General features: G+C 50.2%; 3 protein-coding genes across 3 annotated transcripts in view; 1 reads left to right on the top strand and 2 right to left on the bottom strand.

The window, feature by feature from the left end:
* Positions 1-14,638: 14,638 nt before the first annotated feature.
* usp31 (ubiquitin specific peptidase 31) lies at positions 14,639-108,376 on the bottom strand. The gene is made up of 16 exons (XM_070901454.1): positions 107,316-108,376; positions 66,070-66,207; positions 62,262-62,350; positions 61,386-61,478; positions 49,567-49,702; positions 42,597-42,726; positions 39,139-39,319; positions 37,033-37,144; positions 35,144-35,241; positions 27,625-27,702; positions 26,969-27,098; positions 25,939-26,058; positions 24,903-25,128; positions 24,286-24,444; positions 20,308-20,463; positions 14,639-18,783 (listed from the first exon to the last, which is right to left on the bottom strand). The coding sequence occupies exons 1-16, from the start codon at positions 108,003-108,005 to the stop codon at positions 17,273-17,275; spliced, it is 4,047 nt and encodes a 1,348-aa protein (XP_070757555.1). The 5' UTR covers positions 108,006-108,376; the 3' UTR covers positions 14,639-17,272.
* A 45,218-nt stretch (positions 108,377-153,594) lies between these two features.
* LOC139225810 (amiloride-sensitive sodium channel subunit gamma-like) lies at positions 153,595-207,598 on the top strand. Its single transcript, XM_070856655.1, has 24 exons — positions 153,595-153,914; positions 157,613-157,925; positions 158,493-158,692; positions 159,235-159,338; positions 161,486-161,649; positions 162,690-162,788; positions 162,882-162,999; positions 163,818-163,896; positions 165,077-165,134; positions 166,210-166,271; positions 167,637-167,712; positions 169,490-169,753; positions 184,197-184,552; positions 186,337-186,610; positions 186,902-187,092; positions 188,140-188,243; positions 188,846-189,009; positions 190,357-190,455; positions 191,499-191,616; positions 191,996-192,074; positions 193,319-193,376; positions 204,511-204,572; positions 205,507-205,582; positions 207,233-207,598. Exons 1-24 carry the CDS (start codon positions 153,595-153,597, stop codon positions 207,596-207,598), a joined length of 3,804 nt encoding a protein of 1,267 aa, XP_070712756.1.
* A 9,206-nt stretch (positions 207,599-216,804) lies between these two features.
* cog7 (component of oligomeric golgi complex 7) overlaps positions 216,805-246,316 on the bottom strand; it is a 52,802-nt gene continuing 23,290 nt past the window's right edge. The window contains exons 8-18 of the mRNA XM_070901453.1: positions 238,926-239,124; positions 237,909-238,036; positions 235,788-235,942; positions 234,754-234,870; positions 233,730-233,795; positions 230,072-230,258; positions 226,484-226,624; positions 224,984-225,067; positions 223,314-223,428; positions 219,933-220,076; positions 216,805-219,018 (exon numbers count right to left, since the gene is read on the bottom strand). Of these exons, the coding sequence (XP_070757554.1) occupies positions 218,852-219,018; positions 219,933-220,076; positions 223,314-223,428; positions 224,984-225,067; positions 226,484-226,624; positions 230,072-230,258; positions 233,730-233,795; positions 234,754-234,870; positions 235,788-235,942; positions 237,909-238,036; positions 238,926-239,124 (1,503 nt within the window). The 3' untranslated portion in view covers positions 216,805-218,851. The remainder of the gene's footprint in view (positions 219,019-219,932; positions 220,077-223,313; positions 223,429-224,983; positions 225,068-226,483; positions 226,625-230,071; positions 230,259-233,729; positions 233,796-234,753; positions 234,871-235,787; positions 235,943-237,908; positions 238,037-238,925; positions 239,125-246,316) is intronic.

Genomic DNA, 246,316 nt, shown 5'->3' with positions numbered 1-246,316 from the left:
CCTTTTACTGTTTTTTTTCCCCCAAGGTGGATGACCTCACACTTTCCGACATTGTATTCCACCTGCCAAACCTTAGCCCATTCGCTTAACCTATCTAAATCTCTTTGCAGCCTCTCTGTGTCCTCTACACAACCCGCTTTCCCATTAATCTTTGTGTCATCTGCAAATTTTGTTACACTACACTCTGTCCCCTCTTCCAGGTCATCTATGTATATGGTAAACAGTTGTGGTCCCAGCACCGATCCCTGTGGCACACCACTAACCACCGATTTCCAACCCGAAAAGGACCCATTTATCCCGACTCTCTGCTTTCTGTTAGCCAGCCAATTCTCTATCCATGCTGATACATTTCCTCTGACCCCGCGTACCTTTATCTTCTGCAGTAACCTTTTGTGTGGCACCTTATCGAATGCCTTTTGGAAATCTAACTACACCACATCCATCGGTACACCTCTATCCACCATGCTCGTTATATCCTCAAAGAATTCTAGTAAATTAGTTAAACATGATTTCCCCTTCATGAATCCATGTTGCGTCTGCTTGATTGCACTATTCCAATCTCGATGTCCCGCTATTTCTTCCTTAATGATAGCTTCAAGCATTTTCCCCACTACAGATGTTAAACTAACCGGCCTATCGTTACCTGCCTTTTGTCTGCCCCCTTTTTTAAACAGAGACGTTCCATTAGCTGTTTTCCAATCCGCTGGTACCTCCCCAGAGTCGAGAGAATTTTGGTAGATTATAACGAATGCATCTGCTATAACTTCCGCCATCTCTTTTAATACCCTGGGATGCATTTCATCAGGACCAGGGGACTTGTCTACCTTGAGTCCCATTAGCCTGTCCAGCACTACCTCCCTAGTGATAGTGATTGTCTCAAGGTCCTCCCTTCCTACATTCCCGTGACCAGCAATTTTTGGCATGGTTTTTGTGTCTTCCACTGTGAAGACCGAAGCAAAATAATTGTTTAAGGTCTCAGCCATTTCCACATTTCCCATTATTAAATCCCCCTTTTCATCTTCTAAGGGACCAACATTTACTTTAGTCACTCTTTTCCGTTTTATATATCTGTAAAAGCTTTTACTATCTGTTTTTATGTTTTGCGCAAGTTTACTTTCGTAATCTATCTTTCCTTTCTTTATTGCTTTCTTAGTCATTCCTTGCTGTTGTTTAAAATTTTCCCAATCTTCTAGTTTCCCACTAACCTTGGCCACCTTATACACATTGGTTTTTAATTTGATACTCCCCTTTATTTCCTTGGTTATCCACGGCTGGTTATCCCTTCTCTTACCGCCCTTCTTTTTCACTGGAATATATCACAAAGGAATTATTCACATTCCAAGTGTTCAGTCCTTGGCCATCAATTAACCGGCCATTCACATAATTTACTTGTGCACAGAATATCTGTCACAATCACCCTACTTCAAACTCACTGAGTGCCATTTGAGAGTCTAATGCCCTACATAAATTGCAAGTGCTAGCAACATCTTCAGCATCAAAATATACAGCATCTTGTTTCTTTAATAAATACAGACATTTACTTTCTCTGAAAGTGTGCCACGTCACAGATTTTCTGTAAGATCTGATTATTTCCATATTATATATGTACAAGTCTGACGCAGCCTTAATAAAAGAGCTTCCACTGTACACGGTCCCACACCACCATCTGCTGGCAGTAGGTAGACATTACAAGCAAAACGGTTCTCAATTTGGTGAGACACACACAGCACAGGTCATTCAGCCCATCGTGCGTGTCCCGGCTTTTGGTAGAGCGATCCCATTAGTAGCACTCCCCTGCTCTTTCCCCATAGCCTTGCAAATATTTCCTTTTCAAGTATAGATCCAATTCCCTTTTGAAAGTTACGCTTGAATCTGCTTCTATTATACTTTCAGGTCGTGCTTTCCAGATCACAATAACTCGCTGCTTAAAACATCATTCTTATCGCCCCTCGTATTCTTTTGCCAATGATCTTAAATGCACCTGGATTAAGAACATAAGAAATAGCAGGAGTCGGCCATTCGGCCCCTCGAGCCTGCTCCGCCATTCAATAACATCATGGCTGATCCGATCATGGACTCAGCTCCACTTCCCTGCCCGCTCCCCATAACCCTTTATTCCCTTATCGCTCAAAAAACTGTCTTTCTCCGCCTTAAATATATTCAATGACCCAGCCTCCACAGCTCTCTGGGGCAGAGAATTCCACAGATTTACAACCCTCTGAGAGAAATTTCTCCTCATCTCAGTTTTAAATGGGTGGCCCCTTATTCTGAGACTATGCTCCCTAGTTTTAGTTTTCCCTAGGAGTGGAAATATTCTCTCTGGTGTCCCTTCATCCAAGTCATTAATATAGATTGTAAAAAGTCAAAGACCCAGCACAGATCCCTGCGGCATCCCACTAGTCACTGTTTGCCAACCGGAAAATGACCCATTTATCCTAACTCTCTGTTTTCTGTGAGTTAACCAATCCGCTATCCATGCTAATATATTACCCCCAACCCCGTGAGCTTTTATCTTGTACAGTAACCTCTTATGTGGCACCTTATCAAATGCCCTCTGGAAATCCAAATACATAAGAAATAGGAGCAGGAGTAGGCCATACGGCCCCTCGAGCCTGCTCTGCCATTTAATACGATCATGGCTGATCTGATCATGGACTCAGGTCCACTTCCCTGCCTGCTCCCTATAACCCTTTACTCCCTTATCGGTTAAGAAACTGTCTATCTCTGTCTTAAATTTATTCAATGTTCCAGCCTCCACAGCTCTCTGAGGCAGCGAATTCCACAGATTAACAACCCTCAGAGAAGAAATTTCTCCTCATCTCAGTTTTAAATGGGCGTCCCCTTATTCTAAGATCGTGCCCTCTAGTTCTAGTCTACCCCATCAGTGGAAACATCCTCTCTGCATCCACCTTGTCAAGCCCCCTCATAATCTTATACGTTTCGATAAGATCACTCTCATTCTTCTGAATTCCAATGAGTAGAGGCCCAACCTCCTCAACCTTTCCTCATAAGTCAATCCCCTCATCTCCAGAATCAACCTAGTGAACTTTGCCTGAATACAAGTATATCCTTTCTTAAATATGGAAACCAAAACTGCACGCAGTATTCCAGGTGTGGCCTCAATACCCTGTATAACTGTAGCAAGACTCCCCTGCTTTTATACTCCATCCCCTTTGCAATAAATGCCAAGTAACCTTTTATGTGGCACCTTGTCAAATGCCTTCTGGAAGTCCAAATACACCACATCCACTGGTTCCCCTTTATCCACCCTGTTTGTTACATCCTCAAAGAATTCCAGCAAATTTGTCAAACATGACTTCCCTTTCATAAATCCATGCTGACTCTGCCTGACCGAATTTTGCTTTTCCAAATGTCCTGCTACTGCTTCTTTAATAATGGACTCCAACATTTTCCCAACCACAGATGTTAGGCTAACTGGTCTATAATTTCCTGCTTTTTGTCTGCCTCCTTTTTTAAATAAGGGTGTTACATTTGCAGGTTTCCAACCTCCCCAGAATCCAGGGAATTTTGGTAGATTACAACCAATGCATCCACAATCCCTGCCGCTACTTCTCTTAAGACCCTAGGATGCAAGCCATCAGGTCCAGGGGATTTATTCGCCTTTAGTGCCAATAGCCCAGAAATCCCGGCCTCCCCGGATCCGTACAGAGTGTCTACGGACCCGGGAAGGCATCGGAAAAGCCGGTTTTCAGCACGCAATACGCATGTGCTGAAAACCAGTTGAGAATATACTGCACCGGATTGGCTGCCCAGAGCCCTGTGCCTCCAACTCCATGCCTGCGCACATCCTGACGTGTGCGCGCGGCGACACGCAGTCAGGAGAGGCCTCCAGACCGGGATCTCGCGTTGCCACAGCAGCTTCAGGTAGGTGGCCATCTTTTTTCAAAAATCTATTCGAACACCCACGGGAACCAGGATTTCTGGGCCATTATCTTATTGAGTACCACCTCCTTAGTGATTGTGATTGTGTTAAGTTCCTCCCCCATCCCTATAGCCCCTAGACTATCATCTGTTGGAATATTGTTCGTGTCCTCTACCGTAAAGACTGATACAAAATATTTGTTCAGAGTTTCTGCCATCTCCATGTTCCCCATTACTAATGCTCCGGTCTCGTCCTCTCAGGGACCAACATTTACTTTAGCCACTCTTTTCCTTTTTATATACCTGTAGAAACTCTTGCTATCTGTTTTTATATTTCATGCTAATTTACTTTCATAGTCTATCTTCCCTTTCTTAATCATTTTTTTCAAAATTCTTTGCTGGCTTTTAAAAGCTTCCCAATCTTCTGTCCTCCCACTAGTTTTGGTAACTTTATATGCCCTTTTTAATTGGATACCATCTTTTATTTCTTTCGTTAGCTACAGATGGCTATCTTTTCTCTTGCACCCTTTCCTCCTCACTGGAATATATATTTTCTTGAGAGTTGTGAAACATCTCCTTAAATGTACACCACTGTTAATCAACCGTCCTAAAATTTTAATCTATTTTCCCAGTCCACTTTAGCCAACTCTGCCTTCATACTTTCATAGTCTCCTTTATTTAAGCTTAGTGGTTGAATTTGAACTTCAACCATGCTATGGTCACTCATCCCAAGGGGATCCTTTACTCGGAGATTGTTTATTAATCCTGTCTCATTACACAGGACCAGATCTAAGATAGCCTGCCCCCTGGTTGGTTCCGTTACACACCGCTCAAGGAACCCGTCCCTTACGCACTCTATGAATCTTTGATCAAGGCTACCCTGACCAATTTGATTTGTCCAATCAATATGGAGGTTAAAATCACCCATGATTATTGCTGTTCCTTTTTTACAAGCCCCAACTATTTTTTAGTTTATGCTCCGACCAACAGAGTCCCTACTGTTAGGGGGGCCTATAGACTATGCCCACCAATGACTTTTTCTCATTATTCCTTATCTCCACTCAAACTGTTTCAACATCCTGATCATTTGAGCCAGTATCATTTCTCACCATTGCAGTGATTCCATCCTTTATCAATAGAGCTACCCCACCTCCTTTTCCTTTCTGTCTGTCCTTCCAAATTGTCAAGTACCCCTGAATGTTTAGTTCCCAGTCTTGGTCACTTTGCAACCATGTTTGTGTTACGGCCTACCAAGTCATACCCATTTGTAACTATTTGTGCTGACAGCTCATCCAATTTGTTACGAATGCTGCGTGCATTCAGATAAAGAGCTTTTAAATGTGTTTTACCATTTTCTCCTGCGATGGCCCCAGTTTCTGATACACTCTTATGTTTATAGATTCTATCCCTTCCTGTCACGCTCTGGTTTTCATTTCCCCCAAATGCTACCTTATTCTTTGAGCTTTTAGGTTTCTGCTCACCTGAACCCTCCCCCTACTAATTAGTTTAAAGCTCTCTCTCTGCAGCCCTAGTTATTCGGTTCGCCAGGCCCCTAGCCCCAGCACATTCCAAGTGGAGTCTGTCCTTACAGAACAGCTCCCTCTTAGCCCAGTACTGGTGCCAGTACTCCAGGAACCAAAACCCATTTCTCCCGCACCACATCCACTGGTTCCCCCTTACCCACCCGGCTCGTTACATCCTCAAAGAACTCCAGCAAATTTGTAAAACATGATTTCCCTTTCATAAAACCATGCTGACTCTGCTTAATTGAATTATGCTTTTCCAAATGTCCCGCTACTGCTTCCTTAATAATGGACTCCAGCATTTTCCCGACAGATGTTAGGCTAACTGGTCTATAGTTTCCTGCTTTTTGCCTGCCTCCTTTTTTAAATAGGGGCATTACATTTCCAGTTTGCCAATCTGCTGGGACCGCCCCAGAATCCAGAGAATTTTGGTAAATTACAACCAATGCATCCACTATCTCTGCAGTAACTTCTCTTAGACCCTAGGATGTAAGGCATCAGGTCCAGGGACTTATCTGCCTTTAGTTCCATTATTTAACTTAGTACTACTTCATTAGTGATAGTATTAAGTTCCCCCCCCCCCCACCCGCTACCTATAGCCCCTTGATTATTCACTATTGGGATGTTTTTAGTGTCTTCTACCGATACAAAATATTTGTTCAACATCTCTGTCATTTCCCTGTTCTCCATTAGTAATTCCCCAGTCTCATCCTCTACTGGACCAATGTTTATTTTACCCCTCTTTTCCTTTTTATGTACCTGTAGAAATTCTTACTGTTTTTATATTTTGTGCTAGTTTACTTTCATAATCTATATTCCCCCTCAATCATTTTTTTTTTTACTCGTTCTCTCCTGGCTTTAAAACATTTCCCAATCCTCTGACCTCCCACTAGTCTTGGCCACATTGTATGCCTTTATTTTCAATTTGACACCCTCCCTTATTTCCTTAGTTAGCCATGGATGGTTATCCCTTTTCTTACAGTCTTTCCTTCTCATTGAGATATATTTTTGTTCCGAGTTATGAAATATCTCCTTAAATGTCTGCCACTGTTCATCAACCGTCCCATTCTTTAGTCTATTTTCCCAATCCACTTTAGCCAACTCTGCCCTCATACCTTTGTAGTCTCCTTTATTTAAGCTTGGGACTCTGGTTTGAGAATCAACTTTCTCACCTTGCAACTGAATTTGAAATTCAACCATATTATGGTCACTCATTCCTAGAGGATCTTTTACTACATGATCATTACACAGTACTAGATCTAAGATAGCCTGCTCCCTGGTTGGTCCCAGCAAACTATCCCAGATACGCTCTATGAACTCCTCCTCAAGGCTACCCTGGCCAATTTGCTTTGTCCAATCAATATGAAGGTTAAAATCACCCATGATTATTACCGTTCCTTTATTACAAGCCTCCATTATTTCTTGATTTATACTCTGTCCAACAGTGTAGCTACTGTTAGGGAGCCTATAAGACCATGCCCACCATGACTTTTTCCCCTTATTATTCCTTATCCCCACCCAAACTGTTTCAACATCTTGATCCGCTGTGCCAATTTTGTTTCTAACGCACTGATCCCATCCTTTATTAACAGAGCTACCCCAACTCCTTTTCCTTTCTGTCTGTCCTTCCGAATTGTCAAATACCCCTGAATATTTAGTTCCCAGTCTTGGTCACCTTGCAACCACGTCTCTGTAATGGCTATCAGATCATGCCCATTTGTATCTATTTGGACCGTCAATTCATCTATTTTGTTACGAATGCTATGTGCATTTAGACAGAGATTTTAAATTTGTTTTTTTGCTTTTTTTCCTGCTTGTTTCCTTCAAACTCACTTTCTACATTTTTGCTTTCTATTTCCAGCTTTACTCCCCTCCCGACTGAATCTAGTCTCGGGTTCCCTCCCCCCCCCCCCCCCCCCCCGCCAAGCTAGTTTAAACCCTCCCCAACAGCACTAGCAAACCTGCTCGCGAGGATACTGGTCCCGGCTCTGTTGAGGTGTAACCCGTCCGGCTTGTACAGGTCCCACCTCCCCCAGAAGTCCCAATGCCTCAGGAATCTAAAGCCCTCCCGCCTGCACCATCTCTCCAGCCACGCATTCATCTGCTCTATCCTCCTGTTTCTGTACTCACTGGCTCGTGGCACCGGGAGTAATCCGGAGATTACTACCGTTGAGCTCCTGCTTTTTAATCTCTCCTAGCTCCCTAAACTCTGCCTGCAGGACCTCATCCCATTAAGGTACCGAGAAGTGACCAACTGTGGAAACACAGAAAATAGGTGCAGGAGTAGGCCATTCGGCCCTTCGAGCCTGCACCGCCATTCAATAAGGTCATGGCTGATCATTCACCTCAGTACCCCTTTGCTGCTCTCTCTCCATACCCTTGATCCCTTTAGCCGTAAGGGCCATATCTAACTCCCTCTTGAATATATCCAATGAACTGGCATCAACAACTCTCTGCGGTACGGAAGTCCACAGGTTAACGACTCTTGAGTGAAGAAGTTTCTCCTCATCTCAGTCCTAAATGGCTTACCCCTTATCCTTAGACCATGTCCCCTGATTCTGGACTTCCCCAACATCAGGAACGTTCTTCCTGCATCTAACCTGTCCAGTCCCGTCAGAATTTGATGTTTCTATGAGATCCCCTCTCATCCTTCTAAACTCCAATGAATATAGGCCCAGTCGATCCAGTCTCTCCTCATATGTCAGTCCTGCCATCCCTGGAATCAGTCTGGTGAACCTTCGCTGCACTCCCTCAATAGCAAGAATGTCCTTCCTCAGATTAGGAGACCAAAACTGAACACAATATTCCAGGTGAGGCCTCACCAAGGCCCTGTACAACTGCAGTAAGACCTCCCTGCTCCGATACTCAAATCCCCTAGCTATGAAGGCCAACATACCATTGGTCTTCTTCACCGCCTGCTGTACCTGCATGCCAACTTTCAATGACACCTGGCTCTTGTTGCACCTCCGCTTTTCCTAATCTGCCGCCATTCAGATAATATTCTGCCTGTGTTTTTGCCCCCAAAGTGGATAACCTCACATTTATCCACATTATACTGCATCTACCATGCGTTTGCCCACTCACCTAACATGTCCAAGTCACCCTGCCGCCTCTTAGCGTCCTCCTCACAGCTCACACCGCCACCCAGCTTAGTTTCATCTGCAAACTTGGAGATATTACACTCAATTCCTTCATCTAAATCATTAATGTATATTGTAAATAGCTGGGGTCCCAGCACTGAGCCCTGCGGCACCCCACTAGTCACTGCCTGCCATTCTGAAAAAGACCCATTTATCCCAACACACTGCTTCCTGTCTGCCAGCCAGTTCTCTATCCACGTCAGTACATTACCCCCAACACCATGTGCTTTAATTTTGCACACCAATCTCTTATGTGGGACCTTGTCAAAAGCCTTTTGAAAGTCCAAATACACCACATCCACTGGTTCTCCCTTGTCCACTCTACCAGTTACATCCTCAAAAAATTCTAGAAGATTTGTCAGGCATGATTTCCCCTTCATAAATCCATGCTGACTTGGACTGATCCTGTCACTGCTTTCCAAATGTGCTGCTATTTCATCTTTAATAATTGATTCCAACATTTTCCCCGCTACTGATGTCAGGCTAACCGGTCTATAATTATCCTTTTCTCTCCCTCCTTTCTTAAAAAGTGGTGTTACATTAGCTACCCTCCAGTCCATAGGAACTGATCCAGAGTCGATAGACTGTTGGAAAATGATCACCAATGCATCCACTATTTCTAGGGCCACTTCCGCAAGTACTCTGAGATACAGAGGCCCGGGGATTTATCAGCCTTTAATCCCATCAATTTCCCACCTAATAAGGATTTCCTTCAGTTCCTCCTTCTCACTAGACCCTCGGTCCCCTAGTATTTCTGGAAGGTTATTTGTGTCTTCCTTCGTGAAGACAGAACAGTATTTGTTTAACTGATCGCCATTTCTTTGTTCTCCATTATAAATTCACCTGATTCTGACTGCAAGGAACCTACGTTTGTCTTTACTAATCTTTTTCTCATCACATATTTATAGAAGCTTTTGCAGTCAGTTTTTATGTTCCCAGCAAGCTTCCTCTCATACTCTATTTTCCCCCTCTTAATTAACCCCTTTGTCCTCCTTTGCTGAATTATAAAATTCTCCCAGTCCTCAGGTTTGTTGCTTTTTCTGGCCAATTTATATGCCTTCCTTGGATTTAACACTATCTTTAATTTCCCTCGTTAGCCACGGTTGAGTCACCTTCCCCGTTTTATTTTTACTCCAGACAGGGATGTACAATTGTTGAAGTTCATCCATGTGATCTTTAAATGTTTGCCATTGCCTATCCACTGTCAATCCTTTAAGTATCAATCACCAGTCTATTCTAGCCAATTCACGTCTCATCATGTCGAAGTTACCTTTCCTTAAGTTCAGGACCCCAGTCTCTGAATTAACTGTGTCACTCTCTATCTTACTAAAGAATTCTACCATATTATGGTCACTCTTCCCCAAGGGTCCTCGCAGAAAATTCCTAATTAGTCCTTTCTCATTACACATCACCCAGTCTAGGATGGCCAGCCCTCTAGTTGGTTCCTCGACATATTGGTCGAGAAAACCATCCCTAATAACTCCAGGAAATCCTCCTCCACCGCATTGCTACCAATTTGGTTAGCCCAACCAATATGTAGATTAAAGTCGCCCATGATAACTGCTGTACCTTTATTGCACGCATCCCTAATTTCTTATTTGATGCTGTCCCCAACCTCACTACTACTGTTTGGTGGTCTGTACACAAAGCATTTTCTGACCATTTTTGGTATTCCGTAGCTCCACCCATACCGATTCCACATCATCCAAGCTAATGTCCTTCCTTACTATTGCGTTAATTTCCTCTTTAACCAGCAACGCTACCCCACCTCCTTTTCCTTTCCGTCTATCCTTCCTGAATGTTGAATACCCCTGGATGTTGAGTTCCCAGGCTTGTTCACCCTGGAGTCATGTCTCCGTGATGCCAATTACATCATATCCGTTAACAGCTATCTGCGCAGTTAATTCGTCCACCTTATTATGAATACTCCTCGCATTGAGGCAGAGCTTTCAGGCGTGTCTTTTTTTAATACACTTCGCCCCTTTAGAATTTTGCTGTAATGTGGCCCTTTTTGCTTTTTGCCTTGGGTTTCTCTGCCCTCCACTTTTACTTTTCTTCTTTCTATCTTTTGCTTCTGCCCCCCTTCTACTTCTCTCTGTCTCCCTGCATAGGTTCCCATCCCCCTGCCATATTAGTTTAACCCCTCCCCAACAGCACTAGCAAGCATTCCCCCTAGGACATTGGTTCCGGTCCTGCCCAGGTGCAGACTGTCCGGTTTGTACTGGTCCCACCTTACCAAGAACCGGTTCCAATGTCCCAAGAATTTGAATCCCTCCCGTCGCAAGCCACATATTCATCTGAGCTATCCTGTACCGGAGCAAGGCCCTGCTTCAGGAGAGGGCGAGAGAAAGGATGAGGGGGTGGGGGGGGAGGTTTAAAAGTCACACACTATCACCACGAGACAAGTGTTGGATCCGCTTTTATTTTTGTAACTCTTGCTCCTCCTGTATGATTATTCTGACTTACATGAACTTTATACAAACTGTTCTCAAAGAAACATTATTTTAAAACATAGAAAACAATACAGACTCTGCATATTAAAAAGTGCATACACCTCCTGTTAAAACATACAAATAAATTATCGAAAGGCAGCAACACATTCTCATGCACCTGCCCAAAATAACTTAAAAAAAACAATGGTTTCAGCACACCAAACAGGTGATGTCATTTACAAGGAGAACGTTACACTACACATGGGGACTGGGAACTGGGCCAATTTTGTTCATAGCTCTCTAACTTTAAATTCATTGGGGTTTTGGAGTTGCAGTGTACATGGAGTCTCACTGGCTCGTCAGCACAGCTGTGGGTCGAAGGCCTTGCTGAGGGCAAGCCCGAGAGCCCCCACCCCCAGCTTTTAGTGGGATTCACTGCAGTGCCTTGAGTGGGATGGGGCAGAGAGAATGCTGCAAATACTCGGTGTGTCAGTCAGTGCCCGTGGGGAGAATCGAAGTGGGTTAAACGTTTGGGATTTTAAGAACTGCATTGGCGACAAAGGTTCCACCACCCAAGAGGAGCAGCAGGCTGTCCCCTCCACAGAGGCTGACTGGCCCACTGAGCGCTTTCCTGGACATCTCCAGCACCTGCAGGCATGCCGTGCCGCTCAGGTGGAATGGGCAGCGTGGCCCCGTTCGGTTCTTTATTCTAGTGTGCAATGAAATAAAATGGCAGTGGGAGCTAAATGGCCCAACTCTGGGCCGAATACCACATTTAAAAAAGGAAAAAAAACAAAGGTGCAATCTAGAAACCATGAAGCTGCATAGGTCAGCGCCTGGGATCCAGATCAAAACCACCCACTTCTTATTGATCAGAGTACATTCACATCAAAGTCTGGCCGCTGCTCAGCAAGCAGCGAGGCTCAAGGGTTTCCTTACAGTACTGCTATGTACAGGCCTGTGAGTACAAGGGGGTTCAGGAATCACCTTTGGTATAGGACCGTGGGCCATACAACACCCGGGCACCTAGTCCCCATCAATTGTTCCACAATTAAAGAATGGTGTATGATCCGGATGGTTTCAGTCACTAACTTTGGTTTTTATAGAGTTACAGATCCCCTCGCTCTATAACTCGGGGACACGATTTAATGGCGCGATTTACACCCCTCCCTCGTAAAAAGAAACTTCCATTTAACAAGTCATTTAACTGGCTATTAGAAAGAATGTAGTGTACTTCCACTGTCAGTTTAACATCTGTATAATCGCAGGGTTGGGAGATATCAGAAATCAGTAACTCCACCAAACCCCAAAATAAACAGGTGTGTTAATATATCGCACCTCTGGGCAACACCCACCAGGCCCGCAAGTGCAAATTTCCCTGTGAGGGTGGGGGTGGGGGTTCCCTGCGGGGGTGGGGGAGGGGGTGCCCTGCGAGGGTGGGGGAGGGGGGAAGGGGTGCCCTGTGGGGTGGGAGTGCACTGCTCCTGTGAGGCAGGGTGTGCTTCTTACTGTAACGGCTGCTCAGGAAGTGCTGGCTTTTACAAAAAAATGGTCCTTAAATTATCACCTCCCCCTCCCTTTTATTAATCTTATTGGGAAGGTTCAGAACAACAGGGGACCTATGCTACAGTTTGGAGAGCATGAGGAAGATGAAGGATGGAGAGAGTTCAGTAACCGGCAGAATTGTCAGCACAGAGTAATTGGAACTTTTTGCTGACATCCTGTTTGGCTTCAAACAGAGAGGGAGTGAACTTCAGTCTGCAATCTCCTTGTTTGCAGCCTTCAGTAAAGGCGATTCTGGTCATTATAACATTACTCATTAACAATCACTCACATTGATCACACACAACACCCGGGTAAGAGAATCAAGTTGTGCAAACCAAGCAATGAAATCAAGACAAGCCCACAGCCCTCAATCAGGGCTGTAGCACTGGATATCAAATGCAATATTCAAACGGATAATAAACCACATACACAGTACCCCAGTGCAACCATTGCCCAGCACTTGCATAGTAATACATTGCGGTCAGTGCATGCAGACAGGATGGACAAGGGCAGGGGGTGGAACCGCAGAGTTATGCAGGAAGCCTCCGTTAGGCACACAAGTAAAAGTGCAATGGGTGGGGTCTGTGAATCAGAGTCAGCAGCGGAATTATTGTTCCCTCCCCTACACCGGCCTGGGTACGAGAGAGGGTACAGGAGATTTACCAGGATGTTGCCAGGACTGCAGAAGTTTAGCTACGAGGAAAGATTGGGTAGGCTGGGGTTGTTTTCTTTGGAACAAAGGAGACCTTATTGAGGTGTATAAAATGATGAGAGGTCTGGATAGAGTGGATAGGAAGGACCTGTTTCCCTTAGCAGAGGGGTCAATAACCAGGGGGTATAGATTTAAAGTAATTGGTAGAAGGTTTAGAGGAGAGTTGAGAATTTTTGTTTCACCCAGAGGGTGGTGGGGGTCTGGAACTCGCTGCCTGAAAGGGTGGTGGAGGCAGAAACCCTCTCCACATTTAAAAGATATTTGGATGTGCCGTGACCTACAGGGCTACGGACCGCGAGCTGGAAAGTGGATGAGGCTGGGTAGCTCTTGGTCGGCCGGAGCGGACACAATGCTGTAAATGTCTATGATTCTATGAACTCAGCGGGGGGGGGGCACCTGCGAGCTTCCTGTGCCATTTGGCTCAGAGCGGGTGCTGAAAAGAATTGAGGTGGTGGAGGAGGCAAAGTTTCCTGAAAAGCTATAAAAAGGCATTTTATTTCACGCTTTATCTTTGGAACACCACACCACAGCGAGCTCCCTCAGGGACGAGGCACTAGTTTGGCCATGCAAGGGAGAGAATGATTACTGCCAATAGACCACTCCTGTAAAGCTCCTCACCAATGTGAGAGACAGGGACGAATGGCTGTTGGGGACCTTTTTATTTAATGCTAATTTGTGATTTGACTTTGCTGTCCCTGACTACTAAATGTTAGAATCGAGAAACTGTTTTCAAGTAGCTGCAGCGACTTGACACTGAACTGGGAGCGGGCAGGAAAGAGTTTGCGGAACGATTCAGGGACTGAACTCCTGAAGCTTTCCACACAAGATGCCAGCTGCTGAAACCAGCATTTTTTTGAATAATGCACAGGCCAGGTGGGAGTCTCAGACCTGTCTCACTGTCAATTGCACACCCCAGGGTGGCTCCGCTGGTCATGTGGCACAGTAAGCGGCACCACACACTCTGCACTCGCCGCAATGGTGCAACCAGCACATGGTCTCACTGGGCCCGGAGGTTTCTGCTATTGGGGCAAGCACTGAGTGACACTGGATGTAACCTACAGCCACCAGCTGAACTCCTTCACTGGCCATTTACTGTGCAAACCGACCTAATGGCGACTACACTCTAATTGTAATTTATTGGCTATGAAGCGCTTTCCGACATCTTGCGGACGCGAAAGGTGCTATATAAATGCAATTGGATATTAAGGGAATCAAGAGATATGGAGACAGTGCAGGAAGGTGGAGTTGGGATAGAAGTTCAGCCATGATCTCATTGAATGGCGAAGCAGGCTCGAGGGGCCGAATGGCCGACTCCTGCTACTCATTCTTAGGTTCTTAACATAAGAATATAGAAATAGGAGCAGGAATAGGCCATACGGCCCCTTCGAGCCTGTTCCGCCATTCAATAAGATCATGGCTGATCTGATCATGGACTCAGCTCCACTTCCCTGCCCGCTCCCCATATTCCCTTATCGTTTAAGAAACTGTCTATTTCTGTCTTAAATTTATTTAATGTCCCAGCTTCCACAGCTCTCCGAGGCAGCGAATTCCACAGATTTACAGCCCTCAGAGAAGAAATTTATCTTCATCCCAGTTCTAAATGGGCAGCTCCTTATTCTAAGATCATGCCCTCTAGTTCTAGTTTATGCAAGTTCTTTCCACCTCTGCCTGCTGTAAATTCCAAACCTTGCACCCGTTTCTATTCTGGGTTCATGGAGGCCAGTCGATACTGACCTGTGTGTGTGCCGAGACCATCAAAGGCCCCACCTGTTGGATTGTCCACAGGACAGAGTGTGTAGCCTCCAATCGGTGGTGAAAGCAGACCTCAGCTAAGCACCTGAATGAGTTGTTGACCCATTCAACAGCCCCTGGCCAGGATATTGGCAACGGCCCCTGCACTTCCTATGCTAAAAGTCTCAAATATTTTAAAATGCAATCTCGCCCATAACTGCCGGTCGCTAACACCCCCCCGGGAAATTACTTTTTCACACTATGCACAGGATAAGAGCGGTGAAATACATCAAATTAGGCGACAGGACCCAGATTCACAACTGCTTGTATGTAAACACCATTTCCCCGGGACCGTTAAACCTCCTCAATAGGATGACACATCTCAGTGAATCGGAACATGGCCGGGTTCGGTGTAATCCGGTAGTACAATGGGATCCTTCTCCATGAGCAATTTAAACTGGGGGCTTTGATATTTGCTTTTGGCCGGGAGGTTAGGGGAGCAGACCAGGAATCACAAACAAAGGTTCAGAGCTGCACCCCCTCCCCATGATAGGGGAGATTGTACATGGGATGTGGGAGGGGATTCAATGGGTGGATAGAGCCCATGATAGGGGAGATTGTACATGGGGTGTGGGGGGAGATTCAATGGGTGGATAGAGCCCATGATAGATTGTACATGGGGTGTGGGGGGAGATTCAATGGGTGGATAGAGCCCATGATGGATTGTACATGGGGTGTGGGAGGGGATTCAATGGGTGGATAGAGCCCATGATAGATTGTACAACATAGCTAATTGGCAAGCACCATAAAATAGGACCGGCTACCATTCGTAATTTTACATTATTACACTGGGGAACCAATCTGCCAATATTCACTATGCTGCAATGTGAGTGGGCAAGAAAGAGTTTTGGGATAAATCACAAATACACTGCCTGAAAAGGTGGTGGAAGCAGATTCAATAGTTACATTCAAAAGAGAATTAGATAAGTATTTGAACGAGAGAGTTTGTAGGGCTGTGGGGAAAGAGTGGGACTAATTGGGAAACCCTATCCAGATATGATGGGCCAAATGGCCTCCTTCAGTGCTGTATGATTCTATGAAATCAGAAACTGAACCTTTAAAATTTTTCATGCAAGATGTCTCTCGAAATAGAAGAACTTAATTTTTTAAAAAGACAAAAGGCAGCATATTTCCATACTCAGTAAGAGTGTGGAAGGCATCGACCTTTAACCTGGGTCAGCTGTGTGACACGAGACTTGGCTTATCAATCTTATGGAAGATTTTTGGTTATCTTTGTTGCTCGCCAACCATGAACATCTTTCTTGCAGGCTGTGAAACGGTGGTGGGACGAGGGGTTAGTGTGGGGCTGGTTGTTGCTTTGGACAGATTGAAGGCTCTATGCGAGGTGCGTTCAATATTTTGGTCAGTGTGGGGGACTTACGTCGACACGTGGAGTCTGGAGCCACGACCGAAGTTGAAATCCCTGCTCCCATTAATGTGCAGACACCTCAAACTGCTGACAGCCAACAGATGACGTGCAATGTGCAGATCTAGGACTCATCGAGCTAAACAGCAGACGCACTGCATCGCGTTACACTCCAATCTCGCTCACCCTTCCTTCTGCAGCAAAGAAGAACTGCGACCAACATGGGAACTGTGGCCATTTCAGAAAGTGGGCACATTGCAACCGAAATAGTCAGTGCTCCCATTCAGTCCTTGTGCGTTTGCCCGAGACTTGCTGTAATACAGTACTGAAGTGGACCACAAGGTAACACAGCGCCAAGCAAACAAACCCTGATTGGAGAAAGTGAAACGGATTACTTAACTTGATGGCTTCCTCAGAGCATGCAGTAGTCATGTTAGTCTTAAAAAGAACATTTATAAAAAAAACTTTCTTAAATCAAATCATTCATTGAACAGTACATAGTGTTATTCTGCAACAAAACAAAGTTCACTAGGTCGATACAAAGTGCTGTGTTAAAACCCACCAGGGAAGGACAGCATCTGGGGAAAAAAAGACAATGATGAACGAGCTCCATGATCCTCGCACAGCACATGTCCGTCTCACGGGGCCGTTATTTGGTTTGATGGCACAACAAAAGGCGCTTAAATCAATATCCTCCCTAACCGATGTAGGCACATTCACCACGGTTAAAACTTTAAAACTTCCTTCAACAGAAAGCCGGTATAATAAATGGAGAGAGAGAGCAAGAGAAAGAGAAAGGGAGGAAGGTGTCACAGAAAATAAAACCAGACGAGCATTTTTAAGGGAGCCTTTTTCCTTTTGATTTGTTTTTTTTCCCACATTTACTTTTTGTTATGGCGTGCAGAGGACTGCATACCGCTAGTGACAATCTTTCTGGATTTAAATGTCTTTTCTGCGGGTTTCTTCCTGCTAGCCGGAGACTGGGCACCGACCTCGGGCAGTGCCGACTTGGACTTGGCGGCGGGAAGCAGCGGGCGCTTGGTGGGCGTGCCGTCCTTGTTCGCCGACTTCCCTCGCGTGGCCATTTTGCTGCTCAGGGTCAAGGCCGAGGTCGTGGCGAGCGGCGGCTGTTCGCTCACCGATCGCCGGCCCTCCTTGGCCGACCCCTCGGTTGGCACTTTCTTGCTCGCCGTTTTGGAAGCTCCTTCTGCCGACTTCTTGGCGAGAATGTTGCTCTTTCCCAAGTCGGCCGACCGCCGGCTCTCCTTCTGCCTCAACGCCGCCCGGAAGAACGACATTCCTTTGTCATCCGACTTACTGCTGTCCCTTCTCAAGTCAGTCCTCGAGCTGGTGTCCGACGACTTTGCCTCCGTCATGGAGGAGCTGCTGCTCGAGTTCCTCAGCCTCCTGTTCTCCAATCGGCTCCCAGGCTTGCCGTGCGACAGCCGGCCCGTGCTGCTGGCTTTGGAAGACAACGCCAGCCTGCGTTTTTCGGGAGAAGGGCTGCGTTTGGACCGGCCCTCGGAAGTCTTTGACCTCCCGGACACCTTTCTCCGTGCCGGGGAAGGGGACTGCGGAGAGGGTGGGGGCAGCTTGGCTTTGGGCTGAGACGCGGACAAGGCGGCCAGCTCGTGACCTTTGGCCGTCTCCTTGCGGAGGACTGGGTTCGATGCAGCGCGCCGGGCTCCCGTTTTGGCCTCGACCTTGTCGCGCGTGGTGGAGAGCTTTGCCGGGTTCTTGAGCGATGACGACAGAGTTAGCTGAGCTCGGGCCGAAGAGCCTCTGCCCTGCTCGTGATGCGCTCTGGAGCCAGCGGACTTCTTCTGCGGGCTCTCCGTGTTTGTTGCCGCCGTCACGTGGCCTTTCCTTTGTCTTTGCTCTTCGGCCGAAGAAGCCCCACTGATGCTCGGTGAGCGCGGGCTGCCCACGCCAGTCGTGCTTTTCCTGCCGTCTGCAGCATCTACCGAAGGATTCAACTTGTCCAGCCCTCCTGTGCCATTGCTACACAGGTCCAGCTTTTTATCAGGGGGCAAAGTGGGTCGCGTCTGTCCGGTTGCTTTTCCTGTGACTCTCATTTCCTCCTCTCGGACCATGCCTTCCATGACTGCGAGGGGTGCTCGGCCGGCATTAGCCGCCCCCTGGCCTTGCAACGGGGAGGTGCCTGGGATGGGGCTTTTGCACCCCAGTACATCTGCCGTCGGAGATGAGCTGTGAGTTGGAGACTCGAAGGAGAATGGTGATGGAGAACTGGAGCGCATGTGCAGCTTGCTGGATAGCGACCTCTGAGACTTAATTCCGTTCTCATTGAGCACCAAGGGACTGGCAAATGAGGATCTGGATGAGAGACTCTGGCGTTGGACACTCCTCACAAAGGGCCGTGTAGAAAAACCACCTGAACAACAAGAACAATGAATTAATCTGACCTTCAAATTGATGAAAAAACTATGAGCAGCAACCATGTCACAGACCAGAGTGAAAGCTCTTTATGAGGTCACATTAACTGCACCAATGGTGCAGGCATCATAAAGCAGGGTAAGCACCTTCTGCACTCAAGCCTTGGAATTAAAAGCAGCAGGGCTTTTAAAACTTTTACCATAAAATCGCAGTCTCTGACAAGCAAGGAGCCGTGTCTTCAGCTATCAGCCGTGGCTCAGAGGTTTACACTCACGCCTCCAAGTCGTGGGTTTAACCCCCACTCCAGAGACGAGCACAAAATCTAGGCTGACACTCCAGAGCAGTACTGAGGGAGCTTCCGCTGCACTGTTGGAGGTTCCATCTTTTGGATGAGACGTTAAACCGAGGCCCCGTCTGCCCTCTCAGGTGGGCTGAGAAGATCTCACTGCACTATATGGAAGAGGAGCAGGGGAGTTCTTCCCCGTGTCCTGACCAACATTTATCCATTAACCATCACTGTAACTAATTATCTGCTCATTATCTCATTGCTGTGTGTGCGGGAGCTTGCCGTGCACAAATTGGCTGCCGCGTTTCCCATAATACAGCAGTGACTACACTTTAAAAGCACTTCATTGGCTGTGAAGCTCTTTGGGAGGTCATGAAATCATAGAATGAAATAGCACAGAAGGAAGCCGCTCGGCCCATTGGTTCTGTGACAGAGCGATCCAATCAGTCCCACTCCCCTGCCCTTTCCCCACAGCCCCGCACATTTTTCCCCTTCAAGTATTTATCCAATTCCCCATTTGAAAGTCACTATTGAATCTGCTTCCACCGCCCTTTCAGGCAGCGCGTTCCCCATCACAACAACGCGCTGCGTAAAAAAGACAGCGTATAAATACAAGTCTTTCTTCCTTTTTCTCCCCCGATTTCAATCTCAGGAATTTCTCAATGGTGAACAATATTTCTCAGTTGCCCGCTACACGTCTGGCATCTGGTACATGGGAAAATACCGTGGGAATTAAGCAATGTTTGCTCATGCATGGCGTTATAGTGACAAGGTCACCTCACAGCACAGCTTCCAACTGGTTCTCTTACAACAACGTTTTGTTTTGAGGTTGAGAAGTTTTTTAAAATACATAAATGGAAACATCGTGGCTCCCCGTGATGCATTTTCACAAACTGAAGCTGATGAGTCACAATTAACATCATCCGCAACTCATTTACAGCAGCGAACCGATGCCAGTACAAGGGATAACTGACTGGGAGAGGATACAGGGCCAAGTGCCAGATAATGAGACCAGTGTGCCTCAACGACCACACCATTCCAACTTCACCATCCCGTCAAACCCTCGGGGATCACATCATCGGAACACATAATGAAGGCGTTATTCCTCTTTCTGCATACTTAAATGTGGGGTGGAAAGGGGAATCTCTTCTCTCTCAGACCTTTATTGCCAGAAATGCAAGGTAAAATGTGGGGTGGGAAGAGAGGGAAGGGCCAAGGAACATGCGTGGACTGTACCATCATCCTGATCACTGCGATCCTGTGTAAATTCCACGGATTCGGAAAGTGAGACGAGAGATGTCCGGCGAGATGATGCAGCGGACGTGATACTGGGCTGCTTGCTGCCCGTGAGCCGATTTATCCAGTGTTCACAGAGAGACGAGCTGGTAGATCCTGAAAAATATTACTGTGTATCTGTAACCGAACAACATAATATTTACATACAGACGAGCACACAGAACCCCTCCCACAGCGATCAAAATTAGACATCTCACCAAAACGGTCAGCAGATTCCGCAGCGGGCGCGGCTGAGGTACTGAACGAATACTTTGCATCAGCCGTCACTGGAGAGGAGGCTGCTGCCAATGTAGCAATAAAGGAGAAAGCAGTAGCGATATTGGATAGGATAAAAATAGATAAAGAGCAGGCATTTAAAAGGTTGGGAGCGCTTAAGGTAGATAATCGGGTGGGATGCATCCAAGGTTACTGACGGAAGCAAGGGTGGAAATTGCAGAGGCTCTGGCCACAATCTTCCAGTCCTTCTTGGATATGGGGATGGTGCCAGAGGACTGGAGATTTGTAAATGTTACACCCCTGTTTAAAAAGGGGGTGAAGAATATCTACAGGCCAGTCAGCCCAACTTCAGTGGTGGGGGAACTTTTAGAGACAATAAGCCGGGACAAAATTAATTGGCACTTGGAAAGTATGGGGTAATAAATGAAAGTCAGCATGGATTTGTTAAAGGCAAATTGTTTTCGACTAACTTGATCGAGTTCTATGATGAGGTAACGGAGAAGGTTGATGAAGGTAGTGCAGGTGATGTCATGTATATGGACTTTCAAACGGTGTTTTGACAATGTGAGCTCTGGGCAGCACACTTTGAGAAGGATGTCAAGGCCTTGGAGGAGGTACCAGGGGTGAGGGACTTCAGAGATTGGAGAAGCTGGGATTGTTCTCCTTAGAGTAGAGAATGTTAAGAGGAGATTTTATAAAGGCGTTCATAATCATGAATAGTTTGATAGAGTAAATAAGGAGAAACTGTTTCCAATGGCAGAAGGATCGATAACCAGAGAACACAGATTTAAGGTGATTAGCAAAAGAACCAGAGGTGACACATGAGGAAACATTTTTTTTTTATGCGAATTGCTGTGATCGGGAACGCGCTGCCTGAAAGGGCAGTGGGGACAGATTCAATAGTAACTTTCAAAAAGTAATTGAAGGGAAAAAAATACAGGCCTATGGTGAAAGAGCAGGAGTGGGATTAATTGGATAGCTCTGACAAAGAGCAGGCACAGGCACGATGGGCCGAATGGCCTCTTTCTGTGCTGCATCAGTCTATAATTTCCATTACACATAACTGAGAAGTTCGACTGTAGACAGGTCCCCCTCCTCCCTTCACAGACTCACTAGGATCAACATAAGAATCAGGAGCAGGAGTAGGCCATTTGGCCCCTCGAGCCTGATGCACAATGGATGCTGTGTGATATTAGGAAATACAAACATGAAGACTTGAAAATTTGAGCTTTTTAAAATATTAGAACACAGATGATGGGCGACAGGATAGATGTGTTTATAACACGACGGATAGAAGCTGAGGGGCCAAGAACAAGGGGCGATAGGTGCACGATGAAATGCAAGAGATTTAGCTGAGGGCAGGAGGAAAAGTGAGAGAGTGGTGAGGCTGTGGGTTCGTGGTCAAGGTAGGAACTGTATTAACATTCCAAATTAGACTGAAGGTGTGGAGGAAGAGGCAGAAGGAATATGGGAACAGGACGGGTAAATGTGATTCCAACTACTTGCTCGTGTGGTGAGAAAATACCAACACAGACTGGTTGAGCCAAATGGCCTGTCTCCATGTTGTAACTTGTGTTTATATTTCCATGGGCCCATTCGATGGTTTGTTAGATTGTGGCCTATACGTTCTGGAATTTAGAAAAATGAGATCTCACTAAACAAACAAGATTCTGAGGGGGGTTGACAGGGTAGATGCTGAGAGATTGTTTCCCCGGGCTGGGGAGTCTAGAACCAGGGGACATAGTCTCAGGATAAAGGGTAGACATTTAAGACTGAGATGCGGAACTATTTCTTCACTCAGAGGATTGCGAACCTTTGGAATTCTCTGCCCCAGAGGGCTGTGGATGCTGAGTCAGTGAGTATATTCAAGACTGAATTCGATAGAGTTTTGGACTCTCGGGGAATCAAGGGATATGGAGATCAGGCAGGAAAGTGGTGTTGAGGTCGAAGATCAGCCATGATCTTATTGAATGGCGGGGCAGCGTCGTGGGCCGTAGGGCCAACTCCTGCTCCTATTTCTTATGTTCTGATGTTAGCTGCTCACAGTACTACACACCACCTGCAGGTGGCTCTGCTACAACCACACTTCTGAATGAAGGGGATAAAATCAAACATTACCTACAACCAGCTTGATGGCTTATTGACAGCAAACTTCATTTGAGAGCACAATGATGACATTAATCCCTCATTACTGCCTGATTGCCTGGGGCAACTGGACAGCGTTAAATGCTCTGGCAGACTGTCGGAGGTGGTGAAAACCTTTGGCTCCCCGCCACGTCATGATTAACAAATCGCCTTTAAAAAATATAATGGTTTGAAAAGCTTCAGACAACACTCCATCTCCTATAAGCCCCGGAAGCTGATTTGTTCACTTCTGTACAAATCACCTCTCAGCTCTGGAATCTTCTGCCAGCTCTCCAATCCCGACTCGTGTGTGTGTCCGGTTGTTATCATTTAGGTTTTCTCCAAACGTTTTTGTATTCACAACAATGAAAAGGTACTCTCCATTAACACCCAGGCTCCTTCAAAACAAACCCTGCACCTGCTAACGCAGACTCCTCCATAAAACAGTAAATATCAGACCAGCACATTCAGGCTAAAACAAACAGAGAGATTTATTTATCAGGCTAAAACTAACAGTGAGATTTATTTATACAAGTGTAATGCACAGAAGCAGTAAGATACTGCAAGGTACAAAAAAAAAGATATAAAAAGTCCACAAAGGTTTACCCGAGCCTTTAAAATGTTATTTATTTTGCAGCTTAAGCCAAGCCAAAGGAACTTTGGATAAAGAGCTCTTCATTATCCCTTACAATCAACGTTCCCTCTTTTTTCGTGCACGGTCCCTTTAACTGGCGTGTGACCCATTCAAATTTTCTTCCTTATTAAAGCGGTGGGAGGCTTGCGCGGGACCTCCAGACCGCTGCACGGCCACACAGCTTAGCGGGAACGCTGCTTACAATGCCAAGTTGCGCATGGATAATGTGAATGAACAATCTTTAGATAGCATTGAAGTTCAGTAACCAAAGCTACGATTTATTGCCTTGGGAAACTTTCGCATCTCAGCTTGATCTCCAAAGGTGCAGCAACTCGAGAGGACAAGAGGCCCCAGACCTTATCATCTTCCTCACAAACATCTCCCTTACTGCTTCAGCAAAGTTGGTCTATTCCCCATGTCTATTGAGCAACATGCACTAACGTTTGACACAAACTGCTCCAGCCACCTTTGACTGACTGAACTTATCACACCATCAAACAAAACCTGCTTGGGGCAGAAGGTTTGGAATGCATGCTGGGGGGAGGGTTGGGGGCGTCTGATCAATTACACACATTACCCACTGCCCACGGAAACAAGCTTCCTATAGAACAGTTCATTATTGCATCACATTTACTCCATTTCAAGTCATAAAATGGAACAGAATTCTCTCATTTTGCCATACAATAATAACCCTACTTTTAAAAAGAAACCCACCCCTGAATGTGGTAAGCTCTTGCTCCATCAACGGCAGCAGCTCTCTGGCACATCACCCATTTTGGGCATGCAAGTCCGAGCCTACATTCACCAAATGTCCACACATGCACTTTCCAGCAACAGTCGCTGGATAGCGGGAGCCAGAACCTTCTCTATCTCTCTGTCTGTCTGCCTCTCCCTCCCACCCAAAGGTGCTGAGGCCAACTGCACAGAGAGATCCAACACATTACCTGCTAAAGAGCTGTTCGCTGACCAGGAAGGGATGGCACTCCGTCGCTGGTAGAACAGGATATATGCAGTCTGCTTGCAGACATCTTCGTCCAGGAGCTGCTGAACTTCACTGTCATCAAAACAGTACCACAGCCCGTCCACAGAGTTCTTGCAGTAAGCTGTGTAACAGGATGGGAGAGGCGCTAGTCAGTCAATCTCAACAACTATGTGCGCGCGCACGCACCAAAATCAGAGGAGCACGAGTACACTCAGTGGCCAGCACACTGGCACAGTGAAGGCCCATTGTCCACCGTAGGGCAAGAGCTGGGTGCCTGGACTCTCTTGCAATTCCAGAGGGGGAAGGATGCACTCCACAGAAAGGTGGCTCCGCGACGTGATTAGCGGTCTGGGCTAATCCCAGTCTGCACACGGTAAGATAAAGGGTCCCGTCAGAAAGGCTTGGCGAACACTTTTGCCCCTCCTCCTCCGGTGGTAAACCTGCGGTGCTACTCCAATCTGCTCCCCACCCGCACTGGTGCAACGGGTACGCACACTCGAGGCAGACATTGACCAGCAGCAACACAGAGCGAGCGACGCGGGGCTAGGCGCGGCGCTGGACGGCGGCGGGGATTCTTACCCGTGTAATGCCCTCCTTGCATGGTGCCGTGGTGATTGCACACCGCGTACAGATCGTAGAGGTAGTCTTCGGGATCCCTGCCCAGCCCGTAGGGCCGTCTCCATGGTGACCAGTGAGAAGGGAGACTCCAGCTGCTCTGGCTACGCTTCACCACGTGAGGAGTCATGTCCAGGCCCGTGAGGGGGAATCTCACCAGGTTCTGGAGCTTGGTCCTTTTATCCTCTTCCTGTGGGAGGGGAGGGGAGGCGGGGCAAATGGCGTTTTAAAACCAAGAAATGCAGCTGCACAGCAAATACCAGATCAATGCAATGATACCAGCGTGGAACTGTGGATACTGTACACAACAAATACCAAATACTTCATACAGCACCCACTCATGCACAGCAAGTGCCAGATTTACTCTCATTCACAACACCATGTATACAACACCCATAAAATCCTAACCAAAACATCATAAACAAAAACCATAAACCACACATCAGATGTCCCAGTCCAGAAAGGGTTGCCAGATGTCACCTCTCCCCCGTGACAGTCTGGATGAAATCAGAGCACGAGAACATAAGAATTAGGAGCAGGAGTCGACCATTCGGACCCTCGAGCCTGCTCCACCATTCAATGAGATCATGGCTGATCTCCTACCTCTCTCCACTTTCCTGCACTATCCCCATAAACCTTGATTCCCTTAATATCCAAAATTCTATCGACCTCGGTCTTGAATATACTCAAAGACTGAGCCTCCACAGCCTTCTGGAGTAGAGAGTTCCAAAGATTCACCACCCTCAGTGAAAGAATTTCTCCTCATCTCAGTCTTAAATGGCCGACCCCTTATCCTGAGACTATGACCCCCTGGTTCTAGACTCCCCAGCCCGGGGGAAACATCCTCCCTGCATCTACCCTGTCAAGCCCTATAAGAATTTTGTATGTTTCAATGAGATCTCACTTTTTTATACTCCAGAGAATATCGGCCCAGTCTACTCAAGAGCTGTCTCTCCCGCCCCCCCCCCCCCGCCGCCCCCCACCCCTTTAAACCACTCACCTGTTTAAAGCGTTTCAGATGGATGATGAGAACATCAGGGAGTGTCCACAAGCTCAGCTTGATGCTGCCTTGCTGGAGCTGCTTGCAATGTGGGCAGCGCCAGGCGTCATCCGGTGCCAGCTGTCAAAGCACAACAAAAAGAGAGAGTGGAAAAGGCATTGCGAAACTCAAGATAAGAGAGGAGCATAGGAACATGAGCAGGCCATTCAGTCCCTCCAGCCTGTTCCGCCATTCAATCAGATCATGGCCGATCATAAGTCAGCCACTGCACTTCAAGGTCGCCACCTTCAGACTTGACTATTCCTACATAAAGTTGAGCTCACCCAAAACTCGCTGGCCGTATCCTAACTCACACCAAGTCCCGCTTACCCATCATATCACCCCTGTGCTCGCTGACCTACATTGGCTCCAGGTTAAACGACGCCTTGATTTTAAAATTCTCATCCTTGTTTTCAAATCCCTCCATGGCCTCGCCCCCTCCCTATCTCTAATCTCCTTCAACCTTACAAACCCCACCCCACCCCCACCCGAGATGTCGGCGCTCCTCTAATTCTGCCCTCTTGAGTATCCCTGATTATAATCGCTCCACCATTGGTGGCTTTGCCTTCTGTTGCCTCGGCCCCAAGCTCTGGAACTCCCTCCCTAAACCTCTCCGTGTCTTTAACTCTCTCTCCTCTTTTAAGACGCTCCTTAAAACTTACCCTAAGCTTTTGGTCAACTGCCCTAATTTCTCCTTATTTGGCTCAGTGTCAAATTGTTTTGTCTTACAACACTCCTGTGAAGCGCCTTGGGATGTTTTACTACGTTAAAAGCGCTATATAAATACAGCTTGTTGTTACTGCTGCAGTTGAAGGAAGCAAAGTGCAAACCGGCAGCCATGCTGACACTCGCAGGCAGATAATGTCCACAGTCATTTGTACAAGTGTTCACTCGAGCTTTCCTGTAACTTCAGAATACGATTCAGCCCCTGCACACACACTGTGCGGTTGCACCCACGTGTGTTTTCAGAGCTGGTGCCCCGTGTGTGTACCTGTTCCTCTTTGGTGTAGAGATGAAAGCACTGTGATAAGGTGTAGGTCTGAGGCTGGTGATGAAGCTGCTGTTGTTGGCGAACACTCTCCGAGTCCGGCACGTACTCATCCTCAGCGCTGCCGAACAAGCTGCAAGCCAAACAAGGCCACTTTAAACTTGGGACACCGGAATCGACCGAGAACGCAAAAGCCTTTTTATTATACATCATTCGGAGTCCTTTGGAGCGTTCCCGTTCCCCTTCCCCCTGCCCAGCACCCACCATTTAACTGTTAGTCTCCTGACTCCCCGTGGGACGGGGCAGCCCATGGAACATCACTCCACCTCCTGACTGGGAATGTAACCGGACAGTCAGCGCGTACCCTTTGCTAGCTCGCACCCACCCAATCACGCAGGATGGTCGTTCCTGCAGCTAACTCGGCAGCCACTGCTCCATGACCATCCCGACAGCAGGGGGCAGCATATCTTGGTGTGTCCATCCTCTGCCCCTCCCCACTCCCAGCGAAATGAAACAATCCAGCATAGAATCCTGCTCGAGTGACCCAAACATTGGCTGGATTAAATTGCCAGCCTGTCTTGAGTGCACAGGAGGCCATCGAGAGAGGTGAAACAAAAACATAAAACAACTTAGAAATACAGTAGGTTGACACTGCTTACTACTCTTTTGTTTCTCTGTCCCACTCCACCATGATCTTGATGTGCTGGGGTCCACCAGGTCTGCAGGACTTCCAAGCTCTGAAACAAAAGACATTGGTTCAAGTGGCATCAAATAGACATGCAAACATTGAGGCCCTGGTTTCCCCCTTAAACGTTTTTAGGACTGAAGCCAGAATCTCTGGTGGGAGTAGAAAGTCGAAAAGCTCAGTTAGTTTTAGTGTTGGGCTGTAGGCTCAGGGACCCCCCCCCCACTACCCCCCCCCACACACTACACTACCACCCCCCCCACTACCAGCACCCCCCTCCCTCAACACTACCACCCCCCCCCCCCACACACACTACCCCCCCCCCACACTACCAGCCCCCCCCTCCCTCAACACTACCACCCCCCCCCCCACACACTACCCCCCCCCCACACTACCAGCACCCCCCCTCCCTCAACACTACCACCCCCCCTCACCACACACTACCCCCCCCACACACTACCAGCCCCCCCTCCCTCAACACTACCACCCCCCCCCACCACACACTACCCCCCCACACTAACCCCCCGCCCCACACTACCAGCCCCCCCACACACTACACTACCCCCCCTCACACTACCACGCCGCCCCCACACTACCACCCCCCCTCCCCACACTACCACCCCCCCTCACACTACCACCCCCCCACACACTACCCCCCCCACCACCCCACACACTACCCCCCCCACCACCCCCCCTCCACACTACCACCCCCCCCCACACACTACCACCCCCCCTCCCCACACTACCACCCCCCCTCCCCACATTACCACCCCCCCTCCCCCACACACTACCACCCCTCCTCACACTACCAACCACCACCCCCCTCCCCCCACTACCACCACCCTCCCCCACACTACCCCCCCCCCCACACTACACTACACTACACCACCCCCCCTCACACTACCCCTCCCCCACCCCCCCCCACCAATGCAGGGTTTACTCTAGACAGAAATTCCTATTCTGCAATCTCAGGCAAAGCTGACATTTTCAGGGAAAATCACTGGAGAATTCTCAACAACAACAAATAGCATTTATGTAACACCTTCAACGCAAATCTCAGCTGGTATCACCCAGGCAACAAGCGGTTCTATTTATTCAGGCGGAATCAGTAACGTTTGCAGCCTGGACACGGTCTTCACAGTGGAAGACACAAAAACCATGCCAAAAATTGCTGGTCGCGGGAATGTGGGAAGGGAGGACCTTGAGACTATCACTAGGGGGGTAGTGCTGGACAGGCTAATGGGACTCAAGGTAGACAAGTCCCCTGGTCCGGATTAAATGCATCCCAGGGTATTAAAAGAGATGGCGGAAGTTATAGCAGATGCATTCGTTATAATCTACCAAAATTCTCTGGACTCTGGGGAGGTACCAGCGGATTGGAAAGCAGCTAATGTAACGCCTCTGTTTAAAAAAGGACGCAGACAAAAGGCAGGTAACTATCGGCCGGTTAGTTTAACATCTGTAGTGGGGAAAATGCTTGAAGCTATCATTAAGGAAGAAATAGCGGGACATCTCGATAGGAATAGTGCAATCAAGCAGACGCAGCATGGATTCATGAAGGGGAAATCATGTTTAACTAACTTACTGGAATTCTTTGAGGATATAACGAGCATGGTGGATAGAGGTGTACCGATGGATGTGGTGTATTTAGATTTCCAAAAGGCATTCGATAAGGTGCCACACAAAAGGTTACTGCAGAAGATAAAGGTACGCGGAGTCAGAGGAAATGTATCAGCATGGATAGAGAATTGGCTGGCTAACAGAAAGCAGAGAGTCGGGATAAATGGGTCCTTTTCGGGTTGGAAATCGGTGGTTAGTGGTGTGCCACAGGGATCGGTGCTGGGACCACAACTGTTTACAATATACATAGATGACCTGGAAGAGGAGACAGAGTGTAGTGTAACAAAATTTGCAGATGACACAAAGGTTAGTGGGAAAGCGGGTTGTGTAGAGGACACAGAGAGGCTGCAAAGAGATTTGGATAGGTTAAGCGAATGGGCTAAGGTTTGGCAGATGGAATACAATGTCGGAAAGTGTGAGGTCATCCACCTTGGAAAAAAAAACAGTAAAAGGGAATATTATTTGAATGGGGAGAAATTACAACATGCTGTGGTGCAGAGGGACCTGGGGGTCCTTGTGCATTAATCCCAAAAAGTTAGTTTGCAGGTGCAGCAGGTAATCAGGAAGGTGAATGGAATGTTGGGCCTTCATTGCGAGAGGGATGGAGTACAAAAGCAGGGAGGTCCTGCTGCAACTGTATAGGGTATTGGTGAGGCCGCACCTGGAGTACTGCGTGCAGTTTTGGTCATCTTACTTAAGGAAGGATATACTAGCTTTGGAGGGGGTACAGAGACAATTCACTAGGCTGATTCCGGAGATGAGGGGGCTAACTTATGATGATAGATTGAGTAGACTGGGTCTTTACTTGTTGGAGTTCAGAAGGATGAGGGGTGATCTTATAGAAACATTTAAAATAATGAAAGGGATAGACAAGATAGAGGCAGAGAGGTTGTTTCCATTGGTCGGGGAGACTAGAACTAGGGGGCACAGCCTCAAAATACGGGGGAGCCAATTTAAAACCGAGTTGAGAAGGAATTTCTTCTCCCAGAGGGTTGTGAATCTGTGGAATTCTCTGCCCAAGGAAGCAGTTGAGACTAGCTCATTGAATGTATTCAAGTCACAGATAGATAGATTTTTAACCAATAAGGGAATTAAGGGTTATGGGGAGCGGGCGGGTAAGTGGAGCTGAGTCCACGGCCAGATCAGCCATGATCTTGTTGAATGGCGGAGCAGGCTCGAGGGGCTAGATGGCCTACTCCTGTTCCTAATTCTTATGTTCTTATGACCCGACGCAGATATGTTCAAATCAACATACGAGAGTGGAATACATAAGAGTATTATAACGAGGGAGGGGTGTCACCGTGTGATATATATGAGAAACTACATTACACAAGGTGCTGTGCAACGTTAAATAGATGAAATTAAAAAACAAGCAGCTTTTGCTGATTGTACTACATGGGGCAGATTCGGTCCCACTCCAATTACACGTTATCTAACTACACACTAACTGAATGATTCTGCAATTGCCTGCCACAGTTGGTGAATACTGTGAGCTTGAGCACCAAGCTTGGAGACAGAGCTGGGAGATTCACAAACTGAGTGAGGAATTCTGTGAGCGCAGGAATTCGGTGGAGACATCTGACTGAAAGAGAGGAGTGAAGTCCACAGAACCCAAGATCTCTAAGTTAATAGACACGAGAGTCGACCTGCGGGACAGCGAGAGGAGCGGCCGCAGATAAAGGTTGACCCAAGAGCCCGGGGGGAGTCACCACAAGGGAAGAAGCTGATTGGTGAGTAGCTGGTGATTGTGTTTTTAAGTCTTAAGCTTATTTCTGTTAACTAACTTCTTTTTTTAAGTAACTTAATAGTCAAATAAATAAGGGCATGGCAGGGCAACTCGGTCCAGCAGAGTGCACATCCTGTCCCATGTCCTGGACAACCACGTATGCAGGAGGCGTCATCAGCTGGAGGAGCTCGAGCTCCGGGTTTCCGAGCTTGAGCAGCAGCTGGAGTCACTACGGTGCATCCGTGAGACGAAGAGCTACGTGGCTAGCACGTTTCAGGAAGTGGTCATCCGCAGCTAAGGCGTGCGCAGCCAGAGAGGGAATGGGTGACCCCCAGACAGAAGGAGGACCACCAGGCAGGTAGTGTAGGAGTCCCGAGTGCATCTCGCTCTCTAACCAGTATTCTGTTCGGTGTACTGCTGAGGCCAATGGTTTCTCTGGGGAGTACAGCCAGAGCCAAGTCTGTTGCATTACAGGTGTCTCAGCTGTACAGGGGAGGAGGAAGACAGGGAAAGCAATACTGTTAGGGGATTCGTTAGTTAGGGGAGCAGACAGGCGTTTCTGCGGCCGCAGATGTGACTCCAGCATGGTATGTTGCCTCCCTGGTGCCAGGGTCGAGGACGTCACCGCATGGCTGCAGGGCATTCTGGGAGAAAGGGTGAACAGCCAGAAATCATGGTCCATATTGGTACCAACGACATAGGTAGAAAGAGGGATGAGTTCCTGCAGGCAGATTTTAATGAGCTAGGAAAGAGATTAAAAAGCAGGACCTCAAAAGGTAATAATCTCTGGATTACTCCCAGTGCTGCGACTGAGTGTAGAAACAGGACGATAGAGCAGAGGAATGTGTGGCTGGAGAGATGGTGCAGGAGGGAGGGGCATTGGAGGAGGTGGGATCTGTCCAGGCAGCAACAGAGCCGCCAATATCCATGTGGGTAGATTTGCTGGTGCTGTTGTGGGGAGGGTTTAAACTAATTTGGCAGGGGGATGGGCACCAGAAAGGAGAAACAAAGGGCACAGAGGATTGGGAGAGATGCATTGCACTAAAGCAAGAAATAGTAAGATATTAGATGGGGTCAGACTAAGTGAGAACACAGGATGGTCTAAAATATATTTAAAGTGGATGTATGTAAATGCACGAAGCATAGTAAACAAGGTTGATGAGCTCCAGCTGCAAATAGCCACATGGGAATATGATATTGTGGCAATAACAGAAACCTGGCTCAAAAAGGGGCAGGATGGGTATTAAATATTCCTGGATATAGGTTGTTCAGGAACGGTAGGAGGTGGTGTGGTAGTATTAGGGAAACAGTGCTGGAGAGAGAGGATGTCCTGGAGGGGTCAAGGACAGAATCTATATGGCTGGAGACAAGAAACAATAGAGGTGCCATTACACTAGGTGCATTCTACAGGCCACCGACTAGTGGGAGAAATATGGAGCAGCAAATCTGTAGAGAAATAGAGAGATGCAAGAGCTATAGAGTAGCGATAATGAGAAACTTCAACTATCCTAATATAGACTGGGATAATAGTGTAGTGGCTGGTGTGCAACGGCAATTCATGCACAGGCATCTTCCACCGTTTAAAATGAGTTAATTAGTCACCTGAGTACTCATTTTTAGTGTGGAAGCAAGTCATCCTCGACCCCGAGGGACTGCCGATCATGATGATGATGATGATGATGATGATGAATAGTGTAAAGGGCAGAGAAGGGGAGAATTTCTGAAGTTTGTTCAGGAGTACTTTCATGATCAGTATGTTTCTGGCCCAATGAGGAAGCAGGCATTGCTGGATCTGGTTCTGGGGAATGAGGTGGGTCAAGTGGAGCAAGTGTCAGTCGGGGAACATTTAGGGAACAGTGATCATAGTATCATAAGGTTTAGATTAGCTATGGAAAAGGACAGGGAGCAATCTAGAGTAAGAATACTTAATGGGAGGAAGGGAAATTTCAGTGGAATGAGAACGGATCTGGCCCGAGTAAATTGAAATCAAAGATTGGCAGGCAAAACTGTAATGGAACAATGGGCTGCCTTTTAAAGAGGAAATTGTTCGAGTACAGTCGAGATACATTCCCATGAGGGGGAAAGGTAGGGTAACTAAAGTTAGAGCTCGCTGGATGATGAAAGAGATAGAGAGATGAAGCAGAAAAAGAGTGCTTATGACAGATGTCAGGTCAAGAGTAATTGAGAATCAGGCTTAATGTAGAAAGTTCAGAGGAAAAATGAAAAGGAAAATAAGGGGGGCAAAGAGAGGGTATGAGAATAGAATGGCAGCCAACATAAAAAGTAATCCAAAAGTCTTCTATAGGCATATAAATAGAAACGAGTAGTAAGAGTGGGGCCGATTAGGGACCAAAAAGGAGCTACACATGGTGGCAGAGGGTATGGCTGAGGTACTAAATGAATACTTTGCATTTGTCTTCACCAAGGAATAAGATGCTGCTATCGACATAGTGAAGGAGGAGGTAGAGGAGATACTGGATGGGATAAGAATTGATAAAGATGAGGTACTAGAAAGGCTGGCTGGACTTCAAGTAGGTAAGTCACCAGGACCGGGTAGGATGCATCCTCGAATGCTGAGAGAAGTGAAGGAAGGAAACGTGGTGGTACTGGCCATAATATTCCAATCCTCCTTAGAAACGGGGATGGTGCCAGAGGACTGGAGAACTGCAAATGTTACACCTTTGTTCAAAAAAGCGTGTAAGGATAAACCCAACTACAGGCTGGTCAGTTTAATCTCGGTAGTGGAGAAGCTTTTAGAAACAGTAATTAGGGACAAAATTAACAGTCACTTGGATTAATTAAGGAAAGCCAGCATGGATTTGTTAAAAGCAAATCGTGTTTAATCAACTTGATTTGAGTTTTTTGATTAGGTAACAAAGAGGGTTGATGAGGGCAATATGGTTGACGTGTTGTACATGGATTTCCAAAAGGCGTTTGATAAAGTGCCATATAATAGGCTTGCAGCAAAGTTGAAGCCCGTGGAATAAAAGGGACAGTGGCAGCATGGATACAAAATTGTCTCAGTGACAGGAAACAGAGAGTAGTGGTGAACGGTTGTTTCTCGGACTGGAGGAAGGTATACAGTGGTGTTCCCCAGGGGTCGGGACTGGGACCACTGCTTTTCTTGAGATATATTAATGACTTGGATGTGGGTGTACAGGGCACAATTTAAAATTTTGCAGATGATACAAAACTTGAAGTATAGTGAACAGTGAGGAGGAGTGTGATAGACTTCAGGAAGACAGACAGGCCGGTGGAACGGGCGGACACGCGGCAGATGAAATTTAACGCAGAAAAATGTGAAGTGATACATTTTGGTAGAAAGAATGAGGAGAGGCAATATAAACTAACGGGTACAATCCTAAAGGGGGTGCATGATCAGAGAGACCTGGGGGTATATGTGCACAAATCATTGAAGGCAGCAGGGCAGGTTGAGAACACGGTTTTGAAAGTTTACGGATCCTGGGCTTCATGAACAGAGGTGTAGCGTATAAAAGTGGGGAAATTATGATGAACTTATATAAAACACGGGTTCGGCCTCAACTGAAGTGTTGTGTCCAATTCTGGACACCGCACTTTAGGAAGGATGTGAAGGCCTTAGAGAGGGTGCAGAAAAGATTTACGAGAATGATTCCCGGAATGAGGGACTTTAGTTACGTGGGTAGACTGGAGAAGCTGGGGTTGTTCTCAAAATCATGAGGGGTCTGGAGAGAGTAGAGAGAGAAACTGTTCCCATTGGCAGAAGGGGCAAGAACCAGAGGGCACAGATTTAAGGCGATTAGCAAAAGAACCAAAGGCGAGATAAGAGAAAACGTTATTTACGCAGCGAGTGGTTAGGATCTGGAATGCGCTGCCTGAGAGGGTGGTGGAGGCAGACTCAATCACGGCTTTCAAAAGGGAGGTAGATAAGTACCTGAAATGAAAAAATTTTCAGGGTTACGGGGAAAGGGCGGGGGAGTGGGACAAGACGAGGTGCTCTTGCAGAGAGCTGGCAAGGGCTCGATGGGCCGAATGGCCTTCTTCCATGCTGTAACCATTCTCTGATTCTATGAAAACTGCCGCAAACTTCCGTTTCCAGGACACAGCTCAGGCTCCGATGCGGAATCCAGCCAACGCAACAGGAAAGAAGCACCAAGCGAGGAATTACCTTTCCGCCACCAACTGGCACAGGGGATACTCTTCCTGGGGTGAAAGGTAACACTTCCCCACACCACCTCCGAACACTCGCAGACTAAAGGGACCAACCTGGGGGAAGAGCAAAGAGAATGTGGATACACAAGCAGCTTAATCACTTCACACTGCTTTCAACAAGACAGCAGGGAGTCAGCAAAATCTCACAGCATGTCAGGCAGTGGCAGTATCAGTATAAAAGGATTACACCCCAAACACTGCCATCTTTTCTTTTCTTCTCCATGTTCTTTGCCCCTACATTGTCCCAACCCTTTCGTTTCACAATCTTTTTTCAAGCTGAAGCTGAATGCAGGGTCATTTAGCTCATCCTTCCAATAAGTACCCAAAGCTCTCCCCCACCCACCCATCACAACATCTGTCCAGGCACACCAGACACGGTTCTCTCCAGTACCTGATCTCTCCCTCTCTGCACAACTTCCTGACATCGGCCTTAAATTTCTCTCAGCAGTTTGAGCCTGTGCCTCCTTTACCCGACAGCTACTGTTCAGTTTTACATAGTGTTTGGATTGACATTTTCAATACTGTTTGCTACTGCATACTCCTCTAGGATCCCTGCTCAGGCACCTCCTTTCAAGACTGAATTGCCGGCGACTGTCCAACCTTCCCTTATAATCCAGACTTCTGTTGCTAACGGCCTCATAAATCTCCAAGATACAGGAAGGTACTGTGGATAAAGAGAAGCAACTACCAAGAGTGTTTGTAATACAATTTAAAAGGGATGCAGAGATTCAACCGAACAGCAGCAAGACTCAAGCCATTTAAAACAAATTGATTTAGCCGCAGATTAATCGTATCCCAAGTAACTAGTTTATGGTACCTCTCCCTCCTGATACTGATACTTAATAACCGTAATTATGCCAGGGAGTGCTACCATACAACTGTCACAAGAAACATCCTGATTAGGAGCCTGCTCTGCCATTCAGTGAGATCATGGGTGAACCTCTACATCAACTCCACTTTCCTGCACTGTCCCCATATCCCTTAGTATCCAAGAATCTATCGATCTCAGTCTTGAATATACTCAATGACTGAGCCTCCACAGCCCTCTGGGAGTGAGAATTCCAAAGATTCATAACCCAGAGTGAAGAAATTTCTCATCTCATCATTAACATGATGTGGAAAGCCAGAGGGGAAAAAGACAGCAACTCGAGCACATTTTGTGTGGACGGTTATGGATGACGTGGGCACAGCAACAGGATCTGAACATCAAAACTATTACTTTGCCAACTAATCTCACTAATGCTTACACAGTAGATATATCAATTACTAAAGAGAGTCATTAAATATTTAGATGCTCCCATTTACTGGTACACATCAATTGATCCAGTTGACAGTACATGATGATGAAATGACCAACGCCCGGTTAGTTATTTAACTTACAAATTTTGAATTATACCGTGGGTGTTGTAACTGGGGGTTAGTACAGGGTCCCCCGAGTTCACTGGATTTCTGTCTAGTGTCAAGCACACGGCCGCTTGACAATGCAACATCAGCCCCGTATATTTCTGTATTTTCTCACTAGCACATCATTTCTGTTTCTGCGTAACAATAAAAAACATATTTTCTGCTACAGTAACACCGTTGGCCTTTGGGTAACGGTTGGAAATTAGCCCGATATTGGCCGGGGATCCCCCCCACACACACAAACCGCTGAATTAGATTAAAAGCCAGTGTGGAAAGGAGTCTTTTTACCCTCTCTCTCTACTAATCGAAAGTGCTCCAGGAGTAAGATTGGTCAACAGTACAAAGCTGATCTTGAATTCTGTGTTTGTGCCATTACTTCTCCTGGAGTATTCCTTTAAACAGCGACTCGCTCGGTCACAGGGACCCAGCAGCTGCCCTTACCTCCGTGAACATCCCTGGCCGAAATAGATGTCGCATCTTTTCCAAAATGTCTTTCTGCAGTCCTTCCCATGTTGTTTTACGATCCAAACAGAGTACAAAAGGGTGACCAAACCTAGAAAACAGGTCAGTATGGAGAGGAAAAAAGTCAAAAAGGAATCCAGATGTTTAAGGACAAAGATTCAAGGCTTAAACGGTCAGTGCAAAACCTTAACCCCAATTTTTATTTTAAGCCATTAACCTCAAGTCTTTCACTGCACGGCACTTGGTGTTAACCAGTTCACTGATTAGTTACTCAAGTCACAGAGGTTGGTTTAATTGATCATTCTGCCAAGATTGCAGAATTAGAATTCTGAATTCAGTCAACAACGAGTTTGCTGTCACGGGAAGTGGCGGAAGAGGGCTGCATCGTATCAACACATCGAGAACAGTGCACACCAGCCTGTGAGGCTCAGCCCCACAACATGCACGAGGTGCCGGCAAACTTCCACATCTGCTGACAATCGCAAGAGTTGGCATTTTACAACAAAAAAAATCAACGCTAGACACACAAGTCTAGACGGTAAGAGAACTAATGGGTTTAAATGGATTACAGTCATGCAGCAGCTGGATTTAACCTGCTCAGTTAAAGTCACAGTGAGCTGCATTTAATCGATGGCTGTGGCCACACTTTAGAGCCCAGCAGTTGGCGAGCCGTCTACTATTTATGGCCCAGTGTCGCTGTCGATGATTTCCAGACAGAGTGTAGGGTGGGGGCAGGGGCAGGGGCAGCTCACCGCTCCCTCAGGACTGATCCAACAATGTGCCTGAAAGTCACCCCTGCAGCACCACCTGGTGCACTCGCATTATAACTGGCCTATATGTCCACCCAGGGTTCGAAATGTTCCGCCCCACCACCCATCTGGTCTAAACTCAAACTTACATACAGCAGCATCTACAATCAATAGTCACCGCCACGCAACGGAAGCTTTCGGGAGCATGTAGTTCGGGGCAGGGTATCACTGCTGGGAAACGTGTCGGTACGGCTTTATGGTATCGCAGCTTTTTTTGTTCAGTATTGCAGTCTACATTTCAGTTCTGCACTGCAAACTAAGTAATCATCATGAACTCATTTAATGTACATCATTTAAAGAACACAGATTCAGTGCCAACACACAAGGCTACTGAACAGTGCCACTGACTATGTGACCCAAACTGTGCCCATTCTCTTGTATAAGCCGGCACCTCATTTATCAAGCAGTTATAAACACACCAGTCACACTGCCCCAGGGAACAGACATTTGAGGCCGTTTGCTTTCAGTTTACATGGAAAAACAAACAGAATCATGGAAAGCGACCCCCCCCCACCCCGCCCCCGCCCCCCCCCCCCCACCGCCCAAAAAGAGGGCTGTAAAAATCCTGGATCCCGTGCAATAGCAACAGAACACGACTCAAATCAGCTCGTCAATGTAAACCAGTGACCTGGGTGTTTAACATAGCTCTTTACAGATACAAGGCGCCAGCTGTGCAAGGTGAGCCATTGATATTGATGCATGTGTCCTAACTGATACCACACCTGCACTTCACACAACTGCACACTAACAACTCCAGCCATGCAACTATTACCCCACAACTTGGTGAGCACAAATATTCAATTACTTACAAATTTAAAATAACAGTGACTCCTCCAACGAACCTGTAGCTACGCAGAAGCATTCTGCACATAACCGTTAGGTCCCAAATTTTAAAAATAACATTAACAGACGGAGGATCTGTGAAGTGCTCAGATTTCCCGGCTTCCCCACCATCCCGCTCCGACTTCCCGACCATTCCACTCCGACTTCCCCACCATCCCGCTCCGACTTCCCGACCATTCCACTCCGACTTCCCCACCATCCCGCTCCGACTTCCCGGCTTCCCCACCATCCCGCTCAGATTTCCCGGCTTTCCCACTATTCCGCCCCGACTTCCCCACCATCCCGCTCCCTTCCCGGCTTTTTAATAAATGTTTAACCAACGTGCTCCCGTGACGAACAGACAGGGTGCATGCGCAGACCGATTCCGGTTCATTTGCAGCAGTCGCGGCCCTAAAATAATCAACATTTCAGCTTTCAGCCCCAAGACAGTTACCTTTTTCCCTGCTGCGCGGAGCAGCAATGGTTACACACCAGCAGCATCGATTTCTCATACCCTGAACCCTTGTTGTAGACTCTCTCCAGCTTGATCTGCTTCCCTCCTCCGTGCGAGTAGCCTGTGGACCGGTGATCAGTGCTAAACTTCAGGTTATTCTGGTTTATGTTTGTAAGCATCGCTGAGAACAAATACAGAAATAGTGGATTAGAAACACGAACATTCACAGCACATCTAAACACTAAGGCAACTGCACATCTCCACCTGTTAATTATTGAAATCATAATCCGAGACGGAGAGATAAAGCACATAACAGAAGCAAGCTGTTCTAGCCAAGTTCTTCCATTCCGCCCACACTCACAGGGGCCATGGCTGGAATAGTTAATGGTGCAGTAACTCTGTGAAGTTCTGATTAAGGGGCAACGCGAGGAAGTTTCACTCTGTATCTAACCCCGTGCTGTACCTGCCCTGGGAGTGTTTGATGGGACAGTGTTGAGGGAGCTTTACTCTGTATCTAACCCCATGCTGTACCTGCCCTGGGAGTGTTTGATGAGACAGTGTAGAGGGAGATATACTCTGTATCTAACCCGTGCTGTACCTGCCCTGGGAGTGTTTGATGGGACAGTGTAGAGGGAGCATTACTCTGCTTTCAGCTGCTATAACTGACCTGGGAGAGCTCAAAGTTGTAACTTGGTGACAGAAGTGGAAAAAGAAGTCTTCCACTCTCCGCGCTGACATGCTTCATGAGCAGAGAATCCACCTTAAAAAATCCTTGAAAGATATGAATCAGTATTTCTTAGCTATCTATTTATCACTGATGCATCTCAGAGTACTTAAGGAGGTGGCCTTGGAAATAGTGGATGCATTGACAGTCATTTTCCAACATTCCATTGACTCTGGATCAGTTCCTATCGAGTGGAGGGTAGCCAATGTAACCCCACTTTTTAAAAAAGGAGGGAGAGAGAAAACAGGGAATTATAAACCGGTCAGCCTGACATCGGTAGTGGGTAAAATGATGGAATCAATTGTTAAGGATGTCATAGCAGTGCATTTGGAAAGAGGTAATATGATAGGTCCAAGTCAGCATGGATTTGTGAAAGGGAAATCATGCTTGACAAATCTTCTGGAATTTTTTGAGGATGTTTCCAGTAGAGTGGACAAGGGAGAACCAGTTGATGTGGTATATTTGGACTTTCAGAAGGCGTTCGACAAGGTCCCACACAAGAGATTAATGTGCAAAGTTAAAGCACATGGGATTGGGGGTAGTGTGCTGACATGGATTGAGAACTGGTTGCCAGACAGGAAGCAAAGAGTAGGAGTAAATGGGGACTTTTCAGAATGGCAGGCAGTGACTAGTGGGGTACCGCAAGGTTCTGTGCTGGGGCCCCAGCTGTTTACACTGTACATTAATGATTTAGACGAGGAGATTAAATGTAGTATCTCCAAATTTGCGGATGACACTAAGTTGGGTGGCAGTGTGAGCTGCGAGGAGGATGCTATGAGGCTGCAGAGCGACTTGGATAGATTAGGTGAGTGGGCAAATGCATGGCAGATGAAGTATAATGTGGATAAATATGAGGTTATCCACTTTGGTGGTAAAAACAGAGAGACAGACTATTATCTGAATGGTGACAGATTAGGAAAAGGGGAGGTGCAAAGAGACCTGGGTGTCATGGTACATCAGTCATTGAAGGTTGGCATGCAGGTACAGCAGGCGGTTAAGAAAGCAAATGGCATGTTGGCCTTCATAGCGAGGGGATTTGAGTACAGGGGCAGGGAGGTGTTGCTACAATTGTACAGGGCCTTGGTGAGGCCACACCTGGAGTATTGTGTACAGTTTTGGTCTCCTAACCTGAGGAAGGACATTCTTGCTATTGAGGGAGTGCAGCGAAGGTTCACCAGACTGATTGCCGGGATGGCGGGACTGGCCTATCAAGAAAGACTGGATCAACTGGGCTTGTATTCACTGGAGTTCAGAAGAATGAGAGGGGACCTCATAGAAATGTTTAAAATTCTGAAGGGGTTAGACAGGTTAGATGCAGGAAGAATGTTCGCAATGTTGGGGAAGTCCAGAACCAGGGGACACAGTCTAAGGATAAGGGGGAAGCCATTTAGGACCGAGATGAGGAGGAATTTCTTCACCCAGAGAGTGGTGAACCTGTGGAATTCTCTACCACAGAAAGTTGTTGAGGCCAATTCACTAAATATATTCAAAAAGGAGTTAGATGAAGTCCTTACTACTAGGGGAATCAAGGGGTATGGTGAGAAAGCAGGAATGGGGTACTAAAGTTGCATGTTCAGCCATGAACTCATTGAATGGCGGTGCAGGCTAGAAGGGCCGAATGGCCTACTTCTGCACCTATTTTCTATGTTTCTATGTTTCCTGGAAAAAACACTCGCAGCCACCAACGTTCCTGTTACGCTGCGCAGTCATCCAGTGCTCTGGAGGTCCCGTACACACCGCTCGCCAGCCGTACTATGGAAGTAACCTGGATGAGCAGAAATTTTCTCCAATTAAATATTGGGAAAACCGAAGCCATTGTCTTCGGTCCTTGCTATAAACTGCATTCCCTAGCCACCGACTCCAGCCCTCTCCCTGGGCACTGTCTGAGGTTGAACCACACTGTTCGCAACCTAGGCATCATATTTGACCCAGTAATGAGCTTCTGGCCACATATCCGCGGCATAACCAAGATCGCCCGTCTCTGCCACTGCCTCAGCTCATCCGCTGCTGAAACCTTCATCCATGCCTTTGTTACCTCTAGATTTGACTATTCCAACACACTCCTGGCTGGCCTCCCACGTTCTACTCTACGCAAACTTGAGGTCATCCAAAATTCAGCAACCCGTGTCCTAACTCGCACCGAGTCCCGCTCACCCATCACCCCTGTGCTCGCTGACCTACATTGGCTCCCGGTTAAGCAATACCTCAATTTCAAAATTCTCATCCTGGTTTACAAATCCCTCCATGGCCTCGCCCCTCCCTATCTCTAATTTCCTCCAGCCTCACAAAATCCTCCCGCCGAGATGTCTGCGCTCCTCTAATTCTACCCTCTTGCACATCCCTGATTATAATCATTCAGCCATCGCTGGCCGTGCCTTCTGTTGCCTGGGCTCCAAGCTCTGGAACTCCCTCCCTAAACCTCTCCGCCTCTCTACCTCCTTAAAACCTACCTCTTTGACCAAGCTTTTGGTCATCTGCCTTCATTTCTTATGTGGCTCAGTGTCAAATTTGTTTTGCCTTAAAACACTCCTGTGAAGTGTCTTGGGACATTTTACTACGTTAAAGGTGCTCTATAAATACAAGTTGTTGTTGTTGTGGAGTATGCATGAAAAATGAATGGGCCACACAGCGAGTTAACGGGCCCGCGCACCAAAGGAAATGACAGTCTACTTTACAGCAGCTTTACTAAACACGCCATTAGGTGCGGTGCTTTAACTTTTTCACACAAGCGTACCTCTTTGACCAATATAGACATCGGGTATCTCAAAAGCATAGATGCAGTCGTTTTCATGAACAGTGTCCAGGGCATCACCATCACTGAAGGTACGATGGAATCCGTCATAATAGATTTCGGTTAGAACAATCTGGAACAAACATTCGAATGAGTCATGTTATGAAGGTGCAACATGTGACAAAGACAAATTTAAAATCATTTTAACAACTTGCTGAGTGACTACATGGCACTGTAACGTCAAATGTTACACAATAAGCCCCTGAATAGCCCAGGATTCAAAGACCGGGTAATACAGTCAGATCGGACAGTCGGTCAGCTCTACCACCTGCATTGGATTGCAGCACAGGCTGATGGAATGAAAGTCTCCTCTCTCTGCCAGCCAACAAGGGTTGTACATAAAATCAGTTTAGGGCATTTGGAACCAAATTCCTGTCAACATGGTGCCACGGCACAAGCTGCTGGTTTTTCTGAGAACTCTGCTTTGATGTCGCACTCATCACCTCTCCGAAGCACTGCATACAATTCGTACTTTATAAGTGCAGTCACTTATATCGCCGAATTTAGCAGCCATTTTGTGCACAGCTAGGTCCCACAAACACGAAGCACACAGCACAAGAGTGACAGCATTTATAGACACTATACCCCTCTGCTCTTCCAAAACCACTGCCTCGCTGCCTCTTCCTTTTCCCAATGTCAATCTGCCTCGTTAACAGAACCTTGCGTTCTTCTTTCCTCCCCGCATTCCTTTCAGAGAACGAGTACAGGAAAATGACACGCCTTCAATACGATAGTAAGTACTGCAGGGAATCGAATACGGCCAGGGTGACCTCCTGGACTAGTTTCGATCGCCTGGATGGTTCGGAGAGAAATTTTCCCAGATTTTTTTCCCCCCCCAATTTTGCCTCTCCCAGGAGATCGTATGGCTCTGGTTGGAGTGGAGTGTAGAATGTTTCAGTGTAAGGGGTGGCACAGTTGTGTGAGACGGACTGGTTGGGCTGGGTGCTCTTTACCTTTCCGCCATTATTCACAGGTTTATATGTAACTTTCAGGGCTGCTGACCGAGGGCCGTGCGGCTCTTTGTCGGCCGGCGCGGACACGATGGGCCGAAATGGCCTCCTTCTGCGCTGTAACTTTCTATGTTTCAAAAAGATAGATCAGAAGAAGCCATTGCAAAAAATTCTGTCAAGGCAACTAAGCAAAGAGGAAGGTGTTATGGGGCTTTTATATGTTGGGGAGGGGGGGGGGGCGGGAAAGAGCGCGGGCTGAGCAAGACAAGTGCCACGAGGAGAAATTGAGTAGATTGGGCCTATATTCTCAGGAGTTTGGAAGAATGAGAGGTGATCTCATTGAAACATACCAGATTCTGAAGGGGACTGACGGGGTAGATGCTGAGAGGTTGTTTCCCCTGGCTGGAGAGTTAGGCCACAGCTAGAGTACTGCGTGCAGTTTTGGTCACCGCACTACAGGAAAGATGTGCACTGGAGAGGATACAGAGGAGATTTACAAGGGTGTTGCCTGGACTGGAGAATTTTAGCTATGAGGAAAGATTGGATAGGCTGGGTCTGTTTTCCTTGGAATGGAGGAGGCTGAGAGGGAGACCTTATTGAGGTGTATAACATTATGAGGGGCCTAGATAAAAGTGGATAGAAAGGACCTATTTCCCTTAGCAGAGGGGTCAACAACCAGGGGGCAAAGATTTAAAGTCATTGGTAGAAGGTTTAAAGGAGATTTGAGGGGACATTTCTTCACCCAGAAGGGGGTGGGGGTCTGGAACTCACTGCCTGAAAGGGTGGTAGAGGCAGAAACCCTCACCACATTTAAAAAGTACTTGGATTATGCACCTACAGGGCTACGGACCAAGAGCTCGAAAGTGGGATGAGTCTGGATAGCTCTTTGTTGGCCGGCGCGGACACGTTGGGCCGAAATGGCCTCCTTCCGTGTTGTAACCTTTTAATGATGATTCTTTCTATGAACCAGGGGGCACAGTCTCAGGAGAAGGGATCGGCCATTTAAGACTGAGATGAGGAGGAATTTCTACACTCAGAGGGTTGTGAATCTTTGGAGCGCTCTACTCCAGAGGGCTGTGGATGCAGAATCGTCGAGTAAATTCAAGGCGAAATAGACAGAGCACTGCGCAGCCATGCAACTTAAAGGCAACATTGGTGGGGTGTCAGAAATTCAGAGTGATCCCTCTGTCAGCTGACTGGATGGTGAGAAACAGCTCTGCAGGTGTAGGGAGGGGAGAGCTGCATGCTGTTGTACAATAAAATAATTCTATATATATTTTTGAAACAAGTACAGCCGTTTTTGCCTGTCCCCTCAAGATTTACAGGCTGTGTGTTGGGCTGCTGAAGAATTCCTGGTGTTGGAGGTTTCCTGCCCTCTAGTGATGAAGGCTGGGCACTGCTTTCAGCCATCAGATTACAGAATACTGCAGTCTGCTCCCACTGCAACCTGCTGGTTTTTTCCTCAGTTTCTAATTGGTTGTTCTTCAGGAAGCTCTCCATCCAAAACATCTCTAATCCAGTTTACAGTGATTTTTGCACAGTGCCTGGAGGTGGTATTGTACCGCAGTGAAGGCACAGCAAACAATGCTACAACGGCGCTAGCACAACCTAGGGCGTCTGATAGAACACACCCACAGAACGACAGGGTCGCAACGCTGAGAATCCAGAGCAAATCAGGTGTGGGGGGAGAACCTACAAATGCTGCAAATCTAAAAATCAGAAAATAAGTACAAACTCTGCCATATCTGAAGCGAAGCTAATGCGATTAAAAACAAATCTAGATTGATAGATCTGCTCTTCAGTTATAGCAGTTTCTGCTTTTATTAGACCAATAAAGCACTCTGCAGCTTACACTTAAATAGGGCGTTTCTGGAAATAGAAGGGTCCCAAGAGGTTTCTCTCAGGGGCTGATTGAGCACATGGGGGAACCAGGAGAGCACTAATGGAGAAGGTCACAGGCGAGGCTGAAGAGGAAGGTTTTAAGAATGCTTTTAAAAGGTGGGAAGAGATGTGACAAGCAATGTTACCCCTAATTTCCTTTTGGGTGTGCGGCCCCTGCATGGCGCAGTCACCGTTTGACGCAGGCGCGAAGCTGAACATTGGAAAAGCCGTTCCCGGGCTGTGGGGCACTGGCAGACAGCTGCAAAACCGCGCAGCTTAGCAGGAACATTGGACGAGGCGGAGAGGTTTGGGAAAAAAATCCAGAAGTCTGGGATTGCAACGTCTGAGGACTACCATGGGCGGAGGAGATGGGGGAGGGGCGGACCGCCTAGCGGGCAAGACTCAAAAAGCAATGGGTGCGAGCTGGGCTTCCCGCGATCCACTCGACACAAAGTGCAACTCATCCAGAACTGCAACAACCCTGGTCCATCATCCCTGTCCTCCACCACCCCCGCCATCAAAATTCTCAACTTGCTGTCGAATGTCCTCCTGTGCTGAACTATTCTATGATTCTATCCTAGTCTACAAATCCCTACATGCATTCATTCCATTCTTCTGCTATCGGCTCCTTCACGGGATGAGAAACCAGAAGAGATGCACTGCATTAGGGGACGAGGAAGAATGACTTGGATTTATAAGGTGCCTCAGGCAATGGATTAATTTGCAATGCAATGTATAGGCAAAGATGGCACTGCAAGATCTCTCAGACAATGAAATGAGTGACCAGTTGATCTGTTTTTGGTGACTGGTTGATGGAGGATTATTGGAGGAAAATTCCTTGCTCTCCTTATAGTACTGTAGAAAAGAGAAGGCTGAGGGGTGACCTGATAGAGGTCTGTAAAATTATGAAGGGGGTCGATAGGGTACACGTAGAGAAAATGTTTCCCTTGTGGGGGAGACCGGAAGGTTATAGGGGCTATAAATATAAGATAGTCACTAATAAATCCAATCGGGAATTCAGGAGAAACTTCTTTACCCAGAGAGTGGCGAGAATGTGGAACTCGCTGCCACAGGGAATGGTTGAGGCGAATAGTATCAATGCATTTAAGGGAAGCTGGATAAACACATGAGGGAGAAGGGAATAGAGGGTTGTGCTGATAGTGTTAGATGAAGAGGGGTGGGAGGAGGCTTGTGTAGAGCATAAACGCCAGCAATGACTAGTTGGGCTGAATGGCCTGCTGTGGGCTGTAGACTCGCTGTAACTATGCACAAGGAGCCCCCATTCCCTACTCTCCAAGTAATGCCAGTCAACAAGCAGAACATGGCCTTTGTTTAACAGCTCATGTGAAGGACAGCACTCCCTCTATATTAGAGTGTCAGCTAGCATTGCACACATCCTAGTGGGAGACATGACTCCTTAACCTGTGACTCAGGAGTGAGGGCGACCAAACAGGGTACGAGGTAGGTAGAACAAACATGCTAAAATACGGCTTCCTGTTAAGTGCAACAATTATGGCAATTCAAGTATAATAAAGCGACTGCAGGAATTTGAGGGCATTGCATTCATGACCACAGGACTGTTGCAGTCGCAAATATTTTACTCCCCAACTCCTGGGCCCCATTTCCAAACTACAAGGTCTCACAAGAAGGTCCAATGATCATGGGCTCGAGCCTCACTTGGGCGTATAATCTACACTCTAGTGCAATACTGAGGGAGTGCTGTCTTTTGTCTTTGCCCCACCACCTGCCGGCTTAAGTGGATGTAAATGATCTCAAACGGCACTATTCTTGGCCAAAATTCACCCCTCAATCGACACCGTCAAAAAGCAAATTATCTGGCCTTTTACCTCATTGCTGTTTGTGGGATTTTGCTGTGCGCAAACTGGTTACTGCATTTCCCTCCATGACAGGGACTACACTTCAAAAGTAACTGATCAGCTGTGAAGCGCTATTGGACGTCCTGAGGGCAGGATAGGAGCTATACAAATCACGTTAGTTTTTGTTTGGTGGATGGAATAGATTTGACAAAACATGCTGCCTACATCAAACTGTGCGACCAGCTTTACACCCACAGATACCCAGCATCAACTGTCCCAAGGAGCAATGCTCTTGGAGCCTGCAGGAACTTAAGCTCTGAAACCTCAGGTAGTTTAAAGCTGTCCTTCTCGCCTTCCTCCGTACACTAACTAACTCCTCCTCCCACATCCTAGCCCACATATCCCCCTTCTCATGGTCACCCCGCCTCACTAACCTCCACTGGCTCCGTGTCTCCACACCACTTCGATTTTAAAATCCGAGCTTACAAATTTCGCTTTGAACCGTCCGTGCCTGGCCACTTGCATCTAGCCTCCACTTGCCCCGCCCCGCTCCCCACCTCACAACAGAGGAGAACCCTGACTAAAGGTATTTCCATCAATGGAGTATTTGATTGAAGGGAAGAATCACCTTGTGCTCATCAAGGTGAGTGATGTCAGTGAAAAATTAAGTACTTTCCACGTCAGACATCGAGGGAGTGAAATTGCCCCTTTGCAAGGTCCATGGGGCACTAAAGGGTTTCTGCCTGGGCGCAGCAGCCAGAGCGCCGCCCGACGGAATTGGCCCTTGGGCGCGGCCGGTGAAAAGTGGTTTGCACCGCGACCCGTACACCCGGCGATGGCGTCATTGCCGTGCGCGCCAACCCCTTTGCGCCCCTTGGGGGAAATTGTCCCGCGGGACACGAAGTCAGCGCAGGGCAATGACGTCGACAGCTACTCGGTGTGAGAAGCTGTGCTGGCTGTGGTGCCTCGGCCGCCCTTAACCGGGAGGTGTTAGAATCTTTTTTCCCCCAGTCAGCCCGACAATGACAGCCACTGGTGTGGCTGGGCCGCCACTATGCAGACTGGTGCCCCCCTCTTGGGTGCCAGGCCGCTGGCCCAGCCCACACCCTTCCTGGTGGCCCAGTGGGTGCCACTAAAGAGGCTGCAGAGTTCGCGTCAGCCCTCCCCTTTAAAAGGGGAGGGATGTCGTGATGCGTCAGCGTGACGTAGCATGTCCGCACCGCGCTCATGCTGAGCATCGTGCCTCGCAAGCGCCGGGGCAACGCTCCGTTACCACAGGCAACATTTCTTTTTTATCAAAGAGCCCAAATTTGCACCGGTGCAAAAAAGTCACCTTTCGCGAAATGCCCACCCAAACCCAGCGCGGGGCAATTTCACCCACCTAATGTCAGTAGCAAGCATTCCCTGGTCAGGTACAACACAATTAAATGGAGAGTGAAGCCCCTCCACTATGCCCAAACTTGAAGACCATTTATTAAACCAGTGCGAATCATTCCCTCGCCATTTCCCACACCAGCCCTCTCGTCACTTCTCAAGTGAGAACGGCATTTTATTGGCAAACTAAGGACTTTGAGCTGTGCACTCCAGCACACTCTGAGCACCTGGATTCAGACTACCCAAAGTCACCACACGGAACCCTTACAGCCAGCAGAGAGGAGACACCCATCGGTGTCTGGCTAAAAGGAGCACTGCACCGCAGGTGCGTCCCTGACCAGGAGGTATCTGCAGGGGTGGTACTGCCAGTGTAATGCACTTACCCCTTTATGTGCCCCACAGTGGAATATAACTGCCTCCTTCCTTTGTGGAAAAATCCTTAGTTGAAGAGCTCGTCCAGAGATCCCAGGGTGCAGGGTTTTCCTCGGAGCAAAGCAGACACAGTTCGGCGACATCACGCGGAAGGCTCCTTGCGCAGCACGCCCGGGCACGGCTGTGGTCGGTCTGTTTTACCGTCTGACTGGGACTGCCGTTCCCTTTTAAACGCGGTGCCCTCCAAGTTTTGCTGTGTTAATAGAAAAAGACTTCGCTGAGGACCTCCACGGAGCAGCACTTCAACAAAGGGATTTTCCACAAAGCTAGAAAGTGGTTTAAAGATGACATGATGTGGGGCACGCAAGACAATAAAATACTTTGGCAATCAAAGTCGCCCTCCCTGTTCCCCGGGCCACACAGCCTAAATGGTCTTTTTACACTATATGGATTTATAATCGTCACAGGTTCAGCTAAAATAGACTAATCTTACTGTTAGAAAATAAAATGCACCTTTACCTGATCAGTGGGGATTTTGGTTTCTTGTGATATTGCCTCGCGAAGTTTGGCCACTGTACCCGACAGTGGAACCGCTACCCCGATTCTCATGCAATGAGAACATTTTCCCTCGTACACCACTGTGATATTCAACGGCCTGGAAGAAAAAAGGCCAAAGGTACAGTTATTTCATAAGAGCACAAGCATTAGGAGCAGCAGTGGGCCACACAGCCCCTCGAGCCTGCTCCGCCATTCAACAAGACCATGGCTGATCTTCCACCTCAACTCCACTTTCCCGCCCGATCACAATATCCCTTGATTCCCAGAGTCCAAAAATCTATCGATCTCTTTCTTGAATATGCTCTGCGACTGAGCGTCCACAGCCCTTTGGAATGGAGAATTCCAAAGATTCACGTAGGATCAGAAGGAGGCCATTCAGCCCCTTGAGCCTAATCCGCCATTCAATGAGATCATGGCTGATCTGTGACCTCACTCCATGTACCTGCCTTTGGCCCATATCCCATAATACCTTTGGGTAACAAAGATTTATCAATCTCCAATTTAAAATGAACAATTGATCTAGCATCATTTGCTGTTTGTGGAAGAGTTCCAAACTTCTATAAACCTGTTTTTAGACTATGCTCCTTAGTCCTAGAATCCCCAACTACAGGAAAAAGTTTCTCTCTAATTACCCTATCTGTTCTCTTTAATATCCTGAAAACTTTGATCAGATCACCCTTAAACCTCGAAATTCTAGAGCATACAACCCTAATTTGTATGATCTCTCCTCGTAACTTAACCATTGAAATCATTCTGGTAAACCTACGCTACACTCCCTCCAAGGCCAATATATCCTTCGTAAGGTGTGGTAACTGCTCAGTGCTCCAGATATGGTCACAACACTCAATGAAGAAATTTCTGCTCATCTCAGTCTTAAATGGTCAACCTCTTATCCGGAGACTATGCCAGCAAGCTCTTCCGACCCCCCCTTCCCCCAGCAACCGATTCCCAGTTCCAATTCCCACGCCTCCCCGTGCAACCTATTCCCCCCTCCCTCCCCTGTGCAACCTATTCCCATTCCCCCCCGTGCAACCTATTCCCATTCCCCCCCGTGCAACCTATTCCCATTCTCCTCGTGCAACCTATTCCCATTCTCCTCGTGCAACCTATCCCCCCCCCCATTCCCATTCCCCCCGTGCAACCTATTCCCATTCATCCCCCCCTTCCACCGTGCAAAATATCCCCCCCCCCCCCCCCACACCCCATGCAACCTATTCCCACCCCAATGCAACCGATTGCCTTCACTGGCAAGTCAAGCCGGTTCTATTGATGCTGATATTTTCTCTCAATGTTGCTGGCCGGGAGACTGGGACTAGGCTGTTCTTGGCACATGCTGCCATCTGAATCTATAGACTTGCATGTTTCCGGCTCTCGATGGAGTGAAGTGGCTGCCTCAGCAACATTTTGGGGGAAACGAGCCCAGAACACTTCTCAGCAAGGCTTACAATGACTGGCTGCCCGCCGTGCAGGATGCATGGGGCTCTGGCTCTTTGCCTTTCTCAATACTACCTTAATGCAAGTTGTAAAAACAAAGCAGCACTTGGCACCAACACGCATAATCTCGTTAGAAAACAGCTATTTGAAAAAAAGGAGCGCGCCTGAATGAGAACTATAAATACATTTCATCCACAGGGAACAAATTAAACTAATCACATCGCAGCTACTCCATTAACACAAAGAATAAAATCTATTATTTAAATAAAAAGGAGCCCCTTCACAGTGCTCTATATTTCACTATTTTATAGTACATTAAAAAGCAATAGCCTTGAAATTACACCCGTGGCATTCTGGCATATAAACACTTAACCTATTCACACTCCCATGTTACGGGAGGTATTACCCCATTTCTGGTTTATGGCTGTTAAAATGGTAGAGGAAGGAATTTCACAGACTCGTGAAGTGAGCTGGTGTTTGCGAGATACACTGCCAACTCCCTGCCATTTCTCTGGTTCAGGAGGTTCCTTTCCAGCCTATTTACACTAATGATTCCAAAATAGTGCCGGCACAAATTTTCTGACACATCTCAAGAGACTGAAGGCTCTGAAATGAGCTCAACAATGTGTTCCACACATAATTGAAAACAACAGCACTTTCATTTATGATTAGACAGTGACATAACCACACTGAAGGGCACATTTCAGCATGCATTATGCTCTCGCAACCATTGGGTTTATGTTGCTGCCAGCCAGTCTGACAAAGAGCTGCAAGTGTTTTACAGCCCACTGTGAGCCAGCAAGATGAATATCAGCATTCATAGCAATGCTTCACCTCGTCACTGCGGCTCACCAAATGCCATTCTTCCAAATGCCAACATCCACGGAAAGCTGGACAGCGAGGAGTCGCTACCCAATATTATTCTACATCTTCGTCGCAGGGTTCGATGGCAAGTGGAAGAGATTACAAAAGCATGGCATAACAGAATGAGGAGTTTTGAGTCCGGGATTCCTCACGAGCTGTGAAGTTCTGGGAAGCACAGAGCAGAGGTCAGGGGTTTGCTGCTAGTGTCAGAGTTCAGAATGGCAATGAAGGAGGCTTGGGAAAAGTTACATATCCACTCTTGCACACTTAGCCATGGGCAGCGCTTGGTGTAAGGAGAGAAAAGAGTTACATCTTTGTGTGTTCTGTGACAAGGACCACTTACGCAGGTCAGCCCTCGAACACTATGAGCAGGAGTGCAACCTTCACCTAGCCAAACTGTAGCGAGCCCATCAAAATAAACACTCGTCGCTGTAATTGGCTAACTGAATATATCCAGGCATCACATGATTTACCCGACTTCAATAGCAGCAAAATAAACAGTACTAGACCAAGGCTTAGACTATAAACTAGTGAGCATGTTAATAAGTAGATAAGTAAACCAGAGCAAAGGACAAACAACACAGCAATGTGCAAACGTAGCTACTTGTCTTCAGAATATAGACAACAGGCTGTGCTGAACCTAGTGCTGAACATAGGTCCAGGACTATAACCTTCCACGAGAGCTAAAGCCAACATTCCTCAGACACCTTTAACCAGCACAATGGCTTCGGAACATCTGTTCAATTGGGGCAAGTCAGCCAAGATTTAATTTTTAACTCCTGTGAATGAAGAAGATTAAACTCTTTCAGACAATGCAGTGACAGTCTATGCAATTACTGCTAGCACACTGGACTGTGGGCTGGTGGAAGGCTCACCTATGATTACCTCCATACTGCAGGATTCATTGTTGAAGAGGATCACAACGTGGCAAGGGTGCAACCAGCTGTAATGAACAACCAACATCCAAAACATGAGCCTTTTTCCATCAGATTCTGAAGGAGCTGCCGTACATTTCTAGCCTTGAAAATATCTGCCTTCCGGTTCCAAAACTCCTTTCACAATCCAGCCACGAATCCTCTCCACCCACCCCCAATAAATTCTGTTAGGCTTACTTAATTCAATACCTGCTCAATAAAGGATTTGCTCTCCAGCCCATTGTAGGTGCTTTTTACAATAACTTGCGTTTACACAACACCTCAAACATAGTAAATCGTCTAAAGACGTTTCACAGGAGTGCATTCAGACATTAACTTGACACCGAGCTACAGGAGGAGACATTAGGACGGGTGAAGAGGTAGGTTTTAAGGAAAACAAAAGCAAAATACTGCGGATGCTGGAATCTGAAATAAAAACAAAGAATGCTGGAAATCTCTGCGGGTCAGGCAGCGTCTGTGAAGAGGGAGCAGTTAACGTTCTGGGTCGATGGTCCTTCATCACAGACCCGAAGCGTTAACTGTTTCTCGCCACGGATGCTGCCTGACCCGCTGAGATTTCCAGCATTTTAGGTTTTAAGAAAGATTTTATAAAGGAGAGAGAGGTGGAGAAGTTTGAGGGGAATTCCAGAGCTTACGGCCTAGGTGACTGATGGCAAGTCAGCCAATGTGGAACTAAAATATGTAGAGGGATATAGTTTTTGTACAACTAGTGACCATATACTTTGGCCTGTAAAGCAGCAACAGGTACAGTCTGGCAAAAAAAATATTGACTCAACAGGAGTGAACTCCTTTAATAGGAATAGAATAGGGCACAGCACTTCTCACTGCTGGCAGCAAACCTTCCCAATCCACAGTGTGCTCCTGCAGTTGGCAGTTTATTTGATACCAACTGGCTATGAGAAAAGCTGTACTCAGCCTAATACTCCTGAATGCTGTGGCACTCCACGATACTCAAATTCAAGGGTGCGGATTGCTCCCATCGCCAGACATCAGCTCTGCTTGTATCTTTTGTTAATCCACCATTACAGATGCTTCAACACAATTTAAAGTCAAAGAGAAACATCAGCTGCTCTCCTCCAAAAGCCAACTGAAGGATCTATTCTGATTGCAGTGGAAATGAGTTTAATGGTGCTGGCCCTTGGATTTAATCACTAAATAATTAGTCACAAATTGTTGGGCTGACTCCTCCACACGAGACTCTCACTGCAGCTGAAATGTTCTCAACACCAACTCCTTTTGTAATGATGACACTCTGTAATGAAGACACTTTGTAATGAAATGCACTGAATGCAGCCTCAAAGCTCACTGCTGATAACCTGTCACTACAAAAGTCCACGATTCACTGCATTGCCCACTTACAAACTATTAGATCATGGCTGATCGCTACAACTCCAGTTACCCGCCTGCTCCCTAACCCTTGATACTCTTACCCAACACCAATTGATCGATCTCGGTCTTGAAAGCTCCAAATGTCTCCCCTGCATCCACAGGCTTTAGGGGAGAGAGTTCCAGATTTCCCTGCCGGTTTGTGTGAAAAAGCATTTCCTGATTTAACTCCCGAATGGCCTAGCCCTAATTTTGAGATTGTGCCCTCTAGTTCTGGATTCCTCCACCAGAGGAAATGGTTTCTGTGTATCTACCCTATCGAATCCTTTTACCAGGGATCCACATCATGGGTCTCTGCAGGCCAAGTTGTTTATGCTCGAGTACAACCGTTGGAGAAACAACTGGTTTGCCATGAGCTGCAGTCCTTGAATGTAAATGCACCTTTTAATGGCACACAGGACAACTGCTGGGGCACTATAATTGATCCGCACGCTCCAGTACTCCGGGGGCGGGGGGGGGGGGGAGCGAGAAGAGACTCGGCCAGTAATCAAACTGGAGTAAAACTACACGTCACAAAAGCACCTGTTGCACCAAGCTCCAATATCTGGCTCAGAGTCATGTGGCATCTCACTTCTCCATCTGAACACAGAGGGCAGATTACCACAACAAACCACCAGACCCGTCAATATTCCTGTGGTAAATCTGTCAGATAGGTCAATTCGCCTTATTGTAGTCTGCCTGGGTACATGTGTGCTGTGTCAGTAGATAACAGTAGCAGACACTGGGAGCAGGGCCCCGTTTGCACCAACTCCGCTATTACTGATCTTCAGATAATCGTTTAATTCACCAGCCTCCGACACAACCATAATTTAAACAAACGGCACCAGTTTTATTGCAACTTTTTATTGCAATCCCACGGAAAATTGTTGCCATTCATCACACTGCCCTTTATTTCGAAATGGCTGAAATATTCACAACAACCTTTACTGCTTTTGAAATCAGGTTTTGGAAATGTGTCCTAATGGGGGTGAATTACAGCGATCAGCACTACAGTCACTAAACAACTAGGCTGCATTCAGCCTTACCGAGAAGAGAGAGACCACTTTCAATGTTTTATTTGGAGATTAACGTTTTCCTCTGCCCCTCAAAAAAGAGTTACGATTGTTCAGCGTTTCATGGACTTCCTGCAACCAAAAAGACAAGGTTCCTGCCAACAACACCTTCACACGCTAATGGAGGAATACACAGCGTCAGTCCCAAAAGATCAGAGCACAAGCATGGAAGCAAGGAGAGCCCCTCAAGACAACAACTTTCATTTATATAGCACCTTTAACATAATAAAACATCCCGGGGCGCTTCACAGGAGCGATCAAACAATATTTGACATCGAGCCACATAAGGAGGTATTAGGACAGGTGAACAAAAGCTTGGTCAAAGACTTTAAGGAGCGTCTTAATGGAGGAAAAAGAGCCGGAGAGGTATAGGGAGGGAATTCTAGCGCTTAGGGCAAAGGCAGCTGAAGGCACGGCCACCAATGGTGGAGTGAAGGGAGTGGGAGATGCACAAGAGGGCAGAACTGAAGGAGCGCAAAGATCTCAAGAGGTGGGGGACGGGAGTAGTCAGGCTGGAGGAGGTTACAGGGATAGGGAGAGGGCAGCCAAGGAGGGATTTGAAAACCAGGAGGAGATTTTTTTTTTTAAAACAAGGCAATGTAACCACTACACATTTCAAAGTGACACCCTCCCCTTTATTACAGCCATATTTTATTTCATTGCATGATGCAATGCTAAGGAGTGTCCTCAGCAACTTGGACCAGGCATGAAGCAACCTGTGAAAGCTGCGATCGGGCAGGGATAAATTCCACACACAATATACTCAAGCACAATTAGAGGCAGGCAGGTGCACAGAACTAGACCCGAGCCTCACTCTTTAATCCCTTTTTACTGAACAAGCAAACACGTAGTGAGTTATTTTAACTTAACCCGCCCGGATTCCACTTGGGATTGGGGGAACCGCTGGTTTTACACGCCAGCCGGTTTTACTCTCCATTGAAGTCAGTGCAAAGTATTATTGGTCGGGTTATAAAGCCATTGTTCCATCCGATCCCGCGGGTTTCCCGCCCAGAGAGCTGGGTTAAAATTGCCCCTGTAAACCTTGAACTGTTAACACTGCACCGACATCAGCTACACACAGTTACCCGGCTTCATTGACGAAACTAGGGTCTGGGTACACGTCAGTGAATGAGTCGGCTGCACTGCACGCAAGACCCACACACAGGTTTAGGAGACTTCCCATTTGTCTAATAAACAAGAAAGTGAGGCCTCCAATTCCCCAAAATCTTCAGAGCTTCAGCTCTTTAAAAGTTCTGAGGCCTGGGAAAGGCTGCTGCCTGACTGGTCAAAATTCACCAATCAGGATGCAGTCTTTCCCAGCCCCCAGGCCCAGGAACGTAATAAGAACAGGAGTAGGCATTATGACCCATCGAGTCTGCTCCGGCATTCAATAAGATCATGGTTGAACTTCCACATCAACTCCACCTTCCTGCACTATCCCCATATCCCTTGATTCGCTCAGTGACAAAAAATCTATCGATCTCTGCCTTGAATATACTCCACGACTGAGCCTCCACAGCCCTCTGGGGCAGAGAATTCCAGATTCATAACCCTCGAGTAAAGAAATTCTTCTTCATCTCAGTCTTAAATGGCCGACCCCTTATCCTGAATCTAGGACCCCTAGTTCTAGATTCTCCAGTCAGGGGAAACAGCCTCAACATCTATCCCGTCAAGTCCTCTAAGGATTTTATACCTTTCAGTCAGCATTGTGAGATTTTGTTTCTGAATTCCAGCTTCGCTTTTCATCTCCATACTGTGGGCTCAAGGCAAACATCAACCCCGTAAGCTTGCTAGGTCACAATAGGGCGGGTAATGTGCACCCAGATCCCCTTACAGCAAGCTGATACATGCAAAAGGAAACTCTGCAACCCTGGACAATGCACAGACGCCACAGTAATCGCCAATCCTGATTCCTTGTATTTTCACATAAAAATCAGACATAAACACATGGTAAATGACAGGTCTGAAACACGGCATGCTTTCATCTAAACCGGGGTTACATTTGAACGAGTAGAAATACTGCTGCAGCCCTTGCGGTTAGTGTAAAACCAACTTCTTAAGCCCCAATCTACAGCACTGCTGTTCTGCTATATATAATGGCACCAGGTGTCTGCAATGACCCAGTTACTGGAGGCTATGCTCTAGATTGTGCTTCCTCTTGTACTACCCGAACATTTTCACCAGCTATTTTACTTCCAATAATTCAACGTCCTTCTCGGCACTAAAAAAAGTGGAATTATCCAACAATTTGAATCAAGCAACATAAATAATCAGATAGTAAGAATTCACTGCTCAAAAATTGGAAACAGATAACCTGAATTAAGTAACTCTGAATTAAGAGTAGTCGGGATAGAAACTTGGACACGAAAGACAGTTCAACTGATTGAAAATTATGGTTAGGAAGCTTCAGATAGCCACAAGTCTGAATGTCAAAGGGATTTGTGGAGTCCTGTAACGACAACTAAAGTTTAGTTTGTAATTTTATGCAGTTACAAGAAGCTGCAATTATTGTAGAGGAGGAAACTCGTGGAAAGCTCGCTGGAGTCTCAGTTACAATCCCGGGCTTGAAACACATTGATTTTTTTGTATAAACTGAATTAGCATTTCTTTATTCTGCACGCTCACGCTTAAGTCATTTTATAAAATTATTACACTGGACCAGCACACATTACACATTCAGCACACACTTAGACTCTTTGAAATTAACAAATTCAATAGGGAAAGGATTTTGGACTTTGCATGAAAGATGAAGGATACGAGTTCTGGGGAATAGAACATGGTATTTCAAACACAGTATGAAGTAATGCTAGATCAGCTACAGTATGGCTAGATGTGGAGTAAAGCTCTCTCTGCTCTACCCAATAACGTGTTTCAGACCCAACCTCCGAAGCCTGTCCCCTCAACTGCACCAATGTGCCATTTTTCAAGTGGGCTTTCCACGCTAATGCCATATTATGGATGGTATTGTGCTGTGAACAAATGCCAAGAACTAGACTGAGACTGTGCCAACTCACGAGGCTTTTACAACCAGACAGAAGAGACTTTCACCCCGTCAGTTTGATCTGGATTTGAATCCAGATCCCAGAGTGGAAGGGTCAGTGTTTAACCCACTGCAGAGCACAGGTCCCGGAATATTATAAACTTTGTTTAGGAACAGGGGGCCAGCCAGCCCCTCGGGCCCAATCAGTCACTCTGAGGTAATGGCTGATCTGTACCTCAGCTCCATTTTCCCGCTCTTGCTCCATGGCCCTCAATAGCCTTACCCAACAAAAAACTATCCGTCTCAGCCTTGAAAATTTCACGATTCCCAGCATCCACATTCTTTTTGAGGAAATGTCGTCAGATTTCCACTAGCCTTTGTGTGAAAAAGTTTAAAGAAATAGTAGCATTTTTTTGCTCCATGCAGTGGACCTAGCCGTTTGAAATAGTTTGAAACTCTGATAGTGACGGTGTAAATTCACTAATCAAACTTTTGTGATACTTTCTTTCCTTTCAAACTCAATACCATCTCCCATCTGTTCCACAGCAAAGAAGTTCCATCTGCAGACAACTGAGCAGGTCCTGGGCTTTACTGCCCTCTTCCCAGCCTCCCCCTGCCAATTCACCATCACAGCCACAGTCAGGAACTCTTCACAGAGACACATAATCCCAGCACTCCACCAAACAGCCAATTGGTCATCATTGATTTCAATTAGGTTTCCTCTTTCCTCACAAAGATTTCTCTTCCCAACAACTCTCCGCTCAATGCCGAGTCCGGCCAAGATCTGAAACTGCCTCTGTATCTGGTACTTCTCTAACTGCACTCACACCCCTGGCCAGGATACAAGAAACACGCACCATTGTGTGGGTGATCCCTCTCTCGCCCCATCTCTCTCCACTGATCTCCTGTCTCTCTTTATTTATCAATGCTACCATGGCCACTCTTAACTGAGCTTGCTGCTACTGTTCGAAGCGACCAACACACCCTCCACATGCATTTGCTCCAATCTGCATCCTCACGAAAAGCACCAAGCCACCTACTCAAACGGCTTCTATCCCACGGGCCTCTGAACTGTGCAAGACAGCAATTCGCTCCGATCCCTCCTTTCTACAATCTACAGCTTTTTAAATACCCTTGGTGTCACCTTATCCCTGTTTTCTGAATTGCCTCATTCTTCGCAAACTTGCCCTGTTCTACAAGCCTTGCCCCTTCTCTTCAGTTTCTCAATTAAAATGTCACAATACAAGGACACAAACATAATTCCATTCAAAGAGGACCACCAGTGGTGAAGCTATGTCTTTAATCACTCGCTCTTTCAAGAAACCCGACTGTGTCTCAGCTATCTCCCATTCTGTTCCCACCAGAGCAGATTTTATCTTGAAAAATGCAAGTATACGGAGCATAAGATGCAGATTCTCACTCGTCCCCTGTTCTGTGCATTATTAAGCTGAGAGAAAAAATAAATCTAGAAAACATTTTGACCCAGCCTAACCAGCAATAGGTTAGAGTGACATTGGTAAAGGCCGGGGTCAATCGCTCTGCCAGCAGTGACGTGATTTGTACTTGGGAAAAGGAGAGGAGGAGGAAAAAACAACTCAATCTGAGTAAATGCTGCTCCCCACAGAACTATATCCGGACGTGCAAAGCAACCTTGGATTGTGCAAACCAAAAATGTGCTGCATATTCGACATACTTCTCGGCTGTGTGCAGTCTGAATTCTGTAAACAACAAATCATTAGGGGAAAGACATGAATGTTTAAGCCCTCATTCCTGATTCAGCATTCTGTTGCGTGTACAGTACGGTCTTGCTCCATTATACTGCTGCATGTTCATCAAAGCTTCCCTTCACAAAGTGTACACTTCAGGGGGAGGAAGGAGGTGCAAAACATTAACAGCCTCAGCACTCTTGATTGTCTCAAGGCACATGGCAAATATAGCAGGCGGCTCTAAACTGATGTGCTTAATCGACAAGAATGAAAATGCTCGCGGGAACAGCAAGCAGCACAGCACCACAACAGATGACCACCCGTCTGGCTGCCTCCCAAATCCATGGATCATGTGCAAAGTCCCACAGCAATTGTGTTACACAGCATCGATTCAGAGTCCCAGGTTTTATACCATCCTTCTCTGGGTTTCCTTTCAGACATTAAGTGTTTTTTGTTTTCCTCCAATTGAGGGCACTATGTACAACTTTAGCCAAACACTCTAGATACTTTAAAGCACTAATTTACAAATACTCCAGGATACCACTGTCTGTGAACATTCATCTGAAAACGATACATCCATTAGATTTTTTTTTAATGACTCCACCCCGGTGGTGGTTGTCCCAGAGGGCCATAATGTGCAAGACACTTGAAGCACGATTCTCAGATATGACATCTGACTGCCCTAGGCCATCAGCAATCTTTCTCCTCCCTCCCTCCCTCCAACAACACTTCCTTCACCCACAGGAAAATTGTAAGCACATTTACATTCTTCGGGCCTGAAATTCCATCTGCCCTAACCTTGAAGAGGAAGGCAGCTGATCCCAAAACAGAGAGCAGTGGATTTTTCATCCTCTGAATCTCCTTGTTCACTTTAGAGTAGAGTAGAGAAGGTTAAGGGGAGACTTAATAGAGGTGTTCAAAATCATGAAGGGTTTTGATATAAGTAGATAGGGAGAAAATGTTTCCAGTGGCAGGAGGGTCAGTAACCAGTAGGTCAAAGATTTAAGGTAATTAGCAAAAGAACCAGAAGTGAGACAAGGAGAAATGTTCTTACGCAGCGAGTTGTTGTGATCTGGAAATCACTACCTGAATGGGTGGTGGAAACAGATTCAATAATAACTTTCAAAAGGGAATTTGTATATATACTTGAAAAGGAGAAATTTCAGGGCTCTGGGGAAGAGCAGAGGGAGTGAGACAAATTCAATAGCTCTTTCAAAGAGCCGGCACAGGCAGAATGGGCCGAATGGCCTCCTTCTGAAGTAGCTAGCTAGGCAGTGCCACAAAATTAACTTCCTCTGACCTAACGTCATCCCAATCCTTTATTTCTCCCTCCGGCGCTGTGCATTTGCAGTGTTTAGAATCATCACCTGCCTGTAGCAGAGCTGCATGAATTGTAACATCAGTAGCTGTAAGTCGGTCTTACCGGGTCTGAAGTGGAGGGATGGGTAGGGAGATACAGAGGAATGGGTCAAAGGTGTTGCTCTGTTTTTGGCAATGAGGACAAGTTAATGAAGACCTAAAGAGAGAAATGAGAAACAAACCCATTTTACAGCCAACCGACCAAGGACAGCCGCGACCACACAGAAATTCAAAGTTCGTTGCAAACAGTTTGAGCAAACATTGCCGAATACAGGGCCCCATCCTGCAGCAAGCAGAGCTATGCAGCGGGCACCCCATTAAAAACCAGGCTCTTTGGAGGCTTTATCTGCAAATAAATAAATAAGTCATCTGATGTTTTTTTAAAGAAAGATGTTGATTGAGGGATAAATACCGGCCAGGATATTGAGAACTCCCCTGCTCTTCGAATAGTGCCATGGAATCCTTTACCTCCACCCGAGAGAGCAGATGTGGCCGCTGATCAACTTCTCATGAAAGACAGCACCTCCGACAGTGCAGCATTCCCTCAGTCCTGCACTGAAGTGTCAGCCTGGATTATGCGCTCAAGTCTCTGGCGTGCTACTTGAACCCATGACCTTCTGACTCAGAGGCGAGAGTGCTCACCACTGGGCTGCACATGGGGCAGTATTAGAGCAGAGTTTTACACCAATTGTCACAGAGCTGGCCCAGGAGTTCTCAGGATAGTGCGCGACGATCCAGAGAAGGTAAACTGGAAAGGGTATGCCCCAGGGAAAGCTCCAGCATGCCCAAACAGCCAATTGCAGAGCAGCCAGGGAAGCTGTGCCCGATGAAGGGACATGGTCATCCAACAGCCCAATACTGAAAAGGTTACAATTGGTTTTTTTTTAAATCAGCTTCTTCCCACCATTTCCCGACCCACTTCAAACTCAGACATTCTCACCTATACTGTGCCTGAAAGAGTTCCTGCACAAAGCTGCTTTTCACCGGGAGAGATGGCCCTTCACACAGCCCGTCTTCATTTATTGGAGGCTAAATAAAAGAAAAATACACATCATACAAAATGCGCCATATATCACACGTATAATCAATGCATCCTAGCCGATAGGGAAAGCCGATCCATTCGAGAGATGTGGCAGGTTAATTTAAATCTGTTTTACTGCAGATATATAGTCTCTGGATCGGGTTGGAATTCATATTCTTTCTGTGCAGCTCGAAATTGTTTTATTGGGAGGGAAAGCGGTTCGATAGCTCATGCAGTCATGTGATAAGACTGCCCGTCATTTAAAAAAGATCAAGAAAAATTATGAAAGCAAATAGTAATGGCTTTTATAGGCACATAAAAAGTAAAAGGGCTAGAGAGGGTAGAACCACTTTGGGATGAAGAGAGAGTCTAGTTGTGAAGGATAATAGTGGCACGGATAAATATATATTTCGATCAATATTTTTACAAATGCTGGAAATGAGAATGTAGATTTACTAAAGGAGTACATGATACAATTTTCAGAGAATTGTAGAAAAACAATTGATTCTGAAAAACAGCAGAATTGCAGGAGGATCAGTCACTGGTCCCTGATAGAAAGCTCTCTACATTACTAAAGATTTGTTGATAGTCCACGTCATACGGTCTGAAAGTGAGATTGTCCGACTGCTAGCCAAAGACTGGGAGAGTCCGTGTGTCAATTCAATGAGCTAATGACAGTAGTTTATACCCTAGGCTGCGACGTTACTAGTTATTGTGCGTATATACTGTCAGTCCTGCTCCCGGGGAGAGACTTACAGTAATGGTCTTTGGCTCGGAGAATTAGGAATATCCAATTACATTATCTTCAAAATCAGAGAGACTCTTCAAGTTCCTCTCGAACAGCAATGGTTCTGCCCCTCTCACATCCAATAAAAAATCAATGCCAATAAAGTCACAGCATTGTGTATCCTCATAACTTGGTGTTCTTGCACATAGAAACATAGAAAATAGGGACAGGAGTAGGCCATTCGGCCCTTCGAGCCTGCACCGTCATTCAATGAGTTCATGGCTGAACATGCAACACATGGCAACAGCTGTGGCTGTGAGCAAAGGCGGCTCCCAACTAGGAATTCTTCTTCTCAACTGTGCTGCCAGAGATGGATGAGGGAGACATTAACCTCAAATAAAATGCATTACATAGGATATACGGCACAGAAACAGGCCATTCGGCCCAACCAGTCCATGCTCCATCCGAGCCTCCTCCCGTCTTTCCTCATCTAAATCTTTCAGCATAACCCTCTATTCCCTTCTCCCTCATATACTTGTCCAGCCTCCCGTTAAATGCATCGATACTATTCACTTCAACCCCTCCCTGTGGCAGCGAGTTCCACATTCTCACCACTCTCTGGGTAAAGAAGTTTCTTCTGAATTCCCCATTGGATTTCTTGGTGACTATCTTATATTGATGGCCTCTAATTATGCTCTTCCCCACAAGTGGAAACATTCTCTCTGTATCCACTCTATCAAAACCCTTCAGAATTTTAAAGACCTCTGTTAAGTCACCCTTCAGAGTCGTCTTTTTTTTTAAAAAGAGAAAAAAAGAGACCTAGCCTGTTCATCCTTTCCTGATATGTACACCCTCGCATTTCTGGTATCATCCTTGTAAATCTTCTCTGCACCCTCTCCAGTGCCTCGATATCCTTTTATTAAATGGCGACCAGAACTGTACGCAGTACTCCAAGTGTGATCTAACCAAGGTTCAATACAGGTTTAACGTAACTTCCCTACTTTTCAATTATGTCTGTGTAGAAATAAACCTTAGTTGCTTGGTTTGCTTTTTTATGACCTTACTAACCTGTGGCACAACTTTTAGTGATGTGTGTATTTGTACTCCGAGATCCCACTGTTCCTCTACCCCACCCAGGCTCACACCCTCCAAGTAATAAGTGACCGCTCTATTCATCCTACCTCACATTTATCTGTGTTCAATTTCATTTGCCAATTACTTGCCCATTCTGAAGTTTATTAATGTCCTCTTGTAATTTGTTGCAGATGTGGGTCGGGAAGGAGCTGGATAATGCATTACACAAACACTTTTCCCAGTTTCTAGCCGCTAAATTGAAATACTGGCCTAAAATAAGACACGTGGACACCCAATCAGGCTGGGAGAGTCGAGAAATTAGAGGAAACATTGTACAATATTAGGCCCACGCATTTCTTGCATACAAGATGAGAGATAGAAACATAGATAGAAACATAGAAAATAGGTGCAGGAGGAGGCCATTCGAGCCTGCACCACCATTCAATATGATCATGGCTGATCATGCAACTTCAGTACCCCATTCCTGCTTTCTCTCCATACCCCTTGATCCCTTTAGCCGTAAGAAAGATACACATTACTTGGAGGAAATATTACGTCAAAGCATTTTCAGGGTTCCTGTGTTTGTGTCACTAAAGATCCTCAGCGAGTTGTATGGGACAAGAGAACCCGAAAATTCCAAGGGCAGCAAATACCGGATCGGCCCTCCTGTGATTCCTGGCGCTGATCCCAAGTATCCAGGGTCAGGGAGAGATCAGATTCAAATACCACTGCCATATACCCATGCCACTCAGGGCACCTCGCAGGCACCTGCCTGAGGCGATGGGAGATTGTACACCTGCTCTCACTTGGCGTGCCAGTCTTCCACCAGGCCAGAGATGAGAAAACTCCCGGCCCGAGAGTCCCCTCCCCTGGTCATGCCCCCCATGAAACTGCTGCGAACCAGCTTAACTCACGGCCCTTCATCAGACTTGCAGCAGGAGAACATCCGAAGAGCCATGGGCTTTCAGCCCCAAAACTGGTAGAGTTTCAGTTTACTGCACATCCACAAAGACTTTTAAACTGGTATTTTCTGTGGGTTTTTTTTTAAATCATAAAGACCACACACAAAGTCAGTCTAATCAGGAAATGTCTCCCTTGATTTTATGTAGTGCTCAAAACCACATAACTGTGCAGTGTCGATTTCGAAATGGAATCACCAAGGCAGTGTGATAGTGCAGGGCTAGGAATGCCAACACATGGTGGCACTGAATGCTTGAGGTCACAGGTTAATGTGCATGTTCCCCAACGAGCGGGGTTAGCAGTGATTGTAAACCCGGTGCATTACCCTCCTCAGGTCAGCATTATGGGACAGCACTGATCAGTTCTCCACAGAATTAGAATTGGCCCAGGGCTCTTGTTTATCCCCTCTGCTCAACCTGGGAATGTTAGCACCAAAGGACCAGAGGCAGGTTACCTGTCCACTTGGCAAAGACTGTGCACGGTGACAGACAGGAGATGGGGAGCGTTTGGCGGGTAGCTTAATCGCAACCCCACTCAAACAAAATGAAACCAACAGCATTTTTTTTTAAACTGAAACTGTTCCCAATGGCAGGATGGTCAGTAACCAGTGGACACAGATTCCAGGGAGTTGGCAAAAGAACCAGAGGCGACATGAGTAAACATTTTTTTTACAATCTGGTTTACGAGTTGCTTGGATCGGGAACACGCTGCCTGAAAGGGTGGTGGAAGCAGATTCAATTGTAACTTTCAAAAGGGAAATTTGAGAAATACTTGAAGAAAAAATTGCAGGGCTACAGGGAGAGGGCAGGGAAGTGAGACTAATTGGATAGCTCTATCAAAGAGCCGGCAGGGACACGATGGGCCGAATGGCCTCCTTTTGTGCTGTAAGATTCTATGAATAACAAATGGCCTAAATATCAAATGCGTCATTTGTTGCATTTTTCTACGAACTAAAAGCAATCATACCTTGGCAGTAGGCCTCCCGTTTGTTAAAACAATATTGTTGAGGTCTTCGTGGACCCTGTCGAGAAGCCAGAGCAGAAACTCCTGGGCATCGTGCTGCGAGTTGCCACGATACTGGAACGCATTCTTGGATACAACATTCTAAAAGAAAAATTTTAAAATACAAGTTTACGCCTCGGTATCCAACTTCAATTGCATTTATATAGCGCCTTGCACATTATATGGGGCATCCCAAGTATTTACAGCCAATGAATTACTTTGGAAGTGTGGTCGCGGTTTTATAGGCCATGTGAGCGCAGCAAGGCCCCACAAAACGCAATGACCAGTTCATCTGTTTTGATGATGGGAAGGGCGCATGTTGGCCTCAGCAACAACAACTTGGATTTATATAGCGCCTTTAACGTAGCCTCACAGGAGTATTATGAGACAAAACATTTGACACCGAGTTGCATAAGGAGAAATTAGGATAGGTGACCAATAGCTTAGTCAAAGAGGTAGGTTTTAAGGAGCTTCTTGAAGGAGGAAAAAGAGGTAGAGAGGTAGTGAGGTTTAGGGAGGGAGTTCCAGAGCTTGGGGCCTAGGCAACAGAAGGCACGGGCACCAATGATTGAGCGATTATAATCAGGGATGCTCATGAGGGCAGAATTAGAGGAGCGCAGACATCTCGTGGGGGGGGGGGGGGGGGTTGTGGGGCTGGAGGAGATTACAGAGATAGGGAGAGGCAAGGCCATGGATGGATTTGTAAACAAGGATGAGAATTTTGAAATTGAGGCATTGCTTAACCAGGAGCCAACGTAGGTCAGCGAGCACAGGAGTAATGGATGAGCAGGACTTGGTGTGAGTTAGGACATGGGCAGCCGAGTTTTGGATCACCTCTAGTTTACGTAGAGCAGAATGCAGGGGGCCACCCAGGAGTGCGTTGGAATAGTCGAGTGTAGAGATAACAAAGGCATGGACGAGGGCTTCAGCAGCAAATGGGCTGAGGCGAGGGGGGAGATGGGCGATGTTACGGAAGTGGAAATAGGCGGCCTTAGTTATGCTGCGGGTATGCGGTCAAAAGCTAATTTCAGGGTCAAATATGACATCAAGGTTGCGAACAGTTTGGTTCAGCCTCAGACAGGAGTTGGGGAGAGGAATGGAATCAGTGTCTAGGGAACGGAATTTGTGACGGGGACCAAACACCATGGCTTCGGTCTTCCCAATATTCAATTGGAGAACATTTCTGCTTATCCAAACTGGATGTCGGACAAGCAGTCTAACAATTTAGAGACCGTGGAGAGGTTGAGGGAAGGTGTCGTGAGGTAGAGCTGGGTGTTGTCAGCGTACATATGGAAACTGACGCTGTGTTTTCGGATGATGTCGCCAAGGGGCAACATGTAGATGAGAAATACGAGGGGGCCAAGGATAGATCCTTGGGGGACACCAGAGGTAACGATGAGGGGGCGGGAAGAGAAGCCATTGCAGGAGATTCTGTGGCTACGATTAGATAGATAAGAATGGAACCACCCAGCTGGACGATGGTGGAGAGGCATTGGAGGAGGAAGGAGTGATCAACCGTGTCAAAGGTTGCAGACAAGTCAAGCAGGGTGAGGAGGGATCGTTTACCTTTGTCACAGTCACAAAGGATGTCATTTGTGACTTTGATGAAAGCCGTTTCGGTACTGTGGCAAGGGCGGAAACTGGATTGGAGGGATTCAAACATGGAATTGTCGGAAAGGTGGGCACTGATTTGGGAGACGACAACACATTCAAGGACTTGAGAGGAAAGGGTGGTTGGAGATGGGGCGGTAGATTGCAAGGACGGAGGATTGGTTTTTTGAGAGGGGTGATGATGACAGATTTGAGGGAGAGGGAGACAGCAAACACAGAATACCTTGCTCCTCTTCAAAAATGCTACGGGATCTCTTACATTTATCCAAGCATGAAGAAGGGGCCTGGTGTAATATCTCACCTGAAAGACATACCCAAGAATGGAGGAGAAAAGGGAAAAGGTGGTCCAGAAATCCAGGTCCTTTTACAGTACACAATGAGGATCCTTGCAGCAAGGGTAAGTGGAGGAGGATTTAAACAAAGGCAGAATAGGCAAGTAACCCAGCCCTAGGAAGAGGAAGGATGAAGTGATGGAGATCAACACGAGAATGATGAGGTGAACAGCACCTTTACTTGTCTACTTGGTAAAGGATGGAATACTAGATGATGTGGCACAGAGCAGACAACGGTTCAGGTGCATAAACCGACAGAGCTCGACGTGTATTAACTACATGACCACATGGGGAATACAACACTAATAAACATGGCACTATTTGAAGAATAGCGGGGTGCTCTCCTGCTGTCCTGGTCAACATTGCTCCTGCAGCCAACACCATCAGAAACAGGCCGTTCATCTCATTAGCCGTTTGTGGGATCTTGCTGTGCACCCGTGACTGAACTTCAGGGCAACTAGGGATGGCTCATGAATGCAGCCTTTGGCAGCATCATCCACATCCCAAGAACAAATTTTTTTTCAACCCTCACTTGGCAACATCTGACAAATTTTACCTGAATGGCAATGGAGAACATGGAGAACGTGTGCATGTGTGCTCACCCACAGCCGCACATACCAACAGCCCTGGTTGACAGCTGATAGCTCGCTCTGCATCTGAACTGCAAGAGGCAACATTGCGGTTTCTAATGGATATGTTCAAGTTAAAGCATACACAGCAATAACACGAGACAGGCCACGCGGCCCAACCAGTCCATGCCGGTGTTTACCCTCCACACGAGCAGTTAGAATCACATTTACCCACCCTGTTCCCATATCCCTTCATCCCCTTCTCCAATCTAATCTGGAAATGTTGACTCAGTCTCTGCCTCAACCACCAAAGCTGGCAGTGAATTCCACAGCCTCACAACTAACTCTCTGTGGGTGAAGAAGTTCCTCCTGCTCTGTTCTAAATCACTTGCAGAACATTGTGTATCGATGGTGCATCGTTGGATGCCTTTACTGCTCCAAACAGACTGTTTCTATTTACCCTGTCCTTTCATCATTTTACCCATCCTTTCATCATTTTAAAACAGTTTCAATGTTAGCATGCCAATTAATGATGCCAATTAACACCTTTCTGGGGAAAGAAACACAGCTGAATAAAGGTCTGGTTAGCAACAAGACTGCAGGTTATAGGACAAGTACAGATAGATATGATCAAATGTTGTATGAAACTAGATACTTCCTGAGCTGCTGGGACCAGGGGAATGTTGACCAGGAAGACAGCTGGTCAAGGACGTGTAATGCAGGATGTAAGATTAGATTGGCAGGCTGGAGTTTGGTTCGATTGTGTGTGCAGGGAGAGAGTTTGCAGAATCTTTCCACAGGAGACTAAATGGGAGCCAGTCCATTACACGTGACCTGGGGCAGAAACCCCCGGTTTGACAGGCCAAATAGCTTTGTTCATTCCGTGCATTGAGACGTTAACACCGACAGAGAGAATTCCACAGGCAGGATACTTTACATTTGAGATATCCCTAAAGAACAAGGGGTCAAAAGCTCCAGTCTATCCTTAGTGCTGAAACAGCAGCAGTGCAACTTCTGGGAAGATGAAACTGCTCGAGAGACTATTGTATTTTTAAACCATGATTTAACGCATGCAAAGTTAAGAACAGGGAAAACACCAAAAAAGGAAGCAAAGCATCAGAACATGGGAGGAAAAATACTAAACCAGCAATCCAGAAAACTCACAGGAAAACAATCAAAAATGCTCTTCGGGCTTTCAGCAATGTTTTGAAATAAGGATCGGTAGCCTGTTACATATCAGTAACTCAGAACAATTGCTGACAGGGTCAACGTCTTAATTTTATGTACAGTGATTGAGCAAACTGTTATACTGACTCAAGATCTGCACAGCAGCTGTGTAAAGTTACTGCCCCACAACATAATGTTAAAGTACACTCACACTCAACACCCACACACGGAGTTTTCAACGATGGATCCGATTACTACCCAGTGGAACACTGAGTATTGGCGAGGGCACTGGCCCGTTTCCTGGTTTGGTCGCAGGGACTGGGCAGTGTGCTTGGAGTAGAAAAAACTACACTACTCGCAACTCACTTCAATCGTGCAATTTTTGCACATATTCTTACACTTACAATTCACACAAGAATTTTATAAGTGTACTAAGCTATTCCGAACTTCCTGGGAAATCAAAACCATTAAAACAGAATTCTGAAAATCACCAAGCTCGCGAGTACAGACAATGCTGCTGAAAAACTGCTAAAACGGATTCTGGAAGACAGAATGAGGCAGTTGGTCCAAATCAGCCGCACTCAATCTCCAGCCCTTGAACCAACATTAATCACAAACCCGGATCATTATATCACTGATCAGTGGCCAATGTTAAATACGCTGGTCACTTTCCCATCCTTCAATTACAATCAGTGAATTGAGTGGAGGACAGCAGCTCCTTCCTACTGTATGTACTTTACAAGACAGCCCGGACACCACCGCTGTGCTGTGTGATAAGTGGGGTACCTCCACAGGCCCCCCACAGCCCAGTGCGAGCAGTCACCTGTTCAGACGACCAGAAGACTCAGCCTGTCCGGACAGGTTAGCAATGTTCCCCCAATTTCTTTTCTGGCTGTGCGGCTCATTCAAAGTTTCGCGCATGCAAGAAATTTCACATTTAAAAAGCCGGTCCCATGCACCGAGCAGCTTAGAGGGAACGCTGCAGGCCAGTGCTGCAATTTCCAACCCACTGGCAGACTTGCATTTATATTACAACAAGCAAAGGCGAAGAAATGACTGAGCGGTTAATCTGCTTTCGGTGGTATCAGTTGAGGGAGGAATGTTGGCCAGGCGTTACCCTCCACTCTCCCTCCGGTTCAGTCACAGAAGCTGCAGCATCCCCAGAACAGAAAGGGCACGAACCTTCCCCAGCCTTTCTGGGAACCACAAAAAGTTGCAAACTACAACTTTCAAAACGTGTGGACATGCACAAGCCTACTACTCCGTGTTGCAGAATCCAACCAACGCCAGCTCGGGCCACAACGGTCAGGCATTTCTGCAATAGCAATGCTGTGATAGAGATCTGTCAACACTTAACCAGGTGCATTAACTGTGCCTGAAGAGACTCAAAGCCTCGTATAATCACACAACTATAAACAAAGCATTATTGATAGGTTTAAGAGATCAAACAGTGTCTGCAGATTAAAAACGTGGAATTAATATTGAAGGGCTGCCGCAAGCTAAGGATTTTCATATGTACAAATTATCAGCTTACTGCCACATTCCAAGTGTAAACCAGGGAATATAGACCGAGCAACCACCCCCCACCCACCCCAATGAAAGGACAGCTGCAAGATTGAAGTGCAACACAGACAGCTTTAAACGCTGGCCTGCAGTCAGAGAACAGATTCGCTGCCATTGACGGCCCGAAGTTGAGTTACTGAACACAGATGATTCACTGGACCGAGTTCACAATCTCCCAAAGGGGTTTATGTTCGGGGCTGCGCTGGCAATCTGCGGAAAGCAGCTGCACACCAGATCCCACTGCTGGCCAACGGTGAACAGCTGCTCACACCTCAGCATGTGGTATTGAACAAGCCGCACCCCAGACGTTAGTTTGTACCGAGTTTTAGCACTTGGGTTTAAAAGCAATGCTCAAGGTGACAGTGAACTATTCACAGGCCAAATACCAATTGGAATGCAACACAACTAGCAATCAGTAAATGCAGCCAAGACACATATCCATGGGGACCCCCTGCTAGGTGGATTCCCAATTCGCGGCACGCCATCATGGGGTTGCCCAGAGAGAGGGCTACAGAACTGCCCGTGAATCGAGCCCCGTCACCTCACCCCCACATTCCCCAAGGGCAGGAGCAATAGTATCATTAGTTGGGGCTATAATGACGAGCCACCTGGAAGGGGATTAAAACCAAGGGGTTGGATGGGCAACAATTAAAAATGGGGGAGGGGGGGGAACAAACTCAATCAGTAGCGAAAAATAACATTGAATTGTGCAGAAATTATTTTTTTTAAACTGGTGCAGTCTCTGACCCACTGGCTTCCTATCAAAGGGTTAAGCTGCACAGATGGAACCACCTGCATCCCTCCACATACCACACCCCATTGAACATCCATTACATCTTTGGGTGCAACATTGTGTCTCCCCCTCCCCTCCCCTCCCGACAGATGCACAACTACGTGCAAATGGCACCACACACTTGAGGTCCAGTGTGCTAACCCAGAGAACAATGAAAAGCAAAGAAAGACTTGCATTTATTCAGCATCTAACCACGTCTCCAAACTACTTCACGGACAGTGAATTACTCTGAAATGCAGCCTGTCTACACGCAAACAATGGCCACATTTCACATTGTGGTGGTTTTGAATTGTGAGGTGGTCACTTGTCCTGCACCAGGACCTTTCAATGTCCTATAGTCTCAGTGGGACTGTGTGCGAATTAGGGACCGTTTTGGGCCATGGGCTTATAGTCACTAGAAATCAGTGGTGGTCAGTCCCCAAATTAATATCATGCCGGACCTCAGCAGCCACCAATCTGGGCTGCATTGAAACCCAGATCCTGGAGAGGAGAGGCTGGTATCCCATTTCTGTGCTCATCGACAGTGCTAGCAACAGGTCAGCTACATCACAGACCCAAAATAACACCAATTACCCCACCGCCACAACCAGTATCAACACGAGTCCTTCCAGGCTAAATAGTGCAGGTTACACACAGAAATAATCTGTCTGCCACATCAACGTGCTTAGTCCTGACCTCAAAAGCATCCCCCAACCTCAGCACCAGTACTTACCTCCCGAGATTAAGTGACAATTGACATCTAGTTAGAGGAGAATTTATTTTACGCAGCGAGTTGTGATTTGGAAAGTGCTGCCTGAAAGGGCAGCGGAAACAGATTCAGTAGTAACTTTCAATGGGGAATTGGAGATATGCTGGAAAACTAATCATTTGCAGGGCTCTGGGGAAATAGTGATGGAGTGGGACTAATTGCAGAGCTCAGCACAGGTATGATGGGCTGAATGGCCCCCTTCTGTGCTGTAAGATTCTATGATTTATCCACAATGAAATCACTAAGATTTAAATTGGATACAGGTGTGACAAGGGGGAGCCCCATAGGAGATGTTCTTGCTTAAAGCAAGTTTAATTCTTGTGACTGTGAAATGTAATTGTGACCCACAGATGGGCTGAAGTGATGCGTCTTTTCACCGTCTGTTGTCCCATCTGTCCCAGATTGGACTAAATATACTCTGAGTCACTGTGAAGGGACTTCTCAACAACAGTTACGGGTTCATCTTGGGCTGATAGGTCTCATTGTAGAAATTGTGTAACCTGATAATGCAATCTGGCAGAAGCATCACGCTGACTGCAGTGCAGTTTAAAAAGCTGAATCTATCGCAAATCCGCTTTAACAAGTGATTCTGCAGTGTCAGCTCAGGTCCTGGGTGATCAGAAACCATACCATTAGTATTTGTTGGTACAATAGCCGGTACATAAACACTGCACATGCTTAAGCTTGCATTCACTCAGTTTATATTGTAACTTGCAAGTATGTAATTGTTTTAATATTCATTCTGGGGACACAGGCATCATTAGCAACCATAACTGCCCCTTGAGAAGGTGAGCTGGCCTTCTTGAACCGCTGCAGTCCCTGCAGTGAAAGAGCTCCTACAATGTTGTTAAGTAGGGAGCAATGTTCCCTATAATTATTTTTGCACATGGGCCCTTTTAGCTGGCTGTGCGGCCCATTCAATTTTTCATGCATGTGTGGTTATTTCCATTGACAAGCCGGAGAGCGGCAGGTGCAGGACCTCCAGACCACTGGGAGGGAGTGCCAGCATTTTAACCCAGCGACAATGAAGGAACAGCCAATAACAGGTTGGCATGTGGCTCAGGGTTTGGGGAGAGGGACTTTGAGGTGATGCTGTTCCCATGCACCTGCTGCCCCTGGCTTTTTAGGTGGAGGAGACCATGAGCTTGGGAGGTGCTGTCGAACTTGGCGAGTTGATGTGGTGCATCCTGTAGATGTATGTTGTCCAAAGGACTGGTGCATTTCTAAAATTGTACAGGCCAACAAATGCAAAACTATTTCACTGGGCTGTGTGACTGGATGGAGCAGCTGAGCATCCTAGTGGCTAGAAAGCTCCCAACTCCAGCTGCTTTCCGGAGCTGCTCTGCCTCCAGACCTCCGTTGAAGCCGACCCTCTGAGTGCATTGCCTCTGGACACAATATTCACGCAATGCCGACTTACTATCAGCAGCAAACATGCTATGAAAGGAGCTTGAGATCACCTTTTAGAGGTGTTCTCATCTTGTATGAACAGCAAGGCGCAACAATACACTAAATGAAACCCAGCTCACATTTTTCTTTCCTTCTCTCAGTCAATACACACAGGTTTTATCAATTACCGAGTTAATAAAATAAAGACATGAAAGGGTCTTTCTGGGTTTGTCCTGCAGTCCAGTGTAAACTGGATTCAACTGAGCTAAGTGGATGGAATGTGCATTTACAATCCTGTGCCATACTCCAAACCAGCTGGCTCAATAGCCAAAGATTCATGGATTTCGTTTTCCATTGACTGGATTTTAAAAATAATTCTGTACATGAAAGCCAGAGTCATCAATTAACTCCACACAAAGGTATTTAAAAGGTCCCACCCTGGTTAGCCACTGTGCTGAGTCTGCAGATATTTGAGTCCATTATACAATCAACATTCCATGAATTCAGTGGTCACAAACCATATGTAGTTATTATAGCGCCCGGCTCCAGAAATTCAGATTACGTACAATACCAAATCCCAGGGGTGGGGAGGGGGCGCAGAGGGAGAGTTACAAGTTTCAGAAACAGAATGGGCACCTGCAAGCAATCTGCAAGGTCATAAGTCAAGGCGAAGAGAGTGTCATCCTAACACCAAAATTCAATGACAGCCTTGTGACTCGCACAGTCATTTCTTCAGTAACATTCAATTCCCCATTTGTCCTCTCCAGTAGATCAGGAGACACCTCCTGCATCCTGGAGTGGTTCCATTCAGGCAGAGGGAGCACAACAATCCATCTTCCTCAGGAACTGCTCCACACCCGCCCAACCCTGGTAAAACAAGCTACCCATTTTGGCACAGCACTGTATTTTTCCCTGAAAAGCACATGCCAACAGGTTAACACTCAGAGAAGGAAAGTACACTCCCAAAATGTTCTTTCCCCTTTAAGGACAAGGCAGAATGCTAAGATTGGTCCACCCCGTGCCTGTGCTGGTGATCGCGCCAGCAATAGCTACTTATTCAGATCCAATTGCCCTGCTCGTTTCACATATCCTGTCCTTTCAAATACTTGTCCAATTGCCTTTTAAATTATGTTATAATCTGTCTCAATAGCCAGTGAAGCATGCCACGTTGTGATAAACCAGAGTAGGCAAACATCTCTTCCAATGTTCTCCTTCACTAATAATGCTGAGTGCACGTCCCTGTGTTAGCCTATCGCCAGCCAGTGATATTCTTTCACGGTTCTCTCTCAAAACCCTCCAGAAATGATCAAAACCGCTATTCGATTCACTCTTATCCTCTGCTATTCCAGTGAAAAAAGCCCCAATACTTTCAAGCCTTCCTTTGCAGCTATAACGTCTCATTCCTGGTATAATGCCATTGGACCTTTGCACTACCCTTTCCTTGGCTCGAATATTCTTATAATGAGCTGCCTGGGACTCTGTGCACCCGTGCAACAGTAGCCTAAACACACACTTCCTGGCACTTCAAAACTATTTCATTGGATGTAAAGTGCTTTGGGACATTCCGAGGCTGTGTCAGGCCCAGGTTGTGAAATGAACTGGAGAAATGCAAGTTCTTCTTTCTTTCGATCAAACCCAGAATCGGATTTATCTCGAAGCTTTTCCTACCTGCACCTGGGCCCCTTTAAAAATAGAAGAGAATCTTTTATCTCTGCATTCAGAGAGAACAAGGCTTGGGTAATTCTCTTCTTCAAATCACAGCACGTTAACACATTTGTAACAGCTGCTTGTGCTCATATATTTTCCCCAGTAACCCACTTTCCTGCTGTTAGAAAGCTTTCAGCAACTACATCAGTCATGAATTTTTCATCAGAGGTCAAACATCAACTAAACGACCAAGGCATCCTGCAACCAGTTTTGTGGTAAGTACAACAACTTTCACTTTCATAGTCCCTTGAACATAATAAAACATCAGAGGCAAACAATATAATCAGACATTGAGCGGTGAAGGGTTAGGAACAGTGGCCAAACACATGATCAAGGAGGAAGGTTTTAGGGAAGTTTGTGGGGGCAGGAGAGGGATAGCAAGGCAGAGGGATGTCAGGGGCCCAATCCAGAGCAGGGGGCAGAGAAAGCTGATGGCTCTGCTCCCAGAGATGGAGCACAGGGGGTCAGTTAGCTACGCAAAAGGAGCCAGAGTCAGGAGAGTATGCCGGGACACAGGACTGGAGCAGGTCAGAGGGGTGAGGGAGAACAAAGTCTTGGAGGAAATTGTAGACGAGGACAAGAATTTTTAAACCAACAAGACAGGGAGCAAATAAAAGGTTTCCAATGACATGGGTGATAGGAGAATGGGACTTAGTTTGGTATAGAACATGGGAGGCAGAGTTTTGGAAAAGATGTCATTTGTGAAGGGCGGAATTTAGGAGACAAACAAGGTGAGCGTTGGAGTAATTTCTGGAGCTGGCAACGGTATTGATGAGGGTTTCGACAGTGGAGGGGTGATATGGGGGTGGAAAAGGACAATTCAAGTGTTTTTTTAGTATTTGCTCTGGAGATGGTGAGGAGCGGAGAGTTTTTTTTTGCATACACCAGTTTACAGGGTTACAGATCATACAACACATTCATGACAGACAACTAGGCAGAAGAACGTGGTTTAGTTTTTTCTAGTGGCAGAGGTCAGTCTCCTGGGTGAGCTGAATAAATGATTTTATTTCTGCACTGTCAGCAGCAAAAGCTGACCATTTTCTTTTCTGAACAGCTGCAGGGGCAGGAGCAGTGGTCAATTTTCCACTCAAGGCAGCTCTGGAATAGAAAATTAGCAAGCCCTGGGGACCACGTAAAGAGGCAGGAGACTTGCCGCTAACATCACAGGACTGAGTTAGTAAGACTGGAGAAACATGGGCTCTGCCTCTTCGAAAGTGGGAGGTTGATTGGCAATGTGCCCTATAAGCTGCGCTGTGTTCTGTGCGGCCGGGTTCTTTTACTGCACGGTACATTTAAATTTCTGCCCACGTGCGGTGTTTACAATAGAAAAGCCGGTGAGCAACCTGCGCGGGACCTTGAAGATTGCTGTGCGGCAGCGCAGCTTAGAGGGAACATTGCTGACTGGTGACCTCAAAAGAGCTGAGATAAAAGATCCAGACACAGGTTCAAAACATGACAGTACAGCAAGAGGGCAGATGTTCAACTAGTTAGAGACAAATTTCAGACTTATGTCAGAAGGTGGAACAGGTTTCCAGGTAAGGTGAAGGTAAAACCCCGTGTGGATGCCAGGGGAAGGGAAGAGGACAAATGGCAGGTCTTTCTTCAATGGACAGTCCCTGATGACCTTCCAGCTTGATGAGAATAGCTGCAATCCGATAGTCGCAGGGCTAAAACTGAATGGAGAACCTACAGCAAACACAGCTCAGAGAACTATCCAATCATTGGAGGTCAGATGATGGGAAATATACTGAATGAAAAAAAAACAGAACAGTGTAAACTGTTCAAGGACAACTAGGGATGCGCAGTAAATGCTGGCTTTTCCAGCGGCACCCATATCCCCAGAATGAATTAAAAAAAGGGACTATTTGTACTTTATTTTTTCTGTCAAGTCCCCGCCCCCGATGCCTCCTGCCCAAACCGGAAGTGGGACCCTGCAATCAGTCCGACCATGTTCTGCAAACCTCCAAGCGACTGAGGGGGCGGGGAGAGAGAGAGAGAGAGAGTCTGGAGGGGAGAGAGAGCCTTGGTTGGGGGGGGGGGGGTAGAGTGAGAGACATGGGGATGGGGTGGGGGGGGGAGGGGGAGAAGAGAGAGACATGGGGTGGAGGGGGGAGGAAAGAGAGTGATGGGGTGGGAGATCGGAGGGGAGCGAGAACCTTGGGGAGGGGGGGTTGTGGGGGGAGTAGAGGGAGAGACATGGGGATGGGGTGGAGGTGGTGGGTGGGGGAGAGTAGAGAGAGCTTGGGGTTGGGGGGAGAAGAGAGAGACATGGGGATGGGGTGGGGGGGAGAGGAGAGAGAGCCTGGGGTTGGGGGCGGGGGGAGGGGAGAGAAGAGAGAGACATGGGGTGAAGGAGGGAGGAAAGAGAGTGATGGGGTGGGAGATCGGAGGTGAGAGAGGATCTTCCAGTCCAGAAGTCACATCACTGTCACTATTCACTTCATACCCAATAAACCTGTTAACAATCCGAACACAATGCCCCATCTATGGCAGGGGGAGGGGGAGACAGCACTTGCGCTGGGGGGTAAGGGACTTTCGCTGAGGAAGGAACGCACTTGTGCTGGGTTAAGGGGCTTCTGGGGAGATATATCCTCTTTGGCTTCTGGAAGTCAAAGTGGATCGAGTTGCAATTTGTGAAGTCAGAGAGAACTTGGGCTGGGCGGTTCCAGTTACACATTCCAGAGAAACTTCAGGGTGTGGCTTATCCTCCAAGGGGCGGCCATTTTTACAATACAAATAAACGCATCCATAAAAAAAAGAAATTGAAACCAAACAAGTTAAGTATCAATTGGCGTGAATAGGATAGTTTACACCTTTCTTACCAAGTGCCCAAGAGGAGGATGGACCCATATATTGCAAACACCACAGTAATTGAGCAAGTGTACAACAAACTGCAAACATTTCAAAAACGCACATCCTCCATTCCTTACGCTACATGTGAATCACTGAACTGTGGCGATACCTACAAGGACCTTCAAGATGAACAGTCCCTACTACCCAGGACAGCGGTTGCCCTGTAGGGTCCACGTACACAGACCGTCAAACTGGCTAAGGGCTACCAAAACACATTGGCTCTCCTGCAGTGGATTGGCATCAGTAAAGCAGCCTTGCGATAATGGTATGGCACAAGTCAGCTCCTACAGGACAGGAGACAATCACAGCAACTTATCTTTCACATGGCCTCCCTGCAGGATTCCCTCTCCCCCAGTCTAAACATTTCCTGCAGCAACACCAGACCTTGGCTGTCTTTCCCACTTTCCTGTCAAGTTTCTCCCATTCACAATTCACTTTGTTCACCTCCATTTTGGAGCATTTTCCTCTCTAATGCCTTTTGACTGTCCAGCATGTTTCACCCCTTCCCAGGGTCTGTGGGATATCGCTGGTACAGAATTACTGCTGCAACTACCCACAAATAATCGCTGCATTTCAAAAATGTAATTCACTGGGAAGCACCTTACTTGTAAAAAGCACTACAAAATACAATTAATCTTCGACTACATCGGCTCAGAGAGACAGAGGAAGCTTCATCAGATCCTAGTGAAGCTATACGTTAAAGGACCCTACTTTGAGGAGGGAGAGCCTTTCAAAGTTTTGCAGCACTCAGACAGGACGGTTGTAAGTGTTCTCTGCAACTACACTCCCTCAGGAACAGGGACGAGAGCAGACAGATTCATAAAAAATGGGTAGAGAGAGACACAAAAGTGAGTGATCCAAAATATTCAGCAGCAATTTAAAATACATCCTATTCAGTTTGAATATGGAAGATAAGGGAGGTGGCAAACAGATAATCACCGTGGGCCGCCCCTGTATCACGGCTCTGCCCAAAATACATCATATAAAGATTCCTGGAGTAGGTGGTCTATACCCAAGGAACATGCGTGGTACGGAGAACAAAGATACAAGGAGGAGAAAAATATATTTTTGAGATCGGAAATTAGATAATACATGTTCAATCGTGAATCAATGCAACATGAATGCGACAAACGGGTAACATGAGCAGGGGAGGAGAAAAGGACAAAAATGAAAGATCGACAATAATGCTGTTCAGGTCAGAGAGACACAACATAAGAATCCTTACATCAATCAGCTAGTTTCAACACATTGAGAAATACAGGACAGTCACTAAACTCAACTGTACCAGTGTTAGAACAAGCCGGGAGCTATTCAAGAATCACACTGCAAGGTATAAAATCGGGCATTAAGAATTTTACTACATGTTAAAAACTGAATTGCTGACTTTTTTTTTAAAAAGAGAGATTATGACAAGAATAACCATCCAACAGTCTTGCAGTAGAGATGAAAGCCTTAATAAAGAATGAGCGTACAGTTTTCTGACCATGCAATTGGTACAGCTCCCTTCAAATAACCTAAACGTCAGATTGAAATCCCCCCCAGTAGGTGTAAAAGAAATGGCTTCAAACATCTGCAATTCAGATTCTTCAGTTATCAACCTCACAAGAGAGATACCGGTGAGCAAACTGGTCTCTCAGAGCTCATCCATTCACAAAGACCCTTGTATCTCCTGTTACAGCAGGCCATGATTCCAGGGATTTTGCATCCATGGCCCTACCCTCAAGATTGCTCCACACATCACTGACCAAGCCTGAAAATGACCTCTCACTAGTTTCAATTTGCCCCACTGGCATCTGAAAGAAAACGGTCAGGATCGCTGCTGTCAGAGAGATTCGGCCATTTACCGTTCATCCTTTAAACCCCCCAATGAGTGCATTTCCAGAAGGACTATCCTCAATGCACTGGTGAACAGGCGCAGTTCCTGGGCTATACTCAATGTTCTCACTTTGTTCGTTCCAGGAGTGTGACTGAAGTGGGTGGGGGCTGAACTGTGGGTGCAACTGGTACAAAGACTGAAACTACTCAACAACTCCATCACAGCTGCTGCTTCGAGTACAGCGGGCAAAAATAATTCATAAATTGGATTTATTAAACACAGAGTAATTTAGTCACTTTACTAAATTACTCTGAACAGCTCCACCTCAAACCTACAGATCACGCACACAGTAACACACGTGCACAAAGTTACACAAACCTTAGAACAATGAAACTCATGGACAGGTCCATCAAACAAAAGATACATTAATGTTTTAGGTGTAATCCTTTATCTGTTTTCAGTTGACAAAAAGAGGTTAACACCTCAAACAATAACTCTATAGATGCAGACAAACCTGGGGTAACTCCAGCCATCTGCTCTGGTTTCAGATTTCCAGCAAATGCAGAGTTTTTTTTAATATTTGAAATGTTTAATCAAAAGCAAAAAACAGATTACAAATAAAATACAAACAAGTTTCAAACTTCAGATCGAGAGCTGCGCAGTGTCATCTTCCAACACCATGCCTAGAATGACGCTGTGGCGTCCATGGGGACTTTGCATGTTTACAGGACCTCTCTCAAAAACTCTTAACTGTGTGAATCGAGACATGGAACAAACTGCAGATTGGAATTCCAGCAGAAATCTTGACTGAAGCCTGAGAACAGCTGTCGTTATCAGCGATCATCATTTAAAATAACTGAACATTTTTGGAGTGAAGCTTTTTTTCTCCCCTTGCCACCGATTTTATCCCCTGCTTCCGACCACTCGTGGGTTGAACCAGACTTGGCTGCCCCTCCAAGTCCCTTCAGTGAGCCAGGCTATGGGGTGAACAGCAGTGCCCGGATTCCGGCAGACCTGCCGAGTGCAGGCAGTCTGCTGCGGAATCTCTGGTTCCAGTCTCCCATCGCCAGATGGCATCTTGCAACAATTTTGTTTGAAATAGATCCTGATGAAGGGTCATCGAGCTGAAATGTTAACTCTGTTTCTCTCTCCACATATGCTGCCCGACCTGTTGTGTATTTATAGCATTTTGTTTAAATTTCAGATTTTCAGCATCTGCAGTATTTTGCTTTTGTTCAAATAGTCTCCTCTCCTCTCCTCTCCTCTCCTCTCCCCCGCCCCCCCACCCCACCCCCAATCCACCCCATACACACCTCCTCCCAGAAGAATAGTTCATAGTACTGGAGGGAACCAGAGAAAAAATTGGCCTGAATTCTATTTTTAAAGTTGCCACTACACCCAGGTGGGCAGAGGAAACGTTTCAAGGACACTCTCAAAGCCTCCCTGATAAAATGCAACATCCCCACCGACACCTGGGAATCCCTGGCCAAAGACCACCCTAAGTGGAGGAAGAACATCCGGGAGAGCGCTGAGCACCTCGAGTCTCGTCGCCGAGAGCATGCAGAAAACAAGCACAGGCAGCGGAAGGAGCGTGCGGCAAACCAGTCCCACCCTCCCTTTCCTTCAACCACTGTCTGTTCCAATTGTGACAGGGACTGTAATTTCTGTATTGGACTGTTCAATCACCTGAGAACTCACAGTGGAAGCAAATCTTCCTCGATTTCGAGGGACTGCCTATAATAATGATGGTCAGAAGAAAACGTTTGAAATATGTACTCATGATTCAATACCCAAAAGGGTGATTTGCAGAGGGGACAAATCATGTTCAAGTACGATGGAATTCTGTCTGCATCCTTCTCTCCCCAGTTAATTTTTAATCGCATCAAAAATGAAACCTGTGGGCTTGAAGTGTGAACGGAGGGAAGGAAAGTAAATCTGAGGCAAGACCAGCCCAATACGTTTCTATATTTGAATAGCTCCGTCACAAACATCCGTTGCAGATTCAGGAAGCGTCTAGTTGACAATTCATCTCATTTCAGAAAAACAATCCATGGAAACTTTTAAGAGGGAGCCTTTCCATTTGGATTTCTTTTTAAAGACGTTGGATGATGACAAAGAAGGAACAATTTTAACATCCGGTCATTTGGCTTCGATTGATAAACTGTGACTGCTTCACAAAAGCTAACAACAGCTGTGTAACTTTTCACCAATAACTCGGTGGAAATTGGGTTTATAAAACTGCTTGCAACAGATCATTTAAGCAAAGCTAAAAGGGGCACTTGCCTTAAATTTGTGCCCGGGCAGTTTATTTCTCTATCAAGGACAAAAATGAGGCACTACAGTATGCGAAGTGCCCAAAGTCCTGAATTATGGCTAGTGAAAACCAACAGCACCGGCCCGGGGATGGAGAGGGGAGCCCAGGGGGCTTCATAGAACAACCAAGTGTGGCCGTGACATTAATCAGATGACTGACTTAGTGTAGCACACGAACAGATACGGTCACGTCCTGCCTTGCATGCTGCATGACGGGCCGACTGTATTTCCACCATTTTCTGCTTACTTTTAGTACCAGCATTTGCAGTTTTCCTGTTTTTATTTCCAAATATCACGTGTTGCACCTTGGCATGTGATGCAGTTGGATATGATGCCTGCGCTGTTACTGCATGATTGCCCGCTTACTGTTTCTGGTGGATTGAATTGTGCTTTGCTGACACAAACAATAGCCGGTATTCACCCTGCAAACACAGCAATCCTACAGAGCTCATTTAGAGACGGCTCTAAGTTTTATTTTAGGGGTGGTTCTGCTTACTGGATACAGGAGATGTCCTGTAACGATGTCAATGTGGAAGAGGGCAGGAAGTCCCAGTTCCTGTCACTAGTGCGTGCTGAGTTCGCTGGTATCAGCGTGGGGAGCACTTGGAGGCTCCTGTTGAGCCTTGCTGCACCCCGCCCCGCCCCCAAACAGGGGGGGTGGGGGTTGAAATTTGCCAGGGGCCCCCTCCTGATCTAATCCTGACGTGCATGGAGTGTGTCTGGTTCTTTTAGTACCGTACCCCAGCACGTGTGGTTTCAGGAAAGGAAATTGCATTGCCTTTAGACTATTGGAATGATTTGTATATAATACCTGACCAGACCTGCCCAGGGGTGGAAAAGAAAAATATAATAGTATTGCTTTTGTTTTATTTAATGTCTCCTGGTTGACAATAGCTGGTAATCTTCTGATGTGACGGGATTTATTTTCATGGGAGGGCTCTGGCTGACTATTGTGTAGCTGTGCGTGCATACAGCTGATTCCCGGGTGCTATTGTTTAAAGTTTCAGGTCACCGATCCTCTGCAGCTCTGAGGAAAGGTCATCAATCTGAACCGCTAATCTCCCTTCCTCTCTCCACAGATGCTGCCTGATCTGCTGAGGATTTGTAGCTTTGAATTGTATTTGATGCTGAGAAGATATTTCCCCCGGGCTGGAGAGTCTAGAACTAGGAGACAGTCTCAGGATAAGGGGTCAGCCATTTAGGACTGAGATGAGGAGGAATTGCTTCACTCAGAGGGTGGAGAATCTTTGGCATTCTCTGCCCCAGAGGGCTGTAGAGGCTCAGTCGTTGAGTATATTCAAGGCTGAGATCGATAGATTTTTGGACTCTGGGGAAATCAAGGGATATGGGGATCGGGTGGGAAAGTGGAGTTGAGGTCGATGATCAGCCGTGATCTTATTGAATGGCAGAGCAGGCTCGAGGGGCCGTATGGCCTACTCCTGCTCCTAATTCTTATATTCTTATATGCTCAGGTCATGGACTAGAGGTTAATACCACAGCCTTCAAACTCAGTTAAGTGTGGACTTACACAGCTACATTTTCCAAGATTGCCATCCAGAGATTATGAAATTGCAAGAATTAGAGAATACGCTACAAATTACTTAAAACAGTGTCCAGTAAAATAAGATGCACTTCATTACTTTGTTCCGCATAAGACTACAATACAGGAGCAAGAATCCCACAGTCAGCGGCACCATTTGGGAGTCCTTAAAAAAACAAAATGAAGAAAATTATCTGTCCAACCACAAACCTCCAGAATCAAAACATTCTTTGTCATTCCTTCAAAATTCAATTGCGATGTTATGCTGCTTAAAAGGCAACAGCTGTTTTCTGGAGGGTTACACTTCATTTTTATACAATGCCTCGACACAGCTCTCCCAGATGCCTCAGCGAGTTTGTTGGAGTCGTGTAAACCAGGAATCATGGAAATTTTCAGCACGGAAGGAGGCCATTCAGCCCATCGTGTCCATGCCAGCTGACAAAGAGCTAACCAGCCTAATCCCACTTTCCAGATCTAGGTCTGAAGCCCTGTAGGTTATAGCAAATCAAGTGCATATCCAAGTACTTTTTAAATGTGGTGAGAGTTTCTGCCTCTACCACCCTTTCAGGCAGTGAGTTTCAGAACCACACCACCCTCTGGGTGAAAAAATGTTCCCTCTAAACCTCCTACCGATTACTTTAAATCTCTGGCCCCAGGTTGTTGACCCGTCTGCTAAGGAAATAGGTTCTTCCTGTCCACCCTCTCTAGACTCCTCATAATTTTATACACCTCAATAAAATCTCCCCTCAATCTCCTCTGTTCCAAAGAAAACAACCCCAGCCTATCCAATCTTTCCTCATAACTGGGAGGTCTCAGATTGGATCACCACAACTGGCTCCATTACCACCAGAGCGCTGCGGGGGGCAGGGGCTAGGAAGTGTAAAAGAACATGTCCAGTTTCTGCTCCCGACAAACCTCCTGATCAGGATCAGAATGACTTGCAACACAATGATCAGACCACCTGTGGACACTCGTCTAGCCACACAGATGAGGAATGGACACTTGGATGATGAAGCAGAAGACAGCCACACCCATGGACTCACGGCCCACACAGGAGTCAGCACCTTCAGGAGAGATTGGCAACAGAAATTGCTGGGAAATACTCCTTCCACACTATTTTCCCTCATCGGAGTATGTCGCAGTTATGTTACTCGACTAATAATCTAGAGGCAAGTGAACTCCAAATGTCACCACAGCAGTTTGACAAAAAAAAACTGGGACCATGAAGCCGTCAGACTGTCGTAAAAACACATCTGGTTTACTAATGCCCTGGAGGGAAGGAAATCTGCTGCCCTTACCCAGTCTGGCCTATGTATGAATCCAGTCCCACACCAACGTGGTAACTGAAGTAGCCCAGCAAGCTGCTTCAAGATGGTGGTCCACCACCACCTTCTCGGGGCAACTCGAGATGGGCAGTAAATGCCGGCCTTGCCAGTGATGCCCACATCACAAGAGTAAACTTTTAAAAATCAGAATGCCGACCACTACAAAGCCATTTATTTCACGGAGATGAAGCTCTGCCTCTCCTCTCCCCACCCTCCGCCTGCCCCACAACAGAACGTGGACCTATCGGTGCCCCTTAAAGAGGAGGGACTATACCCCAGAGCTTTATGGATTGTGAAAGATATTGGGACTAAGGCAGCACACGGGACCTACAGCAGGCCGTGTTAGAATAGGATTGCTACACAGCGCGTGCCCAACATTGAAGGAAAGACCTTGCATTTCTATAGCCCCTTTCACGGCTGCAGGATATTCCAAAGCACTTTACAGCCAATGAATTGCTTTTAAAGCGTAGTCACTGCTGTAATGTAGGAAACACGGCAGCAAATTTGCACACAGCAAACTCCCACAAACAGCAATGTGATAATTACCAGAAAATCTCTTTCAGGGACGCTGATTGAGGGATAAATATTGGCCCCAAGACACTGGGGATAACTCACCTGCTCTTGTGAATAGTGCCATGGGATCTATTACATCCTCCCGAGAGAGCAGGCGGGGCCTTGGTTTAACTTCTCATTTGACAGTGCACCACTCCCTCACAGTACTGCCCCTCCAACAGTGCAGCGTTCCCCCAGTACTGCACTGGAGTGTCAGCCTGGATATTTGTGCTCAAGCGTCTGGAGTGGGACTTGAACCCACAACCTTCTGACTCAGTGGCAAGAGAATGCTACCTACTGAGCCACAGCTGGGCTGGGGTGGGGCGAAGGAGAGACCCAGTCACAGCCTCATTCAGAAAAAAAAAATGATGCGTTACTCAATGTTTTGAGAATCTAATAAAGCAACGCTGCACACTCAACACAGCAAACTGAGCACAAAGTGAAAAGGGGAAGGAGGAAGCATTGGTCCCAATATTGAGAGATGTCTGTGGGTGGGGAAGGAAGAAGGGGGAGAAAGATAGAGCTGCTGAAAGGTGCAACAGCCATTTAAATCAGGGAAAGGTAACCCATTCAAGATGGCTCTCCTGGGGATCACGGACACCCGTTCACTGTGCAGCTCCAACTAGTGGTAAAAGGTTGTAATTCAGCATTCGACTTGTCTCACGGGTCCAAACCGATTTAGTTACCCACAATGTGCTATGGACTATCCATTCCCAAACCATTTCAAACACTCAAGTACCATTTTGTTGAAAGAGCACTCAAATTAAAGAGAAAATACATTTTCAGGGCAGTCACTGAATGTTTGCACAAGGAGGTAATTTCTCTCCCTTTGCAATTTAAAAAAGTTGAGGAGAACGGGCTTTGAAAGCTCTATATATTCGTAAATACAAGCTGAGGAAAACATCTAAACGTAAGCAGCTTCCCATGTCTGTAACCATGACCCGCAGAGACACGGCTAGAACACCATGGGGTAGTGAAGTGAATTCTATCGTGGGTCGAACTAAACCACAAACATTTTAAATTCAAGTACAGGCTGCCATTACTGACTACCACTTTCCATATCAGCTTGCAATTTCCAAGTGCTCCATGCTGCAAAAGCCACGAAAACACCCTTGAAATTGTAGGACAGCGGAGGGCAGCAGCAAGAATGCTGATCAGCCGGGAATTCAAGGACAGGCACAGTAGCTTTCTATCCCAGCCATCCTGTAAAACTGTATTCAGAACCAAATATTGAAACATCAAACGCACAAGGGGATGTAGACTCTCCGATGCACCTTTCTGCATACAAGGAATCTGTAACCTAAAGAATGTCGCTACCCTAGTACCAGCTGCTGTGTAACAGCAGTATTTGTGCTTAGAAAAATCAAAACTAGTGACTGTAGGGCAATCCCCAAGGGCCGAGAACGACATAAGATCAGTGCAAAAGTGTCACCCCATTTTCTCCATATGTTCCTAGGATTGTAGAGAGAAGACGATTCTTCACCTCCTCCATGTCCAACCTCAGGGCCATTTGGCAATGAAGCTTTTAGCACTTTCACCATGGTTGACCCGCGCCCCCCCCCCCCACCCCACCATTGCACAGTTCAACCCCCCCCCACCCCACCATTGCACAGTTCAACCCCCCTCACCCCACCATTGCAGTGCACCCCCCCACCCCACCATTGCACAGTTCACCCCCCCCCACCCCACCATTGCACAGTTCACCCCCCCCACCCCACCATTGCACAGTTCACCCCCCCCACCCCACCATTGCACAGTTCAACCCCCCCACCCCACCATTGCACAGTTCACCCCCTACCCCACCATTGCACAGTTCACCCCCACCCCACCATTGCACAGTTCACCACCCCACCATTGCACAGTTCAACCCCCCCCACCCCACCATTGCACAGTTCACCCCCCCCACCCCACCATTGCACAGTTCACCCCCCCCACCCCACTATTGCACAGTTCACCCCCCCCCACCCCACCATTGCACAGTTCACCCCCCCCCACCCCACCATTGCACAGTTCACCCCCCCCACCCCACCCCACCACTGCAGTGCACCCTCCCACCCCACCTTTGCACAGTTCACCACCCCCCACCCCACATCCCACCATTGCAGTTCACCCCCCCCCCCCCACCCCACATCCCACCATTGCACAGCTAACCCCCACCTCCCCTCTCCCTCACCAGTGCACCACAGTTACCGCCCCCCCCCCCCCCCCCCACCCCCAGATCCAGTAACATTATCCAGGCTCGGGGGCCAGGTTGAGTGAAATGACCTGGATGATATTGTTTGCACTCAGCAGGCACACATTTACGGGATAGAAAATGCCTGTGTCGACATGTGTGCAAACCCACCAATTAAGAAATATTACATTTATGTTGAAATTATGCAATGGTAAATACAAAGGGCGGATCCAGTGAGGTTGTGGGTAGGAGGGAGAGAATGGGACAGAGAGAGAAAAGATCAAATTTGCTCTGAAGCAGCACTGGGTGCTAATGACATGTTTTTAAATAGACGCTGGCGTGTTAAATCCCAAATCATGTCTAGTTAGCGTGGTTCACACAGGGTGGATTGTGGATAATTTCATGTCGAACTCAACCTCCAAAAATGAAGCACAATCAACAATTTGCATTTCACATTACTGCCATCAACAGTTCAGATTTATTTTTGTAAAAGAATGATACAGAATAATGAACCAATCCTCCTATTTATCGGTAATATTTTATTTTAATGCCATCATTCAAGCACCTGGTTGGTAACTGTGCCAGGAAGCTAAATTAACACCAGTGAGATAAATCATTACCCAAGGGTGTTCCAGTTTCAACCATGCAAGTTAAAATCAGCCCGAGGAACTCTTCCAATGCATTACTTCCCCAGTGAGGTCATCGGTACTCGCAGTTTAAACAAAAACACTCGACAGAAAGACGAGCACCGATAATGTTCATTTGTTAAAAATGGTGCACAGCACATGAGCAGTTGGATGCTCGTTCATGTCCACAATTCCCCACAAAGCAAATTCTTGTATCCTGCAGACGTACTGAGCAAAAGTCTAATTTCCACAAAGACAGAAGGCGGGGGTGGGGGGGGGGGGGAAAGAGAAGAAGAACAGGGCAAGCAATAGCTCAGACACTTGCCGATTTCACCTCTCTGGTTATAGTGCAACATCTCCAATCCATCCCTGATCCCTGATCCGCACCAACACTTTTCAAATATTTGTGTGGGGGCCCACTGCAAATACTGGCATCCTCTCAGGGACCCCTGGAAATATCCACACGTCCTGGGGAGTCTTTGTCCCAACTTCCCACAATAACAGTGCGATTGGTGCACTTTTCTGTTAGATTAGTGTGCAGCAACAAAAATAACGTGATTGTGAACCAACAAATAGAGAATACAGGACACACTCCACATGGTATATCTCACTCCAGATAGCTAAACATTTAACAGCCCTTGCTGATGTTCTGATTTCCCCCTCACAAACCCCCTGAACCCACAAGCCCCACCCCAGTGTGAAAACCTACCATCCAGGGGAGGAATTTTGCATAAAAACAGTTCATATATCAGGAAAAATAGATAGTGAAAAATCACCAAACATTAATCGCAACTTGTAGGGGTCGAGATAGGGTGTGAACAAGCACAACATTTTCAATTTGTGTTAAATATCTTCTTAGCCCTATGGCCCAGCTTGTCCCCCTTGCTCCTCTAACACGAGTCCACTCTAGACACCCCCTGTCTCTTCACCATTGGCGACCACTCAAACTCTGGAACACTATCCTTTAAAATGATTCAAGTTGGTTTCATCTGACAGACAAAAGAGTCAGTCCCAAACTCCAGCAGAATCGGCTGCCTCAGTAGGAACATGAACAGACATGACCTCGACTCCTTCAAAAAGGGACTTGACATGGTGAACATGGCAGTGGGACAACTCCCGATCCTGCAGAGTTGGATCAATCAGCAAACTGTTCCATCTCAGGAAGTGAGGCCACAAGAAAAACTCAACCAGACCAAAACCTTAATCAAGGCAAGTGACTGGTTATCAATTTGCCTGATTAGAAACTGGCACTTTCATTGCCTTGAGGATGTTTCATGCAAAATTGCAATACTTGGGCAGCGAATGGCCCCACATGCAGGAAACGTCACAGAATGTCACACCACAAACACTTGCTCTAATCTCCACCCCTCTCCTCCAAATAAAAAATCCTGCAATCAAAGTTTCTCAAGCCCCAGTTAAAGGCTGGAGACACTTTAGAATAGTGGGGTGAATTTTGGCCGCTTGGCTTGTCAAAACCCCAGATATGAGAGGGGTTTCAGAAACTCAAAATTGGGCTAAAAAAACGTTTCTTTGGAGAACGTCTATGGGGGAGGGGTGCAAAGACTAATCTTTAAGATGCTAAAAGAATGGGACGGAATCGTTAATTAAATGAATAGAACCCAAGGGCACGAGTACAAAAGTGGCAAACGAAAAGAGAGATAAGGAGATATTTTCCCGCAATTAATGTTATGTTGATTTGTTAGCTTTGAAAAAACCTTGATGGAAATCTATTTAGGAAAACAACTGAAGGGCGCAGGAATAAGTACAGATCATCAGAGACACTGCTGAATACTATGGTCCTAACCTTGCAAGAATCACAAGAATGTCACCTGAGCAATTCAACACCACCAGAGTTCTCACTCCACTGGGCTGGGGCAAATCCTGCGGAGAAGTTCAGCTTTTGCTTCGCTCTCTCCCCAGGACCAAGAGAATCGCAAGAGTCCGGGCTGCCCATACTGTTAGCGGCTTGCTAACCTCGAGCTGACACCGTGAGGACTCCAAGCCCTCCTATGGGCAGATAACCACCGGCAGCAGCCAGCTGAACAGCAGTCACCCACCCCAGCCGGAGGCAGCAGCTTTACTGGGGAAGCGAAAGGGAGGAGGAAATATTTACAGCTGGTTTGTGCCTTCAATCAAGTGCTTTGGAAACATATCATTAACCTTACTTCAAACCACGATGTAACAACAGTCGGGGGTTCTGTCCACTGGGAATAGTGCCACTCCTTAAATCCTCTATAAACCTTCCCCAACACTCACAGCCAAGCTTTATTTGCTAATTCACTGACACATCAACAGCTACCCATCATCATAGGTGGTCCCTCGAACGAGGATGACTTGCTTCAGCCATGAACTCATTGAATGGTGGTGCAGGCTCGAAGGGCCGAATGACCTACTCCTGCACCTATTTTCTATGTTTCTATGTTTCTAAAAGGGATGAGTTCACAGATGTCTCAATGGAGGACCCAATATTCCAGTCCTGAACTCCAGGGGTGGAAGATGCCTGTGCGTGGATTTCAATTCAACATGTGGTGACTGTTGCATATCAGCAACCACACGGGCTTGACAGAGACAAGGGCAAGGGTAATGCAGGACGACTGGAGACCTGCTCTGCTGCACAGACCGAGTGCGCACACATGTGGGCTGGCCCGTGCTGCCCCTGGGCTCTTCTAGGCCCTGCACCTTCATTTGCCGCAACAAACATTCGTCGCTCCTTCGCCACAAAACATTCACTGCACTTCCGACACGATCTCTCACAGCTCATCTCGTCACATCTCGGTCACGATCTCTCACTGCTCTACTGCCTTCAATCATTCACCGTACCTCCGCCACGATTTCCTGTCACTCATCTGCCCCGACCTTCCCGCTCCTCCGCTGTGCCTGGGCCCCGTCGATGTTCCTGCGCACCGGCGACCTGGGCCTTGATGACGTCACCCAGTTGCCCACCTCAAAGTCATCGCACACTTGGGACGACTTGCGCTGGAAGCTGTAGTGGCTTGCTCCAGCTCTTATACACCCGACCTGCGGTGGTGTCCTCTCGCAGGTCGAGGTGGCCCACGATGTCGAAGGGCCCACAGTCCAGCTCTTTATACTCCCGACCTGCTACTAACTGTTAAAGCAGGAAACCTGGAAAGAAATACCAAGTGACAGATCACTGTATTTTTATTGTATCTGATTCCCCCAGTCAGTGCACACAGTCAAATACTTCTCCCGAATAAACAATACCACAACTTCAGAGTTCCTTCCTCATAGATGGCAATCACCAAATCCAGTTCAGCTCCTTCTCGATAATCCTCTGGATAAGTTCATCCAAATTTCCCAACCATCACCCTCCAGTGGGGGTCAGAGTAACTGTCCAGCCTTGAGCTGCTTGCGAGATAGGGAGACAGCCTGTGGACATAATTAGCCACACAATTGGCCCCTCACAGTGCCCATACACAACCCAACTGTAAGGCAAGAGTAAATGGTCTACTTGGCACCAATTATTGTGGTCATCATGCCCTATATTTTTGATGCAATGAATGCATTGCTTCCTTAGCCAATAATAACCGATGCTTGTGACTCAGAAGCCATAGTGACTGCACTTAAGAATATGACTCCAATATAAAAAAATAGGGGGCTTCATTTTTACAGAATTCATTATTATGGGCTCCTCCATGAAGCTCTGGAACCGCTGTTCGGGCACTGCAAAATAGGGAACATTGCAAACCCCCAGTTTTCCTTTCACAAGTAAGCATTGAATCATAGAATGACGCAGCACAGGAGGTCGTTATTCGGGCCATTGTGTCTGTGCCGGCACTTTGAAAGAGCTATCCAATTAGTCCCACATCTTTTCTTCTCATCCCTTTCCCCGTACCTATGTAAATGTTTCCAATTCACTTTTGAAAGTTACTACTGAACCTGCTCCCACCGCCCTTTCAGGAAGTGCATTCCAGATCATCATAACTTGCCGCATAAAAACATTTCTCCTCATCTCGGCTCTTTTGCCAATTTTCTTAAATCTGTGCGCTCTGGTATCGACCCTCCCACCAGTGGAAACAGTTCCTTCTTATGTACTCTATCAAACCGCTTCATAATTTTGAAAAACTATTAAATCTCCCCTTAACCACCTCTTCTCAAAGATAAACAAGGAAATGGAGAGGATTAAAAATCCATCACTCTCCGACCAGGAGCTAATGTAGGTCAGCGAGCAAAGTGTGAACAGGACTTGGTATTGGTTAGGATACGGGCAGCAGAGATTTGAATGAGCTCTGGTTTACAGAGGGGGGACGCTCAAAAAGCTGCTCAGGTGGTCACCAGATGTTGAGGCAGGGAGAAGCTTATGGTCTTTTTCACAAATACAAGCAGAAGCAGCCCAACGAGCCAGTCAGCTCACTGCTATTTGTGGGATCTTGCTGTGCAGGGAAACTGCCGACAACAATACTTTTTGGCATTATATTGAAGCACTGAGACATTGGGGAGACATGAGGAGGCAAGTCTGTTTCAATCACCTGCTGCATGTCTCAGCCTGCAAGCTCTCATTTATTCCTGTATGATAGGTTTTGACCTGCCACCCACAGCATTTAAAGAAAATATTCCATCATGCTGTTCAGTGGAAATGAAGCACCCAGGAAATGTACACCCTTTTGGCAATTTTAGAATGTCATTAAAACCACATTCCTGGTGGATTACAGGTTGCTTCCCTGCGAGGGTTTGATCAACAGTTACTCACACTCCAATAGCTGTAATCTCAAAGGTTATGACCCAATCACTTTTGACTCTATGCCCATAAACATAATCCAACCACAAGGTAACACAATCGCTTTGCAACACACTAGTCTGAGTCAGAGGGATGTGGTTTGAGCCCCTCCTCAGGACTTCACAATCCATGTCAATGTTCTAGTACCGGTACTGAGGGAGTACTGCACTGTCGGAGGGGCGGTACTGAGGGAGTACTGCACTGTCGGAGGGGCGGCAGTGAGGGAGCGCCGCACTGTCGGAGGTGCGGCAGTGAGGGAGTGCCGCACTGTCGGAGGGGCGGTACTGAGGGAGTACTGCACTGTTGGAGGGGCGGCACGGAGGAGGCGCCGCACTGTCGGAGGGGCGGCAGTGAGGGAGCGCCGCACTGTCGGCAGTGAAGGAGCGCCGCACTGTCGGAGGGGCGGTACTGAGGGAGTACTGCACTGTCGGAGGGGCGGCACGGAGGAGGCGCCGCACTGTCGGAGGGGCGGCAGTGAGGGAGCGCCGCACTGTCGGAGGGGCGGCAGTGAGGGAGCGCCGCACTGTCGGAGGGGCGGCACGGAGGAGGCGCCGCACTGTCGGAGGGGCGGCAGTGAGGGAGCGCCGCACTGTCGGAGGGGCGGCACGGAGGAGGCGCTGCACTGTCGGAGGGGCGGCAGTGAGGGAGCGCCGCACTGTCGGAGGGGCGGCACGGAGGAGGCGCCGCACTGTCGGAGGGGCGGCAGTGAGGGAACGCTGCACTGTCGGAGGAATTGTTTTTCAGATGAGCTGTTAAACCGATACCGCATCAGCCTGCTGAAGTGGGTGTAAAAGATCAAAAGAGAAGGGGTGTGCTCCCGATGTCGTTCCCAATATTTAACGTTCAACCAACACCACTAAAACAGATTAGCTGGTCATCCTCCTCTCCAAAGCAGACAAAGTATCACAACTCTTTTGGGAGGAAACAAAAACATTAATCCGTGCCCCCCCGATCTGGGGGACACACCAAACAGTTTCAAGGCCCTTTTTTTTTGTTTTTTTGGGGGTTTTTTGTATTTTTTTTTTTGGGGGTACTAAAATTATATTTTTTTTCCAAGTGCCCCCTATAAAAGGGGAGGGGGACACTAAAAAACATCGGCAATTAAAACAAATTAAACTTTAAAACATAAAATCAAATTAAAATTTGGTTGCCGGGGGTAACGATGCACTCCAGTCCCTCCGGCGCCCACCTCTCGCAGAAGGCCGCGAGCGTACCGGTGGAACAAAGTATCACAATACAGGAGAAGTATGGTCACAGGACGAAATCACCAAGTGAGCTGTATGTTAAGTATTACCACACATGCACAGCATTTTGAACAGACCAAACTATGGGTTACAACAGTTACTGCTGTGTCTCAGCATGCAAAATCTGAAAAAACACCTCCCCTCAATTGTGTCCCAAACCTGCAACATGCTCCAAGGCAGCTGCCACTTAATGTGCTCTGGTCTTCACCACTAATGAGTTAATGACTGTAACTGAAGCTAAAATAGAAACTAATGGAAGTTCCTAGACATAATGCCAATGGAATTAGAGAATTATATCATATCCTGAAATTGAGGGTTGTTAGAGCCAACCCTCATAATACCCCCTCCTCCAAACACCCACTCAGATCACACTGCTGCCTTCAAATGCCAGATTCTACAGCATTAAACAACCACACAGCAATTAGGACTCCAAATAGAAATATACAATTTCAGCCTAGAACATCTGAAGAGTCAGTAACAACTGCTCATACCAAAGGCCACTTGCAGTTTTCAAAAGTAAACATTTCCACAACTTGCATTTATATAGTGCCTTTAGTGTATAAAATGTCCCAATGCACAAATTCCAGAGCAAATACTGCTCTTGAAAAAAGTGTCCCTCCACCCATGACATGCAATTGTCACTGAACAAGTCTGAACAAACCCTGTGAAATGAACTAAAGAATATAATCCAGTTATCTTAGTTACAGTAACATAGCCTTAAAACTCAAAGGGTACATGGAATAGAGTTATAATACTTATCATAATTAGCCGAGGCATAGAATACAAGTGCAGGGAGGTTACGTTTGAACTGTATAAAACACTAGTTAGGCCACAGTTTTAGAGTACTGCGTGCAGTTCTGGTCACCACATTACAGGAAAGATGTGATTGACAGGAAAGATGTGATTGCACTAAAGAGGGTACAGAGGAGATTTACAAGGATATTGCCAGGACTGGAGAATTTTAGCTATGAGGAAAGATTAGATAGGCTGGGTCTGTTTTCTTTGGAACAGAAGAGGCTAAAGGGAGATTTAATTGAGGTGTATGAAATTATGAGGGGCCCAGACAGAGTGGATAGGAAAGATCTATTTTCCTCAACAGAGGGGTCAATAACCAGGGGGCATAGATTTAAACTACAAAAGCAGATACTGGAAGTCTGAAATAAAAACAGAAAATGTTGGAAATACTCAGCGGGTCAGGCAGCATCTGTGGAGAGAGAAACAGAGTTAACGTTTCAGGTCAATGGCCTTTCGTCAGATTGTAAGTAATTGGTAGAAGGATTAGAGGGCAGTTGAGAACTTTCTTCACCTAGAGGGTGGTGGGGGTCTGGAACTTTGCCTGAAAGGGTGGTAGAGGCAGAAATGTTCATCACATTTAAAAAGTACTTGGATGTGCGCTTGAGGTGCTGTAACCTGCAGGGCTACGGATCGAGAACTGGAAAGTGGGATTAGGCTGGATAGCTCTTTTTTGGCCAGCACAAGACACAATGGACCAAATTGTCTCCTTCTGTGCTGTAAATTTCTATGATGCTAAGACAATTTTGCAGGTGGTCTCAAAGTCATTTAGTGTGAGGAAGGTGTAGCGAGATCGAGAATCAACTGTGGTCATCATGCTATGACCATCACCGTTACACTGCATTCTTCGGCAGATAATTCGGGACAAATAGCTTGATAATTAGCGATTACAAAGAAACCCAATTAAATTATGTCAAGTCCTGTATCACCAGCCATCATTAGCTTGTAATTACACTCTGAATCCATCAGTTATCAGACTTTGATACCAGCAGAGGGTGTTGATACGATCAATATGCTCTGTGCCTCAGCTTTTACATTGCAGAGTTGCTGACTCCAGACAAGGGAATCCCACCCATAGTCCCGCAGCATCACCAAAAGCAAACTTGCCTGCTGCCGCCTAGCCAACAGGGGCACAGAGCCCGTTCTTGCCGACTCCTAAACTATTGCCGGAAGAACGAGCTCCCAGCACCCCAGTAAAGATACAGAGCCGGTCCCACACAGCATCTTTGTGTCAAGACACAAAACTGTCTCAGAGTGCAAGCACGCATGATGCACTGTGTCAACTCAGTGTCTTGTCTTTTAGGGTCCACAAGCAGCAAGTAGTTTTTAAAAAGGAAGTTTTAAAAAATGTAACACAGTCCTGTGCCTCCAAATGGAGATCTGGCCTGCTGCTTGCACACATAAAAGACTGGTCTCAGTCACCTGAACAATCACCAACAGCCCCAGAGACCAGTGGCACAGGACAGCTTGTGAGGGAGGGTGATGCAGAGACAGCTTGGTGTCACTCTTTGATGCGGTGGTGGGCGGGGGATTATAAAAAAGAAAGCAATAGTTTTATTTAGATAGCACCTTTCATGACCTCAGGACGTCCAAAACCACTTTACAACTAATTAAGTACTTTTGAAGTGTAGTCACTGTAGTAATGTAGGAAACACATCTGTACCTTTAGGGCTACACCATTTCAGTAATAGCCAAAGCTGTGAATGCCAGGAACTAAGGCTGGCCCACAGCGTTCCCCAGCTAGAAGCCATTAGCGAAAGCATTTATCCAGTGAGAGCATTATTTCTCAGCACAAAGCAATCAGCTGTCAGTCTCCCTTGCACTACCAACTTTGCAAGAGGCACAGAATAAAAATCTATTTTTATTTTTTTTTTTACAGTTAAGGTTAGAACAAGAGATTGAGCAAATCCAAATCGTTTCCAGAATCTCGAAATTCAACCTGCAGATTGTACTGCTGGCCTTTCCAAGTATAGATTCAGGGGACCAAGCTTGCAAAATGTCGAGTAAGATTTGCTTCATAAACCCTTTCAATGAATCCTTTCAGTCTGAATATTCTTTTCATTTTACATATTCTCGTGTTTAAATATACATTTTAAAAATGCTCCTAACTGATATGTAAGCAGGCGATGACAGGGTCAAGCTTTGCTACAACGTCCAAAAGGACCAAACTGCGGAACAAAATCAGCGTCTCGGCTCGCACAGGATAAATGGCCATTTGGACGAGATTTGGTGGGACAGGCACTACCAGTGGAACCAGATCCCAACCCGAACCAGCAGCTTTAGGAGAGAAAAATACATCGCCTTCATTCTCCAAAAGTGTTGAATATCATGTTACAGTTTACATAAAAATTAGGAGCGGGAGTTGGCCAATTGGCCCCTCGAGCCTGCTCTGCCAGTCAATGAGATAATGGCTGATCTTCTCCCTCAACTCCATTTTCTGCATTATCCCCATATCCCTCGATTAATATTCAAAAATCTATCGATCTCTCGTGAATATACTCAAAGACAGAGCCTCCATATCCCTCTGGGGCAGAGAATTCCAAAGATTCACCACCCTCTGAGTGAAGAAGTTTCTTCTCATCTCAGTCCTTAATGGCCGACCCCTTATCCCGAGACTGTGACCCCTGGTTCTAGACTCCCCAGCCCGGGGGAAACATCCTCCCTGCATCTACCCTGTCAAGCCCTGTAAGAATTTTGTCCGTTTCAATGGGATCACCTCTCATTCTTCTAAACTCCAGAGAATATAGGCCTAGTCCCAGTTTGAGAACAAATCCAGCTTTCCACACACCTTTAGCCAGTATTTTTGCCACGAATACCAGCAGTACTGGCGTTCCATGGGTGGCTAAAGAATCAGGCATCCTTTGCACTGAATAATCTACAGCCTGTGACCTGCCATTGGGGAACACCACTGACAGTGAGAGAAGAGTGCCCTCTGAAGCAAAGTGCGTTTAGGCTCTGCATCACTGCCTTTGCCATTTCAACAGTCAAGCTTCCCAATGTACGAACACCACTGCCTTAACAAACAAGTACTTATGGGCAGCTGAGTGTACATTACACACAAAAAACAGCCGACTGCAAACTTAAAGCATCGGTTTAATCTCAAGCTTTGCTTTGTGGCATCAGTGAAACAGATGCCAGAGAGGGAGGTAGGAAGAGTTGTTTGGTCCTCCTTTTCCACTTGTGTTCTGCCCTCGCCCTCTCCCAATGGAGCCAACTCCTTGCTGGAATACAGCCTGCTGGGCACACTCCAGAATCTCATCATTCTTCCTGTGTGTAGGCAGGTGGTGAGCATTGACAGAATTGACCACAAGGGACATTGCACTCAAAACCCAGTCCTGTCCCCCACATGACGCCCAGATATGCACACTTCCAGCAGGGGTAAGTGGACCGTGATCAGGAGCAGCAAGCATAGCAACTCGAGGTCAGCAGAGGCAAACTATAGTGCCCCTACCAACTGAGCCATGTCACATTAACTCAAACCTGTAACCTTCCTGATCGATGTGGCTGAGGGACCAGCTGAGCTATCCGCCAAGCCCGCTGCTGCTCTCTAACAAGCATTCAAGATTTGGGCAACTCACGAAGGACTTTCGAATAGTATTTCACACAACTGAACAAAGCAGTGGATTAACAATTCTTATTTCATGAATTCGCTGGGTCAATGTAAACATCCCACAGATCAGAACCATGGGTTGCGCTGCCAGTTAATTGCCAATATTAGAATGGTGAAGCTGCAATTTGGCTAGTAACGCTACAGTAAGGGAAGTACTTTGCATCTCAACATCACTGTGAAAAAGACATTTCTAGTGAATTTCTTATCAGACCAGTAATAAATCTGACTGGGTCTGTTAATGAGTATTTAATGCAGCACATCATTTTCCTCGTTCCTAAGCATTTGCCAGCAACACCCAGAAAGGAGAGACTGACGGAATTGAAAAAGATCTCACAGGAGACCAGAAGGCAGAGGCGATAACAATCGCTTCTGTTCAGCCACATTATCTATGTGGTGCAGTGTTTCAAACAGGTTACTTAACAAGCTGCTTGCAGCAAGAGAGAACATGTACAGAAAGAGAGACGGAGATCAAATGCAATTCACCTCCTCCCCTTCACCCCTGAAGCCACACATTAGATGATTTGTAGAACAGCTTTCCACCAAAAGGAGCTGGAATCTTTACACCAGGCTGCTGATGCAGGGTACAGAGCCAAAAGCACACAGGGTTGGGCAGCGCCTGAGCATTCCTCCCACACAGTGATGGGTGTCATTTTACATCTCCTTCAACCTTTCCTCAGTGTAAATTCCCTTGAGGTGGCTGTGTCTTGGTTGCTGAGCTCTCTACCCTCTCAAGGACAAAAATATTTTTATGACAACGCACTAACACTCCGGAACTATATCCTGTCGAGTTTAAGTGCCCTGCATTCAAAGAGTAGGCTGGATTTCAGACATACTGGCCAACCACAAACTATACAGCTGTAAACCACAGCAAGAATAATCTTACATAAATAATCTGCCCAATACTACAATACAAGCAGATTATCGGTGTGACCTGGACACACAGACTGCCCGCTCCTTTGTGAAGTAGCTGCTATTCGAATCCCAACCAGGAATTCTTAACCAAGCAGCAGTGACAGGAAGATGCTCAGAATAACATCCTGTACTCATTACACTGTGCTGGTTTGTATGAGTAAGTGATTAAGGCAGTAACTTTATGACATCATTGCACAATTCCCAAGAAAATTATTTTACAACACAATGGGAAGATTACAGGCAAAGAGACTGGTGCGTTTTGCAATAACTTGTATTTATATAGTGCCTTCAATGCAGAAAAATGTCCCAAGGTGCTTTAAAGGAGCGTATCAAACAAAATGTTGACACTGAACCATAGAAGGAGCTATTAGGACAGATGATCAAAAGCATGGGTTTTAAGGAGTATCTTAAAGGAGGAAAGAGAGGTAGAGAAGTTTAGGGAGGGAATTCCAGAGCTTGGCAGCTGAAGGCACGACCACCAACGACAAAGCGATTAAAATCAGGGATACTCAAGATGCCAGAATTGGAGGAGCGCAGAGATGTCGGAGAGTTGAAGGACTGGAGGAGATTAGAGAGATAGGGAGGGATTTGAAAACAAGGATGAGAATTTTAAAGTGGAGGCATTGCTTAACCGGGAGCTAGCACGGGTGATGGTGAGCGGGACTTGGTGCAAGTTAGGTTACGGTCAGAGTTTTGGACGAGCTCAAGCTTATGGAGGGTGGAAGATAGGAGGCCAGCCAGGATAGTTTTGGAAGAGATAACAATGGCATAGATGAGGGTTTCAGCAGATGAGCTGAGGCAGGGGCGGAGACGGGCGATGTTATGGAGGTGGAAATAGGCGGTCTTAGTGATACCGCGGGTATGTGGTCGGAAGCTCATCTCGGTTCCCACTCCAGGGATTTGAGCACATATTTCTAGGCTGACACTCCAGTGCAGTGCTGAGGGAGTGCCGCACTGTCGGAGGTGCCATCTTTCGGATGAGACGTTAAACCCCATCTGTACTCTTAGGTGGACGTAAAAGATCCCATAGCACTATTTTGAAGAAGAGCAGGGAGTTATCCCCGGTGTCCTGGCCAATATTTACCCCTAATCAACATAACAAAAAAAAAGATTCTCTGGTCATTATTACATCGCTGTGTGTGGGAGCTTGCTGTGCGCAAATTGGCTGCCGTGTTTCCCACATTACAACAGTGACTACACTCCAAAAGTACTTCATTGGTTGTAAAGCACTTTTGAGACATCCGGTGGTCGTGAAAGGCGCTATGTAAATCCAAGTCTGTCTTTCTTTCAAATACAACACCAAGGTTGCAAACAGTCTGGTTCAGCCTCAGACAGTTGCCAAGGAAAGGGATGGAGTCGGTGGCAGGGACCGAAGACAATGGCTTCTGACTTCCCAATATTTAGTTGCTCATCCAGAACTGGATGTCGGACAAACAATGTAATAATTTATAGACAGTGGAGGGGTTGACAGAGGTGGTGGTGAGGTAGAGCCGAGTGTTGTCAGTGCACATGTGGAAACTGATGTGCTGTTTCCGGATGACGTCGCCAAGGGGCAACATGTAGATGAGAAATAGGAGGGGGCCAAAGATAGATCCTTGGGGGGCACCAGAGGTAACGATGTGGAGGCAGGAAGAGAAGCCGTTGCAGGTGATTCTCTGGCTAAGTCAGGACAGATAAGAATGCAAGTGCAGTCCCACCAGCTGGATGACGGCTAGCCGGTGTTGGGAGGACGATGGTGTGGTCAACCGTGTCAAAACCTGCAGACAGGGCAAAAAGGATGAGGAGGGATTGGTTACCACGGTCACTGTCACACAGGATGTCATTTCATCATCATAGGCAGTCCATCGGAATCGAAAACTTGCTCCACTCTTAAAATGAATTCTCAGGTGGCTGAACAGTCCAATACAAGAACCACAGTCTCTGTCACAGGTGGGACAGACAGTGGTTGAGGGAAGGGGAGGGTGGGACTGGTTTGCCGCACACTCTTTCCGCTGCCTGCGCTTGGTTTCTGCATGCTCTCGGCGATGAGACTCGAGATGCTCAGCGCCCTCCCGGATGCACTTCCTCCACTTAGGGCGGTCTTTGGCCAGGGACTCCCAGGTGTCGGTGGGGATGTTGCACTTTATCAGGGAGGCTTTGAGGGTGTCCTTGTAACGTTTCCTCTGCCCACCTTTGGCTTGTTTGCCGTGAAGGAGTTCTGAGTACAGCGCTTGCTTTGTGACTGTGATATGCACCATTTCGGTACTGTGGCGGGGGACGGAAACCTGATTGGGGGGGGGTTCAAACATGGAGTGGTGGGCACTGTTTTGGGAGACGGCAACACGGTCAAGGAATTTGCAGAAAGTACGTCAGCTCCACAGATTACATACAAAATGTTCTGCCAGATTCAACCACCACACATAAATGGAAAGATTGCAAGCGAGTTATTTTGATGTTCCAAAGCTGCCTATTATGCATTTACACAAAAGATTACAAATCTTCTGGACTTGGGAAGCTTTGTTTAGCTCCAGATATAAAAGAAAATGGGGGAGGTCTTCCATTCCCAACACCTTCACTGCACCCGGAGCAAAAAACTCTCAGAGAAATAGATATGTCTTTTCCACCTGGCGGGGGGGGGGGGGGGGGCGGTGGGCAGAATCAGTCCCAAACGATTAACATGAAAGATTTGCATTTATATAGTGCCTATCACGTCCTAGAAACATAGAAAATAGGTGCAGGAGTAGGCCATTCGAGCCTGCACCACCATTCAATAAGATCATGGCTGATCATTCCCTCAGTACCCCATTCCTGCTTTCTCTCCATACCCCTTGATCCCTTTAGCCGTAAGGGCCATATCCAACTCGCTCTTGAATATATCCAATGAACTGGCCTCAACAACTCTCTGCGGTAGGGAATTCCACAGGTTCACAACTCTGAGTGAAGAAGTTTCTCCTCATCTCAGTCCTAAATGGCCTACCCCTTATCCTAAGACTGTGTCCTCTGGTTCTGGACTTCCCCAACATCAGGAACATTCTACCCGCATCTAACCTGTCCCGTCCCGTCAGAATCTTATATGTTTCTATGAGATCTCCTCTCATCCTTCTAAACTCCAGTGAATAAAGGCCCAGTTGATCCAGTCTCTCCTCATATGTCAGTCCTGCCATCCCGGGAATCAGTCTGGTGAACCTTCGCTGCACTCCCTCAATAGCAAGAACATCCTTCCTCAGATTATGAGACCAAAACTGAACACAATAGTCCAGGTGAGGCCTCACCAAGGCCCTGTACAACTTCAGTAAGACCTCCCTGCTCCTATACGCAAATCCCCTAGCTATGAAGGCCAACATACCATTTGCCATCTTCACCACCTGCTGTACCTGTATGCCAACTTTCAATGACTGATGAACCATGACACCCAGGTCTCGTTGCACCTCCCCTTTTCCTAATCTGCCGCCATTCAGATAATATTCTGCCTTCGTGTTTTTGCCCCCAAAAATGGATAACCTCAGGACGTCCCAAGCACGTTACAGCCAATGGATCACATGTGAAGTTCAGTCACTGTTGTAACTTAGGCAAATGCCGGAGCCAATTTGTGAACAGCATGGTCCCACAACCAGGAATGAGGTAAATGGCCAGATGATCTGTTCTGGTAGTGCTGGTTAGTTAGGATGACGTTTACTGGGAAGGTCCGGAGCAAAAATGCAGGCGAGCAGTGCAAGGTGCTGTGTCGCTCAGTCTCACAACACTGATCACATGAATAGCGCTCTCCTGACCGGGTGAACTGGGATCAGGACCAGGCAGTTTAAGCAGAGTGGAACTATACCTGAGCTTTCTGTGAATCCAAAACCCAACAAACTGTTGACCAGTTAATCCTCAATAATCTGAGGAGAGGCTGGCTGTCGCTGATTCAAAATTGTGACTTATTGTGATAATAGGCACACAGAGCCTGACTCTTCCTAGATGATAGTTTCTCTGAGCTGTACTGAATGGGCAGTAGTCCCAATCCTGGGGGAGGGGGAAGCTTCTTCAAACAGGCACTGGTCCAGGGCGGGGTGTCCGGAGATGGGCACCAATCCTGGGGAGGGGGGTACCAAGGATGGGCACCAATCCAGGGGAGTATGGGGTTCTTGAAATGGGCACTGGTCTGGGGCAGGCCATCTGGAGATGGGCACCAGTCCTGGGGTGGGGGGGATAAGGGGGTTCTTGAGATGGGTACCAGTCCCAGGGCATCAGGGGAAGTGTCCGGAGATGGACACCGGTCCTGGGTGGTTGGGGGTAAGGGGTTCCTTGAGATGGGCACCGGTCCCAGGGGATGGGGGTTGTCCGGAGATGGGTACCGGTCCCGGGGGTGGGGGGGAGGAGGGGTTTCTTGAGATGGGCACCGGTCCCAGGGGATTGGGGGGATGTCCGGAGATGGGCACCGGTCCTGGGTGGAGTTCCTCGGGATTGGGAGGGTGTGTGTTGGGGGTGAGAGAGAGTGTGTGTGTGTTGGGAGTGAAAGTGTGTGTGTGTGTGTTGGGGGTCAGAGTGTGTGTGTGTGTGTGTATGTTGGGGGTGAGTGTGTGTGTTGGGGTGAGTGAGTGTGTGTGTTGGGGGTGAGAGTGTGTGTGTGTTGGGGGTGAGAGTGTGTGTGTGTTGGGGGTGAGAGTGTGTGTGTGTTGGGGGTGAGAGTGTGTGTGTGTTGGGGGTGAGAGTGTGTGTGTGTTGGGGGTGAGAGTGTGTGTGTGTTGGGGGTGAGAGTGTGTGTGTGTTGGGGGTGAGAGTGTGTGTGTGTTGGGGGTGAGAGTGTGTGTGTGTTGGGGGTGAGAGTGTGTGTGTGTTGGGGGTGAGAGTGTGTGTGTGTTGGGGGTGAGAGTGTGTGTGTGTTGGGGGTGAGAGAGAGTGTGTGTGTGTGTTGGGGGTCAGAGTGTGTGTGTGTGTGTGTTGGGGGTCAGAGTGTGTGTGTGTGTGTATGTTGGGGGTCAGAGTGTGTGTGTGTGTGTATGTTGGGGGTGAGTGTGTGTGTTGGGGTGAGTGAGTGTGTGTGTTGGGGGTGAGAGTGTGTGTGTGTTGGGGGTGAGAGTGTGTGTGTGTTGGGGGTGAGAGTGTGTGTGTGTTGGGGGTGAGAGTGTGTGTGTGTTGGGGGTGAGAGTGTGTGTGTGTTGGGGGTGAGAGTGTGTGTGTGTTGGGGGTGAGAGTGTGTGTGTGTTGGGGGTGAGAGTGTGTGTGTGTTGGGGGTGAGAGTGTGTGTGTGTTGGGGGTGAGAGTGTGTGTGTGTTGGGGGTGAGAGTGTGTGTGTGTTGGGGGTGAGAGTGTGTGTGTTGGGGGTGAGAGTGTGTGTGTGTTGGGGGTGAGAGTGTGTGTGTGTTGGGGGTGAGAGTGTGTGTGTGTTGGGGGTGAGAGTGTGTGTGTGTTGGGGGTGAGAGTGTGTGTGTGTTGGGGGTGAGAGTGTGTGTGTTGGGGGTGAGAGTGTGTGTGTTGGGGATGAGAGTGTGTGTGTGTTGGGGATGAGAGTGTGTGTGTGTTGGGGATGAGAGTGTGTGTGTGTTGGGGATGAGAGTGTGTGTGTGTTGGGGATGAGAGTGTGTGTGTGTTGGGGGTGAGAGAGTGTGTGTGTTGGGGGTGAGAGAGTGTGTGTGTTGGGGGTCAGAGTGTGTGTGTGTGTGTGTGTTGGGGGTCAGAGTGTGTGTGTGTGTATGTTGGGGGTGAGTGTGTGTGTTGGGGGTCAGAGTGTGTGTGTGTGTTGGGGGTGAGTGTGTGTGTGTTGGGGTGAGTGTGTGTGTGTGTGTGTGTGTGTGTTGGGGTGAGTGAGTGTGAGTGTGTGTGTGTTGTGGGTGGGTGAGTGTGTGTGTGTGTGTGTGTGTGTTGGGGTGAGTGAGTGTGAGTGTGTTGTGGGTGAGTGAGTGAGTGAGTGTGTGTTGTGGGTGAGTGAGTGAGTGAGTGAGTGAGTGAGTGAGTGAGTGAGTGAGTGAGTGAGTGTTGTGGGTGAGTGAGTGAGTGTGTGTTGTGGGTGAGTGAGTGAGTGTGTGTTGTGGGTGAGTGAGTGAGTGTGTGTTGTGGGTGAGTGAGTGAGTGTGTGTTGTGGGTGAGTGAGTGAGTGAGTGAGTGTGTTGGTGAGTGAGTGAGTGAGTGTGTGTGTTGGTGAGTGAGTGAGTGTGTGTGTTGTGAGTGAGTGAGTGAGTGTGTGTGTGTTGTGGGTGGGTGAGTGAGTGTGTGTTGTGGGTGGGTGAGTAAGTGTGTGTGTGTTGTGGGTGGGTGAGTGAGTGTGTGTTGTGGGTGGGTGAGTGAGTGTGTGTTGTGGGTGGGTGGGTGTTGTGGGTGGGTGAGTGAGTGAGTGTGTGTGTGTTGTGGGTGGGTGAGTGAGTGTGTGTTGTGGGTGGGTGGGTGTTGTGGGTGGGTGTTGTGGGTGGGTGAGTGAGTGTGTGTTGTGGGTGGGTGGGTGTTGTGGGTGGGTGAGTGAGTGAGTGTGTGTGTGTTGTGGGTGGGTGAGTGAGTGTGTGTTGTGGGTGGGTGGGTGTTGTGGGTGAGTGAGTGAGTGTGTGTTGTGGGTGGGTGAGTGAGTGAGTGTGTGTTGTGGGTGGGTGGGTGTTGTGGGTGGGTGAGTAAGTGAGTGTGTGTTGTGGGTGGGTGGGTGAGTAAGTGTGTGTGTGTTGTGGGTGGGTGGGCGGGTGAGTAAGTGTGTGTTGTGGGTGGGTGGGTGTTGTGGGTGGGTGAGTAAGTGTGTGTGTGTTGTGGGTGGGTGTGTGTGTGTTGTGGGTGGGTGGGCGGGTGAGTGAGTGAGTGTGTGTGTTGGGGGTGAGTATGTATGTATGGGAAGGCGGGGGTGTGTATGTATAAAGGGTGGGGGTTGGGGTGCTCAGTGAGCTCCCCAGCAGTCAGTCCTACCTTGAACTCGCGGCTGACCTGCGGGGTGTATTCGGAAGTCCACAGCGCCCGCACCAAGGAAGCCAGCTGCTCGGTCACCTCTCCTCCCGTGCCCGCCTGACACTGGGCCGGGAATAAAACCCCGTTGGACGGGCAAGGCTTGTCCTCCTGGGCCGGGGCCTCACCCGACCCCCCTCCTCCTCCTCCGCCGCTGCCCCCGGGGGTCTCGGGCCCGCCGCTCGCCCGCTGCCGGTACTGCTCCAAGGCCAGGAACTCGGCGAAGAGCTCGGTGTTGCTCAGGCACTGCAGCACGGCGTTCATGAAGCAGGTGTTGCCGTGGTTCTTGAGGCCGGACAGGCCGGGGGCCGGCCAGCCGCTGCTGCTGCTGCTGGTGTCAGGCGGGGGGCTGCGGCCGGCGGCGGCGGCGGACGGGTCGATGCCGCTCATCATCATGATGATGGAGGAGGCCGACGAGACCCCGGCCCCCAGCCCGATCCCCACCCCCATGGCCGCGCCCGCCCCGGCCGCCCGGAAGCTCCTGAAGCCGCCGTCGTCCTTCTCGTCGTCGGCCGGCTCCTCGGTGCCGAAGTGCGAGAGGGTGGACAGGGTCTTCAGCACCCGGCTCATGAAGCCGCCCACCGAGCGCGCCGAGCCTCGCCGGAAAAGTTTCTTGCTGAAAGACTTCTTCTCCTTGGCCGCAGACTTGGACATCTCCCCGCACCCTGCCGGCACCACCACCGTTGCAAAAAAATATAATGCAACAAAAGTATTGCAAATGCAGAGAGAAAACTAATTGGGGTGGGGGGGGGAACTTGCAAATGCAGAGAGAGAAAACTAATTGTGGGGGGGGGAAGGGGGGGGACTTGCAAATGCAGAGAGAGAAAACTAATTGGGGTGGGGGGGGGGAACTTGCAAATGCAAAATAAAGTAACTGCAAGAAAATAGCAAATGCAACAAAAACAAAATTAATGCGGTAAAATTGAGGGGGAAATAAACGAGTGGCTTTAGTTTATTGCAAACTTTTATTTAAAAGTAGTGAAACATTTCCCCAAATTGCAACTTGAAATGTTTTTGAAGCTTGCAAATTCAGTTTTTTTTTTCTAAAAAGCAACAATTTGTAGAATGCAAAAGATAAACAAAAGAGGGAGACTTTCAAATGCAAAAAAAAAACTTAACGGGGCGAGATTTTAAAATGCTAAAAAAAAATAACAGGAAAAAAAAGGGAGGAGGAGAGGGGGAAAAATGCAATTTATAAAACAATTAAACAGATTTTTTTTTTAAAAAGATGCACAATAATAAAAAAAAGAACCCAATCAATGGGGGTGTGCAGGGGGATGGTGCGGAGCTGCAGGCGGCACTCCCGGTGCTCGCTCTACAACTTTCGGTGGCGGTGGCGGTGGCGGGCGGGGGGCTGGGAGTGCGCGTGCGCGGCTCCCGGGCCTGACCCCGCGCTGACCCCGGGCGGTTGTCCGCTCGCGCTCTCTCTCGGTCTTTCCCCTCAGTGAGGTGTCGGATCCCGGAGGCGCCGCTCGGCCCCCGCCCTCCCTCGGCCCCGGATCGGCATGGCCCCTGCGGCCGGGCTTCAGGTCTGTTTCTATCCCCCTCTCTCGCTCTCTCTCTCTCTCTCTCGCTCTCTCTCTCGCTCCTTCCTTCTCTCACAGCGGCTAATTTTTTTTTTTAACTCGATCGCTTCAGAAGCCTGCGGCCTGCGGGCTGGCAGCCGCTGTCCGGCCCGACGCTCGGTGTCCGTGTGCGGCTCATTCTCCCGCTAACAGTGCGCCGCCCAGCCGCTCTCCCGAACCACCGGGCGGGCCGGCTCGCTCGCTTCCCTCCGCTGGGCGGCCTCCTTGCCCGCCCACTTCGCCATGGCAACCGCCGCGTCCTTGCCGGCTTTCCAATCCCATTGGCTCCTGCCAACGCTGCCGCGCCTTTGATTGGGCAACTAGGATGTCAATCATCCGCCCCTTAACCCGCCTCTGATTGGGTATAGGCGGTGCCAAATACCTGCCCCTTGCCCTGCCTCTGATTGGGCAGAGTGTATGCCAATCACTTGCCCTGTTTCTGGTTGGGCACACAGGCTGCCCAATAAACCGCCCCTTGCCGCGCTTCTCATTGGACAAAGTGAATACCAATCACCAGCCCCGCTTCTGATTGGCACAGCAGATGCTCATCTCTCGCCCCGCTGCTGATTGGCCACCACTGTGCCCAATCTCCCGCCCCTTACCCCGCTTCTGATTGGGCAGAGCGACTGCCAATCACCCGCCCATTCCCTGCGGCATTGGGTTAACGTGATTTAAAGGGGAGCGAGTAAATTAAATTAATGGGGAGGGGACTTTAATTCCACCAACTTTTTTCTTCTTGCAGAAAGTTTGTTTTATACAGTTTCTGTTACAATGCATCACTCTCTGCTCCTGAGTTTCTGCCTACATTTTCCTCCCACACACTTTTTTTAGATCACATAACAACTTGCATTTATATGGTGCCTTTAACTTAGTGGGAAGCTGTTTAACCTACGTCGTCTCCAGGCCAGGTCCAAGATCACCCCAACCACTGTGGTTGAGCTGCAGTACGCGGACGACACCTGCGTCTGTGCACATTCAGAGGCTGAACTCCAGGATATAATCAATGTATTCACTGAGGCGTATGAAAGCATGGGTCTTAAGCTAAACATCCGTAAGACAAAGGTCCTCCACCAGCCTGTCACCGCCGTACTGCACTGCCCCCCAGTCATCAAGACTCACGGCGCGGCCCTGGACACCGTGGACCACTTCCTATTCCTTGGGAGCCTCTTATCAGCAAAGGCAGACATTGATGCGGAGATTCAGCATCGCCTCCAGTGCACCAGTGCAGCCTTCGGCCATCTGAGGAAAAGAGTGTTTGAAGACCTGGCCCTCAAATCTACCACCAAGCTCATGGTCTACAGGGCTGTAGTAATACCCGCCCTCCTGTATGGATCAGAGGCATGGACCATGTACAGAAGGTACCTGCGGGTGGATTCACTCTGGAGCATGCACGATGCTGAGAATGACGTGAGTAGCACGTTTAGTGAGTTGGTCTTACCACAGGTAAAGGGTCCACAGCCAGATAGGGAATGGAAGACCAACAGGAAGAGCAGTGCAGGGAAGGTAGTGCAGGGATCGCCTGCAGTCATCCCTCTGCAAAACAGATACACCGCTTTGGGTACTGTTGAGGGGGATGACTCATCAGGGGAGAGCAGCAGCAGCCAAGTTCATGGCACCGTGGCTGGCTCTGCTGCACAGGAGGGCAGAAAAAAGAGTGGGAGAGCGATAGTGATAGGGGATTCAATTGTAAGGGGAATAGATAGGCGTTTCTGCGGCCGCAACTGAGACCCCAGGATGGTATGTTGCCTCCCTGGTGCAAGATGTCTCTGAGCGGGTGCAGGACATTCTGAGAAGAGAGGGTGAACAGCCAGTTGTCGTGATGCATATAGGTATCAATGATATAGGTAAAAAATGGGAGGAGGTCTTACGAGACGAATTTTGGGAGCTAGGAGTTAAATTAAAAAGTAGGACCTCAAAAGTAGTAATCTCGGGATTGCTACCAGTGCCACGTGCTAGTCAGAGTAGGAATCGCAGGATAGCTCAGATGAATACGTGGCTTGAGAAATGGTGCAGAAGGGAGGTATTCAAATTCCTGGGACATTGGAACCGGTTCTGGGGAAGGTGGGACCAGTACAAACCGGACGGTCTGCACCTGGGCAGGATCGGAACCAATGTCCGAGGAGGAGTGTTTGCTAGTGCTGTTGGGGAGGAGTTAAACTAATATGGCAGGGGGATGGGAACCTATGCAGGGAGGGGCAGAAGCAAAAGAAAGAAAGGAGAATAGTAATAATAAAAGTGGAGGGCAGAGAAACCCAAGGCAAAAAGCAAAAAGGGCCACATTACAGCAAGATTCAAAAGGGGCAAAGTGTGTTAAAAAGACAAGCTTGAAGGCTCTGTGCCTCAATGCGAGGAGTATTCGGAATAAGGTGGATGAATTAACTGCGCAGATAGCAGTTAATGGATATGATGTGATTGGCATCACGGAGATATGGCTCCAGGGTGACCAGGGCTGGGAACTCAACATCCAGGGGTATTCAACATTTAGGAAGGATAGAAAGGAAAAGGAGGCGGGGTGGCGTTGCTGGTTAAAGAGGAAATCAATGCAATTATAAGGAAGGACATTAGCTTGGATGATGTGGAATCGGTATGGGTGGAGCTGCGGAATACCAAAGGGCAGAAAACGCTGGTGGGAATTGTGTACAGACCTCCAAACAGTAGTAGTGAGGCAGGGGACAGCATCAAACAGGAAATTAGGGATGTGTGCAATAAAGGTACAGCAATAATCATGGGCGACTTTAATCTACATATAGATTGGGCTAACCTAACTGGTAGCAATGCGGTGGAGGAGGATTTCCTGGAGTGTATTAGGGATGGTTTTCTAGACCAATATGTCGAGGAACCAACTAGAGAGCAGGCCATCCTAGACTGGGTGATGTGTAATGAGAAGGGGCTAATTAACAATCTTGTTGTGCGAGGCCCCTTGGGGAAAAGTGACCATAATATGGTAGAATTCTTTATTAAGATGGAGAGTGACACAGTTAATTTGGAAACTAGGGTCCTGAACTTAAGGAAAGGTGACTTCGATGGTATGAGGCATGAATTGGTTAGAATAGACTGGCAGAGGATACTTAAAGGGTTGACCGTGGATAAGCAATGGCAAACATTTAAAGATCACATGGACGAACTTCAACAATTGTACATCCCTGTCTGGAGTAAAAATAAAACTGGGAAGGTGGCTCAACCGTGGCTAACAAAGGAAATTAAGAATAATGTTAAAACCAAGGAAGAGGCATATAAATTGGCCAGAAAAAGCAACAAACTCCTGAAGACTGGGTGAAATTTAGAATTCAACAGAGGAGGACTATGGGTTTAATTAGGAAGAGGAAAATAGAGTACGAGAGGAAGCTTGCAGGGAACATAAAAACTGACTGCAAAAGCTTCTATAAATATGTGGAAGAGAAAAAGATTAGTGAAGACAAACGTAGGTCCCTTGCAGTCAGATTCAGGTGAATTTATAATGGGGAACAAAGAAATGGCAGACCAATTGAACCAATACTTCGGTTCTGTCTTCACAAAGGAAGATACAAATAATCTTCCAAATGTACTAGGGGACAGTGGGTCTAGTGAGAATGAGGAACTGAAAGATATCCTTATTAGGTGGGAAATTGTGTTAGGGAAATTGATGGGATTAAAGGCCGATAAATCCCCGGGTCCTGATAGTCTGCATCCCAGAGTACTTAAGGAAGTGGCCCTAGAAATAATAGATGCATTGGTGATCATTTTCCAACAATCTATCAACTCTGGATCAGTTCCTATGGACTGGAGGGTAGCTAATGTAACGCCACTTTTTAAAAATGGAGGGAGAGAGAAAGCGGGTAATTATAGACCGGTTAGCCTGACATCAGTAGTGGGGAAAAAATGTTAGAATCAATCATTAAGGATGAAATAGCAGCCCATTTGGAAAGCAGTGACAGGATCGGACCGAGTCAGCATGGAAATCATGCTTGACAAATCTTCTGGAATTTTTTGAGGATGTAACTAGTAGAGTGGACAAGGGAGAACCAGTGGATGTGGTGTATTTGGACTTTCAAAAGGCTTTTGACAAGGTCCCGCACAAGAGATTGGTGTACAAAATCAAAGCACATGGTATTGGGGGTAATGTACTGACGAGGATAGAGAACTGGTTGGCAGACAGGAAGCAGAGAGTCGGGATAAACGGGTCCTTTTCAGAATGGCAGGCAGTTATTAGTGGGGTGTCGCAGGGCTCAGTGCTGGGACCTCAGCTATTTACAATATACATTAACGATTTGGATGAAGGAATAGAGTGTAATATCTCCAAGTTTGCGGATGACACTAAACTGGGTGGCGGTGTGAGCTGTGAGGAGGACGCTAAGAGGCTGCAGGGTGACTTGGACAGATTAGGTGAGTGGGCAAATACATGGCAGATGCAGTATAATGTGGATAAATGTGAGGTTATCCATTTTGGGGGCAAAAACACGAAGGCAGAATATTATCTGAATGGCGGCAGACTAGAAAAAGGGGAGGTGCAACGAGACCTGGGTGTCATGGTTCATCAGTCACTGAAAGTGGGCATGCAGGTACAGCAGGCGGTAAAGAAATGGTATGTTGGCCTTCATAGCTAGGGGATTTGAGTATAGGAGCAGGGAGGTCTTACTGCAGTTGTACAGGGCCTTGGTGAGGCCTCACCTGGAATATTGTGTTCAGTTTTGGTCTCTTAATCTGAGGAAGGACGTTCTTGCTATTGAGGGAGTGTAGCGAAGGTTCACCAGACTGATTCCCGAGATGGCGGGACTGTCATATGAGGAGAGACTGGATCGACGGGGCCTTTATTTACTGGAGTTTAGAAGGATGAGAGGGGATCTCATAGAAACATATGAGAGGTGAGGCGTGAGTCCGGGGATCGGCAGAGGCCTATAAAAGGCCACGAGAGGCGTCGGGAGTTCGTTGGTGAGGCGTGAGTCCAGGGTCGGAGGCCTATAAAATGCCGCGAGAGGCATCGGGAATCCGTGGTCGCTGAGGCGTGAGTCCGGGGATCAGCAGAGGCCTATAAAAGGCCGCGAGAGGCGAGGCTTGTGCAGCTACAAGGAGAAGGCAAAAAAGAAGTAGAAAGAAACAGAAAGGTGACGTCACAGCCTAGGGGGTAAGTGATTGGCTGGTGATTGGTGAGTATTTTTTCTTTTTCTTTTTTATATCAGTCAGTAACTTCTAACATTGTTGCAGCCAATTTAAGGGTATCTAAGGGTTAAGTCATGGCAGGAGAGCTCGGTCGGGTGTTATGCTCCTCCTGTACCATGTGGGAACTCAGGGACACTTCCGGTGTCCCTGGGCGACTACGTATACGGGAAGTGTATCCGCCTCGAGCTCCTGACGGTCCGCGTTGCGGAATTGGAGCTGAGGGTGGATTCACTCTGGAGCATCCACGATGCTGAAAATGACGTGAGTATCACGTGTAGCGAGTTGGTCTTACCGCAGGAGAAGTGTCCTCAGCCAGATAGGGAATGGAAGACCAGCAGGAAGAGCAGTGCAAGGAAGGTAGTGCAGGGGTCCCCTGCGGTCATCCCCCTGCAAAACAGATACACCACTTTGAGTACTGTTGGGGGGGATGACTCATCAGGGGAGGGCAGCAGCAGCCAAGTTCATGGCACCGTGGCTGGCTCTGCTGCACAGGAGGGCAGGAAAAAGAGTGGGAGCGCGATAGTGATAGGGGATTCAATGGTGAGGGGAATAGATAGGCGTTTCTGCGGCCGCAACCGAGACTCCAGGATGGTATGTTGCCTCCCTGGTGCAAGGGTCAAGGATGTCTCAGAGCGGTGCAGGACATTCTGAAATAGGAGGGAGAACAGCCAGTTGTCGTGGTACACATTGGTACCAACGACATAGGTAAAAAAAGGGATGAGGTCCTACGAAACGAATTTAAGGAGCTAGGAGCTAAATTAAAAAGTAGAACCTCAAAAGTAGTAATCTCGGGATTGCTACCAGTGCCACGTGCTAGTCAGAGTAGGAATCGCAGGATAGCGCAGATGAATACGTGGCTTGAGCAGTGGTGCAGCAGGGAAGGATTCAAATTCCTGGGGCATTGGAACCGGTTCTGGGGGAGGTGGGACCAGTACAAACCGGACGGTCTGCACCTGGGCAGGACCGGAACCAATGTCCTCGGGGGAGTGTTTGCTAGTGCTGTTGGGGAGGAGTTAAACTAATATGGCAGGGGGATGGGAACCAATGCAGGGAGACAAAAAGGAGGCAAAAGCAAAAGACAGAAAGGAGATGAGGAAAAGTGGAGGGCAGAGAAACCCAAGGCAAAGAACAAAAAGGGCCACTGTACAGCAAAATTCTAAAAGGACAAAGGGTGTTAAAAAAACAAGCCTGAAGACTTTGTGTCTTAATGCAAGGAGTATCCGCAATAAGGTGGATGAATTAACTGTGCAAATAGATGTTAACAAATATGATGTGATTGGGATTACGGAGACGTGGCTCCAGGATGATCAGGGCTGGGAACTCAACATCCAGGGGTATTCAACATTCAGGAAGGATAGAATAAAAGGAAAAGGAGGTGGGGTAGCATTGCTGGTTAAAGAGGAGATTAATGCAATAGTTAGGAAAGACATTAGCTTGGATGATGTGGAATCTATATGGGTAGAGCTGCAGAAAACCAAAAGGCAAAAAACGTTAGTGGGAGTTGTGTACAGGCCTCCAAACAGTAGTAGTGATGTTGGGGAGGGCATCAAACAGGAAATTAGGGGTGCATGCAATAAAGGTACAGCAGTTATAATGGGTGACTTTAATATGCACATAGATTGGGCTAGCCAAACTGGAAGCAATACGGTGGAGGAGGATTTCCTGGAGTGCATAAGGGATGGTTTTCTAGACCAATATGTCGAGGAACCAACTAGGGGGGAGGCCATCTTAGACTGGGTGTTGTGTAATGAGAGAGGATTAATTAGCAATCTCATTCTGCGAGGCCCCTTGGGGAAGAGTGACCATAATATGGTGGAATTCTGCATTAGGATGGAGAATGAAACAGTTAATTCAGAGACCATGGTCCAGAACTTAAAGAAGGGTAACTTTGAAGGTATGAGGCGTGAATTGGCTAGGATAGATTGGCGAATGATACTTAAGGGGTTGACTGTGGATGGGCAATGGCAGACATTTAGAGACCGCATGGATGAATTACAACAATTGTACATTCCTGTCTGGCAAAAAAATAAAAAAGGGAAGGTGGCTCAACCGTGGCTATCTAAGGAAATCAGGGATAGTATTAAAGCCAAGGAAGTGGCATACAAATTGGCCAGAAATAGCAGCGAACCCGGGGACTGGGAGAAATTTAGAACTCAGCAGAGGAGGACAAAGGGTTTGATTAGGGCAGGGAAAATGGAGTACGAGAAGAAGCTTGCAGGGAACATTAAGGCGGATTGCAAAAGTTTCTGTAGGTATGTAAAGAGAAAAAGATTAGTAAAGAGAAACGTAGGTCCCCTGCAGTCAGAATCAGGGGAAGTCATAACGGGGAACAAAGAAATGGCAGACCAATTGAACAAGTACTTTGGTTCGGTATTCACTAAGGAGGACACAAACAACCTTCCAGATATAAAAGGGGTCAGAGGGTCTAGTAAGGAGGAGGAACTGAGAGAAATCTTTATTAATCGGGAAATTGTGTTGGGGAAATTGATGGGATTGAAGGCCGATAAATCCCCAGGGCCTGATGGACTGCATCCCAGAGTACTTAAGGAGGTGGCCTTGGAAATAGCAGATGTATTGACAGTTATTTTCCAACATTCCATTGACTCTGGATCAGTTCCTATCGAGTGGAGGGTAGCCAATGTAACCCCACTTTTTAAAAAAGGAGGAAGAGAGAAAACAGGGAATTATAGACCGGTCAGCCTGACATCGGTAGTGGGTAAAATGATGGAATCAATTATTAAGGATGTCATAGTAGCGCATTTGGAAAATGGTGACATGATAGGTCCAAGTCAGCATGGATTTGTGAAAGGGAAATCATGCTTGACAAATCTTCTGGAATTTTTTGAGGATGTTTCCAGTAAAGTGGACAAAGGAAAACCAGTTGATGTGGTATATTTGGACTTTCAGAAGGCTTTCGACAAGGTTCCACACAAGAGATTAATGTGCAAAGTTAGAGCACATGGGATTGGGGGTAGTGTGCTGATGTGGATTGAGAACTGGTTGGCAGACAGGAAGCAAAGAGTAGGAGTAAATGGGTACTTTTCAGAATGGCAGGCAGTGACTAGTGGGGTACCGCAAGGTTCTGTGCTGGGGCCCCAGCTGTTTACATTGTACATTAATGATTTAGACGAGGGGATTAAATGTAGTATCTCCAAATTTGCGGATGACACTAAGTTGGGTGGCAGTGTGAGCTGCGAGGAGGATGCTATGAGGCTGCAGAGTGACTTGGATAGGTTAGGTGAGTGGGCAAATGAATGGCAGATGAAGTATAATGTGGATAAATGTGAGGTTATCCACTTTGGTGGTAAAAACAGAGAGACAGACTATTATCTGAATGGTGACAGATTAGGAAAAGGGAAGGTGCAACGAGACCTGGGTGTCATGGTACATCAGTCATTGAAGGTTGGCATGCAGGTACAGCAGGCGGTTAAGAAAGCAAATGGCATGTTGGCCTTCATAGCGAGGGGATTTGAGTACAGGGGCAGGGAGGTGTTGCTACAGTTGTACAGGGCCTTGGTGAGGCCACACCTGGAGTATTGTGTACAGTTTTGGTCTCCTAACTTGAGGAAGGACATTCTTGCTATTGAGGGAGTGCAGCGAAGGTTCACCAGACTGATTCCCGGGATGGCGGGACTGACCTATCAAGAAAGACTGGATCAACTGGGCTTGTATTCACTGGAATTCAGAAGAATGAGAGGGGACCTCATAGAAACGTTTAAAATTCTGACGGGTTTAGACAGGTTAGATGCAGAAAGAATGTTCCCAATGTTGGGGAAGTCCAGAACCAGGGGTCACAGTCTAAGGATAAGGGGTAAACCATTTTAGGACCGAGATGAGGAGAAACTTCTTCACCCAGAGAGTGGTGAACCTGTGGAATTCTCTACCACAGAAAGTAGTTGAGGGCAGTTCACTAAATATATTCAAAAGGGAGTTAGATGAAGTCCTTACTACTCGGGGGATCAAGGGGTATGGCGAGAAAGCAGGAAGTGGGTACTGAAGTTTCATGTTCAGCCATGAACTCATTGAATGGCGGTGCAGGCTAGAAGGGCTGAATGGCCTGCTCCTGCACCTATTTTCTATGTTTCTATAAGATTCTGACGGGACGGGACAGGTTAGATGCGGGAAGAATGTTCTCGATGTTGGGAAAGTCCAGAACCAGGGGACACAGTCTTAGGATAAGGGGTAGGCCATTTAGGACTGAGATGAGGAGAAGCTTCTTCACTCAGAGTTGTTGACCTGTGGAATTCTCTATCGCAGAGAGTTGTTGATGCCAGTTCACTGGATATATTCAAGAGGGAGTTCGATGTGGCCCTTACGGTTAAGGGGATCAAGGGGTATGGAGAGAAAGCAGGAAAGGGGTACTGAAGGAATGATCAGCCATAATCTTATTGAATGGCGGTGCAGGCTCGACGGGCCGAATGGCCCTACTCCTGCACCTATTTTCTGTGTTTCTAAGTCGCTGGAGATATATCACCAACGATGTCTCTGCAAGATACTGCGGATCCCCTGGGAGGACAGACGCACCAACATCAGTGTCCTCAACCAGGCTAACATCCCCAGTATTGAAGCACTGACCACACTCGATCAGCTTTGCTGGGCAGGCCACTTAGTTCGCATGCCAAATACGAGACTCCCTAAGCAAATGCTTTATGTGGAGCTCCGTCATGGTAAACGAGCCAAAGGTGGCCAGCAGAAGCGTTACAAGGACACCCTCAAAGCCTCCCTGGTAAAGTGCGACATCACCACTGACACCTCGGAGACCCTGGCCGAAGACCGCCTGAGGTGGAGAAAGTGCATCCGGGAGGGCATTGAGTTCCTCGAGTCTCAACGCAAAGAGGTCAAGCGCAGGCAGCGGAAGGAGCGCGCGGCAAACCAGCCCCACCCACCCCTTCCCTCGACGAATGTCTGTCCCACCTGTAACAGGGTCTGTGGATCTCATATCGGGCTGTTGAGCCATCACAGAACTCACTTTGGTTGTGGAAGCAAGTCTTCCTCGACTCCGAGGGACTGCCTATGATGATGATTAACTTAGTAAAGTGCCACAGCAGCCTAATCAGACAAAATTTCACACCGAGCCAAATATTGTGAAGGTGCTCCCACAGGCTGTTAGATAGACTTAAAAAGAAAGACTTCAATTTCTATAGCGCCTTTCACGACCACCGGACGTCTCAAAGCGTATTACAGCCAATGAAGTACTTTAGAAGTGTAGTCACTGATGTAATGGAACCGCTGGTAAGGATCATGTCATTGTGAAGCAGGCGAAGGATGTTGACAAACCTTTGGGGGCATCCGAAATGGAGGAGGACGCTCCATAAGACCTCACGGTTGACAGTGTCAAAGGCCTTTGTAAGATTGAAAAAGGCCATGTATAAGGGCTGGCGCTGCTCCTGCATTTTGCCTGCAGCTGTCTGCTGCGAAGATGATGTCCGTTGTGCCCCATAGGGGACGAAATCCACACTGTGATTCCGGGAGGAGTTCCTCGGCCACAGGGTGAAGACGGTTGAGGAGAACTCTAGCGACAACCTTCCCAGTGGCTGATAGCAAGGAGGTTGCCACAGTCGGACTTGTCCCCCTTTTTAAAGGTGGGCAGCGGAAACGTTACAAGGACACCCTCAAAGCCACCCTGGTAAAGTGCGACATCACCACTGACACATGGGAGTCCCTGGCCGAAGACCGCCCCAGGTGGAGAAAATGCATCCGGGAGGGCATTGACCTCTTCGAATCTCAACGCCGCGAGCGTGAAGAGGTCAAGCGCAGGCAGCGGAAGGAGCGTGTGGTAAATCAGTCCCACCCACCCCTTCCACCGACGAATATCTGTCCCACCTGTGACAGGGTCTGTGGCTCTCGTATTGGACTGTTCACCCACCAAAGGACTCACTTTAGGAGTGGAAGCAAGTCCTCCTCGATTCCGAGGGACTGTCTATGATGATGATGACTGTTGTAATGTAGGAAACGTGGCAGCCAATTTGCACACAGCAAGCTCCCACAAACAGCAATGTGATAATGATCAGATAATCTGTTTTTATGAAATTGGTTGAGTGATAAATATTGGCCCCAGTACACCAGGGATAAGAACATAAAACAAAAGAATTAGGAGCAGGAGTCGGCCATTCGACCCATCGAGCTTGCTCCACCATTCAATACGATTATGACAGATCATTAACCTGAACTCCACTTTCCTGCAATGTGTCCATATCCCTTGATTCCCTTAATATCCAAAAATCTATCAATCTCCGCCTTGAATATACAAGTGACTGAGCCTCCCTCTGGGACAGAGAATTCCAAAGATTGACATCCCTCTGAGTGAAGAAGTTTCTCCTCATCTCAGTCCTAAATGGCCAATCCCTTATTCCAAGACTGTGACCTCTTATTCCGAGGCTGTGACCCCTGGTTATAGACTCCCCAGCCAAAGGAAACATTCTCCCTGTATCTACCCTGTCAAGCCCTGTAAAAAATGTTGTATGTTTCAATGAGATCACTTCTCATTCTTCGACACACTAGATAATACCGGCTTAGTCTACTCAATCACTCCTCATAGGGCAATCCCCGCATCCCAGAATCAGTCTGGTGAACCTTCGTTGCACTCCCTCAATGGCAAGGTAAGGATATCAAAACAGTACACAATATCCCAGGTGCGGTCTCACCACAGCCCTATATAATTGTGCCAGTGCAGCCTTCGGCCACCTGAGGAAAAGAATGAAGACCAGGCCCTCAAAACTGTCACCAAGCTCATGGTCTACAGGGCTGTAGTAATATCCGCCCTCCTGTATGGCTCAGAAACATGGACCATGTACAGGAGACACCTCAAGTCGCTGGAGAAATACCACCAACGATGTCTCTGCAAGATCCTACAAATCCCCTGGGAGGACAGACGCACCAACATTAGTGTCCTCGACCAGGCTAACATCCCCAGCATTGAAGCACTGACCACACTTGATCAGCTCCGCTGGGCAGGCCACGTAGTTTGCATGCCAGACATGAGACTCCCAAAGCAAGCGCTCTACTCGGAACTCCTTCACGGCAAACGAGCCAAAGGTGGGCAGCGGAAACATTTCAAGGACACCCTCAAAGCCTCCCTGATAAAGTGCAACATCCCCACCGACACCTGGTAGTCCCTGGCCAAAGACCGCCCTAAGTGGAGGAAGTGCATCCAGGAAGGCGCAGAGCACCTCGAGTCTCATCGCCGAGAGCATGCAGAAACCAAGCGCAGGCAGCGGAAGGAGCATGCGGCAAACCTGTCCCATCCTCCCCTTCCCTCAACCACTGTCTGTCACAGTCTGTGGCTCTCGTATTGGACTGTTCAGCCACCTACAAACTCATGTTAACAGTGGAAGCAAGTCTTCCTCGATTCTGAGGGAAGATGATGATATAATTGCAGTAAGACGTCTTTACTCTTATACTCAAATCCTCTTGTAATAAAGGCCAACTTACCATTTCCTTTCTTAATCACTTGCTGTACCTGCATGTTAACTTTCAGTGATTGGTGTACAAGGACACCCAGGTCCCTCTGAACACCAACATTTCCCAATCTCTCATCATTTAAAAAATACTCTGCTTTTCTATTTTTCCGACCAAAGTGGATAACGTCACATTTCTCCACATTATATTCCATTTGCCATGTTCTTGCCCAGTCACTCAGTCTGTCTATATCCCCTTGAAGCCTCTTTGCATCCTCCTCACAACTTACATTCCCACCTAGCTTTGTATCACCAGCAAACTTGGATATATTACATTTGGTCCCTTTATCCAAATCAGTGATACAGATTGTGAATAGCTGGGGCCCAAGCACCGATCCTTGCGGCACCCCATTCTGCCAACCCGAAAATGACTCGTTTATTCCTGCTCTCTGTTTTCTGTCCGTTAATCAATCCTCAATCCATGCTAGTACATTACCCCCAATCCCATGAGCCTTAATTTTGTTCAAAAACCGCTTGTGTGGCACCTTATCGAATGCCTTCTGTAAATCCACATACACCACATCCACTGGTTCCCCCTTATCTATTCTACTAGTTACAAGCTTTAAAATCTCTAACAGATTTGTCAAACCTCGCTGCCAATTCTCCACCTCACAGTCAACAAGCTCCCCGTTGGAGTGGAATGAAACTACAGAACCAGTGGGAAGCTGTTTAACCTTCGCCGCCTCCAGGCCAGATCCAAGATCACCCCAATCTCTGTCGTCGAGCTACAGTACGCGGACAACGCCTGTGTCTGTGCACACACAGAGGCTGAACTCCAGGATATAGTTGACATATTTACTGAGGCCTAATGCTAAGACAAAGGTCCTCCACCAACCTGTCTACGCCGCACAGCACTGCCCCCCAGTCATCAAGATCCACGGCGTGGCCCGGGACAACGTAGACCATTTCCCATACCTCAGGAGCCTCTTATCAACAAGAGCAGTCATTGATGCGGAGATTCAACACTGCTTCCAGTGCGCCAGTGCAGCCTTCGGTTGCCTGAGCACAAGTGTGTTCGAAGACCAGGCCCTCAAATCTACCACCAAGCTCATGGTCTACAGGGCTGTAGTAATACCCACCCTTCTGTATGGATCAGAGGCATGGACCATGTACAGTAGACACCAAGTCGCTGGAGATATATCACCAACGATGTCTCCGCAAGATCCTACAAATCCCTTTTTGACTTTGCCCAGTCCTATTATTATTTTCTAAGTGCCCTGTTACCACGTCCTTAATAATAGATTCTAGCATTTTCCCTCCTACTGATGTCAGGCTAACTAGTCTGTAGTTCCCCGTTTTCTCTCTCTCTCCTTAGATAGCGGGGTTACATTAGCTACCTTCCAATCTGCGGAAACTGTTCTAGAATCTATGGAATTTTGGATAATCTCCCTACTCTTCTTTGAAATAATGCCATGGGATCTTGTACGTCCACCTGAGCGAGTAGACAGGGCCTTGGTTTAATGTTTCATCTGAAAGACGGCCCCTCCAACAATGCAGCGCTCCCTCAGCCTAGATTTTTGTGCTCAAGTCCCTGGAGTGGATTTGAACCCACAACCTCCTGACTCAGAGGCAAGAGTGCTACCCACTGAGCCACAGCTGATGCTGTTAGGGAGGGAGTTTCATGATATTGAGCCAGTGACAATGAAGAAATGGCCGATATATTTCCAAGTTCAGGGGATTACTCCCAGGGCCACGTGCTAGTGAGTACAGAAATAGGAGGATAGAGCAGATAAATACATGGCTGGAGAGATGATGCAGGAGGGAGGGCTGCAGATTCCTGAGACATTGGGATTATTTCTGGGGGAGGTGGGACCTGTACAAGCCGGACGGGTTGCACTTCAACAGAGCTGGGACCAATATCCTCGCAGGGGCGGTTGCTAGTGTTGTTAGGGAGGGTTTATAAGAACATAAGAATTAGGAACAGGAGTTGGCCATCTAGCCCCTCGAGCCTGCTCCGCCATTCAACAAGATCATGGCTGATCTGGCCGTGGACTCAGCTCCATTTACCCGCCCGCTCCCCATAACCCTTAATTCCCTCATTGGTTAAAAATCTATCTATCTGTGATTTGAATACATTCAATGAGCTAGCCTCAACTGTTTCATTGGGCAGAGAATTCCACACGTTCATAACCCTCTGGGAGAAGAAATTCCTTCTAGCTTGGCAGAGGGATGGGAACCTGAGAGTAGATTCAGAAGGGAGAGAAGAAAAATGCAAATGGAAGGCAGAAAATTAGTAAGCGAGTTTGGAAGGCAGAGAAAACAAAGGCTAGAAAATAGACAATAAGGGAGTTTGGCAGTGCTAAATGGTATATACTTCAATGCAAGGTGTTATATATGTAAACTTGTATTTACTCTGTACAACCACCAGAGGGCTCATCCCCTGGAGTCCCAAGGGATCCCATAATCCCTTGGGAGCACAGGTATTTAAGGAGGCTTCACAGGTTGGAAAGACACTCTGGAGACCTGCAATAAAAGACGAAGGTCACACTTTACTTTGAGCTCACAGTGTTCAGTCTGACTCTTTCTCCATACATAACAACTGGCGACGAGATACAGATAGCGAAGCCAACGATGCAGAGAACAGTGGGCATCCTGGAGAAATTCTCGGAGGGAGATGATTGGGAAACTTTTGTGGAATGACTCGACCAATGAGCCAATGAGCTAGATGGGGAAGAGAGCACTGCCAAATGTAGAGCGATCCTCCTCACCGTCTGTGGGGCACCAACGTATGGCCTCATGAAGAATCTGCTCACTCCAGCAAAACCCACAGCGATATCGTACGACGATTTGTGTACACTGGTCCGAGAGTATTTGAACTCGAAGGAAAGTGTTCTGATGGCGAGGTACCGGTTCTGCACCTACAAACGGTCTGAAGGCCAGGAAGTGGCGAGTTATGTCGCCGAGCTAAGACGCCTTGCAGGACATTGCGAATTTGAAGGAAGTTTGGAGCACATGCTCAGAGACCTTTTCGTACTTGGCATTGGCCACGAAACCATACTTCGCAAACTATAGACTGTAGAGACCCCAACCTTGAGTAAGGCCATAGTGATAGCCCAGGTTTTCATTGCCACCAGTGACAATATGAAGCAAATCTCTCAGCAAACAAGTGCTGCTACAAGTACTGTGAACAAAGTGATGTTGTTTTTGAATCGTAACATACAGGGCAGGTCACACATACCTGCAGCTACACGTCCGCAGATGTCTCAGAGTCCACCATCAAGGGTGATGAATGCAAGGCCATTAACACCTTGTTGGCGCTGCGGGAGGGAATCATCATTTCCACTCATGCCGATTCAAAGAGTACATTTGCAAGGGCTATGGAACAATGGGACACCTCCGAGTGTGCAGGCAAGGTGCAAAGCCTGTTAACCACCATGTTGCAGAGGAGGAAAGATCCACAGAGGATCACGATGAACCAGAGCCTCAGATCAAGGAGGCAGAGGTACATGGGGTGCAAACATTCACCACGAATTGTCCCCCGATAATGCTGAATGTTGAACTAAATGGACTCCCGGTGTCAATGGAGCTGGACACGGGCGTGAGCCAGTCCATCATGGGCAAAAAGACTTTCGAAAGGTTGTGGTGCAACAGGGCCTCAAGACCAGTCTTAACTCCAGTTCGCACAAAACTAAGAACTTACACGACCTGATACCTGTAATCGGCAGTGCTACCGTAAAGGTCTCCTACGATGGAGCTGTGCACAAGCTACTACTCTGAATGGTACCGGGTGATGATCCCACGTTACTCGGCAGGAGCTGGCTAGGAAAGATACGCTGGAACTGGGACGACATCCGAGCGCTATCGCCCACTGACGCCACTTTGTGTGCCCAGGTCTTCAACAAATTTCCTTCGCTGTTCGAACCAGGCATCGGGAAATTCCAAGGAGGAAAAGTGCAGATCCACCTAATTCCGGGGGTGTGACCCATCCATCACAAGGCGAGAGCAGTACTGTACATGATGAGAGAAAGGGTAGAGATGAGCTAGACTGGCTGCAAAGAGAGGACATCATTTCACCGATCAAGTTCAACGAGTGGGCCAGCCCTCAAGGGAGATGGCACCGTCAGAATCTGTGGCGATTACAAAGTAACTATCAATCGTTTCTCCCTGCAGGACCAATATCCATTACCAAAGACTGACGACCTCTTTGCAACACTGGCGGGAGGAAAGATGCTCACAAAGCTGGATCTGATTTCAGCCGACATGACACAGGAACTGGAGGAATCATCGAAGGCCCTCACCTGCATCAACACGCACAAAGGTCTTTTTGTTTATAACAGATGCCCGTTTGGAATCCGATCAGCGGCGGCGATATTCCAGAGAAACATGGAAAGCTTACTGAAGTCGGTCCCGCACACCGTGATTTTCCAGGACAACATCTTGGTCACAGGTCGGAACACAGTCGAGCACCTGCAGAACCTGGAGGAGATTCTTAGTCGACTCAACCGCGTGGGGCTCAGGTTAAAACGCTCGAAGTGCATTTTCCTGGCGCCTGAAGTGAGTTCTTGGGAAGGAGGATTGCGGCGGACGGCATCAGGCCACCAACGTGAAGACGGAGGCAATCGAGAACTCACCGAGGCCACAGAACGTGACGGAGCTGCAGTCGTTTCTGGGACTCTTGAACTACTTTGGTAACTTCTTACCGGATCTCAACATACTATTAGACTCACTGCATGTCTTACTATGAAAAGGGGGCGAATGGTTTGGGGCAAAGCCAAGAAAATGCCTTTGTAAAATCGAGAAAATTATTATGCTCAAACAAATTGCTTGTGTTGTATGATCCATGTAAGCATTTGGTACTAGCATGTGATGCATTGTCATATGGCGTCGGGTGTGTATTGCAACAAGCTAATGATTTCGGGAAACTGCAACCGGTTGCCTATGCATCTAGGAGTCTGTCTAAGGCTGAGAGAGCCTACAGTATGATTGAGAAAGAAGCGTAGTGTGTGTTTATGGGGTAAAGAAAATGCATCAATACCTGTTTGGCAAAAATTCGAATTGGAAACGGACCATAAGTCACTTATATCGCTGTTCTCCGAGAGTAAAGGGATAAATACCAACGCATCGGCCCACATCCGGAGATGGGCGCTCACATTGTCCACATACAACTACACCATCCGCCACAGGCCAGGCACAGAAAACTGCGCCGATGCTCTCAGTAGACTGCCATTGCCCACCACGGGGGTGGAAATGGTGCAGCCCGCAGATCTAGCCATGGTTATGGAAGCATTAGAGAGTGAGCAATCACCCATCACTGCCCGGCAGATCAAAACCTGGACAAGTCAGGACCCCTTATTATCTCTAGTCAAAAGCTGTGTGCTTCACGGGAGCTGGTCCAGTGTCCCAGTGGAAATGCAGGAAGAGACAAAGCCGTTCCAGCAGCACAAAGATGAAATGTCTATACAGGCAGACTGCCTTCTGTGGGGCAATCGAGTAGTGGTCCCCAAGAAGGGCAGAGACACCTTCATCAATGACCTCCACAGTACCCACCCAGGCATCGTAATGATGAAAGCGATAGCCAGATCCCATGTGTGGTGGCCCGGTATCGATGTGGACTTAGAGTCCAACATTCACAGATATAATGCATGCACGCAGTTAAGCAATGTAACCAGGGAGGCGCCACTAAGTTTATGGTCTTGGCCCTCCAAACCGTGGTCTAGGGTACACGTCGACTATGCAGGCCCGTTCTTGGGTAAAATGTTCCTTGTGGTTGTAGATGCGTACTCCAAGTGGATTGAATGTGAGATAATGTCGGCTAGCACGTCCGCTGCCACCACTGAAAGCCTGCGGGCCATGTTTGCTACTCACGGCTTACCCGATGTCCTGGTGAACGACAACGGGCCATGTTTTACCAGTGCTGAGTTCAAAGAATTCATGACCCTTAACGGGATCAAACATGTCACATCTGCCCCGTTTAAACCAGCGTCCAATGGTCAGGCAGAGAGAGCAGTGCAAACCATCAAGCAAGGCTTGAAGAGGGTAACTGAAGGATCACTGCAGACTCGCCTATCCCGAATCCTGCTTAGCTACCGCACGAGACCCCACTCACTCACTGGGATCCCACCTGCTGAACTACTCATGAAAAGAGTACTTAAGACAAGGCTCTCGTTAGTCTACCCTGATCTACATGAACAGGTAGAAAGCAGGCGGCTTCAACAAAGTGTATACCATGATAGCGCAAATGTGTCACACGAGATTGAAGTTAATGATCCTGTATTTGTATTAAATTATGGACAAGGTCCCAAGTGGCTTCCCGGCACTGTCGTGGCCAAAGAGGGGAGCAGGGTGTTTCGGGTCAAACTTCAAATGGACTCATTCACCAGAAACACTTGGACCAAATCAAACTCCGATTCACGGACTATCCTGAGCAACCCACCTTGGACCCTAACTTTTTTGATCCCCCAACACACACACCAGTGGCAACCGGCACCACGGTTGACCACGAAGCAGAACCCATCATCCACAGCAGCCCAGCAGGGCCCAACACACCAGGCAGCCCAGCAAGGCCAGCTGCACAGCAGCCCAGCGAGGGCCCAACAAATGATTCAACAACACCAGCTTTCACACCGAGACAATCAACCAGGGCAAGAAGGGCCCCAGATCGACTCATATTGTAAATAGTTACACTATTGACTTTGGGGAGGGGGCTGGGGGGAGTGCTGTTATATATGTGGACTTGTATTTACTCTGTACAGCCACCAGAGGGCTCATCCCGTGGAGTCACAGGGGATCCCATAATCCCTTGGAAGCACAGGTATTTAAGGAGGCTTCACAGGTTGGAGAGGCACTCTGGAGACCTGCAATAAAAGACTAAGGTCACACTTTACTTTGAGCTCACAGTGTTCAGTCTGACTCTTTCTCCATACACAACACAAGGAGTATAGGGAATAAGGCAGATGAGCTAAGAGCACAGATTGACACTTGGGAGTACGATATTATAGCTATTACTGAGACATGGCTGAAAGAAGGGCAGCTATGGCAGCTCAACATTCCTGGTTACAGGGTTTTCAGACGAGATAGAGAGGGGGTAAAAAAGGAGAGGGGAGTCGTAATACTGATTAAAGAAACAATTACAATTGTGAGGAGGGATAATATGTTAGAAGAATTATCAAATGAGGCCGAATGGGTTGAACTGAAGAACAAAAAAGGGGCAATCACACTGCTGGGAGTGTACTATAGAGCCCCAAACAGTCAGAGGCAGATAGAGGGACAAATATGAAGGCAAATTTCTGAGAAGTGCAAAAACAATAGGGCAGTAATAGGGGATTTCAACTACCCTAATATTAACTGGGATAGAATTCGTGTGAAAGGTGTGGAGGGAGCAGAATTCTTAAAATGCATTCAGGAGAACGTTTTTAGTCATTGCGTAGCAAGCCGAACAAGAGAGGGACAGTTCTAGATGTAGTTTTATGGAATGAAGCTGGGCAGGTGGAAGGGGTATCAGTGGGAGAGAATTTTGGTGCTAGTGATCATAATTCAGTTAGATTTAGGGCAGTTATGGAAAAGGACATAGATAAACCAGGTATAAAAGTTCTCCATTGGGGAAAAGCTAACTTTGTTAAGCTGAGAGGTGATTTAGCCAAAGTGGGCTGGAAACAGCTAATGGAAGGTAAATCAGTGTCAGAGCAGTGGGAGGCATTCAAGGAGGCGATCCGGAGGGTTCAGAGCAAGTACGTGCCCTTAAAGAAAAAGGGTGGAAATAACAAATCTAGAGCCCCCTGGATGTCAAGGGGCATACTGGGTAGGATAAAGAAAAAAAGGGAGGCTTGTGGAGAAGGGAGGCTTGTGGAGATACTGAGGGCTAAATACTGCAGAAACCCTAGAGGAGTGTAGAAAGTCCAGGGGTGAAATTGAAAAGGGAACTAAGGAAGCAAAGAGAGAGCATGAAAAAATATTGACAAGTAAAATCAAGGAAATCCTAAAGCTGTTTTATAAATACATTAAGAGCAAGAGGATAACTAAAGAAAGAGTAAGCCTATTAGAGACCATAAAGGTGATCTGTGTGTGGAGGCGGAAGATGTGGGTATGGTTCTTAATGAATACTTTGCATCTGTTTTCACAAAAGAGAGGGGTGATGCAGACATTGCAATCAGGCAGGAGGAGTGTGAAATATTCGATGAAATAAACACAGTGAGAGAGGAAGTATTAAGGGGTTTAGCATCTTTGAAAGTGGATAAATCCCCAGGCCCGGATGAAATGTATCCCAGGCTGCTAAGAGAAGCAAAAGAGGAAATAGCAGAGGCTCTGACCATCATTTTCCAATCCTCTTTGGCTACAGGTATGGTGCCAGAGGACTGGAGGACGGCTAATGATGTACCTTTGTTTAAAAAGGGAGAAAGGGATAGACCGAGTAATTACAGGCCAGTCAGCCTAACCTCGCTGGCGGGAAAATTATTGGAAAAATTCCTGAGGGACAGGATACATTTTCATTTAGAAAGACACGGATTAATCAAGGACAGTCAGCATGGATTTGATAATGGAAGGTCAGGTCTAGCGAACTTGATTGAATTTTTTGAGAAGGTAACCAGGAGGGTCGATGAGGGCAGTACGTACGATGTAGTGTATATGGATCTTAGCAAGGCTTTTGATAAGGTCCCACATGGCAGACTGGTCACAAAAGTAAAAGCCCATGGGATCCAGGGCAAAGTGGCAAGTTGGATCCAAAATTGGCTCAGAGGCAGGAAGCAAAGGATAATGGTTGATAGGTATTTTTGTGACTGGAAGGATGTTTCCAGTGGGGTTCCGCAGGGCTCAGTACTGGGTCCCTTGCTTTTTTGTGGTATACATCAATGATTTGGACTTGAATGTAGGGGGTATGATTAAGAAGTTTGCAGATGATACAAAAATTGGCCGTGTGGTTGATAATGAAAAAGAAAGCTGTAGACTGCAGGAAGATATCAATGTACTGGTCAGGTGGGCAGAACAGGGGCAAATGGAATTCAATCCGGAGAAGTGTGAGGTAATGCACTTGGGGAGGTCTACCAAGGCAAGGGAATACACATTAAATGGTAGGTCACTGAGAAATGTAGAGGGACAAAGGGACCTTGGAGTGCATGTCCACAGATCCCTGAAGGTAGCAGGCCAGGTAGATAAGGTGGTTAAGAAGGCATTCGGGATACTTGCCTTTATTAATCAATGCATACAATATAAGAGCAGGGAGGTTATGCTTGAACTGTATAAAACACTGGTTAGGCCACAGCTAGAGTAATGTGCGCAGTTCAGGACACCACATTACACAAAAGATGTGATTGCATTAGAGGGTGCAGGGGAGATTTACGAGGCTGTTGCCTGGACTGGAGAATTTTAGCTATGAGGAAGGATAGGATGGGGTTGTTTTCTTTGGAACAGAGTAGGCTGAGGGGAGACCTGATTGAGATGTATAAAATTATGAGGGACCTGGATAGAGTGGATAGGAAGGACCTTTTTCTCTCAGAAGAGGGGTCAATAACCAGTTGGCTTAGATTTAAAGTAATTGGTAGGAGATTTAGAAGATATTTGAGAAGAAATGTTTTCACCCAGAGGGTGGTGGGGGTCTGGAACTCACTGCCTGAAAGGTTGGTAGAGGCAGAAACCCTGATAAAAAGTACTTGGATGTGCACTTGAAGTGCAGTAACCTACAGGGCTACGGACCTAGTGCTGGAAAGTGGGATTAAACTGGATAGCTCTTTGTCGGCCGGCACGGATTCAATAGGCCGAATGGCCTCTTTCCATGCTGTAAATTTCTGTGATTCTATGATTTAATAATATGAGATAAAGTCAGACCCGGCAGAAACTGTCACTGCTCCCTGGCCGGCCACACCACAGTTGCCACCATCTGCGTGCGACCAGCAGGTGGTGATTGGATCCTTCCCTCTGCCTTCACTGTCTGTAATAACCCAGGCACTAACAACTGTGTTGGATGGTGGGGGCAGATTGTGGAGGACCTTTGTCTTATGGATGTTTATTGTAAGGCCGATACTCTCGTACGCCTTGGTGAAGGTGTTGACGATGGCTTGGAGTTCGGCCTCCGAATGTGCACAGATGCAAGCATCGTCTGCGTACTGCAATTCAATGATGGAGGATGGGATGACCTTGGATCTGGCCTGGAGGCGATGGAGGTTGAACAGATTCCCGTTTGCCCTGTAATTTAGCTCCACTCCAGCAGGGAGCTTGCTGAGGGTGAGATGGAGCATTGCAATAAGGAAGATCGAGAAGAGCGTTGGTGCGATGACACAGCCTTGCTTGACCCCGGTCCGAACGTGGAATGGGTCTGTGGTGGAGCCGTTGGTCAGGATCACGGCTTGTATGTTATCGTGGAGCAGGCGGAGGATGGTGACAAACTTTTGAGAGCAGCCAAATCTGAGGAGGACGCTCCATAGTCCCTCGCGGTTGACAGTGTCGAAGGCCTTTGTGAGGTCGAAGAAGGCCATGTACAAGGGTTGGTGCTGTTCCCTGCATTTCTCTTGTATTTGCCGCGTGGAGAAGATCATGTCCATTGTGCCCCTTAGTGGGCGGAATCCACGTTGCGACTATTCAGCCACAGGGAGAAGGCGAGTGAGGAGGATTCTTGCGATGACTTTCCCGGTGGCCGTCAGCAGGGAGACTACTCTGTAGTTGCCACAGTCGGTCTTGTCACTGGTAATGAAAATCCACGACGAGGCCTTTTACAATGTGGACCATTGTCCATACCTCGAGAGCCTACAGACAACAAGGGCAGTCGTTGACAACGAGGCCCAACACTGCCTTCAGTGCACCACTGCAGCCTTCAGTCGCCTGAGGAAGATAATGTTTGCAGACCAGAACCTCAAACCCAGCTCATGGTCTACAGAGCAGTAGTGATACCCGCCCTCCTATATGGCTCTGAGACATGGACTAGGTACAGCAGGCACCTCAAAACACTGGAGAAATACCACCAATGCTGCTTCCGCAAGATCCTGCAAATCCATTGGCAGGATAGGTACACCAACATCAGCCAACATCCCCAGCATCGAAGTACTGACCACGCTCGATCAGCTCCATTGGACAGGCCACATCGTCCACATGCTTGACACGAGACAACCAAAACAAGCGCTCCACTCGGAGCTTCAAACACGGCAAGCGAGCCCTAGGTGGGCAGAGGAAACGCTTCAAGGACACCCTCAAAACCTCCTTGAAAAAGTGCAACATCCCCACTGGCACCTGGGAGTCCCTGGCCAAAGACCACCCAAAGTGGAGGAAAAGCATCTGGGAAGGCGTGAAACACCTTGAGTCTCTTCGCCGAGAGCAAGCGGAAGCCAAGCGTCGACAGTGGAAGAATCGCACAGTAACCCAGGCCCCCCACCCACCTGCTACTTCAACCACCATCTGTCCCACCTGTGACAGAGACTGTGGGTCCCACATTGGACTCTTCAGTCACCTGAGAACTCATTTTTAGTGTGGAAGCAAGTCTTCCTCGACTCCGAGGAACTGCCTAAGAGAGAAACTAACAACTACAACAACTAGCACTTATATAGCACCTTTAATGTAGTAAAACTTCCCAAGGTGCTTCACAGGAGTGATTATCAAACAAAATTTGACACAAAGCAATATAAGGAGAAATTAGGGCCAGTGACCAAAAGCTTGGTCAAAGAGGTCGGTTTAAGGAGCGTCTTAAAGGAGGAGGGAGAGAGGCGGAGAGGTTTAAGGAGAGAGTTCCAGAGCTTGGGGCCCAGGCAGCTGAAGGCACGGTCGCCAATGGTGGAGCGATTATAATCAGGGATACACAAGGGGGCAGAATTGGAGGAGCGCAGACATCTCCCTCACTAATGCCCTGCAAGTGTCACAATACATTCAAAGCCCGAGGCCTGGAGGAGGGCTTGAACTCACGACCTTCTGACTTAGAAAACAATGTATTGTAAGTTTGTCAAGCGATAAGGTTATTGGCAGATAACATCAGTAAATGTCAACATCTGCCCATGTGCATCTATTCTCTCTTCCATTGTTCCACAGCTCTTGCAAACATACCCTTTGAAGTGGCATGAATAGGCTGAATGGAAGCCTCCACAACGCCAACAAGGTGTGAATTGCCTTGCATTCATCCTTTGTTGGGGACTCTGAGTCATCTGGGTCACCTGAGGCCTGCTGGCAGTTGCAAACTCGTGGGTTCTGCCCTGTACATTTCTGCTCGCAAACACAGTTCCAGTTAATTTATGAACATTGCTAGCACTTGTGTGCGGAGAGATTTGTTTGGTGTTATCACTGGTGGACATAAACGCCTGTGCTATCGCAATGGCCTTACTGAGGGTCGGTGTCTCTACAGTCAATGCCCAGTACAAAAAAGTCTCTGAGCATTTGCTCCAGATAGCCATCGAACTCACATTGTCCTGCAAGTCGCCTTAGCTCGGCGACGTAGCTCGCCACTTCCTGACCTTCAGATCGCTGGCACGTGTAGAACCAATACCTCACCATCAGCACGCTCTCCCTTGGGTTAAGATGCTCCCGAACCAGTGTACACAGCTCCTCATACGACTTATCTGTGGGTTTCACCGGAGCCAGAAGATTCTTCGTGAGGCTGTAGGTCGGTGCCCCGCAGACTGTGAGGAGGACCGCTCTCCTTTTTGCAGCGCTTCCTTCTCCGTCCAGCTCATTGGCTACAAAGTATTGGTCTAGCCGTTTGACATAGGCATCCCAGTCCTCACCCTCTGAGAACTTCTCCAGGATGCCCACAGTTTGCTGCATCTTTGCGTTGGATTCGTATTCTCGTCGCCAGTTATTGTGTTCCTAACACAGGTGAGGCTGCACACAGGGAGGTTAAAGTAACAGTGACCTGTCTTTAATAAGACACTCCAGAGTGAGGAACAGGCCTTAGGGGCCGGCTTATATACAGTGCTCCCAAGGGATGCTGGGATTCCTTGGGACTTCAGGGGATGAGCTCCCTGGTGGCGGAACATGGGAGTGCATGCTTTACAGATACACAACACAAGCTAACCCAGTCGCAGGGTCATGCTTTTGATGTAACTGTGATAGAGGAATATTGGTGCAAACAGGAAACCAATAATGGTGCCAAATCTTGGTCACCCACATGAGATGTGGCCCTGCATGTTACCCCAGAGTGATAGTGAGCAGCTCCCAATACCCAGCAGTGGCTCTGACTTTCATCCAACGCAGTGACTGTATCAGCGGTGCTACAGTGAAATCTGGCCACAAAACGCACACAATATGGCCACAGGTAAACCTCACTCTGAGTACTCAGCAGAAATAGCAACGTGGTGCACTCAGCTTTTTAAATGTCATTTTATTGTGCGTTTTGGGTGGTTTGAAAATCAAATCAGTGTGAGGGAAGGAAGGAGTTTATTTGTACTTGTGGATGTAATGTCAGCATCAATCTCAGACAGGACAAGTGTAACGCAAGTGGTTATGAATTTTGAATTGCTTTGATTCAGTTTCAGAGATTTTTTGGATCCTGAATGAGATTGGTTGACTGATTTCAATTGCCAATGGCCACATTAGTTTAAATAGCAGGTGTTTCTTGCTGTCGAAACACACTGTGTGTCATTGTGAATGCCTGGTTAGCCAACAGACACACTTGTCTGGAAGCGTGAAAATTTTGCGAGTCTTTGCAGACATGAGTGCTGATTGTGCTGTGGGAGTGTGAATCCCATCGAGATCCGTGATTGCATCAGTATAATTATCCAGATATTTTTGCATGTTGAAATGTCAATTGTGGTTGAGAAATTTGCTGGGCTGTGGGGGAAGATCAGGGGAGTGGGACGAATTGGATTGCTCTTTCACAGATGAAAACAGAAACTGCTGGAAATACTCGGCAGGTCAGGCAGCATCTGTGGAGAGAGAAACAGAGTTATCGTTTCAGTTCTGACGAAGGGTCATCGACCTGAGTATTTCCAGCATTTTCTGCTATTATTTCAGATTTCGCTTTTGTTTTTGAGCTCTTTCAAAGAGCTGGCACAGGAACGATGGGTCGAATGGCCTCCTTCTGTGCTGTATCGTTATGATAAGAAGTTTGTCTGATAACCTGGCGAGGAAGGAACTGAGGGATTACTACAAGGTCCCTGGAAGAGTACTGGAATCGTTTCTTCTGGTGGTTGATCAGGCAGAAGGCATCTTCAACTCTTCATTGACAAAGACACCAGCACAATATGTTCACCGATGTTGAAAGTGGGGTGAGAGTCAAAACCTACTGAACTCACCTTGCTACTCACCAGAACTTTGTCTTTAAAAATGAAAAATACTGTTACATTTCTGCAGAAGGAAGTCTTATTAAGACTGATTGACTCCTGACTCTCCAAAGCCTTTCCACCATCTACAAGGCACAAGTCAGGAGTGTGATGCAATATTCTCCAGCAACACTCGAAGCTCAACACCATCCAGGACAAAGCAGCCACTTGATCGGCTCCCCATCCACCACCTTCAACACTCACTCCCTCCACCACCGGCGCCCCCTGGCTGCAGTGTGTACCATCTACAAGATGCACTGCAGCAACTCACCAAGGCTTCTTCGACAGCACCTCCCAAACCCACAGATAGGGGAGACTAGAACTAGGGGGGATAATCTTAGAATAAGGGGCCGCCCATTTAAAACTGAGATGAGGAGAAATTTCTTCTTTCAGAGGGTAGTAAATCTGTGGAATTCGCTGCCTCAGAGAGCTGTGGAAGCTGGGACATTGAATATATTTAAGACGGAGATAGACAGTTTCTTAACCGATAAGGGAATAAGGGGTTATGGGGAGCGGGCAGGGAAGTGGAGCTGAGTCCCTGATCGGATCAACCATGGTCGTATTAAATGGCGGAGCAGGGTCGAGGGACCGTATGGCCTACTCCTGCTCCTATTTTTTATGTTCTTATGACCTCTACCACCTAGAAGGACAAGGGCAGCAGGCGCATGGGAACACCACCACCTCCACGTTCCCCTCCAATTACTCACCATCCCGACTTGGAAATATATCGGCCGTTCCTTCTTCGTCGCTGGGTCAAAATCCTGGAACTCCCTCCCTAACAGCACTGTGGGAGCACCTTCACCACACGGACTGCAGCGGTTCAAGAAGGCGGCTCACCACCACCTTCTCAAGGGGCAATTAGGGATCGGCAATAAATGCCGGCCTTGCCAGCGACGCCCACAACCCAGAACAAATTTTAAAAAGGACCTCTTTAATGTACACATGGTTTATATTATATTTCCCAAACTATTGGACTTTATAGCCCTATTTAATTGTAAATAAGTACACAAATTGTAGTCGAGAAAGCCTAATTTGAGTTTAATAGCATTCACTCCAAGATAGGGAGTGATAGTCACAGAATAATATGATACAGCACAGAAAGAGGCCATTCGGCCCATCGTGACTGTGTCGGCTCTTTGGTAGAGCGATCCGATTCATCCTACTCCCTGCTCATTCCCCATTATAAACTCGCTGTGTAAAAACATGTTTCCTCATGTCGCCTCTGGTTCTTTGGCCAATCACCTTAACACAGTACTCCAGGTGTGGTCTAACCAGAGATTTGTACAGCTGTAGGATAACTCCTAATCCCTTGTATTCAAGATATAAAGGTCAGCATTACATTAGCCTGTTTGATTATTTTCTGTATCTGTCCGTGACATTTTGATGATCTACGTACACGGACCCCCCAAGCACAAGCCACTGCTTCTAGCTTTTCACCATTTCAAACATTCACTGATCTATCCTTTTTTGGTCCAAAGTGAATGACCTCACACTTGCCTACATTGAAATCCATTTGCCCATTCACTTAATCTATTAATATCAATATCTTAGTAATTTTATGCTTCCATCTACACAGCTTACAATGCTGCTTATCTTTGTGTCATCAACAAACTTGGATAGGAGGCTTTCTATCCCGTTGTCCAAGTTGTTAATAAATATGGTGAATAGTTGAGGCCTCAACACTGATCCCTATAGGACACCACTCATCACATGCTGCCAATTCGAGTATCTGATCATTCATTATCCTTACTCTCTGTCTCCTGCCGCTCAGCCAATCTCCTAGCCAGGTCAATAATCTGCCCTCAATTCCATGAGCTTCAACTTCAGTTAACAGTCTCTTATGAGGGACTTTATCAAATGCCTTCCAGAAGTCCTTTTAAATAACACCCATCGCCATTCTCCTGTCCACTACTTTAGTCATCTCTTCAAAAACTTCAATCGGGTTCGTCAGGCCTCAATTTCACAAATCCATGCTGGCGTTCTCTGATCAACTGAACATTTTCAAGGTGTTCAGTCACCTTATCCTTAATTATAGACTCTAGCAATTTCATGACAACAGATGTTAGGCTTCCTGGTCTATGATGTCCTGGTTTCCCTATCTCACCTTTCATATACAGTGGAATGACATGCACAATTTTCTAATCTAAAGGAACAGTTCATGAATCGAGAGAACTTTGGAAGATTATAGTTAGGGCATCTGCAATGTTCTCACCGACTTCCTTTAAACCCCTGGGCTGGAAACCATCTGGCCCTGGGGACTTGTCACACATCATATGCTGCCAATATCCCGTTTCTCGTAATCCCTCACCTGGATTAAAACACCAAATAGTGGGCAGGAGATAGAGGAACAAATTTGCAGGCAGACTGCAAAACAGATAGTCAGAGCTACAAAAAGGGTGTATGGAAAGGAACTTGCAAAATCAGCACAAGAAATGTTTACAATTAGAATTAAAAATTGATAATGGTGATATAAAGGAAAATAAAGAAATGGCAGGCATGTTAAATATTACTGGTTTTTTTTTACTTACGTTAATATTATTGAGTCCCTGTCCCTGATTCAAAATGAGTTTCCTTGGCATGTCTCCCTCTACTATAAATACTCAAGTAATATTTAACATGCCTGCCATTTCTTTATTTTCCTTTATATCACCATTATCAATTTTTAATTCTAATTGTAAACATTTCTTGTGCTGATTTTGCAAGTTCCTTTCCATACACCCTTTTTGTAGCTCTGACTATCTGTTTTGCAGTCTGCCTGCAAATTTGTTCCTCTATCTCCTGCCCACTATTTGGTGTTTTAATCCAGGTGAGGGATTACTAGAAACAGGATATTTGTTAATTCTCATGTCAAACAACTGCAGATGGCGATGGGCCGTCTCCTTGAGCCGCTGCAGTCCGTGTGGTGAAGGTGCTCCCACAGAGCTGTCAGGGAGGGAGTTCCAGGGTACAGAGCGGGTGACGATTAAAATGCAAGTCTTTTTTTCAAAGCAGACCCCGGCAGAAACTCTGGCTGATCCCTGGCAGGCCACACCACAGTTGGCACCATGTGCCCTGTCCCCCACCTCGCCCCCACCACTGTCTGTCTTTACAGACAATGTTTGAAGTGTAGTCACTGTTGTAATGTAGGAAACGATATTCTCATATTCTTGGATTTGGAAATTTATAGCCATTCCTTCATCGTCACCCGTTCTATATCCTGGAAATCGAGGGATGCACATCAGAAATTCAGGGACGCCCGGATTTGCAAACTTGGAAACGTGAGATCAGAAATCCCCCACCCCCCCCAACCAGTTTAATCCGTGTTCCTATTAATCTGACTGTATCTCAAGCTAACACATCTGGGTGTTCTCATTTTTAGGATTTATCCAGCATGAGGGAAGATTTCCAACAACTCCAAACATCCAGGACCACCGAATTCAGACAGTGCAAACCCACCAATCCATCTCGGAGCCTCGTGGGCAAACTGCAGGGCTCAGAGACTTTGTGTGACCCGGCGGGTGGTGATCGGATCCTTCGCTCTGCCTTCGCTGTCTGTAACAACAACTACAACAACTGGCATTTATATAGCGCCTTTAGCGTAGTAAAACGTTCCAAGGCGCTTCACAGGAGTGTTATCAAACAAAATTTGACACCGAGCCGCATAAGGAGATATTAGGGCAGGTGACCAAAAGCTCGGTCAAAGAGGTAGGTTTTAAGGAGCGTCTTAAAGGAGGAGAGAGAGGTGGAGAGGTTTAGGGAGGGAACTCCAGAGCTTGGGGCCTCGGCAGCTGAAGGCACGGCCACCGATGGTGGAACGATTAAAATCGGGGCTGCACAAAAGGCCAGAATTGGAGGAACGCAGAGATCTCGGGGGGGTTGTGGGGCTAAAGAAGATCAGTGCTATTGGAAACATAAGAACATAAGAAATAGGAGCAGGAGTAGGCCCTATGGCCCCTCGAGCCTGCTCCACCGTTCAATAAGATCATGGCTGATCTGATCTTGGCCTCAACTCCACTTCCCTGCCCGCTCCCCATAACCTTTTTTTTAAAGTTAACTCTATTAGTTAACTCTTTTAGTTAATCAATTAGGATGATTAATCCTTAAACAGGAACACTTGAACCCTTAAATCATAATCGCTCCTTTTTAAAGAGGCAAAGTCAAATAAAAAAATTTAAATGATAATATTGTTCCTTTTATCTCACACGCACTCCAGTCCCTCAAGCGTACCAGCAGACACAGCCAGCTCCCTCTCCTGGGACACCCAGGCAGGCTGCATTACAGAGCGCCCTGGGCTTTGGGGAAGTGTGCAGCTCCTCCTGTGAAGGTCTGTCCCAGGACTCTGGCTAACAGTAATGGCTAGGTGGCAGTACAGCATTGGTTTGTGAAGCACAGCAGTCTTGCTCAGTTCCCGCTTCTGTGGGCTGCAATCACATCGAGCATTAACTATACCCATCTCATGGGTTTATTAGGGTAGGATTTTCTCTGTTATTGTGCTACTAACCATGTAAAAGTACTAGTTTGCCAGTATTATTATCACTTATTGTGCTGTATATTAATATAAACAATGTCAGGTTTGATTATACATTGTGCGATTTAAAGATTGTTTTATAAAGCAGTGTGGAAGGGTTACCTCCCCCAGATCAGTGGTTCTGTGCTGTAACTTTAGCATCAGGAGGCCTGCTGTCCCAGCAGTGGTGTCCCGTCACTCAGCACTATCAGTAGGCAGCTATCGAACACAGAGCGGAGGACAAGGGGCCCCAGGCTGTTGGTAAAACATTTAATACCTTATTCATAAAATTTGTCAAGATACATTGCATTATAATCCAGATATCAGAGTTTACTTAGTGCAAGATAAATTAAATACAGTACATGGCACTCTCAGATGCCTCATTCCAGTTACATTATAAATAACATTTACATTGGGATAAAACCTACAGTTCGAGGGGAGGGGAGGCGGTTATATTGCTGCAGCCCCTCGGTGTACAGTGCTGGGAGGGCCTTAAGCTGTGGCCTTTCCCCATTGAGCCTTTGCAGTGGCTGCACCAAGCTTCAGTGTGTCCCTCAGCACATACTCCTGGACCTTGGAATGTGCCAATCTGCAAGGCTCGGCTGTGAACAGCTCTTGCTCTGGAAGGCCAGCATGTTTCTGGAAGCCCAAAGGGCGTCTTTCACCAAGTAGATGGCCCTCTAGTAGCAGTTGATGTCTGTCCCAGTGTGCATCCCTGTGTTGTGTATAGAAGAACTCCACGAGGCTGAGTACTGTGAGCTAAACTTAGTCTTTATTACAACTCTAGAGTGCCTAAACAACATGGCAGCCAACCTTTTATACTGGCCCTGCATGTGTGTGCAGGTAACCATTAGGACTCCAACAGTCATGCCCTCTGGTGGCAAGTATTACATAGTTACATACATAACACCCTGGGAACAGTCCGCAGAGCACAGTCCTGTGTTACGGCGCTGCTTGGGTTGAAACACGACAGCAGCCACTGCATCTTTTTCCCGACCTTCTTTGCAAAGGCGCAATGCTGAAGGAGATGGATGACAGTCTCGTCCGCACCGCAGCCGACTCGAGGGCAGTGTGCCGTGGTGTGGAGACTCTGGCTGTGTATGAAGGATCAGACAGGGAGGGCCCCTCTCACCACCAGCCAAGCCACGTCTTGGTGCTTGTGTGAAAGCTCTGGTGATCAGGCATTAGACAGTCTGCTCGGGGAACCACCCGACAGGATCCATCATCGTCTTTCTCCGTCGGGCCTCGAAGGCATTACGTGCAGACCACGGCTTTATGGCCTGATGGTAAATGCTGACACACCCAGCCCAGTGTGTGTCACACCCAGCCCAGTGTCACACCCAGCCCAGTGACACACCCAGCCCAGTGACACACCCAGCCCAGTGTCACACCCAGCCCAGTGTGTGTCACACCCAGCCCAGTGTCACACCCAGCCCAGTGACACACCCAGCCCAGTGACACACCCAGCCCAGTGACACATCCAGCCCAGTGACACATCCAGCCCAGTGACACACCCAGCCCAGTGTCACACCCAACCCAGTGACACACCCAGCCCAGTGTCACACCCAGCCCAGTGACACATCCAGCCCAGTGACACACCCAGCCCAGTGTCACACCCAGCCCAGTGACACATCCAGCCCAGTGTCACACCCAGCCCAGTGACACATCCAGCCCAGTGTCACAACCAGCCCAGTGACACACCCAGCCCAGTGTCACACCCAGCCCAGTGTCACACCCAGCCCAGTGTCACACCCAGCCCAGTGACACATCCAGCCCAGTGTGTGTCACACCCAGCCCAGTGTGTGTCACACCCAGCCCAGTGACACACCCAGCCCAGTGTGTGTCACACCCAGCCCAGTGTCACACCCAGCCCAGTGACACACCCAGCCCAGTGTGTGTCACACCCAGCCCAGTGTCACACCCAGCCCAGTGACACATCCAGCCCAGTGTCACACCCAGCCCAATGACACACCCAGCCCAGTGTGTGTCACACCCAGCCCAGTGTCACACCCAGGCCAGTGACACACCCAGCCCAGTGTCACACCCAGCCCAGTGACACATCCAGCCCAGTGTCACACCCAGCCCAGTGACACATCCAGCCCAGTGTCACAACCAGCCAGGTGACACACCCAGCCCAGTGACACACCCAGCCCAGTGTCACACCCAGCCAAGTGTCACACCCAGCCAAGTGTCACACCCAGCCCAGTGTCACACCCAGCCCAGTGTCACACCCAGCCCAGTGACACACCCAGCCCAGTGTCACACCCAGCCCAGTGACACAGCCAGCCCAGTGACACACCCAGCCAGGTGTCACACCCAGCCCAGTGTCACACCCAGCCAGGTGTCACACCCAGCCCAGTGTCACACCCAGCCCAGTGTCACACCCAGCCCAGTGTGTGTCACACCCAGCCCAGTGACACACCCAGCCCAGTGTCACACCCAGCCCAGTGTCACACCCAGCCCAGTGTCACACCCAGCCCAGTGTGTGTCACACCCAGCCCAGTGACACACCCAGCCCAGTGACACACCCAGCCCAGTGTCACACCCAGCCCAGTGACACAGCCAGCCCAGTGACACACCCAGCCAGGTGTCACACCCAGCCCAGTGTCACACCCAGCCCAGTGTGTGTCACACCCAGCCCAGTGTCACACCCAGCCCAGTGTCACACCCAGCCCAGTGTCTCACCCAGCCCAGTGTCACACCCAGCCCAGTGTGTGACACACCCAGTCCAGTGTCACACCCAGCCCAGTGTCACACCCAGCCCAGTGTGTGACACACCCAGCCCAGTGTCACACCCAGACACCCAGCCCAGTGTGTGACACACCCAGCCCAGTGTCACACCCAGCCCAGTGACACACCCAGCCCAGTGACACACCCAGCCCAGTGTCACACCCAGCCCAGTGTGTGACACACCCAGCCCAGTGTCACACCCAGCCCAGTGTCACACCCAGCCCAGTGTGTGACACACCCAGCCCAGTGTCACACCCAGCCCAGTGACACACCCAGCCCAGTGTCACACCCAGCCCAGTGACACACCCAGCCCAGTGTCACACCCAGCCCAGTGACACACCCAGCCCAGTGTCACACCCAGCCCAGTGACACACCCAGCCCAGTGTGTGTCACACCCAGCCCAGTGTCACACCCAGCCCAGTGACACATCCAGCCCAGTGTCACACCCAGCCCAGTGACACACCCAGCCCAGTGTCTCACCCAGCCCAGTGACACACCCAGCCCAGTGTCACACCCAGCCCAGTGTGTGTCACACCCAGCCCAGTGTCTCAACCAGCCCAGTGACACACCCAGCCCAGTGTCACACCCAGCCCAGTGTGTGCCACACCCAGCCCAGTGACGCAACCAGCCCAGTGTCACACCCAGCCCAGTGTCACACCCAGCACAGTGTGTGACACACCCAGCCGAGTGTCACACCCAGCCCAGTGTCACACCCAGCCCAGTGTGTGACACACCCAGCCCAGTGTCACACCCAGCCCAGTGTGTGACACACCCAGCCCAGTGTCACACCCAGCCTGGTGTCACACCCAGCCCAGTGACACACCCAGCCCAGTGTCTCACCCAGCCCAGTGACACACCCAGCCCAGTGTCACACCCAGCCCAGTGTCACACCCAGCCCAGTGATACACCCAGCCCAGTGTGTCACACCCAGCCCAGTGTCACACCCAGCCCAGTGACACACCCAGCCCAGTGTCACCCAGCCCAGTGACACACCCAGCCCAGTGACACACCCAGCCCAGTGTCACCCAGCCCAGTGACACACCCAGCCCAGTGTCACACCCAGCCCAGTGTCACACCCAGCCTAGTGACACACCCAGCCCAGTGTCACACCCAGCCCAGTGACACACCCAGCCCAGTGACACACCCAGCCCAGTGTCTCACCCAGCCCAGTGACACACCCAGCCCAGTGTGTGTCACACACAGCCCAGTGTCACACCCAGCCCAGTGACACAACCAGCCCAGTGTCACACCCAGCCCAGTGTGTGTCACACCCAGCCCAGTGACGCAACCAGCCCAGTGTCACACCCAGCCCAGTGTCACACCCAGCCCAGTGACACACCCAGCCCAGTGTGTGTCACACCCAGCCCAGTGTCACACCCAGCCCAGTGACACATCCAGAGCAGTGTCATACCCACCCCAGTGACACACCCAGCCCAGTGTCTCACCCAGCCCAGTGTCACACCCAGCCCAGTGTGTGTCACACCCAGCCCAGTGTCACACCCAGCCCAGTGTCTCACCCAGCCCAGTGTCACACCCAGCCCAGTGTCTCACCCAGCCCAGTGTGTGACACACCCAGCCCAGTGTCACACCCAGCCTAGTGTCACACCCAGCCCAGTGACACACCCAGCCCAGTGTCACACCCAGCCCAGTGACACACACAGCCCAGTGTCACACCCAGCCCAGTGACACACCCAGCCCAGTGTGTGACACACCCAGCCCAGTGTCACACCCAGCCCAGTGTGTGTCACACCCAGCCCAGTGTCACACCCAGCCCAGTGACACATCCAGCCCAGTGTCACACCCAGCCCAGTGTCACACCCAGCCCAGTGACACACCCAGCCCAGTGTCTCACCCAGCCCAGTGTCACACCCAGCCCAGTGTCTCACCCTGCCCAGTGTCACACCCAGCGCAGTGTCACACCCAGCCCAGTGTGTGTCAAACCCAGCCCAGTGTCACACCCAGCCCAGTGACACATCCAGCCCAGTGTCACACCCAGCCCAGTGACACACCCAGCCCAGTGTCACACCCAGCCCAGTGTCACACCCAGCCCAGTGACACACCCAGCCCAGTGTCACACCCATCCCAGTGTCTCACCCAGCCCAGTGACACACCCAGCCCAGTGGCACACCCAGCCCAGTGTGTGTCACACCCAGCCCAGTGTAACACCCAGCCCAGTGTCTCACCCAGCCCAGTGTGTGTCACACCCAGCCCAGTGTCACACCCAGCCCAGTGTGTGTCTCACCCAGCCCAGTGTCACACCCAGCCCAGTGACACACCCAGCCCAGTGTCTCACCCAGCCCAGTGTCACACCCAGCCCAGTGTCTCACCCAGCCCAGTGTCACACCCAGCCCAGTGTCTCACCCAGCCCAGTGTCTCACCCAGCCCAGTGTCACACCCAGCCCAGTGTCTCACCCAGCCCAGTGTCTCACCCAGCCCAGTGTGTGTCTCACCCAGCCCAGTGTCACACCCAGCCCAGTGTGTGTCTCACCCAGCCCAGTGTAACACACAGCCCAGTGTGTGTCACACCCAGCCCAGTGACACACTCAACCCAGTGACACACCAAGCCCAGTGTCTCACCCAGCCCAGTGTCACACCCAGCCCAGTGTCACACCCAGCCCAGTGTCTCACCCAGCCCAGTCTCACACCCAGCCCAGTCTCACACCCAGCCCAGTGTGTGTCACACCCAGCCCAGTGTCACACCCAGCCCAGTGTCACACCCAGCCCAGTGACACACCCAGCCCAGTGACATACCCAGCCCAGTGACACACCCAGCCCAGTGACAAACCAAGCCCAGTGTCACACCCAGCCCAGTGACACACCCAGCCCAGTGTCACACCCAGCCCAGTGTCACACCCAGCCCAGTGTCTCACCCAGCCCAGTGACACACCCAGCCCAGTGACAAACCAAGCCCAGTGTCACACCCAGCCCAGTGACACACCCAGCCCAGTGTCACACCCAGCCCAGTGACACACCCAGCCCAGTGACAAACCAAGCCCAGTGTCACACCCAGCCCAGTGACGCATCCAGCCCAGTATTTCACCCAGCCCAGTGTCTCACCTAGCCCAGTGGCACACCCAGCCCAGTGTGTGTCACACCCAGCCCAGTGTTACACCCAGCCCAGTGTGTGTCACACCCAGCCCAGTGTCACACCCAGCCCAGTGTGTGTCTCACCCAGCCCAGTGTCTCACCCAGCCCAGTGTCTCACCCAGCCCAGTGTGTGTCTCACCCAGCCCAGTGTCTCACCCAGCCCAGTGTTACACCCAGCCTAGTGTCACACCCAGCCCAGTGTCTCACCGAACCCAGTGTCACACCCAGCCCAGTGTCACACCCAGCCCAGTGTGTGTCACACCCAGCCCAGTGTCACACCCAGCCCAGTGTGTGTCTCACCCAGCCCAGTGTCACACCCAGCCCAGTGACACACCCAGCCCAGTGACACACCCAACCCAGTGTTACACCCAGCCCACTGTCTCACCCAGCCCAGTGTCACACCCAGCCCAGTGTCTCACCCAGCCCAGTGTCTGCCCAGTGTCTCACCAAGCCCAGTGTCACACCCAGCCCAGTGTCTCACCCAGCCCAGTTTCACACCCAGCCCAGTGTCACACCCAGCCCAGTGTCACACCCAGCCCAGTGACACACCCAGCCCAGTGACACACCCAGCCCAGTGTCACACCCAGCCCAGTGTGTGTCTCACCCAGCCCAGTGTCACACCCAGCCCAGTGTAACACCCAGCCCAGTGACACACCCAGCCCAGTGTGTGTCACACCCAGCCCAGTGACACACTCAGCCCAGTGACACACCAAGCCCAGTGTCTCACCCAGCCCAGTGTCTCACCCAGCCCAGTGTCACACCCAGCCCAGTGTGTGTCACACCCAGCCCAGTGTCACACCCAGCCCAGTGACACACCCAGCCCAGTGTCACACCCAGCCCAGTGTCACACCCAGCCCAGTGACACACCCAGTCCAGTGACATACCCAGCCCAGTGACACACCCAGCCCAGTGACAAACCAAGCCCAGTGTCACACCCAGCCCAGTGACACACCCAGCCCAGTGTCACACCCAGCCCAGTATCTCACCCAGCCCAGTGACACACCCAGCCCAGTATCTCACCCAGCCCAGTGTCTCACCCAGCCCAGTGGCACACCCAGCCCAGTGTGTGTCACACCCAGCCCAGTGTGACACCCAGCCCAGTGTTACACCCAGCCCAGTGTGTGTCACACCAAGCCCAGTGTCACACCCAGCCCAGTGTCTCATCCAGCCCAGTGTCTCACCCAGCCCAGTGTTACACCCAGCCCAGTGTCACACCCAGCCCAGTATCTCACCCAGCCCAGTGTCTCACCCAGCCCAGTGTTACACCCAGCCCAGTGTGTGTCACACCAAGCCCAGTGTCACACCCAGCCCAGTGTCTCACCCAGCCCAGTGTCTCACCCAGCCCAGTGTTACACCCAGCCCAGTGTCTCACCCAGCCCAGTGTTACACCCAGCCCAGTGTCACACCCAGCCCAGTGTCTCACCGAACCCAGTGTCACACCCATCCCAGTGTCACACCCAGCCCAGTGTCTCACCCAGCCCAGTGTCACCCCCAGCCCAGTGTCACACCCAGCCCAGTGTGTGTCTCACGCAGCCCAGTGTCACACCCAGCCCAGTGTGTGTAACACCCAGCCCAGTGACACACCCAGCCCAGTGACACACCCAGCCCAGTGTCTCACCCAGCCCAGTGTGTGTCACACCCAGCCCAGTGTCACACCCAGCCCAGTGTCTCACCCAGCCCAGTTTCACACCCAGCCCAGTGTCACACCCAGCCCAGTGACACACCCAGCCCAGTGACACACCCAGCCCAGTGTCACACCCAGCCCAGTGTGTGTCTCACCCAGCCCAGTGTCACACCCAGCCCAGTGTAACACCCAGCCCAGTGACACACCCAGCCCAGTGTGTGTCACACCCAGCCCAGTGACACACTCAGCCCAGTGACACACCAAGCCCAGTGTCTCACCCAGCCCAGTGTCTCACCCAGCCCAGTGTCACACCCAGCCCAGTGACACACCCAGCCCAGTGACACACCCAGCCCAGTGTCACACCCAGCCCAGTGACACACCCAGTCCAGTGACATACCCAGCCCAGTGACACACCCAGCCCAGTGACAAACCAAGCCCAGTGTCACACCCAGCCCAGTGACACACCCAGCCCAGTGTCACACCCAGCCCAGTGTCTCACCCAGCCCAGTGACACACCCAGTCCAGTGACATACCCAGCCCAGTGACACACCCAGCCCAGTGACAAACCAAGCCCAGTGTCACACCCAGCCCAGTGACACACCCAGCCCAGTGTCACACCCAGCCCAGTGACACACCCAGCCCAGTATCTCACCCAGCCCAGTGTCTCACCCAGCCCAGTGGCACACCCAGCCCAGTGTGTGTCACACCCAGCCCAGTGTCACACCCAGCCCAGTGTTACACCCAGCCCAGTGTGTGTCACACCAAGCCCAGTGTCACACCCAGCCCAGTGTCTCACCCAGCCCAGTGTCTCACCCAGCCCAGTGTTACACCCAGCCCAGTGTCTCACCCAGCCCAGTGTTACACCCAGCCCAGTGTCACACCCAGCCCAGTGTCTCACCGAACCCAGTGTCACACCCAGCCCAGTGTCACACCCAGCCCAGTGTCTCACCCAGCCCAGTGTCACACCCAGCCCAGTGTCACACCCAGCCCAGTGTGTGTCTCACGCAGCCCAGTGTCACACCCAGCCTAGTGTGTGTCACACCCAGCCTAGTGTGTGTCACACCCAGCCCAGTGACACACCCAGCCCAGTGACACACCCAGCCCAGTGTGTGTCACACCCAGCCCAGTGTCACACCCAGCCCAGTGTCTCACCCAGCCCAGTGTCACACCCAGCCCAGTGTCTCACCGAACCCAGTGTCACACCCAGCCCAGTGTCACACCCAGCCCAGTGTCTCACCCAGCCCAGTGTCACACCCAGCCCAGTGTCACACCCAGCCCAGTGTGTGTCTCACGCAGCCCAGTGTCACACCCAGCCTAGTGTGTGTCACACCCAGCCCAGTCTCACACCCAGCCCAGTGTGTGTCACACCCAGCCCAGTGTCACACCCAGCCCAGTGACACACCCAGCCCAGTGTCACACCCAGACCAGTGACACACCCAGCCCAGTGACACACCCAGCCCAGTGTCACACCCAGCCCAGTGACACACCCAGTCCAGTGACATACCCAGCCCAGTGACACACCCAGCCCAGTGACAAACCAAGCCCAGTGTCACACCCAGCCCAGTGACACACCCAGCCCAGTGTCACACCCAGCCCAGTGACTCACCCAGCCCAGTATCTCACCCAGCCCAGTGTCTCACCCAGCCCAGTGGCACACCCAGCCCAGTGTGTGTCACACCCAGCCCAGTGTCACACCCAGCCCAGTGTTACACCCAGCCCAGTGTGTGTCACACCAAGCCCAGTGTCACACCCAGCCCAGTGTCTCACCCAGCCCAGTGTCTCACCCAGCCCAGTGTTACACCCAGCCCAGTGTCTCACCCAGCCCAGTGTTACACCCAGCCCAGTGTCACACCCAGCCCAGTGTCTCACCGAACCCAGTGTCACACCCAGCCCAGTGTCACACCCAGCCCAGTGTCTCACCCAGCCCAGTGTCACACCCAGCCCAGTGTCACACCCAGCCCAGTGTGTGTCTCACGCAGCCCAGTGTCACACCCAGCCTAGTGTGTGTCACACCCAGCCCAGTGACACACCCAGCCCAGTGTGTGTCACACCCAGCCCAGTGTCACACCCAGCCCAGTGTCTCACCCAGCCCAGTGACACACCCAGCCCAGTGTGTGTCACACCAGACTTAGTGTAGTAGGATGACCGATGAAAACCAACGTTGTGAGAGTTACCCACATCCTGACAAATCTGCTGGATAATGATTTGTATTTTCCGTAATGTTCTCATTTATTCCGTTTGTTTAACTGTTGTCTCGTTTGCTCTCCCAGCTTTCTTCAATTTCTTGATTTCCCTGGGATATAATGCCCAGATTAAGAACATAAGAACATAAGAATTAGGAGCAGGAGTCGGCCATTCGGCCCTTCGAGCCTGCTCCGCCATTCAATAAAATCAGGGCTGATCTTCGAACTCAAGTTCACTTTTCGCCCAATCTCTATATCCTTCGATTCCTCTCGAGTCCAAAAACTTATTGATCTCAGCCTTAAATATACTCAATGACCGAGCATGCACAGCCCTCTGGGGCAGAGAATTCCCAAGATTAACCCCCCCAAGTGAAGAAAGTCCTCCTTATCTCAGTCCTTAATGGCGGACACCTTACCCTGAGATTATGCCCCCTAGTTCTAGACTCCCTAGCTCGGGGAAATCGCTCAGCATCTATCCTTCAGAATCTTATATGTTTCAATGAGATCACTTCGCATTTTTCTAAACTGCAGAGAGTATAGGCTCAGTCTACTCAATCTCTCCTCATAGGACAATTCTCTCATCCCAGGAATCAATATACGATTGGAGCTCATTTCAAGCCTGCTCCTCTTCATAAAGCCGACACTGATTCAGTTGTTGCAAATTATTCTCAACGGCTGAGCCAATCTCTTCACAGAGGCCCACAGCTCTCGCTCACTCTGCCGGCCGAGTTGATTCCTCTCCCTGACCCTGTGCCATCGTCCCATCACGTGAGCAGAGTGCCCGTGGGGCCCTGCAAACACGTGCCAAAACGTGTTCACGCAAACACGTCCCCAAACATCATAGGCAGTTCCTCGGAATCGAGGAAGACTTGCTTACACTCTAACAGTGAGTTCTCAGGTGACTGAACAATCCAATACGGGAATTACAGTCTCTACAGGTGGGACAGACAGTGGTTGAGGGAAGGGATGGGTGGGACTGGTTTGCCACACGCTCCTTCCGCTGCCTGCGCTTGGTTTCTGCATGCTCTCGGCGACAAGACTCAAGGTGCTCATTTAGGGCGGTCTTTGGCCAGGGACTCCCAGGTGTCGGTGGGGATGTTGCACTTTATCAGGGAGGCTTTGAGGGTGTCCCTGTAACGTTTCCTCTGCCCACCTGGGGCTCGCTTGCTGTGTAGGAGTTCCGAGTAGAGCGCTTGCTTTGGGAGTCTTGTGTCGGGGCATGCGAACAATGTGGCCCGCCCAGCGGAGCTGATCGAGTGTGGTCAGTGCTTCAATGCTGGGGATGTTGGCCTGATCGAGGACGCTAATGTTGGTGCGTCTGTCCTCCCAGGGGATTTGCAGGATCCTGCGGAGACATCATTGGTGGTATTTCTCCAACGATTTGAGGTGTCGACTGTACATGGGCCACGTCTCTGAGCCAGCTTGTACACAGGTGCTCGCGCCCTCACTCACTTTGGCCAGCCTGCTGATAGCTTTAAACCCTGTCCAGCACTAAATGGCCAACAGTGGCCTCCTGTCGCTGTGGTGTGGCCAGAGTTGGTGTGAGAAGCAGGCACACCCATCTCACTGACATCTTCAGTAAATACCTGTTTTCTTAAAAGCATTGTTAAAACACTTTTTGCATGCAGCACCTTCACATTATATAGTATTATAATTTCGATGAGGGAGGGGGTTTTGTGATCACTAATCCAGGTCATTGACCTGAAGGTGTCACTGTGAGTCCCGGAGCACTCCCTGCCCCTCGGGCTGGGTTTGTGCAGCCGGAGCTGGGAGTCGAATTCAGTGTCACTGTTCAACAAGCCAGGCACTGACTCCAGGACTCTGCAATCCCACTCTCCAGGGCTCGCTAGTTAACTGCTGCTCCGTGTCCCTCTCCCCAAACAGGTATGTTCAGCTGTTTTACAGTGAATTATCTCCAGTTAGACGCTAATAATATTGAAAGCGAACTTTCTCAGCGATTGAGATAAACTAAATCTCACTGGGATGTTGGTTAAAACTTTTTAATAACTAGTTAACCATCAAGTTTGGCAAACTTTTTTTGTTCCCCTGAACTTTTGAAACTGGAATTTTGTGGGATTGATTTATAGGAGGGCAGTTTCTGGTAAGATACCTGATTTGATCCGACATGACTCCAGGAGCTGATGCTATTAACTGAAGCATCTGGACTCTCGCAGTGTTTTTAGTTTAAGGAAAGAAGCGCTTCAAAACTTTTTGAGCTGTGGGCAAGGGGCGATAAATCCCCCAAACCCTTTGGGGAGATGGAGTGAGTGAATACTGATTTAATAATTCACGGTGTGGCTGGCAGAGAACTCTGGGCACTTAAAAAGAGGGAAACTTTAAAAAAGTTTAAAAACTGGGTTTATATACAAAGGCTTTGGTTGAAGGGGTTCATTGTTCCTTCCTCCTTTTCTGTAGCCCCCACGGCCCCGCACTGATTTTTTTCTGGGGTGCGGGTCCCATAAGTGCAGGTCACACGTGAATCTCACCCGGTTGCTCATTCTCCCCCAGGACTTTTCCTCAGATGTGGGCATTCTTTCCCCGCTGTCGGCTGTAAATCAATTAAAATAACACCGACCGAAAGAGCCGGGCTTGAGCCCGTGCCCGTGCCCGTGCCCGCTATCCGACTGTGGGGGCAGCGCCGTTATTGTTCGGGTCGGATACCCCTTTTACACTCCACCCGGTTTTACTCACCATTGACCTCAGAGTTCCGACTGGAACACGCCCCTTTTCCGCTCGTGCAGGGTCGGTTAAAATCGGGGCGATAATGTTACTGCTACTTATTTTGTATTTGAGCAATGCCATGGGAGGTGGACGAGTTTCTATTCTGCGGGGAGGAAAGGGGCATGGGGAGGAGGGAGGGAGATGGGGTATTGGGAGGGAGACATGGGGAGGGGTGCGGGAGGGGGCATGGGAGAGATGTGGAGGGAGGTGGGGGCACAAGGGGAAAGGGAAGGGGAGGGGATGAGGGAGACATGGGGAGGAGGGAGGAAGGAGGGGTGGAGAGGAGGAGGGAAGGGAGGGGGGGGTGGAGAGGAGGAGGGAAGGGAGGGGGGGGTGGAGAGGAGGAGGGAAGGGAGGGGGGGTGGAGAGGAGGAGGGAAGGGAGGGGGGGGTGGAGAGGAGGAGGGAAGGGAGGGGGGTGGAGAGGAGGAGGGAAGGGAGGGGGGGTGGAGAGGAGGAGGGAAGGGAGGGGGGGTGGAGAGGAGGAGGGAAGGGAGGGGGGGTGGAGAGGAGGAGGGAAGGGAGGGGGGGTGGAGAGGAGGAGGGAAGGGAGGGGGGTGGAGAGGAGGAGGGAAGGGAGGGGGGTGGAGAGGAGGAGGGAAGGGAGGGGGGGTGGAGAGGAGGAGGGAAGGGAGGGGGGGTGGAGAGGAGGGAAAGGAGGGGGGGGTGGAGAGGAGGGAAAGGAGGGGGGGTGGAGAGGAGGAGGGAAGGGAGGGAGGGGGGTGGAGAGGAGGAGGGAAGGGAGGGGGGGTTGGAGAGGAGGAGGAAAGGGAGGGGTGGTGGGGGGGAGAGAGGGAGGGGAGGGGAGGGGTGGGGAGGTGAGGTGGAGAGAGACATAGGGAGGAGGGAGGGGTGGAGAGGAGGAGGGGTGGTGGGGGGGAGAGGGGGAGAGAGGGAGGGGAGGGGAGGTGGAGAGAGACATGGGGAGGAGGGAGAGAGGGAGGGGGGCATTGGGAGCGGAGGAGGGGAGGGGTGCGGGAGGGGGCATGTGGAGGGGAGGGGGGCATGGGGGAGTTGGGAGGGGAGGGTGGAGACTGATGTTTACGGTGGAACCTCTCCCTGTGCTGAGATCCCGCTGCGGAGACCCATGGAATCGGGGACAAAGCGACTGAGGGAGAAGATCAGGGAGAAACTGCCGGTGACGGGACCACAAGCAGCGAGTGCCTACGAGCTGGTGCGATGGTACTGCTACCACACCAACACCCATGGCTGCCGCAGGATCGTGGTGTCGAGAGGCCGGCTGCGCCGGGCAGCCTGGGTGTTGCTGACATTTGGCGCGGTGGGCATCATCTTCTGGCAGTGCGCCCTCCTCATCGCCTCCTACTACACCGCCTCCGTCACCATCACCGTCCACTTCCAGGAGATCACCTTCCCCGCCGTCACCATCTGCAACAAGAACCCGTACAGGTCAGTGTCTGCGACCCTCGACCCCTTGGACCCTCGATCCTTAGCCTCTCGCTATCTCTGCACTCTGCGAAGTCCAATAGAAAGTCTTTCATGACCTCAGGACGTCCCAATTACAGCCAATGAGGTACTTTTCAAATGTAGTCACTGTTGTAATGTGGGAAACGCAGCAGCCAATTTGTGCACAGCAAGCTCCCACGCACAGCAATGTGATAATGACCAGATAATCTGTTTCAGTGATGTGGGTCAGGAACAAATATTTGTCAGGACACCGTGGAGAACTCCGCTGCTCTTCTTCGAAATAGTGCCATGGGATCTTTTATGTGGGGCCTCGTTTTAACGTCTCATCAGAAAGATGGCACCTCCGACAGTGCGGCACTCCCTCAGTACTGCCCCTCCGATAGTGCGGCACTTCCTCAGTACTGTCCCTCCGACAGTGCGGCACTCTCTCAATACTGCCCCTCCGACAGTGCGGTGCTCCCTCAGTACTGCCCCTCCGACAGTTCAGCGCTCCCTCAGTACTGTCCCTCCAACAGTGCAGCACTCCCTCAGTACTGGCCTTCCGACAGTGCGGCGCTCCCTCAGTACTGCCCCTCCGACAGTGCGCGCTCCCTCAGTACTGCCCCTCCGACAGTGCGGCACTCCCTCAGTACTGCCCCTCCGACAGTGCGGCACTCCCTCAGTACTGCCCCTCCGACAGTGCGGCACTCCCTCAGTACTGCCCCTCCGACAGTGCGGCACTCCCTCAGTACTGCCCCTCCGACAGTGCGGCACTCCCTCAGTACTGCCCCTCCGACAGTGCGGCACTCCCTCAGTACTGCCCCTCCGACAGTGCGGCGCTCCCTCAGTACTGCCCCTCCGACAGTGCGGCACTCCCTCAGTACTGCCCCTCCGACAGTGCGGCGCTCCCTCAGTTTGCCCCTCCGACAGTGCAGCGCTCCCTCAGTACTGCCCCTCCGACAGTGCGGCGGTCCCTCAGTACTGCCCCTCCGACAGTGCAGCACTCCCTCAGTACTGCCCCTCCGACAGTACAGCACTCCCTCAGTACTGCCCCTCTGACAGTACAGCACTCCCTCAGTACTGCCCCAACGACAGTGCGGCGCTTCCTCAGTACTGCCCCTCCGACAGTGCGGCACTCCCTCAGTACTGTCCCTCCGACAGTACAGCACTCCCTCAGTACTGCCCCTCCGACAGTGCGGCGCTCCCTCAGTTTGCCCCTCCGACAGTGCAGCGCTCCCTCAGTACTGCCCCTCCGACAGTGCGGCGGTCCCTCAGTACTGCCCCTCCGACAGTGCAGCACTCCCTCAGTACTGCCCCTCCGACAGTACAGCACTCCCTCAGTACTGCCCCTCTGACAGTACAGCACTCCCTCAGTACTGCCCCAACGACAGTGCGGCGCTTCCTCAGTACTGCCCCTCCGACAGTGCGGCACTCCCTCAGTACTGTCCCTCCGACAGTACAGCACTCCCTCAGTACTGCCCCTCCAACAGTACAGCACAACCTTCTGACTCACTGAACCGTAGCTAGCCCATGACTACAATTCTGCTCCCGTATCTGGGGAGGCCCCTCTCTCTCGCTCCTGCACAAGAAATGGCTTATTGTCTGGTTGGGGATCTTTCTCTCACTCCCAGCCTCCACCCTCTATCTCTCTTCCGCAATCCTTTCTATCTTATCGATACCACAATGTTCAGCGTTCCTCCGACACGCCAAAGATCAAGGCCTACATGCCCATCCTCCCGGCATCATCACAAAGATGTACCGAAGACTCACTGCACCACCTGTGACTCTCGTTCCCTTTCCCAAGACTTCAGAACCATCAAACGCCTAACCTCCCTCACTTTCCTCTTACAATCTATAAGCTTTTAAACCCCAAAACCCACTATTTCTCTCCCCTCCTCTCTCATTCTCCAGCCCTGGTTCTCTCCTGCACGTGAACCTTGACCCTTCATCTGGTGTCAGTCATGACTCAGTAACACTCTCGCCTCTGAGTTAGAGTATCGGGATGTGGGTTCAAGCCCCATTCAAGAAATTCGGCTGACATACCAGTGCATTACTGAGGGAGAGCTGCATTGTCAGAGGTGCCGTCTTCCAGATGAGGCATTAAACCGAGGCCCCGCCTGCTTTCAGATGGACTATAAGATCCCATGGCACTATATCGAAGAAGAGCAGGGGAGTTCTCCCCGGTGTTCTGGGGCCAATATTTATCCCTTAATCAACATAACAAAAACAGATGATTTGGTCATTATCACATTGCTGTGTATGGGAGCTTGCTATACGCAAATTGGCTGCCGCGTTTCCCCCATTACAACAGCGACTACACTCCAAAAGTACTTCATTGGCTGTAAGGTGCTTTGGGACATCCTGAGGCATGAAAGGCGCTATATAAATCCAAGTCTTCTTTCTCCCGCCAAGGCTTTGTGTCGGTCCCTTCATACTTTCCCCACTGTTCTTTATCCTCTTTATTTCCAACTCCAGCAACATCCTTTTGCCACCAGACAAACCTTACTTTAACCTGCGGGTCGGAGATAGGGAGCTGTAAGACAGAGATCGACAGTTTCTTAACCGATAAGGGGATAAGGGGTTATGGGGAGCCGGCAGGGAAGTGGAGCTGAGTCCATGATCAGGTCAGCCATGATCTTATTAAATGGTGGAGCAGGCTCGAGGGGCCATATGGCCTACTCCTGCTCCTATTTCTTACTGTTCTTATTATGTAAGGCTGCTGCACTGACCTTCCAACCCGCACTCCCAACGGAGAACTGGAGGCAAAGGGGTCCCGGGTCGGGGATAGAGGTACAACACTGGGGGCAGATTAACACATGGACCCCTGCTCAGGGGGAAGTTTCACTTGACTATTGTATATTGTGATTTCTGATTATAAAGGCAGTGTGTAAACATTCTTCAGGTCTATTTCTTCATGCATTTGACTACACTTGTGTGTTTTAATGGATTGGGGGAGGGGTTGTGCAGGGGATGGGGTGGGAGCCCAAATCTGCTTGTTGCCCAAGCCACCAAGAATTCTCAGTTGGGTTGTGACTGCGTACTCCACTCTACACTCCCCGGCTCATCACATTTAGGACCGAGATGAGGAGACACTTCTTCACTCAGAAAGTTGTGAATCTTTGGATGCTGTGAGTCACTGAGTATATTCACGGCTGAGTTGGTTAGATTTTTGGAGTCTCGGGTAATCATGGGATATGGGGATAGTGCAGGAACGTGGAGTTGAGGCAGAAGATTGGCTGTGATCTTAATGAATGGCGGAGGAGGATCGAAGGACTATATGGTCTACTCCTGCTCCTATTTCTTATGTCCATATTCATTCACTTCAGGAGTGGAAGCAAATCTTCCTCGATTCTGAGCGACTGCCTATGATGATTCATTCAAATACAAATTAGCTAGATTTCTTTCTGAAAATAATATTTTGTGATTTTGGGACACAGTATCTGGGTAATGTGAGATGTGCCGTGTGGTGAGAGAGCTTGCGATCTCTGGTCCCCAAAGTTCTCCCCCACTGGGGGTTTTCCTCACCTCATGTCTGGGTCTGTTGTAGACCCATTGATAGAGACTGATTGCTGGGATTGGTCAATAACTCCATTATCATATCATGCGACTACCAGGATGGTAGACGGGAAACTAGAGGGACCTTGACCTGTGTTTGTTGAGCAATTCCTACTGGCCCTGGGTTTACCCGTGTCTGTTCACAGATACAACGCAACAAGACATCTCTTTGAGAAGCTGGACCAGGCGACTCAGATTGCCATCAAGGAGCTGTACCACATCACAAATAGTCCCAACAGCAGCCAGGCACAAGCTCAGAGCGAGGCCATCGCGGAGGGCCAAGATGACGGACTGTTCTGGAACATTCCGTTGCTGCGGATCGATCTGATGGACCGGGAGTACAGCATCGTGTCTGACCTCATCACCAAGAGACGTCACCGGGTCAACGGGATGGTGAAAACCCAGTCCTTCAGCAGTGTCGACACACACAACCGAGCCAAACTGGTCGGCTTCAAACTGGTGAGTTACACCTCCAGCCTCCCGCTGTATAACAAGGCTCGGGAGTCCCGGATCTAACCTGGGGAGGGGGCACTGACCGGGGCAAGCGAGAGGGGGGGGGGCACTGACTGGGGGGAGGGGGACACTGACCGGAGCAAGCGAGAGGCGGGGGGGGCACTGACTGGGGGGGGGGGAGGGGGACACTGACCGGGGCAAGCGAGAGGCGGGGGGGGGCACTGACTGGGGGGGGGAGGGGGACACTGACCGGAGCAAGCGAGGGGGGAGGGGGACACTGACCGGAGCAAGCGAGAGGGGGGGGAGGGGGGAGGGGGACACTGACCGGAGCAAGCGAGGGGGGGGGGGGGGGCACTGACTGGGGGGGTAGGGGAGGGGGACACTGACCGGAGCAAGCGGGGGGGGTGGGGGAGGGGGACACTGACCGGAGCAAGCGAGGGGGGGGGGCACTGACACACTGACTGGGGCAAACAAGGGGGGGGGAATGACTGGGGCGAGGGGCCTGGCACTGATGTAACGTTGTTGCTGCAGCCTCTGATGGACTCTCTCTGGTTTCCCTCTCCCCTGTGACAGTGCGACAAAACTGATGATAAAAACTCCACGTGCGTCATCTACACATTCAACTCGGGCATAACCGCCATCCAGGAATGGTACCGGCTGCACTACCTCAACATCATGGCACAGGTGCCACAGCAAACCAAACTGCAGATGGGTTACTCTACCGATGACCTGGTGTTCAGCTGTCTGTTCGATGAGCTACCCTGCGATTCAAGGTTTATATATTAAGCTTCATATGTAAATACACCTCCTTAAATATTAAGCCATGGCTCAGTGGGTAGCACTCTCGGCTCTGAATCAGAAGATCATGGCTTCAAGTCCCAGTGCAGAGACTTGAGCACAAAAATCTAAGCTGACACTCCCAGTGCAGTACTGAGGGAGCGCCGCACTGTCGGAGGGGCAGTACTGAGGGAACGCCGCACTGTCGGAGGGGCAGTACTAAGGGAGTGCCGCACTGTCGGAGGGGCAGTACTGAGGGAACGCCGCACTGTCGGAGGGGCAGTACTGAGGGAACGCCACACAAAAGGAAATCGGTTTCCATATTCACCTCTATCAGTTTAAACACCTCGGTCAGCTCATCCCTCAATCCTCTGTACCCCGGGGCAGATGGCACACCCACGTGGGCCCTCTCTCCGAGGCCGGATACAGGCCGTCCGAATGGGACTTTGTACTTTCTGCCCGATGACCACTCGCCCTGGCCGGGTGCGCTTTCCTGTCCAGTTGCTGAGGTCTGTGTCCTTCTCTCTCCCTGTTACAGGAACTTCAGCAGGATGCACCATCCACTGCACGGGAATTGTTTCACCTTCAACGGTGGAGAGAACGGCAGCGTCCTACGGACCAGAACCGGCGGCAGTGACAATGGTAAACCCACCCCACAACATCATTTACCTCCAACAGAGGCACAACCTCAAACGTTCATTTTATACAACATCTTACTTTGCTAGTGTGACCCTCCCTTTACCCTGGGTCCCCGGGTGTGGCCCTCCCTTTACCCTGGGTCCCCGGGTGTGGCCCTGCCTTTACCCTGGGTCCCTGGGTGTGGCCCTGCCTTTACCCTGGGTCCCCGGGTGTGGCCCTGCCTTTACCCTGGGTCCCCGGGTGTGGCCCTGCCTTTACCCTGGGTCCCCGGGTGTGGCCCTCCCTTTACCCTGGGTCCCCGGGTGTGGCCCTGCCTTTACCCTGGGTCCCCGGGTGTGACCCTCCCTTTACCCTGGGTCCCCGGGTGTGACCCTCCCTTTACCCTGGGTCCCCGGGTGTGACCCTCCCTTTACCCTGGGTCCCCGGGTGTGGCCCTCCCTTTACCCTGGGTCTCCGGGTGTGGCCCTGCCTTTACCCTGGGTCCCCGGGTGTGACCCTCCCTTTACCCTGGGTCCCCGGGTGTGGCCCTCCCTTTACCCTGGGTCCCTGCTATTATATCCTACTATCAGCTAGTGGCACAGAACAGGGCCCAACTCTTGGTCTTTTGGGATCTGATTAGCTCTGCTACTGGCTGCATTAACTCTCGGAACCCCTGGGAAACCCTCAGAAACCTCTTGCCTCATTATTGGGGTCTCGGGGAATCAAGAGATATGAGGGTCGGGCGAAAAAGTGGAGTTGAGGTCGATGATCAGCCATGATCTTGCTGGATGGCAGAGCAGACTAGAGGGGCCGAATGGCCGACTCCTGCTCCTAACTATTGTGTTCTTATGTATTTTCCATCTCCCATTCCAGCCTTATTTCTCTTCCCTCGCCTCCAGCAGTTTCCATTTGTCTCCGAAGTTCTGCTACAATTATAACCACAAGGTAGATGACCTTTGTGATAGACTCCCGTCTTGCACATAAACGCTGACCGATCACCATCTCAGTTTGTTACTCGCTCCCGCCCATTGTCCTCATCAGCTGTTTTGAACTTGACACCAAACACTCTGTCACCGTTCGACGGGTGTGAGAGCATGACTGCCGTCAGTAGCAACTAGAATGGCCCCCTTGGGCAACACAGAAAACAGGCCATTCGGCCCATCGTGCCCCTGCTGGCTCTCTGGAAGAACGATCCCTTTGGTCCCTGCCTTTCCCCAGACTAACGTTCCTGCTCAGCTGTGTGGCTGCACGGCCGAGCAGCGCTCTGGAGGTCCCACGCATGCAGGGCCGCTCACCGGTGTTTAAATGGGAGAACCAACACACGCGCAGAAATCTGATTGGGCCATGCAGCGGCTTAAAGAGACCACGCTCAAAAAATAAAATTACAGGAACATTGCTCCAGACCTTTTTGAAATGTTTTTTTTTTCCCAAGTATTTATCCACTTCCCTTTTAAAAGGTGTTCTAGATTCTGCTCCCTCCACTGTTTCTGGTTGGGCACTCCATATCCTCACAGTCCTCTGCTTAAGAACATTTCTTCAACCTCTCCCTTTGTTGCTAAAGTTTATGTCCTCAGTTACCTACTCACTGCCCAGCAGAAATAGTTTGTCCTATATCAAGAACTTTAATAATGTTGAATCCTCCTTCTAACCACCTCTGCCCTACACAACAAAGCCCCAGTTTCAGGATAGAACGGGAGAAAGCGAGGTGGTTGGCGGTTGTGGGGGGAATGATTTAAAGGAACCAGGAGCATTGGCGATTGATGGCTGGCGTTAGCCGTGGCTCAGTGGGCAGCACTCTCGCCTCAGAGTCAGCAGAAGGTCGTGGGTTCAAGCCCCACTCCAGGGACTTGAGCACAAAATCCAGGCTGACACTCCCAGTACAGTGCTGAGCAACATTGCACTGCCGGACGGGCCGTCTTTCGGATGAGACGTTAAACCGAGGCCCCGTCTGCCCCCTCAGGTGGACATAAAAGATTCTCCAATCAACATCACAAAAACTAGTCGCTATCACATTGCTGTGTGTGGGAGCTTGCTGTGCGCTAATTGGCTGCTGCATTTCCTACATTACAACTGTGACTGCACTCCAAAAGTACTTCATTTGCTGTAAAGCGCTTTGGGACGTCATGAAAGGCGCTATATAAATGCAAATTTCTTTTTCTGCGACCTCACAGGCCTGAAGGTGACTCTGCACCTGGATGGGAATGAGTATAATCCATATCTGGTCACCTCGATGGGAGCAAAAATTGTCATTCACGATCAGAATGAGCAGCCCTTCATTGAGGATGGAGGGATTGAGATACAGACTGCGACCGAGACGGCCTTGGGCATCGACATGGTAAACCACCCAACGGGATCCCACCCACCAGGGCTGGGGGAGGGGGGGGATTGAAATATAACGCATGAGCTAATGATCCCGGTCCGACCGATACCACCACAAACCTCACCGTGTTCTACTAACCAACTCCCAACTTCCGAGCAGGAAAGCACAGACTTTGAGGTCACCTGACCAAAGATTCTTAAGGCAATTGACAAATCTGTGGTGATGCAATTTAAAAATATTGTTTGTTAGGAATAAAAAGGGAAGTGAGGGGTGACTTAATCACCCAGTATAGATGGGCTCAAGGGGTAATTGGATGTGTTTTTGGAGAGAGAGGGGTTGTGGAATGGATCAGAAAGTGAGTGAGCGGGGTTGAAGGATATAGGGAGAGGGTGTGTAGGTGGGATTGGGGGATATGGAAGAGGGTGTGTAGGTGGGATTGAGGGGGATAGGAAGAAGGTGGGTAGATGGGATTGAGGGATATGGGAGAGGGTGTGTAGGTGGGATTGGAGGATATGGGAGAGGGTGTGTAGGTGGGATTGAGGGATATGGGAGAGGGTGTGTAGGTGGGATTGAGGGATAAGGGAGAGGGTGTGTAGGTGGGATTGGGGGATTTGGGAGAGGGTGTGTAGGTGGGATTGAGGGATATGGGAGAGGGTGTGTAGGTGGGATTGAGGGATATGGGAGAGGGTGTGTACGTGGGATTGGGGGATGGAGATGTTGGGGAGGTGGGATTCAGACCTATGATCGGGTGATCTGATTGGTTCGGTGTGTGTACGAAAGCTTGCTGTATTGTACTATATTTCCCACATTGCAACAGTGACTACACTCAAAGTACTTGTTTGGCTGTAAAGCACTTTGAGACGTCCGGTGGTCATGAAAGACGCTATATAAATGCAAGTCTTTCCTTCTTTCTAACGGGTTAACACAGGCGTAGAAACAAATCCCAGGAATGTTGTCCGTACACGACCCTGGTCTTGTTAGCTGTGATTTGCCTCTACCTGAAGACTCTCGCAACTCCAATGGTTTCCAAAGTGCCTGTTTTGCTGTTGTTTCAGACGGTATCGCAGAAGCTGAGCAGCCCGTACAGCGACTGTACGGCGGACGGACGCGATGTGCCCGTCACAAACCTCTACAACAAGACCTACTCATTGCAGGTGAGGCTAATCTCCCCGCCAGCCAGCGGCACATGCCTACGGTGAGAGTGACGGCTGCAGACTAACCCGGCTGACCTTCTGTTCTCCGCACAGATGTGCCTGCACTCGTGCTTTCAGATGGAGATGGTGCGGAGCTGTGGCTGTGCCCACTATGAGAAGCCGCTGCCAGCGGAAGCAGAGTACTGCGATGGCATCAAGTACCCAGGATGGGGTGAGTTCACACAGCCTCTGTTACCTCCACGTGTGTAGCATATTATCTTTCACCCTCAAAGCCTCCCTGATAAAGTGCAACATCCCCACTGACACCTGGGAGTCCCTGGCCAAAGACCGCCCTAAGTGGAGGAAGTGCATCCGGGAGGGCGCTGAGCACCTCGAGTCTCGTCGCCGAGAGCATGCAGAAATCAAGCGCAGGCAGCGGAAGGAGCGTGCGACAAACCAGTCCCACCCTCCCCTTCCCCCAACCACTGTCTGTCCTACCTGTGACAGAGTCTGTAATTCCTGTATTGGACTGTTCAGTCACCTGAGAATTCACTTTTAGAGTGGAAGCAAGTCTTCCTCGATTTCGAGGGACTGTCTATGAGCATCCTATCACATCCAAAGATCGCCACACAGCGAATCACTTTGAAGCGCGTTGACCTGTTGTGTCGGTAAATGCAGGGGCCATTTTGTGCACAGTAAGATTCCACGAACAGCAACAAGTTGAATGTCCAGATTATCGTTTGTTTGTGGGTGGTAGTTGGGGGAGGAATGGAAAGCTGGAGGGAGGGATCTGATCAAGGCGTTTAAAATGATGAAGGGATTTGGTGGGGTAGATACAGAGAGAGTATTTCCTCTGGTGGGGAAATCCAGAACAAGGGGCCATAACCTTAAAACTGGAGCCAGGCCATTCAGAAGTGAAATCTGGAAACACATCTCTACACAAAGGGTAGTGAAATCTGGAACTATCTGGATTGAATTCTGCGTTTATATCGAGCGGGATTATTGTATTATTGTGCGATTGTTTAAGGAACTAATTTACTTTTCCCACAGTTTCCTGCTATTACCAGCTGCGTGACCGCTTTATTCAGGAACAGCTGGTTTGCCAGAAGATTTGCCGACCTGCCTGTCAGTAAGTTCCTGAGGCCCGAAACTGGACCATCCTGCCCACCTCCGACCACAGGGACCACACTTCAAAAATACTTCACTGGCAGTAAAGCGCTTTGGGACATCCTGAGATGATGAAAGGCGCTCTAGAAATGAAAGTCTTTCTTTCTCAAGTGTGAGAGTTATCTGGAGAGTCCCATGAAAGATACAGAACCCCACAGAATTCCCCCAATCTTTACAGCACTGCACATTCTCAGCACTCGATACAGAGAGAAACTCCTGCCTCCCAACCTCCCGAGCAAACAGTGTACTGGGCCAGTGTCCGGTTCAATGTTCCTATGTTTCTGTTAATTAGTGAGCTGGAGTAAAAACCAAAGCCATTGCCTTTGGTCCCCTCCACAAACTCCGTTCCCGAGCCACTGACTCCATCCCTTTCCCGAGCATCTGTCTAAGGCCGAACCAGACTGTTTGCAGCCTTGGGGTCATATTTGACCCTGAAATGAGCTTCCGGCCACATATCTGCAGCATAACTAAAACCACCTACTTCTACCTCCGTAACATCGCCCGTCTCCACCCCTGCCTCAGCTCATTGCTGCTGAAACCCTCGTCCGTGCCTCTGTTACCTCCAGACTTGACTATTCCAACACACTCCTACCCGACGTAAACTTGAGGTGATGCAAAACTCAGCTGCCCCGTGTCCTAACTCGCACCGAGTCCCGCTCACCCATCACCCCCTGTGCTCGCCGACCTATATTGGCTCCCGATTAAGCAACGCCTCAATTTCAAAATTCTCATCCTTGTTTACAAATCCCTCCATGGCCCTCGCCCCTTCCCTATCTCTGTAATCTCCTCCAGCCCACAACCCCCCCGAGATGTCTACGCTCCTCTAATTCTGCCCTCTTGAGCATCCCTGATGATAATCGCTCCACCATCGGTGGCCGTGCCTTCAGCTGCCTGGGCCCCAAGCTCTGGAACTCCCTCCCTAAACCTCTCCGCCTCTCTACCTCGCTTTCTTCCTTCAAGACACTCCATAAAACTTACCTCTTTGACCATGCTTTTGTTCATCTGCGCTAATCTCTCCTTATGTGGCTCGGTATCTAATTTATTTTTTGTCTTCTAACACATCCTGTGAAGTGCCTTGGGATATTTTCCTACGTTAAAGGCGCTATATAAATGCAAATTGCTGTTGCGTGATCTTCCCACAGTTCCAAGGAATGGACAATGACCATCAGCGTGGCCCAGTGGCCTTCATCACCATCTGAGGTGAGTAACATCACGGCCTCCAGTAACTGGATTGTTCATTTATAGTCAGAGTGCATCAGATGAGAAATCTGTTTCAGGGGAAACATTGTTGGGGAGGGAAGTAATGTGTACAGACACCGACACACTCATTCACACTCACGCACACTCCCGCTCACATCCACCCTCACACACACACACATACTCAGTCACAAACCCAGTCACATCCATGCACACTCACAAATACAAACGCATTCACACCAACTCACGTGCTCACTCACACGCACACATTTAAAGTTGCACACTTACAGTCACAAACACACACACACACAAACTGACAACTGAGACATACACACACCCACTGACACACACCCATACAGTCACACACACACCCACACACTCACAGTCTCACACACACACACACACACCCACAAATACACCCACAAATACACACCCATACAGTCACACACACACACAAACAAACACACACCCATACAGTCACACACACACAACACACACAGTCTCACACACACACACACACACACCCACAAATACACACCCATACAGTCACACACACACACAAACAAACACACACCCATACAGTCACACACACACCCACACACTCACAGTCTCACACACACACACACACCCACAAATACACCCACAAATACACACCCATACAGTCACACACACACACACACACACACCCACAAATACACACCCATACAGTCACACACACACACAAACAAACACACACCCATACAGTAACACAAACACACACACACCCACAAACACACACCCATACAGTCACACACACAAACACACACCCATACAGTCACACACACACACACACACAGTCCGCTGCATTGGTGAGTTTGTGTAACTTATTTCCGGGATTGGATGAAATGGGTGGAGCAGTGTGTGTGGAAGGTTTTGAAAGGAGTTGGATTGAGTCGGTGATGGAGTGTATTGGACCTGGTGACAGGGCAGAGAGTGAAGCAGCCCGATGATGGAGGTACTGATCTGTGCCCCTGCTGATCCTTGGCTGGAGCTGCTGAATGCGATGGGATAACCACACCCTTTGTCCTTCCTCCAATAGGAATGGATTCTTCGTCTGCTGAGCTGGGAAAAAGGGTTCCATGGAAACAGAACGCTGAGAAAGTAAGTTCTGATTTGTAAACTCGCCCTAATCTCCTGAGGGTGCGGCCTCACCATCGCGGGATGGGTTCCACAGGGCCGGAGCCCCCTCGTGCCTCACCCCAGTGACATCCTTTGTGCCGAGCCTAGGCAGCAAGTGGCGGTGAGCAATTCAACCATGGTAGAATCACACGCACACATGCTCACTCAATACCACACCAGGCAAGGTCTTTGTTAACCAAGTGATTGGGCCCACCAACAACAGGCATTTAAACAACAAACAGATGGGGAGCAGTTTGGTCCATTGGGATTGTGTTCACTGGGAGTGAATGGGAAGGGGTTTGGGTCCATTGGGATTGTGTACACTGGGAGTGAATGGGAAGGGGTTTGGGTCCATTGGGATTGTGTTCACTGGGAGTGAATGGGAAGGGGGTTGGGTCCATTGGGATTGTGTTCACTGGGAGTGAATGGGAAGGGGTTTGGGTCCATTGGGATTGTGTTCACTGGGAGTGAATGGGAAGAGGTTTGGATCCATTGGGATTGTGTTCACTGGGAGTGAATGGGAAGGGGTTTGGGTCCATTGGGATTGTGTACAATGGGAGTGAATGGGAAGGGGTTTGGGTCCATTGGGATTGTGTTCACTGGGAGTGAATGGGAAGGGGTTTGGGTCCATTGGGATTGTGTACAATGGGAGTGAATGGGAAGGGGTTTGGGTCCATTGGGATTGTGTTCACTGGGAGTGAATGGGAAGGGGTTTGGGTCCATTGGGATTGTGTACAATGGGAGTGAATGGGAAGGGATTTGGGTCCATTGGGATTGTGTTCACTGGGAGTGAATGGGAAGGGGTTTGGGTCCATTGGGATTGTGTACAATGGGAGTGAATGGGAAGGGGTTTGGGTCCATTGGGATTGTGTTCACTGGGAGTGAATGGGAAGGGGTTTGGGTCCATTGGGATTGTGTACAATGGGAGTGAATGGGTTTGGGTCCATTGGGATTGTGTACACTGGGAGTGAATGGGAAGGGGTTTGGGTCCATTGGGATTGTGTTCACTGGGAGTGAATGGGAAGGGGTTTGGGTCCATTGGGATTGTGTACACTGGGAGTGAATGGGAAGGGGTTTGGGTCAATTGGGATTGTGTACACTGGGAGTGAATGGGAAGGGGTTGCATACATTATAACAATGACTACACTTCTAAAAGTACTTCCTTTGCTGTAAAACGCATTGGAACGTCCTCAGGTTATGAAAGGCGCTATATAAATGCACTGGGATTCCAAACAATGGGAGTAAAGGGGAAGGGTTTAGTCTATTCTATACCTAGTGTCTAGTAGCCATGTATATAACAGTGCACAGACTGTACTGAGACTTCATGGTCTTATTTCCACTTGACAGGAATGAATTGGCCAATCTGGCCATCTTCTATAAAGATCTGAATATGAGGAACATCTCTGAGACAGCTGCGAATAATGTAAGTATTGGAATTATGCTCATTGGACTCCCCCCGATGGCCCAGAGAGATCATGGTGAGGGCTTGAGCCAAACACAGCAGGGAGATCCCAGTTAGTGGCCAGGTCTGTGCTGAGTTTGTTGATCTGGGCTGGGACAAGAACAGAGGCTCATTGGTCTCCGTGCCGGTGAGGAACATCGCTGAGGGTTCCATTCAGTGATGCAGACCAGAAGTGGACATAACTGGGCGTCAGCTGACCACAGGGATCGGTCTTGGCTGTGATGCCTCTGTGGTGGAATAGCCGGATGACCATCAGCCTCGAGGCTCACACATGAATAATAGTCTGCAGATAGAAATATGCATCTCTGAAACTATGCTCAGAGAGCAGTCAAGGGGGCTGAAATTCCCGGTCCGAAACAGGCCCGTTACCGCCATTTTGCGGCGGCCATGTGGCAGAATCCAGTGGCCGCCGATTTCTGGTTGAATGGCTGCTGCAAGCTAAATTAGGCGGGGGGGGCGGGGGGGCGGGGGCGTTCTGGTGAGCCCCCACTTCCGTCCTGCCGTAAGTGCGTCATCAGTGCGCGCACCGCCGAGATCGCCCACCTCCGTCTATATTCAGCCCGGAAAATCGATTCCCCGATGAAGCTTTCTCCGTCGTGCACCTTCTCTTCTCACCGCGAGCCCTGGCCTCACGGCGGCCATTAAAGGCGAGGGCATACTGCCACGACCGCCATTTTATTTGTTTTGCTGGCTGAGTTCCGTGTCGGCCGGACTATTGTGCCCCTCAGGTTCGGCCGAGCCATCAACAGGCAGCCTGCCCACCCCCCCCCCCCCCCCCCCCCGTCTTGGGTACCAGGCCACTGGCCGGCCGAGACCCTCCCCTGGTGGCCCGGTGGCTGATCCTAAATAATCGGCGACTCTCTCCCCTTTAAAGCAGGGGAGAGACGCGGTGACACACACACGCGCGCAATGATGTCATCACCGCTCCGCCGCTGAGTGACAACAACAACTTGCATTTATATAGCACCTTTTAATGTCGTAAAACATCCCAAGGTGCTTCACAGGAGCAATTATCAGACAAAATTTAACACCGAGCCACACGAGATATTAGGACAGGTGACCAAAAGCTTGGGCAAAGATGTCGAGTTTCAGGAGCATCTTAACGGAGGAGACAGGAGTAGAGAGACGGAGAGGTTTAGAGAGGGACCTTCAGAGCTTAGGGTCGAGCTACCAAAATCACGGCCGCCGATGGTGGGGCGATTATAATCGGGGATGCTCAAGAGGCCAGAATTAGAGGAGCGCAGACATCTCGGAGGGTCGTGGGGCTGGAGGAGATTACAGAGATAGGGAGGGGCGAGGGCCATGGAGGGATTTGAAAACAAGGATGGAGAACTTTGAAATCGAGGTGTTGCTTAACCGGGAGCCGATGTAGGTCAGCGAGCCCAGGGGGGGGATGGGTGAGCGGGACTTGTACCCATCAATGTCCGTGTAGACATCTAGTCCAGATTCTTCACTGTCTTGTGTCGATAAAGTTGGCCACTTTCTGCAAGTGAACATTAACAGCCTGTGCTGCTTGCGATAAGACCCAAACAAATGGCTCATTCGTGAAGTCAAATACTGCAGCTACAGGAGGGTAGAAACTGACAAAGGGGTGCGGACCCCAGGAGTCTGGTACAGTGCCCCGATTGGGGTCTGCACCCAAAGTCCCAACCCGCTCCTCCCGCCCCTGAATCCAGTGGTCCGGACCACAATCGGTGACTCTGCAGCCGCGCTAATTCCTCCACCTCTCCCGTTGCAGGTTGTCACCTTGCTCTCGAACTTTGGTGGCCAGCTGGGCCTGTGGATGAGCTGCTCTGTCGTTTGCATCATTGAGATCGTGGAGGTGTTCTTCATCGACATGTTCCTGATCGCCGCACGGAGAGGCAGGCAGGCCGCACGCAAGTGGTGGCGGAAGGAGCAGGAGCCTCCGGTGCTCAGGAGCGCGGTTAACGCAACGCCCTTCTACATCAGCGATGAAGACCCACCAACATTCAACTCCGCCCTGAAGCTGCCCCGCCCCCCTGTCCCAGACACCCTGCCCCGCCCCCCTGTCCCAGACACCCTGCCCCGCCCCCCTGTCCCAGACACCCTGCCCCGCCCCCCTGTCCCAGACACCCTGCCCCGCCCCCCTGTCCCAGACACCCTGCCCCGCCCCCCTGTCCCAGACACCCTGCCCCTCCCCCCTGTCCCAGACACCCTACCCCGCCCCCCTGTCCCAGACACCCTGCCCCGCCCCCCTGTCCCAGACACTGCCACTGTGCAGTCCTGCGGTCATTGATTGCAGCGTTGCAGGACTGTTTAATAATATGTTAGTTTGGCAGTAGAATGATCCAGTGCAGGAGGTGGTGAGCCAGTGCCAGAGGGGAGGAGGGGGGCAAACTAGTGGAAGGGAGGGCGAGCCAGTGGAGGGGGCTGTGAGCCAGTGCGGGGGGTGGGGGGGGGTGAGCTAGTATGGAGAGGCGAGCTAGTGGAGGGGGAGGGGGGGGAAGAGAGGGTGAGCCAGTGCCTGGGAGGGGCTGAGCCAGTGCAAAGGGGGGGGGGCAAGCTAGTGGAAGGGAGGGTGAACCAGTGGAGGGGGCTGTGAGCCAGTGCGGGGAGGGGAGCCAGTGAACAGAGGCCAACTGTACAGCATGCTAGTCAAGGCGGGGGGGTTGGGAGCCAGTGCTTGGGGAGGGGGGGGGGGGGAGGGAGCCAGAGAGGAAGCAGTGGAGGGGGAGGGAGCCAGTGGAGGGGGAGGGGGAGGGGAGAGCCAGTATAACACGATCATTCCAAGTCAATAATTCCATAAACTGTACGGTCTTCTCACCTTGTATCTTTGCGATCCGATCGGTAATAAATGCTTTTCCAAACCATTGCCAAAAGCATTGAAACTACTGATTGTCCAGTCCAGTCTGTACAAAACAAGTTCTTCCATGTTTGACTCTCTCACATAACCAAAGCCACGGATTACACATCTTGTTTGAGAGGGTAGAATATCTATCGTGTTAGCTTGCTGCCGCAGCACTGCCTGTAACTGGTGTCTAACTTCCTTTATTGTAAAAATAAATGTGATTTAAAACCCCGAATGATTCACTCCTGTCTGGGACTGTACACCCCGTGTGTCTCTCAGTTTGCCTCTCTGTTTAAACCATTGGTGAGCTTTTGTCTGGTACCCGTGGAGGCTGTAGAATGCTCGGTGTGATCTCTGTACTGCCCCTTAGGGACAAAGTGTTTCCTGACCGCGCTTCCTCTAGTCCCCATTCACAAATTCTGCATACGTCAATAATGGCTCAGATTAGAATCTCTAGCAAGGAATAACTAACAGGCTGCAAAAGTGGACCAACACCTGGGATTGTTCTCTTTGGAGCAGAGAAGGTCAAGGGGAGATTTAATTGAGCTATTCAAAATTATGAAGGCTTTTGATAGAACGAAAGACTTGCATTTATATAGTGCCTATCATGACCACTAGACGTTTCAAAGTGCTTTACAGCCAATTAAGTATTTTTGGAGTGTCGTCACTGTTGTAATAGAGAAGATAAGGAGAAACTGTTACCCCTGGCACAAGGGTCAGTAATTAGTTTTAAGGTGATTGGTAAAAAAACCAGAGGGGAGATGAGGAGAAATTATTTTTTACGCAGCGAGTTGCTGTGATCTGGAAAGCACAGCCTGAAAGGGAACATAAGAAATAGGAGCAGGAGTCGGCCATTCGGCCCCTCGAGCCTGCTCCGCCATTCAATAAGATCATGGCTGATCTGACCATGGACTCAGCTCCACTTCCCCGCCCGCTCCCCATAACCCTTTACTCCCTTATCGCTCAAAAATCTGTCTATCTCCACCTTAAATATATTCAATGACCCAGCCTCCACAGCTCTCTGGGGCAGAGAATTCCACAGATTTACAACCCTCTGAGAGAAGAAATTCCTCCTCATCTCAGTTTTAAATGGGTGGCCCCTTATTCTGAGACTATGCCCTCTAGTTCTAGTCTCCCCTACGAGTGGAAATATCCTCTCTGCATCTACCTTGTCGAGCCCCCTCATTATCTTATGTTTCGATACGATCACCTCTGATTCTTCTGAACCCCAATGAGTATCAGCCCAACTTACTCAACCTATCTTCATAAATCAACCCCCTCATCTCCGGAATCAACCGAGTGAACCTTCTCTGAACAGCCTCCAATGCAAGTATATCCTTCCTTAAATACGGAGACCAAAACTGTACGCAGTACTCCAGGTGTGGCCTCACCAATACCCTGTACAGTTGTAGCAGGACTTCTCTGCTTTTATACTCTATCCCCCTTGCAATAAAGGCCAACATTCCATTTGCCTTCCTGATCACTTGCTGTACCTGCATACTAACTTTTTGCGTTTCATGCACAAGGACCTTTTCAAAAGGAAATTGGATAAATATTTGAAGGGAAAACATTTGCTGGACTATGAGAAACGAGTGGGAGAGTGGGATTAATTTGATCGCTCTTTCACAGAGGCACAGGCATGATGGGACAAATGGCCTCCTCCCATGCTGTAGGATTCTGGGATTCTACGAAGAGCATTGAACTTCAATTCATTGGAAAAAGGTAACCAACAGCCTCAGGCACTTCGATGCTAATCTAGTTTTATTAAAGACAGTTTGAAAGCTCAGTCACAACACAACTCGTTGCCTGGGGAGGGGCTGTGAATTCAGCCCCAGCTCACTCAGGACGGGATGGGTTTGTGCAACTGTCACAATGTCAACACTCAGCACATTACGACAGGTCACGCCACATTCCTCTCAGCTGTCAGCCGTGGCTCAGTGGGCAGCACCGTCATCCCTGAGTCACAAGGTCCTGGGGTCAAAGTCCCACTCCAAGGACTTCAGCACAAAAACAATCCAGGCTGACACTCCCAGTGCAGTACTGAGGGAGTGCCGCACTGTCGGAGGGGCAGTACTGAGGGAGTGCCGCACTGTCGGAGGGGCAGTACTGAGGGAGTGCCGCACTGTCGGAGGGGCAGTACTGAGGGAGTGCCGCACTGTCGGAGGGGCAGTACTGAGGGAGTGCCGCACTGTCGGGGGGGCAGTACTGAGGGAGTGCTGCACTGTCGGAGGTGCAGTACTGAGGGAGCGCTGCACTGTCAGAAGTTCTGTCTTTGATATGAGACGTTAAACCGAGGCCCCGTCTACTCTCTCAGGTGGATGTAAACGATCCCGTGGCACTATTTTGAAGAAGAGCAGGGGAGTTCTCCCCGGTGTCCTGGGGCCAATATTTATCCCTCAATCAACATCACTAAAACAGATTATCAGGTCATTATCACATTGCTGTGTGTGGGAGCTTGCTGTGCACAAATTGGCTGCCGCATTTCCTACCTACAACAGTGACTACACTTCATTGGCTGTGAAGCACTTTGAGACATCCTGAGGTGGTGAAAGGCGCTATATAAATGCAAGGTTTTCTTTCGAGAGAAATGAAGGCACACTCTCTGGAATCGTTTAAAGGTACAGCTGCTTGTTCAAGTTGGATTGTGGAAGAGCAGCACGTGAGCCAGCTCTCGGTGTTGAAACTGTTAAATCCAGCCCCCTGATCCAGTCAGGCTCATAGACCAGTGCTTGTTGGGTCCATGGGTTGTGATAAGGGAGCGGGTTCACGGTTGCTGCTCTCCTGAAACTGGGTCCAAACAAACGTGGCCCAGTGTGTCCCACTCTCACTCTGAGTCAGAAGGTTGTGGGTTCAAGTCCCACTCCAGCAACGTGAGCACCAATGTTTCCCCCTATTTTTGAGGGTGCGTGGTGCCTTTAAAGGACTGTGCAACCCATTCAGTTTCGAGCATGTGTAAAATTTAACATTGGAACAGCCAACCCCCGACTGTGCAGGGGGAATGTTCATGAGCACATAATCCAAGGTGATGTTCCAGTGCAGTACTGAGGGAGTGCCACACTGTCGGAGGGGCAGTACTGAGGGAGCACCGCACTGTCGGAGGGGCAGTACTGAGGGAGCACCGCACTGTCGGAGGGGCAGTACTGAGGGAGCGCCGCATTGTCGGAGGGGCAGTACTGAGGGAGCGCCACACTGTCGGAGGGGCAGTACTGAGGGAGCACCGCACTGTCGGAGGGGCAGTACTGAGGGAGCACCGCACTGTCGGAGGGGCAGTACTGAGGGAGCGCCGCATTGTCGGAGGGGCAGTACTGAGGGAGCGCTGCACTGTCGGAGGGGCAGTACTGAAGGAGCACTGCACTGTCGGAGGGGCAGTACTGAGGGAGTGCCGCACTGTCGGAGGGGCAGTTCTGAGGAAGCGCTGCACTGTCGGAGGGGCAGTACTGAGGGAGGGCTGCACTGTCGGAGGGGCAGTACTGAGGGAGCACCACACTGTCGGAGGGACAGTACTGAGGGAGTGCCGCACTGTCGGAGGGGCAGTACTGAGGGAGTGCCGCACTGTCGGAGGGGCAGTACTGAGGGAGTGTCGGAGGGGCAGTACTGAGGGAGTGCCGCACTGTCGGTGGTGATATCTTTCAGATGAGACACTAAACCGAGGCCCCGTCTGCTCTCTCAGGTGAATGTAAAAGATCCCATGGCACTATTCCGAAGAAGAGCAGGGGGAGTTATACCCGGTGTCATGAGGCCAATATTTATCCCTCAATCAACATCAACATCATTATCACATTGTTGTATGCAAATTGGCTGCTGCGTTTTCCACATTACAACAGTGACTACACTTCAAAAGGACTTCATTAACTGCAAAGCGCTTTGGGACGTCCTGAGATCACGAAAGGCGCTATATAAATGCAAGCCTTTCTTTTTTGATTCGGTTGTGCTCGAGGTTATCATCATCATCATCATAGGCAGCCCCTCGGAATCGAGGAAGACTTGCTTCCACTCTAAAAGTGAGTTCTCAGGTGGCTGAACAGTCCAATACGAGCATCACAGACCCTGCCACAGGTGAGATAGACAGTTGAAGTTAAATAATGCACTGACAACAATGTCCTCAGCAGTGTGGCGATTTGAATTGCATTGTGTCTCTCAGTTTACTCTCTCGCACTCAGTGCAAGCTCGAGATCATCGCCCGCTTGTCCTGCTTAGAACAAAGTGCATCTCACCAGTAACTCAGAGTTCAGCAAAAGCCAAAAAAAGAAAATAGTGCTCAGAGGCTGATCGTAACAGCAACAAATTGCATTGATAAACTCCTTCAATGTAGTAAAACGTCTCAAGGAGCCTCACAGCAGCGGTTTCAAACAAAATTTGACACTAAGCTACATAAGGAGATATTGGAAGAGGCTCGGTCAAAGGGGGAGGTTTTAAGGAGCGTCTTAAAGGAGGAAAAAGAGGTAGAGAGGCGGAGAGGTTTAGGGAGGGAGTTCCAGAGCTTGGGGCCCAGGCAACAGAAGGCACGGCCACCGATGGTGGAGCGATTATAATCAGGGATGCTCAGGAGAGCAGAATTAGAGGAGCACAGACATCTCGGAGGGAGTTGTGGGGCTGGAGGAGATTACAGAGATAGGGAGGGGCGAGGTCATGGAGGGATTTGAAAACAAGGATGAGAATTTTGAAATCGAGGAGTTACTTAACCGGGAGCCAATGTAGGTCAGTGAGCACGGGGGATGGGTGAGCGGGACTTGGTGCGAGTTAGGACATGGGGCACAGGGGGTGATGGGTGAGCGGGACTCGGTGCGAGTTAGGACATGGGGCAGCGAGCACAGGGGGCAATGGGTGAGCGGGACTCGGTGCGAGTTAGGACATGGGGCACAGGGGGTGATGGGTGAGTGGGACTCGGTGTGAGTTAGGACACGGGGCAGTGAGCACAGGGGGTGATGGGTGAGCGGGACTCGGTGCGAGTTAGGACATGGGGCAGCGAGCACAGGGGACAATGGGTGAGTGCGACTTGGTGCGAGTTAGGACACGGGGCAGTAAGCACAGAGGGTGATGGGTGAGTGGGACTCGGTGCGAGTTAGGACACGGAGCAGTGAGCACAGGGGGTGATGGGTGAGTGCGACTTGGTGCGAGTTAGGACACGGAGCAGTAAGCACAGGGGGTGATGGGTGAGTGCGACTCGGTGCGAGTTAGGACATGGGGCAGTAAGCACAGGGGGTGATGGGTGAGCGGGATTCAGTGCGAGTTAGGACACGGGGCAGTGAGAACAGGGGGTGATGGGTGAGTGCGACTCGGTGCGAGTTAGGACATGGGGCAGTGAGCACAGGGGGTGATGGGTGAGTGGGACTTGGTGCGAGTTGGGACACGGGGCAGTGAGCACAGGGGGTGATGGGTGAGCGGGACTCGGTGCGAGTTAGGACATGGGGCAGCGAGCACAGGGGGTGATGGGTGAGTGCGACTTGGTGCGAGTTAGGACACGGGGCAGTAAGCACAGGGGGTGATGGGTGAGCGGGACTTGGTGCTAGTTAGGACATGGGGCAGTGAGCACAGGGGGTGATGGGTGAGTGCGACTCGGTGCGAGTTAGGACATGGGGCAGTGAGCACAGGAGGTGATGGGTGATCGGGACTCGGTGCGAGTTAGGACACGGGGCAGTAAGCACAGGGGGTGATGGGTGAGTGGGACTCGGTGCGAGTTAGGACATGGGGCAGTGAGCACAGGGGGTGATGGGTGAGTGGGACTTGGTGCGAGTTAGGACATGGGGCAGTGAGCACAGGGGGTGATGGGTGAGTGCGACTCGGTGCGAGTTAGGACATGGGGCAGTGAGCACAGGGGGTGATGGGTGAGCGGGACTTGGTGCGAGTTAGGACATGGGGCAGTGAGCACAGGGGGTGATGGGTGAGTGGGACTTGGTGTGAGTTGGGACACGGGGCAGTGAGCACAGGGGGTGATGGGTGAGTGGGACTCAGTGTAAGTTAGACACGGGGCAGTGAGCACAGGGGGTGATGGGTGAGTGGGACTTGGTGCGAGTTGGGACACGGGGCAGTGAGCACAGGGGGTGATGGGTGAGTGGGACTCAGTGTAAGTTAGACACGGGGCAGTGAGCACAGGGGGTGATGGGTGAGTGGGACTTGGTGCGAGTTAGGACACGGGGTCAGTGAGCACAGGGGGTGATGGGTGAGCGGGACTCGGTGTGAGTTAGGACACGGAGCAGTGAGCACAGGGGGTGATGGGTGAGTGGGACTTGGTGTGAGTTGGGACACGGGGTCAGTGAGCACAGTGGGTGATGGGTGAGTGGGACTGGGTGTGAGTTGGGACACGGGGCAGTGAGCACAGGGGGTGATGGGTGAGTGGGATTCGGTGTGAGTTAGGACACGGGGCAGTGAGCACAGGGGGTGATGGGTGAGTGGGACTTGGTGTGAGTTAGGACACGGGGCAGTGAGCACAGGGGGTGATGGGTGAGTGGGACTTGGTGCGAGTTAGGACACGGGGTCAGTGAGCACAGGGGGTGATGGGTGAGTGGGACTGGGTGTGAGTTGGGACACGGGGCAGTGAGCACAGGGGGTGATGGGTGAGTGGGACTCGGTGCGAGTTAGGACACGGGGGCAGCCCAGTTTTGGATGAGCTGAAGTTTACGGAGGGTAGGAGCGAGGTGGAATTATTGCCTCCATTTGCCACAGTGAATCCCGACACTAACCATCGCTGGTCTGACTGTGACTGGCAGTGTGCCAACCTAGTCAGAGTGACCGGATCTGCCACCTGTCTGCCCAATGCCACGTGTTTCTGACTGATCGCTGGGAATTGCCCTGTCAATGGAAATGGCCACGTGCTCAAACCTCTCCCCCCCCTCCCCCTCCCGATGGCTCCGTGGTGAGAGGCACCTTCCCGTGTGGAAGGTTCTGGAGAGGGGAGAGTTTCTGCTCAGTCAGAATGACGAAAATACTTCCAACTCCATCTGCATCGAAGCCATGGTCGGTCCTTCTTAACCCCAGGGCTTCTCTCAGTGGCGACCTGTGGCACTGAGCAATACTGGCCAGTCCTGGGTTTGGTCCCTGAGAGCAAGAGAGAAAGTGGGGGAAATAACCAGCCTCGGCTCACACTCCTCAGGCTGTCAGGCTTGTGTTGTGAAGCCCCCTGCAGTCAAATAGCATGCCGATGCTTATCTCCAGATTGACATGTGAATAACGGCCACTTAGGCTGAGGTGCTGTGGCGCACCCCAGTATCTGCGGGCCTGTACCCCAGCAAGAGCTAGTGCTGTCGGGGTGAAGAGCGGAAGGAAAGAACAAGGGATAAAGAGAAGTGGGAAAATAAACCTAGCAAATAGCGAGAGGCACCTCTTTGTGAAGGTTCCAGTTAATATTTCGGTAATAAATCTCCCGCTGATAGCTGAGATGTTACATTCCTGTAAAGGAGCAATCCTTTGGCCTTGTATCGAACCTTGATTAGACCACATTTGGAGCACTGTGAACAGTTCAAGTTTCCATATTATAAACAGGATATCGAGGCACTGGAGAGGACGCAAAACTAATTGACTGGAATGATACTGGAACTGAGAGGCTAAACATATCAGGAAAGATCGAACAGGCTGCTGCTTTTTTCTCTAGAAAAGAGAAGGTGGATTGATGACCTGATAGAGGGCTTTAAGATTATGAAAGGGTTTGATACGGTAGACGTAGAGAAGATGTTTCCACTTGTGGGGAAGGCCAAAACTAGAGGCCATCAGTATAAGGTAGCCACCAAGAAATCCAATACGGAATTCAGAAGAAACTGCTTTACCCAGAATACAGAGAGTGGCGAGAATGTGGAACTTGCTAAAAAGAAAAGACTTGCATTTATGTAGCGCCTTTCACGACCACCGGACGTCTCAAAGCGCTTTACAGCCAATGAAGTACTTTTGGAGTGTAGGCACTGCTGTAATGTGGGAAAGAGGGAGCTATAAGAGGGAGTGGTTGAGGTGAATAGTATCGATGCATTTAACGGGAGGCTGGACAAGTATATGAGGGAGAAGGGAATAGAGGGTTATGCCGATAGATTTAGATAAGGAAAGACGGGAGGAGGCTCGAGTGGAGCATAAACGCCGGCATGGACTGGTTGGGCCGAACGGCCTGTTTCTGGGCCGTATATCCCGTGTAATCCTGTGTAATAGTGCCTCTTTTATATGTCCTTATATGTTTTTTGTTCTCTTCTAATGTCCTGTCCACCATGTTAGTCTCCCTGGTAAATACCGAGGGAAGTAATTATTTCACATTTCTGGCATTTCGCTGTCATTACCCGTGAATTTATCGTGTGTTTCCCTGAGTGGCCCCATCCCATTCCTGAATTTTTCTTTAGTTACTTAGGTATCTGTAGAATATTATTTATTTTTAAATTCCTTGATAATTTAATTTTGTAGTTTCTCTTTGCCTTCCTAATTGTTTTTTTTACTTCTTTATGAACCTTTTCATTTTCCCTTTTGTCATCCTCTCCTTTCTTGCCTCCATACTCCGTGTCCGCCCAAACTCAGCATCCGCCTGTTTCTTCAGTTTCAATTTTGCCCTTATCTCTTTATTCATGCTCAGTGTGTCATTACTGGCTAAGTGTGTGTGAGTGTGCGTGTGTGAGTGTGTGTGTGTGAGTGTGCGTGTGTGGTGTGTGAGTGTGCGTGTGTGAGGTGTGAGTATGCGTGTGTGAGTATGTGAATATAAGAACATAAGAAATAGGAGCAGGAGTTGGCCATTTTGCCCCTCGAGCCTGCTCCGCCATTCAATAAGTTCATGGTTGATCTGATCTTGACCTCAACTCCACCTTCCCGCCTGTTCCACAGAACTCTTCACTCCCCTATAGTTCAAGAATCTGTCTATCTCAGATGTGTGTGTGAGTGTGACTGAGAGTGTAAGAGTGTGAGTGTAGGAGTGTGTGAGTGAGTGTATGAGTGTGAGTGTGTATCAGTGAGTGTGTGTATGAGCGAGTGAGTGTGTGTGTGTGTGAATGTGTGTGTATGTGAGTGTGTGTGAGTGTGAATGTGAGGGTGTGTGTGTGTGAATGTGTGTGTATGTGAGTGTGTATGAGTGTGAATGTGAGGGTGTGTGTGTGTGAGTGTGAATGTGAGGGTGTGTGTGTGTGAATGTGTGTGTATGTGAGTGTGTATGAGTGTGAATGTGAGGGTGTGTGTGTGTGAGTGTTAATGTGAGGGTGTGTGTGAGAGAGAATGTGTGTGAGTCTGAGTGAGTGTATGAATGTGTGTGTAAGTGTGAGAGTGTGTGAGAGAGTGCGAGTGTGTGTGTGTGTGAGCAAGTGTGAGTCTGAGTGTGTGTATGAGTGTGAGTGTGTGTGTGAGAGTGAGTGTGAATGTCAGGGTGTGTGTGAGTGAGTGTGTGTGTGTGTGAGTGTGAGGGGGTGTGTGTGAGTGTGAATGTGAGGGTGTGTGTGAGCGAGGAATGTGAGGGTGTGAATGTGAGTGTGAGGGTGTAGCAGCACCTTCTGTTTGATCTGGGAGATTTGCTGACAGGGTGATGCTGCTGAGCCGGCTTTGGTCGGAGTTGTTCAGCCGGCACCGGTCCACAGACTGGAGCAGAGCAAAAGGTGAGGCTGATCTCTCTCTCTCTCTCTGTCTCTCTCTCTCTCTGTCTCCCACTCTCTCTCTCTGTCTGTCTCTCTCTGTCTGTCTCTCTCTCTCTCTCTGTCTGTCTGTCTGTCTGTCTCTCTCTCTCTCTCTGTCTCTCTGTCTGTCTCTCTCTCTCTCTCTCTGTCTCTCTGTCTGTCTCTCTCTCTCTCTCTGTCTCTCTCTCTGTCTGTCTCTCTGTCTCTGTCTCTCTGTCTGTCTCTCTGTCTCTCTCTCTCTGTCTCTCTCTCTGTCTCTGTCTCTCTGTCTGTCTCTCTCTCTGTCTGTCTCTCTGTCTCTGTCTCTCTCTCTGTCTCTCTCTCGGGGCGAGTTGCTGTCAGTGTGAGTCCCAGTTTATCCACTTTCCCTGGACCCGCTGGGGTTGTGCCTGGTGTTCTGGGCTCGGTTGTGGGGCCGGTTAATGATGAATATTATGAGTCTCTGTGACTGACCCCGGACTGGGCTGGGCAAAACAGAGAGAATTTCCAATTGCAATCAAGCAGAATTTTAAAAATCTATAAAATGGCCCGTGATTACTATTAATATTTAGTTTATAAAACTGCCCATAAAAACTCAAATACCGGAGCAAACTTCAATAAAAACGCGCATTAACTGCGAATAGATGCATCTCTGCTGGTTTTGCACATATTCCATAGAATTTGCATGATTATGAATTAACTTTTATCATATATTGCACAGAAACGTTGTATAAATATATAACTCATTTGTTACACTAAAGTACAGCATTGTGTAAATATTGTAATGATATAGATGTGTTTCATACATTACACGGATAATTAATGTTCTTACAATGTGAAGCACCCAGTTTGTGCTGCCGGGGGGTGGGGGGCACCTGATCTCCTCTCCCAGCCCGGCTCAGGGAACCTGCAGGCTCCCCCCCCCCCCCCCCCCGGGGAGACAGGAACCCCCCCGGGGGAGGAGAGACAGATCCCCCGGGGAGAGACAGATCCCCCGGGGAGAGACAGATCCCAGGTCCCCCGGGGAGAGACAGGTCCCCCGGGGAGAGACAGATCCCAGGTCCCCCGGGGAGAGACAGGTCCCCCGGGGAGAGACAGATCCCAGGTCCCCCGGGGAGAGACAGGTCCCCCGGGGAGAGACAGATCCCAGGTCCCCCGGGGAGAGACAGATCCCAGGTCCCCCGGGGAGAGACAGATCCCAGGTCCCCCAGGGAGAGACAGGTCCCAGGTCCCCCCGGGGAGAGACAGATCCCCCGGGGAGAGACAGATCCCCTGGGGAGAGACAGGCCCCAGGCCCCCCCGGGGAGAGACAGATCCCAGGTCCCCCGGGGAGAGACAGGTCCCAGGTCCCCCCGGGGAGAGACAGGTCCCCCGGGGAGAGACAGATCCCCTGGGGAGAGACAGGCCCCAGGCCCCCCCGGGGAGAGACAGGTCCCAGGCCCCCCCGGGGAGAGACAGGTCCCAGGTCCCCCGGGGAGAGACAGGTCCCAGGTCCCCCGGGGAGAGACAGGTCCCAGGTCCCCCCGGGGAGAGACAGGTCCCCCGGGGAGAGACAGATCCCCTGGGGAGAGACAGGCCCCAGGCCCCCCCGGGGAGAGACAGGTCCCAGGTCCCCCCGGGGAGAGACGGGTCGTCCCCCCCCCCCGGGGAGAGACAGGTCCCAGGTCCCCCCGGGGAGAGACAGATTCCCCAGGGAGAGACAGATCCCCCAGGGAGAGACAGGCCCCAGGCCCCCCTGGGGAGAGACGGGTCCCCCCCGGGGAGAGACAGGTCCCAGGTCCCCCCGGGGAGAGACAGATCCCCTGGGGAGAGACAGGCCCCCCCGGGAGAGACAGATCCCCTGGGGAGAGACAGGTCCCAGGCCCCCCCGGGGAGAGGACAGGCACCCCCCTGGGGAGAGGGGGGTCACTGCTAGAGCTGGGTAACATTATCCTGCAATCCCATCCCCGCGCCCCACTCTTTGCTTCTCAACTAACGGGATGGGAGTCGTCGGGAGATTGAAACCCAGCAGGGTCAGATTCCAGATCTATACACACCAAGCGTTCAACAATTTGCTGAGTGAGGGCCAAATCTCCCAAATGCAACAACTACCTGTATTTATATAGCACCTTTAACATACTGAAACATCCCAAGGCGCGTCACAGGAGGATTATGGGATAAAATTTGACACCGAGCCACATAAATAGAAATTAGGGCAGGTGACCAAAAGCTCGGTCAAAGAGGTCAGTTTTAAGGAGCGTCTTAAAGGAGGAAAGAGAGGCGGAGAGGTTTAGGGAGGGAGTTCCAGAGCTTGGGGCCCAGGCAACTGAAGGCACGGCCACCGATGGTGGAGCGATTATAATCAGGGGTGCTCAGGAGGGCAGAATTAGAGGAGCACAGATTGTTACAGCGTGAGATGTATTATCACGGGGAGGTCATTGTAAACTTAGAGGCAATTTTGGATAAATATTTGAATCAGAGGTTGATACAGGGCTATGGGGAGGGAGTGGGGCAGTGGGATTAGTTTGGGATTGATACAGGACTATGGGGAGAGAGCGGGGCAGTGGGATTAGTTTGGGATTGATACAGGGCTATGGGGAGAGAGCGGGGCAGTGGGATTAGTTTGGGATTGATACAGGGCTTTGGGGAGGGAGTGGGGCAGTGGGATTAGTTTGGGATTGATACAGGGCTATGGGGAGAGAGTGGGGCAGTGGGATTAGTTTGGGATTGATACAGGGCTATGGGGAGAGAGCGGGGCAGTGGGATTAGTTTGGGATTGATACAGGGCTTTGGGGAGGGAGTGGGGCAGTGGGATTAGTTTGGGGATTGATACAGTGCTATGGGGAGAGAGCGGGGCAGTGGGATTAGTTTGGGGATTGATACAGGGCTATGGGGAGAGAGTGGGGCAGTGGGATTAGTTTCGGATTGATACAGGACTATGGGGAGAGAGCGGGGCAGTGGGATTAGTTTGGAGATTGATACAGGGCTATGGGGAGAGAGCGGGGCAGTGGGATTAGTTTGGGGATTGATACAGGGCTTTGGGGAGGGAGTGGGGCAGTGGGATTAGTTTGGGATTGATACAGGACTATGGGGAGAGAGCGGGGCAGTGGGATTAGTTTGGAGATTGATACAGGGCTATGGGGAGAGAGCGGGGCAGTGGGATTAGTTTGAGGATTGATACAGGACTATGGGGAGAGAGCGGGGCAGTGGGATTAGTTTGGGATTGTTACAGGGCTATGGGGAGAGAGCGGGGCAGTGGGATTAGTTTGGGATTGATACAGGGCTATGGGGAGAGAGCGACGCAGTGGGATTAGTTTGGGATTGATACAGGGCTATGGGGAGAGAGCGGGGCAGTGGGATTAGTTTGGGATTGATACAGGGCTATGGGGAGAGAGCGGGGCAGTGGGATTAGTTTGGGATTGATACAGGGCTATGGGGAGAGAGCGGGGCAGTGGGATTAGTTTGGGGATTGATACAGGGCTATGGGGAGAGAGCGGGGCAGTGGGATTAGTTTGGGGATTGATACAGGGCTATAGGGTGAGAGCGGGGCAGTGGGATTAGTTTGGGGATTGATACAGGGCTATGGGGAGAGAGCGGGGCAGTGGGATTAGTTTGGGGATTGATACAGGGCTATGGGGAGAGAGCGGGGCAGTGGGATTAGTTTGGGATTGATACAGGGCTATGGGGAGAGAGCGGGGCAGTGGGATTAGTTTGGGATTGATACAGGGCTATGGGGAGAGAGCGCGGCAGTGGGATTAGTTTGGGATTGATACAGGGCTATGGGGAGAGGGCGGGGCAGTGGGATTAGTTTGGGGATTGATACAGGACTATGGGGAGAGAGCGGGGCAGTGGGATTAGTTTGGGATTGATACAGGGCTATGGGGAGAGAGCGGGGCAGTGGGATTAGTTTGGGATTGATACAGGGCTATGGGGAGAGAGCAGGGCAGTGGGATTAGTTTTGGATTGATACAGGACTATGGGGAGAGTGCGGGGCAGTGGGATTAGTTTGGGGATTGATACAGGGCTATGGGGAGAGAGCGGGGCAGTGGGATTAGTTTTGTAATATGAACTTGACTGATGTGCTCAGTAAAGTGAAGCATTGTGACTGTGAGAAGGTGAATGACCCAACCTTTCCCACTCTGCCCAACAGGATGGCTTGTGTGAAGGTGCAGCAATATTTCAGCCGTGCACTGCACCGGCTACAGAAAGGACCCGGTTACACCTGCACCGGGCTGCTGGTCTGGTACTGTGAGAACACCAACACCCATGGGCCCAAGCGCATTGTGACTGAGGGGCCCAAGAAGCGGATTGTGTGGTTCGCACTGACTCTGGTGTTCACGAGCTTGGTGTGTTGGCAGTGGGGCATCCTGATCCGGAGCTACCTGGCCTGGGAGGTCAGCGTGAACCTGCACACTGGATTCAGAGCGATGGAATTCCCCGCTGTCACCGTCTGCAACACCAACCCTTTCAGGTAAAGCCGGAATAGTTCGCCCAGGGGCTTTCCCCCCCACCCCCTAATAATCCCATCCCGAGGGGCCCGGGGGGGGGGGTAAATCCCCAGCACTGCTCTCGCCAGTCTCCCCGTCTGGAGCGTGCAGCGGGAATTATACCACACGCGTTTTCCCAATCGCTGCGTTGGGAATGTCCCTCGCTGCACATGCCTGATCTTTATAGAAGCATAGAAAATTATGTCACAGAAGGAGGCCATTCGACCCATCGTGTTCGTGCCATCCGGCCTAATCCCACTTTCCAGCACCAGGTCCGTAGCCCTGTGGATTACGGCACTTTAAGTGCACCTCCAAGTATTTTTAAAATGTGTTTCTGCCTCACCCCCACCACCCTCTGGGTGAAGAAGTGTTTCCTCATCTCCCCTCTAAACCTTCCACCAATTACTTTAAATCTTTGCCCCCTGGTTATTGACCCCTCTGCTCAAGGAAACAGGCCCTTTCTATCCACTCTATCCAGGTTCCTCTTAATTTTATACACCTCAATAAGGTCTCCCCTCAGCCTCCTCTGTTCCAAGGAAAACAACCGCAGCCTATCCAATCTTTCCTCATAGCTAAAGTTTTCCAGTCCAGGCAACATCCTCGTAAATCTCCTCTGCACCCTCTCCAGTGCAATCACATCTTTCCTGTAATGTGGTGACCAGAACTGCACGCAGTACTCCAGCTGTGGCCTAACTAGTGTTTTATACAGTTCTAGCATAACCCCCCTGCTCTTGTACTCTATGCCTCGGCTAATAAAGGCAAGTATTCCGTATGCCCTTTTCCCCGACCCGCGCTCCCCCTGGAAACACTAGACGGGACGGGGCCGGCCGGAGAAAACCAGGGCGGTCCTACCTGTGCTCAGGTGCCGCATGGCAGTGATTGGAGCTTTGCCATTGGCCTCAGAGCCACTGGGCCAGCGAGGGCTTAATCGGGCAAAATCCCTGCTTCCTGATCACGGTCCACTGACTCCCGGTGGACACCACGCCCGAGAGGACACTGGGTGAGCTTCTCCTACGATCAGACACCTGCACCAACTCTCTCAGTCTTGACGTGCCCAATGAGGAATTGGCACTTGGGGAAAATTAGAGCCAGGCCGATCAGGAGCAAAATCAGGAAGCACTTCTGAGAAAGGGTTGCGGAAATCTGGAACTCTCTTCCCCCAAAAGGCTGTGGATGCTGGGGGGACAATTGAGGGGCTGTGGAGGCTGAGATCAAAGCTTTTTGTTGAGTAAGGATATCAAGGGATACAGCATAGGAGGCCACTCAGCCCATCGTTCCTGTGCGGGCTCTGTGACAGAGCGATTCAATCAGTCCCACTCCCCCCCGTTCTCTCCCCACAGCCCAGCAAATTGTTTTTTTTTCAAATATTTGAAAGTTACTATTGAATCTGCTCCCACCGCCCTGTCAGGCAGCGCGTTCCCGATCATCGTAACTCGCTGCGTAAAAATAGTTCTCTTCTCCCCCCAGTTCTTTCAATAATCTTATGTGTGTGTGTCCTCTGGTTACTGACACATCTGCCACTGGAAAGTTTCTCCCTATTTATTCAAAACCCTTCCCAAGGAGCTAATGCAGGTAAATGGGGTTACCAATCAGCCATAACCTAACTGAATGGCGGAACAAGCTTGAGGGGCTGAATGGCTTCCTCCTGTTCCAATAATCCTGAAGGATTGTCGGTTTCTTCCCCAGCCAGAGTCACTGCCGCCTGGAGAGCAAGCGGTGGGAGGATTCCCAGGTCCGTGATGTTCACACGACCGGTCTCCTGTTTCAGGTACACGAGGTCCAAGCAGCTGTTGCAGCCCCTGGACCGGTTTGCCAGACTTGCGCTGGAGCGGATTTACATTTACCACCAGAACGGAACCATTCCCAGCGACCTCCCGTCATCACAGACTAACTGGAGCAAGGTGGCATCGCTGGTGATCATTGAGGAGAGCGACCAGGGGGAAGAAACGGTCCTACACGTCCTGGGATCGACTCCAAGTCAAAGCCACTCGGCAACACGGAACAGGTCACGGGGAAGGGGCTACAAGGTGGCACTGCAACTGGTGAGCAAAGGCAGTGCCACATGTGTGTGTGCACATGCATGGGTGTGTGCATGTGTGTGTGCATGTGTGTGCACGTGTGTGTGTGTGTGTGCACGTACATGTGTGTGTGCAGCATTTCAAGCAGTATTAGTCCAGTATTGGTGAGTGCAGTGTCTGCATAAAGTGCGTTAATAGAGAGAGGCGTGTACAGTATGTGAGTAGTGTGTGTACAGTGCTTAGTGTGCACAGTGTAGGTACGATGAGTGCAGTGTGCACACTGAGTGTGACACCGTGTTTGTGCTTTCCTTCTAGTGCAATGAGGACAGTTCGGGCTGTATATCCAGGAACTTCAGCACAGTGCTGGAGACAATGAGTGAGTGGTACTCCCTGCACTACATGAGCATCCTGTCCAATGTGCCCCCAGCAGACCGCCTGGCGATGGGCGAGCAGGGCGAGGACTTCATTCTGACCTGCCTCTTCAGTGGGCAGCCCTGCAACCTTGAGTAAGTTCTGGGACCGCCTCCCCCACTGGAAGGAAGCATCACATCTTAAGCCACAAGACCACCACCGACCTAACTGTGTTACCCGATGGGGGAGGGATGGTCACTGAGGGCGAGATATTCCCAACGCTAGTTTTTGCACTGATGGGATCAGTTATTTCCCCAATTCCATAAAGATTAAACACTCCCTCCCTCCACCACCGGCGCCCCCTGGCTGCAGTGTGCACCATCGACAAGATGCACTGCAGCAACTCGCCAAGGCTTCTTCGGCAGCACCTCCCAAACCCACGACCTCTACCACCTAGAAGGACAAGGGCAGCAGGTGCATGGGAACACCACCACCTCCACGTTCCCCTCCCAGTCACACACCATCCTGACTGGGAAATATATCGGCCGTTCCTTCATTGTCGCTGGGTCACAATCCTGGAACTCCCTCCCTAACAGCACTGTGGGAGCACCTTCACCACACGGACTGCAGCGGTTCAAGAAGGCGGCTCACCACCACCACCTTCTCAAGGGGCAATTAGGGATGGGCAATAAATGCCGGCCTTGCCAGCGATGCCCACATCCCGGGAATGATAGGTAAAGAATACAGGCGTGAGGTGCCCAGGTCTTAGAAGAAGGAATTTGATATTCTCCCCAGATCCCGTCCTGTAGGGCTCCATTCCGTTAGGCACTGTGAATTCCAGTACCTCCCCCAAGTGACTGCTGTGGACAGGCAGTTTCAGTCAAAGAGCTAGCACCAGCAGCCCAAGGGCTGAATTCCACGGATCAATGGCCCGAGCAGGGCGCAGAGCGGGAAGGCTCACCCCTGACCAAGCTTCTCACGCCCGGGGTGGGGGGCGGTATTGACCCCAATCGCCGGGCTCCCACCACCCTCTCCGCTGCTGTCAGCCAACACAACGCACACCAGGATGGTCACTGAGCCAATGGGGGAATAGAAGCAGAGTGTCCAATAGGAATTCAGCACAGCAAGAGACAAGAACATCAGAAGGGAACGGGGGATGAAAACTGAGAATAAAACGGGCTCTCTGCTCTCCTGTCTTTCAGGAACTTCACGCAGTTGATGCATCCGACCTACGGCAACTGTTACATCTTCAACTGGGGCTCGGATGGACAGGCGCTGGTTACAGCCAATCCCGGCGCAGAGTTCGGTACAGTCCGGCTTTATTTTTGTGCCAGAAGTTCCAAGGTTGACGTTCATTGCCCATTGCCCAAGGGAACAATCCCATAATTTGACAGTGAAAGCCCCACGGGTCCAGTCTCTCTTCATAGTTTTAAAATACTCAACTTCCACTTCAGAAACACCTCCACTGCGTTTTGTGTATCCATCTCTCCCTCGCATTGTCTCTCGCTCTCTGTCCACCTCTCTTTCAGTTTCTCCCCACCTCTGCCTCTCTCTCTCTCTCCCTCTCTATCTATCTCTCCCTTTCTCTCACCCTGCCAGTGTCCAGTTGAGCGACCCAGGAAAAACCTGCCCTCCTTGTCCGGTCTGGGCCGACTGGTCACTCCAGTCCCACACCGACGTGGCTTACTATTAACCGCCCCCTGAAGTGGCCAAGCTAAGTTGCTCAGTCATATTAAACCACCTTCTCAGGGTAACTGGGGATGGGCAATAAATACTGGCTTTGCTCGCGACACCGAGAATGAATAAAAAGCATGTTTTTAACCCATGGAGATGAAAGTTCCTCCCAGTCCTCCTGGTGATTCCGCTGAGACGATCTGTCCTGAAATAATTGCTGATCTTTTTGTGCAGGGCTGAAAGTGGTGCTGGATATCTCACAGGAGGATTACAACCCCTTCCTGTCCATCGCAGCTGGAGCCAGGCTCATGCTGCACCAGCAGAACACCTACCCGTTCCTCCAGGACTTGGGCCTGTACGCCAGGGCAGGCACAGAGACTTCCATTGGCATCTTTGTGGTAGGTACAGCACTTGGTGTTGGGTGACAGAGCTGGGGGGTGGGGGTGGGAGGGGCTGGGGTGAGATACGAACCAGACAGCGGAGGTGATGAGGAACGATGATCCGTTCTGCAGCTCGCTGTCCCTCCGTTTTAGCATTGGCCCAAGTGACAACAGCCACCTCAGCACTGACCGGATCCTTCCTTGGCCTGTTTAACTCAGTGTCACACTGACCGGTACCTTCACTCCCTGACCCATCGGGTTCACCAGTCCTCCCCGGCACACGAGCACAAAAATCTAGGCGGACACATGAGTGCCAGTACTGAGGGAGTGCCGCACTGTCGGAGGGACATTACTGAGGGAGTGCCGCACTGTCGGAGGGAGTGCCGCACTGTCGGAGGGGCAGTACTGAGGGAGTGCCGCACTGTCGGAGGGGCAGTACTGAGGGAGTGCCGCACTGTCGGAGGGGCAGTACTGAGGGAGTGCCGCACTGTCGGAGGGGCAGTACTGAGGGAGTGCCGCACTGTCGGAGGAGCAGTACTGAGGGAGTGCCGCACTGTCGGAGGGGCAGTACTGAGGGACAGTTCCACTGTCGGAGGGGCAGTACTGAGGGAGCGCCGCACTGTCGGAGGGGCAGTACTGAGGGAGCGCCGCACTGTCGGAGGGGCAGTACTGAGGGAGCGCCGCACTGTCGGAGGGGCAGTACTGGGGGAGTGCCGCACTGTCGGAGGGGCAGTACTGAGGGAGTGCCGCACTGTCGGAGGGGCAGTACTGAGGGAGCGCTGCACTGTCGGAGGGGCAGTGCTGAGGGAGTGCCGCACAGTCGGAGGGGCAGTACTGAGGGAGCGCCGCACTGTCGGAGGGGCAGTACTGAGGGAGCGCCGCACTGTCGGAGAGGCAGTACTGAGGGAGCGCCGCACTGTCGGAGGGGCAGTACTGAGGGAGTGCCGCACTGTCGGAGAGGCAGTACTGAGGGAGCGCCGCACTGTCGGAGGGGCAGTACTGAGGGAGCGCCGCACTGTCGGAGGGGCAGTACTGAGGGAGCGCCGCACTGTCGGAGGGGCAGTGCTGCACTGTTGGAGGTGCCGTCTTTCTGATGAGATATTAAACTGCTCTCTTGGTCAATGTAAAAGATCCCACAGCACTATTTGAAAATCCCTCAATTAACATAACATGGTCATTATCACATTGCTGTTTGTGGGATTTGCTTTATGCTTGGTTATGCCGCATTTCCGACAACAGTGTCTGCATTTCAAAAGTACTTAATTGGCTGTAAAGCACTTTGGGACATCCTGTGGCTGTGAAAGGCGCTATAGAAATGCAAGTTTTTATTTTTTACCTGTTGACATGTCTTCTGTCTCTGGCCAGGATGAAATAGTGCGTCTGGGCCGTTCCTACAGTCACTGTACATTTGACGGATCAGATGTGGATGTGAAGACTCTTTACAATACCACCTACACGATGCAGGTACCCAGCCCTTTAATCAGATGCATTCGTGTTCCTCTCCCCTCCTGAAGGTGCAACCTCACTCACAACCCAGTATCTGGTCTCAAAAACTGGGGTGCAGTCCCACACACACTGACTCTCACTGGGGTACGGGTCCCACACACACTGACTCTCACTGGGGTACGGGTCCCACACACACTGTCTCTCACTGGGGTACAGTTCCACACACACTGACTCTCACTGGGGTACGGGTCCCACACACACTGACTCTCACTGGGGGTACGGGTCCCACACACACTGACTCTCACTGGGGTACGGGTCCCACACACACTGACTCTCACTGGGGTACGAGTCCCACACACACTGACTCTCACTGGGGTACAGTTCCACACACACTGACTCTCACTGGGGTACGGGTCTTTCACACACACTGACTCTCACTGGGGTACGGGTCCCACACACACAGACTCTCACTGGGGTACGGGTCCCACACACACTGACTCTCACTGGGGTACAGCCCCACACACACTGACTCTCACTGGGGTACAGCCCCACACACACTGACTCTCACTGGGGTACAGCCCCACACACACTGACTCTCACTGGGGTACGGGACCCACACACACTGACTCTCACTGGGGTACAGTTCCACACACACACTGACTCTTACTGGGGTACAGTCCCACACACACTGACTCTCACTGGGGTACAGCCCCACACACACTGACTCTCACGGGGGTACGGGTCCCACACACACTGACTCTCACTGGGGTACAGCCCCACACACACTGACTCTCACGGGGGTACGGGTCCCACACACACAGACTCTCACTGGAGTACAGTCCCACACACACTGACTCTCACTGGGGTACAGTTCCACACACACACAGACTCTCACTGGGAAGTGGTTTGGTCCATTGGGATTCTGTACAAAAGGAGTGACTGGGAAGGGTTTGGTCCGAGGTTAGAGTTGTGTGTCTATATTGGGAAGTGTAGAAACTGTAGCGACTGAGTACTCTGGGAACGATGTTGGTTTCTCTAATGTTTTTGTATTCTGTCCTCAGACCTGTCTGCGGTCCTGTCTCCAGGATCACATGGTGAAGTACTGTGGCTGTGGCTATCACAACGACCTTCTCCCAGAGGGGGCACATTACTGCAACAATAAGGACCACCCGAACTGGGGTAAGTCCGTGTCTTAAACTGACAGGGCCCCGTCTCTGAATATATAGAGTGTATTATACCTGGCTGGTGCAGATAAGAATTGTTATGAATATTGAAATACTGAAAAGATTATTTCCACTGATCAATGATCATTAAGAGGGAGATAAAGTCGGGAGCAGAAGTGGCTGTATAAAGTGGGAGGGGAGAAGGACATTTTTCAGAGTTATTGGATCATGGAATTAATTCCCGTTTAACAGCAACTACACTCAAAGGAGGAAATTATAACCGATTATGGGAACAAGTCAGGTAATGGGGTCAGATGAGATTGCAGAGTTGGGGCTGAATGGCCTCCTGTGTTGTGGTTTTGTGGATTCTAACCCTCACTGTTCCATATCACCAGGTTACTGTTACTACCATCTGAAGGAGCAGATAGAAAGCGAGAATTCAGACTGCCTGGAGAGCTGCAAGCAGCCCTGCAAGTGAGTACTGGACTGCTCAACTCCCAAACACACAGTCCAAGGAGGCCATTCGGCCCATCTTTCCGGAGAAGCCCATGCCCCTTCTCCAGCCCGCGCACAGCCTCCTGAATGGCTCCAGCGATTTGTCTCCACTCCTGGATCCCATCTCAGGTTGGGTCACTCTCTGAGTGAGGCGTCCCCCTGGGTCCCACCGAGGTCTCCTGGACTTGGTCAGAGACAGCAAGACCCCACAACTGGTGCCAACCAATTTTTCAGATCAGCCCCATTATAAAGGGAGCCAATCGGCCAAAGGGATTGAAACGTCTGGGAGGGGGGTGCAGGGCCACCCGTGCCAAACCCGGTGACCCCCTGACACCCCATCGTCCTCCCCCCACTCAGTGGGTGGCCATGATGCAGCCACGTGGCACCTCCCCAAAGTATGTAAAGCAGACGAGCCCCGATACATGGGGTGGGGGGGGGGGGGGGGTGGTGTCAGGAGCGTACTGGGATTCCCACTTCTCCCTAAACTCCCGCACCATAGGCTCAAGGGTTTTTGGGCCAGAGACGCCAAGACTTCTTGTACGAGCACGTTGAGTAATCTTTAACTGCTCCACTGCAACCATTAAAAAAAGCACTTGTTGGGATCTCCCCAGCGCTCAGAATGGTGAATACACGTCCGGGTACTGAGTCACACACAGCAGCAAGATCACAGCTTCCGTCCATAGTCTGTGTGGCGATAGTCGATTTCAGCCACCACCGCTACCTCAACGAACCTCAGTGCCCCTAAAGACGGGAAACAGAGGCAGCGTCAGCAGAGTAGAGCGTGCATGCTGGGATATAGGGCGGATGGATGGATGTTACAGGGGTGGGGGCAGTGGAAGTGAGGCAACGGGGGAGGGGCTTGTAAATCAGGAGAAAGATTGGGAAGTGAATGTATTTTGGGGATATTATGGAGGATTCATCAGCAGAAATGGAAGAGAGGAGGAATGAAGAGAGAATGAGAGAGCAGAAGAGCGAGTGGGAAAGAATGAATGACAGAGAGACAGGGAAAATGAGAGAGGAGAGGAGTAATTGAATTAAAGTATAGATGGGAGAAAGAATGATAGCAGGGAGGAGAGATTGAGTGAGAGAGGATGGAAGAGAAAGAGACACAATGGGGAGGAGTTAGAAAGAATCAGAGATACAAAGACAAAGAGAGACTGAGCGATAAACACAGACTAAGATGTGTTTGAAGTAACTCACTCAAGCATCTTCTTTCCCTACAGTGAGACGCAGTACAGATTGACCATCTCTATGGCAGATTGGCCGTCCGAATCCTCAGAGGTAGGCCCCAGAATATCTCATCAGCTCCCCCAGTGGCTCAGTTAGTAACTGCACCGCCTTGTGTGGTATTGATTTATTGGGAACAGGAGGATCCCAAGGTTCAGTGCCCCTCTCCCACCCACCAAGCCACAGTCTGCGCTGAGATCATGGGTTGGGGATGATTGGTGTCAGTGCCCCTGGAATGAGTGGCGAGGGAGGGGGTGTGGAATCGGCGGGGTTTCCTGCTCCCGGCTGTTGCAGTGGTGGGTAGACAGTTGCAGACGCACCAGCCGGCACTACCCAGGTCACGCTGCACCACCCGGGGACAGGGAGGTACAGAGACCCTCCATCGCTGCACAGCTCAAGGCAGCGGGGTCAAGAGTTCGACGTATCTCGGCAACTTCACGCAAACTAGGAAAGGGATTCTAAATTAAATTTAACATGATCAGAGAGGGGGAGACGTTAGGAGACATTTACTCTGAGTTATTGGAGCTTAGAGTGCCACAGGGAATGAGGCTCAGACCAATGCAGCTTTAAAGGGAATATTGGATAAATATTTGAAGCAGAGGAAGGTACAGGGCTAGAGAGAGAGAGTGGGGCAGTGGGATTAGTTTGGGATTGATACAGGACTATGGGGAGAGAGTGGGGCAGTGGGATTAGTTTGGGGATTGATACAGGGCTATGGGGGAGAGAGCAGGTCAGTGGGATTAGTTTGGGATTGATACAGGACTATGGGGATAGAGCGGGGCAGTGGGATTAGTTTGGGATTGATACAGGGCTATGGGGAGAGAGCGGGGCAGTGGGATTAGTTTGGGATTGATACAGGGCTATGGGGAGAGAGCGGGGCAGTGGGATTAGTTTGGGATTGATACATGACTATGGGGAGAGAGCGGGGCAGTGGGATTAGTTTGGGATTGATACAGGGCTATGGGGATAGAGCGGGGCAGTGGGATTAGTTTGGGATTGATACAGGGCTATGGGGAGAGAGCGGGGCAGTGGGATTAGTTTGGGATTGATACATGACTATGGGGAGAGAGCGGGGCAGTGGGATTAGTTTGGGATTGATACAGGGCTATGGGGATAGAGCGGGGCAGTGGGATTAGTTTGGGATTGATACAGGGCTATGGGGAGAGAGCGGGGCAGTGGGATTAGTTTGGGATTGATACATGACTATGGGGAGAGAGCGGGGCAGTGGGATTAGTTTGGGATTGATACAGGACTATGGGGAGAGAGCGGGGCAGTGGGATTAGTTTGGGATTGATACAGGACTATGGGGAGAGAGCGGGGCAGTGGGATTAGTTTGGGATTGATACAGGACTATGGGGAGAGAGCGAGGCAGTGGGATTAGTTTGGGATTGATGCAGGGCTATGGGGAGAGAGCGGGACAGTGGGATTAGTTTGGGATTGATGCAGGGCTATGGGGAGAGAGCGGGACAGTGGGATTAGTTTGGGATTTATACAGCAAAGGTTCAGCATGGACACGATGGGCCAAATAGCCTCCTTCTGTGCTGAAAATTTCTATGGTTGTAAAAAGATAATCCATGCCCCGGGTTGTGTAATGGAGCTGTACCCCGGGTTGTGTGATCGGGCCGTACCCTGGGTTGTGTGATCCAGCTGTACCCCGGGTTGTGTGATCCAGCTGTACCCCGGGTTGTGAGATCCAGCTGTACCCCGGGTTGTGTGATGGTGCTGTACCCCGGGTTGTGTGATCCAGCTGTACCCCGGGTTGTGAGATCCAGCTGTACCCCGGGTTGTGTGATGGAGCTGTACCCCGGGTTGTGTGATGGTGCTGTACCCCGGGTTGTGAGATCCAGCTGTACCCCGGGTTGTGTGATGGAGCTGTACCCCGGGTTGTGAGATCCAGCCGTACCCCGGGTTGTGAGATGGAGCTGTACCCCGGGTTGTGTGATGGAGCTGTGCCCCGGGTTGTGTGATGGAGCTGTACCCCGGGTTGTGAGATGGAGCTGTACCCCGGGTTGTGTGATGGAGCTGTACCCCGGGTTGTGAGATGGAGCTGTACCCCGGGTTGTGTGATGGAGCTGTACCCCGGGTTGTGAGATCCAGCTGTACCCCGGGTTGTGTGATGGAGCTGTACCCCGGGTTGTGAGATGGAGCTGTACCCCGGGTTGTGTGATGGAGCTGTACCCCGGGTTGTGAGATGGAGCTGTACCCCGGGTTGTGTGATGGTGCTGTACCCCGGGTTGTGTGATCCAGCTGTACCCCGGGTTGTGTGATCCAGCTGTACCCCGGGTTGTGAGATCCAGCTGTACCCCGGGTTGTGAGATCCAGCTGTACCCCGGGTTGTGTGATGGAGCTGTACCCTGGGTTGTGAGATCCAGCTGTACCCCGGGTTGTGAGATCCAGCTGTACCCCGGGTTGTGAGATGGAGCTGTACCCCGGGTTGTGAGATCCAGCTGTACCCCGGGTTGTGAGATGGAGCTGTACCCCGGGTTGTGAGATGGAGCTGTACCCCGGGTTGTGAGATGGAGCTGTACCCCGGGTTGTGAGATCCAGCTGTACCCCGGGTTGTGAGATCCAGCTGTACCCCGGGTTGTGTGATCGGGCCGTACCCCGGGTTGTGAGATGGAGCTGTACCTCGGGTTGTGTGATGGAGCCGTACCCCGGGTTGTGAGATCGGGCTGTACCCCGGGTTGTGAGATCCAGCTGTACCCCGGGTTGGGAGATCCAGCTGTACCCCGGGTTGTGAGATGGAGCTGTACCCCGGGTTGTGAGATCCAGCTGTACCCCGGGTTGGGAGATCGGGCTGTACCCCGGGTTGTGAGATCCAGCTGTACCCCGGGTTGGGAGATCGGGCTGTACCCTGGGTTGTGAGATCCAGCTGTACCCCGGGTTGTGAGATGGAGCTGTACCCCGGGTTGTGAGATCCAGCTGTACCCCGGGTTGTGTGATCCAGCTGTACCCCGGGTTGTGAGATCCAGCTGTACCCCGGGTTGTGAGATGGAGCTGTACCCCGGGTTGTGAGATGGAGCTGTACCCCGGGTTGTGAGATGGAGCTGTACCCCGGGTTGTGTGATGGAGCTGTACCCCGGGTTGAGAGATGGAGCTGTACCCCGGGTTGAGAGATGGAGCTGTACCCCGGGTTGAGAGATGGAGCTGTACCCCGGGTTGTGAGATGGAGCTGTACCCCGGGTTGTGAGATGGAGCTGTACCCCGGGTTGTGAGATGGAGCTGTACCCCGGGTTGTGTGATGGAGCTGTACCCCGGGTTGTGAGATGGAGCTGTACCCTGGGTTGTGAGATGGAGCTGTACTCCAGGTTGTGAGATGGAGCTGTACCCCGGGTTGTGTGATGGAGCTGTACCCCGGGTTGTGTGATGGAGCTGTACCCCGGGTTGTGAGATGGAGCTGTACCCCGGGTTGTGTGATGGTGCTGTACCCCGGGTTGTGAGATCGGGCTGTACCCCGGGTTGTGTGATCCAGCTGTACCCCGGGTTGTGAGATGGAGCTGTACCCCGGGTTGTGTGATGGAGCTGTAACCCGGGTTGTGAGATGGAGGTGTGATGGTGCTGTACCCCGGGTTGTGTGATCCAGCTGTACCCCGGGTTGTGTGATCCAGCTGTACCCCGGGTTGTGTGATCCAGCTGTACCCCGGGTTGTGTGATCCAGCTGTACCCCGGGTTGTGAGATCCAGCTGTACCCCGGGTTGTGAGATCCAGCTGTACCCCGGGTTGTGAGATCCAGCTGTACCCCGGGTTGTGAGAGGGAGCTGTACCCCGGGTTGTGAGATGGAGCTGTACCCCGGGTTGTGAGATGGAGCTGTACCCCGGGTTGTGAGATCCAGCTGTACCCCGGGTTGTGTGATCCAGCTGTACCCCGGGTTGTGAGATCCAGCTGTACCCCGGGTTGTGTGATCGGGCTGTACCCCGGGTTGTGAGATGGAGCTGTACCCCGGGTTGTGAGATCCAGCTGTACCCCGGGTTGTGTGATCCAGCTGTACCCCGGGTTGTGAGATCCAGCTGTACCCCGGGTTGTGTGATGGAGCTATACCCCGGGTTGTGAGATCCAGCCGTACCCCGGGTTGTGGGATGGAGCTGTACCCCGGGTTGTGAGATGGAGCTGTACCCCGGGTTGTGAGATGGAGCGGTACCCCGGGTTGTGTGATGGAGCTGTACCCCGGGTTGTGAGATGGAGCTGTACCCCGGGTTGTGAGATGGAGCTGTACCCCGGGTTGTGTGATGGAGCTGTACCCCGGGTTGTGAGATGGAGCTGTACCCCGGGTTGTGTGATGGAGCTGTACCCCGGGTTGTGAGATGGAGCTGTACCCCGGGTTGTGTGATGGAGCTGTACCCCGGGTTGTGAGATCCAGCTGTACCCCGGGTTGTGAGATGGAGCTGTACCCCGGGTTGTGTGATGGAGCTGTACCCTGGGTTGTGAGATGGAGCTGTACCCCGGGTTGTGAGATGGAGCTGTACCCCGGGTTGTGAGATCCAGCTGTACCCTGGGTTGTGAGATGGAGCTGTACCCCGGGTTGTGAGATCCAGCTGTACCCCGGGTTGTGAGATCCAGCTGTACCCCGGGTTGTGTGATGGAGCTGTACCCCGGGTTGTGAGATGGAGCTGTACCCCGGGTTGTGAGATCCAGCTGTACCCCGGGTTGTGAGATGGAGCTGTACCCCGATTGTGTGATCGGGCCGTACCCCGGGTTGTGAGATCCAGCTGTACCCCGGGTTGTGTGATCGGGCCGTACCCCGGGTTGTGAGATCCAGCTGTACCCCGGGTTGTGTGATCCAGCTGTACCCCGGGTTGTGAGATGGAGCTGTACCCCGGGTTGTGTGATGGTGCTGTACCCCGGGTTGTGTGATGCAGCTGTACCCCGGGTTGTGTGATCCAGCTGTACCCCGGGTTGTGAGATGGAGCTGTACCCCGGGTTGTGAGATGGAGCTGTACCCCGGGTTGTGAGATGGAGCTGTACCCCGGGTTGTGTGATCCAGCTGTACCCCGGGTTGTGAGATGGAGCTGTACCCCGGGTTGTGAGATGGAGCTGTACCCCGGGTTGTGAGATGGAGCTGTACCCCGGGTTGTGAGATGGAGCTGTACCCCGGGTTGTGAGATGGAGCTGTACCCCGGGTTGTGAGATGGAGCTGTACCCCGGGTTGTGTGATGGAGCTGTGCCCCGGGTTGTGAGATGGAGCTGTACCCCGGGTTGTGAGATGGAGCTGTACCCCGGGTTGAGAGATGGAGCTGTACCCCGGGTTGTGAGATGGAGCTGTACCCCGGGTTGTGAGATGGAGCTGTACCCCGGGTTGTGAGATGGAGCTGTACCCCGGGTTGTGTGATGGAGCTGTACCCCGGGTTGTGAGATGGAGCTGTACCCCGGGTTGTGTGATCGGGCCGTACCCCGGGTTGTGTGATGGAGCTGTACCCCGGGTTGTGAGATCCAGCTGTACCCCGGGTTGTGTGATCCAGCTGTACCCCGGGTTGTGTGATCGGGCCGTACCCCGGGTTGTGAGATCGGGCTGCACCCCGGGTTGTGAGATCCAGCTGTACCCCGGGTTGTGTGATGGAGCTGTACCCCGGGTTGTGAGATGGAGCTGTACCCCGGGTTGTGTGATCGGGCTGTACCCCGGGTTGTGAGATCCAGCTGTACCCCGGGTTGTGTGATCCAGCTGTACCCCGGGTTGTGTGATCCAGCTGTACCCCGGGTTGTGAGATGGAGCTGTACCCCAGGTTGTGTGATCCAGCTGTACCCCGGGTTGTGAGATGGAGCTGTACCCCGGGTTGTGAGATGGAGCTGTACCCCGGGTTGTGTGATCCAGCTGTACCCCGGGTTGTGAGATCCAGCTGTACCCCGGGTTGTGAGATGGAGCTGTACCCCGGGTTGTGAGATGGAGCTGTACCCCGGGTTGTGAGATGGAGCTGTACCCCGGGTTGTGTGATCCAGCTGTACCCCGGGTTGTGAGATGGAGCTGTACCCCGGGTTGTGTGATGGAGCTGTACCCCGGGTTGAGAGATGGAGCTGTACCCCGGGTTGTGAGATGGAGCTGTACCCCGGGTTGTGAGATGGAGCTGTACGCCGGGTTGTGTGATCCAGCTGTACCCCGGGTTGTGAGATGGAGCTGTACCCAGGGTTGTGTGATCCAGCTGTACCCCGGGTTGTGAGATGGAGCTGTACCCCGGGTTGTGAGATGGAGCTGTACCCCGGGTTGTGAGATGGAGCTGTACCCCGGGTTGTGAGATGGAGCTGTACGCCGGGTTGTGTGATCCAGCTGTACCCCGGGTTGTGAGATGGAGCTGTACCCCGGGTTGTGAGATGGAGCTGTACCCCGGGTTGTGAGATGGAGCTGTACCCCGGGTTGTGTGATGGAGCTGTACCCCGGGTTGTGAGATGGAGCTGTACCCTGGGTTGTGAGATGGAGCTGTACTCCGGGTTGTGAGATGGAGCTGTACCCCGGGTTGTGTGATGGAGCTGTACCCCGGCTTGTGTGATGGAGCTGTACCCCGGGTTGTGAGATGGAGCTGTACCCCGGGTTGTGTGATGGTGCTGTACCCCGGGGTTGTGAGATCGGGCTGTACCCCGGGTTGTGTGATGGAGCTGTAACCCGGGTTGTGAGATGGAGCTGTACCCCGAGTTGTGTGATGGTGCTGTACCCCGGGTTGTGTGATCCAGCTGTACCCCGGGTTGTGTGATCCAGCTGTACCCCGGGTTGTGTGATCCAGCTGTACCCCGGGTTGTGAGATCCAGCTGTACCCCGGGTTGTGAGATCCAGCTGTACCCCGGGTTGTGAGATGGAGCTGTACCCCGGGTTGTGAGATCCAGCTGTACCCCGGGTTGTGAGATGGAGCTGTACCCCGGGTTGTGAGATGGAGCTGTACCCCGGGTTGTGAGATGGAGCTGTACCCCGGGTTGTGAGATGGAGCTGTACCCCGGGTTGTGTGATCGGGCCGTACCCCGGGTTGTGAGATCCAGCTGTACCCCGGGTTGTGTGCTCCAGCTGTACCCCGGGTTGTGAGATGGAGCTGTACCCCGGGTTGTGAGATGGAGCTGTACCCTGGGTTGTGAGATCCAGCTGTACCCCGGGTTGTGTGATCCAGCTGTACCCCGGGTTGTGAGATCCAGCTGTACCCCGGGTTGTGTGATGGAGCTGTACCCCGGGTTGTGAGATCCAGCCGTACCCCGGGTTGTGTGATGGAGCTGTACCCCGGGTTGTGTGATGGAGCTGTACCCCGGGTTGTGAGATGGAGCTGTACCCCGGGTTGTGAGATGGAGCTGTACCCCGGGTTGTGTGATGGAGCTGTACCCCGGGTTGTGAGATCCAGCTGTACCCCGGGTTGTGTGATGGAGCTGTACCCCGGGTTGTGAGATGGAGCTGTACCCCGGGTTGTGAGATGGAGCTGTACCCCGGGTTGTGAGATGGAGCTGTACCCCGGGTTGTGTGATGGTGCTGTACCCCGGGTTGTGTGATCCAGCTGTACCCCGGGTTGTGTGATCCAGCTGTACCCCGGGTTGTGAGATCCAGCTGTACCCCGGGTTGTGAGATCCAGCTGTACCCCGGGTTGTGAGATGGAGCTGTACCCCGGGTTGTGTGATGGAGCTGTACCCCGGGTTGTGAGATCCAGCTGTACCCCGGGTTGTGTGATGGAGCTGTACCCCGGGTTGTGAGATGGAGCTGTACCCCGGGTTGTGAGATCCAGCTGTACCCCGGGTTGTGAGATCCAGCTGTACCCCGGGTTGTTAGATGGAGCTGTACCCCGGGTTGTGAGATGGAGCTGTACCCCGGGTTGTGAGATGGAGCTGTACCCCGGGTTGTGAGATGGAGCTGTACTCCGGGTTGTGAGATGGAGCTGTACCCCGGGTTGTGTGATGGAGCTGTACCCCGGGTTGTGTGATGCAGCTGTACCCCGGGTTGTGTGATGCAGCTGTACCCCGGGTTGTGTGATGCAGCTGTACCCCGGGTTGTGAGATGGAGCTGTACCCCGGGTTGTGAGATGGAGCTGTACCCCGGGTTGTGAGATGGAGCTGTACCCCGGGTTGTGAGATGGAGCTGTACCCCGGGTTGTGAGATGGAGCTGTACCCCGGGTTGTGAGATGGAGCTGTACCCCGGGTTGTGTGATGGAGCTGTGCCCCGGGTTGTGAGATGGAGCTGTACCCCGGGTTGTGAGATGGAGCTGTACCCCGGGTTGAGAGATGGAGCTGTACCCCGGGTTGTGAGATGGAGCTGTACCCCGGGTTGTGAGATGGAGCTGTACCCCGGGTTGTGAGATGGAGCTGTACCCCGGGTTGTGAGATAGAGCTGTACCCCGGGTTGTGAGATCGAGCTGTACCCCGGTTTGTGAGATCCAGCTTTACCCCGGGTTGTGAGATCCAGCTGAACCCCGGGTTGTGAGATGGAGCTGTACCCCGGGTTGTGAGATGGAGCTGTACCCCGGGTTGTGTGATGGAGCTGTACCCCGGGTTGTGAGATGGAGCTGTACTCCGGGTTGTGAGATGGAGCTGTACCCCGGGTTGTGTGATGGAGTTGTACCCCGGGTTATGAGATGGAGCTGTACCCCGGGTTGTGAGATGGAGCTGTACCCTGGGTTGTGAGATCGGGCTGTACCCCGGGTTGTGAGATGGAGCTGTACCCCGGGTTGTGAGATCCAGCTGTACCCCGGGTTGTGTGATGGAGCTGTACCCCGGGTTGTGAGATGGAGCTGTACCCTGGGTTGTGAGATCGGGCTGTACCCCGGGTTGTGAGATGGAGCTGTACCCCGGGTTGTGTGATGGAGCTGTACCCCGGGTTGTGTGATGGAGCTGTACCCCGGGTTGTGAGATGGAGCTGTACCCCGGGTTGTGTGATGGAGCTGTACCCCGGGTTGTGAGATGGAGCTGTACCCCGGGTTGTGAGATGGAGCTGTACCCCGGGTTGTGAGATCCAGCTGTACCCCGGGTTGTGTGATGGAGCTGTACCCCGGGTTGTGAGATGGAGCTGTACCCCGGGTTGTGAGATGGAGCTGTACCCCGGGTTGTGAGATCGGGCTGTACCCCGGGTTGTGTGATGGAGCTGTACCCCGGGTTGTGAGATCCAGCTGTACCCCGGGTTGTGAGATCCAGCTGTACCCCGGGTTGTGTGATGGAGCTGTACCCTGGGTTGTGAGATCCAGCTGTACCCCGGGTTGTGAGATGGAGCTGTACCCCGGGTTGTGAGATCGGGCTGTACCCCGGGTTGTGAGATGGAGCTGTACCCCGGGTTGTGAGATGGAGCTGTACCCCGGGTTGTGTGATGGAGCTGTACCCCGGGTTGTGTGATGGAGCTGTACCCCGGGTTGTGTGATGGAGCTGTACCCCGGGTTGTGTGATGGAGCTGTACCCCGGGTTGTGTGATGGAGCTGTACCCCGGGTTGTGTGATGGAGCTGTACCCCGGGTTGTGAGATGGAGCTGTACCCCGGGTTGAGAGATGGAGCTGTACCCCGGGTTGTGAGATGGAGCTGTACCCCGGGTTGTGAGATGGAGCTGTACCCCGGGTTGTGAGATGGAGCTGTACCCCGGGTTGTGAGATAGAGCTGTACCCCGGGTTGTGAGATCGAGCTGTACCCCGGTTTGTGAGATCCAGCTTTACCCCGGGTTGTGAGATCCAGCTGAACCCCGGGTTGTGAGATGGAGCTGTACCCCGGGTTGTGAGATGGAGCTGTACCCCGGGTTGTGTGATGGAGCTGTACCCCGGGTTGTGAGATGGAGCTGTACTCCGGGTTGTGAGATGGAGCTGTACCCCGGGTTGTGTGATGGAGTTGTACCCCGGGTTATGAGATGGAGCTGTACCCCGGGTTGTGAGATGGAGCTGTACCCTGGGTTGTGAGATCGGGCTGTACCCCGGGTTGTGAGATGGAGCTGTACCCCGGGTTGTGAGATCCAGCTGTACCCCGGGTTGTGTGATGGAGCTGTACCCCGGGTTGTGAGATGGAGCTGTACCCTGGGTTGTGAGATCGGGCTGTACCCCGGGTTGTGAGATGGAGCTGTACCCCGGGTTGTGTGATGGAGCTGTACCCCGGGTTGTGTGATGGAGCTGTACCCCGGGTTGTGAGATGGAGCTGTACCCCGGGTTGTGTGATGGAGCTGTACCCCGGGTTGTGAGATGGAGCTGTACCCCGGGTTGTGAGATGGAGCTGTACCCCGGGTTGTGAGATCCAGCTGTACCCCGGGTTGTGTGATGGAGCTGTACCCCGGGTTGTGAGATGGAGCTGTACCCCGGGTTGTGAGATGGAGCTGTACCCCGGGTTGTGAGATCGGGCTGTACCCCGGGTTGTGTGATGGAGCTGTACCCCGGGTTGTGAGATCCAGCTGTACCCCGGGTTGTGAGATCCAGCTGTACCCCGGGTTGTGTGATGGAGCTGTACCCTGGGTTGTGAGATCCAGCTGTACCCCGGGTTGTGAGATGGAGCTGTACCCCGGGTTGTGAGATCGGGCTGTACCCCGGGTTGTGAGATGGAGCTGTACCCCGGGTTGTGAGATGGAGCTGTACCCCGGGTTGTGTGATGGAGCTGTACCCCGGGTTGTGTGATGGAGCTGTACCCCGGGTTGTGTGATGGAGCTGTACCCCGGGTTGTGTGATGGAGCTGTACCCCGGGTTGTGTGATGGAGCTGTACCCCGGGTTGTGTGATGGAGCTGTACCTGGAGCTCTCCACTGATAGACCGAGTGTTGCACTGATTGTGAATTCTACCCAGAAGCTGTCAATGAAACCTCCGCCCAGCAACACCCGCGTGCCGCTTCCTTCTTTCAGCCCCTGGTCAGCTTGTCTGAGAGTGACCACCCACACACGGTCCGAGCAGAGGCAGTGCATAAACAAGCAAAGACTTGCATTTATATAGCGCCTTTCACGAACTCCGGACGTCCCAAAGTGCTTTACAGCCAATAAAGTACGTTTGAAGTGAGGTCACTGTTGTAATGTGGGAAGTGCAGCAGCCAGGTTGTGCACAGCAAGCTCCCTGTGATGTACTGGTGACCGAGACCGCCAGCTTCTCTGACTCAAGGTTATCGGCAGGTATAGAACTTATTCTGTCCTCCAGGCCTGTATCAGCAATCTCAGCACAGCCCAGGGAGGGAAACTGGGAGGTCCTGGTCAGTGAGCTGCTGGATAAATCCGGTGACCCATCGGGGGGATTTGGTCCAAAAAGCTTTCAATGAGAGTCTCTAAAGGTGTTTCTTGGTGTGAATTTCAGGACTGGATTTACCATGTCTTGTCCTACGAGAGGGATTCAGCGAGCAGTGTGACCGTGAACAGGTGAGTTCCCAGGGTTAGCCGAGTATTGGGGTCCCTGCTCCCACACCCCAAAATATATTTGGAACATTGCGGACAGGACTCTGAGCTTTCGAACACTTGTTACCCTGCGCTTTCGAACACTTGTTACCCTGCACTGGTAACCCGCCTGGGAGCTGTGAGGAGCAGACAGTCAGGACTGCACGCTCCATTGTACAGCTCAAACCTACAGATTAGGCTTTTCAACAGCTTGCATTTATATAGCACCTTTCATGACCACCAGATGTCTCAAAGTGCGTTACAGCCAATGAAGTACTTTTGGAGTGTAGTCACTGTTGTAATGCAGGAAACACGGCAGCCAATTTGCGCACAGCAAGCTCCCACAAACAGCAATGTGATAATGACCAGGCAATCTGTTTTTGTTAGGTCGATCGAGGGATAATATTAGTCAGGACACTGAAATAGTGCCACGGGATCTTTCAGGTCCACCTGAGCCAGTGGACAGGGCCTCGGTTTAACGTCTCATCCGAAAGATGGCGCTCCCTCAGCACTGCACTGGAGCATGAGCCGAGATTTTTGTGCTCAAGTTCCTGGAGTGGGACTTGAACCCACAACGTCCTGACTCAGAGGCGAGGGTGCTGCCCACTGAGCCACGGCTAACATCATAATGTAGAAAAACATCCCAAGGTGCTGCGCAGGAGCGATATTAAAAACTGACGGCCAAGGTTGAGAGTTCACTTAATTGGGGGGGGGGGGGGGTGGGGGAGGGGGAGTCCAGCACAAGGTGTATAACCTTAAAATTAGACCTTGGGAAAATGGAAAATAATAGAGTTTAAAAGATATACTGGAGCGTTGAGGAGGCAGGTAACAGACACCACCACAACACGGAAGTGGGCAGAATATACGAGAATAAAACTGTCCAAAATAGCATTTAATCGTGACTTTAACTGTTTTATAGGTCAAGCATCCTGAAACTAAACCTTTATTTCCAAGAGATTAATTACAGAATGATACAGGAGGAGCCCGCTTTGACAGTAAGTTCCCACGGGGCACATCGCTCTTTGCAAGCTTCATCCCTCCCCTGGGATCGGAGGGCTTCACACATCATTTGCAGAGTACGTGTGCAGGTGGCTCTCACGGGGCGTACCAACCCAGACACACACGGGGCGTACCGTCCCAGACACACACGGGGCGTACCGTCCCAGATACACACACACACGGGGCGTACCGTCCCAGACACACACGGGGCGTACAGTCCCAGACACACACGGGGCGTACCAACCCAGACACACACGGGGCGTACAGTCCCAGACACACACGGGGCGTACAGTCCCAGACACACACGGGGCGTACAGTCCCAGACACACACGGGGCATACCGTCCCAGACGCGCACACACACGGGGCGTACAGTCCCAGACACACACGGGGCGTACCGTCCCAGACGCGCACACACACGGGGCGTACCGTCCCAGACGCACACACACACGGGGCGTACCGTCCCAGACGCACACACACACGGGGCGTACCGTCCCAGACGCACACACACACGAGGCGTACCGTCCCAGACGCACGCACACACACGTGGCATACCGTCCCAGACGCGCACACACACGGGGCGTACCGTCCCAGACGCACACACACACGGGGCGTACCGTCCCAGACGCACACACACACGGGGCGTACCGTCCCAGACGCACACACACACGGGGCGTACCGTCCCAGACACACACACACACACACACGGGGCGTACCGTCCCAGACACACACACACACACACACGGGGCGTACCGTCCCAGACACACACACACACACGGGGCGTACCGTCCCAGACGCACACACACACGGGGCGTACCGTCCCAGACACACACACACACACACACACGGGGCGTACCGTCCCAGACACACACGGGGCGTACCGTCCCAGACACACACGGGGCGTACCGTCCCAGACGCACACACACACGGGGCGTACCGTCCCAGACACACACGGGGCGTACCGTCCCAGACACACACACACACACGGGGCGTACCGTCCCAGACACACACGGGGCGTACAGTCCCAGACACACACGGGGCGTACCGTCCCAGACACACACGGGGCGTACAGTCCCAGACACACACGGGGCGTACCGTCCCAGACACACACACACACACGGGGCGTACCGTCCCAGACACACACGGGGCGTACAGTCCCAGACACACACGGGGCGTACCGTCCCAGACACACACGGGGCGTACAGTCCCAGACACACACGGGGCGTACCGACCCAGACACACACGGGGCGTACAGTCCCAGACACACACGGGGCGTACAGTCCCAGACACACACGGGGCGTACCGACCCAGACACACACGGGGCGTACAGTCCCAGACACACACGGGGCGTACAGTCCCAGACACACACGGGGCGTACCGTCCCAGACACACACACACACACACACGGGGCGTACCATCCCAGACACACACGGGGCGTACCGTCCCAGACACACACGGGGTGCACAGTACCAAATGAGAGTGAATTGTTCCCTTTTAGCAGATGTGGGAGGAGATTCAATGGGTGGGGAGGGTCCATGATAGGGGAGCGTGTACATGGGGTGATGGTGCAAATGGCCTCTTCACGTTCCCTGTGTAATTTATACCGTAAGAGCAAGCTTTTGCCGATGTTTCTCTGACTCTGTTCCAGATTGATTGGCTTCCCTCCAAACTGGGCGGCCAGTTTGGGTTCTGGATGGGCGGGTCCATCCTGTGCATCATTGAGCTGACCGAGATCATCATCGACTGCCTGTGGATCACCGTAATCAAGGTGGTGAGGTGGTTCTCGGAGCGTAGGTCCCGTCGAGCTCGGGGGCAGCGGCCCGACCCTCTGCCAACCGTGGCCCAGTCGACCGAAGGCCATACCAACCCTGGCTTCCAGCCGGAACCCACTGAGGCCCGTGCAGAGAGGCCGTGTGCCCTGGCCATCCCGGGGACGCCCCCTCCTCAATACGACTCACTCCGCATCCACCCGATCAACCATGGTGCCAAAACTTGGGACTGTGGCCAGAGTTAAAAGGGGTGTTTCAAGCCACGTTCTGCAGATGTCGGTGGTGGACCTCCCAACGGGCTCGAGAAAGAACATTCACCACCTTATTGAAATGTAGTCACTGTTGCAATGTAGGAAACGCGGCAGCCGATTTGCGCACAGCAAGCTCCCACAGACAGCACTGAGATAAATAACCAGACAATCTGTTTTAGTTGGTTGAGGGATAAATATTGGCCGGAACACTGGGGATAACTTCCCTGCTCTCTTAGAATAGTGCCATGGGATCTTTTATGTCCACCTGAGAGGGCAGACAGGGGCCACGGTTTAATGTCTAATCTAAAGGTCGGCACCTTTGACAACGCAGCACTCCCTTCAGCATTGAAGCATCAGCCTGGATTATGGGCTCAAGTTTCTGGAAACATAGAAACATAGAAAATAGGTGCAGGAGTAGGCCATTCGGCCCTTCGAGCCTGCACCATCATTCAATAAGATCATGGCTGATCATTCCCTCAGTACCCCATTCCTGCTTTCTCTCCATACCCCTTGATCCCTTTAGCCGTAAGGGCCACATCTAACTCCCTTTTGAATATATCTAACGAACTGGCCCCAACAACTTTCTGTGGTAGAGAATGCCACACGCTCACAACTCTGGGTGAAGAAGTTTCTCCTCATCTCGGTCCTAAATGGCTTACCCCTTATCCTTAGCCTGTGACCCCTGGTTCTGGACTTCCCCAACATCGGGAACATTCTTCCTGCATCTAACCTGTCCAGTCCCATCAGAATTGTATTTGTTTCTTTGAGATCCCCTCTCATTCTTCTAAATTCCAGTGAATACAAGCCTAGTCGATCCAGTCTTTCTTCATCTGTCAGTGCTGTCATCCTGGGAATCAGTCTGGTGAACCTTCGCTGCACTCCCTCAATAGCAATAATGTCCTTCCTCAGATTAGGAGACCAAAACTGAACACAATATTCCAGGTGAGACCTCACCAAGGCCCTGTACAACTGCAGTAATACCTCCCTGCTCCTATACTCAAATCCTCTCGCTATGAAGGCCAACATACCATTTGCCTTTTTCCACGCCTGCTGTACCTTCAATGACTGATGTACCATGGAGTGGGACTTGAACCCACAAACCTTCTGACTCAGAGGTGAGGGTGCTGCCCACTGAGCCATGTATGACACTATATTGAATGTAGTGAATATTGACTATATTGAAAGTACATGATATTGTAGTTTGACATATTTAACCACAAATATACTTCAAATCTTGATGGATTGAACAGGGATCCAGGCTAATTTTAAAAATAAGGGTTTTTAAAACTCGCTTCGAGAGAATTTAAAAAAATATTCATTTGTTGTAAACGTGCTATTGAAAAAGATGAAAATAAATGAGTATTCCAAAGTGTTTGACACAGTGTGTATCTTGTGGGTGCCAACATTGCAGAAACTGCTCACAGCCGTGGCAAGTTTGGGGGATACCAAACCGAGCTGGGCATTGCCAGAACTAACCACAACGTTCCCGCAGTGCACGGATTGTCCGCACGGGCAGGGCGCTGGGTTTGATTCTGGAGATCATCTCCCAATGTGGCAAGTTGGATTTGCTGAATGTGGTCATTTCTGAAACAGCACCAGGAAAAATTATCCCAAAAAAGTGCCGGATTGTCGTAAAAAATCCAAACTGGTTGACTAACGCACTTCAGGGAAGGAATCCTGCCAACCCCTATCTGGTCTGGCCGACCTGGGACTCCAATCCCATGATTCACGGCTCAATCTAACGTCCCATGAAAGCCACTCAGTTGCAGAAACAGCCACATTTTCCAGGACCAGCAATAAATGCAATCCAGACCCTGAATGCAAAGTTTAGCTGGAAGGGTAGCACAGTGGTTAAGTTACCGGACCAGTAATCCAAAGGACCAGACGAATGATCCAGGGACACGAGTTCAAATCCCACCACGGGAGCTGGGGAATTGAAATTCTCTCAATTAAATAAATCTGGAACTAAAAGCTAGCATCAGTAAATACTGACCATGAAATTATCGGATTGTCAGAAAAACCCATCTGGTTCAATAATGTCTGCCGTCCTTGTCTGGTCTGGTTGACTCTGAAATGGCCTAACAAGCCACCCAGTTGTAAAAAAACCTCTACGAGAAACAATACGAATAAAACCAGATGGACCATCCAGCATCGATCTCGGCACTGACTTTGGACACAACGACGACACAGCCAGCACATCTACCCTGCAAAATCCTCCTCACCAACACCTGGGGACTTGTGCCAACATTGGGAAAGCTGTCCCACAGACTAGTCCAGCAACAGCCTGACATGGTCAGTCACACAGAATCATACCTTTCAGCCAATGTCCCAGACTCCTCCATCACCATCCCTGACAGGACAGACCCACCAGGTGATACGGCACAGTCGGGAGGGAGTGGCCCCGGGAGTCCTCAACATTGACTCCGGACCCCATGAAGTCTCATGGCTTCAGGTCAAGCATGGGCAAGGAAACCTCCTGCTGATTACCACCTACCGCCCTCCCTCAGCTGCTGAGTCAGTACTCCTCCATGTTGAACATAATTTGAAAGAAGCACTGAGAGTAGCAAGGGCACAGAATGTACTCTTGGTGGGGGCTTAGGGCTCAGTAACACCACTACTGGCCGAGTCCTGAAGGACATAGCTGCCAGACTGGGCCTGCAGCAGGTGGGGAGAACCAACACGAGGGGAAAAACCTACTTGATCTCATCCTCACCAATCCACCTGTTGCAGATGCATCTGTCCATGACAGCATTGGTGGCAGTGAGCACCGCACAGTCATTGTGGAGACAAAGTCCCGTCTTCATACTGAGGACACCCTCCGTCGTGTCGTGTGGCATTACCACCGTGCTAAATGGGATCGATTCAGAACAGATCTAGCAGCTCAAAACTGGGTATTCATGTGACACACTGTGAGCCATCAGCAGCAACAGAATTGTATTCCATCACAATCTGTAACCTCATGGTCTGGCATATCCCTCATTCTATCATTACCACAAGCCAGGACACCAACCCTGGTTCAAAAAGGAGTTGTGAAGACCGTGCCAGGCAATGAAAATAAAGAAAGAAAGACTTGGATTTTTATAGTGCCTTTCGTGACCACCGGACGTCTCAAAGAGCTTTACGGCCAATGAAGTACTTTTGGAGTGTAGTCACTGTTGCAATGTAGGAAACGTGGCAGCCAATTTGCGCACAGCAAGCTCCCACAAACAGCATTGTGATAATGACCAGATAGTGTTTTTTTGTTACGTTGATATCTCCAACAAGCGAGAGTCTAACCACCGTCCCTTGACATTCAATGACATCACCATCGTCGAATCCCCCACCATCAACATCCTGGGGGGTCACCATTGACCAGAAACTTAACTGGACCAGCCACATAAATACTGCGGCATCAAGAGCGGGTCAGAGGCTGGGTATTCTGCGGTGAGTGTCTCACCTCCTGACTCCACCATTTACAAGGCACCAGTAAGGAATGTAATGGAAGCTTGACACGATCCAGGACAAAGCAGTCGCTTGATCGGCACCCCATCCACCACCTTAAACACTCCCTCCCTCCACCACCGACGCACTGTGGATGCAATGTGTACCATCTACAAGATGCACTGCAGCAACTCGCCATCATTCCATCATAGGCAGTCCCTCGAAATCTAAAAGTGAGTTCTCAGGTGACTGTACAGTCCAATACGGGAATTACAGTCTCTGTCACAGGTGGGACAGATAGTGGTTGAGGGAAAGGGTGGGTGGGACTGGTTTGCCGCACGCTCCTTCCGCTGTCTGCGCTTGGTTTCTTCGGCAGCACCCCTCAAACCCGCGACCTCTACCACCTAGAAGGACAAGGGCAGCAGGCACATGGGAACACCACCACCTCCACGTTCTCCTCCCAGTCACACACCATCCTGACTTGGAAATATATCGGCCGTTCCTTCATCGTCGCTGGGTCACAATCCTGGAACTCCCTCCCTAACAGCACTGTGGGAGCACCTTCACCACACGGACTGCAGCGGTTCAAGGCGGCGGCTCACCACCACCTTCTCAAGGGGCAATTAGGGATGGGCAATAAATGCCGGCCTTGCCAGCGACGCCCACAACCCGTGAACAATTAAATAAAAACAAAATCTGAAGTTCAACATCAAGCAGGTTGCTAAAATCTGACTAATGGAATTGTTTACAGCTCCGATACCCCATCAGGCAGAAAGGTTCAGGGGTCAATCTCTGGCCTGTGTTGAGTTAGCCAGGGTAGGCAATGCTACAATTGGCTTCAGGATGCTCTGGTTGTGGAGGGAAATCAGCCTGATGGCCATTGAGCAACCACTCCTGTACGTGTGGGGATCAGGGAGGGGAAGAACTACATGGGTTGGCCTAACATCCACCGCAGTCACACATTGGGTCAAGAGTCTAGGCCAATATATCAATAATCGATGCATCAGAAAAGTAATGGATGGCATCCCGTGGACCCACACCTGATTCAGGAGACGAGGGGGAAACTGGAAGTGAAAGAAGTTGAATAAAATCTGTTCTACTTTTAAGGTTAGGGAGGAACCAGAGTCGGATTGTGCTGGAACTTAACTGACACCAGAAACCAGTTTCCACCCACATCCCAACCCCTCCCCATTTTTTCATACCTTTGTGGAAAGCTACAAGATGCCATGACATAATAGCAGGACTTTGAATTGTGAATGCTTCCTACCTGGGACAGGGCATGAGGTGATGAATGATGCACGACCAGGCTGAGAGTGAGGTCAGAGGAACTCAAGTTCTAGAAACTCGGAATAAAATCATTTACCTTTACATCCCAATTCAAATAAATTTGTTACTTTTTAAGTTATGAACAAATTCACAGCTGGGAAATAGGACAATAACCCACTTGGTTTGCCCAATGAAACCATCAAACCTGCCAATTTAGGTGCAGTTTAGTTCTAGAGTAAAACTTCCTCTACACTGTCCCATCAAACATTCCCAGGGCAGGTACAGGGGGTTAGATACAGAGTAAAGCTCCCTCTACACTGTCCCATCAAACACTCCCAGGGCAGGTACAGCAAGGTTTAGATACAGAGTAAAGCTCCCTCTACACTGTCCCATCAAACACTCCCAGGGCAGGTACAGCACGGGTTAGATACAGAGTAAAGCTCCCTCTACACTGTCCCATCAACCACTCCCAGAGCAGGTACAGAACGGATTAGATACAGAGTAAAACTTCCTCTACAATGTCCCATCAAACACTCCCAGGGCAGGTACAGCACGGGGTTAGATACAGAGTAAAGCTCCCTCTACACTGTCCCATCAAACACTCCCAGGGTAGGTACAGGGGGTTAGATACAGAGTAAAGCTCCCTCTACAATGTCCCATCAACCACTCCCAGGGCAGGTACAGAACGGATTAGATACAGAGTAAAGTTCCCTCTACAATGTCCCATCAAACACTCCCAGGGTAGGTACAGGGGGTTAGATACAGAGTAAAGCTCCCTCTACAATGTCCCATCAACCACACTCCCAGGGCAGGTACAGAACGGATTAGATACAGAGTAAAGCTCCCTTAACACTGTCCCATCAAACACTCCCAGGGCAGGTACAGGGGGTTAGATACAGAGTAAAGCTCCCTCTACACTGTCCCATCAAACACTCCCAGGGTAGGTACAGGGGGTTAGATACAGAGTAAAGCTCCCTCTACACTGTCCCATCAAACACTCCCAGGGCAGGTACAGGGGGTTAGATACAGAGTAAAGCTCCCTCTACACTGTTCCATCAAACACTCCCAGGGCAGGTACAGCACGGGGTTAGATACAGAGTAAAGCTCCCTCTACACTGTCCCATCAAACACTCCCAGGGCAGGTACAGCACGGGGTTAGATACAGAGTAAAGCTCCCTCTACACTGTCCCATCAAACGCTCCCAGGGCAGGTACAGGGGGTTAGATACAGGGTAAAGCTCCCTCTACACTGTCCCATCAAACACTCCCAAGGCAGGTACAGGGGGTTAGATACAGAGTAAAGCTCCCTCTACACTGTCCCATCAAACACTCCCAGGGCAGGTACAGGGGGTTAGATACAGAGTAAAGCCCCCTCTACACTGTCCCATCAAACACTCCCAGGGCAGGTACAGGGGGTTAGATACAGGGTAAAGTGGCCTAGCAAGCCCTTCAGTTGCATCAAACCACCTGCTCACGCCAACTGGCGATGGGCAACAAATGCCGGTCTCGTCAGCAATACCCACATCCTGAGAGTGAATTTAAATTAACCGAAGGATTTGTAGCACAGGAGGAGATAATTTGACCCACCACTCCTATGTTGGCAGTAGTCTTCACATGGACCCATGTTGGATACGATCGAAATTGTATCAGGTCGCTAATAAGAGACTTAATCATGTTGCTGCTACACATTTTGGGCTTGGCAGTAGCCTGCGTTCCCACAGCTGACAGAGCCTTTTCTGCAGTCATTCAACCTGAAAGAGATGGTTTCATTAACAAAAGGTGGCAATACATCCTCTCCACCCTCAGGCAGAAGGAACACCAAAAGGATAACACCCCACCGACAATTACACTAAAGGCTGACTGAGTACAGGTTTCACCTGGATCCAGCTGGCCAGGACTTGGGCTCAAAGTCCTTGCAACAGGTCTGGAGCTATTCTGCGTCTGTGAACTGACAGTGAGGCTGTGAAGGAAGGTAGGTGTAATTATCGCTGTGCATAGCACAGCCGCCCAGTCAATTGTGTCTGGCTGCTTCTCGGTGGTTGAGAGAGAAGCCGAGTCAGGAAGCTGCCTGCACAGCTGGAATATCGCGCACTGCTCCCAACAGCTGGGCTGGAAGAAAGCAAGCAGGCCATGCAACGGGTTTACACTGTGTCCACTGGCAGGAGGGTCGTTAACCAGAGGACACAGATTTTACATCATTGGCAAAAGAACCGGGGGGGGGGGGGTGGTGTGTGCAATGGGGAGAATTTTCTTTACCCAGCGAGTTGCTGTGATCTGGAATGTGCTGCCTAAAAGGGTGACGGAAGCAGATTCAATAATAACTTGAATAATTGCAAAAAAAAAACTTCCAGGCCGACAAGGAAAGAGCTGCGGGAGTGCGACTAATGGGATCGCTCTTTCAAAGAGCCAGCACGGGCACAATGAGCAGAATGGCCTCCTTCTGTGCTATATCATTCTATGCTGGATGTCGGCAAAATATATCATCAGGAGACGAGCTATTTATTATTCAGTTACCAAGAGTGGGAGTGCTTCCCTCACTCATTGAATATATTTAAGGCGGAGATAGACAGATTTTTGAGCGATAAGGGAGTCAAGGGTTATGGGGAGCGGGCAGGGAAGTGGAGCTGAGGCCAAGATCAGATCAGCCATGATCGTATTGAATGGCGGAGCAGGCTCGAGGGGCAAAATGGCCGACTCCTGCTCCTGTTTCTTATGTTCCCGGTTTGCTCAGTGAGCTGTAGCAGCAGTATACGGACCAGGATGGTCCCAGGGTTTGGTCACCCGCCCTGCTGTGAGTTAACTGGTTACCGCCCGCTCCACATGGTAAATCGGGAGGGGATAATCAACTCCTAGCCTCTTTTCCAGCCACCTCTGTTGGAACACGTGTGTGTGGATGTTGGATGAGGGCAGGATCGGGCACGGATACGATTTAAGAACATAAGAATTAGGAGCAGGAGTCAGCCATTCGGCCCCTCGAGCCTGCTCCACCATTCAATGAGATCCTGGCTGATCTGATCTTGGTCTCAACTCCACTTCCCTGCACTGTCCCCATATCCTTTGATTCCCGTAATATTCAAAAATCTATCGATCTCGAATATACTCGAGCCTCCACAGCTCTCTGGGGCAGAGAATCCCAAAGATTCATAACCCTCTGAGTGAAGAAGTTTCACCTCATCTCAGTCCTAAATGGCCGACCCCTTATCCTGAGACTGTGACCCCTGGTTCGAAACTCCCCAACCTGGGGAAACATCCTCCCTGTCAATCCCTGTAAGAATCCCTCTTACAATCACTAAGATTTCCCACACAGCTACATAGCCTTCTGACGAGGACCGCCCAGAATCTGGATGGAACCTAGTAGTGGAGGGTGCCTGGGCCGTACACCAGCAAGGTAAAAACACCATCCTGACATGTGGGGAGGAACATTTGAGGATGATTTAAAAACAAGTTGTAGGTAGAAAATAGAGCTACGGTCTTTAGCTTTTGCAGTGACTGGCTGACACCAGCTCCCATGACACTGCCCCATCAAACACTCCCAGGGCAGGTACAGCATGGGGTTATATACAGAGTAAAGCTCCCTATACACTGTCCCATCAAACACTCCCAGGGCAGGTACAGCACGGGGTTATATACAGAGTAAAGCTCCCTCTACACTGTCCCATCAAACACTCCCAGGGCAGGTACAGGGGGTTAGATACAGAGTAAAACTCCCTCTACACTGTCCCATCAAACACTCCCAGGGCAGGTACAGCACGGGGTTAGATACAGAGTAAAGCTCCCTCTACACTGTCCCATCAAACACTCCCAGGGCAGGTACAGGGGGTTAGATACAGAGTAAAGCTCCCTCTACACTGTCCCATCAAACACTCCCAGGGCAGGTACAGCACGGGGTTAGATACAGAGTAAAGCTCCCTCTACACTGTCCCATCAAACACTCCCAGGGCAGGTACAGGGGGTTAGATACAGAGTAAAGCTTCCTCTATACTGTCCCATCAAACACTCCCAGGGCAGGTACAGGGGGTTAGATACAGAGTAAAGCTCCCTCTGCACTGTCCCATCAAACACTCCCAGGGCAGGTACAGACCCAGAGCCGAAAAGAATACAATAGGCATGAAAAGTTATGGAGCCTTAGTTCAGGTGCTGCTCTCTAGATGCAGGGAGTGTCAGAGAGAGAGAGAGAGTGAGTGAGTGAGAGTGCGAGAGAGCGAGCGAGAGCGAGGGAGCGAGAGAGGGAGTGCGAGAGAGTGTGTGAGAGCGAGAGTGCGGGAGATGAAGTGTGTGAGAGAGTAGAAGGGAGACAGCCACTCAGAGCTTGGTGGCAGAGAGAAAAGACAACTGTCAAGCGAGCTTTCTCTTGTCTTTTCTCTTAACGGGCACAGACACGATGGGCCGAATGGCCTCCTTCAGTAATTTTCTATGATTCGTGCATCAGTGGCAGGGAGCAGGTATCGAAACCAGGAGTCAGTATAATCGATAAAACCTTTCCATGGGAGATCGGAAGCACAGGGAGACAACATATTTTGGAATCACGTCGCCGGTATTTTTATTTTAGAATAATTTTTTATCAATTTCATAAACAGGGTAGACAGAGATTTGCCAGCGGGGAATAGTATACAAAAGGTCAGCTTTTTACAATTCAATCAGCAGCACAGATACGGAGTGGATGGCGGGGTGCGGGGGAGAGGGGAGGGAGAGATACTTTGCAAGGAACAGAAATTTCCTCAATTATCTGTGGAGACACTAAGACTGAGCTGAGGGGGCAATAAATCATAAATAGACGCTAAGGTTAAAGAAATGAAGAGTCAGGATTGGTTGGTTGAAAGGCATTTGATGTGAGAATACCCAGAGGGAATGAAGATAGAATCTTCAACTCCAGCAGCTGGTGACCCACAATAAGGGAGAAAGAAAGACTTGCATTTCTATAGCGCCGTTCACGACCTCAGGACGTACCAAAGCGCTTTACAGCCAATGAAGTACTTTTGGAGTGTAGTCGCTGTTGTAATGTAAGAAACGCAGCAGCCAATTTGCGCACAGCAAGCTCCCAGAACAGCAATGTGATAATGACCAGATAATGTTTTAGTGATGTTAGTTGAGAGATTAATATTGGCCCCAGGACACCGGGGAGAACTCCCCTGCTCTTCTTTGAAATAGTGCCACGGGATCGTTTACATCTGCCTGAGTCAGCAGACAGGACCTCGGTTTAACGTCTCACCCAAAAGACGGCACCTCCGACAGTGCAGCACTCCCTCGGCACTGCACTGGAGTGTCAGTCTAGTCTCTGGAGTGGGACTTGAACCTTCTGACTCAAGGAGTACAACCCACTGAAGCCCCAGCTTGCACCCAATTCATTAACTGAAGTGTTTTGGGGTGTCTTTCCGTTAGTGCCTGGCTGCCTCAGCACTCCCTCTGTCAAAGCAGAGGCCAGGAATTCACACTGTGGGGAACCAGGACATGATCCCACAACAAGCTGCCGACACTGGGAGACAAAGGTCAGCTCTGAAATAGTTCCACTTAACACATCACAATAATTGATTCAACAAAAAAGAAAACACATAAGAATATAAAACGCCCGAGAACCCCCCACCATCCATCACCAACGATCGCAGCCCATGCAAACCTCAGCCAGTTACACCGTGCGGCTGACCCGCGAGTATTCAACTCCTTACAGAATCACGCAGGCTCGTCCCACCGTGGTCCGATGTGGGTGTGGAATCTCCCTCAATGCGACTCTTTTGATCAGCCTCGGTGGGGAGGCCCGGGGCCATGGGTTCAGCCTCTGTAACTTCCTCCTTGTCTCAGCGAGCGAGGCGACTCGGGTCACTGCAGTCCCGTGCGAGGCGGTGACTTCACACAACGTCACAAACTCCTTCCTGAACATTCCTTCAACGTTCAGTTATTCCCTGTCATGCCGGTTCCACACCCCCCCTCCCCACCCCCACAGGAGGTTTTGACGGTGCCAGGGTGAGCAGTGGGCGGGGGTGCCTGGATAGTGAGCAGGGGGGGGGGGGGGGGGAGGGGGGGCGTGGAAGAGAGAACGGGGGGGACTGCGAATCGAGGCTGGGGCAGGTACTCGGTGCCTATAACTATCAGAGAACTTCCAGCATTGGGGGGGGGTCCCTGGATAGTGAGTGGGGGCGGGGGGCTGGGACTGCGAATCGAGGCTGGGACAGGTACTCGGTGCCTATAACTATCATTGGGGGGGGGTCCCTGGATAGTGAGTGGGGGCGGGGGACTGGGACTGCGAATCGAGGCTGGGACAGGTACACGGTGCCTATAACTATCATTGGGGGGGGGTCCCTGGATAGTGAGTGGGGGCGGGGGGCTGGGACTGCGAATCGAGGCTGGGACAGGTACTCGGTGTCTATAACTATCAGAGAACCACCACCTGAACCTTCCGACAGGCGAACACGGTGCATCCCAGCAGGAGGATGGATCACTCTCAGCAGTTGCTCCGCCAGCCAATCAGAAGTAGAACACCCCTCGAGCACCAGAATGAAGGACAGACTTTGTCTGCGAACAGTCGAACAGTGTATTGGCACCATCGCTGTGTGAGCAGGAGGGCCAGTCAGTAATGGATGTTCCTCATGGTTGTGATGGCACTGGTCAATCTCCGGGGGAGGCCCTTCACTGCCTGCCGGAAGACCTCGGGCTTTGCTTTCAGGGCTGTCAGGATCTGTTGCAGAGTACGGGAAGGCTGCAGGCCCAGAGCGTCCATGACATTGCTGAGGTAATCTGGGAACGGAAGAAACGCAACCTTCCGTTAAGAACTCCATCGCAAAGCTCGCCCAACAACAGCAGCACCCAGCGCAGAACAGCTTCAAGGTGAAAAGAGGAGAGAAGATGGCCTAAATGGAGAGGTTGTGGTTAAGTTGATTTTTATTCATGGGATGTGGGCGTCGCTAGCATTTATTGCCCATCCCTAAATGCCCTCGAGAAGGTGGTAGTGAGACACCTTCTTGACAACGGAGGGTCTCGTTGGGCCATTTCAGAGGGCAGTTAAGTCAACCACATTGCCATGTGTCTGGAGTCACATATCGGCTAGACTGGGTAAGGATGGCAGATTTCCTTCCCTAAAGGACATTAGTGAACCAGATGGGGTTTTACGGCAATCTGGTAGTTTCACGGTCACCATTACTGACACTGGCTTTTTAAATCCCAGATTTATTTAATTAACTGAATTTGAAGTCACCAGCTGTGTTGGGATTCAAACCCTTGTCTCCCGATCATTAGTCTCGGCCTCTGGATCCCTGGTGCAGTAACTTTACCATCGTGGTACCATTCCTATTGTCACACCAACCTTGGGTTGTAAATGATTGTCGGTGAATAGGAGACTGGCGGTGGTGAGGAGCTCAACAATTCTAAGGTCATGGGTAAGAATGGTTCTTGTTTCCAGTACAGTCAGGATATTGGGTGGAGGAGGAGTGTAACAAATGGGATTTTTGATGATTAGGAGAAATGAAAGTTCAGAGAAACTTTCCTTTACAGAGCGGTGGTGAAGACCAGGAGATTGGATCACCAATTTAAAGAGCAGGCAAAGGCACAATAGGCCGATTGGCCTCCTGCGCTTTAAGGTTCGATGATTCTACTACTGGCCATAGGAAGGTCAATGATACACAAATACTTCTCCCAGCTTATGTTACACCTACCGATATCTGTGGCGAGTTGTTTGGTTGCGTGTGGGGTGAGCTCTGGGATCTGCAGAATGGATTCGCAGTAAGTATGCATTGTTGCCCTGGCAATGGAGCCCAGCCAATAATCAGCCATGTTGTCCAGCTCTGGCAGCTCATCCCCTGCGAGAGATTCCAAGCATTCAAGGTAAGCCGACAGACAAACCCCATCTGTAAATGAGCCCAAACCGAAAATCCCCACGCCATTTTACAGCTTTACCCACTCTTCATTTATTGCTAATGAGTGCTGAACTACCAGCAGTCCCTTCTCCATAACCCTGGCCGCTCCAGACCCCATCACTCCAACCGTTCCCCCTTGGCCTTCCGTCAATATCCTCCATAAACTTTAACTTCTCCAGAACTTGTGTAATTGTACCCAGTCCCCCGCTCACTCATCACCTCACTGACCCCCTCACCCTTCCCTCACCTCACCAACCCCCCACCTCACCCATCACCTCACTGACCCCTCCCTCACCCTTCCTTCACCTCACCAACCCCCCCCTCACCCATCACCTCACTGACCCCCCTCACTCTTCCCTCACCTCACTGACCCCTCCCTCACCCATCACCTCACCGACCCCTCCCCTCACCAACCCCACCCTCACCCCACCAACTCCCCCCTCACCCATCACCTCACTGACCCCTCCCTCACCCTTCCTTCACCTCACCAACCCCACTCTCACCCATCACCTCACCAACTCCCCCCTCACCCACCACCTCACTGACCCCTCCCTCACCCTTCACTCACCTCACTGACCTACCCTGGGTTCTTGCTCCCCGCCTCCCAAATGCATCCAATTTAAAATCCTCAGCCTAGTCTTCAGTTCCCCCCTACAGCCCTGCTCCTCTCTACCTCTACAACATTCTCCAGCCTCGCATTCATTTTACAACTGAGTTACTGTGCCCCCCCCACTCCTCGCCCCACCATCAGTGGGGGAGTTTCGGCCTCGGCCCAACTCACTCGGACTCCCTCCCTAAACACCTCTGCCTCTCTCGTCCATGTTCTTCAAAAACTCTGCTCCAACCCATCTTTTCCATCGACCCTCACTCACCTCTCCTCAAAGGCTTGGCTTCCGTTCCTTATTATTATTTCTGTGAAGTGCCTTTGGGTGTTTTTTGTCCGTTAAAAGGTGCTAACAAAATGCAAGCTGCTGTTGTATTTGTGAAATTAGGAACTCGGTGGAGACTATCTTAAAGTTTGTTGCAGTTAAGGATTTCCATATGGTCAGGATTAGAGTCAAACTCAAGCCCCTGAATAATACCCAAGGCCCCTTTTAAGTAGTACTCGTGGATACAGGCCTAGCCTTTGAGTATTGGGAGGCTGCAAAGAGGTTACTCATGGGGACCCTATATCCTCCGCTCTGATCTGGATATTGTGTCGATGCTGAAGATGTACACATGATCAGGCAGTCAGGGTACAAAGAAACAGAAGCCTGGTTGTTTTACATAGGAACAAGGAGGCCACCATTCTGCCCCTCGAGCCTGCTCCTCCATTCAATTAGATCATGTGTCTGTTCCTCAACACCAATCACCCGCCTTTGCTTCACATCCCATGATAGCCCTACAACAACAACCTGCATTTATATAACGCCTGTAACATAATAACACGTCCTAAGGCACTTCACAGGAGCATTATCAAACAAAATTTGACGCCAAGACACGAGATATTAGGGCACAGGTAGGTTTTAAAGAGTGTCTTAGAGGCGAGAGAGGTAGAGAGGCAGAGAGGTTTTGGCAGGGAGTCCAGAGTTAAGGGCTGAGGCAGCTGAATGCACGGCTGTCAATGGTGCAGAGATGAAAATTGGAGCTGCACAAGAGGCCAGAATTGGAGGAGCGCAGAGATCTCGGAGGGGTGCCGCACCAGAGGAGGTTACAGAGATAGGGAGGGGGCGAGGTCATGGAGGGATTTGAAAACAAGGATGAGAATTTTAAAGTCGAGGCGTTGCTTAACCGGGAGCCAATGTAGGTCAGCGAGCACAGGGGTGATGGGTGAGCGGGACTCGGTGCGAGTTAGGACACGGGTCAGCAAGCACAGGGGTGATGGGTGAGTGGGACTCGGTGCGAGTTAGGACACGGGGCAGCCGAGTTTTGGATGAGCTAAAGTTTATGGAGGGTGAAAGATGGGAGGCCGGCCAGGAGCACGCTGCAAAAATCAAGTCTAAAAGGAACAAAGGCACGGATGAGAGTTTCAGCAGCGGATGAGCTGAGACAGGGGTGGAGTTGGGCGATGTTACGGAGGTGGAAATAGGATCTTAGTGCTGGCGCGGATATGTGGTCGGAAGCTCATTGCAGGGTCAAATACAACGGCAAGTTTGCGAAGTGTTACCCAAGGAAAATCTATCCATCTCCTTCCAGCAAGCTTCAATTGACCTCCAGCATCCACAGGCCTTTGGTGGAGGGAGTTCCAAATTTCCACTGCCCTTTGTGTGTAAAGTGCTTCCTGATTTCATTCCGAAATGGCCGAGCTCTAATTTTATGATGTCGTCGTTGTTCTCGATTCCTCCACCAGAGGAAATCACTTCTCTCCATCTATCCCATCGAGTCCTTTTAACATATTAAACATCTCGATTGGATCACCCCTCAACCTTCTACACTCAAGGGAACAAAAGCCATATTTATGTAACCTGTCCATCTAATTTAAACCTCTAAGCACCGGTATCATTGTTAGCATGTCCCTCACAAATCACATTCTCAGAAACAGCAAGCTGCGACTGTTATGTATTGATGTGTGTATCGTCCTGGTACCTTAAATGTAATATAAGCACAATGGTACACCAGAGAGGGCGCTGTGGTGGGAGACCTGGTAGTACCTGCAAGAGGCAGTATAAAAGGCTGACCACCACACCGGAGAGGCACTCTGAAGCTGAACAATAAAGGACGAAGGTCACAGCAGTTAGAACACCACCAGACCGTGTGGAGTCAGTGATTTGTGTGCTACATACACCACAGCGACGTCATGCACTGACATATTAGCCAGCAGGTCGAATTACAGACACAAACAGGCCCTCGCTCGCCCACTGATTCGTTAAAAGAAACTTCACCTCCTCAACGTCTACGTTTAAACTTGCATTTCTTGTCATTTAGTTTCTTTCTTTGTCCTCCCATATCGTCACAGAGCTCGCCCGCAGCTCCTGCCCTCCCGTAACTCCCGCCCCCACCCACTTGTCTGCCCGCGTTGTCCCCCCGCTCCCCCCCCCGGAGCTCCCGCCTGCCCCCTCGCAGCCCATCCAGATCGCACCGCCCGCCCAGCCCCAACACCCTGCAGCTCGCTCCCACTGTATCCCACCCTCCCTACACCAGGACCCCACACATTCCCCGAGCACTCCTGTCTGCCCCACATTAAATGCCGATCCCCCTTACCTTGTTCTGGAGGGTAGGGCAGCTTCCCGGAATGCAGTGCCAGCTCCAGTGCTGGGTCTTCCTGTGTCACAAAGGGCTCCAGGTGCAGAGGCAGGGACATGATGTACTGGCCAATCTGTGAACAGACCCAACCCACAAGCAATGAGACCTAATGGCGCAGCCTTGGTGATGACAAAATATTTTTCATGCCCGCTCCCCCCAATCCGTGTCCTAGTGATGTGGCAAATGCCAATTCACATCTTCTCAAAGTCTAAGCAAGGACAGGGGTTACACAGAGACACACACACACAGACAGACGGAGACACACACACACACACACACATACACACAGACAGACGGACACACACACATACACACAGACAGACGGAGACACACACACACAGACAGACGGAGACACACACACACAGACAGACGGAGACACACACACACACACACACACAGACAGACGGAGAGACACACACACAGACAGACGGAGACACACACACACAGACAGACGGAGACACACATACACAGACAGACGGAGAGACACACACACAGACAGACGGAGAGACACACACACAGACAGACGGAGAGACACACACACACAGACAGACGGAGACACACACACAAAAGCAGTCTGTAATGGGGAACGGCATGGTCAGTGAGTCATTGAGTTACACGGAGCAGAAGGTCCCATTTACAGCCCTGTGCTGAGTGACCCGATCTCACTCAATAGGGGTGCTACAGTTAGCCTCAGCACCCCCAGGCCAGGGAGGGGACAATCAGGCAAGGAGCGCACTCCTGATCGCTATGGTTACTGGGCGGCTGTGTCGAGTTGCGCGGGGATCGAGGTGGTGAGGAAGAGACACATCAATAGCCAGCTTCGAGAGACACTGCGAGTCGGCTTTAACTTGGGAGTTTCCTGTCCATGTAAAGATTCTGAGCACATTAACACTGAAAATTAACTGCAGGTAGATCCGCGTCTGAAAGAGAAAGGTCGATATAACCCCTCCCCCCCCCCACCCGAACTCCAATCCCACCTGAAAAGCTTGTTGCATCCCCTTCAGGTGCTGATTGGTCTGCTGTGTGCTTCTAGCATTCCTGTTTTGCCTTTCCACCTCCCACCTTACATCAGGAACACTGCACTCGAGTTCCTGGAGGTAGTCACTAGAAGCAGTAGGTAGCTGCTTCCACCCTGGCCTATTCTTCCAACCCCCTTCAAAGCTCAGTTTCCAAACTGCACGATCCACAAGATGCATTGCAGCAACGCACCAAGGCTTCTTCGGCAGCACCTCCCAAACCCGTGACCTAGAAGGACAAGGGCAGCAGGCGCATGGGAACACCACCACCTCCACGTTCCCCTCCCAGTCACACACCATCCTGACTTGGAAATATATCGGCCGTTCCTTCCTCATCGCTGGGTCACAATCCTGGAACTCCCTCCCTAACAGCACTGTGGGAGCACCTTCACCACACGGTCTGCAGCGGTTCAAGTCAGCGGCTCACCACCACCTTCTCAAGAGGCAATTAGGGATGGGCAATAAATGCCGGCCTGGCCAGCAGCGCCTACATGCCGAGAATGAATAATAAATAACTCACCCGGTCAGAGTGAGTGAAGAAACGAGAGAGAAATGGTACAATACTAGTTAAAAAAAACACAAGACTGCTTCTCGAGAAAATGAGACACTTACATTGCTGATGTATTCCAGCGGAGCGAGGCTGAATGTTGGGAGATCCTCAGTCAGTGTCTCTCCCATTGTTCCTGTGTTCCAGGTCTATGCAGAGGATTGGAGAAAGCACAAGGGCCAGTGTAAACAGGACAGAGTAATGGAGCATTGGTACAAACCAGAGTCATTGTGGCACCAACACAAACATTTGCACACGTGCAGGAACAAACATTTTGGTTTTTGGCTGGTCAAATGTAATCCTGATTAGAAATCCATCGTTAAGCACCCACTCGGAGATTGAGACATCAGGAAGTGTTTGAAGTGGAAATTCCTAATTTCATCACAAACACCGACCGACCCTTCTGCCTGCTCCTTCAGAAACTCGATCTACTGATCTGCAACCAACCAATTGGTCAGCAACTCTTCCTTCACCTCCTTTCTTGTGACCTTTTTAAGAACGTCAATGTTATTTCAACCACCAAATCCTTTATCGCAACATCCTTTTTTGATTACTGCAGGGAAGGAAAGCAGGGCTAGAGGGCAAATGAACCGGACGAAAGGTCATCGACCTGAAACATTGGCCCTGAAATCACGGAATACGCACAGACCCGGCGAGGCCTCGCAAAAGCCGGTTCTCAGGACGCGATGCGCACGCACAGAATACCGGCTTTTCCAATCTGTCACGATATCTCTTAACAGATCCTCCGTATCCCTGGGAGAAGGACATCCGCGCCTGGGAGAGATTGGGCTATTTGCCCAAACCTTGCCCTTCAAACTCGTACGCCTGGTAAAAACAGGTGCATAGCCTACTTTAAATACACATTGTTATAGTAAAAACTCCGTCCACTAAGGTAAGTTTATTTTAAGCCCTATTAAAACACTTTTTTTTTTTTAAATCCCCCAAATATATATTTTTTCTAAAACATTTAAATTAACTTTATTTTCAATTAATTTTAAATATGTGTGTTTTTTTTAATTTATGATGTTGTGTTTGGGTGTTTTAGGGGGTTATTCTCAGTAATGGAAACTCGCACAATCGGAGTTCCCATTACTGTCAATGAGAATACTGCACCGTGATTGGCTGTCCCAGGCCCATGTGACTTCAGCTTCTCTGTCCGTATTTACAAGATGTGGACGCGCTACAAAGCGCGGGGAGAGAAGGCCGCCGACCAGGATCCGGGACCACCAGGTACATTCGTAGAGAAATGTCGGGTTGGAGGCGATTGTCCGAAGGAAGCCTCCAACTGGAATTTCAGTGCCGTTAACCCGGTTTCTCTCTCCACAGGCGCTGCCTGACCTGCTGAGTGTTCCCAGCACCTTCTGCTTTTAGCTCAATCAAGGAGTTGCTGAGCCCGACAGTGCGAAGCAGCTGAATTAATACTACACCCAGCCTTTCCCCCATCCCCGATCCACTCCCCACCCAGCCGCTCCTCCACCATCCACACAGCCGGTTATCCCGCGCACAGGAGTGAGAGATGAGCTCCGATGGACTAAACGACCGCACCCACCCCCCCCCAGCCTCACCTCTATCCTGGGCACCTGTGCAAGCTGCTGCTTGATGCGGAGGAACACAGAGTCGAAAGCGAGCTGATGTGCTTGCTGGTTGAGCCGGATCAGCGCCGAGCGAGGCTCCGACAGCAGGTTATTGGTTCCTGTTCCCTTTTCCTGCAAAGCAGAAGGAAAATAATTTTGGCAACAAACCCTTAACCACAGGGACCGGTGCACTGGACCTTAACCACAGGGACCGGTGCACTGGACCTTAACCACAGGGACCGGTGCACTGGACCTTAACCACAGGGACCGGTGCACTGGACCTTAACCACAGGGACCGGTGCACTGGACCTTAACCACAGGGACCGGTGCACTGGACCTTAACCACAGGGACCGGTGCACTGGACCTTAACCACAGGGACCGGTGCACTGGACCTTAACCACAGGGACCGGTGCACTGGACCTTAACCACAGGGACCGGTGCACTGGACCTTAACCACAGGGACCGGTGCACTGGACCTTAACCACAGGGACTGGTGCACTGGACCTTAACCACAGGGACCGGTGCACTGGACCTTAACCACAGGGACCGGTGCACTCGACCCTTAACCACAGGGACCGGTGCACTGGACCTTAACCACAGGGACCGGTGCACTCGACCCTTAACCACAGGGACTGGTGCACTGGACCTTAACCACAGGGACCGGTGCACTCGACCCTTAACCACAGGGACCGGTGCACTGGACCTTAACCACAGGGACCGGTGCACTGGATCTTAACCACAGGGACCGGTGCACTGGACCTTAACCACAGGGACCGGTGCACTGGACCTTAACCACAGGGACTGGTGCACTGGACCTTAACCACAGGGACTGGTGCACTGGACCTTAACCACAGGGACTGGTGCACTGGACCTTAACCACAGGGACTGGTGCACTGGACCTTAACCACAGGGACCGGTGCACTCGACCCTTAACCACAGGGACCGGTGCACTGGACCTTAACCACAGGGACCGGTGCACTGGATCTTAACCACAGGGACCGGTGCACTGGACCTTAACCACAGGGACTGGTGCACTGGATCTTAACCACAGGGACCGGTGCACTGGACCTTAACCACAGGGACTGGTGCACTGGACCTTAACCACAGGGACCGGTGCACTCGACCCTTAACCACAGGGACCGGTGCACTGGACCTTAACCACAGGGACTGGTGCACTGGATCTTAACCACAGGGACCGGTGCACTGGACCTTAACCACAGGGACTGGTGCACTGATCCTTAACCACAGGGACCGGTGCACTGGATCTTAACCACAGGGACTGGTGCACTGGATCTTAACCACAGGGACTGGTGCACTGGATCTTAACCACAGGGACTGGTGCACTGATCCTTAACCACAGGGACTGGTGCACTGATCCTTAACCACAGGGACTGGTGCACTGATCCTTAACCACAGGGACTGGTGCACTGGATCTTAACCACAGGGACCGGTGCACTGGACCTTAACCACAGGGACTGGTGCACTGGATCTTAACCACAGGGACCGGTGCACTGGACCTTAACCACAGGGACTGGTGCACTCGACCCTTAACCACAGGGACCACTGCATTGATCCTTAACCACAGGGAACAAAGAAATGGCGGACCAATTGAACAAGTACTTTGGTTCGGTATTCACGAAGGAGGACACAAACAACCTTCCGGATATAAAAGGGGTCGGAGGGTCTAGTAAGGAGGAGGAACTGAGGGAAATCCTTATTAGTCGGGAAATTGTGTTGGGGAAATTGATGGGATTGAAGGCCGATAAATCCCCAGGGCCTGATGGACTGCATCCCAGAGTACTTAAGGAGGTGGCCTTGGAAATAGTGGATGCATTGACAGTCATTTTCCAACATTCCATTGACTCTGGATCAGTTCCTATGGAGTGGAGGGTAGCCAATGTAACCCCACTTTTTAAAAAAGGAGGGAGAGAGATAACAGGGAATTATAGACCGGTCAGCCTGACATCGGTAGTGGGTAAAATGATGGAATCAATTATTAAGGATGTCATAGCAGCTCATTTGGAAAGAGGTAATATGATAGGTCCAAGTCAGCATGGATTTGTGAAAGGGAAATCATGCTTGACAAATCTTCTGGAATTTTTTGAGGATGTTTCCAGTAGAGTGGACAAGGGAGAACCAGTTGATGTGGTATATTTGGACTTTCAGAAGGCTTTCGACAAGGTCCCACACAAGAGATTAATGTGCAAAGTTAAAGCACATGGGATTGGGGGTTGTGTGCTGACATGGATTGAGAACTGGTTGTCAGACAGGAAGCAAAGAGTAGGAGTAAATGGGGACTTTTCAGAATGGCAGGCAGTGACTAGTGGGGTACAGCAAGGTTCTGTGCTGGGGCCCCAGCTGTTTACACTGTATATTAATGATTTAGACGAGGGAATTAAATGTAGTATCTCTAAATTTGCGGATGACACTAAGTTGGGTGGCAGTGTGAGCTGTGAGGAGGATGCTATGAGGCTGCAGAGCGACTTGGATAGGTTAGGTGAGTGGGCAAATGCATGGCAGATGAAGTATAATGTGGATAAATGTGAGGTTATCCACTTTGGTGGTAAAAACAGAGAGACAGACTATTATCTGAATGCTGACAGATTAGGAAAAGGGGAGGTGCAAAGAGACCTGGGTGTCATGGTATATCAGTCATTGAAGGTTGGCATGCAGGTACAGCAGGCGGTTAAGAAAGCTAATGGCATGTTGGCCTTCATAGCGAGGGGATTTGAGTACAGGGGCAGGGAGGTGTTGCTACAGTTGTACAGGGCCTTGGTGAGGCCACACCTGGAGTATTGTGTACAGTTTTGGTCTCCTAACCTGAGGAAGGACATTCTTGCTATTGAGGGAGTGCAGCGAAGGTTCACCAGACTGATTCCCGGGATGGTGGGACTGACCTATCAAGAAAGACTGGATCAACTGGGCTTGTATTCACTGCAGTTCAGAAGAATGAGAGGGGACCTCATAGAAATGTTTAAAATGCTGACGGGGTTAGACAGGTTAGATGCAGGAAGAATGTTCCCAATGTTGGGGAAGTCCAGAACCAGGGGACACAGTCTAAGGATAAGGGGGAAGCCATTTAGGACCGAGATGAGGAGGAATTTCTTCACCCAGAGTGGTGAACCTGTGGAATTCTCTACCACAGAAAGTTGTTGAGGCCAATTCACTAAATATATTCAAAAAGGAGTTCGATGAAGTCCTTACTACTAGGGGAATCAAGGGGTATGGCGAGAAAGCAGGAATGGGGTACTGAAGTTGCATGTTCAGCCATGAACTCATTGAATGGCGGTGCAGGCTAGAAGGGCCGAATGGCCTACTCCTGCACCTATTTTCTATGTTTCTATGGACCGGTGCACTCGACCTTCACCACAGGGACTGGTGCACTCGACCTTAACCACAGGGACTGGTGCACTGGCCCTTAACCACAGGGACTGGTGCACTCGACCTTCACCACAGGGACCGGTGCACTGGCCCTTAACCACAGGGACCATTGCACTGGAACCTTAACCACAGGGACTATTGCACTCAATCCCCGTTCATTTTCCCTGCCTGCTCTGCTGCAGGGAATGGAATCTCACCTTCAGCGTGTAAAGCATCTCCATCAGACTGGAATATTCACTCGGATTGGCCTTCAGTAAATAGTTGTGTTCTTGCCAAGGATTCCTGGCGGAGGTTTTTTTGTCGGAGAAGCTGGTTTCTTGTATCCCGGTCAGGCTGTGCGGACTGTATGACTCCGACAAATACTTCCCTGCGGTAGATAATATCCTGCAAGAAAGATTCCGAAGGAGTGGAAAACTGTTCAGAATCCAGCTTAAACGTGGTGAGGCATTTATAATGTGAAGAATTGTCTCTCCCCCCATACAGACTGTTACAGGGCTGAAATAGGCCACTGGCCATAGATAAACTGCGCTAGTTGTAATGTATGCCCCTGTGAGGATGCTCTCAGGTTTGTAGAGCTGTTGCATCGTGAGTGGCTTAGCCAATCACATGATGTTCACAAGACTCAATAAAACCCCAGCCAGTTGGGCTCGGGGGATCCACGATGGGGCAGGTGGTTGTGAGCCTGGTGGATGAACTGCTAATGTGTAGTGTGATTGTTAAACCTTTGCTAATAAACCAAATAGTTCTTAATAGCAATGTGTTGCTATGAATTCTTAAGCAAAGAACCCAGGAAGCAAATACATTACCCTAGTGTTCATCTCTGCATCAACCAGCTGCTCGACTCCCATTCTCCTGCTCACTCCTCAGACCCTTTATATTCCTTTCCTTCAAACAAGCCTCTAATTCGCTTCAGAAGTATTTACAGACTCTGCTTCAAGAATGTTTTTTTAACAAAAGGATTCCACATTCTGACCACACTTCTGTGGCAGCACCTCCCAAACCTGCGACCTCTACCACCTAGAAGGACGTGGGCAGCAGGCGCATGGGAACACCATCACCTGCAAGTCACACACCATCCTGACTTGGAAACATAATCCGCCGTTATTTCATCGTTGTTAGGGAGGGAATTCCAGGATTCTAACCCAACAGCACTGTGGGAGCACCTTCACCACACGGACTGCAGCGGTTCAAGAAGGCAGCTCACCTTCTCAAGGGGCAATAAATGCCGGCCTTAACAGCGACGCCCACATCCCATGAATCATTTTTTTTTTAAATTGCGTGGATATTTGTTCCTACCGCCCAGTTAATTCACGCGTGTGATCGTCTGAAGCTTGCTGATCAGTGGAATCACTCCGTTGCGATTTACCTGCGAAGGGACAAGGTTGGGGCATTGAGGCGGCTCTCCAATTACTCCAGCACTCGATCCAGTGAATGGCCAACCCATACACCGGGGAAACAGGGAGTTGGCTGGTCTCAGGGAGACTAGAGTCAGCACCCCTGGGATAGGAAGGGCTCCCCCTCCTGCTCACCATCCACCGTTCCCCGCTGGGAGGGTACGTGGGACAGGATAGCCCCCGTGGTTAAACAGGCAGCCACCACTCCCTATCAAGTCTTACCCATGAACAATGGTCCCTTGGGTAAGGCGCAAGAGGGGGAGCAGACCCTGAGGGACCGTACCCCAGCATGGAGGCAATGCCTTCAGGGAAGGGAGAAAAGTAGCAGAGAAAATCACAACACCGCTTCAATCGTGGAATGGCTGCCTTTGGCTGGGAGCCTCTGAGCCAGCAACCGGCCTCAACAGCCTGTCCCCCTCCCCAAGAATTCTCCTTCTGGCTCAATGGCCAGGATTGAGTGGCTCCTGGCAAGCACACCGCTCCCCGATAACCCGACCCCACACACCCACCAGCCTCCCACCCCATCCCTCTGTATCCATCTTCACTGGCTTCCTACCCCCTATCCAGCCTCGCTGTCTTAATACCCCCCTCCCCACCGCCAGCCCCACTGGCTTCCTTCTCCACCCCGGCAACTAGCCCCGTTGTGTCGGCAGACCCCAGGCTGCCTGTGATGGAAGTGTGTGCTGTTGGGAGCTGACCCCAGGCTGCCTGTGATGGAAGTGTGTGCTGTTGGGAGCTGACTCCAGGCTGCCTGTGATGGAAGTGTGTGCTGTTGGGAGCTGACCCCAGGCTGCCTGTGATGGAAGTGTGTGCTGTTGGGAGCTGACCCCAGGCTGCCTGTGATGGAAGTGTGTGCTGTTGGGAGCTGACCCCAGGCTGCCTGTGATGGAAGTGTGTGCTGTTGGGAGCTGACTCCAGGCTGCCTGTGATGGAAGTGTGTGCTGTTGGGAGCTGACCCCAGGCTGCCTGTGATGGAAGTGTGTGCTGTTGGGAGCAGATCCCAGGCTGCCTGTGATGGAAGTGTGTGCTGTTGGGAGCAGATCCCAGGCTGCCTGTGATGGAAGTGTGTGCTGTTGGGAGCTGACCCCAGGCTGCCTGTGATGGAAGTGTGTGCTGTTGGGAGCTGACCCCAGGCTGCCTGTGATGGAAGTGTGCGCTGTTGGGAGCTGACCCCAGGCTGCCTGTGATGGAAGTGTGTGCTGTTGGGAGCTGACTCCAGGCTGCCTGTGATGGAAGTGTGTGCTGTTGGGAGCTGACCCCAGGCTGCCTGTGATGGAAGTGTGTGCTGTTGGGAGCAGATCCCAGGCTGCCTGTGATGGAAGTGTGCGCTGTTGGGAGCTGACCCCAGGCTGCCTGTGATGGACGAGTGTGCTGTTGGGAGCAGACCCCAGGCTGCCTGTGATGGACGAGTGTGCTGTTGGGAGCTGACCCCAGGCTGCCTGTGATGGACGAGTGTGCTGTTGGGAGCAGACCCCAGGCTGCCTGTGATGGACGAGTGTGCTGTTGGGAGCTGACCCCAGGCTGCCTGTGATGGACGAGTGTGCTGTTGGGAGCTGACCCCAGGCTGCCTGTGATGGACGAGTGTGCTGTTGGGAGCTGACTCCAGGCTGCCTGTGATGGAAGTGTGTGCTGTTGGGAGCTGACCCCAGGCTGCCTGTGATGGAAGTGTGCGCTGTTGGGAGCTGACCCCAGGCTGCCTGTGATGGAAGTGTGCGCTGTTGGGAGCTGACCCCAGGCTGCCTGTGATGGAAGTGTGTGCTGTTGGGAGCTGACCCCAGGCTGCCTGTGATGGAAGTGTGTGCTGTTGGGAGCTGACCCCAGGCTGCCTGTGATGGAAGTGTGTGCTGTTGGGAGCTGACCCCAGGCTGCCTGTGATGGAAGTGTGTGCTGTTGGGAGCTGACCACAGGCTGCCTGTGATGGAAGTGTGTGCTGTTGGGAGCTGACCCCAGGCTGCCTGTGATGGACGAGTGCGAGCTGTTGGGAGCAGACCCCAGGCTGCCTGTGATGGAAGTGTGTGCTGTTGGGAGCTGACCCCAAGCTGCCTGCGATGGAAGTGTGTGCTGTTGGGAGCAGATCCCAGGCTGCCTGTGATGGAAGTGTGTGCTGTTGGGAGCAGATCCCAGGCTGCCTGTGATGGAAGTGCGAGCTGTTGGGAGCAGACCCCAGGCTGCCTGTGATGGAAGTGTGTGCTGTTGGGAGCAGATCCCAGGCTGCCTGTGATGGAAGTGTGTGCTGTTGGGAGCAGATCCCAGGCTGCCTGTGATGGAAGTGCGAGCTGTTGGGAGCAGATCCCAGGCTGCCTGTGATGGAAGTGCGCCTCTTGGAGCTGACCCCAGGCTGCCTGCGATGGAAGTGCGAGCTGTTGGGAGCAGATCCCAGGCTGCCTGTGATGGAAGTGCGAGCTGTTGGGAGCTGACCCCAGGCTGCCTGTGATGGACGAGTGCGCCTCTTGGAGCTGACCTGTTGCACAGCTGCTGCTCGTAGTCCCCACACTGTCGCAGCATTTCCCCACACGTCGCTATAATTCTGAAATTAAAACAAGGACGGAATTAAAGAGCAGAAACAGAAATATCCCAACCATCAAGCAGTCCTAACCAATCGGGAACTTTGGTTAAAAGTAAAACAAAGGAACAGCAGGATACAGGCAGGAGTGGTGAATAGGCGACACCGACACTGACCGGACTGAACCCAGTCATCAGCAGCAGGGACCACATCAGGTTCCTCCTGCTCTAATGCCGAGTGATTCCGACGTGGGAACGGTCAGCCTGCCCTTGCCGAACCGCAAGTCTGCTCTCGTCCCGTTGGGTCATAGCAACTCCCGGCAAATAAAACAGAACACAGAAAATGTCTTTCCTTGGGGATTATCATTTGTTTACCCCGTAGGCCAAACAGACAGACAATACGAGGAGGAGCATGAAACGGGGCATTGCACAGGGGTAGCGGGGGGTGCATGGGTGAAGGCAGGGACTTGTGCACACGTGTGTGTTACACTGAGGGCTGGGTGCATTTCCAAGTATAACAGTGCTTTATATTGGCAGTCTGGGTGGAGAAGAGGTGTATATCAGCACGTTATCCCCTGAGCAGAGGGGTCAACAACCAGGGAGGGGGCATAGATTTAAAGTAATTGGGGGGAGATTTAGAGGGGAGTTGAGGAGAAATGTCTTCACCCAGAGGGTGGTGGGGGTTTGGAACTCACTGCCTGAAAGGGTGGTAGAGGCAGAAACTCTCACCACATTTAAAAAGTACTTGGATACATGCCTGAAGTGCCGTAACGTGCAGGGCTACGGAGCAAGAGCTGGAAAGTGGGATTAGGCTGGATAGCTCTTTGTCGGCTGGCACAGACACAATGGGCCGAAATGGCCTCCTTCTGTGCCATGGATTTCTATGATACCTCTGGCAGGGGGTGTGTACGACAGTGTTACACTGACAGCGAGGGTGGGGGGAAGCGGGGGGACTGTTACGTGTTCACTCACTGCCCCAATACCTGACAGAGTTCTGGAATGCAGTCCAGTCTTCCTGGAACAAGGACCCGTTGGAGAGTTCCTCCAGTTTGCATTTCTTGCGGATGGACTGTAGAGCGCTGGCAAAGTCGGACACATACCTAGAGCAGAGAAAGTTTATCAGCCATCACCCCCTCACAGCTCGACTCAATCACACAGCACCACCCACCACCGTTAGAATTTACACTGTAACCTTGAGTTTTAATCCCATTCAAAACAACCGTGCCACAGAGCAGGTGACAAATTGAGATGTTTATGTCCTGTAAGAGTGCATCAGATGATGGAACACAAAGAACAGTTAGTGCTGTTACATGGGAATGAAGAGAGTGCAATGATCGGAATGCTTGCTGCACGTGTATAAAACATGACTCGGTGGAAATTAATGAGGTCAACAGTTTGTGTGCACGCAGAGGGGATGATGCAAAGTCAGGCAGCAGCCACAGCAGAGCACGCAGAGAAAGATTTCAAGCAACAATCCCTCTGGGCCGCCATGGTATGTTTCCAATAGTTCTGGAAAGGCTACAAGATCGCAAAAAAGTACATGTTGGTGTGCGCACCGGAGAACCCAATATACAAGAGTGACAGCTTGTTTAATGATCAATGCACGGCCACAGGACAACAGAGCACTGCACGGCCAGCGCGCAACGCAGCGACGCGCGGCCAGCGCACAACGCAGCGACGCACGGCCAGCGCACAACGCAGCGACGCACAACGCAGCGACGCACGGCCAGCGCACAACGCAGCGACGCACAACACAGCGACGCACGGCCAGCGCACAACGCAGCGACGCACGGCCAGCGCACAACGCAGCGACACACAACGCAGCGACGCACGGCCAGCGCACAATGCAGCGACGCACGGCCAGCGCATAACGCAGCGACGCACAACGCGACGCACGGCCAGCGCACAACGCAGCGACGCACGGCCAGTGCACAACGCAGCGACGCACAACGCAGCGACGCACGGCCAGCGCACAACGCAGCGACGCATGGCCAGCGCACAACAGAAGTGGACTCACTTCGAGAAGAGAGCTTTGAGTGCTTTGAGCAGGCCGCAAACGGCAAGGCCGTCGGTCAGTTTAACGCATCTGTCCACTGCCCCAGTGGCTAGACTGAAGAGTTTGTTCACCGACTGACTGAGCTCCTGCACACAGTCGATCAGCTCTCCGCGCTCCTGAAGCAGAAAGGCATACAAAGGGAATCGTGAACAAAGGAAGAGGAACGTATAGAACTTTCACTGAGAGAGGGACAAATACAAGTTTTACTGATCAGCCATGATCATATTGAATGGTGGTGCAGGCTCGAAGGGCCGAATGGCCTACTCCTGCACCTAAGTTCTATGAACGAGGGCTCTGCTAACTTGCTCCCAATCCGCACAGTGCACATAGGACCCTAAACCAACCACCCCACTCTCACTCCGCAGCCCTTTCTGCTCCGATCATTCTTCGCATGTTCCTCCTAAGCTCCAAGCTCAGCCCACACACTCCTTCCCCCTCCTTGCGTCTCACTATGGTGAGATCAAGGCTTATTGCAAGTCTCCTCGTTCGTTTTTCCACAGAACGTGAGCCGGCTTGACTCATCGCCTCCCTTAGTTTTCCTTCCACCAACAGCTGGACATCGGTGATTTCTGGTTTACACTGCCTTCTCTTCTACAGTTTTATAGCTTGGTGTCCGACAATGTGGGCACTGGAGCTTTGCTCAAAACATGGTGGAAGCTAAACCACTCGCCCCGGAGACCACAGGCCCACAGTGAGAGCAACATTACCAAGCTCTCACTCACACTCTAGTCCAAGGTATTGCACCGTACCATCACACAGACTGATACTGCAGAGTACAGAGTACAAGAACATAAGAATTAGGAGCAGAAGTAGGCCCAACAGCTGCTCGAGCCCACTCCGCCATTCAATAAGTCATGGCTGAACTTCAACCTCAACTCCCCTTTCTCGCCCGATCTCCAGAGAGTCCAAACATCAAGCGATCTCAGCCTTGAATATACTCAACGACTGAGCCTCCACAGCCCTCTGGGGCAGAGAATTCCAAAGATTCACCACCCTCTGAGTGAAGAAATTCCTCCTCATCTCAGTCCTAAATGGCCGACCCCTTATCCTGAGACTGTGACCCCTGGTTCTAGACACTCCAGCCCGGGGAAACATCCTCCCTGCATCTACCCTGTCAATCCCCCTCAGAATCTTGTGTGTTTCAATGAGATCACCTCTCATTCTTCTACATTCTAGAGAGTATAGGCCCCATCTACTCAATCTTTCCTCGGAGGGCAATCCTCTCATCCCAGGGGATCAATCTAGTGAACCTTCGAGTACACCGGTCAATGTCCACTTCATGCCATTCTATGTATTTGCTGAATTAAACGATGAGACTTTCTGCCAGATTTTAACAAAACCGACAAGGCTCCGCAACAATTTCACATTGAGACGATACCAACACTTCCCCCGTCCCCATTGCACACCCCGCCCCTCCGTTCCCATTGCACACCCCGCCCCTCCGTCCCCATTGCACACCATGCCCCTCCGTCCCCATTACACACACACACCCCGTCCCCATTACACACACACACCCTGTCCCCATTACACACACACACCCTGTCCCCATTACACACACACACACACACCCTGTCCCCATTACACACACACACACCCTGTCCCCATTACACACACACACACCCTGTCCCCATTACACACACACACACCCTGTCCCCATTACACACACACACACCCTGTCCCCATTACACACACACACACACACCCTGTCCCCATTACACACACACACACACACCCTGTCCCCATTACACACACACACACACACACCCTGTCCCCATTACACACACACACACACCCACCCCCTGTCCCTATTACACACACACACACCCCCTGTCCCCATTACACACACCCCCCCCCCACCCCGTTCCCATTCCACCACCCCTCCCGTCCCCATTACACACACCCCCCCCCCCACCCCGTTCCCATTCCACCACCCCTCCCGTCCCCATTACACACACCCCCCCCCCCCACCCCGTTCCCATTCCACCACCCCCCCATTACACACACACCCCCTCCGTCCCCATTACACAGTCTCTCCCACTGCCGTTACATCAGCGGGACAGTCGAGTGCAGTCCGGGCCTTACCAGCGGGATTGCACTGATTTGGATGAGCAGGTTTGAGCCCTCGAGGTCACCGTACTGCAGCTGATAGGGCAAGTAAGGGCTGTGGATCGCTGACACCAGCTCCGTGACTTTCACCAGATTGGTCTCGCCTGCAAATCAGTGAAAATGAACCATTGTTTAAAGGCTTGGTGACTTTCCCCAGAGTCGGAACCAATGCTGAGCAGGAGCCCGAACGTGTAACAGTGACCAAGTCTCACAGAACCTTCCCAGGGTACAGGATCAGGAGGAGTATCGGAAGCCTTGGTGGGGGGGGATTTCAGTGTGAAGATTGTGCAGGATTGAGGGATTTCTGCAACTGTGGCCACTCACACGCTGACACTTTGCTCCCAGTTTACAGCTTGGGAGATGGACAGTACAATAAAACAATGGGAAATGAAGACCAATGTCTCCACAGCCAAGGACACTGAGGAGAACATATTCTAACCAATTCCTTTCATCTGCTCCACCACCAAGCAGCAAAAGAAAAATAACCTTGAAACGCCCGAGAGCCGCCACAGACATGGGCGGGCGGCCAATCGCTGCGCAGGGTTGGGCGGCCAATCATAGAAACTTACAGCACAGAGGGAGGGCATTTTGGCCCATCGTGTCCGTGCCACTTTCCAGCTCTTGGTCCATAGCCCTGTAGGTTACGGCACTCCAACTGCACATCCAATTATCTTTTAAATGTGGTGAGGGTTTCTGCCTCCAGCACCCTTTCAGGCAGTGAGTTCCAGACCCCCAGCACCCTCTGGGTGGAGACATTTCCCCTCAAATCCCCTCTAAACCCGGGGTGGTTCTCACGCTCCGTTGTTCCCTCTGGGAGCACGAGATCATTGTGAATTTACCCCTGAGCACAGAGGCGAGATCAATCTATCACAAAGGGCTGGGCTTGCTGGCCTTCCTGCTCCAAGGAGAGTTGCCCGCTGCCTTGCCCAGTATAAATGCCCTCCGTCGCCCCTGCTACTCCTGTCGGACGCCCGGTCCACTGGGCCAACGTACCCAGGTGCGGAAGCATTGCTGCCTCCAGGCCCTTAGCAAAGTGAGCGGTGCTGTCGTGGAGATCCAGCAGTGCGCGAATCTTGTCCTCCTGGCTTGCTCGCTCCATGGTGGTGCTGAGGGAGACAGGGATCGACGGAACGATGGCCCCCAGGGTCTGGATCAGCAGCACAGTAACAATCTCATAGGGGTTCCTGAAGACCTGTCCAACAGAAGGATTTAGACACAGGTTACAAGGTCTGGAGCCCAGAAAGTACAAAACTACTTTTAGCACGAGTCAAGAGATTAAAAAGAAATGAAGAGATTTAATTGAATGTTAATTCTTCACTGAGATTATTTATAAAAATATCAATCGGCTTTGAACCATAAACCCTCACCCCATATCCAGTGAATTCCATACAAACGCAGGCACTGCGACAGGCAAGGTTTGGGACATACAAAACATTTACATCACAGCAACAGGCCACTCGGCCCAACAGGTCTATGCCCGTGTTCATGCTCCACACTTTCTTCCCATCCCTCTCCATCTTCATCTCACCCTCAGCATTTCCTTCTATTCCTTTCTCCCTCATCTATTTATCTAGCTTCCCATAAATGCACCGATGCTATTCGCCTCAACCACTCCCTGTGGTAGTGAGCATGCTCAGGATGCCCTGCCGGCCCCTTCAGTACACAAGGCACTCCGAGATCGAGTCCAAATATCAGCTCTTCAGCCGTGGCTCAGTGGGCAGCACTCTCACACCCGAGTCAGCAGGTTGTGGGTCCAAGCCACACTCCAGAGACTTGAGCGCATAATCCCGGCTGATCCTCAGCACTGCATTGAAGTGAGTGCTGCACTATCGGAGGGGCGGTACTGAGGGAGTACTGCACCATCTGAGGGGCAGTGCCGAGGGGGCGCCGCACTGTCAGAGGGGCAGTACTGAGGGAGTGCTGCACTGTTGGAGGGGCAGTACTGAGGGAGCGCTGCACTGTCGGAGGGGCACTGTCAGAGGGGCAGTACTGAGGGAGTGCTGCACTGTCGGAGAGGCAGTACTGAGGGAGCGCTGCACTGTTGGAGGGGCAGTACTGAGGGAGCGCCGCACTGTCGGAGGAGCAGTACTGAGGGAGTGCTGCACTGTCGGAGGGGCAGTACTGAGGGAGTGCTGCACTGTCGGAGGGGCAGTACTGAGGGAGCATCGCACTGTCGGAGGGGCTGTGCTGAGGGAGCACTGCACTGTCGGAGGTGCAGTACTGAGGGAGCGCCGCACTGTCGGAGGGGCAGTGCTGAGAGAGTGCAGCACTGTCGGAGGGGCTGTGCTGAGGGAGTGCAGCACTGTCGGAGGGGCTGTGCTGAGGGAGCGCTGCGCTGTCGGAGAGACAGTACTGGGGGAGTGCCGCTCTGTCGGAGGGACAGTACTGGGGGAGCGCCGCTCTGTCGGAGGTGCAGTACTGAGGGAGCGCCGCACTGTCGGAGGGGCAGTGCTGAGGGAGTGCAGCACTGTTGGAGGGGCTGTGCTGAGGGAGTGCTGCGCTGTCGGAGGGACAGTACTGGGGGAGTGCCGCTCTGTTGGATGTGCCGTCTTTCAGATGAGACATTAAACCGAGGCCCCGTCTGCCCTCTCAGGTGGATGTAAAAGATCCCATGGCCACTAGTCAAAATATTGTCCTGGCCAATATTTATATTACATTACAACAGTGACGGCACTTCAAAAGTACTTCATTGACTGTTAAGCACTTTGGGACATCCAGAGGTCATGAAAGGCACTATAGAAATATAAGGCTTTTCTTTTTAAAGGTCAGTATCTAACCCACTGCCCAACCCAGTTCTCCAAACTCTTTCTTAAAAAGGATTTTGAAGGGTTAAAAGCCTGTGTTTGTATTTTCTCCTTTTAAGAACACTCTGGGAGCTGATTATTTTAAATTTGCCCCCAGGGGAGATGGTTCCATCAGCTTGTTGGTTATTCATTTTTTTTTAATGAACGTACACCATTTGAAAAAGAAGTTTCCCCAGCTATAACGAGGACTAACTTTCCTTGTGTTTAAGTTACACTCCCCCATCTGTGTGTGTGCATGACACAGACACACACACACCAACCTGTATATAGATGTGTGGAAATTACTGCCAACATTTTCAATGCGTTAATGTGACAGCAGGCAAAGGCATGTCAGACAGACATTTAACACAGCCATTCAACATCGCTTTGTCCACTCGTCTATTCATATCTATCACGCACCCAGGAAATGCGACGATGAGCAGCCCATGTGTATATGAGAACGCGCTGTGTCACCATGCACAGTCAAAGAGCGGTGCGGTGGGATAACACGCGAGCCGAGAGGGCACCAACACTACATCACATGTGGATAAAGGACTAACTGAGCCACACTTGTGATTCACGGGACCAAGCCCAGCATTTATTGCCCATCCCAAAGACCTCACAATCTGCCATTCTTGCATACCGACAGTCACTGCATTTCCAAGTCATTTAATGCATGTGAAGCACTTACATGGGATGTACGGCACAGAAACAGGCCACTCAGCCCAACCAGTCCGCGCTCCACTCGAGCCTCCTCCCATCTTTCCTCATCTAAATCTATCAGCATAACCCTCTATTCCCTTCTCCCTCACATGCTTGTCCAGCCTCCCCTTAAATACATCGATACTATTCGCCTCAACCCCTCCCTGTGGCAGCGAGTTCCACATTCTCACCGCTCTCTGGGTAAAGAAGTTTCTTCTGAATTCCCGATTTGAATTCTTGGTGATTTCTTTGGGAACCATAAACGTTTGCAGCGCAGGAGGTGGCAGTTCAGCTCACTGTGTCCGTGCTGGCTCTTTGCCAGAGCAATCCCAAACTAATCCCACTGCCCCGCTCCCTCCCCATAGCCCTGTATCAATCCCAAACTAATCCCACTGCCCCGCTCCCTCCCTGTAGCCCTGTATCAATCCAAAAACTAATCCCACTGCCCCACTCCCTCCCCATAGCCCTGTATCAATCCCAAACTAATCCCACTGCCCCGCTCTCTCCCCGTAGCCCTGTATCAATCCCAAACTAATCCCACTGTCCCGCTCTCTCCCCGTAGCCCTGTATCAATCCCAAACTAATCCCACTGCCCCGCTCTCTCCCCATAGCCCTGTATCAATCCCAAACTAATCCCACTGCCCCGCTCTCTCCCCGTAGCTCTGTATCAATCCCAAACTAATCCCACTGTCCCGCTCTCTCCCCATAGCCCTGTATCAATCCCAAACTAATCCCACTGCCCCGCTCTCTCCCCATAGCCCTGTATCAATCCCAAACTAATCCCACTGCCCCGCTCCCTCCCCGTAGCCCTGTATCAATCCCAAACTAATCCCACTGCCCCGCTCTCTCCCCATAGCCCTGTATCAATCCCAAACTAATCCCACTGCCCCGCTCCCTTCCCGTAGCCCTGTATCGATCCCAAACTAATCCCACTGTCCTGCTCTCTCCCCATAGCCCTGTATCAATCCCAAACTAATCCCACTGCCCCGCTCTCCCCCCATAGCCCTGTATCAATCCCAAACTAATCCCACTGCCCCGCTCTCTCCCCATAGCCCTGTATCAATCCCCAAACTAATCCCACTGCCCCGCTCTCTCCCCATAGCCCTATATCAATCCCCAAACTAATCCCACTGCCCCGCTCTCTCCCCATAGCCCTGTATCAATCCCAAACTAATCCCACTGCCCCGCTCTCTCCCCATAGCCCTGTATCAATCCCAAACTAATCCCACTGCCCCGCTCTCTCCCCATAGCCCTGTATCAATCCCCAAACTAATCCCACTGCCCCGCTCTCTCCCCATAGCCCTGTATCAATCCCCAAACTAATCCCACTGCCCCGCTCTCTCCCCATAGCCCTATATCAATCCCCAAACTAATCCCACTGCCCCACTCTCTCCCCATAGCTCTGTATCAATCCCCAAACTAATCCCACTGCCCCGCTCTCTCCCCATAGCCCTGTATCAATCCCAAACTAATCCCACTGCCCCGCTCTCTCCCCATAGTCCTGTATTAATCCCAAACTAATTACACTGCCCTGCTCTTTCCCTATAGTCTTGTATCTTCCTCTGCTTCAAATATTTAATCACTTTTCCATAAAAGAAGCAATTGTTTCGGCCTCACCCATTCTGGAATAAAAAGCTAGTGTCGGTGATGGTGATGGTGAAACTTCCGGATTGGCATAAAGACCCATCTGGTTCACTAAAGGCCTTCCGGGAAGGAAATCTGCAGTCTTTACCCAGTCTGGCCTATATGTGACTCCAGACCCACTCTTAACTGGCAGTTGTATCAAATCGCTACAAAGACGTATCATAGACTGCAGCGGTTCAAGAAGGTGATCTATCACCACTTTCTCAAGGGATGGGCAATAAATGCTGGCCTTGCTGGCCTTGCCCACACCCCATGAATGTATTTTAAAAAGCATTCTCAGTTCCAACAACCCTGTGCATGTGAAGAAATATCTCCCAACCTCGCCCCTCACTCTCAGTGATAATGATAAATTGATGGCCCCCCAATCTCTCCCTAATCACTAACAATTTTAAAAACATCTATTAAATCTTCCCTGAGCCTTCTCTACTCCAATGAGAACAGCAGGACATTTGGAAAAGCATCATTCAATCAAGCAGTGTCAGCATGGTTTTATGAAAGGGAAATCATGTTTGACAAATTTGCTGGAGTTCTTTGAGGATGTAACGAGCAGGGTGGATAAGGGGGAACCAGTGGATGTGGTGTATTTGGATTTCCAAATTCAATTCGATAAGGTGCCACATAAAAGGTTACTGCACAAGATAAAAGTTCACGGGGTTGAGGCTAATATATTAGCATGGATAGAGGATTGGTTAACTAACAGAAAACAGAGAGTCGGGATAAATGGGTCATTTTCCAGTTGGCAAACAGTGACTAGTGGGGTGCCACAGGGATCAGTACTGGGTCCTCAAATATTTACAATCTATATTAATGACTTGGATGAACGGACTGAGTGTAATGTAGCCAAGTTTGCTGATGATACAAAGATGAGTGGGAAAGCAAATTGTGAGGAAGACACAAAAAATCTGCAAAGTGATATAGACAGGCTAAGTGAGTGGGCAAACATTTGGCAGATGGAGTGTAATGTGAGAAAATGTGAGGTTATCCACTTTCACAGAAAAAATAGAAAAGCAAATTATAATTTAAATGGAGAACAATTGCAAGTGCTACAGTACAGAGGGACCTGGGGGTCCTTGTGCATGAAACACAGAAAGTTAGTATGCAGGTACAGCAAGTGATCAGGAAGGCAAATGGAATGTTGGCCTTTATTGCAAGGGGGATAGAGTATAAAAGCAGAGAAGTCCTGCTCCAACTGTACAGGGTATTGGTGAGGCCACACCTGGAGTACTGCGTACAGTTTTGGTCTCCGTATTTAAAAAAGGATATACTTGCATTGGAAGCAGTTCCGAGAAGATTCACGAGGTTGATTCCGGAGATGAGGGGGTTGACTTATGAAGATAGGTTGAGTAGGTTGGGTCTATACACAGTGGAGTTCAGAAGAATGAGAGGTGATCTTATCGAAACATATAAGATAATGAGGGGGCTCGAAAAAGTGGATGCAGAGAGGATATTTCCACTCATAGGGGAAACTGAAACTAGGCAGAGAATAAAGGGTCGCCTATTTAAAAATGAAATGAGGAGGAATTTATTTTCTTAGATGGTTGTAAATCTGTGGAATTCTCTGCCCCAGAGAGCTGTGGAGGCTGGGTCACTGAATATATTTAAGGTGGAGATAGACAGATATTTGAGCGATAAGGGAGTAAAGGGTTATGGGGAGCGGGCAGGGAAGTGGAACTGAGTCCATGATCAGATCAGCCATGATCTCATTGAATGGCGGAGCAGGCTCGAGGGGCCGAATGGCCGACTCCTGCTCCTATTTCTCATGTTCTTATGTAGCTGTGCCAGTATCGCAGGTCTCTCCTCATAACTAGAGTTTCTCCAACGCTGGCATCATCCTCGAATCACAGAATGGTGCCACACAGGCCTTTTTATACTCTGTGCCCCTATCTAGAAAGCCCCCAAATGCTGTTTTTTTTTCTCTTCTTCTCCGGCAGTCCCCCGGAGTCGAGGATGACTTGCTTCCACACTAACACGAGTTCTCAGGTGACTGAAGATGCGGGATCTACAGTCTCTGTCACAGGTGGGGCAGACGGTGGTTGGAGGGACGGGTGGGTGGATTGCTTGGTTTGTCGAACGCTCCTTCCGCTGTTTGTACTTGGCTTCCACTTGCTCCCGGCGGAGAGACTCACGGTGTCCGCGCCTTCTCGGATTGTCCTCCTCCACTTTGAGCGGTCGAGGGCCTGTTGTTTTTTTACAATGCACTGACCTTTTCGGGGAACACTGTATTTGACCCCTGGGTCCTCGCCCTCCAGTGCCTTCCCATTCAATAGATATTCTCATTCATTATTGTATTTCCTCCTGTAATCTAGTACTGTATCTGACATTATATTGCCCCCGTCACCTGTTTGCTCATTCTGCTAACCATTGTCTTCCCTGTCTTTCACAATCCTGGCTGTCTGCCAACGAGCCTCTTATGAAAGACTTTTATCAAAAGCCTTCCAAGAAGCAACGTGCACCACAACAACGGCATTTCCTTTATCTGTCCAATTGCTCACTTCAACAAACAAATACTCAACTCAATTTGTCGAAACCTTTGATAGAATCCTGCATAAGTACAAAGCCCTTCCTTATTTTGGGCTGTGGCATATTGATTTAAAAATACTTGTCTTCAAATCCACCCATGCCCTCACCCCACCCACTCTGTGTGTGCCTTTGTTCCTTGCCTCTAAATTCCCTCCTCCCCCTTTTAAATTCCTGCTCAGGATGCAGGTGTCACGGGTAAGGCCGGCATTTATTGCCCATCCCTAGTTGCCCTGTATTCACTGGAGTTTAGAAGGAGGAGAGGGGATCTCATAGAAACATATAAGATTCTGACGGGACTGGACAGGTTAGATGCGGGAAGAATGTTCCCGATGTTGGGGAAGTCCAGAACCAGGGGACACAGTCTAAGGATAAGGGGTAAGCCATTTAGGGCCGAGATGAGGAGAAACTTCTTCAATCAGAGAGTTGTTAACCTGTGGAATTCCCTGCCGCAGAGAGTTGTTGATGCCAGTTCATTGGATATATTCAAGAGGGAGTTAGATATGGCCCTTACGGCTAAGGGGATCAAGGGGTATGGAGAGAAAGCAGGAAAGGGGTACTGAGGGAATGATCAGCCATGATCTTATTGAATGGCGGTGCAGGCTCGAGGGGCCGAATGGCCTACTCCTGCACCTAATTTCTATGTTTCTATGTTTGCCCTGACAAGTTGCTGATGGGCCTTCCGGAATCGCTGGCAATGGTTTCACGTCACAGGGCAGCTTAGAGTCAACTATGTTG

This window comes from Pristiophorus japonicus, chromosome 15 (genome assembly GCF_044704955.1).
Source record: "Pristiophorus japonicus isolate sPriJap1 chromosome 15, sPriJap1.hap1, whole genome shotgun sequence".
NCBI classification, from domain to species: domain Eukaryota; kingdom Metazoa; phylum Chordata; class Chondrichthyes; family Pristiophoridae; genus Pristiophorus; species Pristiophorus japonicus.
Note: the sequence above shows the minus strand (reverse complement) of the source record. Positions and strands in the feature narration are given on the sequence as shown.

Coding starts and splice junctions, on each gene's coding strand:
- usp31 (XM_070901454.1), bottom strand. CDS start 108,005: ATGTCCAAGTCTGCGGCCAAGGAGAAGAAGTCTTTCAGCAAGAAACTT. Junction 61,479..62,261: donor CTCTTTCAGGCACAGTATAG/GTGAGAATGTCT, acceptor TTCTCTCTTTAG/GTCTTCATTAACTTGTCCTC. Junction 26,059..26,968: donor TCTACACCAAAGAGGAACAG/GTACACACACGG, acceptor GTGCTTTGACAG/CTGGCACCGGATGACGCCTG.
- LOC139225810 (XM_070856655.1), top strand. CDS start 153,595: ATGGAATCGGGGACAAAGCGACTGAGGGAGAAGATCAGGGAGAAACTG. Junction 153,915..157,612: donor TGCAACAAGAACCCGTACAG/GTCAGTGTCTGC, acceptor GTCTGTTCACAG/ATACAACGCAACAAGACATC. Junction 191,617..191,995: donor TAAGGACCACCCGAACTGGG/GTAAGTCCGTGT, acceptor CCATATCACCAG/GTTACTGTTACTACCATCTG.